This window comes from Toxorhynchites rutilus, chromosome 2, assembly GCF_029784135.1.
Source record: "Toxorhynchites rutilus septentrionalis strain SRP chromosome 2, ASM2978413v1, whole genome shotgun sequence".
Taxonomy (NCBI): domain Eukaryota; kingdom Metazoa; phylum Arthropoda; class Insecta; order Diptera; family Culicidae; genus Toxorhynchites; species Toxorhynchites rutilus.
In genome coordinates, this window is record NC_073745.1 from 5299144 (window position 1) to 5587501 (window position 288358).

Sequence of the window (288358 nt, forward strand, 5' to 3'; positions counted from 1 at the left end):
ATAATTCCCCAGCCCGTAACTCCGGTACCGGACCAGCGGAAGTTCCGGATTAACAGTTTTTGATTTCCAGCACCGCCAAGTTCGCTACGGCTCGTCGATACACGCCTTCTGCTGTTCTTACTCTTGCCTGTCTAATCCTCCCGTCCTTTCCTGCATACACTTCTTCAACTATTCCTCTGGTCCAATGCTTCCGATTTTTTCCATTCGTAATGAACACTAGGTCCCCAGATTGAAGGGGCTTTGGATCGTCGAACCACTTCGTACGTTTGTTGATACTGGGCAGGAACTCTTTAGACCACCGCTCCCACATGCGATCTGCCAAATATTGAGACCTTTTATACGCATTTCGCAAAGCTTCAGCTAATTCCACCGGCTTATCGAGTTGCACATCGTTGCCTAGAACTGTTCTCCGTAAGAAATGGTTGGGGGTTATTGCCTCCACCTGCGATGAATCTTGAGGAATGTAGGTTAACGGATGCGTGTTGATCATGTCCTCCGCTTCAATTAACGTCGTCTGAAGAATTTCGTCCGTAAGTTTCCTTCCATCGCAGAGAACGGTCATCGCCTCCTTGACGGACCTTACCATCCTTTCCCAGATGCCACCCATGTGCGGCGCATCTGGTGGATTGAAGTTCCATTTGGTTGTAGCACTCGTCACAATTTCCGCACAGTCGTTTGCCACCTGTTTCAAGATTTCCGATATCTCCTTGCTCGCTGCTTTAAAATTAGTCCCATTATCGGAAAAGAACTCTTCTGGACAACCTCGTCTACATATGAATCTCTTGATTGCCATCAAGCACGATTGCGACGAAAGAGAATAAGCAATCTCGAGATGGACAGCTCTGATGGTTAAGCACGTAAACAGTGCTATCCATCTTTTCTCGGTTCTTCTACCGATGCTTACCTCGACCGGTCCCAAGTAGTCCACACCGACTGCGCTGAACGGACGTAATTGCGGTGAAACACGTTGGATTGGTAGTGGTGCCATCATGGGGAAACGCGGACGACATCGTAAAACTTTACATTTCATGCAGCTTCGAGCGACCTGACCAATTACTGCGCGCAATTTCGGGATATGGAATTTCAGCCGGAGCTCGTTAAATACGGTTTCACGATTTGCATGACCAAATTTTTCGTGATAAAAATCAATCAGCTTTCTAGTTATGTCATGATTTCTGCACAGAATTATTGGATATTTTGTGTCAAAGGGAAGGGTTTCCGCAGCTTCCATTCTGCCTCCCACTCTGATGACACCATTTTGGTCCAGCACAGGAGTCAATTTGTAGAGAATACTGGATTTTTCGATCTGAATGAGAGGTTGACTGAGCTTCTTTTCTTGATTTCTTAACAATGTTGTTCAAGGATGGTTCCAATCGTATCAACGAGCGCTCGTTACATTCTCTTATTTGATTCATTCAACGCACACAATAATATGTTTTAAATCACTCATGAAATAGAAAACTGACGTGTCAACGAAAACACTGAATGAACACAGCGTGAGAGTCATCGTTTGGTATCTGTGCCCGTGTTCATCGATGCTCGCTCGTATCATTTTATGATTCGTTCATTAGTTTCTGCCGCCGCTTTACTTTCGTTTCCTGATCCGATTGGGTGCTTAGCCTCGGAGCTTTGGATCGAATCGCTTTGTGATAGAGTGGTGTCGCTCTCAAAAAAGAATTGAATCGCAAGGCAAAAATGCGATGCGATGAAAATATAACTTTTCGATGTGCTAATGCTCGCAGGTGCGCACCTAACAGTTGTCGTCTAATAACTTTTAAAAGGAAAGCCAATAGGGTTCAGTTTGCTTACCAAATAGTAACTATATATAACCTTCGAAACGCAATTTATAAATACTTCGAGTTTTGCTTGTCCAATATTTATTATAATACAAATTGTCAAATGCGGACTTATCGGCACAAATTCGCAGCCTATGGGGCAAACGATCGCACTTATTGAAATAAACTTGTATCAAAAATAAATGATTTATCATTAGTAGCGTGTGTAGGCACCATCTAAGAGGGGATGGGTAGTTGATTACTTGCTGGCTAGACTTATTTGTTGTAAATTTCGAAAAGGCATACGATGAATCCTCATGAAGCTAGATCTCGTCCCTCTAGTTTTGTAACCTGGTTGTATCCAAGCTGGACTTTGATGGCATTCGCAAAAACACCAAATCTTCGAAGAAATCGTTTTGTCCAATGGTCTTCAATGGATGATCAGTTTCTCAGACTGCTCACTCTCGACTAGAGATGAAACGGAATGTTGATTTTATTTTCACTACGGATGATAAAATTTTCCGGATAATCGAATTATAAAAAAACTAAAAGGAAATCTCCCAGTAAATGTAAAATAACTATGATTTGCACTGACTTATTTGTATAATGCAGTATCTTAGCCACAAATTGACTAGCGCCCCATGAGGGAGGAGTAATGTTTTGAAATTCGAAAAAAAATCATTGCCTTGTTACAGCTCATGAACCGAAATATTATTCAAATGATCAAGTCCAAATACAAGCAAAAGCTTGGCATCCAGGAGCCAAGGAGAGTTCGATGAGATGGTTAACCGAATCAACATTAGGGATGCTATGTTTTGGGTGGCCGAGGCTTGGGACGAGGTACCGACTGATTGCATTGTGAAGTCAAGGAAAATGTTGATATCCCGTTGTTGACTGTAAAAGAACGCATGAACGCATTAACGGTGATTTTATGGTTTTCGGAAGACTCAAACTGGCGTCTTTACGACAATAGTAAGTCTGAATGAGCTAAAATGTTGTATAGTGTATTTGTTCGAGGTAATCAATACTTTTCAGGAAGTCCCATTCGTAAATTTCAGTTGACCATTCTCACTGGAACTCTAATGCACATAGTTACTCATGAATTTATTTTGAAACCGAAATAAACAATAATTTGCAAGAAAAAAAATTAAATTAAATTAAATCTATTCTGCGATAATATCGTAACATATGAAGATGCTAAATAGACATTTTTTGAGAATCCAATAAATCAAAGGACTATCCAAGCGGATTCACAGATTTATCACTTATTTTGTATTCTTTGCAACAATTTCAACACTCCTATCCCAACTTTTACTTTTCTTTACTACATCCATGATTATTCGAAAGATCATATTATATATGATGCACTGTGGATAACCGAATTAAAACATACTAAACAGACCCTGCTCATCCTAACTACATCCATGTTTCATTAAATTATCATATTAGGTATGTTTAAATATTAAATCGATGTATTCATTTAAATTTGGAATTTCCAACGTATATAAATCTACTGCAGATAATCGAAGCTAGTTGTATTGACCAACCCCTTTTACAGTCCTCTCCCCTATCTAGCTTCGTACAAATTTGTTCAAATAATCATATTTATAAAGTACATTAACAAATTATTCAAAATTTTCGATAAAAAAAAATCAGAACCAAAATACTCCGGATGATAGAGTCTAAAATTCCAGATAATCGAGTCCGACCTGTACTTACAGTTTCTTAACTAATATTAAAATTATTTCAATATATCCCCAAAAAATCATAATTGTAACCTTTTCTGTTATTAAGTTTTTAACAGAAGAAAATCTGTTCAATATTCCTTGCAGAAAACGTGATATTATATTAATATGTGTTCTTCATCTTCACTCAGTTTTTAAAGTCAATTAATTCATCCTCTTTAAAACAAAATTATTGATTGTCGGCCTGGGAGACCATTTGCGCGAGTATATTAGGGTGAAAAACAGGTAAAAAACGTTTTGTTGGGAAAAGTAATGGATACAATCTGGAACGTAACGTTATTTGATTGTGTGAAAAGTTCTTTCGGATTTACATTAGAACTTCATTTCTTTTATGAAGAAACATTCCGCAAAAACTGAAATATGTATATTCGGAAGATTACTGTATCGTATTTATTTTCCATCGATTGGTGAAACGCTATACTCCATGCGAAAACTGATAAATATTGACCATCCGGATAACAGAAAAATTCTTGCTATCAATTTCATATCACATGTGTGTGTATATTCGCATGCACCAGACTTTTTTATTCGATGTTTTCTTCTTTACGTTAGCCATGTGGTTCTGATCTTTTGTCGTTAAAAGTTACCTACTGGCGGTTTTCCAATTTCCTTTAATGCTGCAAACAAACAAAAACAGACTACTGTACCACAAGCATTTACAAAACATAACATCTTTTATCGCATATACAATTAGCCCACATTAATCTAAAATATGTATTACACCTGATAAATTTTAAGAATAAGTAGGGGACATTCAAAAAAACTGATCGAATAAAAATAGCAGCTTTGTTCCCTGCTCATAAATTTTTGTACGGTATGCATCACAATATACAGACATTTGCTGCATTGACCCCTAAAACGCTTGCTGTCGGTATGATAATTGTTCAAATGAGTGCAATCACGGGAAAATTATCGCTTGGCGATCCTTCTCTGTCTCATCCACACACAAATCCGATCGATGGAGAGTGAATCATTGGTCGACAGAGCTGCTGTTCTTTCTACTTACGAGACCAAACGAACTTGTCTACCACATGTTTGGATTCGCTCACTCACTGAGTGGTATCGTATGATGCGAGACCAACACGTTGATTGAAGAAGCTGTTTTCACTTGCTGAAAAAATTTGGTTGCTTTCGTTGATTCTCTCGTCAATCACCAACATTGATGTTGTTGTTTCATCTGGGAAATTCTCGCTTTGCACCTGTTTCCATAGAACAGTTTCTGCTGTGAACAGTTCGTATTGCTGAAGTGGTTTACAGTCTGTCAACAGATTTGCGCGAATCATGCTCCTCTGGTTTTCTGTAGCTCTGGACGTTAACAGAGGCTGGCCGTTCTTCTTGCGTCTGCAGTTGGCGAGGAATCGCAACACCATCGCCGTACTTCTCAATAACTTTGTCCAACGAGAGAACCTTTCTCCGTTGATCACCCCTTGAACTAATGTCACACCATGATGTAACACAAACAAACGGGCTTCTTCTGACGTCTGATCTATTGGTAAAGTCTGAGCGGGCCAGTTTTTGTCGGATTCATACAGAAAGTTGGGCCCGGTGAACCAGGGGACCGCAGCTTTGAAGAGGAGGGCCTTGCCCCCATTTAGTCAAAACGTCGGCAGCGTTCAACTTTGACGGAACCCAGCGCCATTCGGTCGGTCTTGTCAGCTCCACTATTTCGCCGATTCTGAACGCGACAAATTGCTTAAACTTGTGTTGGTCTGAACAAATCCAACTTAGCACAGTCTGTTAGTCGGTCCATAAGACGTAACGATCAAATTTGATGGAGTGGGTGGTGCGGATCGAGTGAAGCATCCTTGCTCCTAAAACTGCTGCCATCAGTTCTAAACGTGGAACCGATTGCCGCTTAAGCGGTGCGACTTTGGAACGTGACATGATTAATGAGCATATGATACTGCCATCCACGATTGCTCGTAGGTAACCGACACACCCATAGGCGTATTCACTAGCGTCCGTGAATATGTGCAGCTCCACCGATTCGACATCCGACCAACGAAAATCCCTAAAATAACATCGTGGTATCCTGATCGCTTCCACCTGTGGTAGCAGACCAATCCATCGCTTCCACATCACCCAACAGTCGTCACCTATTGCTTCGTCCCACGAACAGCCAGCCAGCCCGCCAAAGGCTTTGGACTAATATTTTTCCATGAACTGTGAAAGGAGCTAAGAGTCCTAAAGGATCGAAGAATCCCATGACGCAGCTAAGTACAGTCCTCTTTGTCGGCCGCTGGATACCTTTCAGGTATTCTTGAATATGTTCGCGATGCTCTGTAGAAAACGAGAATGTGTCTTGATCTGGACTCCATATGATACCTAACACCCTTTCTATTCCGGTCGACTTGATACGCCCGAAATGAATGTCTTGAGCCACATCTTCCTCTCCCAAACTTCGACGAAACTCAGGTGAGTTCGACACCCAATTGCGGATCTCGAACCCTCCACGTGATTGGATGAAGGCCACTTCTTTGGCTCGACGGATCGCTTCTTCCACAGTGTCAACGCTATCAAAATAGTCATCAACATAATGACGTTTGATGATTGCACCCGCAGCGTCCGGATATTCGGTTGCAAATTCCATCGCGTTCTTATTTTTCACAAATTGGGCCGAGCATGGAGAACACTTCGACCCAAATGTTGCTACGTCCATTACGTAGATGCTTGGAGGATCTGATTTGTTCATCCGGAACACAAAACGTTGTGATTGCTTATCAGCTGCGATGATATTTATTTGGTGGTACATTTCGCGTGTATCACCACCAAACGCGACTCTGTGCTCCCGAAATCCCGTGAGAACATTTATCAAGGGAACCAACAGATCCGGCCCGGACAATAGTAGCGAGTTTAAAGACACCCCTTCTACGACTGCGGCGGCATCCCACACCAGACGAACCTTTTCTGGTTTTCGAGGATGCAACACGACATTTAAAGGCAAATACCAAATTTTACCTGGATCAGTTTCCTGAATCTCTTGAGGAGTAGCCAGGTGGGCGTACCCGTTTCGTTGATAGTCCAAAATTTGCCTCTGAACGTTCTCATTGAGTACTGGATCTTTGTCTAATTTCCGTTCTAATTGTATCATGCGTCTCACCGCCATAGGGAAGCTGTCGGGGAAAGTTACATCGTCTACACTCCAAATAAGGCCAGTTTCGAAACGATTGCCAATTCTTTTTGTTGTACGTTCCAAAAGGCTAAGGGCTCGTTCATCCTCGTTCGAGTCTCTCTTCACCGCCACTACCGATTCTTCCAGAGCATATTGAGTTTTTATAAGATCATGCAAAATTTCATTTGTAACGATGTCATGAAATCCTAGAAGACCAATTGCATTTGACGTGGATGGTTGCTTCGGGCCGTACACGGTCCAACCCAATTTGCAGCGAACAGCGATAGGCTCTCCGGGTTCACCCATTTTTACTTCCAGTGGCGCGATAGAATCCCGATTAATAAACCAGGACGAGCCTCTGCATACGACGTAATGGGAAGGTTCTGCAGATGTGCATATTGTTTAACAATCGTTCCTGCGTTCAGTGATTGCTTTGGAAGACGCAGATTTTCTACAGTATGAACAGAATTTAACAGTATCTTTTCTTCGCCCGCTATGCCTGACGTCAATACGTTTATCCGCTCAGATCCTTTTTCTTCACGGGTTATATTCGCAGTCCAAGTCATAGTTAACTTTTCTGGAACTCCAACGATACCCAATCTATCCACCAGCGACTTCTCTATCAGCGTGATCGAGGCGCCTTCATCCAAAAAGGCCAACGTTGTTATAGTCTTCGACCCGTAGTGCAGCTGCAATGGAATCATTCGGAAAAGTATGACGTCTGCAGTTTGAATGTGTGCAGTTGTTCCGATCGCACTTTCCACCGGGTGGAGCAATGGATTGTGCTGTTCTCTACAATCTCCAATATTACAACGAATTTTAAATTTACAGGTTGCATTTCCGTGGTCATTTAGGCAAATTTTGCAGAGTTTCCATTTCGTTACGATGACCATACGATTTGCATAAGTTAACCCGCGAAAGTCCTCACAGAATCTCAAACGGTGATCTGTTCGCTGACATGCTTTACATGGCCTTTGCTTAGATTTCTCATTAGTGTTGCTGTACTTATTAGTCACGACACCGTGGTTCAACAGAACTGCTTTCTCTTTAAATCCACTTTTATTGCCGTCGCCGGTGCGCCCGTGGTGGCTACGATAAGTGCCTGCAGCTTTCGGTTCATATTTCTGTTCCAAGCTTACATTTGCTTCGCACGCTTCATCCACGATTTGTACGATAAAATCTGTAAACGTTCTCAACGTCACCTCTTGCTTACTCCTTTTATATCGAATCCATTCACGCTTATCACCGGCTGGAAGTTTATCAACCAAATCTTGGATTAATATCGGGTTAATAAGATGTTGCTGCAGACCTGCGGCCTCCAGGTGCTCACACAGCTGTTCAATGGCATTTCCGAAAGGAATGAAAGACATAAGTTTATCTGATTTCGGTGATTCAAGCTTTTTAATCCGGTTGAGGTGACTTTGAAGTATTAGTTCCGGTCGACCGTAGAGTTGACGGAGTTTTTCAACGGCTTTTGGAACGGATCTCGGTAGAATCAGTTGACCTCTCACGCTTTCCAGAGCAGGTCCTTTCAGGCTTTCCTGGAGCCTAACTAAATTTTCGACATCGGTGAAACCGCATGCCTCATTCGACGCTTGATACGTCCCATAAAAGAGCGGCCAGTCTTCTGGCTTCCCAGTGAACAGTGGCAACTTCTTCGTTACTCCGCTGCGCGCTGCGAGCTGCCTTTTACTGGGGCCAGCACATTGTTGCCCCAGCCCGTTCGGAACAGTGTTCTCAACCACATTTGGTAACGTTGTAGGAAGAACTTTATCGCAATTTTCACATTGTTCTTGATCGTCGTCGGAATCACATTTTGCATCTTCTTCGTCATCCTGTGCAACAGCTTTTTCTCCATATCGACTTCCAGTTGCGGTGTCCATAGTCAAGCGTGTTCTGCGGAATTCGTGCTTGATCCAGTTTTGATTTTGATAAATTGTTCGTTGACGCATCCTGCAAACGTAGATCGTCAAGCTCCTGATCTACATGGTCCATGTCCCTTTGGAATGCCTGCCGCATAGCTTTCATGTTCTCGATATGTTCCATTTTCTGCTCCAGAGCACGTTCCAGCAATATTTTTTCTTGTTTCATTTCCGCTTCCCTAAACTCCTTTTCCATTTGTAATTGTTCCTCCATCAGCTCTAACTTGAACTTCATTTCCTTATTTTTCAAAATCTTTTCCATTTCCAGCTCCTTCATCTTTTTCTTATGTTCCTCTTCCATAGCTTTTAATTTCAGCTCCTGAGTAGAAACCGAATCCGACGTCGTAGCATAAATTTGCTCCTTGAGAGTTTGTTTTGACGTAGGACTACGTCTTTCATTTCTATACCGGGGTGTAAAACCAAAGTTTCGAGAACGAAAGCGTTACGCTGGAGACCGAGATTTTGAGCGTTAATAGCTCTTAAACAACTGAACGAAATGGTTTGATAAACACTTCATTTGAAAGATAAAATGTCTACGCGTCATATACTTGTTACTTTTTGATCCAAAAACTTGTTTTAATAGTCTTAAAATTGCTTTCAAAACAGGCTATTGAAATCACCAATCGGTATATAAGCGAGCGCCGCTCGTAAACCCACTCAGTTATGATTGAACAGCGATTGGAGCATGTTGTCGCTGTTGTTGTGAAGCTAATTTTGTTTATCATGAAAGCGCTGATGAACGGTGTCACCAAGAGCCTGTTTGTGCACCTAAGGCCAAAAGGGAATCCATCAGGAGGAGAGTGATGCCACGGTTCCGCTTGAAACATCGGATCAGCCGCCACACACACACACACACACACATACACGCGCGGAATTCTCGTTGCTATCATCGTTGCTGAAAAATAATCTGCCAGTTACCCTGGGAATTGAAGAATACATTCATGCGAAATAGTTTATTTTAATGTTTTCTATCCATATAACACTGTGACCAAATACATTTGGTTTTGTTATTTTTCAATCAATCGCAATTAACAGGAAAGCTTCTGAACATTTTTTTCCCCATCAGTGGAAATTTTCGTATCCAATATTGGATGCATAACATGAAAAACGGAAAATGTTTCACATCGCGAAAATCAAGTCATTTTCGAGCGATTATTTGCTTTCTACTCATATAATGCTGCGACCAAATACATTTCGTTTTGGATTTTTTCAATCAAGTGCGATCAACGTAAGACCACGTCTTTCGGCAATTTAGTAGAGGTGCAATGAATCTTTAGGAATTCCCGCTCTACGCGCACTGGCAAACAATGTTTACTCAACAATTTCTCAAACTAGAAATGGGTGTTGTGAGAAAGGATTAGCGAACGCGAAAACGACAAACGGGAGAAAGATACGTTTGGAGGTTGAAGGAAAATGGCAGAAAACTTCTTCATTCTATCATTCAAATAATGTGATTCATACCACATCGTTTTGCCAGAAAGAGATTATTAATGTTCAAAGGAGGAATCGAGTCCTCCGAGGAAATTACCCAGCGCAAATTAGAGTCGACTATCGATTGCGGCATTCATACACAAATAATTTTATAATGCAGTTTCACCAAAGTGATTTCTTCGGATATATTCACTACATAATGTCATGTATTTCATATTCTTCATTAAGAAATCCATATCCATGGCACCTATCGGTAACGAATTATTATCGAAACCACGATTTTCGCTAAATGCTCCTTTCAGTTCGGCCTGTAAAAAACTTTTCTGTACTCTAATCCATCAAATTTGGAGCCCTGAAAAGGGCCGTTGATTATATGCTAAGCTAATAGCACGCTCTCCTCGGATACGATGGGCCAGCTGGATGTCCTTGGGCATGATGTGACGCGTTTTGCATGGATAGCACACAAATTGGTATCTTCGAATAAGCCTCCTGCAGCGTCATAGCCGCGGAACTTTGGAAGCGCAAGTCGGTTTTGAAGTCCTGAGCAATTCCACGATCCAAATGCTGCAAAGGTAGCTGCGGATCAGCAATTCGGTCGACTTCTGATAGCGATGAATTTCACGCAAAGTTCCCGGTCGATAACGATGTGGCTTCTCCACCTATCCTGCTACTGGTGCGCTTATCCGAGCTGACTTCGTGTGCCTTACCACCGAATGACTAACGAGCTGTCTACGAAAGACTAACGAGCTCGAGTCCTCACGGTGTGAGAGTAGAGTAAGAAATGAACGAAAGCAAAGGAAGCGTCATTTTATAAACCATAAAAGTATAGAATCTAAATCCCACCCTTATTATATTCGTGAGTATACAGTAAGCTTATACAATAAAAAGGGGGGGGGGTTTACATTCGATTCTTTTATGTTTTATAAAATGACACTTCCCTTGCTTTCGTTCATTTCTTACTCTACTCTCGCACCGTGAGGACTCGTTTCATCGGGACTAAGCAGACAGCTCGTTAGTCCTTCGGTGGTAAGGCACCACGAAAGCAGCTCGGATAAGCGCACCAGCCGCAGGAAGCGTGAAGAAGCCACATCGCTATCGACCGGGAACTTCGCATGAAATTCGTCGCTATCAGAAGTCGACAGAATTGCTGATCCGCAAGCTACCTTTGCAGCATTTGGTTCGTGGAATTGCTCAGGACTTCAAAACCGACTTGCGCTTCCAAAGTTCCGCGGCTATGACGCTGCAGGAGGCTTATTCGAAGATACCAATTTGTGTGCTATCCATGCAAAACGCGTCACATCATGCCCAAGGACATCCAGCTGGCCTATCGTATCCGAGGAGAGCGTGCTATATTAGCTTAGCATATAATCAACAGCCCTTTTCAGGGCTCCAAATTTGATGGATTAGAGTTTAGAAAAGTTTTTTACAGGCCGAACTGAAAGGAGCATTTAGCGAAAATTGTGGTGTCGATGATAATTCGATACCGATAGGTGCCATGGATATGGATTTCATAATGAAGAATATGAAATACATGACATGATGTAGTGAATATATCCCCATATCGAAGAAATCACTTTGATGAAACTGTTTACCGTTTGTCGTTTTTAAGTGTTGGGAAAGGGCATTATTTTTGCTGAGTAAATTCCAAGAAAAAATCCATTCCTTCTTTAAGCGTGATTCATTCTGCTTCGGATCAACGGAACAGTGATAATCATTTCATACAAAAGATAAAATGTCCAAGAGTTATATGATTGCTATTTATTGAGTCGGAAAATTGTTTCAATAGCTTAATGATAGCTTCGAAAACAGGTTATAAAATGACGCTTCCTTTGCTTTCGTTCATTTCTTACTCTACTCTTGCACCGTGACGACTCGTTTGTTTGGGACCAAGCAGATAGCAGGATAGTCTTTCAGTGGTAAGGCACACGAAAGCAGCTCGGATAAGCGCACCAGCCGCAGGAAGCATGAAGAAGCCACATCGCTATCGACCGGGAACTTTGCGTGAAATTCATTGCTATCGGAAGTCGACCGAATTGCTGATCCGCAAGCTACCTTTGCAGCTTTTGGATCGTCGAATTGCTCAGGACTTCAAAACCGACTTGCGCTTCCAAAGTTCCGCGGTTATGACGCTGCAGGAGGCTTATTCGAAGATACAAATTTGTGTGCTATCCACGTAAAACGCGTCACATCATGCCCAAGGACATTCAGCTGGCCCGTCGAATCCAAGGAGAGGGTGCTATATTAGCTTAGCATATAATCAACGGCCCTTTTCAGGGCTCCAAATTTGATGGATTAGAGTTCAGAAAAGTTTTTTGCAGGCCAAACTGAAACGAGAATTTTCGTTTGGATGCCATACAGCATCGAGAAAATTCCGGAAAGATCTAATCGTTGCTGAAAAATAATCTGCCAGTTCCCTGGGAATTGAAGAATACATCCATGCGAAAGAGTTTATTTTAATGTTTTCTAATTATATGGCGAACACAGCGACCAAATACATTTGATTTCGTAATTTTTCAATCAAGTGTAATTAGCTGGAAAGCTTCTGAAGATTATTCTTTCCCATCAGTAGGATATTTTCGTATCCAATAATGGATGCATAACATGAAAAACGAAAAATGTTTCGTATCGCCAAAATTATATAATTTTCAACCGATTATTGCTCAGTCGCCGAAATTTTCATACTCAGAGAGTTCATTCTCCTCTAGTTTGCCTTCCAAATTGCCATCGTAAACCACACCTTCTCTCGATTCAATCACGCACGAAAAGCATACTGAAATGATATTCTGGTGGTGAATCCCATTCATTTTTCGTGAGGCGTCGTGCACAAATTACGTAACGCGATAAGGGGGGAGGGGTTAGATGTTGCGTTACTTTCTGTTTATTAGAGATAGGAAATTGCGTTACGAAAGGGGGGGGAGGTTCAAAATCCGGATTTTTGCGTTACGTAATTTGTGCACGACGCCTGAGGACATCGACAAGACAACATCGTTACTGAACGAGCTGAACGGCGAGGGATCGAGGTATTCATTACCTGGCTTGACCTGACCTGAAATGCAATCAGTTTGTTTTAACTGTGAGGGAGCGCAGAAAAGCCGATCGATCAGAAGGAGAAGAGAAGGTGACCAAGAGAGTATCAGCATCGAAATACGGTTCCTCGGGAAGACATAGAAGCAGCCGCCACACACACACACACATACACGCGCGCAACTCTTTTCGTTTGCTGGTTATCGAGAGGAAACCTGGAAAGAAATGATCGTTGCTGAAAAATAATCTGCCAGTTCCCCTTGGAATTGAAAATTACATTCAAGCGAGTTTATTTTAATGTTTTCTATCCATATAATACTGCGACCACATACATTTGGTTTTGTGATTTGTCAATCAAGTGCAGTTAACAGGAAAGCTTCTGAAGATTATTCTTCAGAACAAGGTTTTTTGTATCCAATATTGGATGCATAAAACCTTGAGTCTTCAAAGTAACACTCTCGTTTTTGAAGTCACCCAAATATTTATTTATACATTCATTCAGGATGGATTTAGATTCAACTTCAAACAAATGATCTCTAAATCAACGATAGTCCTACGTCACCCTTGCGGTTATACCATAGATATAACCCACTTCCTGTTTTTTATTCTCCACTCGCCTCAGGTATTTTCTTGCTGTCTCTTGGCAGACAGCTTCCTGACAGAACCATCGTTTCTCCTTTTTGAGAGGAGATCGGAGAGGGAGGGGGGTCTAAAATCGTGCTTTTTCTGTCCACGTGGTATGTGGACAGCCCCTTACTCGAGAATTAATCAAGCAAATTAGACGAAATTTGGCATGTGGAGGTTTCAGGATGCAATCAATGTTTCTATGGTGGTTCGACACTGCTTCCCCCTCTAAGGGGAGTAGAGGGGAGGGGTCTGTCTTCATTCTATCATATTTTCTGTATCAAACATCTATTCCATGTTACGGAGAAACATGTTATTTGCAAGTTAGTGAAAAATCTTAAACGAGAATTGTGTCTGAAAATAATCTGATATTATAATGATGAGTTTTGGTAGTACTAGGATTTTTTTAGTAAAAGGAAAATTCAACGGGGTCGATTACTAGAACAATCAATGAATAGTTCTGCGATTGGACTGATGAACTTGCGCTCTGTAAGAAAACGTAAATGTTTGAAGGTATTTTAGGCGGGAAGAAGTTTGCTGGGACAGCTAGTGGAGACATAAATTTCATTCGTGGATAGGTTTAAAAGACGGAGAATTCTACCGTAACGGTATTCCAACTCCGTCGGAAAGGTAAAACAAGTAATATTTTGAATGATTTATAAAGTTGCGTTTTGAAACCTAGTTGCTCACCTTACATAACATGAAAAATCAAGCTTATATAAATGAAATATCAAAGTTATAGATTCTAACTCCTGGAAAAGCGTTAACCGTCGTGTATTTTTACTTAACAGTAACGCTACAAACGGCTTTCGGATATCTAGTTGTATTTTTAGGACCATTTAGTGTGTTATCCTTGAATAGCTAAAACGCCACACGCAATCCACCACATGCGTGCCTGGAAACGATAGTGAGGAGATGATGACAGAATTAAAGCACATTTACGAAATATGTTTATTATGACTATGGTTTTTCCTTCTCGCCATCAGTGTGTTTTTCTTGTTTGTGTTTCTTTTTGTTTTTGTTACAATGGGTTTTACAGAGTATACAAGGATATCGTCTAACTTGTTTCCTTCCGTGTTTTCCGTTACCTACAACTGCTGACATGTATATGACTATGACTCGATATATTCAACAGTGGATCTGTTTTCTGGTCTGGTCTTTCGTATTTCTCACTTGTTTCCACTTAGTTTTTTTTGTTATGTTCGCTCAAACAATTCAACGGGGCGCGGTGATATGCTCCATTATTTCATTAGCAAAAGGTCGACTGGATTTTTGTTTTTTTGGCTAAAATTATACGGTACAATGAACTATTCAAGGAAAATGTGAAACTCACAATGCGACGTAACTAGTGATCCCCGATTTTTGAAATTAATCGTTCATCAGCTAATCGAATACATTTCAGCAGTTTTCTATTCGATACGATTAATCTGAGACGAGACATGACAATAGGGGGCCGATTCCGGACCACCACTTCTGTCAAACTCGGACCACTTGCAACTCGGCTTCTGATTGGTTGATGAGGAAAATAATTGACAAAGATAAATATACAAAAATGGGATTTCCAACATATTCACAGTGTTGCCAAATATATTCAAAATTGAATAATAGTTGCATTCACATTTCATTTTAGCGAAAATTTCTATTGTGGATTCTTTGTAAGTTTTCGTTTCTATTACGTCCGGTGTTCAGTTCCTGAATAGGGAAACATTGCATCGGAATTTCCACCCTACATCTTTTTGTGATTCTCTTGCATTCTAGCATAGCATAATAGCAGCGGCCTAGCAGAAATGAACATTCAATTATTTTCCAACCGTAAAGCATAAATCATGTTGGAACCTGAATAAAGCATACATACCAACAAATAAAAACCTGAATAAACGCTATGTTATATTTTGGAAATGTATTATTGTATCAATATTTCAGTACTGTTAGTGTTTGAACGATATCAAAGTTCAATTATAAAGCCTTATTCCTGTATACACTTCACGGTGAAAACGAAATGAATTGTATCCGCGATGACAACGATACGGTGTCGACATATGGATACGAAATTGGTTTCTAACAAGTCTAATACTACTCGGCCCGAAGGCACTTTTAAATTGTTAAAATCTGAATTTTTCATTCAGATTTTTTTACTTGGCGTTTTTGATTTACTTGAAGCACGTATTTCTTACCCTAACTTGAGCTATTTTCTATACACTTTCCGAAATTCTCAATAAAACTTATCATTATAATATAAAATTATCCTCAGATACAATTTTTGTACGAGATTATTTTACCAAATGAAGAAAGCAAAGTTTTTCGTTCACATTGAACACTAATTTGATATGAAACCCGAAAGAAACCTGAAAACTCATCATTTTCTTTAACTCGTGAAACGAAATTTAATGGCGTGTCGTTCATTTCGATTTCATCGTGAAGTGTAAACGGTAAGGCCCATAATCTCTAAAATAAATAAAATAAATAAATAAATACTCCAACTATCAAATCTACGTTTTCTATTTAATTTTTCACATTGATTTTTTTTGCATACCAAAATAACAGGAAAGTACTTATACAAAAAAAAAAATGTGCAGCTCAGAAAATACATGATACGAAGAACACATGTTTTTCATGTGAAAATAATCTTCCGAAATTTTATAACATTTGGCAACCTTCACATCTCGCTTTCCTGTTATCTAGCACTTGGTCGACGAAAATGCAGAAAGAAGAGTAAGAAGCCAGTTGTCACGTCTTGTCTTAGCGATTAATCGCCCCAAATAATCGATTAATCGATTAATCGTCACACTGAGAGAAATAATTAGTCAGACGTGTTCATTAGTCAAAAAAGTGTTCATTCCGCTTGAAAATCAATTATCATCCTCTACACTACCTCAAACTCGCAGAAGAAGCTCAATTCGTGTTGACTGCATTGAGCTTCGTTTACGAGTCGAGGGGAGCGCCAAAGATAATGATTGAATTTCAGGATAAAACTGCGTTTTTTTCTTTGGGTTTGGATCGATATAATCGACGTAAATTATTCGTTCGCTTCGATTATTGGTTGCGCAGTATCCGTTCGATTAATAATCGATTTCTTTAGGAAGTATTCGATTAATCGATTCAACAGTAGTAAACAATATCAATCACCGAACATGGAAAAAATCAACTGAAATATTCAAGGTAACCTAACCATGTACCGACAGGTTCGAAGAACAGACTGAAAAAATATTCTAGGCATCCAATAATTGAATATTTGCTTGTCGTGTTTTGTGTAGAAAATATTTGATCAGTACACGTTGACCAAATTTTATCCGTCAAAAAGAGTCAAATATTTGGCTTCGGTCAAACAGTGTATGAGCACCCTTAGCATGCTATGATTGCTGATTGTTTGAAAGGCTTGATTTTGACTAAGACAAGATGAGACAACTGGCTTCTTACTCTTCTTCGTCGTACAAAAAGCCATGTCATAAAGATGCCAGCGTTGCCAAATATTATAAAATTTCGGGTTTTTTTAATTTCTGTGTTTATGAACCGTAACATGTGGTTGGTGCAAATTTAATGATTTTGCATGTTTTCAGTAAGGCAATCTCAAAAAGGATAAAGGATAAAATAAGTCTTTTGAATACCCATATGTATAATATAATAATGATATCCATAACAACTCGTCCAAGATTGTCTGGAGAATCTTTTCTCGTTGATTCGTGCAAAACAACGGCGCTCGACTCCATTGTAATTCAGAAACAACTTGAAAATCGTGACTCTTTCGCAATACATGACCGTAGTACCGAATGCTTCGCATACAGCCGATACACAAGAGCATCTTGTTGGATTGATGGACTTGCTATCAAAGCGGCGAGAAGAATGTTCAGCCCAGAAATCGATGGACAGTGAAGCAGCATCGACATCATATTGAATTTCAGCTTCATCTAATTTTAGTGATAATGTGGATGTCGTGAATATCGAATTCGACTACGAGTACACCGTCGATGAAGCGAAAACTTTCCTCGACATAACAGAACAAAATTCGTAGCTCTTTACATCATCAAAATAAGTCAGCGGGGAAGAACATGTCAGCAGTGTAACAATTGGAAGTCAGCAAAACACAACCTGGATGGTATCAACCATCTCTTTTTCACATTTACGAGCTAGAGAACAACTCTTCCATCTGCATAGCGAATGATGAGACTTTCCATTTCTTCTTAGCTATGGAAATTGTATTCCGAAAAATGAAATCGCATTAGGGACCGAACGAAGCTAAATTTACAAATGAGTGTTTCGCCGTTCACTTTACTCCATTGTGAAAAAACATACATAAAGTTGCATATGATTATTTCACATTTCCTTTAAACTAAACATCGTAATATTCATAAAATTCATCATTTCTAAATTCAATACAAATCCAACGCTATTTATTTTTATTGGCAACACGGAAAAAATCGGCTTTGTTTACAAAATTTATCGATATCAGCCAATCAGAAATCAGAACGACTGACAGAAATTTGGTCCGTTGTATGATCTTATCTTAAGCGGACCTTACACGGTCAAATTTATTGACAATATGATGACATTTGAGAGCATAATGACAGCTGAACATGGCCGACAACGCAGAAATCCGGATCTTCTGATTTTCGGGCATCAATATCGTGACCAAGACGGGTCTATGGTACTAGGTGAGGCCGTTTCATCACTAAGTTGGTTAGGGGAGCGGTATATGAAAACAGTACGGAAGAAAGCAGAAGGGGAATTTTTTCCTTGAAGTGTGAAAGAGACAGACTGATCACGAGCGAGCTTGGGAACAAGCGTATTGTGTTTTGTTTACAAACAAAACACAGTAGGCTTCCAATATGGCTGAAGAGTGGTTTTAACAAGTTGGCCCACCTTAGGATATACTTCTACGCGCCTTGATCGTGACATTTCATATGGATGCATGATGATGACGTTTTACCTCACGGACTTCCAGACTGAGTTGCCAGATTTGCAAGCGGACATTTAATGTTTGTTAGTCTTTTTTTGCGATTGCAATTAGAGTTTATAAACTTCTGAAATTGTAGGAATCATAAATGAAAGCTTTAGGTTTGGAAAACTGATACAGTAATTTACATTTAATGCGACATGCCGAGGAACCACTCAGTGTCGCATTGGAGGCGATTTGATCTGTAATTGGACATTGAAGATGAGAGTGGTACAGCGTCGACGTCTGGCGGCGAATTTCAATGTGGGGCCATAATTTGGGCCCGAACTCGATGTTTTTCAAAAAAGTCTAACTAAACGTGTCGCATACAGGTGTGTCCAATTAGAAAAATGTCGCATTGAATGTAAATTACTGTACCTAAAATAGCAAAATACAGTACTTTTCGCGATACAAATCAAAACCTCATAGTAAACTGACAATGTGATAGTGAGAGAGTGAATGAAAATTAACAACGTCTTAGAAATTTTTTGACATTGAACCCGGTCAGTCTTTGGCGCTAGCCAGCGGGGCAGCCACTTTAGTCTAAGTAGTGTGTTTCTTCACACTCCGCTATAAAATTTGGAGAATGAGAAGGTCTGGGAAAATCACAGGTGAAAAAACATCACGTGTTAATTCAAGTTACAGTAGAATCCCGATCATCCGCGAATAGTCGGGATGATGTTTAAACATAGAAACTATGTTTTATCCATACAGAAATAGATGCAGATACAGATAATCGGGGTACAGATACAGATACAGATAATCGGGGTTCTACTGTCATATTCTTATTTATCGAATAAAAACATTTGCTTGCAGATAATATAATTTGCGTATATTTTCGCATTCTAAAATAATCTGGCATCCCTGAAACCGAAAGGATCAGTCTGTGTTTGTGAAGCCAGTATTATGATGTGTTTTTGAGAAGGAAAAAGGAGTTTTAAAGTGTAAATTATGAATGAAAATTAACTTTTCCAAATCAAATTAGTATTCTATGTGAATGCAAATCACTTTTTTTCTGCAAGTGGTGAGAAAATCCCATACAAAAATTGTATCTGAAACTGACGTTATATAATAATAATAAATTTTAGTAGGAATGTTCGAAAATTCATAGAAAAAAGGTTAAGTTAGAGTTAGGACTACGCGCTTCAACTAATTAAATAATACCAAGTAGATATTTGCATTCAAATTTTACCAATTGAAAATTGCCTTTTAGCCTTCTAATCTGATGGAGAATAGTTTGAATCCCAAGCTCGTATGTCGCCACTAGCCATCGCGGATATTTTCGTTGTCTCGGGTTGAGGGCGATATTGACCGTGTAAGGTGGCAAAATATTGACTGAGGTTAGATCGGATGTCGAAAGCCTAGCTGTCACGATATTGAAGACACTTATTGTCAATCAGTTTGATCGTGTAAGGTGCCCATTAGGATTTTGAAAGCGAGAATCATCCATGGTTTACTATGTTACGATAGTACCAAAACATTGTTTTCAGTTCAATTGGTCAGTGTTAAGTCAGACCGGACCATGTGGCATTTTTATTATTTCGAGTAAAACGAACTTGAAGTTTGTTGCTATAAGGGGTTTTCATACAAATCATTTAAAACGATTTCGATACGTTATTCCTGCTGCACGAATCTGATAAATGTGGTATGTTGCTTACGAAATGTTTACCCTATTGTAATCATAGTTGAGATCTCTATGCCAGATAACACGCCTTGAATGTATCCTGGAGTGGCAAGCTCTAGAATACGCGTGATCACAGTGCAAGTCGGTAGGAGTTTCTTTGCCGAAAAATCCCCCGGCTAGAACGGAAATCGAACCCGCACCCCCAGCATGATAATGTGGGACGCTAACCACTCGGCCACGAGAGCACTTTATAATTACTGAATATTTCATATTCCATCGAACTTCAACCAAGATAGAGCTGTTGTGAAATTAGTACCTCATCACCCTCCACTATGTTTAGCACTGGAAGTTTCTGCGAATAGTTTCAGCGCCGTTCCTATCGCCGTCTACTACGATTTTAAAAATGCTGACATCAGTAGCCTAATTAATGTGCTCTTGAATATTGACTGGAACGCAATTTTGGACAAGGACGACGTGGACGGTGCTGTTCAAACCTTCACGAACATCATGAGCTACCTAATTGACAGGCATGTTCCTAAGAAAAATAGACATTCATCTACTCACCAACCGTGGCAAACCATCGAAATTCGACGACTCAAAACTGCCAAGAGGGCTGCACTCAGGAGATATTCAAAGAACCGTCTCCCAATCTTCAAGCAACACTATTTACGACTGAACCATCAGTACCAAAGAACGTGCAAACGATGCCGTGCAATATATCTACGTGGGGTTCAAAGAAAGTTTAGAAGAGATCCAAAATCATTTTGGAAATACGTCGATGAGCAACGTAAAGAGTCGGGACTTCCATTATCTATGTTCCTTAACGGACAAAGCGCGTCTGATGTTCAAGGGATTTGCAATCTTTTCTCAGCGAAGTTTTCAAGCATTTTCTCAAATGAGAGCCTTTCTCAAGAGCAACTCTCAATGGCCACAAGAAGCGTTCCACTTCAGAACAACTCTTTTTTCCGCATCGATGTCGACGATACAATGCTACAATCAGCGTTCAACAAATTGAAATCCTCGAAATCTGTTGGACCGGATGGAATCCCATCATTGATTTTAAAAAAATGTGCTGTTGGATTGATGTCTCCAATGCGGATTTTGTTCAGCTTGTCCTTGTCAACGGGTATCTTTCCGTCGCTTTGGAAGAGAGCATACATTTTTCCGATCCACAAAAATGGGTACAAAATGAACGTTGATAACTATCGAGGAATCTCTGCCCTGAGCGCGGTTTCTAAACTTTTTGAACTCGTAGTTATGGGACCGATATTTTCCCATTGCAAGCAATACATTTCCATCGATCAACATGGATTCATGCCGAAGCGTTCTACCACAACGAATCTTCTCTCTTTCACAACGTACATATTCGATGGAATGTCCAATGGTGTGAACCAAACGGATGTTATCTACACCGACCTGTCAGCCGCCTTCGACAAAATCAACCACGATATTGCAGTGCAAAAGTTAGACAAGCTTGGTTTCAGCGGAAATCTCCTGCATTGGTTGAAATCCTATTTGACCGGACGCTCTCTCACGGTGAAAATTGGCGATGGCCTCTCTGTTGAATTTTCGGCTACTTCAGGAATACCTCAGGGAAGTCATCTCGGTCCCTTGATTTTTTTGATCTACTTCAATGATGTAAATCTAGTCTTGGAGGGCCCTCGGCTTTCCTTCGCAGACGATTTGAAGCTGTTTTGCCACGTGAAGTCTGAGGTTGACGCATTATCTCTCCAACGGCAATTGGAAATTTTCCAGATATGGTGTGTGAACAATCGTATGACACTGAATCCGAATAAATGCTCAACGATCACTTTCTCAAGAAGAAAAGATCCAATTCATTTCGACTATCATCTAGATGGTGTTCCACTAGACAAAGTCGAATGTGTGAAGGATCTGGGTGTTTATTTGGACACCAAACTCAACTTCAAAGCACATGTCAACTACGTCGTAGGTAAAGCCTCCCGCAGCCTTGGGTTCATTATGCGTATTGCGAGAGATTTCACCGATGTCTATTGCTTGAAATCTCTATTCAGTGCTTTAGTTCGCTCTACGCTGGAATATTGCTCATCGATTTGGAATCCATTCTACCTGAATGGAGTCAACAGGATTGAAGCCGTGCAGAAACGGTTTATTCGGTTCGCTTTACGGCATCTACCGTGGAACAACCCTCATCAGCTTCCAAGTTACGAGAGCCGATGCCAACTAATAAGTCTAGAAACGCTACATGTACGGAGAGATCTAAACCGCGCCTTATTGATGTATGACGTCTTGATGGCTAGGACTGAATGCCCAGTGATCCTCGAAAACATCAATTTTAACATTCAATCTCGAACTCTACGAAACTACGTCTTCCTTCGAGTACCTTTCCGTCGTACTAGCTATGGATGCAACTCAGCCGTTCAAGGCCTGCAGCGGCTGTTCAACAAAGTAGCTTCGGGTTTCGACTACCATATTTCACGAAGTGCGGTTCGGCGAAATTTCATTGTTATGATAAGAAATTTTCATTAATATCATTAGGACAGAAAGTGTCTGTTGATTTACCAAATAAATAAATAAATAAAAAAAACCACCGATTCTGCAGTCGTTTATTAAAGTATCTCTTCCATTGTCCTTTGTGATATAATTCAAGGAGTTTTGTATCCAACTTTTTTAAACATTGTGTTGTTTCGTGTTTATAGTTTTGCTCATCAATGGTATTTCATCACGTGAAAACAAAAAAAAAGGTAAATTGGAAGAGCACTCAGCTCTGTCAGTTTCTCGCTTTCATCACCATTGAAGCACACCCAATTACTTTGTCTAATTACCAGCAATCAAGCACGATGACAGATGGAAACATTCGGGTTTTGCCTGGAACTTTAATCAGGCGCAACTCTTTCCTGTTTCTGGGGAGCCAATTAATTTGGATCAGTGATTGTGAGCAGGGACAGACGGAATAGTGGAACATACCGCATTAATCTCCTGTGATTTGGGATTACTTTTCAAAACGCCGCTTTTAATCCGCTGTTTGTGCCAGTCGTTTCGGTTTTTGGTTTATGCGCGTGTTTTACATATCCTATATTATAACTTGTCGGGAAACCATGAACAACTATTTGCGGGTTGGATGTCTTTTCATCGGTTTTGTTAGACCTATATTCTTCATTGTGTTACACTCAGTTCTAGATTTACTTCAAGTTGGCTTCGATAGTGGTTTACCTGACAGTGATTGAAAAGCGGTCTATGAGGGAATGGGGAAGAAAGATAGAGGTAGATGAAAGAGGCGCATGATATTCATAATCCACTAGAAAAATTAACGATTAAACTTCATGGAAAATGAAATACCACGTGGCCTCTCTATCCGAGAATAAACCGCCTACAGGCGGCATATTGTTTCGCTAATTGACATCAATCATTTACTTTCCTTCAACTCGGGCGAAAGGGTCTATTTGCGGCGAGCACTATATGTATCATGTACACTAATTTAGTCCAGGTTTATTGGCGAAAGAAATGTGGTTTTGTGAGTTCTTTTGATTTTGAACGCGACTTCAAACCTTTCTTGTCTGTCCTCTTCTTTTTTCTGGTTGTTTCTTGTGCTTGTGTGAATACATCACACAACTCTTTGCGTGTAACTTATTGATATTTGTCTACGTGATGATTTCATTTCGAAAAAGTTGATTTATTGCCAATTTCGTTTTTTCACTTAATTTTTCTTTTCGAAAGCTCGTCACTATCAATAACAATACAAGAAATCAAATAACTATAATACATTACGCTAGTTTCACTTCCATGTCCAAAAATGTCCTTTTGAGGATGCAAAAATGCCCTAAAATTTAAATATCGTTCAATACGCGCGTGACCCCCCAAACGATTCCGAATAACTCCTCCGCTACATGATGTACATAAGTCTAGTTAAGTATGGTTTAGTGTTTTCCCTACGTCTGACTGCTGTTACTGAATGTGACTATGTTTAACATTGTCTTCATATGCGATGTGTGCAGTCAATTTCATCAGTTTTCATCCGCTACTTGTTTTTCTAGTCTAGTTTTTTTTTACTTGCCTCTAATAATCTGCTTCCCATTGTCTAAAATATTTCTACAAATGCACGACTTTTCACCTTTTAATGGGTATCCCATGATTCTACTTTTCCGACAAGAAATCATGCTAACGGTGACAGCAATATGGATTACCTGACGCTCACTTAGTTACAACTATTTTTTGGTTTTATCTCCGATTTACCCTATCTCTCATGATAATTGATAATAACTTATATATTCGCTACTAAGCGCCTTTCGGATAATATTTATTTTCACTTAACGCCACGGCGGTGTTTTCCCCTTTTTTTTACTACTCTGTTCGCAAAAAAGCGAAAATCTGGCTTCACTACACAATATACTCTAGTTATGTTCGGTATTTTTTTATCACGTGTTTATTTTGCGCGCTTCTGTTTCCTCGTCATCACCCCCTGAAAGCATTTCAACATTCCACGCACCATAAGCGTGTCGTGCGCCCCTCCGGACAGGATATGACCGTCCGAGGGCAACAACGCAAACATTTATCAATGGGCTGTGTCGATTCTGTGATATTTAGGCCAAAGCCATCCATATTCTCGGGCTCGGTCACTTGGTGGAATCAGTTTCCCCGATGGATGCGATGAAAGCATTTCCCCATTTCCCCACTGGGCGAAGAAAGTCCGTCAAGACCAGTCAGCCAGGGCAGCGCAGCGCAGCGAATGACACGGTTGTTATCCGTTTGGTACGACCTGGACGTGGCGAACGTGCCGCACTTTCTGGCACAAGTTCCGCCAGAGAGCGCTGATATAAATTTACTTTTATTCCCTCCGCTGATGGGTTTGAGATTGCATTTTATTTGGCGGTCCGAGAAGGGGAGACCGATTGGGAGTGAGAGTGAAATGATACGCGGGTCGTGATGTAGCGGTGGCGCGAGGGGCAGCGTTGGGGGGAGCTTGGGCGTTTCCGGGATGGAATTGCAATCATTTTCCTCGCGTTCGGATGGGACTTTTATTTCCTGACGAATTGTGGGGCAGTTTGCTTGACGGAAACTTGAGAACACAATCGACGATGCGCCGAACGTGTTTCTCTGCACTAAAGGATGAATTAATTACGGAAGAAATAATGATAGCACAGAAAAACAACACTCAGAAGGAAAACCATTACAGTTTATTCCACGAACACTCCCATTTCCGTTCGATAACAATTGTAGTATAATTGCGCAACAGTTATTGCGTAGCGCTGTGGCTGTGTATTGTAGCCTTATGAAGCGCGGTATTTATGCGAATAGCGTTGCTATTTCAATGAGCTGAAAGAAGGTTGGTATGGGGATAAATGCACTAATTTGCTGCACACCCTATATTGACATACATATTATGATTTGCATCCTTGAGCTGAGCATACGCGTTCGAAAGAAATAGGGAAAAAAAGTTAAACTGTTGTCATTGTTAATTGACACATAGAACAAAAAAAAAGCTTCAGCATTGGTTTAGAGGCGAATGAACTGCAAAGTCTAAAGCCTCTCTAATACAAACAAGGAAGAAGGCATTGATTATCTGGGGAATATAAATTAAAAACGGGCTTAACTTTTGAAACCTTTTCGAAAATGAAAATATTCGATATTTGGATAACTAGAAAACATAGGCATACCAATACAGGTCGGACTCGATTATCCGGAATTTTAGACTCGATTATCCGGAGTATTATATTTTTGATTTTCGGAAATTTTGAATAATTTGTATAATAATTCTATGTTGAATAGCTAATATGGGTATCGCAAGAAAGGGCTTGACTAGTAGAAAGCAGTTATTTATGAAAAATGCAAATCCAAAAACCCCATCAATATGGGTATCAAATGAAAAGGCTTGACTAGTAGAACACAGTTATTTATGAAAAATGCCCAAAAATGTATCAAAAGAAAATCTCGACTAGAACATAGCAGATAATGAAAAATCCAATTTCAAGATGGCCGCCGTCCCCGAACAACTAATTACTTTTTGAATGGTTTCATTCAGCTTGACCTGTTTCTATGTATGTGTGAATGTTTGTAGGGTTGTTCCAAATTAATAGAAAATTGAACCCGTTCCTGCTGCTGACTGATCTGAAATTTGGAAGACACCTTTAATTCTACTGTCATTATCAAACTACGTATTCCATGATCTTGAAAAATTCAATTTGGCCATCGCTAAAAAAATAGTTGAATAACTTGACATGGAGAACACGAAACATAATAAACAACATAAATTCAAAAAGGTCGCCGCCACAAAATGGCGATATATATATTTTTGTTTCAAAACCTCATCAATAGGGTATAAAAAAAAAAAGTTCTCGACTAGTAGAACATACCAGATAATGAAAAATACAATTCCAAGATGGCCGCAGTCCTCAAACAACTAATTACTTTTTAAATGGTTTCATTCAGCTTGAACTGTTTCTATGTACGTTTGAATGTTTGTAGGGTTGTCCCACATTAATAGAAAATTGGCCCCGTTCCTGTTGACTGATTGATCTGAAATTTGGAACATACATTTAATTCTACTGTCATTATAAAACTGCGTATTCCATAATCTTCAAGATTCAATTTGGCCGCCACAACAAAATGGCTGAATGGCTTGATTTGGAGAATACACTACACTATGAGCAACATAAATTCGAAAAGGTCGCCGCCACAAAATGGTCGACTATGTATTTTTTTGCCCTCAATATTTATCGCTTACTAAGCGATCGATCGTGAGTTCAAACTCAGGGCCCTCAATTGACCAACTTTGTGTTATTATAGAATAAATACGTCCACGCAACCATCATCAGCGATGGAGATCGATCCACGGTCGAAATAAGATCGATTCATCCATACAACTGCTCTGCTCTGCAAGAAACATCGGGCTGCTGTTCTATAAATAACCCAACAATGATCAATATCAACTGTCTCCGCTGTCCGGTCTGCTGAACAATGGAAGAACAGATAGAATACCCTTACGCCTTAAATGGCTACTATAGTGTAATTTACCATAATGGAACAGAAAACCAAATGCCTAAATGTCTACTACTACTACTGTGTAATTTACAATTTATAGAAACATAAACATATGTACATGTACACGATACAAACCCAGCTCTGTTACAGATAAAATGCTAATGAGCCTAATAAATAAATAAAATGGGATAGAAAAAAAATATTGGTATCAAATGAAATGATTTGACTAATGGAATACAGTACAGGTCAGACTCGATTATATACAATTTTAGACTCGATCATATTCAGTTTGTATTTTTTTTTTGTTTTTTATATTTCAAATATGACTATTTCATGAAGAAATGTAACCTTTCGAAGTTAAGGTGAAGTTTAAAGGGCTATTACATGTACAGTGGGGTAAAAGTCGTGGTTTTTGAAGATTTTGCTTGAATTTTCACCAGAAATTGTTTATATCGATATTGCAGCCAAATTAAGAAAAATAGAAGTTGTGCGTCATAGAACAAATTGTGGAGCGGTTGAAGAACTTCATTTTGATTGATAGAAACAATCTAGTTTAATATAAATTTCTAGGATAAAATTAATAATAACACATTAAAATTATTAACTTCCAAAATGTTATAAAAATTCACTAATATAGTTGTTCCACTACTATATCCTGTGCTAAATTTTCTCATATTTCAAATGAAAGCATCAGAACCGTAGCGTACTTTTTAATGTAGAGCCAGTATGAAGCAACAGAGTACGAAACAAAAAAAAAAGTTGTGTAACTCTGTCATTGTTGAAATTCGAACATATGCTTAGGAGGATTTTTTTCATCAAATATGATCGTCTATCACCTCCTGAGAGAATCTGGATAAATTAATTTTTTTCATGTGAGAAAGGTGTTTTCTAATTTTAAGGGGATGAATCAAAAATCAAATTCCTCTTTTATTTTCAAAAAAACGAAAAATACATGCAAAAAAACATATAAAGAAAAAAAAAATGTTTTGACTCGATTATCCGGAGTGAAAAAAAAAATCAATACTCCGGATAATCGAGTCCGACCTGTATCTGTTTTGACGTAGGACTACGTTTTTCATTTCTATACCGGGGTGTAAGATCAAAGTTTCAAAAACGAAAGCGTTACGCGGGAGACCGAGATTTTGAGCGTTAATAGCTCCTAAACAACCGAACGAAATGGTATGATAAACACTTCATTCGAAAGATAAAATGTCTACGCGTTATATATTTGTTACTTTTTCATTCAAAAACTTGCTTTCAAAACAGGCTATTGAAATCACCAATCGGTATATAAGCGAGCGCCGCTCGGAAATCCACTCAGTTATAATTGAACAGCGATTGGAGCATGTTGTCGCTGTTGTGGTGAAGCTAACTTCGTTTATCATGAAAGCGCTGATGAACAGTGTCTCCAAGAGCCTGTTTGTGCATCTTAGGCCAGAAGGGAATCCATCAGGAGGAGAGTGATGTCACAAACGGTTCCACTTGAGACATCGGAGCAGCCGCCACACACACACATCTTCTTCTTCTTCTTCAATGGCACTAACGTTCCTAGAGGAACTTCGCCGTCTCAACGTAGTATTACTTGCGTCATTTTTATTAGTACTTAGTTGAGATTTCTATGCCGAATAACACGCCTTGAATGCATTCTGAGTGGCAAGCTCTAGAATACGCGTGATGACAGTGCAAGTCGGAGGAAATTTCTTTGACGAAAAATTCCCCCGACCAGAACGGGAATCGAACCCGAACACCCGGCATGTTAGTTATGACGTTAACCACTCGGCCAAGGGAGCACCAACACACATACACGCGCGGAACTATTTTCGTTTGGTTGCCATCCAACGTCGAGAAGATTCCGGAAAGATGTTATCGTTGCTGAAAAATAATGTGCCAGCTCCCCTGGGAATTGAAAAAAACATCCTAGCGAAAGAGTTTAATTTAATGTTTTCTAACCATATAACACTGCGACCAAATACATTTGGTTTTGTGATTTTCGATCAAGTGCAATGAACAGGTGGTTCTCGAGTTAGCTTTAACCACTGGTGGGCTTCGAGTATCGAGGAGAATCTGGAAAGATGTTATCGTTGCTGAAAAATAATCTGCCAGTTCCCTTGGAATTGAAAAATACATTCAAGCGAAAGAGTTTATTATGTTTTCTATCCATATAATACTGCGAACAAATACATTTGGTTTTGTGATTTTTCAAACAAGTGCGATCAACGGAAGATCACGTCTTTCGGCAATTTATTAGGGGTGCAATGAATCTTAAGAAGGAATTCCCGCTCTACGCGCACTGGCAAACGATGTTTACTCTACAATTTCTCAAACGAGAAATGGGTGTTGTGAGAAAGGATGAGCGAAAGCAAAAATTATGTAGACTGATTTGATGCAACAGATATTTTGTCCATTGGAAATGGAATACAAATCATGTCACAATACAAGCAATGTATTATGTATTATACAACTTTCGTGTGATTGCTTCTTCTGCTGAATGTTGTGCCTTCAACGTAACGCTCTCGTTTTCGAAGTTCCCTAAATATTCGTTTATTCATTCATTCCGAATTGATTCAGATGCAACTGAAAACAAATGATCACTAAATCAATGGTAGTCCTACGTCACCCTTGCGGTTATACCACAGATATAACCCACTTCCTGTTTTTTTGTCGGATACTCAAGCAGCTCTAAATTCGTTCAAAGCATACGCGTCAAAGCTAGTTTGGGAATGCATTCCATCTTTAGAATAACTGGCTGCAATTATCGATGTTAATCTACATTCTACACTGCGTAGAATTAAATGAAAAGATAATTCTCTTAGCAAGAATTGATTCTACTGCTAAACTCGTAGGATTTGAGCCACCATGCGGAATTTGCGAAATCCTGCGGGAAATCAAAGCTAATTGATGCCGTCTCTCTCTCTCTCTCAAAACTATGATAATCGTGACTAATTATTACACTTTGTTACAAAACCACACGCAGCCCACTCAGTTTGAATAAAACAGATCTGAATACGTTGACTGTTCGAGTAGGAAAACTGAAAAAAGATAAATGTCGTTTCTGCTATTCTGATGGTTTCAAACATCGGAACACTCACTGAACCAAAAAAAAAACGAACCAGAAAACAACTGAAACATAAACAACCGTTCAGAAAAAGTGTTATGTCAGGCTAGAACTATTGTAGCGCGGGAAAAACATTATGGGTATAAATGCCTCAAAGAAAAAAAAGCGTAATTTCTATCAGAGCCTTACAATTTCATTTCAATAGACACATCGTCACTCAATAATCGCCTTTAAATTTCATGCAAACTAATGAAGGCTGAAAATAGTGCTACTCTCTCTCTCTCTTCACGCTCAATAAAGAGAATAGCGATCCGAGTCGACCGCCGACGCGCCGTCGGGTGCGGCGATCTCTCGCACGCAAACCTTTGTTCCACTGATAGCCCGGTTAGTTTGAAACATGGGATACAATCCTCTAGCAAAGTCCGACCGACCTTTAGCGATCGTAAATCGTATACTTGCGCACGGTATCACAGACTGGCTTAGGTAACATGGCTTCGTCTCGACGGTTCATGCAACTTAAAGATATTTGGCATCATTTTTTTTTGAAAACCCCGATTTCAAATGATTTTTCGGTTTTCAAATAAACTCACATTCAGACGTCTGCGACACTAGTGAATGAAGTCCGATTGAGCTAATATTTTGCATCGTGCAAATATACATTTCGCAGCAAATTCCGTATGAAAAATCGAGATGACGATTTACGGTGGCACCCTAAACAATACGTTTAGCATCGTACTCCGGAAAAAGTGTCCCAGAGTGTCGATTTTCGACAATTTTCTGTGACGTAGAACTACGTCTTTCGTTAAGGGTGCCAAATCAGAAAACAGGTCACGATTTTATGAAATAAAGTTAACGTTAATAACTGTTTTTGCCGCGAACGGATTTTGACGATTTGCATACCAAAACATAGGCATACAGCTACTGGCATCACTATTATATAAACAAACTGTATTTTAATGTCGTGCTTTTTCCCGTTGTTTTTTGTGTATTTGAATCGTTTTTAATTATTGTATATAAGCTTGTGTCGAGCATTAGCGCTCCTCTGTTGCGTCTGCTCATGTGTGTGTGTGTTGACAAAAGTGTATTGCTTTCCACGCCAATTATACTGATAATTCTGAACTTTCGGCACCTGAAATCCCTTCGATTTCCAGTTCCGGCGATCGCCGTTCCTCGAACCTCCGGATTTATTAGGAAAATGTGCGTGGATTGAGGACCAAAATAGATGCTTTCTTCTCGTCTGTTTCCGAAGAAGAGTTTGATTTGATTGTCCTGACTGAAACATGGCTGGATGATCGCATTTTCTCAACGCAGCTTTTTGGACCTTTGTACGCCGTATACCGAACCGATAGAAGTCATCTAAATAGTCATAAATCTCGTGGTGGAGGAGTACTGATTGCTGTCACGTGGCGACTAACCAGTTATCTTGATCCTGCCCCTATTTTTCTGCTACTTGAGCAACTGTAGGTTTTGGTGGCACGTGAAATCCATTGGTTCAGTTTCAGATCGTTTGAAAGTTCACTCTCCTGCTCTTCTGTTCGGTGACTATAATCAAGCAGGTTTGCAGTGGTGTTTCCCCGAAAATAGTACACTAATCATCGATCCATTGACATCACATATATCCGAGGCCTGCTGTGCTCTCCTGGACGGATTCAACCTTCACGGGTTCTCTCAAGCCAAGCATTACCCATTTCTTCGATTGCTTTGGCGGCTGATCCTCTAATTGATCTTGATGCTGATCACTCTGCTCTCGTCACGTTAATAAGCTCGTACACTCCGATCGTTTATGTTGCACCATCTGAACAATCATCTCTGAACTTCCGTCGAGCCAACTACGCTTTATTGAGTGATGAATTCGCCAATATTGACTGGAATTTCATCGAATCTACCGATAGCGTCAATGTTGCAGTGGAGTACTTCTGTACAACAGTAGTGGATGCAATCTTTCGTGTTCCTGTTCAATTTGGCCAGTCGTTGTTACCGTCAATGTAACCGTTTTTTCTATAATCGGTACGTAAAACGAACGGAAGCGAATCTACGCACCAACCTTCGTGGGTTCTGGTCATTTGTGAATACCAAACGAAAAGATGCTGGACGGCCTTGCTCTATAATTTTTGGAAATAGCACGGCTGAGAAATGCAATTTGTTTGCACGCCATTTTAAACGAGTATTTAACAATTCCTCAACCTCTGCTATGCAAGTTGCCGAATCTACCAGCGGACTGCCTCGTGATGAATTCAACTTCGACATTCCTCACATTACAGAAGAGATTGTTTGCTTGTTGCAAATACTATATCGACACACAACAGCACGGTTTCTACTCAAAGCGGTCGGCATCCACCAACTTGGTGCAGTTCACATCGTTTTGTTTACGAAGTATGGACTCAGGATGGCAAGTTGATGCTGCTTACACGGATTTGAAAGCTGCTTTCGATTCAGTGAACCACGAAATTCTCCACGCTAAACTGGATAAACTCGGTGTTTCATCAAGGAGTTTTGATTGGTTCAGATCCTACTTATTAGATCGCTCAGTTCGGGTCAAGATTGGCCGCAAGGTAGTAACCTCGGGCCGCTATTATTTTCATTATTTTCGAATGATGTTTCGTTGCTGATACCTCCGGAATGTCGTTTCTTTTTTGCTGACGATGCAAAAATATTCAAATTAGTCAAATGCCATTCGGACTGCCAGGATCTGCAAACATTGGTATGTACCTTTGCAGGTTGGTGTTCCAGAAACATGCTGAGTGTCAGTGTCGAAAAATGTAACGTGATCTCCTATCACCGCAAAAATCAATCGATCATCCATTACTACATCCTGTCTGGTTGTCATCTTGACCGACTACAACACCTCAAGGATCTCGGAGTTATCCTGGATAGCGGACTTTCTTTTCGGAATCACTATCACGATATTGTTGCCAGAGCCAATCGCCAATTGGGCTTTATATTCAAAATTGCCGACGAATTTCGTGACCCACTGTGTCTCCGATCCCTGTACTGTTCACTTGTCCGATCAATATTGGAATCAAACTTAGTGGTATGGTGCCCCTATCACGCTAGATGGATCGCCCGTATTGAAGCTATTCAGAAGAAGTTCGTCAGATACGCCCTCCGATTTCTTCGTTTGCGCGATCCTCGGATCCCACACTACCCTACGAGGATCGTTGTCGTCTATTGAGTATTCAACCACTTGAAGTTAGACGCATAGTCACTCAAGCTACATTTGCTGGGAAAATATTCTCAGGAGACCCTGGCTGCCCACCACTGCTGGCTCAACTGAATATGTACGTACCTGAAAGACTATTACGCCAACGCGATTTTCTGCTGTTGGAACCACGAAGCAGAAATTATGGGTTGCATGAGCCCATCCGTTCGATCTGTCAGCATTTCAACGACAATTTCAATCTCTTCGATTTTAATATTTCGGCCAACAATTTCCGACAACGGCTTCTCGACCTACTTCGTATCGCTGGCCAACTAAGATTAGCATAAGTTTTTTTATTCATTGGGACTATTGTCAGTTGAATTGAGAAATAAATACAAATACAAATGAATCGGAAATTCCCTAAGATTTGGTATGTAAACGGTTTAAACTGATAAAAACTAGAACCATTTCCATTGTCCCATACGTTTGTTCTGCTCATTTGTGAGCTTTAATAACGTTTGTGAGCCGCCAATAACGAGCAGCTTATCGGTGAGTAACGCAGGGGAATGAGTCTCCGTGAACAAAGTAAAGAAGAAGAAGTAGAACGAAGGGGAATCTTTGTCTAGAGCATAAATATTGGATCTCGCGGAGGCAAACCTTCAGTATCGTTCTAGATACGAAGCAATGAACATCGCTTGTTCTTCCTTGTTTTCCGTCATCACATGTCTTCGTTTCGGATTGAGTTGCGGATCAAATTACTTACTCGCTGATGTCTATGGCATTGCAATCATTATATCTGACGCCATTTTATTAAGGTTTTGCACTACAAAATTTGTGGGGAACCATCAAACTAGGCTATCGGCTCACCAAGAAAATAATTGTTCAGGAATTTCGTGTGTGATTTGGTTTCGCATGACAGTAGTAAGTCTATCTCCATTAAGGATTACAGCTGCGCTTATCTCGAGCATGAGAATGTACACTCTGTCCAATTTCTATAGGACCACCCTGATTCTATTTCGTTGCAACACAAACAGTTAGAAATTCAACAAGATACATTCATTGTTTAACGTCAATTTCGTTCAAAAGAGTTCTTTGTTTATTTATTGTGCTTAAATATGATAATTTCAGCTGTCCAGTTTCTATAAGACCACTTCAAAATTCATAAGTATTATCAATAAATAACTCAAAACGATCGGCTGATTTACATGTCAACGATTGGCAAACTTGCCATTCCGACTAATAACTTTGGAAATTCCTGTTGGAATACTATTTACCAAATTCTGCTGAACGAATTTCTCGATATTTTTCCCATGTTTCCGAAATTGCGACCTTGAGCTCTTTAATCGTGGTGTACCGTTTTCCCTCAGTGTAGATTCTGCGTAATAAATCCCCCTAAGATTTTAAGTAGGATTTGTTCGCGACTAACATGGCATCCCTAGATCGATAACATAAACGAGAGTGAAAGTACCAATCAGCTGGTCTCGAACAAAGGAGTATTTGGTAAACAACGGACCATGTGATGATATCGTTTATCGGCACGGGTCGGTCATTAGCGAAAGCGAGACAAGCAGCATTGCCTAATCGCTTATCACTCCCGTACGACTCGAACATCGCACGCAGAACGATAGCAAAACGGAGGATTAGGCTCACCACTACCGAACTGTTGGTTTCGGGAAACATCGCACGAGTACGGGATCAACAGCATCATCATCAGTGCGCTGTGAACTTAGCACTAAGCGGAGCGATCTCAGTTGCTATCGGTCCACCACGGGAATTAATTGTTAGGGTCATACAGAGGAAAGCTGGAACCTATTTGTCAATGTTCTGTTGTGTAATTTTGGAATGAACTGTAATGTAATTTATATTAATTGTATGTGAATCTGTGAATTAATGTAATGAGTATTTATGATTAAATGTATATGTAATGTTGTGAAATATGAATTCATGTGTGTGTTGAGTAAACTTGTGTGCTGAAATACTCTTACTGTGGAAGAAACATTAGCTGATAAGAGAACAGCTGACCGATTGATTGTGTGATTGTCGTCGGCACTGCATTGGAGTGCAGTTTTGCTTTGCTGGGGTTTTCTCCCGACGGTGTTATGAATACTGGATTTTCGTCGATGTTGGGGGCCTGAAGCGGTGAGCCATCGAATTTCTTATGCCAGGCTCCCCAACAGGATTCAAGTCTGGAGAGCGATCCGGATCCGGAACCTGATTAAATTGAAATAATGCCTTATTTGCATAAGTGATTTTGTAGTATTCGAAGCTGTTCTAGCTATTTCTCGCTTATCCCGGTCAGAGAGCGTCGATTTACGTGGAGCTCTCTCCTTCGTATCCTTGAGGATTCGCCAAATAATTGAGCACTACTTAATGAGATCGTCCAATCCGACGTGCAATTTCTCTGATACCAAATTTTTTTTTGATGAAATGCATCGAGTTGTCTCTTTTCTCTCTCCATGAGCACTTTTCCCTTTGGAATTTTGCAGATTTATTGAACCACGGAAAATGTAACTGGTCTTATAGAAACTTGACACTTGAAAAATACAAAAACATTCGTTTACACACAGCGCTTGCACACACACATATGAAAATCATGCAGTGTATAGTAGTCACCAATACCTACACACTAGAATATAAATTGAAGCATTGTTCGTTTACAATGATACAAGGCAGCAAGACCATCATCTGGTCTTATATAAGTGCGATCAGCTTGTGTATTGTTCTGCGAGGGCAAGAATGAATCATCAATCAATTATCGTCAACTGTTTCTACAATAAAAAACCATTTGAGGGCGCCCAAACCATTCTAAGTAACAGTTATTTCAAAAATTTCGCAGCATTCTAAAATAATATCCGAAGTTATTTACAAGCGACTTGAACAAAATAACAGCGTCGTTCTACGTCAAAAATGTGGTCGTGTTTTGGACACAACCTTCTCTAATGTTTCGAGATGACAGTAGATCTCGACGCTTCATGCAATTTGAAGACATTTGGCATCAGAAAAAAAATTGATTCAGCTGATACTTTGCATAGGGTATTTTTTCGTGGAAATCAATATTTTTTAAGAAAGTCCCATTTGAAAATTCGAAGGTCACTTTTTTCCCATACATTGGCACTCAAAGAGTACCCTGAGAAGTAAACAACTACATAGAATTGTATTGGTGTGTTTAAATTGCTTCCCTTCGCTTCGTTCGAAATCGTCTGCTTTGAGTAAACGGAATAGTTTGTTTCTTTTTGTTAGTGATCTACAATCAAGTTTTCGTATGTACCCCGGAGCAATGTCACCGCGGTATCCATGATGTTTTTTCGCGTCAAAATATTTCTAGCCTACTTGTGACCTTACATTTTTCTGAGCAATTGTTTCTTTTGCAGTTGTTTTATGGAGGGATTTTTTCCGGTTGAATTCGGCTGATTATAGCAATTGAAAGTCAAAGCTCTGAGAAAATATTCTCTTGTAGCAGTTCCTGATGTATTTTTAACAAATTTCGCGTTTAATTTATTCTGTTGAAATTATGTTAATATTTCAACATCAAAGAAAAACGTCTTTCTACTACTCATATGGAACACGTTGCCTGATAATGAATATTGATTCTGTTTCCAAAATGAAACTGTTAATGAGTGGGTTCCAAAAATGAATCAATCAAAAAATTGTGAATTTATTCTCTAAAATTTCAACTCTTCTTATGAACCGGCAAGAATCCTCAGATCTCGGAGAACGTTGATAGAATTATGAAAACCTGTTACGAGCACAATGATATCAGCTTATCAATTTTGTATCCGGTATTTTTCCGCTACTCGACAACATCAACTTCATGTTCTGTGTTTAAAGAATTGCCAATTTGTATGCGCAATCAACCCCGAACATTTTCACCTTACCCTCATCACGAGCGCCTGTCGTTCCTCCTGGTCTCTGTCAGTCAAATATGAAAGTGGAAAGGGTTGTTGGGCCATTCTCGCTCGTTCCTCCTTTCGTGAATTGTCCTTCGGAGAAAGCCTGGCAGCGCTAGACTCTTTCTCGTCGGAAAAACAAACACAATTATTCACCTTAATATCATCGCTTCAACATTCACCTTCGCAAAGCAACCCTTTTTCCATGCCCACTTATGAGTAGATTGTGCGATTTCTTTGCGCCGAGTATCACTTTGAACTTCACCAATTTGTTTCCTTTAGCACCGATGGCGTCCCCATTGTTGTATACTGTGTTGTTTACTGCGAATTACGTAATGATTACTTGCTAGCTTCCGTGCGTGCGTGCGTGCCTGTGTGTGTGTGTTTGTTTCTGACATCTGCGCTTCGTCATCATTACACTTTTCACGTTTTCCACGCCTGCTGCCTGGCTCGCCATGTGTTTACATATTCTGGTTCGGTCACTTCCAAATTGGTTGCTTCGTTTCTCTTTTGTTTGTTCAACAATACGCGAATGTAATATTTTTTGTGCGTGTATACGCATTTGGCGTTTTTTTTTGCGCGTGTTGAAGGATTGAAGGGTGGCTGAGTCGGGATAGTTATTTGTGTTTGTGCTCACTTAGAATGCTGGAAATATGCTTGCCCTTTATCTTTTTGACTGCAAATTATGCGTACTTTCATGAAATCGGTCCCAGAAACAATTTTAAGACAAATTTGAAAATAGTTTCACAAATTCAATTTAAAAAAAAATATTAACACCTTTTTTGAGCAAATTGAGTTTTGAGTGTTATTTTCAAAATAGAACATTTTTAGCAGTGCATACTTTCTCCATATAGCCCCAATAATAACCTAAAACATTGCGGAAGATACCAAATCAATCGGACCATTTCTGAGTTATAATTTTTAGAAAATTATTAATTGTACAGGTCGGACTCGATTATATGTGATTCGATTGTATACAATTTTGGACTCGATTATATACAGTTTGGATTTTTTTTTTTATATTTCAAATATAACCTTTCAACGTTAAGGTGAAATTTAAGTGGCTATTATATGTACAGTGGAGTAAAATTTGCGATTTTTGAAGATTTTGCTTGTATTTTTCACCAGGAATTGTTTATATCGATATTGCAGCCAAATTAAGAAAGATAGAAGTTGGGTGTCAAAGAACAAATTGTAGAGCGGTTGGAGAGCTTCAATTTAATTGATAGACACAATCTAGTGTTAAATAATATTTTAGGATAATGTTAACAAAAACACATTGAAAATTATTAACTTTTAAGTTTTTCAATTCCAAAATGTTATTAAAATCCACTAATTTAGATGTTCCACTAATATATCCTGTACTAAATTTTCTCATCTTTTAAATGAAAGAAACAGAATAGTCTTCCGTAGCGTACTTTTTAATGTAGAGCCAGTTTGAGGCGACAGAGTCCGAAACAAAGAAAAAAGTTCTATAACTCTGTCATTGTTGAAATTTGAACATATGCGTAGAAGGTTTTTTTTTCATCAAATTCAATCATCTATCCCCTTCTGATGGAATCTGGATAATTTTATTTTTTTCATCTGTTTCCTGACTTTAAGGGGATGAATCAAAAATCAAATTCCTCTTTTATATTCAAAAAACGATAAATACATGCCAAAAAAAAAAACAATTAAAAATTTATATTTGCGACTCGATTATACACAGGATTCGATTATGTACAGTGAAAAGAAATCAGAAATATATATGTTGGGAAGGGCCTAAATAACAACTAGGCCCTTCTCAAAAGTTAGGCTAGAGTTAGAATGGGAATTCTATGATACAAATTGGCTCATAAAGAATGTGTCTTCAAAATCTGAGCCAAATAAAAGAAATACGGTCGTTCAATTCAAATGGAAGCGACAGAATCGTCCTATGTACCTTATTTTTTGAATTATACCCAGTTTAAGGTAAACGGTTCCCGGAATAAATCGCTGCAGAAAACGACTGCAACCAGAAACAACTACTGAGGAAAAGTGTAGTAGGCTAGAAATATTGTGGTGCGATATTGTATTTCAAAACAAACAATAACCGGACAAACGTAACGCCCCGTGCAAACGAATGCCGTTCGACGCTCGCTAAAGCTCGGCCATTGCTAAAGGATCGTATCCTATGTTTCAAACTAGCCGGGCAATTAGTAGAACCCAGTTTTGCGCGCTAGACACCGCCGCTTCCGACGGCGGATAAGCGGTGGACTCGGACCGCGTCATCTATGCGGCTTGGGCCGCCTCGATTCCTTATCCTCGTTAAATGGAGATTTCGTCCCCATTACATTGACCTCAGAATAAATTTCAAAAAATGAAAACGACTGAATTTATATTAGAAATGTGAGGCATTTATACGAGGTATGGCCAAGACTGCGCACCTGGAGGGCGCCCTAGAGGGGTGGGGGAAAAACGAATAGTGCGTTCGGTAGCTTGAAGTGTCTGCTATAAACGTACGAAAACACGTCTTTGTCACTATAGTAGTTTGCAAGCAGCAGTGGTTTGAATGGAACGTGGTTTGTAGTGCGCGTCGGAAATCATGTGAAATCATCAACACGAACAACAACGCACCTATCCATAACGCGCTGTCGGTGAAGAAATTTTTAGCCGATAAGGGCATTCCAGTGCTCGAACATGCCCCGTACTCGCCAGATCTAGCCCCATGCGACTTTTTTCTATTCCCTAAGTTCAAATTCGTGTTAAAAGGTACCCGATTTCAGTCCGTAGAAGAGGCGAAGGAAAAAGCGCCATCACAAGAGAAGAGTTTCAACACTGCTTCGAACAATGGAAGAAACATATGGAAAGGTGTGTGGGGAGCCAAAGGGAGTATATTGAAGGGGAGGGGATATCAGTGTACCGTAATTTTTAAAATATAAGCCTTTTTCGTAACCAGTCTCGTTATTTAATAGCCATACCTCGTACACATGATGTTTTTCCCGCGCCACAATATTTCTAGCCTACTACACTTTTCCTAAGCGGTTGTTTGTTTACTGTAGCGAATTCTTTCGGTCACGAAGATAAACATAACCCGGTACAAAAAAGGAGGCCAATAACTATGTCATTTTTGAAATTCAACCAAATTTTCCTCAAATATGATCCTCTATCACCACCCGAAGCATTCCTAATATATGTAACTTTTTATATAAGAAAGGGATTTTCTAACTTTAGGAGGATTTATCAAAATTAAATTCTCCGTTTATATTCAAAAAAAAAAGTATATAAAAATTTTTTGTTTGTTTTTTGATTCGATTATATACAGTGAAAAGAAATTGGAGACTGTATATAATCGAGTCCGTCCTGTACCTGAATGAATGATGTAATATTTCCCATTCATCGTGTTTACCGTTTTATTGACATTGATCAGTTGTAGAATCGTGTTACATGATGGAATTTTGTCCAATACGTGTTATATTCAAAATTGACACGAGCCATTTCAATTCCATGGAATAATGCAATTGCATAGTCCAAAGACGTGATAAAATGATATAAGGCTTATTTGGTGGATACGATCCCAAGCATATGAGTCCACCGAATTGCCCTGAGTCACGACCAATCGAAATTACACTCTGTCCAACTTCTGAAAGACCAGGTTATAATCTTGCTGATTTCTGTCATTGTCAACAAACAATGCTTCAATTTATATTTTAGTGTGTATTGGTATTGGTGACTACCATACACGGCATGATTTTCATATGTGTGTGTGCAGGCGCTGAGCGTAAAATATAGAACAAGTCAATCAAGATGGGTGCAACAATATATAAAAAAATTTGCTCAGCTACACATCGATGGAACGATGTAGACAATATTCAAGCTTGCTGCAGGACAATAAATAATTTTCCGAATTTCTATTTACACTCTACTGAATTTTCTAATATTGAATTGTATCAAGTGTCAAGTTTGTATAATGCTTGTTTTAGAATGCGCGAATTTTTCAGGTGCGAAATTGGATCTAGCGCAGTGATTTTCAACCGGTGGGGAATTCCCCCCTGGGCACTGGGATTAATTTTCGTAAAGTTTTGATCTTCGTACGTAAATAGAACAATTCACTTATCAGACTGTGTGGCGCTTCACTGACACGTGTCTTAGAATACATTTGAAGAAAAAAAAAATTCAATATTTTATCTCAATATCAAATTCAATACTGAAGTTAAATGTATGAACAATTGCAAATATTAATTTCTATATAGAAGGTGTATTTGCATATGAAGTAAAATTCTGATTATACGCGAGCGTAACATGAGCAAATTTATAACACATGCGAATTGGGGCTCTTTTGGTATTAACAAGTTCTTCCGCATTGTAACTCGATGTTGATAATTCCTTAATATTTTCCTTCGTTGATCGTATTGTTTTCACATATTCACGTTGGAGAGCCTTAACCCTTCTCTTCGTTGGCCAAGGCATTTTTATTGAAGGTAATACTTTTCCGTTTACTATTTTTGAAAGCATAGGCAGTCGTGGCACTGTTCCGAATCCTGCAATACTATACAACACAATACAATACAATACCAATGTTAAAGTTGCTAAAACTTACATTATAGACCCATTAAACGTAAAAATAATAATTGTATTGATATCAACACAATTTTGTTATTATTATGACATCAAACGCTATGACTCAGGAATAATATTTTATTGAGTGGTTTTTATCAAGACGGGTCTATGGTACTAGGTGAGGCCGTTTCGTCACTTAGTTGGTTAGGGGAGCGGTATATGAAAACAGTACGGAAGAAAGCAGAAGGGAATTATTTGCTTGTAGCGTGAAAGAGACAGACTGATCACGAGCGAGCTTCGGCACTAGCGTATTGTGTTTTGTTTACAAACAAAACACAGTAGACTTCCAAGATGGCTGAAAAGTGGTTTTAGCAAGTTGACCCACCTTAGGATATACTTCTAGGCGCCTTGGTTTTTATATCTGTTCCGATGATGTTATCTGGCATCAGTGTCGAAAAAATGACGATGCTTCCACCAATACAAACAAAACCATTGCGGAAAATTGAAAAATGAAAATTTAATTTTCAGAGCAGTAGCTCGAGTTTTCCGACGTTTTTCACTATACAGTGCGACGGCAGATGAAAATTGAATATCTTGCGAGTAATCGATTAGAGTTTGATTGATATTACTTGATGGGAAGTGTGCGAAAACCGATCATTCTCTTCACACTGTTTCGCAAAATTATTGGTGATGGAGACGAAAGAAATGAGCGCCATTGTGGCAGTCATGTTTGGCTTCCTTCCACCTTCGCCTTAAAGACATTGAATTACGAAATCATGTGAATCTGTCAAACTATCGTCCTTAGTTGTACGAGGCGAAACTAATCTATATTACTGACAAATGTGAGTGCAAGCATATCTCGAACTCCATACAATTCAATATTAGAAAATTCAGTAGAGTGTAAATAGAAATTCGGAAAATTATTTATTGTCCTGCAGCAAGCTTGAATATTGTCTACATCGTTCCATCGATGTGAAGCTGAGCAAATTTTTTTATATATTGTTGCACCCATCTTGATTGACTTGTTCTAAAGGGTGTGTCACATCAAATTGCATCACGGAAAAAAATGCTGTAGAAATTTAATTTTTAGGAATTATATCTTCAGCTTTCGCTTATAATCAGATAAGAGTGTATAGATCACGTTGGCCATGCTTCACTGTTAATTTTTCGTAAATTTGGAAAAATGTCGTCGAACGAAAAAGAGCGTCGTGAATTAATCCTGCGCACTCATTTCGAGAATCCGGAGTTGTCACATCGGGACATCGGTAAGATGCTGGGAATCGTCCAATCCACGGTCAGCAGAGTACTAAAATGATACTTCGAGAACCTAACCATCGACCGGAAGGTGAAGAACGGCAAAAATGGATGCTCCGTCAGTGAAAAAGATCACAAGCGCGTAGTTAAGCAGTTTAGACGTGATCCGAGAAGTTCGGTTCGGGATGTCGCCAATAAGCTGAATTTGTCAAGTTCATTCGTCCAGCGGACCAAGCAGCGGGAGGGCCTGCGTACATACAAGGTTCAGAAGGCTCCTAACCGCGACGAAAGGCAAAACATGGTGGGGAAGACGCGAGCCCGGAAGCTGTACACCGAAATGCTGACGAAGCCGCATTGCCTGGTAATGGACGACGAAACCTACGTCAAAGCGGACTTTCGTCAGCTGCCGGGCCTGTTGTTCTTCTCCGTAGAGGACAAATTCAGCGTTCCGGAGGAGATCCGCAAGCAGAAACTATCCAAGTTTGCCAAAAAGTACATGGTGTGGCAAGCGATCTGCTCTTGCGGAAAGCGGAGCGCCCCCTTCGTGATGACCGGCACGGTAAACGGGCAGGTTTACCTTAAGGAGTGCCTACAGAAGCGCTTACTACCACTATTGAAGCAGCACGAGGGCCCGACCATCTTCTGGCCGGATCTCGCTTCGTGCCACTATTCAAAGGACGTGTTGGAGTGGTACGAAGCCAACGGGGTCACCTTCGTGCCAAAGGAAATGAACCCGCCCAACGCGCCGGAGCTTCGCCCAATAGAGAAATATTGGGCGATTATGAAGCAGGCCCTCCGGAAGAACCCAAAAGTTGTCAAATCGGAGGCGGACTTCAAGAGAAAATGGATTTCTGTTAAAAAAAACTACAACCTGACGTTGTACAGAACCTTATGGACGGGGTAAAGAGGAAGGTGCGAGCATACGGGCTTGGGCTCGAAGTATGAATAAAAAGAAAATGCCAAAAGTTGTTTAATAGTTTTTATTTTACTGTCTAAAATTTTCAAAAGGATCGGTCTACTGGGCGAATTTCTACAGCGTTTTTTCCGTGATGCAATTTGATGTGACACACCCATTATATTTCTGATGTGGGCCGAGGAAACTGTCAAAGTAACGCAAATTCGTATTTTTCTCGTATTTTCTCTCGTTCTATACTCTTTCGCTCTTTCGCAAGAGATCCCGCGCTTCGTTCTGATTGGTTGGGGAAAAAGTTCGCAAATATTGGCGTGAACTTGTCTTGATTGTGAAGGGTTAAAACAAGCTTAAGACCAGTTACATTTTCTGTTGTTTTAGTTGTTTTGATCAATAAATCTGGAAAATTCCGAAGGGAAAAGTGCTCACGGAGAGAGAAGAAATGAAGAAAATGTGATATTACTCGTTGAATTGGACGATCCCATCAAGCAGTGCTCAATTATTTGACGAATCTTCAAGGATACGGTAAGAAGGAGAGAGCTCCACGTAAATCGAAGCTCTCTGACCAGGATAAGCGGGAAATAGAACAGCTTAGAATACCTCAAAATCGCTTATGCAAATAAAGCAATATTTGAATTTAAATGCTACTCGGGTGACAATTCGTCATGTTTTCGTAAAAAGTCCTCACATAATGAGGACTTGAAAGGTTGAAGTTTCCAATTTTACACCATCTCACATCGGAAGACGTCTGAGTTTTTCCAAAGCTCCAATGAACCATAGGACATAGTATGTTGTGATAAAGAATGTTTCCAAAAGAATACATTTAGCTATAAACCATAACGAAAAGTTCTTCAATGTATAGGTGATCTTCACTGATGAAAAAAAGTTCAATTTGGATGGTCCTGATGTTTTCAACGGGTACTGACGTGAGTTACGGAAGGAGGAACAGTATTTTTCAACAGGAAGTTTGGTGGAGGCTCGTACATAGTTTGGGCGGGATTCTGTGCAACCGGAAAGCTCAAGATAGCTTTCACATCATTCAAGGATTACATACATGTTCTGGAATCCTCTCTCCTACCGTTTTTGCGTGGATATCGTCACATAGAATTCACATTCCAGCAAAACTGCTATGTGCTACTATTTATTCATACAGGCAAGTAAACTAACAAATGTATTAAGGACCAAAAACTTTTTTTTTTTTGGACTGGCCGGATCGCATTCCAGACTTGTATACTGCTGAAAATCTTGGGGGGATCCTTGTACGCAGAATCTACACTGAGAGAAAGCGGTACACCATGATTGAAGAACTCAAGGTCGCAATATCGCGAACATGGAAAAATATCGAGAAATCCGTTCAGCAGAATTTGGTAAATAGTATGCCAACATGAGTTTTCCAGGTTATTAGCCGAAATGGCAAGGTTGCCAATTATTGACATGTAAATCAGCCGATCGTTTCGAATTTTTCATTGATAATACTTATGAATTTTGAAATGGTCTTATAGAAATTGAACAGCTGAAATAATCATATTTAAGTACAAAAAACAAACACATAACTCTTTTGAACGAAATTGACGTTAAATATACTTTATTCTAAGCATTCTACAATGCATGAACGTATCTTGTTGAAATTATAACTGTTTGTGTTGCAACGAAATAGAATCAGGGTGGTCTTATAGAAGTTGTTCAGAGAGTATTGACCCAAGATTGAATCGAAACTCAGAAAAAGCAAAAGATACAAAGAAAATTAATAGAAATGCACCAGATACGACTTAGAGGCTCTAATGGAATGGCGCGAAGTAAAAATGACCTCTAATATCTAGTTTGTCGTATGTAAACTGAACTGAATACATGCACAAAACATTCCTCCGCCTATATCCGCAGCCTATTTCTTCTGGTCAGAAAAACTCTCGTCTGCGTATTCGGTTGAAAACTCAACCTTCATTTTCTATAATAACGAAGCTTAAAATTTGACCCGTCTGATTTTCTCGTAAACCAGCAAGAATAGAAATGCAATGGATAAAGGCAATCGTGCTAGTCAATGATAGAATTCCACCATGCAAGTTTTACATTTGTAACATGCTTTAAAAAATTTAGAAAAATAATTTTCTTAGGAAGCGATTTTCGATGTAATTTTCTCCATCATATCTATAAGGTTTTTGTTGCTCAAAACCGATTCAGAGGCGATAAATGTGGGTCATAGTTATTGAGTCGAGTTCCCACTGAATATCTCTGTTGTTGTAGAAACGGAAATGGTCGTAGTAAGCTAGGATTATTTATGTCATTAGAATAATCAGAAATATACCTCATTCGTAATTGTTCATTTGTTCAACCAAGACGTGTTTTATTCAACTATACAAGAGGTTTTGGGCCCAGTACGAAGTTGAAAATGGCCAATTCGAATCTCGGAATTGAACGACTGTTCGGCAGAGAGAACTGGAGTACTTGGAAATTCGCCGTACAAACGTATCTCGAGGTTGAAGACTTTGGGAAGCTATCGAACCGATGAAAAAGGAAGATGGAAGTTTGGAAGCGGTGGATCCCGTCAAGGATAAGCCGGCAAACTTTTACCATGTACGTGACGCAAAAACAGCTCGGGAAGCTTGGACGAAGCTCAACAACGCGTTCGAGGAAGGTGGCCTGACGCGGGAAGTTGGTCTGCTTTACAAGCTGATCCGGACCGACCTGGAATCTTGCGGAACCATGGAAGCCTACGCGAACAGGATGATCTCGACATGCCACCAGTTAAACGAAATTGGATTCACGATCCCGGAACGGTTTGTAGGTGTTCTTCTGCTAGCTGGACTTCCCGAGCGGTATCAACCCATGGTCATGGCTCTGAAGAACTCGGAACAGCGATAACGGGGGACTCGATACAGACCATTTTGCTGCAGGAAGAGCTGTTGCCAAGTGGAAATACAGCGTTCGTTGCTAAAGGTAAGTTCAAACCAAAAACGGAAGTCGCCCAAGGCAACGGAAAAAGCAAGAAAAACTCGGCACAGTCAAAAGGCCCGTAATGTAGAAAATGCAGCAAGTTTGGCCATATCGCGAAGTTCTGCCCGGAGAATTTAGGAAACGGAAGCAAGAAAGCAGATGTTTTTTGCACGGTGTTGTCGACGATTCAAAGTCAAGAGAAGAACCAGTGGTACCTGGATTCGGGAGCGACTCGCCACATGACGTGGGATCTGGAACTTCTGGAAGACGTGTGTAGCGGAAACGGAGTCGTAGTTGCTGCCAACAAAGAAACAATGAGAATCGAAGCTTGTGGTACGGCAACTCTCCATCCAGCGTGCCAGGACATCGGAACCGAGATTCCAGTACACGATGTGCAGTTCATCCCTGATCTGTCGACAAACCTTCTGTCGGTGGTGCAGATTGTGAAGAAGGGCTTCAAGGTTGTATTCGAATCCAGTGGCTGTGAGATCTATAATCCTCAAGGTAAGCTGGTGGCAACCGGAGTCATCGAGAATGATCTATTCAAGCTGGCGCAGTTGGAAGAGGCTGGTCCTAGAGCTGGTCGAGCAATGTTGAGCTCCGCCAGTGCATCTGTAGAAACCTGGCACAAGCGGATGGGGCATCTCAACTACAACAGCGTGAAGATGCTGGCGAATGGCGTTGCGAGCGGAATACAAATTTCAAGCGAAAACCGTAGCGATTGCACTGTGTGTCCAATGGGGAAGCAGACCCGTATCCCGTTTAGCAAGAGCGGATCGAGAGCAGAGGACTTACTGGAAGTGATCCATTCAGATATAGCAGGACCAATGGAGGTATCGTCACCATCTGGAAGCCGTTATTATGTTACATTCATAGACGATCGATCTCGGAAGATTTTCGTGTACTTCTTGAAGACAAAATCTGAAGAGGAGGTCCTTGGTCGGTTCAAGGAATTCCAAGCACAAGCGGAGCGCCAGTGCGAGCGGAAGATAAACATCCTGCGAACAGATAATGGTAAGGAGTATACCAATAACGGGTTTCAGAATTTCTTGAAACAAATGGGAATACGGCACCAAACAACCAATGATTATACGCCGGAGCAGAACGGATTGGCGGAGCGTGCCAACAGGACGATTACCGAACGGGCACGTTGTATGTTATTCGAGGCAAATCTTCCGAAATCCTTCTGGGCAGAGGCAACGGCTGCGGCGGTTTATCTCGTGAACCGATCTCCGACACGTGGGCATGACTTGACTCCCGAAGAGGTTTGGAGCGGACGGAAACCGGACATTTCCCATGTCAGGGTATTTGGAACGAAGGCCATGGTGCAAGTGCCCAAACAGAAACGACAGAAATGGGATCCTAAGTCGAGACCGTGTATATTGACTGGATTTGAGGAGGAGACAAAAGGCTACCGTTTGTATGATCCCAAGACGAAGTGCTTCCTGAAGAGCAGAGAGGTGTGTTTCATCGACGAGTGCATCGGCGAAAAGGGACTTCCAGCAAACCAACAACGAACTGTGGTTCCGGTGGACTTCGGAAGCGTTCCATCGATGGCCGTTCCTACCGATCAAGAGTTCGATGAGGCTGCATATGAAACCGCAGAGGAAATCTCAGAAGACGAAGACGACAATGACACCTCTACTGACTCTGACGATGTGACTGTGCTCCCTCCGCGAAAATTTTCAAATCCACCTCGGTCACAGGTGTTAGGGCGCAGCGGAAGGGAGCACATACTTCCAGGCAAGTATAAAGACTTTCACGTTCAGAGCAAAGGTCTCCCCGTCAATCCTAATCCACAGGTCAGACCCGATGAACCGCGAGACGTCGAGGATTCCAGTGATGAGGACGACGGTCCCCATCAATGCTTGGCGTTGGATTCGAACCATGGATCGGCTGCATCGGATGAACCGAAGAGCTACAGGGACGCGATGGCTTCGCCGTACGCGGAGAACTGGAAGCAGGCTATGACGGAGGAATTGGAGTCGATTCACGCCAACAGGACCTGGACGTTGTCTGATCTCCCTCCAGGACGGAAAGCTGTAGGATGCAAGTGGGTGTACAAGCTCAAGCGAGACATCAACGGAGAAGTGGTTCGATTCAAGGCTCGTTTGGTTGCCCGAGGTTTCAGCCAACAGTATGGATCGGACTACGACGAAGTGTTCGCTCCGGTAGTTCAGCAAACCACTTTCCGCACGTTGATGGCAGTCGCAGCGAAGAAGAAGATGGCCGTAAAGCAGTACGATGTCAAGACCGCATTCTTGAATGGCGATCTTGAGGAGGAGATATTCATGCGGCAGCCAAGCGGATTCGTACAGCAAGGCAACGAGCGCAAGGTATGCCGGCTGAACCGAAGCTTGTACGGGTTGAAACAAGCGGCGAGGGCATGGCACCAACGACTGCATGAAGAGTTGGAGCGGCAGCAGTTTCAACGATGTACATCCGATCCGTGTTTGTACCGGAAGCAGCGAAATGGACGATGGTGTTACGTGCTCGTATACGTTGACGACCTGGTGATAGCGAGTGAAGATCCGAAAATAATTGCAGCACTTGTTGGAAGTCTCAAGAGGTCGTTCGAGATCAGCGAGCTGGGTGACATCCGTTATTACCTGGGCATGGAAATCGAAAAGGACCATCACGGAGACTACTTCTTGAGCCAGCAGAAGTATATTCGAGAAGTCGTGGAGTAAAGCGGACTGACGGATGCCAAGATCGCCAAAACTCCGTTGGATCCAGGATACTTCAAGAGCGAGAATGAAGGGATCCCACTAGCTAGCAACACCGAATACCAGAAGCTGATTGGGAAGGTCCTGTATATAGCTGTAAACACACGATCTGACATTTCGACTGCTGTATCCATCTTGAGCAGGAAAACAAATCATCCCACCCAAAAGGACTGGAATGAACTCAAGCGCGTGGTGCGGTATCTCAAGGGGACGATCAACTATCGGCTACGTTTGAGCAAGAAGGGTGAAACCGGAACCATCATCGGTTATTCGGATGCTGACTGGGCTGAAAATCGAGATGACCGAAAAATCACACAGCGGATTCGCTTTCAAGGTTAATGGAGGAACGGTGAGCTGGGCTTGTCGTAAACAAACCTGTGTGGCCCTATCAACCGCTGAAGCAGAGTTCATCGCCCTGGCTGAGGCTGCACAAGAAGCTCTGTGGTTGAAGTTACTGCTGCAAGAGCTGAACGATGAGCAGCAAGTAGTAATCCACGAAGACAACCAAAGTTGCCTGAAGATTATGGAGAAAGAGAAGCTAACGAGGAAGATGAAACATATAGCCACGAAGTTTCATTTTACTCGAAACCTGATAGAGAAGCAAGAGATGAAGTGTGTCTACTGCCCGTCTGAAGATATGGTAGCAGACCTCATGACAAAACCATTGCAGCGCATTAGACTGGAGAAGTTAGCCAAGCTGATTGGACTGACCGTAACCGTTTAGGAGGAGTGTTGTTGTAGAAACGGAAATGGTCGTAGTAAGCTAGGATTATTTATGTCATTAGAATAATCAGAAATATACCTCATTTGTAATTGTTCATTTGTTCAACCAAGACGTGTTTTATTCAATTATACAAGAATCTCAGATGAAGAAAATGGTAAAAAAGGATTCATTTCCTTCTCAATTTGATATTTTCCGCATCAGCTTACTATCGGGCAGTATGGCAAACCTTTGATCGGGGCAATTTGCTCGCTTTCGGCCGGATAACATTCTCACGAGAGAAATAGCTTGTATGTGAGGGATGCCAGACGATTTTTTCAAAGATCTCTGCATGGCACGAATAAATGTCTTCAAATGTAATCATAATGAACAAAAATGAGCAAACCATCACGATATTTCCAAATCATGTTCGATAAATCACACAAACAATTGTTTTCACATACCTTGAAATGACCTCTGTATGTTTTCACAAAATTAATAGTCTTCAAAACGAAAACTGTGCTCAGAGATTGCGGGAAAACAAGAGCGCGGATTGGAGAATTAATGCACGAATACTGGGAGAACACGCTCACCGGAGAAACGGTTTCTTCTTTTCGCTGGTGGGCACGAAGGGAATAGATTGATGGAATTTCTCATTCATACAAGCTGTTTCTCTGAGCTTTATAGTCTCTGAGAGAAACAACTCATGGGCATATTATACTTCTGCTGGGCCATTTAACACCGTATGATTAGGAATTTAGAATTTGGGCGCCTTACAAAATAAAATTCATAGCACTTTTGTTATTCAGTATCTAAAATACAGAAAGATTACAGATGACTGAGGGTTAACTAATCTACGTACTGACGTAGTTGTTACCTTAAATTTTGAGAGCACGGTCAAGATAAATCCATTCTCGCTTAGGGGGTGCGTATTACACACTTCTCCTATAGGTGTCTTTAATTGACCATCATACAACTATTTCACTCCCCAAATATACTTAGAGGATTTTTCTCTTTCCTCATTCAAAGAAATACGGTATAGCTAAGACTGTGATCAGCGTCCAGAAAGTCACGAACAAATCGTATATAAAAGCTATTGTGAAATGGCTATCAATGTCCCAAACGATAATTGCTTACAGGCGGTAATTTCGATTCGTTACTGAAGCAATTTTAAAGCTTGATCGTTCCGTTGCCTACGTCAATGTTCGTTTGTAAGCAAGAAGATAGTGGAAAATGAACGGAGCAGAATTTAGATGCTTATCATTTGCGCGTTGTACTTCAGCCGTTAGTACCCGCCGAAAGAGTCAGTTGAAGATGTCTGAAACTGATAAGATTGACTATCGCTGGCGACTTTGTTCTATCAAAATGCTACGTCACAGTTTCCGATTAAGCGAAGCGCGGTTTGTCCTTTAAGGAAGCCTATTAAACAACTCATTCCGAACACTCCAGTCGTTGTTGTTGAAGCATTGTGTAAGAGGATTAATGATCACTTTCTTGAATGGTGCTGACAAATTATGGCCGTGAGTTTCCACCCTCCAATCACTGTTCCAGAGTTTGTCGCCAGCTGTAAACAATAAACCGAAATAACCAAACCCTTCAGCACTTTTTCAGCACATTTCTCAGATTCCATCCCTCTTCTTCTTCTCTCGGCAAAGCGAGTCGAAACTTTCTTACCTTCGCGCTCGAAATAACTAAAATTTCTTCGCTTTCTTTTGCTCTTCGTTGGTTCCGTGGGGGAAATGCTACTGTTTTCCCAACCATTTCCCACCATCATTTCAAGGTCCTTTTGTGTTCCGATTATTATGTGTGCTGCCACTCTCCCCGCACCACACCTACATCACAACCCCTGTGCAACTCTGTTTGTTCAATAGGAAAGCTTTCATTGCGCTGCCGGGGCTTCTGCTAATACTGTTCCCGTGTTACCTTCAGGCTCCACTCGACTCGCTCGCTATCAGCTATCGGAGGATACAAAACGAACGTTCGAAGATGTGTGGATATGAGTGCGGTGTCGTGGGCGCTCTTTTCCTCCTCTTCTGGTTTATTATCCTCCCTTCTCTCCCCCCTCACTGCTCAATTGTAGGCTTGTTGTCTAGTTATGGTCTCTATGAAAATACAGTTTTTTTTTTGTTTGTTGAAAGCCTATTCGTTTCTGCTACTGTTGATGGCTACTTGTTTTGTTTTTGTTCTGTTGCTGCTCATATATATTCCTGTTAAAATGTTTAAATGCATACAAAAAACTTTCGAGTGTCCAGCACAATCTTGCTTCCATTGAAGCTGTATACAAAACATGTTGACGTGTGTTTGTTTGAGTGGGTGTAGTATCAGTATCAGTGTGAGTGTTTCACCTGTATTAAAATGAGAGATTGGAGGTGGGGTTATTTTTTGTTTTCAAAACAGATTCTTCAGTAGCCCTCCGTGCTCCATTTTGTTTCCACTTTGTTGCTAATCGTCTAACAATTCGTTTGTTCAACCCAGCTTTCTTTGTGTCTCGATAATAACGATGTCGCCACATTGCCCAAACTCACTCTTCTCTTAATAACGATGGTTGTTTGTTTTTGTTGTTGTTGTTCGGATCTATACTACACCTGGGCATGCCTCACTATCGTGTGACCTATCGTCCGTGTGCAACATTATTTTACGTAGTTCAAGAGGTCTTCTTGTCTGCGCTAGTCGTCGCCCCCGCCGCCGATGACGACGAGAGATTCGCATTGTTGACGTTCTCGTTATTGTTGGCACTTGATTCGAACCCTGCGACCAGCGTCTCGATTATGAACTTGATAGTCAGCTTGTAGATACCCTCGACGTTCTGCGTGTACCGGTCGCCCAGCGTAGTCGATACCGCCGACAGGAAGGGTTCCTCTATTCTCTGCAAATAAAGGGAGAGAGAAGCGAAACGAGCGGTTAGTCCCATTAGTATGCAAATCATGATGCCTTTTTTTTCTGGCTCGTCTGGATGTGCTCCAGCGCATGCAACGGCATTGAACGGCGTTGCGTAAGATCTCAATTCGGTGGAATATTCCACGGAGTCAAATTAAAGTGTTTGAATCGTTGGCGGACATTCGCACCGCCATTTGCTGCGTGGAGTAAACGCGCGAAGAAATAGCAACTCGAACAAAGAAAAGATTAGGATGCGAAATCGTTGTGGTTGGCTGAGATGGTTCGAAATTGATTTTATTTCCTTTGTTTACCAAATACGAAAAGAATAATATTTCTCCTAAATATATAAACGGAAGGGAACAGAGCTCCGATCTATGGAGTAAGTGTTATATTATACTCTTGTTGGATTTACTTTTTCGGATTTTCAGGAAAAGGACTCTTTTATAGGTTATATCACGGTAACTGTATTCAAGCTGTAGCCTGAAGGCTTCATTAGGTCCCTTTCAAAGTTACGCGAGATTTGTGATTGTTTTATTTAAAGAGGAGAAATTCAACGATTCTCGTGTCACTTTCTGCATTGATCGATTCTCTTCATCAACATTCTTTTTCGTTGATAACTCAGCGATAAAAGCATTACCTGGAGTGTTCAACGATCAGATGTGTACACCCAAAATTGATTTTTAGCTCATGTTTTGTCATCCCGATTTATGACATTAAATGAGACATAACATAACAGAAAATGTCATGACTCACAAATACTGGTAAGCATTTGTATAATATACATGGTACAGCAATCAGGGCCTGACAATTTCACTTCAATTAGCACATCGTCACTCAATAATGTGTCTATCGCTTCTCAGAACAGAACCAGAACCATGCAGGCTAAAAATATGTCTATTCTTTTTTCACGCACAATAAGAAAAATATCTCGTCTCTTTCGTACATATTCCTTTCATTTCACTTTTTTTTTATCCAAAATATATATTTTATTAAGGCTCATATAGCGTCAGCCTAACGGGGCCGGGAGTTCAATATTTTGACAATGTTTGCTTAGACTATGTTAGTAATATGTAACCGATTACTCGCGGTTGACTCGAGGTTAGTATTACAAGTGTTCTCATAATTGGTATGTCGCAGTCTTCGATGCTCTGTACGTGTGCCCGACACGGGATACTTCCTATTGGGATGCAGCTGACCATTAATCAGCAACGCCCCCCTAGTCTGTACCCCATATCTAGCGTGGTGCGTCTTTCTCGACTCGAGGAATCCAGGATAGAATGGTCACTAGCCGGCGCAATCATCAGCTCGTGTAGAGTTGTCATGAGCGGTACAACCTTTGGCTCTTGTTGAATGATCAGTGGACTGCACAACCTTTGGCCCGTGCATCTGTAAAGAGTGTGTGTATGTATTGCCGCGACTAAGTAAAAGTTTATCGATCGCTAGGAGGGATATGAAACGGGGACACAACGAAGGAAACATCATTAAACGTTGACATCGGCGTTTCTGAGGAACAGGTATAGATGAAGCAGAAGATCGGGATCCCGGCTACCTAAGATATCCCGGACGGGGATATCCGATTGTCTGCCTTTTGCTCTCAGTGCTCTAGAGAGCTGAGAGCGAGCAGCATGGAACCGGATACACGACCAGACAACATGCTCGATGTCGTAGTAGCCATCGCCACAATCACAAAGATTGTTTGCTGCGAGCCCAATGCGATAGAGATGCGCGTTTAGGTTGTAGTGATTGCACATAAGCCGAGATATCACGCGAATGAAATCACGACCTACATTCAATCCCTTGAATCATGCACTCGTCGAGACCTTAGGGATAATCGTGTGTAACCAACGACCGAACTCATCACCACTCCACATGCGTTGCCAACTTACGAGCGTATACTGACGAGGAATGTGGGAAAATTCATTATAAGCAATTTGCCTTTCAAAAAGTGTGCCTTCTAAAGCGCCCACCTTAGCTAGCGAGTCCGCTTTCTCATTCCCCGGAATCGAGCAATGAGAGGGAACCCATGCTAAGGTAATCTTGAATAATTTTTCGACCAAAACACTCAATAGTTGTCTTATTCTTGTTAGGAAATAAGATGAGCGTTTATCAACCTTCATTGAGCGGATTACCTCTATTGAGCTGAGACTGTCTGAAAAAATAAAATAGTGGTCGATGGGCAATGTTTCAATGATCCCTAATGCGTAATATATCGCACCCAGTTCAGCGACATACACGGAACAAGGATCTTTGAGTTTGAAAGAGGCACTGGAATTTTCATTGAAGATGCCGAAGCCAGTGGACCCGTTTATGAATGAACCGTCAGTAAAGAACATTTTATCAGATCCAACTTTCCCATATTCTGCCGAAAATATCGGCGGAATAGAATCGGAGCGTAGGTGATCTGGGATTCCATGGATTTTTTGTCGCATGGACAGATCAAAAATGACAGAGGAATTGCAGAAGTATGGGAAGCAAACTTGGTTGGAGATGCCTGGCGGAGGGTGCACGTCGTGGGTAAGGTACTCATGGTATAAAGACATAAAACTTGACTGAGGAGTCAGCTGGAGTAGATTTTCGAAGTTATCAATCACCAATGGATTCATGATCTTGCAACGGATGAGAAATCTGTAGGATAATTCTGTGAACCGAAGAGTAAGCGGGGGTACTCCTGCCAAAACTTCGAGACTCATCGTATGTGTCGAATGCAAACACCCCATGGCTATACGCAAGCAACGATATTGTATCCTCTCCAGCTTGAGAATATGAATCCTGGCAGCTGATCGGAAGCAAAAACTGCCATATTCTAACACTGATAATATCGTTGTTTTGTACAACTTAATGAGGTCTCCTGGATGGGCACCCCACCATGTTCCGGTAATTGTTTGGAGAAAATTGATTCTTTGCTGGCATTTCTGTTTCAAATACGCAATGTGTCTCCCCCAGGTACACTTAGAATCAAAATATACACCCAGGTATTTGAAAAACATAGAGTGTTGGATCGTTTTGCCGGATAGGTGAAGCTGGAATTGGGCGGGTTCGTGCTTCCTAGAAAAAACGACCATTTCAGTTTTCTCCGTAGAGAATTCGATACCCAGCTTGAGGGCCCACGTGAACAGATTGTTCAGGGTATCTTGCAACGACTTTTGCAGTACCCGTGATGGAAATAACTCCATCGTCTGCAAGTTGTCTCAGCGTGCAGTCTCTAGTTAGACAATCATCCATATCATTGACGTAAAAACTGTACAAGAGGGGGCTTAGGCAGGAGCCTTGTGGTAGGCCCATAAAACTGTAACGAGAAGATTTCGAGCTGCCATGAGAGAAAATCATGTGCTTTTCTGACAGTAAATTGTACAGGAAATTGTTGAGAATTGGTGAAAGTCCACGATTATGAAGCTTCTCTGAGAGGATTTCCATGGAAACTGAATCAAATGCCTCTTTGATATCGAGAAAAACGGAAGCCATTTGTTCTTTGCGAGCAAATGCGATTTGGATTTCAGAAGATAGCAGCGCGAGACAATCATTTGTCCCTTTACCTCGGCGGAAGCCAAACTGCGTATTTGACAGCAAATTGTTCGCTTCAACCCACTTGTCCAAACGAAGTAGAATCATTTTCTCTAACAATTTACGAATACAGGATAACATTGCAATCGGCCTATACGAGTTGTGATCGCAAGCCGGCTTGTTGGGTTTCCGTATGGCTATCACTCTCACTTGTCTCCAGTCATGCGGGACAATATTCAGCTCCAGAAACTTGTTGAATAAGTTTAGCAAACGCTGTTTTGCCAAGTTGGGAAGATTCTTCAACAAGTTGAATTTAATCTTGTCCGACCCCGGAGCTGAATTGTTACATGAGAGAAGGGCAATTGAGAATTCCACCATCGAAAAATTCTCATAATCGCTTTGAAGTGGAATGTCGCGTACGACGCTTTGTGCAGGAACAGAATCGGGACAAACCTTCCTTGCAAAGTTAAAAATCCAACGGTCAGAGTATTCCTCACTTTCGTTTGTATGGTTCCAGCCACGCATTTTCCTAGCCGTATTCCAAAGAGTGCTCATAGCGGTCTCCCTTGACAAACCATTGACGAACTTCCGCCAATATCCACGCTTTTTTGCTTTAATCAAACCTTTTAGTTTGGCTTCTAGAGCTTGGTACTTTAGAAACCATTCCACTAATCCAGTTTTCCTGAATTTTTTGAAAGCGGATGATTTTTCAAGGTAGACCTTTGAACACTCCTTGTCCCACCAAAGTGATGGAGGACGACGTCGGAAAGTGGTAGCCGGTACACGTTTCTTTTGAGCTTGAAGTGCGCTTTCGTAAATCAAACTTGATATAAAATTATACCCTTGAGGAAGTTTCACCTTCGAATGGCTCAGCACTCGAGGGGACATCAAAAACCCCAACTGTCCCTGTTTTTCCGTCCAGTTCAACTTCCCAATCGGGATTTATAAAGTTGTCTGACCTTTTGGACCAAATCTTCAAGTGTTTTAATGTTTCCGACTCCATCAGAACCATTGTCATTTCAATGCTTCCAGTATTAAAGACAATTTTGCAACAATTGATGCAAACATGGCCCCTCCTTGCAATGATTATCTCTCTTGATGTCTAATTTAAATAGAGAGGTCGGAGATATCACTGTTTTACAGTGGAATTGTTGTAGTCTTATCCCTAAATTGGATACATTCAAATTTTTAATTCATAAGTTCAATTGTGATGTTTTTGCTCTGTCCGAAACTTGGCTTTCTTCGCGAGATGATCTCTCTTTCCACGATTTTAATATCATACGCTTGGACCGCGATGACAGATACGGAGGGGTGCTATTGGGTATCAATAAGTGCCACTCATTTTTTCGAATTGACCTTCAACCTATTGGAGGGATCGAAGCTGTTGCTTGTCGTGCAAACATCACAGGCAAAGACCTTTGTATTGTCAGCTTGTATTAGCCTCCGAGAGCTGCGGTTAGCCGCAAACAACTTGATGACATGTGCTCACTCCTTCCTGAGCCACGATTGATCTTGGGAGACTTCAACTCTCACGGAACTGCCTGGGGGGAACAGTACGACGACAATCGTTCACTGTTGATATATGATCTTTGTAACAGCTTCAATATGACACTTTTGAACACTGGGGAAACAACACGTGTACCTAAACCTCCTGCTAACCCAAGTGCTCTTGACCTCTCGCTTTGCTCGAATTTACTATCGTTAGATTGCAAGTGGAATGTAATCCAGGACCCCAACGATAGTGATCACTTGCCAATCAAAATTTCCATCACCATTGGGTCGAATTCTTCTGAATCTATAAACATGGCATATGACCTCACAAGACACATTGACTGGAAAAATATGCGGACGCAATTGCTCTAGCCATCAATTCCAGAGATGGTTTGCCTCCATTGGAGGAGTATAACTACCTTTCTCGTTTGATATATGACAGCGCGGTTCGCGCTCAAACGAAACCCATCCCAGGTTCCACTATTCGTCGAAGGCCTCCCAATCCATGGTGGGATAGCCAATGTTCCTAGCTTTATCAGGATAAATCGAACGCATTTAAAGCTTTTCGGAAACGTGGAACCATTGAGAATTTTCAAACGTATTTGGACCTTGAAAATCAATTTAAAAACTTGATCAAAGGGACAAAACGTGCTTATTGGCGAAATTTCGTGGGAGGTTTGTCACGAGAAACGTCAATGAAAAAATTATGGAAAGTGGCTCGAAACATGAGAAATCGCTCTTCAACGAATGAAAGCGAGGAATATTCACATCGATGGATTTTTAATTTTGCACGGAAGGTTTGTCCTGATTCCGTTCCTGTGCAAAAAATTGTTCGAGATATACCACTTGATAGGTGCGATCTTGATTCCGAGTTTTCGATGGTAGAATTCTCTCTTGCTCTCCTTTCTTGTAACAATTCGGCTCCAGGAACGGATAGAATTAATTTCAACTTGTTAAAAAACCTCCCTGATGTGGCGAAACATCGCTTGTTGAATTTATTCAATCGGTTTCTGGAGCATAATATTGTTCCAGATGATTGGAGACAAGTGCGAATTATAGCTATTCAAAAACCCGGAAAACCCGCGTCCGACTTCAATTCGTACCGCCCAATAGCAATGCTGTCTTGTATACGGAAATTGTTGGAGAAAATGATCTTGTTTCGCCTTGATCGTTGGGTTGAAACGAATGGCTTACTCTCAGATACACAATATGGGTTCCGCAGGGGCAAGGGGACGAATGATTGTCTTGCGTTGCTTTCTTCAGAAATTCAAATGGCTTACGCCGAAAAAAAACAAATGGCTTCAGTATTCTTGGACATAAAGGGGGCCTTTGATTCTGTTTCAATAGAGGTTTTGTCAGACAAATTACACTCTCGGGGTCTGCCGCCTCTGTTGAATAATATGTTATATAACTTGCTTTGTGAGAAGCATTTGAACTTTTCTCACGGAGGTTCGGCAGTAAGTCGGGTCTCTTACATGGGCCTCCCCCAAGGCTCATGTTTAAGCCCCCTTTTGTACAACTTCTATGTAAGCGACATCGACAATTGTCTTACACAAAATTGCAGCCTAAGACAACTTGCAGATGATGGAGTGGTGTCTGTCGTAGGATCAAACGAATCCGACCTGCGAGGACCCTTACAAGATACTTTGAACAATTTTTCAACCTGGGCCATTGGGCTAGGGATCGAATTCTCCACGGAGAAAACAGAGGTGGTGGTTTTTTCTAGGAAGCATAAGCCAGCAAAACCAAAGCTTCAACTTTTGGGTAAACCGATCACCCATGCTATGTCATTCGAGTACCTTGGGGTCTGGTTCGACTCCAAATGTACTTGGGGGGCCCATATTAGGTATCTGAGTAAAAAATGCCAACGAAGAATAAACTTTCTCCGTACAATTACCGGCACCTGGTGGGGAGCCCATCCCGAAGATCTTATAATGTTGTATCGAACAACTATTCTCTCAGTGATGGAGTATGGCAGTTTCTGTTTTCAATCAGCTGCCAAAACACACCTCATTAAACTCGAGCGAATTCAGTATCTTTGTTTCCGTATTGCGTTGGGATGTATGCCCTCAACGCATACCATGAGTCTCGAGGTTTTGGCAGGCGTACTCCCACTAAAAGATCGCTTCAATTTATTATCTCTTCGGTTCCTCATCCGGTGTAAGGTTATGAACCCATTGGTGATAGGAAATTTTGAGCAGCTGATCGAGCTAAATTCTCACTCTGGATTCATGAGCTCATATCATGAATTCATCTCCATGCAGGTTGATCCTTCATCGTATATTCCCAACCGTGTTTGTTTCCCTGACTACATCAATTCCTCTGTACATTTTGATCTGTCCATGAAGCAAGATATCCATGAATATTCAGATTATCAACGATCGAGGATCGCTCCAACGATCTTCAAAGCAAAGTATGGGCGTGTCAATTGTGATAATATGTACTATACAGATGGGTCCTCAATGAATGAGTCCACAGGATTTGGAGTGTTCAACGAAATTTTCATCACCTCCCACAGTCTTCATAATCCTTGCTCAATGTGTATTGCTGAGTTGGCAGCAATTCACTAGGCGCTGGACAGCGTCGCCTCACGACCTGTTGAACACTATTACATTGTAACGGATAGTCTTAGCTCTGTCGAAGCTATCCGTTCAGTGAGGCCGGAAAAGCACTCGCCGTACTTCCTTGAGAGAATACGAGAAATTTTGAGTGCTTTATCCAGATGCTGTTATGTCGTTACCTTTGTCTGGGTCCCTTCACATTGCTCCATTTCGGGTAATGAGAGGGCTGACTCATTAGCAAAGGTATGTGCAATTGAAGGCGATATTTATCAGCGTCAAATCGCCTTCAATGAATTTTATTCTTTAGTTCGTAAAAATACCATCGCTAACTGGCAACGCAAGTGGAACGAAGATGAATTGGGCCGGTGGTTCCACTCGATTATCCCTAAGGTTAGCCTCAAACCATGGTTCAAAAGTCTGGACTTGAGTCGGGACTTTATTCGCACCTTCTCCCGACTCATGTCCAATCACTGTTCTTTAGATGCGCTGCTTTTTCGTTTCAAGCTTGCCGACAGCAATCTCTGCGTTTGTGGCCATGGTTACCACGACATCGAACACGTTGTTTGGTCGTGCGAGCTATATCTTGTCGCCAGATCGAATTTAGAAAACTCCCTTCGGGCTCGAGGAAGGCAGCCCAATGTGCCGGTGAGAGATGTGTTGGCTCGGTTAGACCTTGATTACATGTCCCAAATATATGTTTTCCTTAAAGATATCGATCTTCGAGTGTGATTGTTCTTAAATCCTTTCCCCCCCATTTTCTCCTCCTTTTCGTCCTTCGCGAGCTATCGGTTCCCTAACATTAGAATAAGTTAAATTGTTAATACATATTAGATGTGAGGATAGTTTAAGAATTCAGTGTGATGTGTGAGTATGAATGTGAAAGTGAGTGTGAGTGTGAGTGTGAACATGGTTACAATCTCCTTACATCCCATCCTTTTTCAAAGAAAATGTGTCACCCTTCTAAACTCGAGTCGACCGCGAGTAATCGGTTTCCTATTTCATTAACCGTAGAATTAAGAAAACATGTTAATAGTAAAAGTATAGTTGAGAGTTTGGCTTCTTTAAACCTATATAACTGAGCCTGTACAAATAAACGAATTATAAAAAAAATCACTCAGAGAGCGTATCGACCAATAACACTACTAAATGTGGATTTCAAAATCCTCGGTCGTGTTATGAAAAATCGGCTAGAAAAAGTGCTGCGATTTCATCGGCTGCCATGCGACGCTCAAAAAAGCTGCAACCCGGGACACTCGATATTTGAAGCAACTCTCGCGATAAAAGACCGAATAGCAGAACTCATTGCGAGAAAGGGGAGAGGAAAATTGATTTCCTACGACCTAGATCATGCTTTCGATCGGGTTTCGCATTTGTTTCTCTACCGTACAATGATATCGCTTGGTATAAATCAAAATTTTGTCGAACTTCTTCAACGTATTTCCGAACGATCCAAGTCTCGTTTGTTGATAAACGGGCATCTCTCACCAGAGATCTCCATCGAGAGATCGGTGAGACAGGGAGATCCGATGTCGATGATTTTATTTGTGCTTTATCTTCATCCATTCCTTATACAACTCAAGCGCATATGTGACGGCGATTTGTGTGTTGCGTATGCAGATGATATCTGCGTAATCGCAACAAACATAAAAAAGATAGAGAGCATGAATGAACTATTTGGCCGGTTTGAACTGGCTGCTGGTGCTAAACTCAATAAAAACAAAACAACTACGATCGACGTTGCGATAATAAATGAAAATAGATTGGAGGTGCCATGGCTTCATACAGGTGAAAATATAAAAATTCTGGGCATACTATTTGCAAACTCAATGCGGACGATTGTAAAATTGAATTGGGATGCGGTAGTAGGGCGAATTACACAAAATATCATCCAAAATGTGGTATCTGGCTTTAAACATCACACCGAACAGTGTCCACATAGCAAAAATTACATCAGCTATGGGGACATTTTTGTGGAGAGACTTACCAGCACGTGTCCCGATACAGCAACTGGCGCGTAGCAAGGAGAGCGGTGGGTTAAATCTGCAACTCCCAGCATTGAAATGCAAAGCGCTGCTCATCAACCGGCATCTCCGAGAGAGTGAGTCAATGCCGTTCCACAACTTCATCCGAACCCAATCAAATTCTAACTCGGTAGAGATGCCTTGCATCAGAGAAGTAATGAGACAAGTACCTCTTCTCCCACTGTCCATCCAACAAAATCCTTCTAGTGATTTGATCCACCGTGTATTCATTAATGAAATAGAACTGCCCAGAGTGGAACGAAAGTACCCGGCAGCAAATTGGCAGCGAGTATGGAAAAACATATTTTCGTCAAGGTTATCTTCGTGTCAACGAAGCTTGATGTATTTGTTCGTCAACGAAAAAGTAGAACACCGAAGGCTGATGAACATCATGCAGCGTGCGGACGGAGCAAATTGTCTACACTGTAATGCAGCGGTAGAGACGATTACACATAAGTATAGCGAGTGCCCGCGTGTGGCAAATGCGTGGTGTTTCATGCAAAACAAACTGACAGCGTTACTCGGCGGCTGGCAGAGACCAGCATTTGAAGAAGTGATGCGTCCAACACTGATCAACACCGAGCGCATAACAAGAACAAAATTCATAAAAACAGTCTGTAATTATATAGAATTTGAAAATCAAAACAGCAACGTCGATGTAAATGCGTTGAATTTTATGTTAAATGTTAATGAATAACTTTAAGTTGAATATGAAGCAATATTTATACATTATATACGAAATATACAAAGAATTGACAAATCAAAAAAAAAAAATTCTTAGGCTTCAAATATTCAAATTCTTGACGTATTGTAAAAGATGATGTAAAAACGTTGGGAATGATCGCCGCTATTTCTCTCTCTCTCTCTCTCTCTCTCTCCAAAATGCGAAACTAGTCGAACATCTACAGAATATCATCGCAGATTCCTTTTTTTCATTCGCGAAAAGTATCCCCAACAGAGTAATAAACAGGTCGGGTTCCTTAAGGAGCATTGTGTTCAACGAAATTACTCTCACTTTGGCTGTCACATCCCACTTCAAGCATCTACCTTGGGTTTTTTGGGTTTCCGAACTATTCGCACAGTCTTTTAGGTTCCGCTAAACTCATCGCTTCTGATGTCGCGCGATTAATGTATTCGTTCTTCAGGCTCTCCAATCTATTTCTGTAATTCTGTAGTTTGTTGTTGCTCTCAATCGTTAAATGTTCTTCGACTGTTTGATGTGTTTGATGTGCAGCTCTACGATTTTTCAGATCTTTGACACACTCGCAAATGTAACCCGCGTAATAGTGCATACTGTTGCGCTAGGTGTTCGTAGGAAGATTTGAGCTGGCTACCGCGCGAGCGTTGTTTAATTTGGATCGACTGTTAATTTTAGCTCGACATATTTCAATTAATTCGCGTTGCGAATAAGGTTCGTAACATTTAACATTAACATTTCCGGTTTAGCTCAAGTAGAGTAGGAGTGATTCTCCATCATCTATTCCCAGCACCATAACAATTACCTGCTACAGAAAGCTTCATAGATGACTTATTGTCCAGGAAACTCAGTGCGCGAATGTGCGTTGAGAAAGTTTATTTCTTAAGATTTGTCACTCAAACACCAACTTCGCAGACTTTGGTTTGGTGATGACGGTCACCTCTGATCCGAAAATGCGAATATCTACAACTGTCGTTTGGATAGTATGAAATGAATCTGCGAGAAATCTTACCTTGTTTCAATGTCCAATGCTCCTGAATTTGAAGATCATTTGAAAAGCGACAACAATATTTACGTTGCGATGACAGCAGAAGAAGCTATTAGAACAACAGATAGCGAAGACAAATAGTTTTTGAGGATATTTTTAGCAGTTTCTTCGCGAAGCTGACCAAGCAAATGAGAAAAAGATTCGATTTTAATGATCCGACGCTCAAGGTTGCTGCAATGTTAACCAGGAAGGAAGCGTTTTCCGGGTTCTCCGATGGGGTTTCACAAAATGTGGAGAATGAATTCCATGCCCTAGACGTAAAATTGCTCCGGAAGCAAATTTCCGTTTCAGAAAACAACCATTTCCAGGATTGGTGGACAAAATTGGATACCTGAAAGAATTAACGGTTCGCTCATTACGCCTCACTCCTTGGCATACGTCGAGCAGGTTTTTGACGTAGAATTACGTCTTCCAGGAAGGATGCCAAATCAGAAAACAGTTCACCTTTTTATGAAATAAAGTTAACGTTTATAACTAAGTTTACGCAACACCAGCCAGCTCAACATACGACACTCGAGATAAACAAAATACGAGTCATCACAATATCGACCAGCGGTCGATAAACATAAACATTCCCAGACGGTCCGGATAGTATCAACAACACATCAGACCACCCGGATCGTTCCCGCTAAATATGCTGAATTAAGATAAGATAAAATTATTGTAAACCATCTCAGTGAACATAAAAGACAGGGATAACAATAGTAAAGGCATTCTGAAGTTATATTTCAACCAGTAAATAAAAGACGGAGCTTCACTCCGAAAGAAAAGATATTTTTTAACATTAAGTAAGTTCGGAAGTTCTTAACTGGCGCCCGAATAGGGACCAGCGCGTGTGATTGAGTGAGTGTTTTAAGATCCGCCACGTAAGAGTGACGCGGACTAAAACCATCCGAAAATTATCCGAAATTCCGACCGCCACTAAGCAGCCGTGTGGAAAGGCTCCACGAGTAGCACCAGCAAAAGGGAACCGGCCGCCACACCGGGAAGGTTTTGGACACACCGCCTGGTCTCGACCCGAGAAGGACACCGACCGTCAGAGGTTCGGTTTCCACAAATAATCAAGACAAGGACTTTCGCCGACAGAATCTGAAAACTTGCACTTCCACTGTTAGAGGATTGGAAGTTAAGATGATAAGGATTTTCATACTCGCCCTCTGCGTATCTCAGACACTGGCAGGAATTCAAATACACGATCTAACAAACAACCCACTTGCAATTATACCTCTTGGAAAAGCTAGAACAAAAATAGGATATATACGCACTGTACATCCAATTGATTTATTCCAAATAGGCGACACGATATCTCATGTAAATGAAGAAATACAACTAAAACCATCAAACAATTCATTGTACGAACTTATACAAATCAAAAACAATAAATTGTATGAAACATTCCTCAAACTTAAACCATTTGTAAAAAGACAAAAGAGATGGGACACATTAGGCACCATTTGGAAATGGGTAGCAGGCAATCCGGATGCAGAGGACCTACGCATCATCAACGCAACGCTTAACTCCCTCATTACACAAAACAACAAACAAGTGATGCCATAAGAATCAACGAAGCCATAAGTAACAGGATCCAAGAAATAACCAATCTAGCTAACCAAATCCTTACAATTGAAAATCAAAGAATCAAGAATTACTCTATTGAAATCAACCACCTTATGATGTTATCAAATTTAGATTCACTTCAAGACCACTTGAAGAAGCAATCTTGATGGCAAAACATGGCATTCCAAGCAGCAAACTTTTATCCATGCGCGACTTTAACACAATCGTAACCTTTTTGGGAAATCACGATGTATATGTTACATCATTCGAAGAACTCCTATCACAATCAACAGGACAGGTGATGTTAAACACAACACATATTGCATACATTCTGAAAATTCCTCAATTTTCCAAAAATATTTATGAATATGAGTACATTGATTCTATCATAAGCAATAATAAACGAATCGCATTACAACACAATTATCGTATGCGAAATACCACACATGTATATGAATCAAGCCAACCATGTGAAGACCAAGGAAACTACTTCTTATGTGAAATTCAAACATTAATCCCAGGCAATGATTGCATTAACCGCCTCATACGCGAACAACATTCTAATTGCACCTTTGAAAAAGTATATTCAAAAGGATTAATCAAACGAATAAACGACGCCTCCATTCTCATCAATAATGCAATCGTGACAATTTTATCAAATTGCAGCATTACAAACCAACAACTTAACGGTTCATTCTTAATCCAGTTTGAAGAATGCAGCCTACAAATCAATGGAGAATTATTCTCAAATTATCATATCATACTACATACTACAACAGGCTTATTAGCCACTGAAATTGGCACTCTTGATGCACCACCTGCCGAATATCTCCAACATCTCACATTGGAAAACAGAGAACAATTAGAAACAATAAGTCTTCAAAATAATTCACTCACCTGGAAGTTTAACTTATTTAGATCTTTAGGAGGAGTAACATTCATATCTATTATCGCCATTATCGGAATATTCCTATATAATTCAAGAAAACTAATCTTCAAAGCCGAATTCAAGGTTCCAGATATCAACAGAGAAAATATCACCCTTGAGGAAATCCAAACTCCAGTCAACAGAAAAGATGAAACCATCATCACAAATCCAGAATTAACAACAACAGAATTATCAGAACAACGCAAAACAGAAATACAATCATTTATCAATATGCCATCACCATTTCGAACAATCCAACTTTGAGGACAAAGTTACTTAAGAGGGGAAGAGTTAACGCAACACCAGCCAGCTCAACATACGACACTCGAGATAAACAAAATACGAGTCATCACAATATGGACCAGCGGTCGATAAACATAAACATTCCCAGACGGCCCGGATAACATCAACAACACATCAGACCACCCGGATCGTTCCCGCTAAATATTCTGAATTAATATAAGAAAATTAAGATAGAATTAAGATAAGAAAAGACAGGGATAACAATTGTAAAGGCATTCTGAAGTTATATTTCAACCAGTAAATAAAAGACGGAGCTTCACTCCGAAAGAAAAGATATTTTTTAACATTAAGTAAGTTCGAAAGTTCTTAACTACTATTTTCACTGTGAACGAATTCTCATGATTTGCATAGCAATCGAATCGGAAATTCTCTAAGATTTTTTTTTTTTTATTTAAATCGTTTATTTTTACAGGCTCAGTTACATAGGTTTAAAGGAGCCGAACTCCTTACTGTATTGTTACTAGTATATAAACATTTTTCCTTAATTCTAATGTTAATAATATAGGAAACCGATTACTCGCGGTCGACTCGAGTTTAGAAGGGTGACATATTTTCTTCAGGAAAAGGAGGGGATATGAGGATATATTGACAATGATCACACTCACACTCTCAATCACACTCATCACACTCAATTCTTAAACCTATCTTATATCTAATATGTATTTACATTTCATCTTATTCTTAAGTAGGGATCCGATCTCTCACAAAGGAAAAGGAAAAGTAAAAACTAAGGGTGTAAGGACAATCACACACGAAGATCGATAGCTCTAAGGAATACATATATTTGGGACATGTAATCAAGGTCTAACCTAGCCAACACGTCTCTCACCGGCATCATGGGCTGCCTTCCTTGGGCCCGAAGGGTAACTACTAAATTCGATCTGGCAACAAGATACAGCTCGCACGACCAAACAACGTGCTCGATGTCGTGGTAACCTTGGCCACAAACACAAAGATTGTTGTCGGCAAGATTAATACGAAAGAGTAGCGCATCTAACGAACAGTGATTGGACATGAGTCGGGAGAAGGTGCGAATAAAGTCCCGACTCAAGTCCAGACTTTTGAACCATGGTTTGAGGCTAACCTTAGGGATAATCGAGTGGAGCCACCGGCCCAATTCATCTTCGTTCCATTTGCGTTGCCAGTTAACTATGGTATTTTTGCGGACTAAAGAATAAAATTCATTGAAGGCGATTTGACGCTGATAAATATCGCCTTCAATTGCACCTACCTTTGCTAATGAGTCAGCCCTCTCATTACCCGGAATTGAGCAATGTGAAGGGACCCAGACAAAGGTAATGACATAACAGCGTCTGGATAAAGCACTCAAAATTTCTCGTATTCTCTCAAGGAAGTACGGTGAGTGCTTTTCCGGCCTCAGTGAACGGATAGCTTCGACAGAGCTAAGACTATCCGTTACAATGTAATAGTGTTCAACAGGTCGTGAGGCGACGCTGTCCAGCGCCCAGTGTATCGCTGCCAATTCAGCAATATACACTGAGCAAGGATTCTGAAGACTGTGTGAGGTGCTAGAAAATTCGTTGAACACTCCAAATCCTGTGGACTCATTCATAGAGGACCCATCAGTAAAGTACATATTATCACAATTGATATCCCCATACTTTGCATCGAAGATCGTTGGAACGATCCTCGATCGAAGATAGTCTGATGTTCCATGGATATCCTGCTTCATGGACAGATCAAAATGCACAGAGGAATTGATGTAGTCAGGAAAACAAACACGGTTGGGAATATACGAAGAAGGATTAACCTGCATGGAGACGAATTCATGATATGAGCTCATGAATCCAGAATGAAAATTTAGCCCGATCAGCTGCTCAAAATTTCCGATCACCAATGGGTTCATAACCTTACACCGGATGAGGAACCGAAGAGATAATAAATTGAAGCGATCTTTTAGTGGGAGTAGGCCTGCCAAAACCTCGAGACTCATGGTATGCGTTGAGGGTATACATCCCAACGCGATACGGAGACAAAGATACTGAATTCGCTCGAGTTTAATGAGGTGTGTTTTGGCAGCTGATTGAAAACAGAAACTGCCATACTCCATCACTGAGAGAATAGTTGTTCGATACAACATTATAAGATCTTCGGGATGGGCTCCCCACCAGGTGCCGGTAATTGTACGGAGAAAGTTTATTCTTTGTTGACATTTTTTACTCAGATACCTAATATGGGCCCCCCAAGTACATTTAGAGTCGAACCAGACCCCAAGATACTTGAATGACATAGCATGAGTGATCGGTTTACCCAAAAGTTGAAGCTTTGGTTTTGCTGGTTTATGCTTCCTAGAAAAAACCACCATCTCTGTTTTCTCCGTGGAGAATTCGATCCCTAGGCCAATGGCCCAGGTTGAAAAATTGTTCAAAGTATCTTGTAAGGATTCTTGCAGGTCGGATTCGTTTGATCCTACGACAGACACCACTCCATCATCTGCAAGTTGTCTTAGGCTGCAATTTTGTGTAAGGCAATTGTCAATGTCGCTTACGTAGAAGTTGTACAAAAGGGGGCTTAAACATGAGCCCTGGGGGAGTCCCATGTAAGAGACCCGACTTACTGCCGAATCTCCGTGAGAAAAGTTCAAATGTTTCTCACAAAGCAAGTTATATAACATATTATTCAATAGAGGCGGCAGATCCCGAGATTGTAATTTGTCTGACAAAACCTCTATTGAAACAGAATCAAAGGCCCCCTTTATGTCCAAGAATTCTCTAAGATTTGTTTGATGTGCTATACATTATAATTCGCTAATCTCTAAACGGTTTAAATTCATGAAAACTGGAAGAATTTCCTTTTTGTCATACATTTGTTCTGCCGATTTGTGTGCTAACCCTAACCGTATTTCGAATGCTTATAACTCGAACATTTCTTAATAGATCGGGAAGATGTTTGAATCAATTGATAGAAAATATTTCTACGCGTCTATCACAATTAATAAAATGTTATTTTTCAAGAGATGAACAATTGAATAACTGTAAAATGTCAAGCGTTATCTAAGGGCCCTTACTTACAAGTTTTGATTGGCCCGATTTACGTTTTACCCAACACAGACTTCAAAATCGATGTACCTGTGGAAATTAGCTTTGCAAATATACATGCAAGTTGGGAGTATTTTTGTTCCCACCGAGCTGTGTTTCCCAAACACGGATTTCAAAATCAATGTGCCTGGGGGAATCCACTTTGCAAATATTCATTCTTCGTGAGGACCCCGACTGGACAACATCGTTGCTGGACGGATCAAGTGCTCAAGGCAATGAGGGTGGAGGTATAGTGCTGGAAGAGTAATGTTTTCCAAGGGCCTTTTTCAAGGCTAGAGACGAACGAACTGAAAAAGTTTGAAGTCTCTATAATTTATTACCTGACCTGACCTTTGCAAATACATGCAAGCCGGGGGTATTTTTTAGTGTTGAGTACTTTTGTACTTGCGTGTCGTGCAGACCGTAATATTTCGGATTTTTTTTATATAATTCCCTAAAACGTACATTAAGACTGAGAACTTTCATAATATAATTGCGTAGTTCTACGTCAAAAATGCGGTCGAGTCCTAGATACCACCGCTTACAATATTTCTGAAAAGATTTTGATGTGGGACTACGTCTAACCGGAGTATATGGGGGGTAAAATGAAAACCTAAACACAGAACATGCAGGAAAAAATGAAATATTCCGAATGCTTATAACTCGAACATTTCTTACTGGCTCGGAAAGATGTTTGCATCAATTGATAGATAATATTTCTACGCTTCTATCGCAATCAATAAAAAGTTATTTTTCATTCGATAAACAATTGAATAACTGTAAAATGTTAAGCGTTATCTAAACGGCATAACTGCCTCATTTTGATTGGTCCGATCTACGATTTCCCTAACACAGCCATCAAACCCAAGCAGCCTTGGGTTTGATGGCTGTGTTGGCAAATACATGAAAGTCGGGGGTATTTTTGTTCCGACTGAAATGTGTTTCCCTAACACAGACTTTAAATCCAAGGAGCGTGGGGAAATTGGCATTTCAAATACATGTAAGTCGGGGGCATTTTTGGTCCGACTGAAATGTGTTTCCTTAACACAGAGTTCAAATCCATGTAGCGTGGGGAAATCAACATTGCAAATACATGAAAGTCGGGGGAATTTTTGTTCCGACTGAAATGTGTTTCCCCAACACAGACTTCAGAACCAAGGTGTCTGAGGAAATTGGCATTGTAAATTCATGCAAGTCAGTGGCATTTTTGTTCCGACTGAAATGTGTTCGCTTAACACAAACTTCAAAACCAAAATGTCTGGGGAAATCGGCTCTGCAAATAAATGCAAGCTTCGAGTACTTTTGTACTCGCTTGCCTTTGTGCAAACTAGAATATGTTTCCTTAACACGGTCTCCTAAACTTAGACACCTGGGAAAATCGTGCAGACATTAGAGACGAATGAACTTTCAAGTTTAAATTCTTTATAGTATAAAAAGTAGAAGTTGAAGTTTTTGATTCATGCAAGTCCGGGGTATCTCTGCACCCGCATTTTTTTTTGCACTCCGCAAAGTGTTTTCCTAGCACGGATTACAAAAGCGAGTACGAACACAACGCTTTGGCTCGGTTATTCATTATTGTATTGAAGGATATACCTTCATATCTTCCGCTCATTGAATTTCTACGCATACCATTTGATGATTAGGCAAAATGTTGCTAACCATTTGCTGCGATAACGCCTATTCATTAAACAATATGCGTTCGACATACATGTCAAAATCGGAACTGAGTGCCTGAAGTTCATATAATCAAACGAATTCGCGGTTCGATAAGTACGTACACTTGAGAGAAGCAAATGTAAAATAAAATAATCGTTTGAAAATTCTCCCGTTCACAAATTTTGTTCTATGCATCATACCAACCGTAAAAGGACTGTCATTAAATTTACTATCACAATGCATGAATTGACCTTACATGACATTTCAAAATCTTTTTACCCACAAATCAAATATATTGAATTCAATTGAATTCGGGAATTGTTTCTTTCCATCAAAACTTTAATCAATACAAACAAATGATTGATAAGCTAAGGTAGTCCCACGTCAATCTTGCGATTATATCATAGATATAACCCACCCATTTTTTTCTCTACAACAAACATTTTCGATGGTACAGATTTTTGGAAGAAAAAGTACAGATGAAAAGGATTCTTGCATCTTGCGATACTGATGAGAATGTGGCAAAACTGGTGATGACTGATGAGTGAAATTCTTGTATTATAATTAAAATTTATTAAAATCCCGATTGATAAAATTTCAAATTCTTCACATGACAGAACCAGAAAAAAATGATTTCAATTAGCGTACCGTCAGTGGGGGTGTCATTGGACCAAAAAACTATATGTTTCAGTTAGCCACCTCGTAACAACCACATTTTGCCATCAACATCATGTTGAAGCACGCTGTTATAATCATCATAGTTAAGATTACAGCTGATGCAAGAATGGTTGAATTATAATGAAAACTCGCTTCACAGGAGTTCTTCAAAAATTGGCCCAATGATACCCCTTAAGGGGGGTGACATTGGGCCAGGTATCAAACTTATGGGCAAGGCTATCTTAAAGGTGTAAATATCATGTAATTATCATTCGTACACGTGAGTAAACTCACAACGTAGCCTCTATGCATAAAATATGTGGAGAATTTCACGTCTATCCACATAAAACTGCGTTAGCTTGTGATAACCAGTAGAAAATACAGATTTATATGAAAAGCAGAACTAAATATCTTCTGAAAGCTTTAAAAAAGAAACTAGTTGATCACTGGGAGAAGCCATTCGAAGCAGAGAGCAAACAGCAACTTACAACGCTTTTTTTTTCAATATGATGCATCGCATTTTTTACTCAACAACACGTGTTAACGCACTTTTGTGTGAATGGGCATGGAAACCCCCTGCATAGAATTGAATGCCCCATTGATCACCCCACACTACGTGCTGAAATGTCCTAAAATGAGGAAAAATGCCAAAAAAATTCACAAAAATTACCCTTTATTAAATATCTTACTTACGATACTCTTCAGTGGAATGGTTTTAGTTTGGCCCAAAGTCACCCCAGACAAGCTCAAAAATTACAACATTCGGAAAACATTCTTGTCTGAGGGGAAAACAGCACAACTCCAAATAAGTGATTAGATTCTTTTTAATGGAGCTTCAATGCACCTTCCATTTGTCGGATTTAGCCAATTTCGTGTGTGCGACGGTTTATAGAGTACAATTTTCGGCAACGATTTATTATGGTATCTATGGTGACTATCTTTAAGGCAGTGGTGAAACGAATCAAAATAGTTTTGTTGTGTATGGCTTCCTCTAACAATTAGAGAAATACGTAATCTTTCACTCTACGTAAAGTTTTAATTATCTCATCAAGCGTGTTCAAAAAAAAAATCAACATGAAACATTTTTGGTTTTGGCCCAATGTCACCCCGACTGGCGGTAGCTGCCAGAACATGACTCATGCGTTTATGAACGCGGGGTGATAATCAAAATCTTGGCCGTTTATTATGCTTTTGAATTAGACTGAATGGTTAATAAGCTATTAGGGTCGAGAGAGAAGATAAAAACAGATGGATGGTAAAACAAATTTGGTGCTAGACTATAAAATTATCAAGATGGTAGCTTCAAATTCAATATGAATCAATCTAATTAGTAATGGACATTCAACTTTCAACCTGATAGGCTGCATCGAGATCCATTTGAAATGCTTCTATGATTATGCCTCGTAGTACTATGTGGAAACTCACTAAAATATGCTAATGGAAAGTTCGTTCATTTCTATATACTCTCTGATATTTTTTGTGCAAATATTTTACTTTACTTTTTTGTATTAAAGAGCTTTGAACTTACCAGTTTATTCGTCTCTAATGTGCACATACAGGTACTATTATTTTTCTCTAGCTTATATTTGAAAAAAAAATGAACGCTTCCATCTGTAGAAAAGCAAGGAGCAAGGAAGAAAATCGATCGTAAATAAAATTCGTCGAAGCCTACTGCGGCAAAGTGCTATCGTTTTTCAACAAGTATTTTGTGGAACTGCGAGTAAACATTTTAGCTACTTCCTTCCAATGCGCCTACTATGAGGCATAATGCGTTTCCTTCGACTTTTTATTTCGCGGAAGCGCTTGGTGTTTCGTAGTTGGTGGCAAACGGAAGAAAAGTTTTTTTTCCATTCTTGGTGGAGTTGGGAGACAAATTACACCCTACTTTCTCATTCAGAATGGGGCAAAGCTAACGAGGAATGATTTGTTCAATATTGATCTCAGCAGAAATACCTCATTCCGGGAGCAACACAAGAGCACCCTACTCTTGAGGGGTTCAACAAATCCGTGATAATCCAATATGTTTCTAGTCTTATCATTCAACCAAAAAATGTTGCATAAGATCCTGTAGCTTTACGTTGAATTTGAAGGCCAAGCTACAGAAAAAAATATGTGCACATTCTCTGATCTTCTAGGAAGCACTCAAGATACATTTTCCAGACGAGCAAGAAAACGGATGAAAAATTAATTCGGAAAATTAATACGGAATTAGCACGGCTCTGGAGCACGGAGCAATTCTCTGAATTGAATTGTCCGTGTTGCTTGAAAGCACACATTTCTGCTCGAATATATACAACGGGATAATTCGATGTGAGTTGCATGCGAAGGGCGGGCTTTCCTTCCCCCAAATACCTGTCAATTAGCCAGCCCCACATTAGTCGATTCGTTTGCACGCCACACGTCACTTACCCAGAAGTATTCCTGTTTGAATCCGGGGATCCGCCTATGGGAGGCGCCCACCTGATGGATGAATTCGAAGAACGTGTCTAAATCGTCCAGCCCGCGGATCCCCTCGTCCAGCGTGGTCATCACTTTGTTGGCATGCTCCGCCAGCTCCTCCGATGTGGCCTGTTGCTCTTTCGTTTTGAGCTCTTTGAACTTGGCGAACATATCCAGCAGTTCCGCATGTTCCTCGAACAGTCTGCAATGAAACGAAAATGAAAACATCATCAGCCTTGAGCAAACAACATACCGTTCTCTCTTCATTTACATAGGCAAACAATGCCAACCAACGGTGAGTTTGGACGAATTGTGCTGGGCAAAAGTGTGTTATTATAATTTTTATTGCGATAGTTCATGTTTGAGTGAGTGAAAACATGCATTCTTCTGAACAGGACAGCTTTGTACCAGTTTTGCCCATACTGAGAGCCGGAAGAGGAGAACGATCGATTCAAATTAGATTGCGAACGACGTAGACGTGAGCATATATATCACCTAGGAATCTACGTGGGAGAGACTGTCAATGTTCGATGTACGAAACGCCAGGTTCCATCGTACGCACGAACTGAGTGATGCCATTTATAATGCTGTTAAATCAAGCCTCTGACGCTTTTAGCATCCGAATTACAGTGATGAAAAAACTTGGGTAGATTTTGACTGACACGAACAGTCATTGTCGTTTCCGAATGTATTAATTCGAACTTTCACAGTGACGCGGAATGACGGAAGTTTCACCATCCACAGGGTTCTGGTTGTCGTGGCACCATTTTTTCCCATTGAATGTATGTTCATTACCGTTGCCATCCGACGTTCGCATTAATTAGATCCCAGAAAAATAATGTTCCAAACATTCCGCGAATGCGACAGGGCTTTCATTTGGTTGAATTCGATAACAGTTCTTTTTATTAGATCTTTGTCCTCCGAATATTAATTAGGCTTTCCAAATTCTGAGATTGCTGAAGGCTTCTCTTGTTTTCTGTGAAATGAAAAAAAAAATTTTTAGGTGGAGTACGAATGAAAACTTCTTTTTCGTTGAATGATAATCGTTGTGCTGGAAAGCATGATTTCGTTCAGAGTTATCACTCTGGTGAAACCATAAATTAGGTTGTTTGCGGTTCAGAAAACGATTTTTTTTCGCTTATATCCGGGCAACAACATTTGTATTTGTATTTGTACACATAAAGGGTGTGTCACATCAAATTGCATCACGAAAAAAACGCTGTAGAAATTCGCCCAGTAGACCGATCCTTTTGAAAATTTTAGACAGTAAAATAAAAACTATTAAACAACTTTCGGCATTTTCTTATTATTCATACTTCGAGTCCAAGCCCGTATGCTCGCACCTTCCTCTTTTCCCCGTCCATAAGGTTCTGTACAACGTCAGGTTGTAGTTTTTTTTGAACAGAAATCCATTTTCTCTTGAAGTCCGCCTCCGATTTGACAACTTTTGGGTTCTTCCGGAGGTCCTGCTTCATAATCGCCCAATATTTCTCTATTGGGCGAAGCTCCGGCGCGTTGGGCGGGTTCATTTCCTTTGGCACGAAGGTGATCCCGTTGGCTTCGTACCACTCCAACACGTCCTTTGAATAGTGGCACGGAGCGAGATCCGGTCAGAAGATGGTCGGGCCCTCGTGCTGCTTCAATAGTGGTAGTAAGCGCTTCTGTAGGCACTCCTTAAGGTAAACCTGCCCGTTTACCGTGCCGGTCATCACGAAGGGGGCGCTCCGCTTTCCGCAAGAGCAGATCGCTTGCCACACCATGTGCTTTTTGGCAAACTTGGATAGTTTCTGCTTGCGGATCTCCTCCGGAACGCTGAATTTGTCCTCTGCGGAGAAGAACAACAGGCCCGGCAGCTGACGAAAGTCCGCTTTGACGTAGGTTTCGTCGTCCATTACCAGGCAATGCGACTTCGTCAGCATTTCGGTGTACAGCTTTCGGGCTCGCGTCTTCCTCACCATGTTTTGCCTTTCGGTGCGGTTAGGAGCCTTCTGAACCTTGTATGTACGCAGGCCCTCCCGCTGCTTGGTCCGCTGGACGAATGAACTTGACAAATTCAGCTTATTGACGACATCCCGGACCGAACTTCTCGGATCACGTCTAAACTACTTAACTACGCGCTTGTGATCTTTTTCACTGACGGAGCATCCATTTTTGCCGTTCTTCACCTTCCGGTCGATGGTTAGGTTCTCGAAGTATCGTTTTAGTACTCTGCTGACCGTGGATTGGACGATTCCCAGCATCCAGCATCCCATGAGTGCACAGGATTAATTCACGACGCTCTTTTTCGTTCGACATTTTTCCAAATTTACGAAAAATTGACAGTGAAGCATGGCCAACGTGATCTATACACTCTTATCTGATTATAAGCGAAAGCTGAAGATATAATTCCTAAAAATTAAATTTCTACAGCGTTTTTTCCGTGATGCAATTTGATGTGACACACCCTTTATTATGGGTTCCAAGCAATGTTCTGGAAAAAAGGTAATGAAAATGGTCGAGTTTCGAGCGACATAGCATGCGCTGCCATAACTATTTCGCAAATAGTGACGTCAGTCGTTGTGTTTATCTTTGATTGCCCACCGCATGCATGTAAAAATGCTATTTTCAAGAAGTAATTTATCAATTAAAAACATAAATTTTTGTAGAGCTCCCGCTGAATATGAGGCTAATGTGATAGTGTGGAGTGAATATGTGTGAAATCACGTCGAAAAAGACGGATAAAAGTGATATTTCCATGTGCCATTTTCACTCCCCCACGTTCATAGAAACAAACGATGTTTTATTATTTTACCGTTATGAAGTTGATGTTTCGAAGGCTCTCAGTGTCGGTGTGTATGTTGTGAGTCGATAATCGTCAATTAATCTAAATTTCACCGGAAATGTTACTGCTTTCGAGAACTAAGCATACGACTGCTCTCTGGACCTTTTTACCACATGAATAATCGAAATAAGCCACTATATAATTGTCATCTGTTAAAAAACAACCAGTTGAATGATTTCATGAGAATTTTGGCTCAAATTATCATGCAACCGTGAGTACTTTCCACATTGTTTTGTTTCTTCCATATACATTCCATATTGAATGCAAATAATTACGACACGGTATTTTGCTTGCCAACACAGATACACTTCGCCTACTGCTCCACCTCTATATGTACCTCATTGGGTTCCAAGTATACACAGAAATGTTCTAGGCAGGCTCTTTGTATTCCCATGACATTATCTGCTTCGTCGTGAAAGTACTCATTCATCAAAAATTGATTACTTTGAGGAAATTTTCCTATAAATGAAGATTCTGGCACTTTAAAGTCTGCTTCATTTAATATTGGAACAAATTCTTTTGCTCATTGAATTCCCGACACGTGTTTGCTTTTGCCCACGTGTCGGGAAATTCATTACCTTTCACCATGTATTTATGTCATAACACCAAACGATAGCATTTTGTAAACAACCGCCATGGAAGCCGAACGGAGAGATAAAATTGTGCACAGTTTTCTTGAAAATTCATTGTTGTCGGCATCTAAGCTAGCTAAACAGCTTAAAATGCCCAGAAATACCGTATGGCGTGTTATCAAGCAGTACAAGGAAACATTGACGACGGCTCGGAAGCCGCATTCGAAGCGTCGGAGTGGAACTGTCGACCGGAAACTGCGTGGGAAAGTCATCAAGGCCGTCAAGAGGAATCCCAATCTTTCAGACCGCGATTTGGCCAATAAGTTCCAGGCCGCTCACAGTACGGTGCGATGAATTCGTCTCCGGGAAGGAATAAGGTCATTCCGAGCCAGCAAACAGCCAAATCGGACGCTGAAGCAGAACAATGTGGCCAGAATCCGTGCTCGAAAGCTGTACGACCAAGTGCTGACCAAGTTCGACGGATGTATTCTGATGGACGATGAGACCTACGTGAAGGCGGACTTTGGGCAAATCCCAGGTCAAAAATTTTATTTGGCGACGGCTCGGGGGGATGTACCTGCAAAATTTAAGTTCGTGTTTGCGGATAAATTCGCCCGCAAGTACATGATTTGGAAGGGGATATGCAGTTGTGGACAGAAAACCAAAGTCTTTCTCACTGACAAGACAATGCGATCAGAAGTCTACAAAAAAGAGTGCCTACAGAAACGGATTCTGCCGTTTATTCGTGCCCACGACCGTCCAGTAATGTTTTGGCCGGACCTCGCAAACTGCCATTACAGCAAAACGGTTATGGAATGGTACGCAACGAACGGGGTCAGCGTAATACCGAAGGACCTCAACCCCCCAAACTGCCCCCAGTTCCGGCCGATAGAGAAATACTGGGCAATCACGAAGCGGAGGCTTAAGGCAAAGGGAAAACTTGTTAGGAACATGACTCAAATGAAGAACTGGTGGAATCAAATCGCCAAAACGGTGGACGAAAAGGGTGTGCGCCGCCTAATGTGCCGTATTACGGGAAAAGTACGAGAATTTCTTCGAAACAGCAATGAATAATTTTTTTAATTTTGTTTTACTATTGATTCATTAAAAAAAAAGGTTTATTTTTAAATGTTTTCTTATCCTGAGACTGGCTCACCATATTGCACTGCTACTAAAACCGTAGGCTAACTTCAAGGATATTTTTTTTTTTTTTTTTTTATTTTCGGCGAATAATCAATAAAGTGCCGTGTTATGAAACATCATAATAATAGCAAAAACAATATTACGATCATAAGGTGTTGGACAGGTTATTCCAGACGACATTGGAATATATTCCATCTGATAATCTTTAGAAAGGTTAATGACCTTCAAAGGATAAATTTATCTTGGGCACGTTGAATTGATGTTCATGACTTCCAGTCGGATGTTTATCAGCTCTGATAATAATTGTGTGGTATATATTCCAATGCCGTCAGTTCACTGAAATTCTTCGCATACCGTTTGATGATAAGGTAGGATGTTGATAATCATTTGCCGCGATACCTATTGTTCCAACAGTATTCATTCGACAAAATGAAGACTGAATAAAGGGTGTGTCACATCAAATTGCATCACGGAAAAAACGATGTAGAAATTCGCCCAGTAGACCGATCCTTTTGAAAATTTTAGACAGTAAAAGTAAAGTAAAGTAAAACAACTTTTGGCATTTTCTTTTTATTCATACTTCGAGCCCAAGCCCGTATGCTCGCACCTTCCTCTTTACCCCGTCCATAAAGTTCTGTTCAACGTCAGGTTGTAGGTTTTTTGAACAGAAATACATTTTTTTTTGAAGTCCGCCTCCGATTTGACACCTTTTGGGTTCTTCCGGAGGGCCTGCTCCATAATCGCCCAATATTTCTCTATTGGGCGAAGCTCCGGCGCGTTGGGCGGGTTCATTTCCTTTGGCACGAAGGTGACCCCGTGGGCCTCTTACCACTTCAACACGTCCTTTGAATAGTGGCACGAAGCGAGATCCGGCCAGAAGATGGTCGTGCTGCTTCAATAGTGGTAGTAAGCGCTTTTGTAGGCACTCCTTAAGGTAAACCTGCCCGTTTACCGTGCCGGTCATCACGAAGGGGGCGCTCCGCTTTCCGCAAGAGCAGATCGCTTGCCACACCATGTACTTTTTGGCAAACTTGGATAGTTTCTGCTTGCGAATCTCCTCCGGAACGCTGAATTTGTCCTCTGCGGAGAAGAACAACAGGCCTTGAACCTTCTGAACCTTGTATGTACGCAGGCCCTCCCGCTGCTTGGTCCGCTGGACGAATGAACTTGACAAATTCAGCTTTTTGGCGACATCCCGGACCGAACTTCTCGGATCACGTCTAAACTGCTTAACTACGCGCTTGTGATCTTTTTCACTGACAGAGCATCCATTTTTGCCGTTCTTCACCTTCCGGTCGATGGTTAGGTTCTCGAAGTATCGTTTTAGTACTCTGCTGACCGTGGATTGGACGATTCCCGGCATCTTACCGATGTCCCGATGTGACAACTCCGGATTCTCGAAATGAGTGCACAGGATTAATTCACGACGCTCTTTTTCATTCGACGACATTTTTCCAAATTTACGAAAAATTGACAGTGAAGCATGGCCAACGTGATCTATACACTCTTATCTGATTATAAGCGAAAGCTGAAGATATAATTCCTAAAAATTAAATTTCTACAGCGTTTTTTCCGTGATGCAATTTGATGTGACACACCCTTTACCTGAAATTAACCAGATTTAACCATGCAAATCTGCGGTCACACTTGAGTACACTTGAGAGATGCAACATGTTTGAAGGGATATAAAAAAACATTAGTCGTTCGATAAATCTACTGCCAGATATGTCGGAAGTCCACGATATATGAATAAAATACGTCCATACTAATTCATTACATTTATTCGCAACGAAGAACGTAACCACACAGAATTGAATTAATCAAATATGTGATCCGTTTTATCTACAAAATAAAAAAGGGTCTGAAATTCAATCGAATTCGAAAGGTGTTTCGTGAAGTCACTAATTGAATTACTATTGGAAAAATTATTTGGAGAGAACTGTGAATGTTCAGAATTTTTTTTTTTTTTTTAATTCGTTTATTTTTACAGGCTCAGTTACTTAAGTTTAAAGGAGCCGAATTCTTAAATATATTTTAAAACTATATATATAGAAACAATTTTCTTACATCTATGGTTAGTAAGGTGGAAAACCGATTACTCGCGGTGTACTCGAGTTTAGAAGGGTGACATATTTTTAGGAGATGGATGGGATATAAGGAAATTGTAACAATGTTGATGAGCACTCAATTCTTAAATCTATTCGTATATCTATAGTTTATTTACATTTCAACTTATTCTACTATTTATAGCAAGGGGACGAATTACCCGCAAAGGAAGGAAAGGAGGGTATAAGGACGTAGGGGCAATCACACACGAAGATCTATAGCTTTAAGGAAAACTATTGCCCAGGATCGTTCAAACCTTGGTGATTCTTAGTCGGTTATTTGCAAAAAATGAGAAACATACTAACAACACGACTGTGTTATTTATTTTACCGAGGTCAATGTGTACCCTACCCTTTTTGCTGTAACGTTAATTTTGTTGATTTTGGTTTACTATTGATTCATTCAAAAAAAAAGGTTTATTTTTGAATGTTTTCTTATCCTGAGACTGGCTCACCATATTGCACTGCTAATAAAAACGTAAAACCGTTTCCGTCTTTTTGAATAGCTATAACTCGTACTTGTCTCCAATCATCTGGAACAATATTATGCTCCATAAACCGATTGAATAAATTCAACAAGCGATGTTTCGCCACATCAGGGAGGTTTTTCAACAAGTTGAACTTAATTCTATCCGATCCCGGCGCAGAATTGTTACATGAAAGGAGAGCAAGAGAGAATTCTACCATCGAAAACTCGGAATCAAGATCGCACCTATCTTGTGAAATATCTCGAACAATTTTTTGTACAGGAACGGAATCGGGACAAACCTTCCGTGCAAAATTTAAAATCCATCGATGTGAATATTCCTCGCTTTCATTCGTTGAAGAGCGATTTCTCATGTTTCGAGCCACTTTCCATAATTTTTTCATTGACGTTTCTCGTGACAGACCTCCCACGAAATTTCGCCAATAAGCACGTTTTTTCCCTTTGATCAAGTTTTTAAATTGATTTTCAAGGGATAAATACGTTTGAAAATTCTCAATGGTTCCACTTTTCCGAAAAGCTTTAAATGCGTTCGATTTATCCTGATAAAGCTTGGAACATTGGCTATCCCACCATGGATTGGGAGGCCTTCGACGAATAGTGGAACCTGGGATGGGTTTCGTTTGAGCGCGAACCGCGCTGTCATAGATCAAACGAGAAATGAAGTTATACTTCTCCAATGGAGGCAAACCATCTCTGGAACTGATGGCTAGAGTAATCGCGTCCGCATATTTTTTCCAGTCAATGTGTCTTGTGAGGTCATATGCCATGTTTATAGATTCAGAAGAATTCGACCCAAAGGTGATGGAAATTTTGATTGGCAAGTGATCACTACCGTTGGGGTCCTGGATTACATTCCACTTGCAATCTAACGATAGTGAATTCGAGCAAAGCGAGAGGTCAAGAGCACTTGGGTTAGCAGGAGGTTTAGGTACACGTGTTGTTTCCCCAGTGTTCAAAACGGTCATATTGAAGCTGTTACAAAGGTCATATATCAACGATGAACGATTATCGTCGTACGGTTCCCCCCAGGCAGTTCCGTGAGAGTTGAAGTCTCCCAAGATCAATCGTGGCTCAGGAAGGAGTGAGCACATGTCATCAAGTTGTTTGCGGCTAACCGCAGCTCTCGGAGGCCAATACAAGCTGACAATACAGAGGTCTTTGCCTCTGATGTTTGCATGACAAGCAACAGCTTCTATCCCTCCAATAGGTGGAAGGTCAATTCGAAAAAATGAGTGGCACTTATTGATCCCCAAAAGCACCCCTCCGTATCTATCATCACGGTCCAAGCGTATAATATTAAAATCGTGGAAAGAGATATCATCTCGCGAAGAAAGCCAAGTTTCGGACAGAGCAAAAACATCACAATTGAAGTTATGAATTAAAAATTTGAATGTATCCAATTTAGGGATAAGACTACGACAATTCCACTGTAAAACAGTGATATCTCCGACCTCTCTATTTGAATTAGACATCAAGAGAGATAATCATTGCAAGGAGGGGCCATGTTTGCATCAATTGTTGCAAAATTGTCTTTAATACTGGAAGCATTGAGATGACAAGGGTTCTGATGGAGTCGGAAACATTAAAACACTTGAAGATTTGATCCAAAAGGTCAGACAACTTTATAAATCCCGATTGGGAAGTTGAGCTGGACGGAAAAATAGGGACAGTTGGGGTTTTTGATGTCCCCTCGAGTGCTGGGTCGTTCGAAGATGAACTATTCCCACGGAAACCAGGAGGAACCTGATTTTGCTTGTCCGCTGCACTCGATTTTTTAGGCAAGCTAACAGGGGGTATCACCGGAGGGACTTGTCCTTGAACTTTGGGAGTGGTCACATTTTTGCGCCGGGGATTCCCTTTGGAAATAACCGTTGTGCCCCCGCTAGCTGTGTCCGCTTCTATTTCGTCAAAATTTCCGCAAAAGTGCGCTTCGAGCGTTCCTTCAAAGAGCGGTTCTGTTTATCCCAGCGACTCTTGTAAGTTTCACAAGCTGAGAGCTCATGTGGGGATCCCCCGCAATATGGACATTTATGCTCAGTCGCACTGCAGGATTTGCCCACATGTTGCTCTCCGCAAGTGGCACAGCGCTCCTTGTTGGCGCAATAATCTGCTGTATGACCAACTGACTTGCATTTGTTGCAAGTCATGGGCTTTGGCACGAAGAGTCGCACTGGAAGCCTTAATTTATCCACCATAACGTAGTCAGGGAGGGCGGAACCAGCGAAAGTTACTCGAAACGAGTCGGACGGCGTGAATTTTTTTTCTTCCCCATTCTGGGAAACTTTTTCTAGTTGCTGGCAGTCCAAAATTTTAATTTGCTTCAAAGGGAGCTGTTTAAATCTGCCATCTCCCTCTTTTATTATTTCGCTCGTCAGACCCGTTTCTGTAATCACCCCCGCAATTTCTACGTTATGGCAGGGTACATATACGCGATATTCTATTACAAAACAATTGTCGACAACAATATCGTTAGCGTGCTTCCGATTAGCCACGACAACACGCAGTTTGTTCGGTCTAACCTTTCTAATTTCGGAATAATATCTTGCCAGATCTTTAGAAATTTGAATGACATTTAGAGATTTTCCTTTTGGTTTGGGCCGGAAGAAAACAACCCATGGGCCAGATCCAGGTGAATCTTCTGGATAGACCTTGACACGAGGAGAGGAATAAACTGAGGGGGAGGACGAGGTCGATTGTTGAGCGGGATCAGGAACAGTAGGGCTGGGAGGCAAGTTCGGGAGTTGATCGGAAGCGGGAGCAGGAGATTGAGGGGGTGAATGGAAAGGTTTGCAAATTTTCTTGAGGGGGGCTTGTTTAGGTGACTTAACTCTCCCTCTAAAGAGACATCCGAGGGGGGAACGCGTTTAAGCGACTTTCCAGCTCCCGTAGATATGGAGGGGTAGACAGTGGATTCAATCTCCATGTCAACGGTTCCTTCTTCATCTGCCATTTAAAGTGGCAGATGTACACTTTTTAGTTAATTTTTCAATTTTTTGTTTGTTTTTTCTTTCTTAACCTAATAAAATTATTGATACTTATAATGCACACCACACCAGTGCGGATAATCTCCAACGCGTATCAATCCTTCGGTGCAGCTGAACCGGTGTATCGCACCACAGCACGATAATGGTGCCGATGACGAGAGGCGATAAATTCACCAGCAAACAGCACACAGCGCCCGCGCTGCAGGCCTTCTTCCTCCTGCTTGTTGTGTCCGCTTCAATGCAATCCAGCTACAATCTAGGGAATCCCGTTATTGCGCACAATCACTTGACCAGTCACGAGAATAACGGTACCACTTCAACGATACACGATCACGACGAATGACGATCAATTTGTATTTGTTCCTTTTTTGTTTGCTCGCCAGCCTCTCTAACTGGAGTAAAAAATCTCGTCTCGAGATATTTTCTCCATTCGTATTCTTCTGCAAAACCCAGACAAACCAGCCAAACGAAGGATATTGGGGAATAGTTGGCCATCTGCAAAATAGTTTTTTTTTGTCATTTGAGCTGTCATGTCTACATCGAATTTAATTTTATTGTGATAGGAAACGATCTCATGAAAACGTGTATCATTGTATTCAACTGAAGAGCAAGAGGAGCAATTTTCAATATATTGCTCGCGCATCGCGAAAATCCTCACTATTCACACGTTAAGTTGGCATACTCTGAGTCAGGGGGTTTCATTTTTTTTTCATTACTTGTAGAGTAAGGTTTTTTTCCTTTTTAAATTATACAATCGGATTCTATATACTAACGACAATATTAAAAAATCAGAAAAATAGATTGAACCGTCCGCGTGAACAAATGCAATGAATCAGCTGGAAGCTGATTCCATAGGATAATTGCTCGCACGAAGAATGAGTCTCTATAATGAGAAGTATTTATACGTGTGCCAAAAAAAAAGTAGTAAGTTTTTCAAAAAGATAACGGGGGCCATAATGAATTATTCTGAACAGAGAGAAAATGTATCTAAAATCATTATAATCATATAAATATCATCAAATACTTGGATGTTCTTTTTATAAAGTATTTGATGATGAAAATGATAAACTCGAGAATAGAAGAAAATTTATGAGGTAAAAATATTTCACAGACCTTTTTTTTCCAAATATTTATTTTTATTAAGGCTCATTTGGCGTTAGCCATCAAAGAAACATTTTTTTTCAAATTGGGTTTTCAAATGGGAGCACTTATGAAAGCTTCGTGGGGCACCATCCGAAAACCCCTGATTCTAAATTGTTATCGAGCAATTTTATGCCAAATTTTTAAGTAAGTAGTATTAAGTATTAAGAATATATTTGTCCACATAGATTGGCGACTTAATATAAAAATAAATAAATTTAAGAATAAAAAAAACATTCAAAATCGTTGACCCTTAAAAAAAATCTTAGTCCGAAATCTATATGAACGGTTAAAATATGGCGTACCATATAGTTGTTGTAATATCAATTAGCTATTTAGAAAAACATAACATTTCAAGTACGCCGTTAAAACATTTTACTTAGATTTAAAAAATTTTATTTCACAAAACACCTTTCATCTGATATTTTTATAAACTTTTACTAGAAAATCTCTTCAATTTAATAAAGTTTGTCGCATAGCGATACAAGCTTATCTTAGCTTAGGTTTTTGGAAAATCGGGTTGATACGTTTATACTCCAGGTTGGATGTAGGACCTGAAGTATCGGCTGGAATTAGGCTTAGGTTTGCTCAGCTGTCTGGTCCTGAAAACGATTAACAGACCGTTGTCGGGTATCCAGTGAAGCGGGAATTCCTTTGTAAACTCAAGGCTTATAATGACATAAGTATTGGGTTCAATTCCTGATCGGTCAAGGATTTTTTCGGGTTGGAAACTTTCTTGACATGCCTTGGGATAAGTAATGGGCCTGAAGTTTCGGCTACAATTAGGCTTGGGTTTGCTCAGCTGCTTGAACTCGGAAACGATAGCATCGTGGCCGGGTATCAGATAAAGCGGGAATTCCCTTGTAAATTCGTGGCTAATACTGACATAGGTATTGAGTTCAATTCCCGATCGGTCTAGGGTCTTCCTGGGTTGGAAATTCTCTCGACATGCCATGGAATAAATACGATCAGATAATGGCTTATATTGTTCTTTCGATTAGTAATCTATGTCTGCGAAATAACCAGTCCGTTTTCATTTCAATTTAATTTGCTTACTAGTTTGTTGATGAACAGGGATGGTAAAAAATCACATTCAACGATCAATGAATAAGTATATCCCTCTAGTCGGATATTTTGAAATCACCCCCAGCAGGCGATGCTCTTTTATTCTTCATATGTACACAGAGAGAATACTTGGAACGGTGAGCTACCAAGATCTCAAAAAAGCAATATGAGAGCGGAATCCCAACTGCTTGCACTCTCGAAGCATTACTTCTACTACTCAGGTTTTATCGTGAGTGCAAGCCACAAACGATTAATCCCATTCCATAGAGCGGATGATGAGTTCTTGATCGGAAAGTGTAACAAGAGACGATCAACTGAAATCTTACGACACTCGTCGAGGGATTTTTAATTCTCTATTGCATTTGTCCGCAGTGAGTGGCTGACTCAGTCTCGTGTCGATTTTATTTTGCTGTTGTCTCCCGCCCGATGATCAGCAGACGGGTAATGGATGCAATCGATTAATTTTATTACCAGCAGATTTGGGCGAATCTCATCCCGCCCAAAATCGTTTTTTAGATACCAATAATTCTGAACATTCGCTATCCAACTCTTGACGAGTAAAGTTCAGTGTCGTTATTGTGCGTTGCCACTTTTACTATTGTGCGATTGGTATAGTGTACGAGTGAAGGTCATTGCTGTCCGCTTTCGAATTGACCTTTTGTGAAGTGGAACAAAGGAAGCAGCGCTCTTGCAGCTTGCAGCCCCTGGCGGCTGTTGAACATTGGCATAACGGGATCGCCATCGTGTGGCTGTCGTTAACGGGAATTATCATCACGTGACCGTGTGAGCGATTCTTGCGCTATTGTGTTGATCCATAGCGCGTAGCCTCTGTCTCTCCCTGGTTAGGGCAGTAGAGCGCAGTATCGGAACAACTTTTATATTAAGGTACACATATTTAATATTAATATTATTGTTCAACTCATATGTTCATTGCTTAATATTATCATCATAATTTTTTGTTTGTTTGTTTTGTTAAAATTTTTGTAAAATGGAGAATAGTGCAGGATCTCCAGAAATGGAGATCTCCGATAATGAATCCCATTCAAGATCTCGGAAAAAACATAAACGAGTCCCTCAAAAAGAAGATAATTCTTCTGGGGACGAATCTGCTCATCCTTCCAAGCCCCCCTCTAAGAAAATAGCAAGCCTCCCTTCTGAACCCAGTGTTACTTCCACTCCCCCTCTCCCATCATCGATTTCGCTTCCCTCTTCTGATGTTTCCGATCCAACCCAATCCTCGTCCTCGTCTTCTCCCTCTGTTGTCTCCGCTCCACGTGTCAGAGTTTATCCAGAAGATGCACCTGGAACTGGCCCGTGGGTTGTTTTCCTCCGGCCAAAACCAAAAGGAAAAAGCCTTAACGTGATTCAGATCATGAAAGATCTGGCCAGATACACTTCTGTATCTGAAATTCGCAGGGTTAGACCGAACAAATTGCGGGTTGTCGTGAATGAACGGAAACACGCAAACGAGATAGTTGCTGACCAACACTTCACTCTCGAATATAGAACATTTATACCCTCCCATAACGTAGAAATTGAGGGGGTGATAACTGAAACGGGTCTGACGAGCGAACAAATAAAAAAAGAAGGAAAAGGCAAGTTCAAGAAGCTTCCCTCAATGGAAGTAAAGATCTTGGACTGTCGCCAACTCGGGAAACTCTCCCATGATGGGGACCAAACTAAATTTACGCCGTCAGACTCGTTTCGAGTCACCTTTGCTGGTGCCGCCCTCCCTGACTCCGTTATGGTGGACAAATTGAGACTACCTGTGCGACTCTTCGTGCCAAAGCCCATGACTTGCAACAAATGCAAGTCAGTTGTTCACACTTCAGATTATTGTGCCAACAAGGAGCGCTGTGCCACTTGCGGAGAGCAACATGAGGGGAAATCCTGCAGTGCGAAAAGTGTCCATATTGCGGAGGATCCCCACACGCGCTCTCAGCTTGTGAAACTTACAAGAGTCGCTGGGAAAAACAGAAGCGCTCTTTAAAGGAACGCTCGAAGCGCACTTTTGCGGAAATTTTGTAGGGCGCTTCTCCACTGGCTCAACAACAACAACAACCAATCTCAACACACAATATCTTTTCCACGTTGCCAGTTGATGAAATGGAAGCGGACACAGCTAGCGGGGGCACACCGTTTATTTTCAAAGGGAATCCCCGGCGCAAAAATGTGACCACTCCCAAAGTTCAAGACCGGACTGTAGAGGGCGTCCATGTTTAAAACAAAGGGCTTGTGATGTTCATCGGCTGCCAATAAAGGGACCGCAGGCTCTAGAAGATTCGCGATGTCCGGTTCACTTATGAACGCCAAGTCGAGAAGTCTGCCGTTCGAATTTGGAAGCGAATTCACTTGAGTTAATCCCAAACTTAGCATCGGTTCAGTAAGCGCCAGTTCCTGTTCCGTAGATGCGTTAGATGGTAAATAGCCGTTCATGTCCTCATCGAAGACCCAACTCAAAAGCGGGAGGTTGTAGTCGCCTAGTGCCAAGATTATATCTTTACTCGAACATCCATCCATGATCGTCTGTAGCGCGTTGGTATGAAACGTGTAGAGAGCCGGACTGGAGAGGGGGCGCAAATAGATAGCTGCGATGTATAGTGTTCTGTACAGCAGACTAATGCGCACAGCTACTTGCTCGAGATGGCCACAGTCCTCAAGCGGTACTACAGCACACGAGTAGTTGGATTTGACCGCGATAAGTACACTACCTCCTCTGGAAAATTGGCTGGTAACAGGATTACGGTCGCAGCGAAAGAACTGATACTCAGAGGATAGCTCACAATATGAAATGTCCGCACGAAGCCACGTTTCAGTGAGAACTAGAGCGTCGTAGTCACAGGTCGAGAGCATCAATCGGAGCTCCGTGGTCTTCGTACGTAATCCCCTCACATTTTGGTAGTATATGACGAATACAGGATCAACTGGAGGTGATGAGTTATCTGGAATGAGGGCCCGATGGCCCTCAATATCCTCCGGTGGTAGAGCTGTTAATGGGCTACCGTGTTCGACAGTTGTGTAGACTGAGGTGTGCGAGCATCGGATGGAGTGAACGGGTCTAGACGAGGCAGTTTTGTCGTGCTCGGCATCCGAAAAACCTGGGAACGACGAACATCCTCGAACTCCCTGAAGAATATTCCAGCTGGCCAGGTAGAAGGGTCCATTGCCGTGTCCTTCAGGTTCGGATTGATTTCAATTTTGAATGACACAAACTGAAGTTTTGTCAGGTCGGTTTCCTTCTTCACTAGCTTCTTAGCAACGACGGTATCTGAGCATACTAAGCAGTCCTGAACCAACATGGCAACGTCCTCTTCAGAGACTTGCGGGTCAATCCGTGAAAGATAAATCCAGAATTTGTCAGCAGGCTTGGGTACAGTTGCGATAGTCTTGGCAGTGGGTGCTGATGACTTAGTCCCTATTCGCAGAGCTGCTGTTGGCTTTCTTGTAGGCGTTACATTCAATTCAGCGCGAAGCCGTTTTATATTGGGCCAGACTGTTGATGCGACTGTGCTGGGAAGTTGAGCTTGGACAATAGATGTTTTAATTTCACCAAGCTCGGTTAAAATAGGTTTTAACGAGTGTCCGATTTAGGGCTGTCTTTATTCTATCATATTTTCTGTATAAAACATTTATTCCATGTAACGGATAAACATGTTATTTGCAAGTGGTTGAAAAATCGTGAACGAGAATTGTGTCTGAAAATAATTTGATATTATAATGATATAGCAAAAGGTAAATTCAACGGGGTCGATTAGAAGATCATTCAATGAACAGTTCTGCGATTGGACCCATGAACTTGCTCATACTAAGAAAACGTGAATGTTTGAAGGTATTGCTAACAAAAAAACAAATTTTGGGCGGGACGAAGTTTGCCGGGTCAGCTAGTAATTTCATAAAAATCGGCCGAGCCGTTTCGGAGGAGTTCGACCACAAACACCGTGACACGAGATGGTTATATATAAAGAAGAAGATGTCAACATTAACCTGAAATCGATCATTTAAGGCTTGCTTCAAAGGACAAGCTATCCTTTCTACTGACGCGGAGCGCGATCTATTATTTTCTTCTTGCTAGGGCTCGATTTCGTTAGTCCATGTGGAGAAGCTTGTTTTACGATTTTTACAATGGTCAAAAAGACTTAAAACATAACTTGTAACAAATTTATATTTTTGAATTTGAATACGTTTGGTATACCGGATTGCAGAAAATATTACAGACGGCTTTCGGTGAACCAAATCTATTCGAAACACGTTCATCTGAGCGATACACGGCATTCAAAATCGAACGGGATGTGGCAGACGAGTTGTCTGGTTGGTCAACTAAATTTTACATCGACGGCGGAATAACTTAAATGACAATTTTAGTTTCCATTTTCTCTACAATGGTGACTAAAATCGTCATTTGAGTTTTGAGAGATATCCTCAAGTTATGTCTGAAGAAGCTATTCTTACTATTTTATAATGTTGGGATCGCGTTGTCACAGGACTATTATGGAAAGGTCTGAATTTTCTTCAAGAACTCAATTATAACTGGTGATGAGACATGGGATCATATGTTTGACGCGCGAAAAAAATGCCTTGTACAAGTGCCACATCCTAGAGACAGTTCCTCGTTCATCATGCACTAAAACCAGAATGTAAATTCACCATTCTGTCGTTTACTGAATGAACCATGATTTCATTCAAATAAATAATTTCTCTGAACCGAACCACTCCGAACTCGTCGGTTGGGTTGTTGGCTTTTCGTCTCTGATAGCGCCAAACAAACATTGGGAACGTTTTGTTTGAATGGTTGGTTGGAAAGTTCGACGGTAAATCATAAAAAAAGTCAAATCATAAAAATAGATTCCAGCTAAATAAACTCCGCTCGAAGCGAAGGATTGCACGCGCGTCTGGCGTTTACTGCCGAACAGTTTCAAGCTCGATTGCGTCGTTCAATGCTTATCGAATTGCTGCGGACTATTTCGAGGACTTGATAGCCAGCTCAGCGATGGGTCGACACACACACGAGTAGTGAGCACGCGATTCTGGTGCAACGTTCTGATCGTTGTTATCCAAATCCAAGTCCCACTTGCGGATAATAATACAATTTCCCCCCTGAAAGCATTAAATGAAAAGTTTATTTATTTATTTATCTGCCCAACCGTTCGCCCCTGGCCAGCAGCGCTCGTATGTATTTTATGCAGCTCATATCCGACCGATTCGACTGGGTTGTCCCATCGAAATCAACCTTTCCGAGCACGTAGGCGAACAAATTGGACATGGTGTCGGAGGATGAATTTATGCAAATTAGCAGCTATCATTCGGTCGTTTTGAGAAATATCCCAATCATCGTCACCATAACGCATTTTTGACTCACTCATGTCCCAGAATCCCAGAAGAGAGAGAGAGAGAGGGTGGTGGCGGTGAGATGGGATGGTATTAATTGTTTAATTTCTTTTCATATCCTAATTGGCTTCGAATGTGTACACATCAGGGGAGATCCCCTCTTTTCCCCATTCCCAATTTTCAATCGTCGACAAACGAGTTAAGTTTTGTTTGCTAATTTGTAACTGATGCCAAAGCAGTGGGATTAAATCTTGAATTATTCATTTAATTTATTATCTCTTTGGTTTTGCCGAGATCGGAAGAGTTAAACTCAACACATTGACGATTTGGGGGGTGGAATCAAACGCCTCTCTTCGAGCTGACTGAGTGATGAGGATTCGGTTCATACGGGTGATCCAATTAGCAAGCAAGAAAAAAATATCACCGGAGATACGAATTAATTCCACCGAAAGCTCCAGCCTGTGAGTCATTGAGTGTTGGTGTATGGTTTATGCATGGCGTTGGATTGTCACTAAATCCCGAGTGGTCCACCGCAGAGGAAGTTGTCAGTATCAATACGTCGATTAATCTTCTCGCATATGTTTTCCTCTTTTCCTGTTCCTGCGTGTTCTGCTGTCAATAAGCTTTTTATGCTGCGAAAATGGGACTCTGTCTTCGGCAGGAATGTGATTTAGGCGAGCTGTATAAATCTGACTCGATGTGTAATGAATATATTTCGTGATTGCCTAGATAGAATGATAAATAACGTATTTCCGTGACGTTTCTTTCGCCTCTGGGTCTCCGGGTTCGATCAGGAAGTAATGGGCTCGTTTATTTCACTCTGTGGTTATTGTTTGATGCATAAATTTATCTTATATGAGTTTGTGTGTTACGGTGACAGTTTCGCAGTCTATTTCCCACTATCAACACACAACCACAAAAACCTCTGAAGCTAAAAGTATAAAACTGATTCAAAACCAAATCTTTTAGGATAAATTATTTGCAGTGCAACTGAGATCCCTTTGTGAATATTTATTTGGTGGATCAGCCATAACTCCGCCTCTACTGTTTTCGACAAATCCCTATGGGATCCAATTAATTCAAGTTTGAAGATCAGCTCTCCGATGTCCTTGTCTGTGTTTCTCTCTTGTGTCGCTCGGTTTCAAACAGCGGATTCGTCGAGATGGTTTAATATCATAATAACAAAAGCTCGGTTGAATCACTCCATTCCAACTATGTGAATCAGATGGTTTTAATTAAGTTTCGTGACAATCTCAACCAAAAGACACTCCAATTACGTTTTGCGTCATCAAGACGGAGTGTCATCTGAAATTGAGAATATTCAGGTTATCGTATCGAATCGATTGAGTCGAAAAAAAATGCTGCTAGCGAGACACTTTACCATCATCGAAACGGACCGTTTCAATCATCCCAGTGAACGAACTCTCGAACCGGGCGAGCCTTTTTCCCGTCTTATCTTGACGGAGACAGAGCGTGAGAAATTGGGACAGAAGACAGCGAACGATAAGAGTTTGTTACATACGTCGCTCGGAGTTTCCAAGAGTCGGGGGGTGAATACTTCCGAACCCGCAGAGTATCCGTGGTTTTGGCGTTCTATTTCGGTTGGGAAAGTTTTTGGGGAGATTCATTTTTCATAATGCTCTGCCGATGAGTACTGCGCTAAATTAGTTAAAGTTTCCTACTCCTTAGAGGGGGAGCGCTTCCTTCGAAATGAGTTCCAATGAGGGGTGTTATCTTGCTCGGAAATTGCGGGAAATAATTGGAAGGATGACATACATATGAATATAGCATAATGATTAATAAACTTTAGGAGCTTGACATTTTTAGGTCACCCAAAATGAATTGTTGTCTTTTTTTTGACGTAGGACTACGTCTAACCGGAAGATATAGGGGGTGAAATGGAAATCTAGGCACTGAACAAGTAGGAAAAAATGCAAGATTTGGAACGCTTATAACTCGAGCATTTCTCAATAGATCGCAAAGGTTTTTGCATCAATTGATAGGAAATATATCTACGCATCTATCATAACGAATAACATTTCATTTTTCTTGAGATAAATAATTGAATAAATGTGAAATATCAAGCATTGTCAAAATGCACTATGTGCCCATTTTTGATTGGTCCATTTTGTGCTCCTCAAATCGTACCGACCAAAACGGGCAACCAGAGCAGCAGCGAAATAGAATGAAGCACGATTGGAAAGGAAAAAGAAAAAAAATGAACGAAACATTGGTCGCAGTCTCACACATGCGTAATTCTCGAGCAAGCCAGTCAGCTTAAAAATCCCCGCTCCGCTGCCGTAACGATCATTCTTTGTGTGGACACTGACTGGACAACATCGTTGCTGGACGAGCTGGACGGCGAGGGATCGAGTGCCTTTCTCAAGGCAAGAGGGCGGAGGTGGTAGCGCTGGAGTAGAGTAGAGTAGAGTTTTCAAAGGGCCTTTCTCAAGGCTAGAGACGAATGCAATAGTTTAAAGTCTCTATAATTCAAGACCTTCCTTCCTTCCGTAACGATCATTCTCATCCAAACCGTACACCACATCGGTTCGCATCACAACACATCAACAAACCAACCCAAGCAGCCATGTCTGGACATGGTAAAGGAGGAAAAGTGAAAGGAAAGGCAAAATCCCGCTCGAACCGTGTTGATCTGGAGTTCCCCGCAAGGGTAGCTAGGCCGAGCGCGTTAGTACCAGTGCACCAGTCCACCTAGCCGGCGTTATATAGTTTCGGCCGCCGAAGTGATCGAGTTAGCTGGCAAAGCTGCTCGCGACGATAAGAAAACCCGCATTCGGAACAGAACACATTCGGTTCGGTGGACATCAAGACAACAGGCAGTTGCAGCGAGTGGCGAGTGGCAAACGCAATCACAAAATGGCATCAGGTAGCAGAAGAAAAAAGTTTGTTCTTTATACAAACTGCTTTGGTGGCAAATCCAGAACAAGGCGGCATCGAGGACGTTCGAAATGGTTTTTTTCAAAACCACGAGTACAAAGTTTTCTAAATTGGAACCATTCCATAAAACAAGGCGCTTTTCAGGGCCATTAAACCTTCCAAAAAAGAGTTTAGGAAATACAGTTCAATGCTTTCTAAACCAATATCCAAAATAATAATAAAACACAAATTGATTTTTTCATAATTTGTTTGCCAGGCTATGATGAGTATGTGAATTTGGCAGTTGTTCTGAGCTTATTGATAGTTGGGGACTTTCCTGATTATTCAATTTTCACAAATTCTTAAATTGTTTCCAGATTGAAAGTACAGTAATTTACAATTAGTTCGACATTTAGCTAATTGGACGGACATGTAATGCGACTTATTTAGTTGAACATTTTTGTAAACATTGAGATCCAAATTATGACCCCACATTGAAAGTCGACACTGTACCACTGTCATCGCAAATGTTCAATTACAGGTTAAAATCGCCTCCAATGCGACACTGAGCGGTGCTTCGGCACGTCGCATTGAATGTAATTTACTGTACAACATGTCACAAAGCTGGATGGGAACAAATTTTCCAACTGTGAAAGCTGTGGCGAGTGGCAAACGCAATCGCTGAACAGAGAGGTTTAGCCGAACAAGATGGGGATATCGAGTGATAACAAAACAATAAACTCTTTAGATTGAAGCTAATTTTGTGATCCTGAAAAGGACCCTTTTTAGCCTGCATGTGAATCCAACGAGCGAACAAATCGTAATGAATGTATTTTTTTGCCATCGCTCCCTTTTAACGCTCATTCGTTCGTCTCGTTGGACTCGCCCCTTTGGCTGAGTCTGCCGATTTGTCTCTATCCTGTGAGTGTGTACCGCTAGAGTACAAAACGCGCGCTGATGACCACCTATGCATTCCCTATCACAGCCATCATTTTGATTGTACGATATGTGCATACGCCAAAAGTTGCCCGGCGTTGATAAGTACAAAGGTTTCAGAAAAAAACGCAAAAACACAACGCCAAAGGTTCTTTTCAGAACCACCAACATGTTCATAAAGAGTAAACAGTAAACTAATCCATTTTTCAGGTAGATAGGTAGGTATTCACGTAGGAGAAGAAAATCAAACAATATATTTAAAATATATATTTAACAAAAGCTGTTCCCTTTGTATAGTCCTACGTCACTCCGGTTATGTCCCCGACATTACCCACCCGTCTTTTTTATTTTATTTTAGAATGTTGTCGACAGTATGTCACCGACATACACTCCCTGAATTTCTTAATTAAATGATTGGAAATAATCTCCCCAGAACTGTGCTGTTTCCAAAATATCTATTGTAACTACAGCTTCCGTCTGGAGCTCTGCCATCGAAATATTTATATTCGAAACCAGACAGCAACAGACTCTACGAAAAAGAAGTGACTATAAATTTGTGAGAAACAAAAATAATGTGACAAATGAGAACCCGGGGGAAGCTGGAAGGATTTAAAAATAAAATATGAACTGTTACTGTGTTGTCAAAAAACAACACTCAGTTGGTCAGTGTTTCAAGTTAATGGCTGCCATATGGAACATAAATTTCGAATTTCATACACGAAACGGAAGGCATGACGATTCATGTGAACACAACATACCATGGTGATACACTTTTCTATTCTTTTCTTCACACTTTTCTCGGGAATTATTTCAGTTCCCATTCAGATCCTCAAACACACATTACATTGATTTATATCTCTCTATGTACGGAATGCAACCAGATTGACGAAAATATACGATGAATTGGAACATCTATGGAACTAAATATGAACTGTCGAAAAGCTAGAATGAAAACTCAAACAGAATGCGGCTAGAACTAAACTTCTTCATGTATCTAGATAGTGAAAATCAGAGCCAGTGCCAAAAATCGTCATTTCAAGGAAATCGCGTTAAAAAAGAATTCACTGTTTTATGGAATAGATAAGGTAAGTGATTTTGGTTTGTCCTGTCGAAAATACGATCATGATTTGTCCACTGTTTTGAATGTTCTAATTCAGCACACCTTTGTCAAATCATGTATTCGAATGTTTTAAAACATATAAATAAAATTGTCTTTTCCATGATTTACAGTAGTTTTATAGTATATTTTTACGGATTCACATGTTTTAAAGGGTGATAAAATACACTTTCTGTTGATGTCAATGCACTCCTCAATTGAGCTAACTTTTAATCAAACACCAGATGATTATTTGGCACGTATTCAGACCTTTTCTAGACTATAACACTCACAAATATTGTAAACATCATGCCTGCACACCATCGTATCAGATTATCAGAGCTAAACCAATAAATTAACGCATTTCGATGACCTCAATTCTGATCATGAGTTGTCCAATTAATCAATGTTGTTTTGTCCACATGATTTCTATGGCAACCGCTTGGCGCGCTGCAGTTTGTTTATGTCATTCGCGCATAACAGAAATAAAGTTTTTCTGTGTTGAGTGTGTTGAGGTGAACACTTTTAAAATGCCCAAGAAAATGCAATATTCTGAAGAAAGCCTAAATTATGAATGGACTAATATGATGACAGTAAACTCAAGCAATGATGAACGCAACATCTACTTGAGAATTCGAATGTTTTCATTCAAAAATGGTGATTTCTAAAGCCGGACAAACCATGACCACTTTTTGGAGAAACCATGATCAGAGATGGTCAAACCATGACCATAATTCCTCTTTGAGGAATATCGTTAAAAACATATAAAATTTAATAATTTCAACGCCTTATGGTAGTATTAGCAACTAGAGACTTGGAGCTTTTCAACAAACCCAAACTCGTATCGATTATATGTGATGTCCATGAAGAAAAATCGATTTGCATTTATTAGTTGTGTAAAAACACCCCAAATCAGACAACCAAGATCATATACCCTTCCTGTTACTGGAAAGAAGTAGAATACACGGCGGATTGAGATATGTTTCGTGACAAATCACAACGTTATTTTACAAATTATTTTTCGAAATATTTCGTGACGGACAATCAACGATCTACGACTTATGACTTACGAAAAACAGAGTAGTTCTTCAGTTTTTATATCTAGGATCTTTGAAATTTATATTTATTAATTTTAGATTTATGGATTTTTCATTTTTGGGTTTTGTTTTTATGGATTTAGAAGTATAAAATTTTCAGTTTTTATATTTTGAGAATTCAGATTTCTGATTCCAAGGATTTCACATTTTTGGAATTCTGACTTTTGAATTTAGTGTTATTAAATTTTGGAATTTTGGTTTTAAAATTGTTGGGCTTAAGTTTTTTGATTATTGTTTTTGGATTAAAATTTTTTAAAAACATTAGATTTATGAATGTAACAATTTTGTATTTACAACTTCTGATTTTAGTTTCTTGAATTTGAATGTTTTGAAATTCAGATTTTTCAAATCCGGAATAGTAAATAGTGAATTTTTGATTCTCGAGTGTAAGACTTTTGGATTTCGCGTCCCTGGATGTTAATGTTTTGGAATCTTGTCGATTTGATTTTGGAATTCAGAAAATCTTGTCGATTTGATTTTGGAATTCAGAATTTTCTTTTTCGGAATACGAGGCAAAAAGTATGGTATAGGGTGCCAATGAAAATCATCTCGATTTTCCATATGGAGCTTCGTACGAAATGTTGGTTTATACGATAAAATCCCCAATGCGAAAGATTAGCTCAATCATTTACTAATGTCGCAGATGTTAAAATTTGAGTTTTTTAAAAACCGAAAACTCGGGGTTCTCAAAAAAAAAAAATTTTGGTGCCAAATGTTTTATAATTGCATGAAATTTCGAGATATACTGTTATTTGGAAAAAAAAATTCTGGTAAAAAAAATGTTTTTTGCTTTGTCGTTTTTTGTCTGAAAATTCGATTTTTGACATTTTTTAACAATTTGACATGCTATTTCGAAAAAAAATTCTTGTAAAAAAATTTTTTTGGCTTTGTCGTTTTTTGTCTGAAAATTCGATTTTTGACATTCGGCATCAATTTTTTTTTTCGAAAACACTGTCCATATTCCCACCTCTACATGTGCATATCACTCGCATCGATAAAAATGTTCTACTTTTCGGCTTGTTTTCATTTCAGTAAAATACCTTTTTATAACTCATTTTGCCAATTATTTCGAAAAACGGTATATTGAAGTGCAACTAAATTGTAAGTTTTGGGAAACATGAGTTTCCAAAGTTACAGTTGAAGTTCTTCTCAACATGTCCGTGCATGTCCCCCACTTTCCCTAATTCGAGTTTGTGAAATAGAAAAAAGTCATACCCATGTCTCGTCGCCAGTAATTATGCGTTTGATGAACGTGCGATTAGAATTTGATCGTTCAAGCATGTCTTCAGCCACTTGACTGCGATTATTTTTTTGAAGAAAATTAAGCTTTTTTGGCACTAGTCGTGTTGCGGTTTTTCAAATGCCCAAAACATCAACCAAAATATGATTCACAAGCTAGGTCTCTCAAACTTAAATGACGATTTCCGAGCACCATTCATTTTATTTTGTCGATGTTTCCACCACCTCTTAACACATTGCGGACCGCTCACGAGATTTCTCGTGTTTCGCGTTACTTCTGTTACGGATGGATCACGAAATAACCCGTGTTTTCTACACTTGAAGGATAAATCCTTGGTTTCCCAAGAATCTAACAAGGTCTACCGATGGCTCGTCTTCGTCTCATCCACATCGAAGAAAACGATCTCATTCGTGGAATCCGAACAAATGAAGCGTTTAAGTTTGCCCCAAAACGTGCGGTCCTTAATGTGTTAAGGTTTTGTGTTGAAACACAAAATTTTACTCAACCAATAAAAATGTTTATATCAAAAATCGCCGAACGAAAAAAAATAACATGTTCTTAATGAAATTATTAATTGACATTAAGACCACTGACAGTAGTACCAATTAAAAAAAAAAAAGCTCAGCGGGAAGATTTGAAATTACAAATTCCTGGTATATATTAGGCTGTCAAAAAAGTCCTGCGGTATTTTTTTTGAATTTTCATTTGTTCTTAAAATTAGTTACAATCATCTGTTTTTTTTATTTATTTAATGTCAAACGTCTTCGACCTAATGGTTGTACAGACTGCTTATAGGGACTTAATTCTATTCTTATAGATTAACCTACTAATATTAAAATCGAACAGTTCAGATACCTCGTTAAAGACGCGGCAGCAAGCGTCTAATGGATTATTTTGCCCATATATGGTACGGTGATTAGGCATCGCCAGGACTCGATGGTGGCGTAGCTGTCGGGATGGTGCGTGTAGGCTAACGTTTCGAAGTAGATAGCTGCAGTCAATTTTGTCTGTCAATACATCGAAAATAAAAATTCTCTGTAGCATCAATCGTCGGCTTTCCAGGGTTTGCATTCCAATAAGTGCACAGCGCTGTTCATAGGGTGGTAGGTTGGTTGGATCATTCCAGGGCAGGCCACGTAGAGCATACCTTACGAAGCGTTTCTGAACACGTTCGATGCGCTGGATATGTACAGCGTGATATGGGGCCCATACTTGTACTGCGTATTCCAAGACGCTGCGAACAAAAGCACAGTACAACGACTTCAGAGCGTAGACGTCATCGAAATGAGCTGTGTTGCGTCTCAAAAATCCAACCATCGCATTTGCTCTTGAAATTGTGACCAAGACGTGCTCATGGAAACGCAGCTTGCTGTCAAGAAGAACTCCCAGATCTTTGATTCTATTGACTCTCTGCAGTGGCGAGAGATTCAACATGTATCCGTGTACAATAGGGGAGCGAGAGCGCGTAAATGTGATGGCCTTGCATTTTTCAGCGTTTACATGCATTCCATTTTCCTGGCACCAAACCGTTAATCGCTCAATGTCAGCTTGCAGTATGCAGCAGTCTAAATTTGAATGTATTACTCGGTAAATTTTCAAATCATCCGCATATAAAATTTTCTCCGAACATAACCTTTCGCACAGATCGTTAACGAATAATACAAAAATCAGAGGACCAAGAATGCTTCCTTGTGGCACACCAGATGGAATCGTAAATTCGTTGGATCTAGTACCGTGGACCTTGACAAAAGCTTTGCGGGATGATAAGTATGAGGTTAGCAGGTTTATGATCCAGGATGGTAAACCAAGTCGATCCATTTTCAGAATAGCAAGGTCGTGGGGTACTTTGTCAAAAGCTTTGGAGAAATCGACGTAAACAGCATCAACTTGTTGCCGCTTCTCGATTTTGTTGATTAGCATGTGAGTGTATGCCATAAGGTTCGTGGTGGTTGCGCGTTTTTTAACGAAGCCGTGTTGGGACTCTGAAATCACAGGCTGTACAATCGGACATAGTGCACCATGAAATAGACTCTCGAGCACTTTTGCTAGGCAGTTTAAAATCGATATCGGGCGATAGTTTTCGACATCGTGAAAGTTGCCTTTCTTGTGGACTGGAGTTATCGATGCAAGCTTCCAAGTCTCGGGAAAAATACCCTCGCGCAGAGATTGGCTGTAAACCATAGAAACTGGTCTGGCGAGCATCGCTGCACAGTTCTTGATGAAGACCGGGGGAATAAGATCCGGACCGGGTCTTTTTGTTGCATCTACTGAACTGAGTGCTTTATGCACCACATCTTCATCAAACACAAGTACTGGGAAACGGAGATTGTAAGATGGCAGACTGTCAATATACTGGCGGGTTGGTTGAGATGAATTGCTTTCATACATGTTTTGGAACAATTCGGCAAAGAGATTGGCAGAAGAAAGTGGTGAGTCGGAGTTGCTGGATTGATAAACGATTTTGTCCGGTATCCGCGTCAAGTTCTTCCGGTTCCGTACGAAACTCCAGAAAGAAGTTGGATTTTGTTTGAATGTGCTTTGAAGAGCATTTATGTACTTGCGGAAGCTTTCAAGCTGCAAGTTCTTGTATTTTTCTTCGGCCTCGTGTAGTTCTCTTCTGCGTTTCTTTAAGTCAAATATGCGTCGTTCTGTTCGATGACTTGTTCCCAACGAGATGCCAACTTCATAATACCCCTGTTATAGAAGCTCGCTTCCTTATTGGCAAAAAAACTCGGATAGCCAATTTTCACAGGCCTCTTTTGTGGCTAACTTCTGACTACCTAGCTCGTTCGCCATGGACAAAAACAGGTGGTAGTCACTTGGTGCAAGGTCCGGACTATACGGCGGATGCAAACGAACCTCCCATCCGAGCTCCCGGAGCTTCTGGCGCGTCACCAAAGAAGTGTGTGGCCTGGCGTTGTCCTGATGGAAGACAATGCGGCCTCTGTTTATCAGAGATGGCCTCTTCTTCATGAGTGCTACCTTCAAGCGGTCCAGTTGTTGGCAGTACAGGTCCGAATTGAGCGTTTGGCCATAGGGAAGCAGCTCATAATAGATTATTCCTTGACAATCCCACCAAACACACAGCAGAACCTTCCTGGCCGTTAATGAGGGCTTGGCCACCGTCTGAGCCTCTTCAGCGGGCTTCGACCACGACCGTTTGCGCTTCACGTTGTCGTAAGTGACCCACTTTTCATCGCCAGTCACCATCCGCTTCAGAAACGGGTCGATTTTGTTGCGATTCACATGCGTCTATACGGTCAAAGATGTTTTTTTGCGTCAACGTGTGTGGCATCCATACATCGAGCTTCTTTGTGAATCCAAGCTTCTTCAAATGGTTAATAACGGTTTGATGACTTATCCCCAGCTCTTGGCCGATGCTACGGCTGCTACTATGCCGGTTTTTCTCGGCTAATTCAGCGGTTTTGTCGCAATTTTCGACGACAGGCCTTCCGGAGCGTGGCGCATCTTCGACGACCTCTACACCAGAACGAAAACGTTGAAACCATCGTTGTGCGGTGGAAATGGAAACTGTATCGGGTCCATAAACTGCACAAATTTTATTGGCAGCTTGAGACGCATTTTTGCCTTTGTCATAGTAGTACTGTAAAATATGTCGGATTTTCTCTTTATTTTGCTCCATATTTGCGACACTATAACTCACGAACGACTTAACCAAACAAAACACTGTCAAGGACTATATTATATATAAAATACCTTTCCAACAAGCTATAGTATGACTCGATACAATGAATACAACTAGAACTACGCGCTTAAAACGACACCTTGCGGAAATACCGTAGGACTTTTTTGACAGCCTAATATTTGACAGAATGTACATGCAAAATAAAAAGTTATTAACGGTAACTGCGATACAAAGGAGGATACTCTCTTCGATATACCACAAAGTGAGGAAATTTTTCGTTCCAAATAATTTATTCGGTGTGTCTATGAAAATCCTGTGTCTAGATGAACACCAAAATATTTAAAATGAATCGCCGGATTTGAAAACTGGCACAATTGAAGCAATTTTCAGATAGTTTGTATCTTTCTGTATACATCAATTGTGAAACATTTACGAATAAGTTCTGGAAAATGCAACTGCATTCGTTTTCGTGACATTCACTGGAATATTATCGAATCCGCCACCTTTTTTTCTGTCCGCATCATGTATGATCGTGAGCATGGATTTAGTTCTTTCCACATTCGTGAATGATCTGTATTGTTCAGCATTCGTTGGAAATATGTTCTCTCAATCTGCCTTTTCTTAGGCAGGCTTTTATACTTTTCCAAATATTTATCTTTTATTTTCAACAGTTTTCATCATTTTCATACACTGTTTTTATTGTTTTGTTGTTACTTGTTACGAATCATGACACAAACGAGAACGAGCGAACTCTGCTTCGGTTAGCACTTAGCGAACCGGTTAGCATGCGTACCAAAACGTCATGATCGCTTTCGGCGCTGAAGGGTTATAATCTTTTTTGTCTCACATTCGCTACATATCGAACCATATCGAAATGCGTCATGAAGCAGCAGAATCATAAGGGCTAGGCGAGGTGAATGATTTATACTCTGCTACCTTGCTTACTTCCCAATGCTTCAGAGCTGAATCAATTATATCTCGCTGGCCCCAAGAATAGGTTTATGTTAATTAAACGCGAAAGAAAACAACGAATAACTCAATTAGAATTATTGATAGTGTGCTGCCAGCTAGAAATCACTAGCAAAAATCAATTTTTCATATCGCGTCAGGCAATAGAACCACCGTGAACAGAACTCCACTTACGACACTCTCGAAAACAAGAGTGGATACTCTCATTCGTTCAAGTATCTGAATCATCCATTCATTTTCGGTTATATATTCGTGAACGGTAGCATGACACATTGTACTCCATTGGATATTGACAGATTTCCAAACGCTGATCATACGACGTCCAAGGATCAGCGTTTGCTTTGGTGTTGACCTCGACAGAAATGGTTTTGGACATTGCGCTAACACCGAATTGTATGTCGACAAGATGTTTGTTAGAAACAAATTCAACACCTTCGAAAATAAAAAATTCAAATTTAAGAAACGGATGTCTGTTGTAGTCTACAAGACTTATTCGAAAGGGTCCAAACAGTGACTTTAATTCTGTTGATTTCATCAAGATAGTTCAGATTCCTAATTGCTGAGCAGTATTCCTGAGTTGAGTGAACTGAAGCACTGAACATAAATTTCAGGCAGTGTGAATCATTAGAATCCCTCGCAGTACGCATGCGGAATCCAATCCATACAAATGAAACACAAATTTCTGCATTATTCGAAAATTAATCAAGCAAATGAAAAATTTGGCATGTGGAGGTTTTAGGGTGCCATAAATGAAAATGAAGAGAGGGGGGGTGGAGTATCTTGGTTAGATACTCCACCCCCCTCTCTTAGGGTGGGCTGTCATGCAAATGAAAAACAAATTTCTGCATAACTCGAAAACTAATCAAGCAATTGGAGCCAAACTTGGCATGTGAAGATTTTAGGGGGCACGAAACGTTTCTAGGGTGAATGGACACTCCTTCCCCCTTTCTATGGGGAGAAGAGGGAAGCCGCTGTCTTTATTCTATCATATTTTCTCTATCAAATATTTATTGCATGTAACGGAGAAACATGTTATTTGCAAGTGGTTGACAAATCTTGAACGAGAATTGTGTCTGAAAATAATCTGATATTATAATGATAAGTTTTAGTAGAAGTAGTAGGAATTTTTTTAATGACAGGTAAATTCAACGGGGTCGATTAGAAGATTAATCAATGAACAGTTCTGCGATTGGACTCATAAACTTGCGCTTAGTAATAAAACGTGAATGTTTGAAGGTATTGATAACCAAAACAAATTGTGGGCGGGACGAAGTTTGCCGGGTCAGCTAGTTGAACAGATAAAATTGTAGAAACAATAATTCAGCTACAATTAATTTTTTTCACGTTCGACCTTAGGATTCCATCGACGAAATTCGGAGCTTTGAATCTACTGAAAACTGATTTTAGCCTACCATTATTTACGGCGATTCGCAATAACGAGCTGTTCCGTATTGGAATGTTTCTTGAGTGCCTAGAGAGCTGTTTTCAAAATAAAATTTATTCTGATAAAAAGCTGCAAATTTCCTGTATGGCGAACGCCTTATATCCATCGTGGAGCTTAGTTGACGGTAGATCAAACTCCTTATAGACCCTTTGCGCATCGACCTGCTTCCAGAATAGTTTAGGATTTATTTTTAGCTACCGTTGAGTACGTTGGTAGGTAAATTGCATGACATCGTAACATCGCAAGTATTTTTTTTTCTTTTTTTTTATCCAAAATATATATTTTTATTAAGGCTCATATGGCGTCAACCTGACGGGGCCGGGAGTTCAATATTTCGACAATGTTTGCCTTATAACTATGTTAGTAATATGTAATCAATTACTCGCGGTTGGCTCGAGGTTAGTATTACAAGTGTTTTCGTAATTGTGATGTTGCTGTCTTCAATGATCTGTACCTGTGCCCGACACGGGATACTTCCTATTGGGATGCAGCTGACCATTAATCAATCGCAAGTATTGTTGTTCCAAAAATGACAGACGGTAGTTAGGGTGGAATGATCAACTTCAAAACATGACATATTTCTCTTAAGAATTCGTTTGAAAAACATGATCTCTCCTAATTTTGTAGGTAAGATCCTGCTGTCATAAACAGGTAGCGATGGAATGATATAGTTAGAATAAAGTGATGGTGCTCTCCCATAACCCCAGAGCTCCGCTCAATAATAAGATATTGGGTTACCACCCAGCGGAAATCGGTGGAAAGCGGGCGAACAAAGTCAACAAGGCTTTTGTACAAACTTTATGCGGATGTTAAGCGGAAAGCATAATTGTTCGAATTTGGCAAAGTAAAATTTAAAATGAATATATTTCGTTGTATAATATTGATTGATCTACATTCTGTCAAACATATACCGGGAATTTGTGTATTCAAAGAAAATGCTCTATTTATCATCTAAATTTATATTATTGCCTTCATAATAGGCCCCTTCTGATGCAATACACTTTTTCCAATAAACAATCCAGTCGTCAACTCGTTTTTAACAGCTGTATTCAGGAGTTCCCTTCAGTTCACGCAGCGAATTCGTTTTTATGTCTTCAATCAAAACGAAGCAGTAATTTGATTTTCGGAAATAGTAAGTAGTCACAAGGACCATATCTGGAGAGTACGGTGCTTGTTTAATCCCATCCGTGCCAATTTGGTAAAAAATTCGTTCACCATAATCGATCGATGAGCTAGTGCATTATCGGGGGGGGCACAATCCAAGTGTGATCCTTCCACAAATCTGCCCGTTTGCGACGAATTTTCTATCTCAAACGACTCATAGCGCTCTTTATTGATCTTTTGACCCTCCGGAAGGAATTTCGAATGGACATCATATTCAAAATTGCTGAGCAAAAAAAGTTAACTTGTTCTTGATGACGCTGTAAACAAACTAAATGACAGATCGCGCTCAAAATTGACATTAGGACCACTGACAGTAGTACCAACTTAAAAAAAACAAAAAAATTGGAAAACGTATATTTTTAATTAAATTTATTTGAAATTTATTTTTCAAATAAATTTAATTAAACTACGCACATTTCTCTTCGACCAAATTTTGATGGTTCTACCCTTTAAGTGTAGCTCTCCTAACAGTGTGAGCCGGTGAATCTTAGTAGTCTGCCACGATCAGTCTTTTTTTTTTGGAACGTGCCTGTCAGATAGATAGCTTATGATATTCATGTGGGTCTGGACAACAGCTCAATTCCCAAAATGTCCAGAAGTATATGACGAATTTCATGCCAGCTCGACTGGCCGTTGGCAGCACCATCTCAAATAGCAGTGAAACGTTGTGGGTGTAAAGACATGGATCATTTAAGCAACTTTGCATACTTGAAATATTCCAAAAATAATCAGACAACTTTTTGGAAAAAGCCGAATTTTTTTTCTTAATTTTTTACAAAAATTAACTTAAAAACTATGATACCTACAAAATTCATGTCAAAGCATGAAATATAGGAAATTGCTTAATTTTTAACGAAAAAAAAATAATTTAAAAAAAACCGCTGGAAAAAAAATTATTTTAAAAATTAAAATTCATTTTTCTCAAAAACGTATTTTTTTAAATTCCCAAAAATATATATATGAATAGCCTTTAAAATTTCCAACAAGTCGTCCATATATCGGAAGATGGGCACTTTTATAGGGAAAATTTTTTTCTAACAACAATTTTTTTATATTTTCTTTGAAAAAAATATAACTAATCCTAATTTTGTTTAAAATCAAGATAGCGATATAGTGTATTTGACAAAGTTTTAGATCTTATTAAAATGTGAACTTTTGTCGAAGACGTCAACTTTCTATCTGTTATAGTTTTTGGAATATAAGTCATTTTTGTATACAGACTCCTGAAAAAAATACGTTTTGCTCGTAACATTTTTGTGTGTAAATTCTCACGTTTGACATGTTCTTGACATGTTTCCAAATAGCAGTTAGCAGTTAGCAGAGCATGTAAATTGCATCACCATCCTTTATACATAAAAATGTTACGAATAAAACATTAATAGTATATTTGCAAAGCAAAAAAAGAAAAAGTTGTTGTTCGAACAACTTTTTCTATGTAAATGTGTCCATCGTCCGATGTATGAAAAAATTGTTAGAAATTTTAAGGACTATTTATATCTTTTTTTTTTCAAAATTTAAAAAGCATATGTTTTCGAGAAAAATGAATTTTAATTTTCAAAATATTTTTTGACGTAGGACTACGTCTAACCGGAAGATATAGGAGGTGAAATGGAAATCTAGGCACTGAACAAGTAGGAAAAAATGCAAGATTTGGAACGCTTATAACTCGAGCATTTCTTAATATATCGCAAAGGTTTTTGCATCAATTGATAGGAAATATATCTACGCATCTATCATAACGAATAACATTTCATTTTTCTTGAGATAAATAATTGAATAATTGTGAAATATCAAGCATTGTCAAAATGCACTATGTGCCCATTTTTGATTGGTCCATTTTGTGCTCCTCAAATCGTACCGACCAAAACGGGCAACCAGAGCAGCAGCGAAATAGAATGAAGCACGATTGGAAAGGAAAAAGAAAAAAATGAACGAAACATTGGTCGCAGTCTCACACATGCGTAATTCTCGAGCCAGCCAGTCAGCTTAAAAATCCCCGCTCCGCTGCCGTAACGATCTCTTTTTCAGCGTTTCTTTGTGTGGACACCGACTGGACAACATCGTTGCTGGACGAGCTGGAAGGCGAGGGATCGAGTGCCTTTCTCAAGGCAAGAGGGCGGAGGTGGTAGCGCTGGAGTAGAGTAGAGTAGAGTTTTCAAAGGGCCTTTCTCAAGGATAGAGACGAATGAACTGCAAAAGTTTAAAGTCTCTATAATACAATACCTCCCTTCCTTCCGTAACGATCATTCTCATCCAAACCGTACACCACATCGGTTCGCATCACAACACATCAACAAACCAACCCAAGCAGCCATGTCTGGACATGGTAAAGGAGGAAAAGTGAAGGGAAAGGCAAAATCCCGCTAGGCCGAGCGCGTTAGTACCAGTGCACCAGTCCACCTAGACGGCGTTATATAGTTTCGGCCGCCGAAGTGATCGAGTTAGCTGGCAACTCGACCCTCGGTTAAAGAAGAAGATAGGAAGGGATCCTATGCTTCATAAGATATGTATTTTTTTGCCATCGCTCCCTTTTAACGCTCATTCGTTCGTCTCGTTGGACTCGCCCCTCTGGCTGAGTCTGCCGATTTGTCTCTATCCTGTGAGTGTGTACCGCTAGAGTATAAAACACGCGGACCCCAAAAAAATATCTTATTTTCTTTCAAACCGTAAACCCGTGTGGTTGTACGGCATCGGCATCGTGGACGTAACAAAGGAGGACAAGTTAAGGGAAAGGCAAAGTCTCACTCGAACCGTGCAGGTCTCCAGTTTCCTGTTGGTCGCATTCACTGATTAACTAGGCCGAACGGATTGGTGCCGGAGCACCAGTATACCTAACAGCGATTATAGAGTTTCGGCCGTCGGAGTGCTCGAGTTGGCTTGCAAAGCTGCTCACGACAATTAGAAAACCCGCATCAAGAACAGAGCAGCTTCGGTTCGGCGGTCATCAAGGCAACAATTAGTTTCAGTGAGTGCCAAAGTGTTTTTCCGGCACGTCGCATTAAATGTAATTTACTGAACAACATGTCACAAGCTGTATGGGAAGAAATTTTTCAACTGTGAAAGCTGTGGCGAGTGGCAAACGCAATAGCAAAACAGGAAGGTTTAACCGAACAAGATGGGAATATCGAGTGATAACAAAAACACAACACCGAAGGTTCTTTTCAGAACCATCAACATATTCATAAAGAGTAAACAGTAAACTAATCCATTTTTCAGGTAGATAGGTAGGTATTCACGTAGGAGAAGAAAATAAAACAATATATTTAAAATATATATTTAACAAAAGCTGTCCCCTTTGTATAGTTCTACGTCACTCCGGTTATGTCCCCGACATTACCCACCCGTCTTTTTTTTTTAATAAAATTTTTGATAATTTTTAATGAAAACCCAAGTAATTTCCTACATTTCATTCTCTAACCATCTTTTTGTAGATGTTATAGTTTTTAAATTGAGATTTTTCGAAAACAAGTTGAAAAAACTCAAAATTTAAAAAAAAACTTATAAAAAAATATCAGACCTACAAAATTTTAGTCAAAGAATGGAATGTGGGAAATTATTTTGGTTTTCATCAAAAATTATAAAAAAAAAATTTGGAAAAAAATATCATTGAAAATTAAAATTCATTTTTCTCGAAAACATATACTTTCAAAATTTAGAAATGAATATATATATATATATATAAATAGCTCTTAAAATTTCCAACAAGTTTTCCATACGTCGGATGTTGGGCACATTTACATGGAGAAAGTTTTTCGAACAACAACATTTTCATGTTTTTCTTTGAAAAAATGCTAATCTTGAACATGATTCGTAACATTTTTTTTTTGTATAAATTATCGCAATCTATATACTCTGCTAACTTTTCTCAATTTAGAAACATGTCAAGAACATGTCAAACGTGAGAATTTACACACAAAAATGCTACGAGCAAAACGTTTTTTTTTTTCAGGAGTCTTCATACAAGAATGACATATATTCCAAAAACTATAAAAGACAGAAAGTTGATGTCTTCGACAAAAGTTTATATTTTAACAAGATCTAAAACATTCTCGAATACAGTATATCGCTATCCTGACTTTAAACAAAATTAGGATAAGTTGTATTTTTTCAAAGAAAACATGAAAAAGTTGTTGTTCGAAAAACTTTTCCTTGTCAAAGTGCCCATCTTCCGATATATGGACGATTTGTTGGAAATTTTAAGGGCTATTCATATATATATATATATATATATATATATATATATATATATATATATATATATATATATATATATATATATATATATATATATATATATATATATATATATATATATATATATATATATATATATATATATATATATATATATATATATATATATATATTTGGGAATTTAAAAAAAATACATTTTTGAGAAAAATTAATTTTAATTTTTAAAATAACTTTTTTGTCAGCTAATTTTGTTTCCAAAATTTTTTGGGTAATTTTTTGTCAAAATTTAACCAATTGCTACAATCCATCTTTTGACATAAATTTTATAGGTATTATAGTTTTGAAGTTATAAATGTTTGTAAAAAATTAAGAAAAAAATTCTGGCATTTTCCAAAACGTAGTCTAATTGTTTTTCGAATATTTCAAGTATGCAAAGTTGCTTGAATGACCCATGTCTTTACACCCACAACGTTTTACTACCATCTGAGATGCTGCTGCCAACTCCTAAGACGAGTTGGCATGAAATTCATCATATTGTTGATGGTATCCATTGTTAGTAATAAAATTGGTTGATAAAGATATACACACACCTGATCGGGAAAATTATCATCTAAAACCCATTTTTCGTTTATTTTATAGCGTTTATTAGATGGATAGTTGATGTCGGGCCCAAAAGCAGTTCGTATTGCGTACTGTTTTTTTATATTGGAAATCGTTTTAGTATCTTCAAAACAACTCTCCCACCCACCCAATGGAAAAAGAAGGTGGAACCATCACCATCATCATGATGATCATCATCATTTGTTATCGTTTCATGTATAAACAAGCGAAAGATGAACAAGCCATATTGTGAAAGCGACAGAAACATCCCCTTCCCATGTTTCCACTGCTTGTTTTGTCATTCGCTCATTGATGCGGAATGATTGGTATTTCTGCTTTCTCGGTTCTTAGCAATCTAGACAAACATGTACAATATGATGATAAAAACTCCCACTTACCCTCTCCGAGACACGAGAGCCCCGATAAAGAGGTTACGCATCATTAAAGTATCAGCTAGTGCTTTACCCCACACTCGCGCGCCAAAAGCGATAAAATAAATCATGGAGATTAACAAAAACTACTTGAGAGCTAGCTTAGCCGTTACAACTTATTCGATATTGAAAACAAACGTTGAATTGTATCATTCTACCAGCGCGCCTACCTCGATTATATCTTCAAGGGGGGAAAAAATTTCAGACGTGTTTGACAGTGACGAGGAACTAGGAACAGAGTGAATTGGAACACTGTGAAACGGAACAAGTAACTCTGTGGGTTGGCTGCGTTCGAATACGCTTGAAATAATGGGAGCGAAGCGCGCGTGACGTGACGAAAATCGAGTTTCCCATTCACGAAATTGTATCACAACCATTTCCACCGACGGTAAACTGTTTGTATTCCAATATAACAGTCCTTATTCAACCCTTCAGGTTTGCCACAAAGAGTTAAGCGGCAGCATTAGCATAATCTCCCGCCAGCTTATTTATATACTTTACATTACGTCAGAGAACCGCTTTACTGAATACGTCGAATATAAATCAGATACTCGATTTAACCGAACCGAGCGGTTTGGGAAACTGTGTACATATTCAGAAAACTTCATATTCCATCATCTGGACTCATTCAGTGTTGGAGTTACACTTGTGTACGTGAGATTTCGCTGGAGAGATTAGCGCTTTGTAATATACATCGATTCCATCCATCCAACCAGCCAACATCGCCAATGCTGGAGCATCATATTCAATCATGTATTTTGTGCTCCCGCAAAACCTCTGATTTCCCTTTGAAGGATGTCAAATACGTTCGCGGTATCCATTGTGGCGTACTTGGGAAACCACCAGCAGGTAATCCGACGAAGCACAACCACTCATATCCACTTGCGTCGAGAGGGAAGGGGGACGCTATTGAGAGATGATCAGTGATTGGAAATCAAATTAAACATAGCGAGCGCGCGGTGCGTGCGGAATTGCAGATTTCATTAGACACTAGGGAATTGTTAAAAGTAGAATACATGATGAGGTAACTATTTAAACTTGCATAAACTGTTCAGCTATTCTATCAAATGTGAAAATATACATGCAGAGCTATTGGAGCTGTCAAAAACTGACCATGTTCTGTTATTTTTTTTCATGGCTGCGAGTGTTGCACATCCAAATTTTACACACGGCACGACATGGTCTAGAACAATGATTTATTGTAAACACATTGCCACCACCGTGCCATATTTTATTTGTTTCTTCATAGTTTTTTCTCGGGCATTGTTTTCATTAATTTTTTTTTCAAACATTCATTGTCTTGATTTATGTTTTGCAATGACGATGTATCGTTCGAGAATTTGTAAATAGTTACAAAAATATTCCATGTTATTACATCGGTGTCCGTTCATCTTACGAAAGTTTATGGTAGATAGTTTTGTGGTACAATTGTACTTGTTGTGAAAAATTCAATGTTTTTACAGGGACAGGTGTTAGGTTCCTTATTGATCAAATACCTATCATTACAGAATTAGGGGAAGGTTGACCTAATCCGACCGGTGGCCCTGAATTGATCACTCCTTGGATCTCGGGAATGACGCTTCCTACCAAATTTTTAATAATATCAAATGAAAGGTGTTACTAAACTGACTGGTTCGTCTGGGATAGGTTGTAGGTGTAGAAACGGCTGGGCTGGCTGGGATTAACCTTCTTTCCAAATGAGGACACGATGAAAATTTCACAAACTTATTTTATTTAGTTCACTCTAAATTGTGACCGGTCAGTTCAACGGCTGAGGTTAAAGAGAGCGTTGCAAAGCAATAATCGCTCAGCCTACTTCTAAACTTAACAAAGTTTCCAATGAAGGTTGGAAGGAAGTTGCCATAAAAATTGCTGTTCCATTTATTGTTAATTCTAACGCAACATAGACCGGCCACCTGAAATGATTAATTTCACAAATATAATTAAATTTTTCTCATTTTTATAAAACACTAGGATCCTCCATGGATATTCCTAATTCATTCTTCTTGATGGTGAAGGTCATCGTCCATTGATGGCAGCAAACATAGTTTGGTACAAGCTCTTTTGAACTCTCCGGTCGGTGTGCGTAGTGTGACCACGCGTGTTATTCCATCTTGACCCGGATGGAGTTCAACAATTCGGGCTAGAGGCCATCGAGTCGGTGGTTGCTGTTGATCCTGAAGAATCACCATTTGACCGACCTTGAGATCGACCTTGCTTGATGCTGATGATGGTTGTCTTTGAAGTTCGCTTCTCCATTTGTGCCAAAATTGTTGAACTCTCTGTTGGATGAACTGATACTGTGAGTCGATTTGAAGGTACGTTGCATACATCTGGATCAGGCAGGGCTACTGGGGATGATCCAATCAAAAAATGCCCTGGTGTGAGGATCTCGTAATCCTCGGGATTTTCTGAGAGTGGGATGAGCGGTCGGGATTTCATATACCCCTCTATTTGTGCTAAAATAGTCACTAGGTCTTCGTACAGCAACGTTGTATTCCCTAATTGACGAACTAAATACCTTTTGGCCACTTATACGGCGGATCCCAGAGGCCCCCAAAATTGGGAGCGCGAGGTGGTATTAGATGTCAACTGATGCCGTCCGTAGCAAGATTGGTACTTATCTGTTCGGTTGTAGTGCGGTTTGAGAACATCTGGTACAAAGCGTTCAACTCATTTTTTGCCCCAGCGAAATTTGTAGCGTTATCTGAGTACAGGTGTTCAGGTTTTCCTCGCCTGGCTATGCAACGTCGAAGCGCAGAGATGAACGATGCCGTAGATAAATCTCCCACAAGCTCAATGTGCACGGCCTTTGTAGCGAAACACACAAACAAAGCTATGTATGCTTTTGTTGGAGCAGCTTTGCGGTATGGGTGCTTCACAAACACTGGTCCGCAATAGTCGATTCCAGTCGTAGAAAAAGCTCGCCCAGGGGTAATACGTGCTGGAGGTAATTGTCCAATGGGTTGCTTTATTGGTCGGGGGTCAACACGTGCACAGCGATAACAATTCCGTATCACGTTTCTTACTGCTCTTCTCCCATTTGTTGGCCAAAACTCCTTTCGTACTTCAGCCAAAGTTAAGCTGATACTCCCATGAAGTAATTTCAGGTGGTGTGATTTTAACAGTAGTAGTGTGAAGTGATGAAATCCGGGTAACAGGATTTGATGCTTTACCGCGTACGGTTCCTTCGAAAGATTGAGCCGGCCACCGACTCTCACTATCCCAATGGAATCCACGAATGGGTTGAACAATTTCAATGAAGAACTTTTCGAAACCGCTTGTCCTTTGCGAAGTTGACGAAGTTCTGACGTGTAGCATTCGGCTTGTGCTAGTTTCACTAAAGTGAATTTGGCGTTTTCCAATTCTTCCACAGAAAGTGTTGATGAAGTTACCTTTGGCGATTTTCGTGCTTTCTGAACGAAACGCAAACAGTATGCAATCGTTCTCAATAAGCGATTATACGATGAAAAACGTTTCAATAACGGGTTTTGTGGTGTATTGATTTGCACGGCAAGACTAGTTGTTTTACGCTCGACTTCATTATCAGGTAAATTTTCTGCATCCAGTTTCTGCGTCGGCCAATATTCCGGAGATTTGCATAGCCACCTAGGCCCATGTTTCCATGTCAAACAATCCAGAAACTTCTCCACTGACAATCCGCGGGAAACAAGATCCGCTGGATTTGTAGCCCCTGACACATGTTGCCATCGAGATCCATGGGTTAGGTTTTGGATCTCTGCAACCCGATTCGAGACGAAGGTTTTCCAGGTTTGGCTGGGTGCACGAAGCCAATGCAGGACCACCATAGAATCCGACCAAAACCAGGTCGATTGAAATTTTACGTCCAGTGCAGTCACTATCTTTTGATACAACAGCGCGGCCATCTGTGCAGCGCATAGTTCCAGCCTTGGGATCGTTCGTCTTTGTAGTGGAGCCACCCTCGACTTCGATGCAAGCAGCTCAACTCTCACGTCTCCATTCTCTGTCAACGATCGTACATAATCACAGGTTCCGTAAGCTGTTTCTGAGGCATCCGCGAAACAATGCAGCTGAAGCTCCCCATCGCCAAATGCATGCCGGTTCATTCTGAATTTGATTAAGTTCGGTAGCTCATCTGTAAAGTTCCTCCATTCCAGTTGGAGGTTCGTAGGTACTTCATCGTCCCAGTCCAATGATAAGGTCCACAAATGTTGGAGTAGTACCTTCGCTCGAATTACGATGGGAGAGATTAGCCCGAGAGGGTCATACAATTTCGCAATGCATGATAGAATACTTCGTTTTGTAATAAAGTCGTTGATTTGAATTGGTTGGATTTCGAATCGGAACATATCAGTTGCCGGTTCCCAGACAATACCTAATGTCTTGATAGTGTCATCAGTGTCAAACGTTCGATCAGCTTGACTCGCACGATTTTCGAATGGAATACTCTCCAGTACAGCTTTCTCATTTGATCCCCATTTTCTTAGCCGGAATCCTCCTGATTTCAATAGTTTGTCCATGTCTTCTCGCAATTGGATTGCCTTTTCTATGGTAGATTCTCCACGGATGAAATCATCCATATAAAAATCGTGTTTCAAACAATTTGCAGCATGGGGGAATGATTTCCCTTCATCTTCAGCCAGTTGTTGAAGCGTTCTCGTTGTTAGAAACGAAGATGGCCCCAAACCATACGTCACTGTGGTCAGCTCGTACTCCATTATTGGATGGGAACTGTCGATTCGCCACAATACACGTTGTAATGCACGGTCATCAAGATGAATTGTAATCTGGCGGTACATTTTCTCAATGTCCGCCAGAAGTGCCACCTTGTATTTCCGAAAACGCAGGATGATTGCCAACAGGTCATCCTGAATTACAGGTCCAATTAACAGCGAATCGTTTAAAGAAAATCCGGTACTGCTTTTCGCTGATGCGTCGAATACGCCTCTCACCTTCGTAGTTGTACTCGACTCGTTTATAACAGGATGGTGTGGGTGGTAAAAAACCACAGGTGCTGCCCGTTGCTCTTCCGCTACTTTGTGCATATGGTTTAATGAAATGAACTCAGCCATGAATTGATGGTATTTGGTTTTCAGTTCGTTTTTCCGTTCCAGCTTACGCTCGAGATATCCTAACCGACGGACAGCAGTGGAGTATGATTCGCCGATCATCGAACTAAAGTTTTCCTTCTTAGGATATTTAACGATGTAACGCCCACTTGGGTCCCGTGATACAGTTTCCTGGTAAAAATCCTCGCATTGCTTTTCGGTAGATGAAAGGATTCTATGATTTATTTCCTCAATTTTCCAAAAAATTTCCAAAGTTCGATCAATGGATTCCAGCGTAGATAAACAACACGTTAAAGTATTTGGTTGAGGATTTGTTGGGACTTTTCCTGATAGCAACCATCCAAATTCACTCTCCACCAACATCGCATTTGAGTGATTCAACTGAAGCCGGCCACCCTTCAGAATTGTGTAAAAGTGCTCCACACCAATAATTAAATCAACCTTCCGAGAGATATTGTATTCGGGATCTGCAAGAGTGACTCCTGTGGGAATTTTCCAATCAGCTCCAGATGTGTTCACGGATGAGAGAGTTGCAGTGAGATTGCGTAACACCATACAATCCAAACTTGTAGAAAAATTGCCGATTCTGGATTTGATTGTAGTCGAGGTCGAACCAATAACACGCACTTGAGATTCACCAATACCAGAAATATTGTGAGTAACACGAGATCGGGTTAAACGTAATTGTTGAAATAATCGTTCACTCATCAGATTACACTGAGAGCCCGAGTCCAGTAGAGCTCGGGTGAGATGTTCACATCCATTAGCATCTAGTATCACTAGGATAACCGTCGACAACAGAACACTTTCGCTGCGAGACTTGACCAAAGAGTTCAGGGATACCGGCTGAGCACAGCTAGGCGCTGTTACGTTATTCACATGTCGTGATCCATTTCGTTCTGGGCTTGAGGCAGCTTGCGAGCCTTCAGTATTAGGATTGGATGAACTATTTGCCTCAAATCCTGGATGCAAAGATGTGTGGTGTTTTTTCTGGCAAATCCGACAGCTGTATTTGGAAGTACATTTACGAACGAAGTGGTTTCCTCTGAAACAGTTGCTGCAGATTCTTTTACTGTTGACTAAGTTTAACTTATCCTTCAGATGCATTTTGTCGAACACAGGGCACTTAACTAGAAAGTGCTTATCACTGCATGCCAAACAATCAGGTTGAAAGCTATCGGTAATGGTGTAAATACGTGTTGATGCGTGGAATATGAGGTGATGACGCTGGCTTTTGTTGCTTGGGGATGATTGACCTTGAGTGTAATGAACTTGGATTTTGTTCTGCATGGATGGATAATGAGTCCAACGTGCGAACTTTCATTGTTAGGAACTTCACTAAGTTTTCATACGTAGGTTCATTTTCTCCAGAAACATGCTCCTCCCAATCTTTAAGGGTTCCGTCATCCAATTGAGAAGATAACAGTTGGACCAAAATACTACTCCATTGCTCGGTTGGTTCACCAAGCTGAGTAAGGATCTTCACGTTGCGCTCGAAATCTTCCAGTAAGGATCTTAGGTTGGAAACTGTCTTCGCGGTAAGTTTGGTAGATGATGTCAATGCTTGAAGGTGCTTTTTCTTCAACAAATATTTGTTGGCATACTGTTTATTCAGGGCTTCCCACGCAATGGCGTAGTTGTCGGAGGTATTTGTCAGGGATCCAATTAACTTTAATGCGTCACCTCTTAGAGCCGATCGAAGATACTGAAATTTCTGGATACACGGGATATCAGCAGATGAATGGATTAGCGATGAGAACGAATCATGAAACGTGAACCAACTATTCAGATCACCATCAAAATTCGGTAGCGTAATGGTGGGTAATTTGATATGAGTTGCCTGGGCAACAGCAGGTGCAACTTGCATAACCGCAGCGGCATTGGGAACTGGGAGAGGAATTTTTGAAATTAAACCACCTTTCACTCGGTAATATTCTTCTTCTATCTCTGCTCTCAATTTTGTGTTTTCGACTATAAACTCGGCTGTGTCATCATAAGTCTCGTATTCGGTTTGCACCTCTTCGAAGGCTTCCATCAATTTATCCAATCTCTCCAGTCGTATTTTCACTTCGTTTATCTGCTGGTCAGTGTAATTGCGCAAAAACTCTTTGATCCGGTATATAGAATCCACTAAATTATTACGTTGTAGTTCCTTTCTCTTCATCTTTTTTTCGGCCATCTTGTAATTTTTAATCAACTGGAAACTCGAACCTTATTTCAGCGAACAGCACATAATTTCAGCGATGGCAGCAATCGTGAAGACTCGATCTGTGGAATTCCAAAGAACACCAAGGAAGCACCTTTCAAAGGAAAATAATTGGATTGGACAGGTACTCACATGTACATGACCAATTAAAGGCCTTGTATTATATAAAAATCAAATTCCAAATCTCCTCTGGGTTGGGTTGGTACAGGTTAGGGAACAGTCCGAAGTCCTATGTCGATTCTAGCACCCGGATCCTGGTCACGGCACCATATGATTCGTCTGGGATAGGTTGTAGGTGTAGAAACGGCTGGGCTGGCTGGGATTAACCTTCTTTCCAAATGAGGACACGATGGAAATTTCACAAACTTATTTTATTTAGTTCACTCTAAATTGTGACCGGTCAGTTCAACGGCTGAGGTTAAAGAGAGCGTTGCAAAGCAATAATCGCTCAGCCTACTTCTAAACTTAACAAAGTTTCCAATGAAGGTTGGAAGGAAGTTGCCATAAAAATTGCTGTTCCATTTATTGTTAATTCCAACGCAACACTGACAATTTGACACTGACACTGACAAAATGGTGACTTTTTTCCTGCTCCCTTCATTGTGGCGTTTTGGCGCCGTTTTGTGTTTTCATGCATTGAAAAATGCAAAAGGAAAAGTTTGGTTTTGACCTGTACGGAAAAAGAGTTTAATATTTTTGTGGATGTCGAATAATTACAAAACTAGGCAATTTCGATTGCTTATGGCCTGCTCTTTAAAACAAGCTATATAAATTTAATTTACCTGTTACCTGCAGTACACGGCATGCCGTTAATTGAATGAAACCAGGGTGGTCCTAAACCGACCCTTCGTTATTGCTATGTGTGGGCCTTTGTGCTTGCGTGACGAACGGTGAGCACTGAGTATAGAGCGTTGACCGTTGACCATTTCTATTTCCGTTTCCGTTTCCAGCAGTGGTTCTGGTTCCAGTTCCAATTCCGTTTTCGGTTCCCATTCCGTTTTCGGTTCCGTTTTCAGTTCCGGTTCCGGTTCTGATTTCGTTACTACTACCATTTCGCTCTCAAACTTTCTTTGTCTCGATATTCGACTTCCGCTGTTTTAGTCCGTTCACCTAATGCTCATATTGTAGATTATATTCGTCAGTTACTTTCACCCATCTCTATATATATATAAAAATGTTCTGTTCGTTTGTGTACGCGTCAAAAACTCGAAAAGTACGGAACCGATTGTGCTCAAAGTTGTATACAATATACAATCCACTTCAAGGATTGGCAAGTTGTTACGGTATAAAAAATTGGAAAATTGGAAGAAAAATGATTTTATATATGACCAGAGTGCGTTTCTGAAATTGAGCTACTAATGAAAATCGACTATTCAGTAATGAATATGTGTTCTATGTGAAGGAAACATTTTTTTTCCACGTGTTTGACAAAATCATGAACTGAAATTGTGTTTCGAAGTGATTTAAAATTTATCGATTCCCCCAATCTATCTCTATAGATATAAAAGTTTTCTGTTTGTTTGTGTGCGCGTTAAAAACTCGAAAAGTACGGAACCGACTGAGCTCAAACTATTTTCCTATTTTTGGGGGTTCCACCTGGGACCCATTTACTATTTGGTCACTTTTCTTTCCACTATTGAAAACACTTCCGTTTATTTAAGTATGAAAAGGACTTAGCCCTTTATTAGTTAAAACTCCACGCGACCGTTCGCGCGAAGTGTGTCTCTAGCACTAACTTAATATTAAACATGAAAGTCTTAAGGTAACCTTTTTTCCAATAATTGTGTAGAGTTCTTTAATTTGTTGGGAGGAGCCAAGGCATAGAGAAATAGCCAATCAATCGAATGCAGTGTTCGATGTGATTGGGGTCAAGAATAAAAAATGCTTACTGCGCGTAAGCGCGCATATCGCCTAGTGCATATCGATTTCATTGGAAATCGTAAAGTGTTACGACTTTGTAAACTGTCGCATATTTCATCGGAACAGAACTAGGTCTGTTTTGGTTTTAAGTTTATCGCCATCAACTGCGCGCGATATGATGTAAGAATGCATTCATACCGCTAGCGCATGTGGCTAGTTTTTATGAGTGATGGATATTTGTGGGAGAAAAGTAATTAACGAAGTTATACAGTTATGCTTGTGGGAATGGTAAACATGTGCTTGCGCATGAGTCATTTGTTAGAAAACAATTAACTGCTTATGGGAATGAGTTGACAATGGAATTTGGTATGGGATTTAGAATGGGTTTTGAAATGGGTTAGGAATCGGATTTGAAATCATGCTACACTATGATACAATATACAAAACAACCAAACACATCTAGAACTGTTGTTACAACATAAAAAAAATGAAAAATTCAACTCAACCATACAACCACAATGTGCCACAGCAAAGCGTGGCAGTGTACAGCTAGTTACCTATACAATTAGGGGTGTATGTCATTTCCGGGCAATCGGGAGCAGAACTGCTTCAAAAAATCGAAGGCCGGTTCCGAACCATGGGGAGGTCGGTTTAGGATCACCATTTTTGAAGGTGTCGAAAAATGAAACTTCTGATTTGGCCTCTGTTTTTTAGCACTCATGAACCACACAGACCAGCAGAAAACATAGTTTAAGAGTTATAGTATTCATTTCAATGCCGAAGGTGCCAAAAAACGAGTATTTTATGTGATGAATAGCCGTTGCAATTTAGGGTGTCGGATCAGGACCACCTTCCGCTATTTAATTTCATTCCAAAACTGAGGAAATGTTCCACTAAACAGAGCACCCACATTATTTATTTAATAGAACTGGTGGAAATTGGATATTCAATGAAATAAATCGCGAATTCTTCCTCTTCAAAATTGCGAATTCAACACCGTTGTTCACTAACAGTGAAACTATTTTTTTTTTGCAAAATTCTATTTTATTATTCAACATAATTACCTTCGAGGGCGATACAGCGATTATAGCGATCTTGCCACTTTTCGATACCATTTTTATAGTACTCTTTCGGGTTTTCTTCAAAATAGGCCTCAGTTTCGCTAATCACTTCATCATTGATCTTAAATTTCTTGCTACCGAGCATTCTCTTCAGGTCTGCGAACAGAAAATAATCGCTGGGCCAGATCTGGAGAATACGGTGGATGCGGAAGCAATTTGCAATTTTTCCATCGTTTTCATTAATTTGTGACACTTTAAGGAGTTTCACCATAACAAAAGTTGCTTCACTCTCAATGTTGTAACTCACGAACCATTGACCGATTGCTGTCAAATTTTGGCACGCATCCATTGAAAGACGTTGCTTTGTGATAGTCAAGTAGATTTTTGCAAGAGGTGCCATCTAGGCATCAACCTTATGAACTTTTCAGCCGAACTGTTTTTTGTGATCAATTGATTCTTTGCTTTGCGTTGCAAATGATTTCTTTGCTTTGATTCTTCTTTTATTTTTGTTCAATTGATTCTTTGCATAAGTCAAATAGGAATTCGTATCCAAACACATATAGTGTCTTGTTTAAATATATTAAAAAAATAATCCGGAATGAACAGGTTGATTGGAAATAAAACTAAGCGGATCGATGAAATAATCTTAAATAAAAGAAGAAAAAGATAAAATGAGAAATGTAATAAATTCTTAATAATTTGGATGTCGAAAGATATTTGATATAACATACGGCGAACATACTACACTAAGTGTAATTTTGTTTACTCATCTTTGATGTCCGAAAAGACAACCACCCTTATTCTGGAATCCGATCGAATCAGAATTATCCGAACCAAACGCTACGAATGAGGAAACTACTGAAAATCCCAAAGTCATAGTGTTTATATTTCTGAGAAATCAATGAGTTATTCATTCAATTTCACTACAGTATTGGTGCACTTTTCATTTTTACCTTCACTGAGCTTTAGAGAGAGATCAACAGTGTTGTTTATTTTAACGCTAACCGGTTCTTGCACGACATCACCCATTGCATCTTTTCACCTTTTTGGGAAAGCAGGAAATCACGCTTGCTATGAAAGCTAAAAAGAGATAACACTAATTCAGATTCAAACACCGTTTTGTCTCATATTCCGAACAGTCTCAATTTACGAACATGGTTAGCATGGTTTATTTTTCAGTTTTTGTAGTTGTATCAACTATTTTGTTTGTTGTTTTCATGTTAAGTGCTAGAGAATGTATGAATCTACAATAAATGCATAAATGAATTTTATGCAGAAATCTTCAATAAAATTGATATTGAAGTGGTGTTCGGAATATAAATCAAATTTCTACGCATGATTCAAACTCCTAACACTTCATTTTTAAATGTAAACTTACTGCACTTTAATGTTATAAATAATTGAATAATCATAACCCTGAAATTCTTTGGGTTATAGCCTTCATTTTAACATCATTTACAAGTATCAATACATATCATGTGATAGTCAAAACCAATGATAAAATATTTGCGTTAGCGTTATTCTGCAAAAAACAAGCATCGTTAATTTTTCAGTTTGTGTAGCTTTTTCAGTTATTTTGTTTGTTGTTTTCATGTTAAGTGCTAGAGAATGTATAAATCTACAATAAATGGGTGAAAAAATTATATTTTATGCAGAAATCTTCATTACAATTAATATTGTAGTAATGTTCGGAGTATGAATGAATTCATTTTCAAATGTAAACTCACTGAACTTTAATGTTTTAAATAATTGAATAATCATAACCCTGAAATTCATCATCATTTACATCATTTACAGGTATCAATTTAGCCTAAAATTTATAATATTAAGCATTTACAAAAAAAGGGATATTCAAAACCAATGGAAAAATATTTGAGTTAGCAAATTCTGCAAAAAACAAGCATCGTTAATTTTTCAGTTTTTGTAGCTTTTTCCGCTATTGTGTTTGTTGTTTTAATGTTAAGTGCTAAAAATGGTGATAATCTACAATAAATGGATGAAATAAAATGATATTTTATGCAGAAATCTTCATTACAATTAATATTGTAGTAATGTTCGGAATATGGATCATGTTTCTACGCATGAATTCAAATGGCGAACACTTCATTTTTAAATGTGATTTTACTGAACTTCAATAATATAAGCAATTGAATATTCAAAACCCTGATATTTTTTGGGTTATAGGTTCCGAAACCATGTAAACTATAAGAAACAAATACAATCAATAATTACAAAAGCTAAATCCAATTTTATTACGGTCATGCTACGGGCATATTTCTAAAAAAGACTAGCTAAAGGGTGTGTCACATCAAATTGCATCACGGAAAAAACGCTGCAGAAATTTAATTTTTAGAAATTATATCTCCAGCTTTCGCTTATAATCAGATAAGAGTGTATAGATCACGTTGGCCATGCTTCACTGTCAATTTTTCGTAAATTTGGAAAAATGTCGTCGAACGAAAAAGAGCGTCGTGAATTAATCCTGTGCACCCCTTTCGAGAATCCGGAGTTGTCACATCGGGACATCGGTAAGATGCTGGAAATCGTCCAATCCACGGTCAGCAGAGTACTAAAACGATACTTCGAGAACCTAACCATCGACCGGAAGGTGAAGAACGGCAAAAATGGATGCTCCGTCAGTGAAAAAGATCACAAGCGCGTAGTTAAGCACTTTAGACGTGATCCGAGAAGTTCGGTCCGGGATGTCGCCAATAAGCTGAATTTGTCAAGTTCATTCGTCCAGCGGTCCAAGTAGCGGGAGGGCCTGCGCACATACAAGGTTCAGGAGGCTTCTAACCGCGACGAAAGGCAAAACATGGTGGGGAAGACGCGAGCCCGGAAGCAGTACACCGAAATGCTGACGAAGCCACATTGCCTGGTAATTGACGACGAAACCTACGTCAAAGCGGACTTGCGTCAGCTGCCGGGCCTGTTGTTCTTCTCCGCAGAGGACAAATTCAGCGTTCCGGAGGAGATTCGCAAACAGAAACTATCCAAGTTTGCCAAAAAGTACATGGTGGGGCAAGCGATCTGCTCTTGCGGAAAGCGGAGCGCCCCCTTCGTGATGACCGGCACGGTAAACGGGCAGGTTTACCTTAAGGAGTGCCTACAGAAGCGCTCACTACCACTATTGAAGCAGCACGAGGGCCCGACCATCTTCTGGCCGGATCTCGCTTCGTGCCACTATTCAAAGGACGTGTTGGAGTGGTACGAAGCCAATGGGGTCACCTTCGTGCCAAAGGAAATGAACCCGCCCAACGCGCCGGAGGTTCGCCCAATAGAGAAATATTGGGCGATTATGAAGCAGGCCCTCCGGAAGAACCCAAAAGTTGTCAACTCGGAGGCGGACTTCAAGAGAAAATGGATTTCTGTTCAAAAAAAAACTACAACGTTGTACAGAACCTTATGGACGGGGTAAAGAGGAAGGTGCGAGCATACGGGCTTGGGCTCGAAGCAATGAGGTACATATAGAGGTGGAGCAGTAAGCGAAGTATATCTGTATTGGCGAGCAAAATATCGTGTCGTAATTATTTGCTTTCAACGTGGAATGTATATGGAAGAAACAAAACAATGTTCAAAGTACTCACGGTTGCATGATAATTTGAGCCGAAACTCTCATGAAATCATTCAACTGTTTGTTTTTTAACAGATGACAATTGTATTGTGGCTTATTTCGATTATTTATGTAGCAAAAAGGTCCAGAGAGCAGTCGTATACTTAGATCTCGAAAGCTGTAACATTTTCGGTGAAATTATTATTAATTGCCGATCATTTTCTCACAACATACACACCGACACTGAAAGCCTTCAAAACATCAACTTCGTAACGTTAAAATAATGAAAGTTCGTTTGTTTCTATGAACGTGGGGGAGTGAAAATGGCACATGGAAATATCACTTTTATCCGTCTTTTTCGACGTGATTCCACAAATATTCACTGCGCGCTGTCACATTAGCTTCATATTCCGCGGGAACTGTAATAAAATGTGCGTTTTTAATTCATAAAACATTTACTGAAAATAGCATTTTCACATGGATTTGGTAGGCAATCAAATATAAACACAACGACTGACGTCACTATTTGAGAAATAGTTATGGCAGCGCATGCTATGTCACTTGAAAAACCACCATCTTCATTACCTTTTTTCCAGGACATTGGGCTCGAAGTATGAATAAAAAGAAAATGCCAAAAGTTGTTTAATAGTTTTTATATTACTGTCTAAAATTTTCAAAAGGATCGGTCTTCTTCTTCTTCTTCAATGGCACTAACGTTCCTAGAGGAACTTCGCCGTCTCAACGTAGTATTACTAGCGTCATTTTTATAAGTACTTAGTTAAGATTTCTATGCCAAATAACACGCTTTGAATGCATTCTGAGTGGCAAGCTCTAGAATACGCGTGATCACAGTGCAAGTCGGAGGAAATTTCTTTGACGAAAAATTCCCCCGACCAGAACGGGAATCGAACCCGAACACCCGGCATGTTAGTTATGACGCTAACCACTCGGCCACGGGTGCACAAAAGGATCGGTCTACTGGGCGAATTTCTACAGCGTTTTTTCCGTGATGCAATTTGATGTGACACACTCTTTAATTGACTTTAGTTTGATATATCGATCATATGAATCGGTCCAGTAGTTTAAAAGTTATGATTTAAAAAAAAATGTATTTTTGCTGCTCGGAATTTGAGACAAAAGTGTTCGGAATATGAGTCAGTGACAAAAATGGTGTTTGGAATTTGAGACAAAAGTGATTAAACATATTTTTAACTTTTCACCATGAATATGTATTTGTAAATCAATTTTATTGTAGTCAAATGAAAAAGAAGGCTCTATTGTATCCAAAAATCAAATTAATTTCGCGAAAGAGTACCATTTTGAGTAATGAGACAGTGTTTAATGGCCATCAAAGCTTAAGTGTTCGGAATATGAGATAAAATGGTACCAATGGAGGAAGTAGGCGAGGTGGAGCAGAAATTGCACTGAGAAAAAATATTATTGACATCAAGCAAAAAGTAATATTGGAACGTCATTCAAAAAACAGTGCCGGGTTCCAATGAGATTTCGAATTAAAAATAACATTTCTTGTGATTCAACTATATCAAAAAAAACGGGGAAAATAATGGTATAAGGTATCCAAAGACTGCCAAGAAGAGATTAACGATTTTCCACGTCAAGGACGGCCATCTAGCCCTTCAACTGAAACAAAAATATCGACAAAATAAAGGGAATGTTGCACGGAAATCGTCATTCAAGTTTGAGAGAACTAGCACGTCAATTAAATATTTCTCACTAGGCTGTTCGTCACATTTTGGTTGGTGTTTTGGGCATGAGAAAAGTCGCAGTACGACTAGTGCCGAAAGAGCCTAATTTTTTGTCACTAATTCAATTGGCTGAAATCTGAAATCAACTGAACTCTAAGATGGCTGCCACTACAAAATGGCGGACTACATATTTTCTCAAATATTATTATGGGTATCAAATGAAAGGGCTTGACTGGTAGAACGCGGTTATTTATGAATAATGCAAATCCATCAAAATCCTACCACTACTACATATTATGTCAAAACCCCATTAATATGGGTATCAAATCTGTCATCAAATCTAATCGTAATAGTAGAACACAGTACTTTATGAAAAAGATGGCTGTCATTACAATATTTTCTCAAAACCCTATTATTATGGGTATCAAATGAAAGGACTTGACTAGTAGAACACAGTTATTTATGAAAAATGCAAATCCAAGATGGCTGCTACTACCAAATAGCAGGCTATATATTTTCTCAAAAAATTAAAGGGCTTGAATAGTAGATCACAGTAGATCATGAAAAATCCAAATCCAAGATGGCTGCAATCACAAACTAGTAAATTACTTTAATAAACGGTTTTATTTAGTTTGAACTGTTTGTATGTATGTAGGGTGGTCCCACATTAACAGAAATTTGAACAATAGGAACTGACCGAATTTATAATTATTACGCGGGTACCGCGTAAAAATATCGCATCTCTCCCTCAGCCCACTTTTCTCTGTTATAGTCCCTCAGAGCATATTACGGTAATCGGTGCTTGTAACGGAGCTTAGCGCTTATGAAGAAAATTAGTGCCGCACCTCATCACGATTCTTACGTGGATTTTAGGTGTTGGGTAACGGGGAGCTCACCGGGCGGTACGACGGGACGGATTTTTTACGGGCAGCGATTCGTGAATGTCTTTCCCTGTCTACGTAGCTTTGGACGGTCCAACAGTGGTACTGCACGTGCATCGGCAGTAGAGTGTACAAATCACAAGGGAATCCTCTAGCAACAGCAGATGACCTCATTCGCGAGGAAAACCGAGCTATAACTACCAGTAACCAAGAAATTGCAAGAAAAAACTACGGGTTTTCGGAAGAGAGCAACACTCAACTTTTGACTTCCGTTTTACGTAAGGATACAATGGTTTTATTGTGGAGAACCTAATGAACCAGATAATGTACTTAAAACTAGAAAATAAAATAAGTAAAAAAAAACTTTTTAAGTTAAACGGTTTAATTGTGATTAAACATAATAATGTACTGAAAGCTAGAAAATAATTAGACAAGTAGCAGTTTGCAGTTATCACACCTTTCCTTCATTAGATTGGATTTCTATTATCCACAATTAGCGACTTCATCATATGTCCCACGAATTTATTTTAGTCTTATCAATGCCCTAGACTAATGTAGGAGAGGTGTGATAACTGCTAACTGCTATTTGCCTAATTGTTTTCAAGCTTTTAGTACATTATTATGTTCAATCACAATTAAAACATTTAACTTATTTTATATTATTTCCAGCTCCGGAATGAACCTTGTGAATTTTTATTTCTAGCAATATCCAGCATTGACTAAGCTAGGATTCTGATATACATAATTATTCACACTAATCACGTGTTATAATCCTATCTCTTATCTTCAAGGGAGTGATCATTACGAAATGTTATTGTATTTTGTTTGGCTCTACCATCATGGAGTGGAATGCCAAAACGAAGGATGAATCTCATTGTTCTCATAATTCCCAACAATTTCTCCGCAAACGCTATCTTTGTAACCCTTACAATTTCTTGGAATTTCGGGGTTAGGACTGATTATTTATGTTCACATAAGCCATGAGTTTTTATTAACCCGGCTCAGTTGCGTTTAATAAATCCGAGCCATTTCCTTGGAGTTCACCCCCATATGTTTCTTGAGATAACCCCCCGTTCGTCTTCCGTGCTGAAAAGAGGGTGCGATTGCGGTGTTTCTTCGCCCTGTGGGCCTCCTCGAGATCGCTTAGCAACGCACAGATTAATCAACGAACTTTTCTGCCTGTTGACACTCCACTTCGAATGATGGAAAGCGACTCTGAGAAGTCGTAACCCTTCCAGAGCGGCCGGTCACTCCCCAACTCTCGCACGAAACTCATATTACGCAACCCTTCCAGGCATCACGACGCTAACTAGACCCCAGTGGCAGCAGGACGAGGTGCTATAAATTATACATTGTTCGCCAATGCTCAGGATCACGCAGTGCAAATCAGTCGTCCTCTCTCCGAGGAGTCATAATTAGGCTCAATTAAAAATTTTGTTCTTCTCGGCGTCATCTGCACTGCCGTACTGCTCGTAAAAAGTTTTCAAATCAACTTATGAAACTGATTAAAACTCCGCCCCCAATGCCCAGCGGAAGGAACACGACAGCGGCACAGAAGTTGTCGAAAATAACGCCGAAGCGTATTTCTCGCGAAGGCGCTATTTTTTTTTCTTCGAGGCGGCTGGTAATAATGTCGAGGTCTGAATTCTATCTACATACCTATTCTACGATACGTGCGCGTAATCCGAGCCGTGGTTATTTGCTGAAGCAGTTTCCCATCACGGGCACTTTTATCCATACGTCATCACCATTATTATCTAATAGATATCGGGAATGTGGAGAAAAATTCTAAGATGCGGAAGACGTAAATAGGAAAACTTTTTTCCTCACTTTCAGTGGCTTTCTCGGCTTCTCTCGGTTTTATGACCTAGTGCTTAGCAGCTATGTTTAGCCGCTCCGAAGAAAGCTATTTGGCAGCGACTTTAGGCGGATTCTCTCGCAGCCGGAAAACAATATAACAAAATGGAAGAAACATTATGTCGGCTCATAACGGCCCGCCTGGTTAATATCACTTTAAGGTGAAGGTGGAAGCTAGCCACAAATGGCTGCCACAATGGCGCTCATTTCTTTCATCTCCCTCCCTCACCCCTCGCCCGAAAATCAATAATTTTGCGAAACAGTGTGAAGAAAATGATCGTTTTCGCACACTTCCCATGAAGTAATATCAACCAAACTCTAATCGATTACTCACAAGATATTAAATTTTCATCTGCTGTCGCACTGTATAGTGAAAAACGTCGGAAAACTCGAGCAAGTGCTCTGAAAGTTAAATTTTCATTTTTCAATCTTCGGCAATGGTTTTGTTTGTATTGGTGAAAGCATCGTTATTTTTTCGACACTGATGCCAGACAACATCATCGAAACAGCTATCAAAACCACTCAATAAAATGTTATTCCTGAGTTATAGCGGTTCATGTTATGAAAATCAATAGGATAAAATTGTGTTGATATCAATACAATCATTATTTTTACGTTTAATGGGTATATAATGTAAGTTTTAGCAACTTTAACATAGGGTAAGAAAATTGTATTGCAGAGCTCGGAACACTGCCACGGCTCCCTATGCTTTCAAAAACAATAAACGGAAAAGTATTACATTCAATCAAAATGTCTCGGCCAACGAAGAGAAGGGTTAAGGCTCTCCAACGTGAATATGTGAAAACAATACGACCAACGAAGGAAAAAAGACGGGTGGGTAATGTCGGGGACATAACCGGAGTGACGTAGGACTATACAAAGGGGACAGCTTTTGTTAAATATATATTTCAAATATATTGTTTTATTTTCTTCTCCTACGCGAATACCTACTTATCTACCTGAAAAATGGATTAGTTTACTGTTTACTCTTTATGAACATGTGGGGGGTTCTGAAAAGAACCTTTGGTGTTGTGTTTTTGCGTTTTTTTATGCATAGGTGGTCATCAGCTCATTCACTATCATATATTTCACTATTGAGCACATTACCGTATCTTAAACTGTGGTTTCGGAGACGAATGAATTGTAAGATTTGTAGTCTTCGCAAACAAATTAAATAAAATTGAAAAAGAACTGAGGTTTTTAAGACGAACTCTACGATCTGTCGAGAAATAAACGAGCTATAAGCGTTCTGAAAAACCAACAGTAAATACAGGGACGGATGACCTTCGAACTAAAGTCTTTTAAAATAAGAACAGAGCAGCAGGAAATACATAGCTTATCATGTTGCTCCTTAGTTATTTTTCTATACAATGCAGATGTAACGTCAGTCAATTTTGAACATCAGTTATAAACTAAAGAAAGAAGTTCTTGCTACCGAGAAAATTCGTTAATGCCATCCTGCATACAATGTGTTGTAATTTGAAGCCACTTTTAATTCGGAAACCATGTATGGGTTTGTGAAAACTGAATGATCAATTTAAAAGACCCCAACCACCAATAAGTTCAAAAACAAGCATAAACAAAATAAATCAGTTCATATTATATGTCATATTATGTCACTTTAGAATGCATTGTTATTGTGAAAAACTTTTAATAACTCTTCTTTGGAAGGTTTAATGGCCCTGAAAAGCGCCGTGTTTTACGGTGGCTGATTTTGCCACCAAAGCAGTCTGTATAAACAAACTTTTTTCTTCTTCTACCTGCTGCCGTTTTGCGATTGCGTTTGCACTCGCTGAAACTAGTTTGTTAATACGCCCGTCGATTTGGCGATCCCCTCGTACAGTACACAGTAGCAATGTAACTGCTTACCTATCGATCGTCGTTCGTCGATCGTCCAGTCTGCTTGACCATCACGTAACAATCATGATCTGTCAGTGGACGATGATCAGCATTTCTTTATCTGCGACGAGCACAAAAGAAAAGATTACTTGCAAAAATCCTTAAGTTATACGATCCTGTGCCTGATAATAATTTCTAAAAACTAGTGCTAGTGCTTATATACCTAAATTACCTAAAATTATTTTTTATAAATACTAGGATAAAAAAGGTTACAAATACGTTGAGTTTGCAATCAATTTATCTTAAAACCTAGTGTCCTTAAAAATAGGTTATAGCTACAACAAGAAACTAAGAAGAAATTATCTACATCTATCGCTTATTATACTACGCTAAACATACAATTTACCACATCGGTGAGAATCGAACATTAAACCTATTATACCATTCCTTATATATACAATTTACAAATTTACAATATAGGGCAAATTAGGAATATTGACATAAACTTGAATTATTATGTGGAAGAGAAGTTGAATTACTAAAAGTAAGTGAATTAGATTCGAAAGTATGTATTTAAAATATTTATTGTATCTATCATTCCTGTAGGTAGTTATAACTCGATATACTCTCAGTAATAAAGTTCATGAATTCGGTTAATTCTGGCGACGCCCGCGACTATTCTTCCAACATAGTTGTTGCCACCGAACCGAATGTGCTCTGTTCTGTAGGCGGGGTTTCTTATTGTCGTGAGCAGCTTTGCAAGCCAACTCGAGCACTCCGGCGGCCGAAATTCTATAACCGCTATTAGGTATACTGGTGCTCCGGCACCAATCCGTTGATGCGATGTGATGTGAAACGATGCCATACAACCACACTGATTTACGGTTTGAAAGAGAATGATATATTTTTCAGCGGATCCGCGCATTTTGCACTTTAGCGGTACACGCTCACAGGATAGGGATAAATCGGCAGACTCAGCCAAAGGGGCGAGTCCAACGAGCCGAACGAATGAGCGTTAAAAGGCAGCGATGGCAAAAAAAAACATAAGCTCCCCCTCAATCATGGACACAACCATGACAGAATCGTCTTCCGAAAGATCAACAACCGAATCCGATAGTGAACCGGTAATTTCTATGGATACCTCTGAAGGCCCGAAAAAAAACAAAAGAAAAATTTCGAAAGGTTCATCCTCAGATTCAGATCTAAAATCTAAATCGAATCATTAAATACTTTTGAAATTGTTTATTTATTACAGTTCGCCACTTCACGGTCACGTATGCGTGTACATGTGTGTATAATGTTGGAAAATGTCTTCCCATCCAGCTTGTGACATGTTGTACAGTAAATTACATTTATTACCACCATTCAGTGTCGGATTGGAGGCGATTTTAACCTGTAATTGAACATTTGCGATGACAGTGGTACAGTGTCGACTTTCAATGTGGGGTCATAATTTGGACCATGCACTCTATGTTTACAAAAATGTCCAACTAAATATGTAGCATTACAGGTCCGTCCATTTAGCTAAATGTCGAACTAAATGTAAATTACAGTACTTTCAATCTGGAAGCAATTTAAGAATTGGTGAAAATTGAATAATCAGGAAAGTTCTCAACCATCAATAGGCTCAGAACAACTGCCAAAATCTCATACTCATGATAACCTGTCAAACAAATTATGAAAAAATCTATTTGTGTTTTATTATTATTTTGGATATTATTTTAGAATGCATTGAACTGTATTTCGTAAATTCTTTATTGAAAGGTTTAATGGCCCTGATAAGCGCCGTGTTTTATGGAATGGTTCCAATTTAGAAAACTTAGTACTCGTGGCTTTGAAAAAAAAAACCATTTCGAACGCCCTCGATGCCGCCTTGTTCTGGATTTGCCACCAAAGCAGTTTGTATAAAGAACAAACTTTTTTCTTCTGCTACCTGATGCCGTTTTGCGATTGCGTTTGCCACTCGCCCCTCGCTGCAACTGCCTGTTGTCTTGATGTCCACCGAACCGAATGTGTTCTGTTCCGAATGCGGGTTTTCTTATCGTCGCGAGCAGCTTTGCCAGCCAACTCGATCACTTCGGCGGCCGAAACTATATAACGCCGGCTAGGTGGACTACTGCACTGGTACTAACGCGCTTTGGCCCAGCTACCCTTGCGGAGCAATTGTCGAATACACCTACGGGGACCTGTAGACCAACACGGTACGAGCGGGATTTTGCCTTTCCCTTCACTTTTCCTCCTTTGCCATGTCCAGACATGGCTGCTTGTGTAGGTTTGTTGATGTGATGTGATGCGAAACGATGTGGTGTACGGTTTCGATGAGAATGATCGTTACGGTAGCGGAGCGGGGATTTTTAAGCTGACTGGCTGGCTCGAGAATTACGCATGTGTGAGACTGCGACCAATGTTTCGTTCATTTTTTTCTTTTTCCTTTCCAATCGTGCTTCATTGTATTTCGCTGCTGCTCTGGTTGCCCGTTTTGGTTGGTACGATTTGGGAGCATAAAATGGACCAATCAAAAATTGGCACATAGTGCATTTGGACAATGCTTGATATTTCACAATTCTTCAATTGTTTATCTCAAGAAAAATGAAATGTTATTCTTTATGATAGATGCGTAGATATATTTCCTATCAATTGATGCAAACACCTTTGCGATCTATTGAGAAATGCTCGAGTTATAAGCGTTCCAAATCTTGCATTTTTTCCTACTTGTTCAGTGCCTAGATTTCATTTCACCCCCTATATCTTCCGGTTAGACGTATTCCTACGTCAAAAATTGAGGAATTATCAGCATCGATACTATGCGGAAGAACTTGTTAATATCAAAAGAGCCCCAATTCGCATGTGTTATAAATTTGCTCATGTTACGCTCGCGTATAATCAGAATTTTACTTCATATTCAAATGCACCTTCCATATATATTTATGTTTGCAATCGTTCATCGGAACATATCGTCCATACATTTATCTTCAGTATTATTATTTTTTTCAAATGTATTCAAAGACTCGTGTCAATGAAGCGCCACACAGTCTGATAAGTGAATTGATCTATTTACATGTGCTTTGCTCTTCTCTCACAAACACTATTACCCCATTTTTACACGTGGGTTTACCTATACTACTACAATGGCTAGCTTCCACCTTCACCTTAAGGCTCGAGGAATACGCATGTATCGATATTAACAGGTTGCTTCCGCATGGTGTGCCTTCTCCAGATTTGCGTTTTAGAGCTCCAAAATTTACATGAATTTCGAATTTCATGGTTAATACAGTTCTTGCGGAGAAGCATGGTTCCTTATGAATGTTTGAAGCGTTTTCACTGAGTCTCCTTTATGCGTATTGCTTTTTTTTTCTCGATAAACCTTGTATATAGTAATTGAGTTACATTGGGCGGAATTTTATAGTTGAGTCATATATAAATAAATAAAATTATTATGCTCAACAATTTCCCTGGAGATAGAACAAACATCGGAAAGAATTCGATTCATCACGCTATAAAGCTGATTCCCCCCGTCACAACCATTTCACGCCACAGGAAACTGAAAAGGACCCATTTGGTTGTCGAATAGAAGAATACAGCCAAAAATGGCTATGTCTTCCCTTTCCACTCTGGGCTATCAATACGAGCCCTAGCGCAATGGATGGATGACTCGGAAGGGCTATAAATGTCCTAGATTTGATAATGACACCGCCTTGATGGCCACAGCCTGAAGGGCTTGTAAAAGAACCCGGCTTCGAAATAGCACATTTTCTGGGTAGCTGTCATCGAATTTCGGATCAAGAAATCACGCAAACCGGACCAAATCGAATCGCGCCGAAGAATGCGAACCTTCCGAACACTTTTCTTCCGCTGGTCGTTAAACGTGTTTATAGGTAATCAATGTTTTATGACGGACGGGCCAGGCTAAAAATATGGGCGTGTTTATGTTTCCTCCTTTCCTCCCCCCCTCGAAGACCGGTCGACGAAACACCAATTTTCCAGGCCATGCTCTTTTCGAGTCATTTCGATTTCTTTTCATCCATAAATACAAATGCGTACGACCCTATGGTTTGTCAACGCGGTGCTGTCAAAACGACAGCTGGTTGCAGGTGGGCGAGCGAGGGGTGAGAGATTGAACGTCGTGTCGCATGATTGCCGCAATGTTTACGTTCGCAGCTTAGGGCGGCACACTTTCCTGGAGTGCTCGCTTCATGGGAGGCTCCCTCGTCCTTCCGGCGGGTATTGTGTTGATGCTAATTTTTGGCCTACTTGGTGTAGATCGTCATCACATTTTATTTTTTTTTTGGATTGCTTTGAGCGGCCGTCAGTCGGTTTACTGTGATGTCAGGTGTGATTGAACGATGAGACGTCGAATGATTGTTATTCGTGCGGCTGTAGAGAATGAAACAGTTTTGACATTGTGGCCCGATCTGCTTGTTGTTGTTAAACCTGGAGCTTCGTTTGTTTTGCACAGCTCTTCTTTTTCTTCTTCTTCTTCTTCTTAAATGGCTCTAACGTTCCTTCTCAATGGTAGTATTACTTGCGTTATTTTTTAAAGTTCCCCCGACCAGAACGGGAATCGAACCCGAACCCCCGGTATGTTAGGTTTGACGCTAACCACTTGGCAACGGGAGCACAGCTCTTAATAAGCTGAATATCTCACTGAATGTTTTAGTGTTTGAACGAATCAGCAAGTTATTAGTCGTTTTTTTTTATTAAATTCGTTTATTTTTACAGGCTCAGTTTCATAAGTTTAAAGGAGCCGAATTCCTAATTATATTTTTATTATTATACATAAACATTTTCTAAATCTAAGGTAAGTAAGGTAGAAAACCGATTACTCGCGGTCTACTCGAGTTTAGTAGAGTGACATATTTATTCAGGAAAAGGATGGGATATAAGGAAATTGTTACAATAATGATAATCTCACACACTCAATTCTTAAAATTCTATTCGTATATCTATTGTGTATTTACATTTCAACTTATTCTACTGTTTGTAGGAAGGGGACCAATTGCACGCAAAGGATATAAGGATATAAGGATATAAGGATAATCACACACGAACATCGATAGCTTTAAGGAAAATATAGATTTGGGACATGTAATCAAGGTCTAACCGAGCCAACCGAGTGAGAGATGCTCACCGGCATATTGGGCTGTCTTCCTCTAGCCCTGAGGGAGTTTTCTAAATTCGATCTGGCGACAAGATACAACTCGCACGACCAAACAACGTGCTCGATGTCGTGGTAACCGTGGCCACAAACACAAAGATTGCTGTCGGCAAGATTAATACGAAAGAGTAGCGCGTCTAACGAACAGTGGTTGGACATGAGTCGGGGGAAGGTGCGAATAAAGTCTCGACTCAAGTCCAGACTTTTGAACCATGGTTTGAAGCTAACCTTAGGGATAATTGAGTGGAGCCACCGGCCCAATTCATCTTCGTTCCATTTGCGTTGCCAATTAGCGATGGTATTTTTACGGACTAAAGAATAAAATTAATTGAAGGCGATTTGACGCTGATAAATATCGCCTTCAATCGCACCTACCTTTGCTAATGAGTCAGCCCTCTCATTACCCGGAATTGAGCAATGAGAAGGGACCCAGATAAAGGTAATGACATAACAGCGTCTGGTTAAAGCACTCAAAACTTCTCGTATTCTCTCAAGGAAATACGGCGAGTGCTTTTCCGGCCTCACTGAACGGATAGCTTCGACAGAGCTAAGACTATCCGTTACAATGTAATAGTGTTCAACAGGTCGTGAGGCGACGCTGTCCAGCGCCCAGTGTATTGCTGCTAATTCAGCAATATACACTGAGCAAGGATACTGAAGACTGTGTGAGGTTCTAAAAAATACGTTGAACACTCCAAATCCTGTGGACTCATTCATAGAGGACCCATCAGTAAAGTACATATTATCGCAATTGATACGCCCATACTTTGCATTAAAGATCGTAGGAACGATCCCCGATAGAAGATAATCTGGAATTACATGGATTTTCTCCTTCATGAACAGATCAAAATGTACAGAGGAATTGATGTAGTCAGGAAAACAAACACGGTTGGGAATATACGAAGAAGGATCAACCTGCATAGAGATGAATTCATGATATGAAGTCATGAATCCAGAATGAAAATTTAGCCCGATCAGCTGCTCAAAATTTCCGATCACCAAAGGGTTCATAACCTTACACCGGATGAGGAACCGAAGAGATAATAAATTGAAGCGATCTTTTAGTGGGAGTACGCCTGCCAAAACCTCGAGACTCATGGTATGCGTTGAGGGCATACATCCCAACGCGATACGGAGACAAAGATACTGAATTCGCTCGAGTTTAATGAGGTGTGTTTTGGCAGCTGATTGAAAACAGAAACTGCCATACTCCATCACTGAGAGAATAGTTGTTCGATACAATAATATAAGATCTTCTGGGTGGGCTCCCCACCAGGTGCCGGTAATTGTACGGAGAAAGTTTATTCTTTGTTGGCATTTTTTACTCAGATACCTAATATGGGCCCCCCAAGTACATTTGGAGTCGAACCAGACCCCAAGATACTTGAATGACATAGCATGAGTGATCGGTTTACCCAAAAGTTGAAGCTTTGGTTTTGCTGGTCTATGCTTCCTAGAAAAAACCACTATCTCTGTTTTCTCCGTGGAGAATTCGATCCCTAGCCCAATGGCCCAGGTTGAAAAATTGTTCAAAGTATCTTGTAAGGGTCCTTGCAGGTCGGATTCGTTTGATCCTACGACAGACACCACTCCATCATCTGCAAGTTGTCTTAGGCTGCAATTTTGTGTAAGGCAATTGTCGATGTCGCTTACATAAATGTTGTACAAAAGGGGGCTTAAACATGAGCCCTGGGGGAGTCCCATGTAGGAGACCCGACTTACTGCCGAATCTCCGTGAGAAAAATTCAAATGTTTCTCACAAAGCAAGTTATATAACATATTATTCAATAGAGGCGGCAGTCCCCGAGAGTGTAATTTGTCTGACAGGACCTCTATTGAAACAGAATCAAAGGCCCCCTTTATGTCCAAGAATACTGAAGCCATTTGTTTTTTTTCGGCGTAAGCCATTTGAATTTCTGAAGAAAGCAACGCAAGACAATCATTCGTCCCCTTGTCCCTGCGGAACCCATATTGTGTATCTGAGAGTAGGCCATTCGTTTCAACCCATCGATCAAGGAGAAACAGGATAATTTTCTCCAACAATTTCCGTATACAAGACAGCATTGCTATTGGGCGGTACGAATTGAAGTCGGACGCGGGTTTTCCGGGTTTTTGAATAGCTGTAACTCGTACTTGTCTCCAATCATCTGGAACAATATTATGCTCCAGAAACCGATTGAATAAATTCAACAAGCGATGTTTCGCCACATCAGGGAGGTTTTTCAGCAAGTTGAACTTAATTCTATCCGATCCCGGAGCAGAATTGTTACATGAAAGGAGAGCAAGAGAGAATTCTACCATCGAAAACTCGGAATCAAGATCGCACATATCTTGTGGTATATCTCGAACAATTTTCTGCACGGGAGCGGAATCGGGACAAACCTTCCGTGCAAAATTAAAAATCCATCGATGTGAATATTCTTCGCTTTCATTCGTTGAAGAGCGATTTCTCATGTTTCGAGCCACTTTCCATAATTTTTTCATTGACGTTTCTCGTGACAAACCTCCCACGAAATTTCGCCAATAAGCACGTTTTTTCCCTTTGATCAAATTTTTGAACTGATTCTCAAGGGCCAAATACGTTTGAAAATTTTCAGGAGTTCCACGTTTCCGAAAAGCTTTAAATGCATTCGATTTTTCTATATAAAGCTTGGAACATTGGCTATCCCACCATAGATTGGGAGGCCTTCGACGAATAGTGGAACCTGGGATGGGTTTCGTTTGAGCGCGAACCGCGCTGTCATATATCAAACGAGAAAGGAAGTTATACTCCTCCAATGGAGGTAAACCATCTCTGGAATTGATGGCTAGAGCAATCGCGTCCGCATATTTTTTCCAGTCAATGTGTCTTGTGAGGTCATATGCCATGTTTATAGATTCAGAAGAATTCGACCCAATGGTGATGGAAATTTTGATTGGCAAGTGATCACTACCGTTGGGGTCCTGGATTACATTCCACTTGCAATCTAACGATAGTGAATTCGAGCAAAGCGAGAGGTCAAAAGCACTTGGGTTAGCAGGAGGTTTAGGTACACGTGTTGTTTCCCCAGTATTCAAAATGGTCATATTGAAGCTGTTACAAAGGTACTGTTCCCCCCAGGCGGTTCCGTGAGAATTGAAGTCTCCCAAGATCAACCGTGGCTCAGGACGGAGTGAGCACATGTCATCAAGTTGTTTGCGGCTAACCGCAGCTCTCGGAGGCCAATACAAGCTGACAATACAGAGGTCTTTGCCTCTGATGTTTGCATGACAAGCAACAGCTTCGATCCCTCCAATAGGTGGAAGATCAATTCGGAAAAATGAGTGGCACTTATTGATCCCCAATAGCACCCCTCCGTATCTGTCATCGCGGTCCAAGCGTATAATATTAAAATCGTGGAAAGAGATATCATCTCGCGAAGAAAGCCAAGTTTCGGACAGAGCAAAAACATCACAATTGAACTTATGAATTAAAAATTTGAATGTATCCAATTTAGGGATGAGACTACGACAATTCCACTGTAAAACAGTGATATCTCCGACCTCTCTATTTAAATTAGACATCAAGAGAGATAATCATTGCAAGGAGGGGCCATGTTTGCATCAATTGTTGCAAAATTGTCTTTAATACTGGAAGCATTGAGATGACAATGGTTTTGATGGAGTCGGAAACATTAAAACACTTGAAGATTTGATCCAGAAGGTCAGACAACTTTATAAATCCCGATTGGGAAGTTGAACTGGACGAAAAAATAGGGACAGTTGGGGTTTTTGATGTTCCCTCGAGTGCTGGGTCGTTCGAAGGTGAACCATTCCCACGGAAGCCAGGAGGAACCTGATTTTGCTTGACCGCTGCACTCGTTTTTTTAGGCAAACTAACTGGGGGTATCACCGGAGGGACTTGTCCTTGAACGTTGGGAGTGGTCACATTTTTGCGCCGGGGATTCCCTTGAGAAATAGGCGGCGTGCCCCCGTTAGCTGTATCCGCTTCCATTTCATCAACTAGCAACGTGGCGTAAATATTATGTGTGTTGATTGGTTGTTGTTGTTGAACCAGTGGAGAAGCGCCGTTCAAAATTTCCGCGAAAGTGCGTTTAGAGCGTTCCCTCAAAGAGCGCTTGTGTTTCTCCCAGCGACTCTTGTATGCTTCACAAGCTGAGAGCACGTGTGGGGTTCCCTCGCAATATGGACACTTTTTTACCGTCGCACTGCAGGCTTCGCCCACATGTTGCTCTCCGCAAGTGGCACAGCGTTCTTTGTTGGCACAATAAGCAGTCGTATGACCAACTGACTTGCACTTTTGACAAATCATTGGCTTCGGAATAAAAAGTCGCACGGCTAACCTCAATTTCTCTACCATCACGTAGTCCGGGAGAGCTGAACCAGCGAAGGTGACTCGAAACGATTCGGACGGCGTAAATTTGGTTTCACCCCCTTCATGGGAGACTGTTCCGAGCTGGCGGCAACCCAAGATCTTAACTGTCATCGAGGGCAGTTTCTTAAAACGGCCAGTACCTTCACTCGTAATGTATCCGCACGTCAGACCCGTTTCGGTTATCACACCCTCAATTTCAACTACGTGAGAGGGAATGTAAACCCGATACTCAATTGTAAAATGCTGGTCGACAACAATCTTGTTTGCGTCCTTTCGATCAGTCACGACAACTCGCAATTTGTTTGGTCTAACCTTCGAAATTTCCGACACGGAGGTATACCTTGCCAGATCTTTCGCGATCTGCATGACTTTCAAAGCTTTTCCATTTGATTTGGGCCGAAAGAAAACAACCCATGGGCCAGTTCCAGATGCATCTTCTGGATAGACCTTGACACGGGGAGAGGAGGTAACAGAGGGGGAAGACGAGGTAACAGAGGTGGAAGACGAGGACAAATATTGAGTGGGAAGGGAGACAACATGGGGAGTAGGCGAAGGTAAGGATTGAGTGGTAGCGGGGATAACAGAAAGGGAACCCGAAGTCGAAGGTAGGGTGGGAGCGTCAAGTGGTGGAGAGGAGAGATTTGCGATTTTTTTATGAGGGGACTTATTAGCATGAGCTGATTCGTCCCCAGAAGAAACATCTTGCGATTTAGGAACACGTTTAAGTGTTTTCCCTTTTTTACCTGATGGGGGGGATTCATTGGTTTCATTGTCTGAGATCTCCATATTCGGAGACCTTCTGCCATTATAAATGGCACTTAAATTCTATTTTTTTAAATATTTCACAATAATAAAATAAAAAATTATACTATTTCAAGAAAAAAATGAAATAAAATATAATATTTATATATATTTTCTCTAAATGTATTTTTATGCGTATTCACCTAAATGCGCACCCCGCGCAGATAATATTCGACTCGTTCTGCACCTTCCAGTTGATCACGTGTTGGCGTCTATTGTTACACTGTTGTAGGTGTATTGGTGAGCGAGCGCACCTACGTCGGCGGCGGAAATGGCGATGATTCGGCGATCGAAAGTGTCTCTCTATAGACCTTCACCAGTATCTGCTGTGAGAGGCTATTCACTCCAGCTGGTGGGAATTGTTGAGCGCACTTCACTATTCCCACAATTAACACGCGATGGAAGAAGCACACTTGGTTGAGGAAAAAACACCAGCCAATAACAATAGCGGTTACCGAAACGCGAGCACAATAGCACAAAGCGTCCGGTCGCTTCAAGCTGAACTGTGTGAATGAGTATATTAGTCGTTGGAAATAGTTAAAATTTCGAATTTCTATAAAAAGAAATTCGATACGAAAACAAGAACACGAAGGTCATATGTCACGCTGCTCATGAAACATGATTACGTGGTGATGGATGATGAGAGCATCGTGAAAACTGACTTCAATAAGCGTACTGGTGTTGAGTTTTACACCGCATTAGAACGTGACAAAATCAGCATAACTATCAATGCACACATCTTGTGTGTTGTTTAGCCAGATTTGGCGTCCTTCCATAATCGAGGAGATGCTTAGAAGTGGTATAATGTCAACGAAACTCCTCAGAACTTTTACCAATAAAAAAATACTGGGCAATCAGGAATCGTGAATCTAAGAAAATCGAAAAGAAAGACGTGTAATGAGAAAGATTTCGCCCATATGTGGGAAATTGCTTCGAGATGGGTAACCGAGGATACGGTGCAATAAACGATAGAAAATTTTAAATTCGAGCATTTGGATAGAAAATGACGAACTAAATGCTTTTTGGTGTGAATTTAGAATCAGTTGAGTTTGACAGAACAGTTCACTTTGATTTGAACTTTTCAGTTACTCACAGTTCAACTAAATGAATCCGTTCAGTTTGAGGGTTCTTTCACTCTTTTGTTTAGCGAAGTGAATTGTCAGTCCCGGTGAGAAAAACAACATTGAATTTTAGCTGCTATTCATTTTCTAGCCTCGATACCGTTAAATTGAATAGGTAAATTTTCTGAATTTATAATATTTTTGTAATTTAGTGGGGAACGGAAAGGTGCTCCTTCTTTTCGTAAAGAGACGAATTTTATGTTGAAATGTGCTTTTCATAGGACATGGCCTTCGTTATGATTTGATTCGAGCAAAATATGTGCATTTTTTATACTCTCTGTTGAGACTTAGCCTATGGCCCATAAACAATCGTGTTCATTGGGTTCAATGATTTAAACATTGGGAAAAAAAACCATACTATCCATAAATAAACATTGACTTCGACAGATAAATGAGGTGTTACTAACAAAACAATGAAGCCTTACAAATAAAACAAGTACAGGTCGGGCTCGATTATCCGGAGTATTGATTTTTTTTTCACTCCAGATAATCGAATCCTCCGGATAATCGAATCATAAAAAAGACGAATTGTCTCTCTCGGTAAACGTAATATAACTATGTTTTGCACTTATTTATTAAACGGTTTTATCTAGCTTGACCCGTTTGTATTTTTGTGACTTTGTGACTTTGTGACTTTGTAACTTTGTAATTTTGTAACTTTGTCTGTAGCGCTGTACCACATTAATCGAAATTCATCCCCCCTCCCGTTGACCGATTGATCTGAAATTGGGAACACATCTTTATCTCTGGTGTCATTATAAAACTGCGTATTCCATGATCTTGAAAATACAAGATGGCGGCCGCTACAAAATGGCGGATTATGTACATATTTTCTCAAAATCCCATCAATATGGGTATCGAATGAAAGGGCTTGACCAGTACAACACAGTTATTTATAAAAAATGTAAATCAAAGATGGCGGCCGCTTCAAAATGGTGGATTTCATATTTTCTTGGAACCCCATCAATATGTTTTCTCATGTTTTCTCAGAATCCCATCAATATGGATATCGAATGGAAGGGATTGACTAGTAAAACACAGTTATTTATGAAAAATGTAAATCCAAAATGGCCGCCTCCCACAAAATGGCGCCGTATATATTTTTTGAAAACCTCATCAACATGGGTATCAAATGAAAGTGCTCGACTAGTAGAACATAGCAGATCATGAAAAACCCAAATCTAAGATGGCCGCAGTCCCCAAATAACTAATTACTTTTTAAATGGTTTCATTCAGCTGCGCCTGTTTATATGTATGTTTGAATGTTTGTAGGGATGTTTCACATTAATAGAAAATTAACCCTGTTCCTGATGATTGATTGATCTGAAATTTGGAAGACACCTTTAACCCTAGTGTCATTATAAAACTGTGTATTCTATGATCTTGAAAAATTCAATTTGGCCGTCGCTAAAAAATGACTGAATGGCTTGACTTGGAGAACATAAAACATAATAAACAATATATTTTTTTTATGTTTATTTCTTACCTAACTTTGTTAGGAATATTTTGATTATCATGGAATACGCAGTTTTATAATGGCAGTAGAACTAAAGGTATGTTCCAAATTTCAGATCAATCAGTGATCAGAGACGGGGTCAATTTTTTATTAATGTGTGACAACCCTACAAACACTCAAACATACATACAGATCATGTCAAGCTGGATGAAACCATTAAAAAGTAATTATTGGATTTGGATTTTTCATGATTTACTGTGTTCTACCAATCCAGCACTTTCATTTGATACCCATATTGATGGGGCTTTAAAAAAAAGATCGCGCCATCTTGTGGTGGCGGCCATTTTGAATTTGAATTTTTCATAAATAACTACTAGTCAAGCCCTTTTATTTGATACCCATTTTGATTATTCAAAATTTCCGATCTAAAAATAAGAAAAATCAAAAATAAAATACTCCGGATAATCGAGTCCGACCTGTACTAATATTATTAGTTCGATGTAAGATTATTATGCAACGCAAATATTATACTTGTAGCTTATAGACATGTAACTAGTACCTTATTTAATGAGGCTGATTATACAACAGAGCACAGATTAGAAGGCACGAATCTAGTTTTAAAATGTTAAAAATAAAATTTTTTACAAATTCCGGAGGTTTTTCGAGCTCTGAATAAAGAATACGGATAATTTTTTTACCACACACTATTCCACCATTCGTTCCTTTATCTTTCAACAAAACAACAAGAACTAAACGAAGTATAAATTCAAAATTAGAATAGTTACAAGCAGGCGAAGTGAGGAGGTTAAAAAAAAATGTAGGGCCATGGCGTACACAATTTCAGCCCTTCTGGTTATCGGAAACGAAAAATGGAGCAGATTCCGAATCTGTAAAAATGCCGCTATGGTATGAACATCGAACAATTCAAAAAAATAGTTCATGACAAAATAGCAGCAAAATAGCAAAATAGCAACAAAAATTGCTTTTTATCACAATTTTTATTTTGATTGTAAAAGAAAATACAGTCCTTTTTCGGTTTGTTCTTTTCAAGCGTCCTTGTTATATTCATCTGTTCCGTCCAACGCAACCTGCACTCCATATCTATTTAATTCAGTCGCACTCCATTCATTCGCAAACACCGTTCATACGATGAATTACTATTATGTTAACATAAATAGCTTTCGTTAACTTTTTTTGGCGAACAATTCCTTTTGTACCGCTCGCAAACGGTTTGTTCATCGCTAGTATGTTTACTTCACTACAACTGTAAACTTTTGTAGATGTCGACTGTATCTTTGAAGTTCCGAATTGATTGCGGAGTGAAAGCTATTCTTCATTATATACATATCACATTGTAGAATGATGATTTTCTAACCTTTTCAGCGTGGAAAGAATATTTACTTGATTCCGGGAAAGAAAATTAGGATTTTTCTAACAAATTCAAACGAATTTCATGCCACAAAAAACAAAACATCATCATTTTACTCGCTGTAAATCTAACGTAAATTCATCAATTTTTAAAGTTAGAATTTAGTCGCTTATTTTTAATCACTGTAGCGTCCCTTGTTATCACATCGAAAAACTATTGACAGCGTTTTGATCCGGATGGTTTGCTTCAGTCAGTAGTGAAAATTTTATTAAGATTGAAAGACACTTCAAAAGTTATCGACGATGGAACGCAAAAGACGGTAAAAAATGAACTTAGTAACCGCTGAAGGCTCAACCAGTCAGTGGAATTTTTTTTCGATAATAAGTTTCATCAACAACAAAGTAGCTCAATAGTTAGATCTTCAGGACCTTGCCGAAGCATATTTGTTTCTCGAACACTTCAGTGTTAGTATGAATCCATTAAATTTCACTACATCTTGATATCTTCAAATCAGAAACTCATTTTCGTCTCAGTTCTTGAAATTGGAACTCTGTAGTACAAATGTTATCGTAGTCTCTGAATCTCCAAAACCTTTTCAAGAACATGAGATTCCTGTTAAATTCAAATTTATGTTTGCGAACAATTTCGAGAATAATTTAGAATTTGGAAAAGATCTATAGCTGCAGCAAGAAACACATAATTTATAAAACGAAAATATAAAATTGAAACTATACAAAATAATAAGTCTCAAAATATAAATTTTGCCCTTTATTAAGCCTTTATGAGGCCGTAGAAACTTTTTAACCCAAAATTGAGTATACATTAACAAAATAAACCCTGCGTTACATGCATTTTGCTCATAAATGACAAATCGTTTTATTTTCCTTACAAGCGTTCTCGTTTTATTTATCCATTCCGTCCAGTGCAAATCAGTTCAGCTGCACTAGTTCGTTCGCTAACACTTCGTTCTCAAACAGTTCGTTCCCAAACAGTTCACTCTCAATCAGTTCTTTCCCATACAGTTCACTCGCAAACAGTTCGTTCACAAACAGTTCACTCTCCAACAGTTCACTCTCAAACAGTTCACTCGCAAACCGTTCTTACGGAATCAGTTCGTTCACAAACCGTTCGCTCGCAATCAGTTCGTGGGGAGAACTACCGTTCTTTGAAAAAGAACGACCGCTCGTTCACTCTTTTCGGCGAACTAGTTCTTTCGTACCGTTCGTGAACGGTTTGCCCATCTCTAATCATGAAACAGCAGGATCGTACGGACAACGCAAAGTGAAAGATTCATATTCAGCTAATGTAGCAGATCCTGATTTTAAAGTCTCAGAGAGTGCAAACTATATGATTATTTAGCTCGATAGAGGCTAAGGGAAGGGTAGTCAGATTATATTTTCCATTTTTAACGCCTCTATCCCTTGAAATGTGTATATTCATATAGACCGCATAGTTTTACTAGCAACACCGCTCCAGTGAGAAGCAAAAACTCTCGCGTTTTATCTCTTTTCCCATTCGCTGCTCTCCGCAAGTGGTGACGTAATGATGACGTAATTTTTCTTGTATCATTTATTGCTTTGCACTTGTCTGTGCAGTGGGTTTCGCTATAGTAAAATGGGACGATATATGCGGTTCAAACTTGTATGCAGGCTTCGAAAATGGTATGCGATTGCATATCCGATACAGATCGGATATGCAATCAACAGTCTTCGTTCCTCTCTCAGTTTAATCACTAAATATTACACAAGTGATTACTGACATTCATACAAGTATCTGAATGATCCTCTCATATTTGGTTATATGTTCGTGAGAGTTTACTTGCATGACACATTGTGTATCATTTTGATCGAAATCCAAACACTGCAATAGATCCTAAATAGAACGTTTCCAGGGAAAAACTTATAAACTTGTTGCATCTTCAACGAATTTAAATAGAACTATCTGAAGTCGCTCTAAAATCGCGGCTTTTATACTTACAAATGACTCCCAAATAATCATCGTACATTTCCAGTAGCCCTAAATAATTGGAGTATTGTCAGATACCTTTAGAAGTCTTTGCAAAATATTGAAATAATATTCCAAGAGCAGCGAAAAAAAAATTTCCTGGGTGCCAATATAGTTGCCACGGCCTTATAAAGAATTAAGTGATGGTCCGTTTTAGCCAGATCTTACGTTTTGAGTAGATGCCATGCTTCTATGGTACGAGGAGAACATAGCAGAACTCTACCTATCGAACTGTCTCCAATTCTGGTCTACAGAAATATTTCGAGCGATTGGAAAGCGGATCTTCGTAGCCATATTGGTTGCGCGTTCGCTTACTAAGCGATCGATCGTGAGTTCATAAATCAGGGCCCTCAATTGGCCATCTTTGTGTTGTTATGGAATAATTACATCCACGCAACCGTCAGCAGCGGTGGAGATCGATCCACGGACGAATGAAGATCGATTCATCCATACAACTGCTCTGCTCTGCAAGAAACATCGGGCTGTTGTACTATTAATAACCCAACAATGATCATATCAAATGTCTCTGCTGTTAGGTCTGCTGAACAATGGAAGAACAGAAAGAATACTCTTATGCCTAAACGGCTACTAACTACTGCTTTTTTATATAGACTTAATAATTTGCAAATTATAAACATCTCAACATGTAGCATGTACACGATTGAGACCCGGCTCTGTTACAGCTAAAATGCTAATGAGCCTGAATAAATAAACAAAAAAGTATAAGAAAACAGATTTTTTTAAGTAATGGAAATATCAACGTAAAAAATCATACATCCGCCCAGGTCAGAATCAAATATTCATATGCAAGAGGTGACTTCGGAAGAACTTTCGACAAATTCGTAGAATTTATAACAGAGAAGGAAAATTAATGCTTACATCTATTGGGATTTATGCTTTCAAACCTTGTATTGATTTTGTTTATTGACATTACTGCTGCTGCTGCTTTGTATTGACATTACTGCTGCTTGGTTCAATGCAGCACTTCCTGTCGTAACATTTCACTTCTTGCGAAAGGACGTGGATGTCCTCACGTGACGAACAAACGGCTTAATGACGTACTAATCCTACTGTATCCATTTGGGAGTTTGCGGACTCGATATATTCTACGTTGACGGGATATCCATCGTAATTCCACGTAATCAGCTAACGATTACCCATACTCAAAATGTTTCGTTTCCAATTCCGATTCCCTTGTTTTGTGTTTTTCATCCAAGTGAGATCCCTCATGATCATGAGGAAGTATTGAACCTGCTAACTCCCGGGAAAGAGGAATCATCTGACGTTCAACTCGGTTGAAAGCACTGCGTCCTGGAGCATTTGTAGCAACGAATGTTGCATCAATATTCAATCGATTAATAGGATAAATCGAAAATATCTATGACCTTCTTAAAACGAGGGTTCACGTCTGGCTCAGCATCCACATTAATTATGATTACTGGCTTGCTTGTTTCTCGATACCGAATAACATCGAATTCAGGCAGCTCGCACACCATTTTATAATCGAGCCCATGAGATGCGAAAATGCTTTGTTATGCATCCTGCGATAACAGGCGGAAAAAGTTTATGTTTAGCAGCCATAACAAAGTCATGATCCGATAGATTAATGCGGTATTCGATGTGCGTTAATCGGTGACTGCTTACTGGCAGCTGTTAACCATGCTTTATCACCTAGGCTCAGGAAACACATCTCATTCGGTCCTAGAATCGTAGCTAGCTGCTCAAGGATATAGGGACGCGAGAATTTATCTCTATAAATAAAAATGATTTGGTGACGGACACCAAATCTCATGATTTAACTCAAGAACGGAACAACGGATTTAAACAGTCAGTATCAGGTTTGATGCGTCTCAATCTGCGTCAGGTTTATATGTCAAAAAAGAAATTACAGGCAAACCTTTTTTCGTGCGGGGGATAGGGACCGCACAAAAAAGTCGCATGAAAAATCGTGCAGAACTTCACCAGCAGCTTTAAAAAATCGTGATCGGTGCACATTTTGAAAAAAACTTTTTTTTGTGCGGTAGATAAGGACCACATAAAAAAAGTTTCCCCCAAGAAAATAACTCTAATCCACGCCATTCATCGTTCAATTTCCTTTTGTTTCCCTGCACATTGCCTTTTCGGTTACGCGTGGCTGTTTTGTGCTTTAAGCCGGGTTCAGACGGTGCGAGTAAGCATACGAGTCGGTCTAGTCAGTTGCTGCAGTGCAGCTACTCACACCGTGTGAACACATCATGCCAGTTAGTGTCATGTGTTTTCCGGCGTGCGAGCTACTTCAAAGTTTTTTGAATTCACTCGCACTCGCATCCCTCAAAACGTCAAAAACAAAATTTAGTGTTCGAATCAGGGATGCCAAATGTAAAGAAATGTCTCTATTTTTAAGATAATTGAAAATATACGAAGATATTTATAGACTTTACAATTATTGGAAAAATAAATAAAAATCTCATAGTTTCTAAACGAAATCGTTGTTATTTTGTTTTGCACGCTGGCGGGCACGCTTTCTTTTTGAGATAGTTTTCTTGAGAATCTCTAATATAGAATCATTATCAGGCACAATTTTCATTCAAAATTCACACACAACTTGCAAAAAAAAGTATTGATCTAAGAAACAGAATACATATTCGAATTAAAAAAGGACATTTTCATTCATTCACTTGCAAATCTACTATCATTTTTATTTCACGAATTGGTACAAGCTGTTGGCAAGGCGAAATAAATAAAATTTTAAAAAATATTTTAGACTGCCATTTATAGCATCACATACTTCCGGAATTATCTTAGCTATGAATGCTTTCGAGATTCTAAAACATATCGACAACAATCTGAACGATATTCCAGAAGAAAGCCACATCAATGTCGTTTTTTGATTTCACTCTTGCAGGTATAGCACCTCTCATGAGTGTATCATGGCGTTGTATTTTTGGACCAATGAATTCCAACAGTGTTTCCACTTATTCAGGTGTTTTTCTCAACACTGCTCTGTACTCTAGAGGATCATCATCGTAGAGTACCTTCAGTATTACTTTTGTTGCTCCTTTTCCTTGCATCCAATTCCTGGCCCAAATCCTTTTGCCCTTCTGCTTTTTCGGATAGTACCTTCAGTTCGAAGAAATTCAGCTCAAAGTGTTTTTATACACGGTCAGCGTGTATTTCGCGATAAAAATGTGTAAATGTGTAATAAAAAACTGTCAATAGAGAACTCGATTTGGGATCAATCATCTGACAAATTCGGACCTGATTGCTGTTTCTGACTATTTGATGGACATTTGAAAAATCATCTGGCATCCCTGGTAAGCCAATGCAGTAGTATCTAGTTTCTCGTCAGCAGCTCACACTGTGTGAACGGACAAGGCGAGTCAACCAATTGTCAAGCGAGTTCACCGGCCCAGTAGCTGCTCACTGTAAAGTCAGCTACTAGCAACGTATAAATGGGCCTTTAGGCTAGGCGCAAATTGAGAAGCGTATAGCGCTCGTAAGCGAACGCGAGTCTACCAACACGACTCATACGTGCCACGAACGTAGCGTGGTGGAGCGCATATTGAGTCGCAGTTTGGTGTAAATAACATGCCACTCGCATACAATGACTGATTAACACAGAGTTGCGCGATATATTTATTTACTAACACAATCACCCGACCAGTACAGCCATACAGTGCCAAACCCACGGCGCTATATGATTGTTCACCAACACAACTACCACAACCGGCATGACCAGCACGAGAAACTGTGGTTCAGCCACAGCGTCGCGCGAGTCGTGTCTCACGAGCGCTCCACCATCTCGCGTCATCTGGCCAATTTGCGCCGTTCTATCTGTTTTCATTAGCCACAAAAACAGGCGCTATATCGCGCCAAGTTACTCGCGCTATATGCGTCTCAATTTGCGCCTTGCCTTAAGTTGCATGTCGAAACGTGTTGCTGTTAGAAATCATGTCATGCAAAAACTTAGAGCATTTGATGAGAGGAGGGGAATGATTTTAGAAGTGGATAATTGAGCCTCAAATATGCTTTTTCCGCACAGTAATGCATATGAACCATCGAAAAAAACTAAATGGACGATAACTTCGTCAAATATGCTTCTTTTCATACACCGCACAAAAAAAAATCGCACAAAAAAAAACCGCACAAGAACAGAAAATCGCATAAAAAAATCGCACAAAAAAAATTCGCACAAAAAAACCGCACAAAACAGGTTTTGCAGGTATATACACCGCGAGTATAGATCACGTACATATAAAACAATCTGTAGTGTTCGAAATGATTTAAATCAAAATATCAATTGTGGGTGGAACGAAGTTCACCGGGTCAGCTAGTTTAAGAATGAAAATGGAATTTTGTTACGTAACAAGCACGGCTACCCCCTCTCCCCCCTATGTCACATTAAGTAACGTAACCTTGATATTCCAGAGGTCGTTATCGACCACTTTGAGAATTCCTGATTTAGACGAAGGGAAACATCATGAGACATTGGGTAGATAAAACAATTGTGGTATCGGATAGCTTGTTATCAATCAAGTGTTCGCCGGCTCGATGGAGAAGCTCTTGAAATTAGCGATGGTATATGTTGGGGTTAACTGGCCACCCTAACCAAACATAACCACTAGGCTCTCCGCTGACAGCCTCGACTGTCTGTTCGGTTGACGTCAAGAGGTAGAAAACCATTATGTGTTATTGTATTGTGATGTAGAATTATATAGTCACGTTTTATCGTTCTAAATACAGTTTAGTTTTAACCCGCGATTTTATTGCCCTAATGGGCCATCTGAGCAACATCACAAAAGTGGCGACGAGTGTAAACGTTTTTTTTTTTTGTCGGTTTCTCCGGTTTCGAGTAGCGAAAACGCGTCCGAAAATTCACCACCACCACGACGCCTCCAAGGAAGAGGAGAAAGCGCACATATAGCGTAATGGAGGAGCAGCAAGCTTCGGGAGTCAATTCACTCGGACAGGGCCAGAATGGGCATCACCAGCAGCAGCATCCTCCACCGCAGCAACAGCTTCCTCCGCATCAACAGCAGCATCCTTTACCGTCTCAGCAACATCCAGCACCTCTCCACAATCAACCGCAGCTTGGCCTTCCACACGATGCCCTCATTCTGCAAATATTGCAGCAACTGCAGCATCAGCAAGCCATAACCAACCAGCTCCTTCAGCAGCAGCGAGAGTCGCAACAGCAACAACAACAGGGAGCTTTCCAGCAGCAGCAGGAAATCTTTCGGAGCGCGATGCAATCCATCCAAGTGAACGTTCCTCCCAATCCGGAAATCATCCTGGACTCGTTGGCTGCAAACATTAAAGAGTTTCTGTACGACCCAGAAACTCATTCCACATTTGGTTCGTGGTTTGCGAGATATGAAGACCTGTTCGCGAAAGATGCGGAACGAATTGACGACAGTGCAAAGGTACGATTGCTTCTCCGTCGGTTGGGAACTCAGGAACATTATCGATATGTCAGCTACATCCTGCCAAACACACCGAAAAATTTCTCGTTTTTGGAAACAGTGGAGAAGTTACGAGGTCTATTCGGTACAAAGGAGTCAGCAGTGAAAAAGCGGTACTCCACACTCACCATCACGAAATCACCCACGGAGGATTATGTGTCGTACGCCTGCCGGGTGAACAAGATGTGTGTGGAATTTGAACTGTCCAAGATGTCAGAAGCACAGTTCAAATGCCTAATGTTTGTTTGTGGCCTTAAATCCGAGCGCGACTCGGAAGTGCGAATGAGACTGCTTTCCAAGATCGAGGATAGCAATAATGCCACCCTGGACACGCTCATCGAGGAATGTCAACGGTTGATGAACCTCAAAAGTGATACAGCCATGATTGAGAATCCGGTTCCCTCTACAGTTCAAGCCATCAAGGGAAACCAGCAACACCGGAAGACATTCTAGAAGCCGTTCGACAATCAGCGTAGTTACCAACAGCAACAGCATCAGCAGCGGAAGAGTGGTCCGGCATCACCTTGCTGGAATTGTGGTGCGATGCACTACGCAAAAGAATGTAGCTTCATCAACCACAAGTGCTCGTCCTGCAATCAGTCGGGGCACAAAGAAGGATATTGCTCCAGTGCCAAGAGATCAGCGAAGAGAAGAAAACCCTACAATAAGCAGTTTTCCACCAAAACCGTGGTGTCCGTCAACAGTGTGCAAGGCAAGCGGCGTTTCGTTTGGGTGAAGCTGAACGATATTCCGGTTCGTCTTCAATTAGACACAGCATCAGACATCACGATTGTGTCGAAGCAGATATGGGAGAGAATCGGTAGGCCAGCGGCAGTGCCGACAGTTCAAAGTGCCAAAACTGCATCAGGAGAGGACCTTCGTCTCGAATTTGAGTTCTCTTGCACAGTTTCTCTAAACGAGTCCGTGAGTACTGGTCATATTTACGTTTCTAATAACTCCTTGAATCTTCTGGGAATCGATTTTATCGACAAGCTGAACCTCTGGTCTTTACCGATGAACAAATTCTGCAATCTCGTTAGCGGTGAGGGACCAATCGATGCAGCTTCATTGCAGAGGGACTATCCCAGACTATTCAGTTCAACTCTGGGACTCTGCACCAAGACAAAAGTTAGTTTGGCACTCAAGGAGGCATGCAAACCAGTTTTTCGACCTAAACGACCAGTCTCCTATGCGATGCTACCCATCGTCGATGCAGAGCTAAATCGTCTAGAAGGCCTGAACATAATCTCTCCTGTAGATTTCTCGGAGTGGGCGGCTCCAATTGTCGTGGTGAGAAAATCAAATGGTAGTATCCGTATATGTGGCGATTATTCTACCGGTCTAAACGATCGCCTACTACCGCATCAGTACCCGCTACCCTTGCCACAGGACATTTTCTCGAAGTTGACTGGCTGTACAGTTTTCAGCCAGATCGACTTATCAGACGCTTTTCTGCAAATGGAGGTCGACGAAAGCAGTCGGAAACTACTCACCGTTAATACTCATCGGGGCTTGTACCAATATAACAGGCTCCCTCCCGGAGTGAAGGCAGCTCCTGGCGCATTCCAGCAAATGATAGACATCATGTTGGCAGGACTTAGCTTCACGTCGGGCTATCTGGATGATGTTGTCGTCGGTGGTAGGACCCCTGAAGAACATCAGCAAAACTTGCACGCAGTACTTCAGCGCATTCAAGAATTCGGGTTTACGATTCGACCAGAAAAGTGCTCTTTTGGACGGGAACAACTCGGATATTTGGGCCTTTTGCTCGATAAAGACGGACTTCGCCCGGATCCGAATAAAATCAAGGCAATCCAGGACATGCCTCCTCCTCGCGATCTGACCGGTGTCCGTTCATTCCTGGGAGCCGTGAATTATTACGGCAAGTTTGTCCCGAATATGCGCTCACTGAGATACCCGTTAGACGAACTCCTCAAGACATCGTCACCCTTCAAGTGGACAAAAGAGTGTCAAAAGGCTTTCGACGACTTTAAAGCGATTCTGTCTTCTGATCTTCTGTTGGCACACTATGATCCACAACGAGAAATTGTTGTAGCAGCTGATGCATCATCAATCGGCATCGGAGCTACTATCAGCCACAAGTACCCGGATGACAAAATGAAGGTGATACAGCATGCTTCGCGAGCACTAACATCCACCGAACAAAAGTACTCGCAACCAGACCGTGAAGGATTAGCAATTGTATTTGCGGTAACTAAGTTTCACAAATTCATCTTCGGCAGACGGTTTCGTCTACAAACGGATCATGCTCCACTATTGCGGATCTTCGGATCAAAGAAAGGTATACCGGTGTATACAGCTAATCGCCTCCAACGCTGGGCCCTTACACTGTTGTCCTATGACTTCTCAATGGAATATGTCGCAACGGATAAATTCGGGAATGCGGATGTATTGTCGCGTTTAATTGATCAGCACATCAAACCCGATGAAGATTTTGTAGTAGCCTGCACAAACCTCGAAGAAGACCTAAAATCTGTAGCCAACAGCACAATCAGTCAGCTTCCACTCAGTTTTCGGATGGTGGAGCAAGCCACAAATTCCGATCCAGTTCTTCGGAAAGTCTACCGTTTCATCAAACACGGATGGCCGAAAAATCGTGCCGAAATCAAGGACCAAGAGTTATTGCGCTACTACGACCGCCAGGAAGCGCTGTCCATCGTCGAAGGTAGTATTATGTTCAGCGACAGGTTGGTTATACCAGCACTCTACAGAAAGCGATGCCTGAATCAACTGCATAAGGGACATCCAGGAGTCCAACGGATGAAGGCCATCGCGCGCAGCTTTGTCTACTGGCCTTGTATGGACGACGAAATCACTAGCTACGTTCGAGCTTGTAACAGTTGCGCCTCCGTAGCAAGATCTCCGCCAAAAGCAACACCAGTGCCATGGCCAAAGCCCACGGTTCCATGGCAGAGAATTCACGTCGATTATGCTGGCCCACTTGAGGGCGAGTACTATCTCATCGTAGTGGATGCATATAGTAAATGGCCGGAAATTCTTCCGACTAAGTCCATCACAGCGAAGGCTACAATTAACCTGCTACGAAGTGTGTTCACCAACAAGGGGATGCCAGAAGTCTTAGTGTCCGATAATGGCACGCAGTTCACAAGCGCCGAATTCAAGGAGTTCTGCGTTGAAAATGGAGTGGAACACATGACAACAGCACCATTCCACCCACAATCCAACGGCCAAGCCGAAAGATTTGTGGACACCTTTAAGCGATCGGTCAGGAAGATTCAGGAGGGAGAAGTTTCCATCAGAATGGCATTGGATACATTCCTACTTACCTACAGAACCACGCCAAATCTGAATACGCCAAATGGAAGATCACCTGCGGAGCTGATGTACAATCGTCGACTCAGAACATCTTTGGAACTTCTACGTGTACCGCACAACCAAGCACAACCAATGCAGACTGATGCTAATCCTCAATCCAGGTCGTTCGTTCCGAAGGATACCGTTTACGCCAAAGTGTACATCAACAATAAGTGGACTTGGGCGCCAGGCACGGTAGTGGAAAGGATCGGCTGTGTAATGTATAACGTATGGGTCGATAATAGGAAGTTGATCCGTTCTCACATAAACCAGTTGAAGAGCCGAGGTGCAATGACCCATCAAGGAAGCAAGAAGCAAAGTATACCGCTAGACATCCTGCTGAGTGAGTGCGACGTGAACACGCCTGCAGCAATGCGTACTCCGATTCAGGACACACCCTCGCTGGAACACCGATTGGAACCATCGGATCGGGTATCGTCCAGTTTGAAGTCATTTCCGTTACCAAACGAAACAAATTCGTCCTGTTCAACAGCGACGTCATCGACGACAGCAGCTGAATCTTTGCCAGTGGTCCAGGCCCCTCGACGATCTTCTCGTGTCAGAAGAGCGCCGCAGTGGTTCAACGCTTACCAGCGAATTTAAGGAGGGAGATGTTGGGGTTAACTGGCCACCCTAACCAAACATAACCACTAGGCTCTCCGCTGACAGCCTCGACTGTCTGTTCGGTTGACGTCAAGAGGTAGAAAACCATTATGTGTTATTGTATTGTGATGTAGAATTATATAGTCACGTTTTATCGTTCTAAATACAGTTTAGTTTTAACCCGCGATTTTATTGCCCTAATGGGCCATCTGAGCAACATCACAAAAGTATAATATTCTATTCTTAAAATACGTGCAATGCATTTATGATCCCAATGGATACAGATAAATCGCTGAATTAAATTTGTCAATACGGAATCTAATTTAATCTGATTGATTCACTAAAATCTTTCACAGAAGAAATCATAAATTTTCCCACACAAAGTATGTATGAAAACATCCGCCAACTCAACAGATGCACTCCGTTCCCAGTTTAGCCTGAAAATTTAGAGTGCTCATTGTCATTCCGAAGTATTCAGCGTGGGCGGGGTTTGTAAGTGTCCGCAAATCAACTCTCCTGGAAAACAGCGTAACTGCGAAATCGTGATCATATTGAGACGGTTAATCATAAATCCCATCGGTCGCTTCGGCTAAGTGCAATTGTGTGTATTCTGGTTCGCTCTGCCCCAACAGAAAGCATATTACTATCGCTATTCGCAAAGCACGGTGCAATTCTTGAAACATTTGTGGGTGGCAAAGTATGTTTTTGATTGAATTTCTTTCGCTGTTTGGGAATGAGTGTAGATGCTCTCCTACTTAATGGAAAAGCTATCACGATTTTCGAGTTCAAAAATTCCTAACCTAATTTAGAACGACAGTAGGTTTGGCACAAACTTCTGATCACTGTCATTCCTAGCAACATGCGTTAATCGTATGATAAAAGGTTTTCATAATTTTACACGGTCATGTTGAACCCTTCCATGCATTGGTGTCTGCGGTATGAATAATTCATTCGTTCCCATTTTCGACCAAGTGGCGAACACCACTGTCATCCATCCAAACAGGGCCACAACACATCAAAGCAACCGCCGTGTCGCTTGCGAACGGTAAGTGTCCCCGCGAGCCAATTAAATATATTAGAACCAGGTGCTACCCCGAAAATGACAGCGCCCGTGATGCCGCCGGTGCTGATGGGAAACCATTTGGTGTCAGGTTATGTGTGCCAAACTCCCGATTTTCCGAACCAATCGATGGAGGCACTAGGTGGGTGATGGCAGCGGTGACGTGGCAGGAAATGACAATACGAGAGAGTGTTTCACAGTGCCAACCACTTGCTCCGCGTATGATGCCGATAATACGCGTCGGAACCACTGAAATTAGGTAGTAAGCTGAATGCAAAAGGGGGTGGAGAAGGAAGGATACGGTTTAGGTGGAGCCTTGAATTGTTGTTTTCCTTCGCTTCCTCCGGAAAGGCAGCAGAGGAAAACTGCGACAAAACAAACCCCGCGCATCGCGCGTTCGTGAATTTGTTTTATGACAGTTTGAAGTGAAGGTGGCAGACCCCCAGGGCCTACTGCGGCATCTGCCGCCCTGGATCTGGCGGAATGGATTCCATTCAGGAATGATTTATAACGGGCGGAAGAGCAATAAATACTTGTTATTCAACGATCTTAACTTATAAATAGAAACTCGTAACTTCCAAGACTGAAGTTATGTGTAAAACAATTGGCTGAAAATGGCGTGCGCTTTTATGGGATAAATGCTATTAAATTTGAGATAATTTTGTGGTGTTAGTAAACAATTTTTCACGGTTAGGTAACGCAACGTAACAATCGCGTTGAGGTTAGAAATGATAACGTTTATTTCCAAGACAACTGCTTCCGCAGCTCCTTATACCGAACGAGAGTAGAAACCAAGCAGCGTATGTTTAAATTGCCGATAAAATCCGTCTTCTAATTTAATTGCGCTCTCAATTACCTCGAAATAAGTTCCATTTCATAACGACGGGCGGAACGTTGAACGACGGAAGCTGTGACACTATCAAACAACCCCTAGAGCCGATTACCGTCGTCTGCTATAATTACCTCACAAGTTGTTAATGAATTTAATCTCTACTCTACTGGGGCCGCAATCCCCGTGTGCTTTGCGGTAGAACAAAGCTCCCTTATTCAGCTCGCGAGTAAGATTATACACCGAGCCCCATTCTCACCCCCGCTCATACATTTTCACCACGAAAAACTATTTTTACCATTTGATGGAAGCAATTCGTCAGAGCGTATCTTGCGGTCCTATCTACCAACTCAGCATTTCTGAATAAAAGCACGCGTAATCTCAAGTATCCTACCATTTTGGAACGAAATTGAAACTTTATTTAAAACGGTTATTTATGTTCCCCTCTCTCCGGTAAGTGCGCGTCACAAAACAAATTTATTTGTGTGTTCAAAAAAAAAAAAAATACCGGCATTCGCACACTACAAACACGCGCAGTAACGACGCTCCACGAGGGTTCCTTCAACCGTTTCTTTTTTTCGCTTTTGTTTGAAGAGTAGCCTGAATTCTATATCTTTTTTCTTCTCATTATCAAATTGTTCCGCGATTTCGCGTATTGTGACGCTTCCTGGCGTCCTTTCCAGGAGAAAAAAAAACAAAAAAAAATACTTCAGTAGATTATTTACTCTTTGAAAGCTTTTGTCCTGTATAAATAATGAACGAGAAAATAGTACAGCAGCAGCGCAAATTAAAACAAATGTGTCAACTGGTGAAATATTGCAGATTATGCTATTTTGGATAAACAGGCGGTTCCTCTCAGGACCTTTTTTTGAATCACTACAAGACCTTCCAGATTGATAGTAATTGCTCCGTGTTGAATTTTGCGCATAATACGCGTCGCCGAGAAGTGTGCCATGAAATAATGGCAGAAATGATTTGGTTCTCGATTAACACTCCTATACTCGTGCATTGGTCTGTCAGACCGAGAAATCAATAATTCGTTCATTTCTCAGAAAATATCAACACTACGACTTTGCGATTCTCTCTAGCTTCGTTATTCGTCGTTCGTCATCGTTTAGCGTATCGCATGTGTTGGTAAAAAGGGGACGTGTGCCACTTTTTTAACACTTTCGGTCTGACACACCGACGCGAGTAAAGGAGTAACTTTTTTGGACAAGTGCCTTTTTTCATATTTTAGAATATTGTTGAATGAACTGTATAAATTAAAGTTAGTGGCGTGGAATATTTATTGAATATAATGCATAAGATCATTACAGGACTATTCTTATTTGATTTTAGTCCCTTTTGTAACTGGATTGAACGGATCCATATATTGACTATTCGTCGATATATTCGTCGTTAGATTTATACGTTCAAAAGCAAAATATAATTGTTTGACTTTCGTATAGTTATTCGCTAAATATTAGGCTGTCAAAAAAGTCCTGCGGTATTTCCGCGAGGTGTCGTTGTAAGCGCGTAGTTCTAGTTGTATTCATTGTATCGAGTCATACTATAGCTTGTTGGAAAGGTATTTTTGCGCGCTATAATATACTGTTTCGTATATTATAATATATAGTATATTATAATATATACGCGCTATAATATATACAGTGTTTTGTTTGGTTAAGTCGTTCGTGAGTTATAGTGTCGCAAATATGGAGCAAAATAAAGAGAAAATCCGACATATTTTACAGTACTACTATGACAAAGGCAAAAATGCATCTCAAGCTGCCAATAAAATTTGTGCAGTTTATGGACCCGATACAGTTTCCATTTCCACCGCACAACGATGGTTTCAACGTTTTCGTTCTGGTGTAGAGGTCGTCGAAGATGCGCCACGCTCCCGAAGGCCTGTCGTCGAAAATTGCGACAAAATCGCTGAATTAGCCGAGAAAGACCGGCATAGTAGCAGCCGTAGCATCGGCCAAGAGCTGGGGATAAGTCATCAAACCATTATTAACCATTTGAAGAAGCTTGGATTCACAAAGAAGCTCGATGTATGGGTGCCACACACGTTGACGCAAAAAAACATCTTTGACCGTATCGACGCATGTGAATCGCTGCTGAATCGCAACAAAATCGACCCGTTTCTGAAGCGGATGGTGACTGGCGATGAAAAGTGGGTCACTTACGACAACGTAAAGCGCAAACGGTCGTGGTCGAAGCCCGCTGAAGCGGCTCAGACGGTGGCCAAGCCCTCATTAACGGCCAGGAAGGTTCTGCTGTGTGTTTGGTGGGATTGTCAAGGAATAATCTATTATGAGCTGCTTCCCTATGGCCAAACGCTCAATTCGGACCTGTACTGCCAACAACTGGACCGCTTGAAGGTAGCACTCATGAAGAAGAGGCCGTCTTTGATAAACAGAGGCCGCATTGTCTTCCATCAGGACTACGCCAGGCCACACACTTCTTTGGTGACGCGCCAGAAGCTCCGGGAGCTCGGATGGGAGGTTCTTTTGCATCCGCCGTATAGTCCGGACCTTGCACCAAGTGACTACCACCTGTTTTTGTCCATGGCGAACGAGCTAGGTAGTCAGAAGTTAGCCACAAAAGAGGCCTGTGAAAATTGGCTATCCGAGTTTTTTGCCCATAAGGAAGCGAGCTTCTATAGGTTCGGGTCGAGCAACGTAATGGAGCGGATGTGTGCATTTTCGCTCCGTGTTAATATCTTTGAATGTTTGTGTTGTCTGTTGCTATTGAGTTTTGTGGTTTGTGAAATGAGTGAAAAATATGGTTCCTTCTAAGTGGAGTCGAAATTCGTAGAAACATGCTTGGATTCCCTGATTAAATGTTAAAAAAAGGGATGAATTGTTGAATCGATCGTGCGAAGCCATCTTTACTTGTGAAAACTATGTGTGTCGTTGTGTTCATGATCGTTGCGCGCTGTTCATTATGTGGTGAAGTTTCTCTATTCGACGTGTGAATGTATTGAGGAGAACTTGGATGGCGTGTTTATTTCGTGGAGAACGCATATCTCTCGTGTTATGCTACATGAGAACGCAGCGGTAATATCACCATGAAAGGAACCAGCTAAGTTTTCTCTATATCCCCTTTCACATATATTATAGGTTTACAGTTTTATTTAGTGGCGTGGTAAGAATGTGTGTGTGTGTGTTTTTGTTTTTGGTTTGTAAGGGTTTGTATTTTTTGTGATTTTGATTCTTTTCCATATGTGTATGATGTTTTCTAGTGTTCATGGATGCCAGATTTTTTTTCAAATATCTTCTGAAGGCACGAAAAACTGTCTCTATTTGTCACTCATTTCTTCTCATGATCAACCAAATTACAATATTTTCTTTCAGAAGCAATTATGATTGTGCAATTTTTTTTTTAATTTGTGTAATTTTGTGTATGAAATAATGGCATTTCTCTGGTAGTTGGCTATGTACATCGCTTTATAACGGCCATTCGTTTCTCAGCGTTTTAATTGAATTTTTTGATTTAGGTTCCAGATCACTGATATACATTATAAGAAAATATCATTGCAATGAAACTCCATATGTGTATACATATGTCGAAATTGAATTTTTGTTGTTCTGTCATAGCGCTTTTTGTTTGTTGTTTTGTTGTTCGTGTGCTTCAATTGTTCTTAAATTTTTTACTACTTTAATTCATTATGTATTTAATTATTTAGTTCTAGTTTATATCTTTATTTCTTGAATTCAATTGCGCCGTCGTGAATAGAGTTCGATAAAAAGTACGTCCGATGAATTACGGAATATATCACCGGTCCGAACTGTTTTAGAGTAAATCTTTCGGATACCATCCCAGTTTTTCTAAAAATAACTCTCCGCCGTCGCAATTGGAGTTCAATAAAGAATACGCACGACGAATAACGATTTAAATTTCCGCTCACATTAGTTTTATAGGAGTTCTTTCGGTTACCTTCTAAGGTTTCTATAAGATAAAATTGCGCAATTGGAGTTCGATATACAATACGGACAATGAATAACAATGTATATTTTCGGTCTTCTTGGTTTTATAGGAGTTCTCTCGGTGGCCTTCTCAGGCTTCTAAAGTATATCTCTTTACCGCCACGATTGGAGTTCGATAAAGAGTTCGCTCGATGATTAATATATATAATATATCACTGGTCCAATTAGGTTTAGATGATTATTCTTGGTTACTTTTTCAAGTTTCCCACAGTTACTTTTCGTCGTCGCGATTGAATGCAATACAGTACGACAGATTTTAAGAGTTTTGAACAGTACGTGCGTAATAAAATATATAGCCAGTTCAATTATTTCTATAATATTTTTACATTTTTAACAGGTTTTAAAAGGTGGACCGCGTTTACAGAATCACATCACTTACCGCAGTGAATCCTGATTTTTAACCTATCCCACTAACAAATATCCCTTCCATGATAAACGCTAGGGAACCACGCTATAGAGGCGACCCTTCTGGCCTTCGGGCGGCGAATATCATACTAACATTCCTTCCCTTCCCCTGGTGACTGTAAGGACGTGGCCGGCGTCGTTATTGACCATTTAAAGCTCGAATCACCGAAAATTGCACAACGAGAATGATTTGCTAGTCCCAAGCGTCATTCTGTGTGTTCTTTGTGCAATTTGGTTGGTTCAGGTCAATCACGGAGAGCAACTACGAATTGTACAGTCTACCCAAGCTCAAGCTCAAGCTCAATATGGAAGCGAGCTTCTATAACAGGGGTATTATGAAGTTGGCATCTCGTTGGGAACGAGCCATCGAACAAAACGGCGCATATTTGACTTAAAACAGATGATTGTAACTAATTTTATGAACAAATGAAAATTAAAAAAAAAATACCGCAGGACTTTTTTGACAGCCTAATATAATGGTCATACATATACACACTTGTGAAAGAATTTCACATGTGGAAGAATTGTAAAAAATAAACTGTAAACTAATCTGTAGCACATGGTAATTTTCAACAATTACAGTTTCGGGGATATTTTTGACGTAGGATTACGTCTTTCGGCAACATATTGGGGTACAAATTGAAAATCGAATGCCGAGCACATCGTGAAAATTGTCCAATTTCAAACGCTTATTGCTCAGCCATTTCATAATGGATTGATGAAATTTTTGCGTCAATCGATTTCGGCACTCTATAACAATTTTTTATATTGAAAAAAATAATATATGTCATGAAACTAACTATCGAACAATTGAAAAATCACAACCCCTATCCTAACGGAAATACCCACTTCTGATTGGTCGAAATTGACGACACATGCGGCAGGTCCCTAACAGAGACATCAAAACCAAGCTGCCTGGGGGAAATCGGCATTGCAAATATATGCAAGTCGGGGGCATTTTTATATTGCAAGTAAGGTGAGTGATACGATTAAATTGAAACATTAATGTTGGTTGCTCCGTGAAATTTCATATCATTGACCGATCATGTATTGTGAAAAATTTAGCACAAGTGTAAGTATAAAATTTCATATGGTAGCGGTTGTGTTAAAAATGACTTGATATATGAAACGGTTTATTTCAATTTTCATAAATAAAAACCAAGGTGTGCTCCCGCTCGAGAACGGATCGTTTGGTTCAAGCTGTCTGTTTTGTTGTGTTAATTTTCACCCAAGGAAAGTTTATACGAGGAAAAAATTGGAAAAGTGAAGAAACATCAGAAAAAGTGATTTCCCTTATACTCCACACACTCCACGTATAGTATTAGTTGTTGTTAGTCCAATTAAAATTAGAATTGGGTTGAATAAACACTCAGAAAGTAAAAATTATAAAAGAAAATTACCTTTTCCATTTCAAATATGTCTTCTCTATATTAAAGTAACATTGATGAGAAAAATAGTGTTCGGTATTGGTAGTTATCTAATGTTACATTTTCTTTAGTTCAACCATACATAACACAGAAGGCATCTCGTCTAGGATCACAGAGGTTTTCATCATATCTCGTTCCACTTCGGTATCTTTCATCTGATACGCATCGTACACACCATCCAACAACTGTTCACCATCCTTCTGTCATCATCACTCGGTAAACAGTGGTGGAGTGAACAAATAATACCCAACAACCAAACAAAACGGCCCTTTTCAGAGCCACCAAATTATTATCAAAGAGTTTAACGATGTAATTCTTCAAACATATCCGAAATCAACAGATAGCCTAACGGAATCCTACGTCAACTATGCGGTTGTGCCTCGAACACAACCTCATGTGACTTTTTTTATAATAGACAATATCGACAAGAGAACAAGAAGAAGAAAATGAAGTTCCTAGAAATCCTTTTATATAATCTGTTTTATTCCCTATCTAAAAAGAGCATTAATTCTTAGTTTACCAAGAAAACAGAGACAAAGAATATTAGAAATATGCAAATTTTATATTCCAGAACCTTTATCATCTGGTAATTATCTAGAAGGTCGTTATACATTCTTCTCTTCGATAAAAGACCCGAAAAACACGCAACAACTGCATGAAATGTAAAAAATATGTTTGTTTCGAGCATGCAGTTATGCTATGTTCTGATTCTTAGTCCAATGAAACCACAATCGTTTAATACGTTTTTATGTTATTTTACAGCTCTTTATACTTCCATGAATTATATTCAGTTGCTTACTTTTAATTAATAACAGTGAAAAAATCGAATTTCGTTATTTGTGTTGGAGTATCAAAAATTACTCTGTTCTGAGGAGGTTGAATTAGATGACTATTAAAACATAATAAAAATGAAGAAAACATATTTTTTGGAGTTTTTTCCTTCAATCATACCCTCTTCTTCAAATAAATGCCAATAAAGCCTGAAAAATACACAATGGCAACATTACAGAGAAGTTCAATTTTCGGTCTGTGACACCGTGCGCGAGTACACGTGTTATGATTTTGCACGCGAGTACAGGAGGGTTAAATGTCTCGCTTTTTTTTAAAGCAGCCCGCGCCATTCTATGTAGAAAATAAATCTCAAAACAACTCGGTAAATCGAAAGTCAACAATTTCGTAAACTTCCCAACAAAGTATTTCACCCGCAAAAAGTGGCTGCCTGAGAATGTGGATGGATGGACGGATGAATGGAGGGGGGGTTGCCATGTGTTATTATTCATCTGCTGCTTTGAGAGTTTTCAAAGCAATCCAAGCAAGCTAAGCATTCTGGTAACTTTTGATTGCGTTGCTTGGAAGGGTTATGGAAAAGTACAAAGTAAAAAGCGCCTTCTGGCTCTCGCCAGGATTTTCTATCGGTCCGCTTCTAAGAACATCCAACCATCACCCCCTATTGTTGGGAATGGATGCGTGCATAGAAATTATCCTAAATAAGATTATCATTCACCCAGCCAAGGGTGCCTTGAAGGCTGTGAATAAAATCTGTGAATTAATACTTTTATTGGGTTGTATTGGGAGTATCGTTTCGTTTGAGTGAATTATTAATTGAGATAAATGTAACTTTTCCGTAATTATGATAGTTTTTACTGTGTTATCTCAGTAACGCATTATATGAAATAAACAGTTATCATTAACACAAATTTAACCCCGATCGAGCAATTAACTTACGTCTGGAACTCTTAGAAACTTCAAGAACTCCCAGTTCCAACGCTCTTCAACAAAAAGGTCACTTTCAGCCCGAAGAGAACGGCGTGAACCAGACGAAAAATTCAGGGTCAGTCTCCACGAAGCGATGCGGATCTAGCTTTGTCGTCGGAGAAAGTTCCACTCTTTTTCGTATAGGAGTTTCTCGATTGGTCTACGGAAAAAAAAACTTGTTTTTCGTGCGCTTCAAGATGATGATTCTATCTAGGGACCACTGTAACGCCGTCCAACTGATCTCGTATCTGCAGAGCTGCTACGCGTTCGCGAGCAGTTGAATCCCGATTATCCACTAAAGCGAGCTCCGTAGCGTCTTGCTCTTTTGTTTTGGTCATGACTTTCACATTACCCGAAGCACTATGGACGATTTCCATACAAGTAAGCGGACGAAAAAATTTTCACCATTTTTTCAACACTTATGATGTTTTTTCTCTTGGTATGAACGAAACTCGTTGCTTAAGATCATTTGTCATTACGATCAAATTTTTTTTACAGACTAGTTCATTGGCTTTAATTTGATATGCCGATCATCTCAATCCGTCGAGTATTTCAAAAATTATGAATTTTCGACAAAAAGTCACACATTTCAGCCATATGAAAATGAAAAAAAGGTACGAAAGGGTAAACAAATTTTTTTTTATCCCTTTTGTTTATTCTAGGCTCATTAGAATTTTAGCTGTAACAGAGCCGAATTTTAATCGTGTACATGTCACTAGTTTATCATATCTATAATTAGCACGTTGCCATTTTTCGTTAGAGTATTCCCTTCTATACCATTGCACATGGTACATATTTACGCAGTAGCCATTTAGGTGTAAGAGTTTTTCTTTCTGTTCTTCCATTATCCAGTTAGACCGGACAGTGGAGACAGTTGATTGATCATTGTTGAGTTATTTATAGAACAGCAGCCCGATGTGTCTTGCAGAGATGAGCAGTTGTATGGATGAATCGATCTTATTTCGACCGTGGATCGATTTCCATCGCTGATGATTGTTGCGTGGACGTAGCTATTCTGTAACAACACAAAGATGGTCAATGGGGGCCCTGAGTTTTGAACTCACGATCGATCGCTTACTAAGCGAACGCGCAACCAATGTGGCTACGGAGACCCCCAATACACAACAAAATTTATTGGCATGTATAATTTTTGAAAATATTTTTACATAAATATACAATCCTATTGGGATCAAAAACTTCCAAACCGCGGTTCATTCAAGAGCCGTTCATTTGAGAACCACAGTTCAAAAAAGAACAGCGGTTCATAGAAGAACCATGTTTCTTCTAAGATCCGGCTTGTTGATAAAGAACAGTGAATCGTACGCTCGTTCTGACGAACCGTGGTTTGCGGCAGGGCGGAAGAAATATATAATTCCCATTCTGCTTTTTAAGCGGTTTCATTTAACTGTTTGTATGTTTGTAAATTTTGGCGGATTACATATTTTTTCGAACCCAATAAATATGGGTATCTAATGAAAGGACTTGACTAGTAGGACACAGCCATTTATGTAAAATGGAAATCCAAGATGGCGGCCGTTATAAAATGACTGACTACTAATTTCGTCAAAACCCCATTCCCCCCGTTCGAACATAAAGGGTGTGTCACATCAAATTGCATCACGGAAAAAACGCTGTAGAAATTTAATTTTTAGGAATTATATCTTCAGCTTTCGCTTATAATCAGATAAGAGTGTATAGATCACGTTGGCCATGCTTCACTGTCAATTTTTCGTAAATTTGGAAAAATGTCATCGAACGAAAAAGAGCGTCGTGAATTAATCCTGCGCACTCATTTTGAGAATCCGTAGTTGTCACATTGGGACATCGATAAGATGCTGGGAATCGTCCAATCTACGGTCAGCAGAGTACTAAAACGATACTTCGAGAACCTAACCATCGACCGGAAGGTGAAGAACGGCAAAAATGGATGCTCTGTCAGTGAAAAAGATCACAAGCGCGTAGTTAAGCAGTTTAGACGTGATCCGAGAAGTTCGGTCCGGGATGTCGCCAATAAGCTGAATTTGTCAAGTTCATTCGTCCAGCGGATCAAGCAGCGGGAGGGCCTGCGTACATACAAGGTTCAGAAGGCTCCTAACCGCGACGAAAGGCAAAACATGGTGGGGAAGAGGCGAGCCCGGAAGCTGTACACCGAAATGCTGACGAAGCCGCATTGCCTGGTAATGGACGACGAAACCTACGTCAAAGCGGACTTTCGTCAGCTGCCGGGCCTGTTGTTCTTCTCCGCAGAGGACAAATTCAGCGTTCCGGAGGAGATTCGCAAGCAGAAACTATCCAAGTTTGCCAAAAAGTACATGGTGTGGCAAGCGATCTGCTCTTGCGGAAAGCGGAGCGCCCCCTTCGTGATGACCGGCACGGTAAACGGGCAGGTTTACCTTAAGGAGTGCCAACCAGAGCTTGGAAATATTGAGCTTGTTAAGCAACATTGAAAATGTATTTTTATCAGTGTAACGCGTTTATTTTGCTTGTCGATGCTACTGTCATTCATTCGACGGCAAACAAATTTACAACTGTGTTCATTCATATTCATTCTGTGCTCTCTGAGCTTTCCTTAAAGCTCGAGTCATGAGAATTCATTCACATTCATTCATTGCCATTGAATTGTCAGGAATGTTCTGACTGTTCATTTTCAATATCCCGATATGTGTGTGATTTTCTCATTAAGTCAGTGCCTTGCTTATTCAGTTGTTTTTGAAGTTACTCCGAGAGGGCAACGCAAATCGGTGGCGCAAGCGGAAATGCCAACAAAAGAGCAAGATCTGCATGCACACTCACAGCTAAGGATTGCTTAGGCTTGGACGGCGAGGGGGCATTCTGCAGAATCGATCCAAGCAGCGAATGCAAACTATGTCAGCCAAAGCTAGATGTTGGCAATTTCATCCGCTAATCCTATAGCATAGTTTGATCCGTTTGCAAAAGGAAGCTCGAAATATTCCCATTGCGGTCGTGTCTTGGACACCACCATTTTATGTTCGTGTGTTCAGAATTTAAAAAAAATTAAATGTTTGAAATTTGAGTCAAGACGGTATTTTTTACATCGGAATTCTTCTTTTGAAGCATTTCTGACAAGTGGATTTGGAACTGCATATTCACTACGTAAAATGAAAGCAATTTAACTGAGACGGAAACCTTGCATGCTTGAACAATTTAATTTATTGTCACTATTATGAGCATTCTGTACTTTCTTATCTTCCTCAACGAATTTCTCCGTTTCGCCAGTGTCCGAGAACGATGCTGATAGTGAATGAACTGGTATGTTAATGTCAATGAATGACAAAACTAGGGATATTTTGTTTTGCTCACATTCCGTGAACGCAGAACGGAACGAAAAACAGAATGAAAAAAAAAATGGATGAATCAACTGTGAGTGGCTTGCTGTGATCGTGAGGTTTGGCGTTGGTTCATTTTCGGTATCCCGAATGCAATGGTATAATGATCGAATGTGGCCGGAAATTCAGCTGAAAAGATTGATGTGATACAGATATTTCCAAGCACTGGTGCCAACAGAAACGCTCACTTCCACTATTGAAGCAGCACGAGGGCCCGACCATCTTCTGGCCGGATCTCGCTTCGTGCCACTATTCAAAGGACGTGTTGGAATGGAACGAAACCAACGGGGTCACCTTCGTGCCAAAGGAAATGAACCCGCCCTACGCGCCGGAGCTTCACCCAATAGAGAAATATTGGGCGATTATGAAGCAGGCCCTCCGGAAGAACCCAAAAGTTGTCAAATCGGAGGCGGACTTCAAGAGAAAATGGATTTCTGTTCAAGAAAACTACAACCTGACGTTGTACAGAACCTTATGGACGGGGTAAAGAGGAAGGTGCGAGCATACGGTCTTGGGCTCGAAGTATGAATAAAAAGAAAATGCCAAAAGTTGTTTAATAGTTTTTATTTTACTGTCTAAAATTTTTCAAAAGGATCGGTCTACTGGGCGAATTTCTACAGCGTTTTTTCCGTGATGCAATTTGATGTGACACACCCTTTATCATAGACCATTGGTTTATCTGTTTGGAATGAAAAACCCTAATTCTAAGCTAACAAGAATACGCCTTGACTTAGAAGAATACGAGTTTACAATTGAATACATAACAGGAAAATCAAATGTAGGCTGAGTTTGTAAAAGCTTGTGAATCATGTAAACGAAATAAAGTAGTAAAACACACTAACGAAAAACAGATTGTAACCACTACTTCGTCAGCTCCATTTGAAATTATATCTATAGGTACAATAGGTCCATTACCTAAAAGTAATAATAACAATAGGTACGCGGCTAGCATTCAATGTGATTCAACAAAATATACAGTTCTAATTCCAGTACCAACAAAAGAAGCGAGTGTTATTGTTAAAGCACTTGTTCATGAATTCATACTTACCTATGGAACTTTTTTAGTCTTACGTTCAGATCAGGGAACAGAATATAATAATGAAATTTTCGAACAAATATGTAAAATGTTGAAAATAAAACAAAAATTCAGTACTGCTTATCACCCTCAAACAATTGGTTCATTGGAAAGAAATCATAGGTGTTTAAACGAATGCCTAAGATCTTTTTGTTAACGAACACCAATCTGATTGGGATGATTGGTAAAATTTTATGCATTTAATTCTAACACAACACCACATTCAGAATATGGATTCACTCCACATGAGTTAATATTTGGAAATGAAGCAAGGTTACCTCAAGAAGTTTTTGAGTTCGGAGTAGAACCAGTATATAATTTTGAGCAATTCAGTAAAGAATTGAAATTTAAATTACAAAAATCAAATGAAATCACAAGGAATAAATTAATTGAGCAGAAGATAAGAAGAACTATTGCAGCAGAAAACAATGTCAGTCCAATTCAATTAAAAGTAAATGAATCAGTCTATTCAAAAGCAGAAAACAGAAGAAAATTGGATCCATTTTACGAGGGACCCTATCTAGTAGAGGAATTGTTAGATCCAAATTGTAAAATAAAAAACCCGAAAACAAATCAATCAATGGTAGTTCACAAAAATAGACTAATCAAAATTCAACAAGATAATAATCAAAACTTTATCAAAAGTTAGTACATAAGTTATTGAAATTACATATTGTCGTTTACAACGTACCAACAGTTTTGGAAAATAAAATGTAAGAAACCTATAAACTCTATATAATATTTCTAACATTGAGAGAAGCCAAGAAATAATTATTTCATAATCTGAATACCATGAATGATTTCATTTTATTACATCATTCTCCCGAAGAGGGATGGTGTGGTATGATTTCAAATTCCATTTTAAATCCCATTCCAAATCCCATTTTTAAACTCACAATAAATTAGTTATCCTTCTCCCCATAAGCAGTTAATTGTTTCTCAACAAATGACTCATGCGCAAGCACTTCAATATTTACGATTCCCATGAAATCGATATGCGCGCCCACGAGCGCAGTAAGCATTTTTATTTTTTGACCCCATTCACATCGAACACTGCATTCGATTGATTGGCCTTTCCCCTTTTTAATCGACTTGGCTCCTCCGAGTGAAAACTGAAAAGAACTCTACACAATTGTTAGAAAAATTAGCTTAAGACTTTTGTATTTAGTAATAAGTCAGTTCTAGATATACACTCCATGCGATCGGTCGCATGAAGATTAAGTTTTTTTTTTAATAAAGTCTGCCATTTAGTAGCGGTCGTCAATTTGGATTTTAATTTTTCATGAATAACCATTTTTCATGAAGTCCTCTCATTTGATACCCATATTGATGGGGTTTTGACGAAATTAGTTGTCATTTTGTAACGGCCACCATCTTGGATTTCCATTTCACATAAATAAATGTGTTCTACTAGTCAAGTCCTTTCATTAGATACCCATTCTGATAAGCAACGGGCGTCATCTGATATGATCATTGCACTACTTCAGAACATTGGTTGGTTGGTAAATCACTGGACTAAGCGTACCATCGGTACTTCGCGTACCTGCAGGCATAAAATAGACCCCATTCGTGGTCCTTAGCTTCCTGTCCAGTAACTCCTATCCCTACCTCCCCGTGGTACCGGCTGGGGTACGAGTAACCATAGTGAAGATCGGGTAACCAACCCCGGTGGGATCTTGGTCGTATGCTGACAGGGAAGGGGGCCTATCCGAGCGTCTGTTCACCATGGAGGTGCGTCTCAAAACAGCGTCTGATCCCCATGTTAGGGGCGGCTGATCACTGTCTTCGTGCCAGCGGGGACTCTAAAAAGAGCTGTGCACGACGGTCCTCCGGCGAGACAGGGGGTTGGTGCAGGCCCTGCAAGCCATCCGTAAAAATAAAACGCACAGGAAAATTCACAAAGAAATTCGAGACAGGACAATCGGACTAGACCTACGCAAAGAACACGGACTAGAGATTGGAAACTCGGAACATGGAACTGCAAGTCTCTCAATTTTCTTGCGAGTACCCGAATTCTTTCGGAAATATTGAGAGCCCGCAATTTCAACATCGTAGCGCTGCAGGAGGTGTGCTGGAAAGGTTCGATGGTGCGATCGTTCCATGGTGGATATACCATCTATCAGAGCTGCGGCAACACACACGAGCTGGGTACAGCTTTCATCGTGATGGGTGGCCGATCAATGAAAGAATGTGCAGATTGAGGATGAGAGGCCACTTCTTCAATATCAGCATTATCAACGTCCACAGCCCCCATCTAGCTAGCACCGATGACGATAAAGAAGAATTCTACGCGCAGCTAGAGCGTGAATACGATCGCTGCCCAAAACACGACATCAAAATCGTCATCGGTGATTTGAACGCTCAGGTCGGCCAGGAGGAGGAATTCAGACCGGTAATTGGTAGGTTAAGCGCCCATCAGCGAACCAACGAAAACGGCCTAAGACTTATCGACTTCGCTGCCTCCAAGAACATGGCCATACGTAGCACCTTCTTCCAGCACAGCCTCCAATACCGTTACACCTGGAGATCACCACAGCAAACAGAAACACAAATTGACCACGTTTTGATCGACGGTCGGCACTTCTCGGATATCATCGACGTCAGAACCTATCGTGGCGCTAACATCGATTCAGACCACTACCTGGTGATGGTCAAACTGCGTTCTAAACTGTCAGTCGTCAATAACATAAGACACCAGCGCTCACCACGGTACCACCTACGACGACTACAGGAGCCGAACGTTGCTGCAACATTCTCGCAGCGTCTTGAAGCTGCTTTACCGGGGGTAGACGAACTGGATGCTGTTCTCCTCGATGAATGCTGGAACTCCTTAAAATCAGCAATTAGCAGCACAGCAGAGACCGTCATCGGGTATGAACAACGAGGACAACGGAACGAATGGTTTGACGACGAGTGCCGAGCGCTCCTGAACGAGAAGGATGCAGCACGCGCAGCCATGCTGCAACGAGCGACTCGACAAAACGTGGAACGATACAGACTGAAACGAAGGCAGCAAACACATCTCGTTCGGGAAAAAAAGCGCCGCCGGGAAGAGAAAGAGTGTGAGGAGATGGAGCTGCTTTATCGTTCTCGAGAATCGCGGAAGTTCTTCAAGAAACTAAACGCCTCGCACAAAGGCTTTGTGCCGCGGGCCGAACTGTGCAGAAACAAGGAAGGAGGCATCTTGACGAACGAACGCGAGGTGATCGAAAGGTGGAGGCAGCACTACGATGAACACCTGAACAGCGCGCAGATAGGAGACCTAGACGGCGTTGAGGAGGACTACACCGGTGCAATGAACAACGACGACGACGTACCACCCCCGACGATGGGTGAAGTTAAGGAGGCCATTAATCAGCTCAAGAACCACAAAGCAGCTGGTAAGGATGGCCTCGTAGCGGAGCTCTTCAAGGGAGGTCCGAGAAAACTTGTAGAGTGTATGCACCGGTTGATAGTCAGGATCTGGGACACAGAACAGCTACCGGAGGAATGGTAGGACGGGGTAATCTGCCCCATATATAAAAAAGGCGACAAGTTGGATTGTGGGAACTATCGTGCCATCACAATCCTGAATGGTGCCTACAAAATTTTGTCTCAGATCCTCTTCCGCCGCCTATCGCCAATAGTAAGTAGATTTGTGGGAAGTTATCAGGCCGGATTCATGCCCGGTTGCTCGACGACGGACCAGATTTTTACACTGCGGCAGATCCTCCAAAAGTGCCGCGAGTATCACGTCCCTACACACCACATCTTCGTCGACTTCAAGGCCGCATATGATACAATCGACCGACGACAGCTATGGAGGATCATGGACGAACACGGCTTTCCCCGAAAGCTGACAAGACTGATTCAGGCAACGATGAACGGTGTGCGGTGCAGTGTGCGGATCTCAGGTGAGCGGTCGGAATCATTTGAGACTCACAGGGGACTTCGACAAGGCGATGGAATCTCCTGTCTGCTCTTCAACATGGCGCTGGAAGGTGTTATGCGGAGAGCGGGCTTCTACATGCGGGGCACGATTTTCAACAAGTCTAGTCAGTTTATCTGCTTCGCCGACGACGTGGACATAATCGGAAGAACACATGCGACGGTAACCGACTTGTATACCCGACTGAAACACGAAGCAGGGACTATTGGCGAAAAATTGTGAAGAAGATCTAATCTCTCAATGGGATGTAGTATCATTATAAATAAAATTCCGGCGACTTCAGTACCATGTGAGCGAGTTTTTCCGAAAGCAAGACAAGTTTGCAATGAAAGATGTAGTAGACTTTCATCAGATAACATTGAAAAGATAATGTTTATAAATAAGAAAAAGAAGATCACTGTGATGGAAATATATCAGAGAAAACCTTCAGTAAAGTAATATTTTTTACTTTTCTCTGCACTGATTATTGCTTTAAACCTTATTTTTTAAGTCTTCCATTCTTTACATATCTGAATAAACCAGTTCTTGAAAAGAGCCGTCGAGCAGCTCAAATGAGCCGGCTCTTTTCATTGAGCGCACGGCTCTAAGCCGCTCACTGAAATGATCCGTTTTGCCCATCTCTACTGGGATCCATGTCAAAGTTTTTCTGATTGGAAGTGAGAATTGTTATGATAGCTCGCCGGTCTACACATGTATAATGATTGCATTAAATTAATTTTTCCTGATTCTCAGCTGTGCCTAACTATTAGCAATATGTATGATCGTTGCAAACCGATCATACATATTCTTTTCCATAGTGAAAATCCCGATCTATTTGCATCACGCTCAAATGTTTCGAAGCTTCTCAAAACAGTGCTAAATAATTTTATGAAACCAGAATATCTGACGAATTTGAGTAAAAATAACGAGATTAAGTTTGAGTAACAACATTATCTTTTATGATGTGTATGTATGAGTAGCCGCAGAGTTATTTATGATGAAATACGTTCCGGAGTGTAAATTACTCAAGAGAAACTTTGGTAATTCTCAGTTAATATAATGATATTTTATATAAAATTTGCTCGTCAGATTCAATAGTGACTTTGGACTTTAATGGTGAAACTATAGTAAATGTATTTATATTAGAACTAGCTGACCCGGCAAACTTTGTCCCGCCAAAAATATATGTATTGTTATCAATACCTCCAAACATTCACGTTTTGTTACTTACGATCATGGGTCCAATCGTAGAACTGTTCATTGGTTCATCTTTTAACTGACCCTTTACAATTTACTTTGAATATAAATTTCCTAGGGCTTCTGCCAAAACTCGTCATTATAATATCAGATTATTTTCAGACACAATTCTCGTTCAAGATTTTTCAATCACTTGCAAATAACATGTTTCTCCGTCACATCGAATAAATGTTTGAATCAGAAAATCTGATACAATGAAAATAGCCCTAAATCAAATAATTCTTCCTTCGAGTTTTGCTCTTATCAACACATTCGGTAATTCATTTTTATTTTTACAGATAGAGGAAGATATAGGAGTGCATTTTATCACATTAAAATCCATTTCCACTTTCGAACAAAAATCAATTTCGTTGGTACAAACATCGACTGGATCAACAACGCTTGTAACTATGTAATTATAGAACATATGAGAATTGAGATTTCCGAATTTTCTCATTTCACTTCAGAGTTTTCCAAAAAAAATTTTCAATTGTCATGTTTGGTTGAAATATGTGTAATATTTTTATGCGACCCCCTCTCCCTTCCAGAGGAGGGAGAGGTGTCATACCATCATAGAAACATTTCTCGTACTCAAAAACCCTCACATCCCAAATTTGGCTCCATTTGCTTGATAAGTTCTCGAGTTATACAGAAGTTTGTGTTTCATTTGTAAGGCAGCGTGTCGAACCACCATAGAAACATTTCGTGCCCTCTGAAACCACCACATACCAAATTTGATTCCATTTGCTTGATTGATTCTCGAGTTATGCGAGTGTCAAACCTCTATAGAAACATTTATTGCCCCTTATATTATTACTATTCATTGATTCTCGAGTTCTGCAGCATCCCTCCTGAGGGAGGTGGAAGGAGTATCAAACCACCATAGAAACATTTATCGATCCCTAAAAACTTTTAATGCCAAATTTGATTCCATTTGCTTGATTAGTTCTCGAGTTATTCAGCCCCCCTCCTCTTCAGAGAAATTGTCAAACTCCCATAGGAACCATTACTCTTGAATAATTCTCGAGTTATGCTAAATTTTGTTTTTTATTTGAATCGTAGACTGACCCACCTAGCCAAACCCCCCACCCAACACCCTTAGATAGGAGGAGGAGGAGTGTCTATCCAACATAGAAACATTAATTGTACCCTAAAACGTCCAAACGCCGAATTTGGGTGGCTTGATTAAATCTCGTATTATAAAGAAATTTGTGTTTCAATTGTATGGCAGCCCCCTCCTTAAAGAAGGAGGTGGAGAGTCTAACCACCATAGAAACATTTAATGCACCCTAAAACCTCAATTTGCCTAATTTGGTTTCATTTGCTTGAATAGTTCTCGAGTAATGCAGAAATTTGTGTTTCATTTGTATGGCAGCCCCCCCCTTAGAGAGGGGAGTGGAGTGTCTTACCACCATAGTAGCATTTATTGTAGCCTAAAACCTCAATTTCCTAATTTGGTTTCATTTGCCTGATTAATTCCCGAATAATGAAGAAATTTGTGTTTAATTTGTATGGCAGCCCCCCTTTAGAGAGGAGGGAGGGGTCTCAAACTATCACGAAAACCTTCCCCGGCCCCAAAAACCCCTACATACCAATTTTTATGTTGATCGGTTCAGTAGTTTCCGAGTCCATAAGAATCAGACAGACAGAAATCCATTTTCATATATATAGATAGATGAAATAACATCAAAATAAAAAAAAAAATCATCCTCTGGTGATATTTTTCCTCATTTAGTGAAATTCAGTATGAACGATGAATTCAAAGAAATTCTGAATATTGATTTTTCTGTAATTGACTTTAGTAATGCTTTAGGTTTTTGGGATCCCTTAAACATTCTCTAAATGGCAAGGATACCAACTGCACGCAAAATACCTTAAACAGTTTTCGACGAGAAAACAAACATGTTCTGGGATCATACAGTTTTGAAGTTGCGTAAAAGATGGAAAAAAAAATTTGAACAAAATAATAATTACAAACAAAATCTATATATATAAAAATGGAGTGATGTCTGTCTGTCTGTCTGATTCTTATAGACTCGGAAACTACTGAACCGATCGACATGAAAATTGGTAAGTAGGGGTTTTTGTGATATTTTGAGACCCCTCCCCCCTCTCTAAGGGAGGGCTGCCATACAAATGAAACACAAATTTCTGCATTACTCGGAAATTAACCAAGCAAACGAAAGCAAAGTTGGCATGTGAAAGTTTTAGGGTGCAACAAATGTTTCTATGATGGTTAGACAGTCCTTCCCCCACTCAAAGGGGGGGCTGCCATACAAATGAAACACAAATTTCTGCATTACTCGAGAATTAATCAAGCAAATGAAACCAAATTTGGCATGTGGAGGTTTTAGGATGCAATCTATACATATAAAAATGGAGTGATGTCTGTCTGTCTGTCTGATTCTTATAGACTCGGAAACTACTAAACCGATCGACATGAAAATTGGTATGTATGGGTTTTTGGGGCCGGGGAAGGTTTTCGTGATATTTTGAGACCCTTCCCCCCTCTCTAAGGGGGGGCTGCCATACAAATAAAACACAAATTTCTGCATTACTCGGAAATTAACCAAGCAAACGAAACCAAAGTTGGCATGTGAAAGTTTTAGGGTGCAATCAATGTTTCTATGATGGTTAGACAGTCCTTCCCCAACTCAAAGGGGGGGCTGCCATACAAATGAAACACAAATTTCTGCATTACTCGAGAATTAATCAAGCAAATGAAACCAAATTTGGCATGTGGAGGTTTTAGGATGCAGTAAATGTTTCTATGGTGATAAGTTACTCCTTCCCCCTCTCTTAGAGGGGGCTGCCATACAAATAAAACACAAATTTCTGCATTACTCGGAAATTAACCAAGCAAACGAAACCAAAGTTGGCATGTGAAAGTTTTAGGGTGCAATCAATGTTTCTATGATGGTTAGACAGTCCTTCCCCCACTCAAAGGGGGGGCTGCCATACAAATGAAACACAAATTTCTGCATTACTCGAGAATTAATCAAGCAAATGAAACCAAATTTGGCATGTGGAGGTTTTAGGATGCAGTAAATGTTTCTATGGTGATAAGATACTCCTTCCCCCTCTCTTAGAGGGGGCTGCCATACAAATGAAACACAATTTTTTGCATTACTCGGAAATTAATCAATCAAACGAAACCAAAGTTGGCATGTGAAAGTTTTAGGGTGCAATAAATGTTTCTATGATGGTTAGACAGTCCTTCCCCCACTCAAAGGGGGGGCTGCCGTACAAATGAAACACAATTTTTTGCATTACCCGAGAATTAATCAAGCAAAGTAAACCAAATTAGGCATATGGAAACTTTAGGGTGCAATGAATGTTTCTATGGTGGTTAGATACCCCTCCCCCCTCTCTTAGGAGTGGCTGCCATACAAATAAAACACAAATTTCTGCATTACTCGAGAATTAATCAAGTAAATGGGCGGGACGAAGTTTGCCGGGTTAGCTAGTAATCTATATATATAAAAATGGATTTCTGGCATGTGGAGGTTTTAGGGTGCAATGAATGATTATATAGTGGTCAGATACTTCTTCAGATACTTGAAAAATCTTGAACGAGAATTGTGTCTGACAATAATTTTATATTACAATGACGAGTTTTGGCAGAAATACTAGGAAATTTATAGTGAAAGGAAATTGTATCAATCAATCAAAAGTTCTGCGTTTGGACCAATGAGCGTTCGCTCAGCAAGAAAACGTGAATGTTTGAAGGTATTGATAACATAAAATCATTTTTGACGGAACGAAGTTTGCCGGGTCAACTAGTTTTCTTTATAAAAAGAGACCTCAACTAGCAATTTGTGGTGAGATAGCTATGTATTTTTTGTGAAATTCACGAAAAAATATCAACTTTTAGTGTCCGTCTTTACCACCCTTTTCCTATATTCATCCTTTCCGTCCAATCCAATCCGTTTCCCACATGTGTTTAGTTCAGATGCACATAATTCGTTCCCAAACAGTTCTTTCGGAATCATTTCGTATGACGAACCACCGTTTCTTTTAAGAACGACGTTTTTTTAAGATTGAACGAACATCTTTTTGGCTAACTAGTTCTTTCGTTCCGTTCGTGAACGGTTTGCCTATCTTTACCATGGAGGCCAAAGTCCGAATGTTTACATATAACATGCTCCCCCCATAGCGCAAGCTGCGAGTGAAGTTTAAAAAGTATACCTACTTCGTTCGCTAAACTGTTTACTATCTTTCAGTGTATTTGTTATAATGAAAAAACCCTCATTAAACGTTACACTTTTCGTGGAGTGATCCTCTTATATAGAAATCCACTACCTTGTCCTATGTCAATATTGATAGTTTTCATTGACTTTCGAGGTAGCATTGAGATATGCGTTTGAGATAGTTGAAGCTGAAAACATAAAATCATCAGTTGAAGGTGCCCCACAGACTTTTTCAATTAAATTAGATTTTTTTTCAATAAATTCAATGGCTCCCTTATGGTACAAGATGAGTTCTCTAGAAAATCCTTCTATTCTGAACTTTAAATATATGTATATGATATCAGATACAAAAAAAAGGTTCGTGGAGGAAACTGTATTTTTTCAATGGAAAATAACATTACACATGCCGAAAATGGGTTAAAGCCAAAAATCATTAACTGTATAAAAAAATAAAAAAGGAAAATATAATTCCCTGAAACAAGTTTAGCTTACATTCTGTCAAATAATGTGGCTCAAAATTAAAACTCAATAGCATAATCAAATCTGATTGATAATCGAAAAACACTTCCTGAAATACTTCCCAAAATAACCATCAAGAAGTTTTTTTTGTACTAAATTTATTTTCAAATGGCTCAGCAACATTAAGTAACAATGAGCCGTGTTTATGAATAGGGAAAAGCCTCTTTGAGTAGAACAATGCCAATGTTCTTTCTCAAAAAGGCGTAAAAACCCTATTATCTTTTCGAAAAATGTTACAATATGGACAAACATCATGACAAAATTCACAATAAGATAATATTATAGGCTTCTTGTTTAAGCTTCTTGTTGCAGAGATGACCATCTCCTAGGAACTAGTTATCTCCTTGGGACTGAGGAAGGGATGAAAATCTGCTCACTTTTCGAATTCTGAAGAAAAAAGTTGAAATAGAGAAAAGGAAACGCTAATAAAAAAAATCAAAACAATGAAGGAAAACTAAACTTATATATTCATATTTGAAAGTGTATGGATTTGAGAAAATCATAAATTAAAGAAATAGCATCGATATTACGAGTAGCCAGAACGTCGCGAATCGGAAAATTAGGTGGCATTCCCTTATTGCGAAAATTTTCTTTTAAAGATAACCTGTCATTTTGATACTGAGAACAAAACCACACAATATGATCAATATCCTGATATCCTATACCACACACGCATAGGTTACTATCACTGATGTTAATTCGAAAAAGATGTGCATTCGAAGAATAATGGTTAGACATGAGTCTGCACACTACCCGTATAAAATCACGAGAAAAATTATATCCTTTAAACCATGGTTTGAGAGAAACCCTAGGAATGATAGAATATAGCCATCGGCCTTTATCACTACTATTCCAACTTGACTGCCAAGATACAAGTGCCCGTTCGCGAGGAAAATGAAGATATTCATCGAAAGTAATAGGCCTATAGAATAAGTCTCCTTCCATAGTGCCCTTCTTAGCAAGAAAATCTGCTTTCTCATTTCCAGGTATCGAACAATGAGACGGAATCCATACGAAAGTGATATTAAATGAACTAGTTATCAGAGCACTTAAAAGTTAATGGATTTCAGATAAGAAATACGACGTATATCTAGTTCTCACTGAACGGAGTACCTCTAAAGAGCTGAGACTATCAGAAAAAATGAAAAAGTGATCTGGGGCCAAGGTCTGAATATGGAGTAAGGCCATGTATATTGCAGCCAATTCTGCAACAAACACCGAACAAGGTAAACTAAGCCTACGAAAAGTGAAGAAGTTGATATTGAATATACCAAAGCCTGTGGATCCATTAAGACTAGATCCATCAGTAAAAAAAGTTTTGGTTGGGTCAATATGTTTATACCTTGACAGGAATATCGCAGGTATAACTAAATGGCGGAGATCATCTGAAATATTATGCACATAATCCTTCATTGACAGGTCAATAGTAATAGAGGAATTGAACAAAATTGAAGGAATGATCTGGAAACCAGATAAAGTAAATGGACCAAAGTCATAAATTCATGATATAGAGACATTTGCCTAGATCGAAAGCCTGAGTTCAACATTTTTTCAAAGTTTGCTATCACCTTCGGATTAAGTGTTTCACACCGTATTAAAAAACGGAATGATAACTCGAAAAAACGTACGGAAAGAGGAAGTATTCCAGCTAGAATTTCTAGGCTCATTGTGTGTGTTGACTGCATACAACCTAGAGCAATACGCAAACAGCGATATTGAATCCTTTCCAGATGCAAAATATGGGAACAGGCAGCGGACCTGAAGCAAAAACTACCATACTCCATAACAGATAAAATGGTTGTTTTATACAACCTAATCAAATCCTCAGGATGAGCTCCCCACCAAGTTCCTGTTATGGATCGAAGAAAATTTATTCTTTTCTGACATTTTTGTTTCAAGTAGCCTATGTGTTTACCCCATGTTCCTTTGGAGTCAAACACAACACCTAAATACTTGAATGACATCGAGTGACGAATAGGTCTATCCAAAAGTTTAAGCTGTATTTGTGCAGGATGATGTTTTCTTGAGAATACAACCATCTCTGTCTTCTCAGTAGAAAATTCAATACCCAATCTACAGGCCCAATCAACCAAATTGTCAAGAAAATCTTGCAAAGGATTATGAAGATCGGTGTTGTCTTTGCCTATTACCGATACAACACAATCATCTGCAAACTGTCTCAAAGTACAATTTCCCGATAAACAAACATCAATATCATTTACATAGAAGTTGTAAAGCATTGGACTAAGACATGAGCCTTGAGGAAGACCCATGTAGCTAATGCGTAAAACTGACGAAGAACCATGAGAAAAACTCATATGTTTTTCACGCATTAGGTTAAAACAGAAAACTATTTAATTTCTGGGAAATCCCATTTAGACGAAGTTTTTGAAAAAGAACTTCAATGGAAACAGAATCGAACGCACCTTTGATATCTAGAAACACTGATGCCATTTGTTGCTTACTACACAAGGCAAAGTCAACCTCTGATGAAAGAAGCGCAAGACAATCATTGGTTCCTTTGCCTCTACGAAACCCGAACTGCGATGGCGAGAGAAGATTATTAGATTCAACCCAGCTGTCTAAACGATGGAGAATCATTTTTTCTAGTAATTTGCGAATGCAAGATAGCATTGCAATTGGTCTATAAGAATTATAATCAGACGCAGGTTTACCAGGTTTCAGAATAGCTATAACTTTAATTTGTCGCCACTCATGCGGAACAATATTCTGCTCAAGGAAAGCATTGAACAGTTTCAACAAACGTCTCTTCGCATTATCAGGTAGATTTTTCAACAAATTAAATTTGATCCTATCTGACCCTGGAGCCGTGTTGTTGCAAGAAAGAAGAGCAGGAGAAAATTCAGTCATACTGAACGGAGGCTCAACATCATCAGATGTCTCTAAGAAGGGAGAAGGTGCGGGGGCAGAGTCTGGACATATCTTCTTGGCAAAGTCAAAAATCCACCTTTCTGAATGTTCAACTTCTTCATTTGAATGAGATGAATTTCTCATTTGTCTGGCAACTCTCCAAAGAGTGCTCAAGGAAGTCTCTCGTGAAAGCCCATTTACAAAATGACGCCAATAGCCTCTCTTTTTAGCTTTAATGAAGCTTTTGAATTTACGCTCCAGATAAATGTAGTTATCATAACGTTCACGGGTGCCCAATTTTCGCCAATCCTTGAACGCATTCGATTTATCTTTATAGAGATTCGTACATTCTTGGTCCCACCACAGATTAGGAGGACGTCTACGAAACGAATTACCAGGAAAGCGCTTCGTCTGAGTATCAATAGCACTGTCAAGAATTAAACCAGTTAGAAAATTATATCCAGCGGGGGTAACTCATGAACTAATGCCACCGATTCTGAAATAATTGAAGAGAATCTCTTCCAATCAATGTTTCTAGATAAATCATGCTGAATATTTGTTGTTTCAGACGATTTTGAATTATTTGAAATGGAAATAGTGATTGGCAAATGATCACTTCCATGTGATCTTGGATGACATTCCAATTACAATCTAAAGAAAAAGAGGAAGAACACAGAGACAAATCTAAGCAACTAGCGCGGCCTGAAGATGGAGCGATTCTTGTTACATCACCTGTATTCAAAATTGCCATGTTGAAGTCCTCGCAAAGATCATAAATCAAATTGGCCCTTCGATCATCAAAAGACTCACCCCATCCAATTCCATGAGAGTTGAAATCTCCCAAAATAAGATTAGGTTGCGGTAAAAGTTCAACAATATTCACAAGATTTCTATAATTAAGCATAGTTCTTGGAGGAATATAAATAGAAGCAATGCATAAATCTTTACCCTTGATACGTACCTGACACGCTAGAATTTCAATTCCTGAGACTAAAGGCAGGGGAATCCTGTAAAATGGGTAGCATTTTCTAATACCTATGAGAACTCCTCCATAGGAATCATCGCGGTCTAAACGGATAATATTAAAATCATGGATGTTTAACACATTGTCCGAACGAAGCCATGTTTCAGAAAGAGTAAACGCATCACAATTCAAAAAATGGAGCATTTGCTTGAAAGAATCAAGTTTAGGAAGAATACTTCTACAATTCCACTGCAAAATAGAGGATTTACCTGAATCATCCAATAAATTAGACATCGAAATTAATGAACGAGAGGAGGGGCCATTTTGAAGTCATATGTTTAGCTATCTGGCTGATAGAAGGGAGCCAAGCAAAAATTAAACCTTTCATTGAATCTGGTATTCCGAAAAAATCAAGAATCCATTGAACAATTGATGAAAAGGAAATACCTACTGAAAAAGATGAGGGATCAGGAACCGATTGAGAAGTAAATTGAGAATGGCTTGACAATTCAGGGAAATGAACGTCATAATTTGAAGATCTCCAACCAGGAGGGTTATTCTTGGGTAGAGCAGAATAATTTGAAGATTCTGGCTTGTTAGAGATCAATCCTCTTTTTTTAGATGGCTTAGAGGAAGAAGCAATTTTCCTCTTCCTGACTCTTCCTGTGATTACTGGATCAAATTGAGAATCCGAATCATCATCCTCTGATAAAACAGAGAAAGGATTTTCTGAAGCCTCGGGTACCTGAGGTGAAGCTGCCTTGTGCATATCAGCGAAGGATCGATTAGAACGATCCTTAAGTGATTGCTTGAGTTTCATCGAACGTAATTTGTATTTCGGACAATCCTTAATTGTATGAGGAACATCTCCACAAAAAATACATTTATCAGCATCTTTGTTACAAGTGACTTCGTCATGGTCGTCACCACATTTTGAGCATTTCGTTTTATTACAACAGTAGGTTTTAGTGTGACCTAACTGATTGCAATTTAAGCAAGTCATTATTTTAGGGGTATATAACCGAACTGGAAGACGAAGTTTGTCGATAAGCACATAACTTGGAAGTGCTGTGCCTTCGAAGGAAATTCTAAAAGAGCCAGATGGATAATCCTTTTTTTCTGTACCCTCAGATATCAAAGAGTTCAGAGATCTCACCTCCAAAACTTTAATATGTGGAATATTTGCATTGTGAAAGAGCTTAGCTTTTACAAAATCTTGAAGTTGAAGAGATTTTTCCGTAACTACACCATCGATTTCAACAATGTGAGCCGGAATATAAACTCTATATTCATTAGTGAACAAAGAGTTTTTCACTATCGCGTTAGCATCTTTGTAATTTGAGAGCACAACACGAAGTTTATCTTTATTGACTTTCGTCATGTCTAAGACACCTGAGTAGTTAGACGTCAGGTCTTTGCAAATTTGAGATACTCTTAGAGGTTTCCCTTTGGGACGGAAGAATACCACCCAACGGTTTTTCGATGATGCCGGGGCGTTCTGGTATTGTCTAATACGTGGAAGTTGAGCCGAATTAGGCAGAGATTGTGTCGAAGAGCGGAGAACAGAGTCACTATTTGGTACAGACGAAGAGTTTGACTGCGATTGTTTATGTTCTGACGTAGGACTACGTCTAACCGGAAGATATAGGGGGTGAAATGGAAATCTAGGCACTGAACAAGTAGGAAAAAATGCAAGATTTGGAACGCTTATAACTCGGGCATTTCTCAATAGATCGCAAAGGTGTTTGCATCAATTGATAGGAAATATATCTACGCATCTATCAAAACGAATAACATTTCATTTTTCTTGAGATAAACAATTGAATAATTGTGAAATATCAAGAATTGTCCAAATACACTATGTGCCCATTTTTGATTGGTCCATTTTGTGCTCCTCAAATCGTACCGACCAAAACGGGCAACCAGAGCAGCAGCGAAATAGAATGAAGCACGATTGGAAAGGAAAAAGAAAAAAAATGAACGAAACATTGGTCGCAGTCTCACACATGCGTAATTCTCGAGTCAGCCAGTCAGCTTAAAAATCCCCGCTCCGATGCCGTAACGATCATTCTCATCCAAACCATACACCACATCGTTTCGCATCACATCACATCAACAAACCAACACAAGCAGCCATGTCTGGACATGGCAAAGGAGCAAAGAAGCAAAGGAGGATCGCGACGATAAGAAAACCCGCATTCAGAACAGACCACAATCGGTTCCGTGGACACCAAGACAACAACAGGCAGTTGCAGTGAGTGGCGAGTGGCAAACGCAATCGCAAAACGGCACCAGGTAGCAGAAGAGAAAAGTTTGTTCTTTATTCAAACTACTTTGGTGGCAAATCCAGAACAAGGCGGCATCGAGGGCGTTCGAAATGGTTTTTTTCAAAACCACGAGTATTGAGTTTTCTAAATTGGAACCATTCCATAAAACACGGCGCTTATCAGGGCCATTAAACCTTTCAAAAAAAGAGTTCACGAAATACAGTTGTATATAGAGGTGTGCAAATCAGCTCATCATGATGAACAGCTCTGATCATATCAGCTCATCTCAATAAGCTCTTCTTTATGAACAGCTCTTCAGCTCAGTTGTCAGTGCCGACTTTCAATTTGGGTCCCAAACTCGATAGCCACGAAGCCAGTTTGAAAATGTTAAAATTCAAATGAAATTTTTCACACCATATTATTAATTACTTGAAACACGTATTCCAGACTATTATTTACAACAGACTCGGCGAGTACAACATTTCCGACATTTTTACTGAGGCTTTACATTACAATAGAAAGTTTTCTTCAAAAAAAAAAAAAATCTTATGAGATTTTTGCACCGCCTGCAAACAAAGTGTTTTTCATTGAAATAGAATACTCATTTGATACACAGAAGTTAATTTTCATTAATAATTTGAATTTTAAAAACGTGTTCATTCTGCCTGAGAGCAAATTATTATTTTTGGCGCCCCCTAAACTGGTAAACAAAGCTCAATGCCGTCAACGCGAATATAACAGTTGAAAAGACGAGGGACAAATGAAACTAAACTGATGTCTTAACACGAAGAGCGAGAGACGGTCAGTTCATTTGAATCTTACAGCTCACACACTCTCTTCAATTCTACAGCTCTTTTCTCTCCTTCATCATCATCAAAGTGAGCTGAAGAGCTGTTTGATTTTTTTTGCGAGCTGTTCCGCGTCAACTCACTTCAAAGAGTCGATTCTTCGGAACAGCTCATGAGCGGATGGCACATCTCTAGTTGTATAACATGCATTCTAAAATAATATTCAAAATAATAATAAAACACAAATTGATTTTTTCATAATTTGTTTGCCAGGATATGATGAGTATGTGAATTTGTCAGTTGTTCTGAGTTTATTGATGGTTGTGGACTTTCGCAATTATTCAATTTTCACCAATTCTTAAATTGCCTCCAGATTGAAAGTACAGTAATTTACATTTATTTCAACATTTAGCTAATTGGACGGACATGTAATGCAACATATTTGGTTGGACATTTTTGTAAACATAGAAATCGGGATCCAAATTATGATCCCACATTGAAAGTCGACACTGTACCACTGTCATCGCAGATGTTCAATTACAGGTTAAAATCGCTTCCAATGCGACACTGAGTGGTGCTTCGGCACGTCGCATTAAGTGTAATTTACTGTACAACATGTCACAATCTGGATGGGAAGTAATTTTCTAACTGTGAAAGCTGTGGCTTAGCCGGTTTAGCCGAACAAGATGAGGATATCGAGTGATAACAAAACAATAAACTTTTTAGATTAAAGATGATTTTGTGGTCCTGAAAAGGACCCTTTTTAGGGTTTGCTTCCGGATCAGCAGTCGGAAAACGCTCTTTACTTGGAGCAGGTATACTTCGTCACCGCTTTGGTACCTTTGGAAACCGCATGCAAGTTCACCGGGCAGCAACAGACTGATTGCGATCTGAATTTCCCACGCAGTAATGGTTGACCGCTTATTGTAGTGGATCAGACGCGGAGCTTCTGCTACGATACGCTCAAAGATGCATTGACGCTCATCACCTTTGATGAGAAACCGGTGTCGGAATGATCCTGATTCAGCACCTTATGATGTAGATAGCATATGATTCCTTCTCCTTCTTCTTGTCGGTTTCCGAAATATTCTTCTGCGCCGTGCCGAACTTTTTGGCGGCTTTTCCACTATTCCACTAGTCTTCGGTGCCTTCGTGTTTGTTAGAAACAACTGCATGTGAATGCAACGAGCGAACAAATCGTAATGAATATATTTTTTTGCCATCGCTGCCTTTTAACGCTCATTCGTTCGTCTCGTTGGACTCGCCCCTTTGGCTGAGTCTGCCGATTTGTCTCTATCCTGTGAGTGTGTACCGCTAGAGTACAAAACGCGCGGACCCCAAAAAAAATCTTATTTTCTTTCAAGCCAGTGTGGTTGTATGGCATGGTTTAACATCGCATCGCATCACATCATAAAAACAAAACACAACACCAAAGGTTCTTTTCAGAACCACCAACATGTTCATAAAGAGTAAACAGTAAACTAATTCATTTTTCAGGTAGATAGGTAGGTATTCACGTAGGAGAACAAAATAAAACAATATATTTAAAATATATATTTAACAAAAGCTGTCCACTTTGTATAGTCCTACGTCACTCCGGTTATGTCCCCGACATTACCCACCCGTATTTTTTTTCCTGGAGAAACCGTAAAAGAAGAAGTTTAAAGTCTCAAGCAAGAAAGGACGGCAAACTTTCACTATCGTTCTGTATTCAAAGCAATGCTTCCTTGCAATTTTTCTTCCTTGTTTTGCGTCAGCACATGTCTTCGTTTTGGATTGAGCTGTGGACGCGGCCAAATTACTCACTCGTTGATGTCGTTGACTGACGCCATTGCATTAAGGTTCTGAGCTACACAATTGTGTGGGGAGTCATCAAGCTAAGCTAATCTAGACTGGCAATATTAACAGAAAGGGCTTCTGATGAGAAGAGCACAAAACGGAGATGAGTGAGTGTATATTTAGTTGCTTCTAGCCATCGATATATGGATATTTGTATGCGTACGTGCGTGCTTCATAACCCGTACGTAAAAATAGCGCATCTTCGCTACGCTGAAACCCCATTTGTATCCGCTATGATTCACGATTGTTTTGTGTTGCAAAATATGCAGTCGTAATGATAAATATAAACAAGGAGGGTAGATAGCGGGAGGCAAATATTTACGCTAGGGTATTAGTAATGAATCTCTGCTGAGGCAAATGTTCAGCCTTTTTTCAAGCAGTTAACATTGTTTGTTTTCTGTCATCAATGCATTGAACAGACGCTATAGTGAAGCAGGTGTTAAGGTTGTGCACCAAAAAATATTTGGGGAATACCAAGTTATTCAATAAGTTATATTAAGTTATTAATTTATTTGGGCTTGCGTGTCAGTCGCAAAACTGCGTTCAACTAGGATTGCATTTGCGCTAATCTTGATCATAAAGAAGCAGTGTTACTCTTTTCGAGGTTGTTGAGATTAGCAGATAGAGTTTATTTCGTTTATTTCGTCACCAAGAAAGTAAATGCCGTTCTGGAATTTTGTATATGATTTGGTTTCGCTTGCCAATAGCAAAACTTTCTCCACTAAGGACGACAGTTGCGCTTATCTCGAGCATGTATTGTTCTGCGAGCACAAGAATGAATCATCAAACAATTATCGTCAAATTTAGAGCGACATTTTAGAGCGACCAAACCGGTAGAATGGTTATTTTAAAATTTTCGTTGCATTATAAAATAATATCCGCAGTTATAAACAAGCGACTTGAATTAAGCGTAGTTCTACGTCAACAATGCGGTCCTGTGTTGAACACAACCTCCTATATATTTTTTTTCAAATCAGGTTCAAATCAGGGCCGCAGATTGGCCACCACTGGTCTAGTCAATCAAAATAATGGTTCTACAAGAGAGGTTCCCAAACTTTTCACATTAATAACTTGAAATGGACGCTGAAGTGAACTAAATCGTAGAAGAAATGAGAATGTTCAGTGCTCAAACTGAACTTTTCACAGTACAAATTACGCACTGAAAAATTAAACATCTACTGCTCATTTCCAGAGAATTCAGACAAACCATATTTTCCGCGTTTCTTTTTGACGTAGGATTACGTCTTTCGGGAGTATATTGGGAGTTTGAATTGAATAACGAAAATCGATCGCATCGTGAAAAATGTCCAATTATAAACGCTTATTGCTCAGTCTTTTCATGATGGATTGATGAGATTTTTGCGTCAATCGATTTCGGCCATAACAATGTTTTACATCGAACAATTAAAAAATCTCAACTGTTATCCAAACGGAAATACCTCGTTCTTATTGGTCGAAATCGAAGATACAAGCTTCTTTTACTCACAATTATTGCTCAGTCATTTTCAGATAGATTTACGAGAGTTTTACATCAACACTTTTGGGCACTCCATAACAATTCATTACAGTGAAAATGAATCAAACAATATATTTTATGAAACTACAGACTTCAAAATCAAGGTGCCTGAAATGTGTTCCCTAATAGAGACTTCAAAACCAAGAAGCCTGGGGAAAACGGCATTGCAAATATATGCAGATATAGTATAGGTGTTGTTAGTCCAATTAAAATTCCCATTGGGTTGAATAAACACTAAGAAAGTAAACATTATATAAGAAAATTACCTTTTCCATTTCCAATCAGCCATTCCATGCTAAACCGATATAGTGGTTCTCAGATTTTCGTGAAAATTGGTAGTTTTATTCCTTATCGCAAAACATTAGACCGGTTTTTTTTTATTTTTTGTATTAGGGTGACCATTTCCATTTTAAGTTTGTCCGAAAAATCAACTTTTCCCTCTTTTTATCCAAAAATGACTTTTTTCAAAAATTCATAACTCTTGAACTACTACACTGATTCAGGTGATCGACATATCAAATTAAAGCCAATTACCTGGTTACCTGGAAAAAAATACTATAACTGCGGAAAATTTTAATTCTGCTCTCGTTATTATTGATAGTAGTAGTTTTTAGTAGAGGTTCATTACCCTCCATTTTTCAAAAAAAAAAGTCGTAAAAATGAGAGAGAAGATTTTTTAGAACACGCAAATATGAAATGATAAAATTAGAAAATTAATAAATAAATAAATAAAATAAAATGAAATATGTGTATGTATATGCATATGTATACGTATGCGTGAAAGAAAAATAAAACGAAAACTTATCTTGAATGTTCATCATTCATCTAATGTCAGAAAACTTCTAAAATCCTTGAAGCGGGTCCAATGGAAGCTTCACACTCCAAAAAACACTTGAAAAATAATTCCGACTTCAAGAAAAATCCTTTCTTTTCAGTATATCGTCCCGGCTTCTTTCGAAATTCCGTCAAAAAAAGTTTTGAATATTGATTTTCCAGAGACAGGGGATCTTCAGAAATTCTGCTCCGAGGGTCAATACAGCGGGAAGTTCACAACTTCTTCCGGAAATAGTCTTTCAAACACTGAAATGGCTTACAAGAAAAAGTCACAAAGAAAATCTGCAATATTCGTTATGATGAAAATTATACGTCACCTTTATTCCACGGCTTGCTGATGTATCAACCATCAAGAAGTTATCCAATAGCAGCTCATCGGTAGCCCCCGTGGTGAAGCAAACGCAAACGCAAGAATTATTTCCCATTTGACAACTGTGTAGACCGGAGATTTTCCTCCTCAACCACAATGTTTGCGGTGTGTTTTGGAGTTGACAATCCAGTGACTGCTGATGGACAGCCAGATGCTTTGCGCCACGTTTCTTTATGATGATGCTTGTGCCTGCTCTGCACTGTTTAGCGTGAACGGAAACTGTATGAGTGGTGAAGGGGGGGGGCGGCTCTTGGGGGTAATCCTTAATCAACAGATTCACATCCCATTGCTATCAACAGACAAGCACTAACCACATTGCTCAGGATGTAGATGTGTGCTGTATGTCGTGGTACTGTGTATGATAGACGAAATGTTCTGTTTCTTTCTCGTTTCTTCTCGTTGTGGTGAGTGTTTTAGTTACTGTATTTCTACCCATCATGTCCTGAAGTCGTGCTTAATTTAATTCGGAATTAATAGCAATAAATGAGAAAGATGAACATTGAAAACACTAGAAACTAGTTTTTTGGAATAGGGTGATAAGCATAGATGGCAACCTTTCTGGTTTTTCAGGATTTCCCAGACTTTTTGCCACGTTTCCTGATATCCTGACAAACACCCAATTTTGCCTGATTTTTATCAAATGATCCTGATTTTTTGTGATTTTTGTACCTCTTTATATTTTTCCGTACTAAATATACCTGGATCTTTACCAAAATTTTTCTGGTACAAAGCAATACCTAACTTCTAATCATACAAATCGCGTTGCAAATCGACTGAACAAGCTTTTCCAGAATGAAAATCCCGAATCATATTCACTTCACTCAAAATGTTAGATTTCTAAAGAAGGCTGGATAATTTCATGAAACCAAAATGACGAATAGAAAGGATTGTAACCAGATTATGCTATCATTACCTTAGTAAAGATAATGTGTATGTAGGAGTAGCCGCAAAGTTATTGATGGAGAAATTAGTTTCAGAGTGTGAATTCACTCTAGAGAAAATTTTTGAATTCAAAATCAATATAATGAGATTTGTATAACCGAACCAATTAACATCAAAATTTGAAAACAATCTTCAATTCTTCCACTGCTGATATGCTTTCCTCATTTGATGAGTAAAGATTCAGTCCAAACATGCATGCAAAATGCAGAGGAATTCTGAATAAATTTTTTTCTGTAATTGTGCTGCAGGTTTTGGGGAAAAAATATTAATGATAAAAAAATCCGGCTATCCGGTTACTTAAATCGTTGCGATGGGTGGATCTCACACTATTTAACCAAAAGAACCGTTAATTGATAGTATTTCGGTTTGCGACTCGCTTCAAAAACGTAACGAAAATGCCATTTGAAAGCAAATCGTAACAAAATGGCTAACTCCAAAGTTGATCTTCACCCGAAGAAAGTCATATCCTGTGTCTGATGGGATTGGGAAAGAATTCTGTAATACGAGCTTCTACCAAACAATCAGTCGATACTTTCCCATAAGTACTGCTCACAATTGGACAACTTAAAGGCAGCGATCCAGAACCAAAGTCCATAATTAGTCAATGTTTTGTTCCATCAGGGAAATAGTAAACTTCTGTCATTTTGCTATCTCTCTAGCTGAATTAATCGGCTATTGCACCTTCAGATTATTTTAGGTTCATGTTCAGGTTCAGGTCTTTGTAAAATTGCCTCAAGGGCAAAAACTCTATGGACAACATAGAATATACTGTGAACAGTTTTCGATGTAAAATCGAACATATTCTGGGTGGATAATTTTTTTAAGTTACGAGAAAGGTGGAAAATGATTGTGGAACAACATTGTGCATTTATCTGTCTATAAAAACGATGCTTTTGTTTTCCCAAAAACCGTCACGAGCTTCTCGGATAACCCAATATGACCTATCCTGATTTCTCCCTGATTTTTATTTTTATATATCCTGATTTTTGAAAATTGTAGTTGGCAACCCTGGTGATAAGTAATGTTGGCGCCAGAATTAGATATTGTATAGATGAAAGTCTAGTATTTTCAAACATACGTTCTGTTTTATTGAGAGTAGCTTTAAAATTTCTTAATTCAATTCGGAACGATCTTTTATTCCATCTGTTCCGTCCGAGAAACGTACGGAAGGGAAAACGCATCCAATCGCAAGTACCACCCTTTCTCATTCGGCACGAAGCGAAGGAGAGTCAAAGAAGCCATCCGAACGCGCGAAGATCAGTCTATTTTCAACCGTAATGCAAGCCACATCAGTAGCAGCAAGTGCAGCAGCATAGTATCAACATCGATAGCAGCAACACTACCAGAAGAATAGTGGCGCATTCGCATGCGCATCAATGTATACAACTGTAAAAGTGTAAATAAGAAATGTCAGTGAATTCGAATATTAAATGATGTACAAAATGTAAATAGTAATTAACCATCATGTTTTCACTTCGCACTATTCAAACCCTTTCCAAAGCACATCCCAAAATGTTAGGCCTTTCACAGCACGGAGCGGAGCCACAGGGGCTCCCACCCGTCAAATAAAGCGTGAGGAACAGGAAAGTTCCTTCCACGCACCCGTTGCCTCCATGAGTGGAACAACATATCAAATTACAGTCCACCCCAGTTCCCAGCAGACGGAACACCATCTTTCAAGCATTTTTTAATTCATATTGAAAATATAGAATGTCTTTGTAAATTATCTAAATATGGAATGAATTTACGATTTCTGTGGTTTAAGTAGACCAAATCGTGATGCATATTTCGGTACAACCAGTAATCCGAAAGAGCAATGTCTTAAGAATACGTGCGCTTCGAAATATGTTTACAGCTTATCCGTCATGAGACCAAGTGTTGTCATGTATCGTAGCCCATAATCGCCCGTGATGGTATTACCGTAATAGAAAAAAATATAATATGTATTCGGTGTTGACGTCCATGATCATGTTTAACCATGCTTAGTGAAGATTTTTTTCCTTGTTAACCTCTCATCCCCAAACGCAACACGATTCCAATAAATTGATGTCCCTGAATAAGCAAGGCAAGTGGCATCCATGAGTATCATCATATGTCTACATGATTTGATAATTGGTTCCGTTGATTCAATGTGATATTTCAAAGTTAAGGTGGAAGTTAAATGGTTATTATAAGTACAGTGGATTAAAAATCGTGATTTTAGAAGATTTATTTGAATCGCCAGGAATTGTTCAAAAAGATATTGCCGCGAAGATGAGAAAGATGCAGGTTGGATGTTAAAGAACAAATTGTGGAGAGCTTCAATTTGGTTGGTAGAAACAATAATATTTATTATGCATGTTTAGGGTAAAATTAGCAATAACACTTTAAAAACCACTAACTTCTAAGTTATAGGCTTCCAAAATGTCATTTAAATCCATTAAATTAAATGTTTCACAACTATATCCTGTACTAAACTTTCTCATCTTTCAAAGGGAAGCAACCAAATCCTCCTTCGTAGCGTATTTTTTGAAGTAGAGCTAAAGGGTGTGTCACATCAAATTGCATCACGGAAAAAACGCTGTAGAAATTCGCCCAGTAGACCGATCCTTTTGAAAATTTTAGACAGTAAAATAAAAACTATTAAACAACTTTTGGCATTTTCTTTTTATTCATACTTCGAGCCCAAGCCCGTATGCTCGCACCTTCCTCTTTACCCCGTCCATAAGGTTCTGTACAACGTCAGGTTGTAGTTTTTTTTGAACAGAAATCCATTTTCTCTTGAAGTCCGCCTCCGATTTGACAACTTTTGGGTTCTTCCGGAGGGCCTGCTTCATAATCGCCCAATATTTCTCTATTGGGCGAAGCTCCGGCGCGTTGGGCGGGTTCATTTCCTTTGGCACGAAGGTGACCCCGTTGGCTTCGTACCACTCCAACACGTCCTTTGAATAGTGACACGAAGCGAGATCCGGCCAGAAGATGGTCGGGCCCTCGTGCTGCTTCAATAGTGGTAGTAAGCGCTTCTGTAGGCACTCCTTAAGGTAAACCTGCCCGTTTACCGTGCCGGTCATCACGAAGGGGGCGCTCCACTTTCCGCAAGAGCAGATCGCTTGCCACACAATGTACTTTTTGGCAAACTTGGATAGTTTCTGCTTGCGAATCTCCTCCGGAATGCTGAATTTGTCCTCTGCGGAGAAGAACAACAGGCCTGGCAGCTGACGAAAGTCCGCTTTGACGTAGGTTTCGTCGTCCATTACCAGGCAATGCGGCTTCGTCAGCATTTCGGTGTACAGCTTTCGGGCTCGCGTCTTCCCCACCATGTTTTGCCTTTCGTCGCGGTTAGGAGCCTTCTGAACCTTGTATGTACGCAGGCCCTCCCGCTGCTTGGTCCGCTGGACGAATGAACTTGACAAATTCAGCTTATTGGCGACATCCCGGACCGAATTTCTCGGATCACGTCTAAACTGCTTAACTACCCGCTTGTGATCTTTTTCACTGACGGAGCATCCATTTTTGCCGTTCTTCACCTTCCGGTCGATGGTTAGGTTCTCGAAGTATCGTTTTAGTACTCTGCTGACCGTGGATTGGACGATTCCCAGCATCTTACCGATGTCCCGATGTGACAACTCCGGATTCTCGAAATGAGTGCACAGGATTAATTCACGACGCTCTTTTTCGTTCGACGACATTTTTCCAAATTTACACAGTGAAGCATGGCCAACGTGATCTATACACTCTTATCTGATTATAAGCGAAAGCTGAAGATATAATTCCTAAAAATTAAATTTCTACAGCGTTTTTTCCGTGATGCAATTTGATGTGACACACCCTTTAGTAGCCAAACAAGAAATTTAATAACTCTGTCATTGCGAAAAAGGATCTTCTATCACATTCTGAAGGATTCCAAGTGTATGTAAGTTTATTTTATGTATGAAAGGTGTTTTCTGACTTTAAGGAAATGAATCCTTAATGAAATTCTTCTTTCCAAAACACAGGAAATAGCTTCTTCTTCTTCTATACATATAAAAATCTCGTGTCACGATATTCGTGGTCGAACTCCTCCGAAACTCGTCGACTCGACGTACTATTGTGAAATAATACACAAAACACTTGGTAGGCATGAGAATAGGTCGTAAACTATATATGATACCGCTAGGATACCGATTACCGTTTATTTAATACCAATTAAGGTGACCCTAGTCACCCTTCTAAACTCGAGCAAACCGCGAGTAATCGGTTCTCTACTTCATTAACATTAGAATTAATGAAAAATGTTTATATATACTTGTAACAATACAGATAGAAGTTTGGTTTGTATTTCCCCCCCTAAATTTAGCTTTAAAAAATACATATAACCTCAAATCCCTTAGTTTAATCCCGATTTTAGTATTTTTGTATAGACAATATCCAAACAATTAAACCGCCGTTCGTTTTTCAAACAGAACGAATTTATTTACGTTGTCCAATGACAGATAGCGTTTCGTTCGCTTCATCGAACCTTCATGTTATATATGCGCAATTCGCCTCAAGCTAGGCGCATCGCCGACGAGTCGGATGTCTTTCTGGATGAACACAATAAATTATTGAAATTCTTCAAATCACACATACTCGGATTGCAAGCTGACAAACACGCTATTCACATCAATGCTGATAAAACACCGACGGAAGACCGGAAGAAGAGACAAGAATCAACGCTCTACATCTTCTACAATGGCCTTAACGTTCCTTAGATTCGTCTTCTAAACGTAGTTGTACTTGTGTCATTTTTACTAGTGCTTAGTTGAGATTCCTATGTCAAGTAACAAGGCATTGAATGTATTGTAAGCGACAAGCATTAGAATATCTGAATATCTATTTTTTGACGAATAACCATCCAGCCGGATATTACATAAACATTGAAAAAGGCACTGAAGGTACTCTATTATAATCGTAATCTCATGCGGTTAGAGGAGACGAAATAAACAAAAGAGTGGAGAGAACACGATGGGTTTCTATAGGTATCGTATGATGATTCGACACAGCGCTGTGCTAACAATTCATGGTCGATATGTACGCAAAGGTAGAGAACGAACGTCTGTAATTCCTACGGCACAATAAACAGGAGCGGCGTGAGGTAGAACACATTCACTTGCGAGACGCTATCATGAGCAACGCCGACACAGCCTTTGCTATTGTCAGGCCAAAACGCAATCCATTGTCGTGACATTAAAGCACGTGTGTTCAAACGAAAATAAAATCTTTGATGAGCTTCATTGCAACGTTTCACGTGGATGATTCCACACGTTGCTGACTGTATTCGGTTGAATGGCAAACGTAAGAATTATCTCATAGACACAATTTTGATTTGATTAAAGGAAGAAATACACCCTGAGGTAATCCATAGTGTATTTTTTTCGGGGCTTCCAAATCAGCAATGTTGCACTCTGTAATCCGCTGGACTCAACCGCAACCGAGTTGTGCAAATGCAGCAATCTTATCACGTTTTTAAATCAAAAACTGTAAATGAAAATTAGCTCTCCCGTATCAAATATTTGTTCTATGTTACAGAGTAACAAATTATCTGCAAGTGGGGTAAATCATGAACGAAATTGTATTCGGTAATGATTTTATATTATGAATAAAGCTTTTTCGTTCATAATATAAAATATATTTCGTTCTTTTTCGTTCGTTCTATCACAATGGTTATATTAATTATACAGATCGCTAAAACATTCAAAGACACTTACGATACATTAGTTATTTTTATTTAACTTTCAAAATATGCACTAGAAGAAAATTTTATGCCAGAAAAACGTTCACCGAGTCAGCTAGTATGTATGTATAAAGCAAATACTTTTTTTTGACTCGATTATATACAGTTAAAAAAGCCAGAGACTGAATATAATCGAGTTCGTCCTGCATAATACAGTAATGCTTTTGAATCCGGACACTTTTTCATTACAATCAATATCATGCCAAAACCATGACATTTATTGCATGGTGAATTAATGTGACTAGTAGTTACTATTGTGTCAATTTAGTTTAGTGTCAAACAAAGTACCTAGCTGTTAACAAAAAATGTCAAACACCGAAAATCTATGTGTGTTTCACAAACCCATGTCCGGAATAAAAAGCACATTCAGAAGATGATTTTGAATCCGGACGGATAAAAAGTTGACGAATTAATTTCTCATTGTTGCATAAGAGCATGTTAGAAGCTCTAGTATAGAGTATGGAGTATGGAGCAAAGATTTTCGATCCGGGAGACCGCAAAATTTTTCGGTATACAGGGAAACACACTACATTATGAACAACATATTTCTATTTAAAAAGGTTCCACATTTCAGCTCAATCATACAACAGGAGCGGGGTCAAATTTCTATTAATGTGGGACAATCCTACATATATTTAAACATACATACAAATAGGTCAAGCTGAATTAAACCATTTAAAAAAGTTATTGGTTATTTGGAAACTGCGGCCATCTTGGATTTTGATTTTTCATTATCTACTGTGTTCTACTAGTCAAGCCCTTTCATACGATACCCATCAATGTTCTGGAAAAAAGGTAATGAAGATGGTTGAGTTTCGAGCGACATAGCATGCGCTGCCATAACTATTTCGCAAATAGTGACGTCAGTCGTTGTGTTTATCATTGATTGCCCACCGCATCCATGTGAAAATGCTATTTTGAGGAAGTAATTAATCAATTAAAAGCGTACATTTTTGTAGAGCTCCAGCTGAATATGAGGCTAATGTGATAGCGTTAAGTGAATATTTGTGAAATCACGTCGAAAAAGACGGATAAAAGTTATATTTCCATGTGCCATTTTCACTTCCCCACGTTCATAGAAACAAACGAAGTTTCATTATTTTACCGTTATGAAGTTGATGTTTCGAAGGCTCTTAGTGTCGGTGTGTATGTTGTGAGATAATATTCGCCAATTAATCAAAATTTCACCGAAAATGATACTGCTTTCGAGAACTGAGCATACGACTGCTCTCTGGACCTTTTTACCACATGAATAATCGAAATAAGCCACGATATAATTGTCATCTGTTAAAAAAACAACCAGTTGAATGATTTCATGAGAATTTTGGCTCAAATTATCATGCAACCGTGAATACTTTCAACATTGTTTTGTTTCTTCCATATACATTCCATATTGTATGCAAATAATTACGACACAATATTTTGCTTGCCAATACAGATACACTTCGCCTACTGCTGCACCTCTATATGTACCTCATTGGATACCCAAATTGTTGGGGTTTTGAAGAAAATATATACGGCGCCATTCTGAGGCGGCCGCCATCTTGGATTAACATTTTTCATCAATAACTGTGTTCTACTAGTCAAGTCTTTTTATTTGATACCCATATTGAAGGGGTTTTGAAAAAAATATGTATATCACCATTTTGTGGTGGTGGCCATTTTGGATTTGCATTTTTCATGAATAACTGTGTTCTACTAGTCAAGCCGTTCCATTTAATATCTACATTGATGGAGTTTTGAGAAAAAATGTATTCTGCCATTTTTTAATGGCCGCCATCTTGGATTTCCATTTTTCAAAAATAACTGTGTTCTACTAGTTAAGTTCTTTCATTTGATTCCCATATTGATGAGCTTATGAAAAAATATACATGGCGCCATTTTGTGGTGGCGACCCTTTTGGAATTGCATTTCTCATAAATAACTGTATTCTAAGAGTCAATCCATTTCATTTAATTATATGGGCAGCGTTGCCAATTTTCCAGTTTAAACTGGATTCTTCCAGTTTTTTTTCTCTTGATCCAGTCAAACATTTTAATAATTCTAAATAATATCAAGTTTTGTCCAGTTTTTTTATATGTGTCCGTCAGTTTTACCCATTTAATGTGAAAAAAATTCAAAAAGTATGAATAATATCCCTCACTGATCCTTCATATCCCTTGACCCGTTTTGTTTTTTTGACAATTATTGTCGATCGAACCAATATCTTTTTTTTTCTCACGCCCTTAACTCAGTGTTATTTTTCTCTTTCTTACACTTCCGAATTCAATACAGTGTGCTACACTGTCTTTGAATTTATATAAATATCATATATTCTAGGCCCTCCAAAACATTCTGAAGTATGAAGATATGAATTTCTCATGGTCTCTCAAGCATTTTTAGTTCTGAATAGCATTAATATTACCCATGATCCTCACTCTCCTCTTTGATGCATATTTCAAAAAAAAAAAAGAAAATGTATATTTTGCATTAGAGGCGAATGAACTGTAAAGATTAAAGCCTTTCAAAAACAAAGAATGGAATACTTTGCATAACTTACATGAACACTATAACTTTTATTTAGCAAGTATGCATACTATGGATGTTTTCCCAAAAGTACATTCTCGAACAGGAGGAAATATTTAAGGATACCCCATTTTGATTCTGATACCAAATTTTGGTTTGAGCAAAGCAAAGAATAATATCAAAAATGGAGAGAGATAACTTTTCAATGCCAATATTTTATAATTTCAATACCAAAGCAACACTTGAGCAGTGTCTTTTTAGTATTGGAATAATATTGTGGGACCTGAAGAAGAGTTATTCCAAAATTAAAACATATTACAACTGCATGAATCAGTTCATGGTGACGTCAGATTGACAGCTATGCTCATCGCGTTGTTCAGCTCTCATTTGTTGCAATTTCCAATGTCCGCGTTCAAATGTTAACAAACGGGAGCTGAAACAAACCACGCAAAAACATCATACCGAAGGTTGGTTTTTTTTATTCTACATTTTTCGCGACTGAGAAAAAGATAGCAACGAATATGGTCAGAAGGAACACTACAGAAATCAAAATTCGCGTTAGAAGAAAAAAAACTGAGAATTGAAGGGAGATTCCGTGTCTCCATGCACCTCAATTAGTCTGAACATGAAGGACATGGTGTACATGAATCAATAAATATGTTATTTTTCAAGTTGTACCCAAACAAAACCGTATTTTCTAGAGGTTCTAGAAAAATAATCCTCAAATATTGTTTCACAACAATGTTCAAGTAATTGGAAACGTCATTTTAATCTGCTCGAATGATATGAATAATCAATTGTTTATTTCGCTATTTTATAAACTACATTTGAAAGCTACACGAAGCTTCGAAAGCAATTCCATTTCTCAATCCTTTGAATGGGTAACATTTTTTTTAAAGCTGATCTTTTTAAAATAAAACTGTTTTACAGGATCCAGTTTTCTTCCAGTTTTTTTAAGTGCAATATGCCAGTTTTTTAAAAATATTATTGGCAACCCTGTATATGGGTATTGATGGGTTTTAGAGAAAATATGTCATCCGCCATTTTGTAGCGCCCACCATTTTGGATTTTCAAGATCATGGAATACGCAGTTTTATAATGACTGCAGAGATAAAGGTGTGCTCCAAATTTCAGATCAATCAGTCAACAGGAAGGCGATTGAGTTTCTATTAATGTATGACAGCGCCACAGGCAAAGTTACAAAGTTACAAACTTACTTAAATTCCCACTAAAATTCGTCCCCGGACCATTGTGTGTTGTATAGACTTGTGAAAATGCAATGACTAATTGAATTGAAAATAAAAACTTTTCAACAAACGTGTTTTCATTTAGCCCCGCTACTTATGACGCTCCCGTTAATAAGTTCTACAATAATGAAAAAATAATTTCTCTCAAAGAAATGCTGCTGACATGACATTAAAAGTAAAAGTGTCCGGAATTCAAATCATGATTAAAAAAGTGTCCAAATTAAAAACCACGACACGATGAAAGAAATTTCAAATGTTGAACAAATATAACATGATTTTGTGGGATTCTGTGATTCATAACTTAGATGAGTGCCTTCGAATTCTATATGAACGCAATTGTTTATGCTATGGTACCGTTTTGTCTCATATTCCGAACAGTCTCAAATTCCGAACACTTCATTTTCAAATGTAAATTTACTAAGCTTTTATGTTATAAATAAATAAATTCTTTGAGGTATAGGCTTCATTTTGACATCATTTACAGGTATCGATACAGCCTATAATTTATAATAAAGGGTGTGTCACATCAAATTGCATCACGGAAAAAACGCTGTAGAAATTTAATTTTTAGGAATTATATCTTCAGCTTTCGCTTTAAAATCAGATAAGAGTGTATAGATCACGTTGGCCATGCTTCACTGTCAATTTTTCGTAAATTTGGAAAAATGTCGTCGAACGAAAAAGAGCGTCGTGAATTAATCCTGTGCACTCATTTCGAGAATCCGGAGTTGTCACATCGGGACATCGGTAAGATGCTGGGAATCGTCCAATCCACGGTCAGCAGAGTACTAAAACGATACTTCGAGAACCTAACCATCGACCGGAAGGTGAAGAACGGCAAAAATGGATGCTCCGTCAGTGAAAAAGATCACAAGCGCGTAGTTAAGCAGCTTAGACGTGATCCGAGAAGTTCGGTCCGGGATGTCGTCAATAAGCTGAATTTGTCAAGTTCATTCGTCCAGCGGACCAAGCAGCGGGAGGGCCTGCGTACATACAATGTTCAGGAGGCTCCTAACCGCGACGAAAGGCAAAACATGGTGGGGAAGACGCGAGCCCGGAAGCTGTACACCGAAATGCTGACGAAGCCGCATTGCCTGGTAATGGACGACGAAACCTACGTCAAAGCGGACTTTCGTCAGCTGCGGGCCTGTTGTTCTTCTGCGCAGAGGACAAATTCAGCGTTCCGGAAGAGATTCGCAAGCAGAAACTATCCAAGTTTGCCAAAAAGTACATGGTGTGGCAAGCGATCTGCTCTTGCGGAAAGCGGAGCGCCCCCTTCGTGATGACCGGCACGGTAAACGGGCAGGTTTACCTTAAGGAGTGCCTACAGAAGCGCTTACTACCACTATTGAAGCAGCACGAGGGCCCGACCATCTTCTGGCCGGATCTCGCTTCGTGCCACTATTCAAAGGACGTGTTGGAGTGGTACGAAGCCAATGGGGTCACCTTGGGCTCGAAGTATGAATAAAAGAAAATGCCAAAAGTTGTTTAATAGTTTTTATTTTACTGTCTAAAATTTTCAAAAGGATCGGTCTACTGGGCAAATTTCTACAGCGTTTTTTCCGTGATGCAATTTGATGTGACACACCCTTTATTAGACATTTGCATAAAAGTGACAGTCAAAACCAATGATAAAATGTTTGTGTTAGCAAATTCCGTAAAAAACAAGCATCGTTCATTTTTCAGTTTTTGTAGTTGTTTCAACTATTTTGTTTGTTGTTTTCATGTTAAATGCTAGAGAATGTATGAACCTTCAATAAATGGGTGAAAAAAAAAAAGAAGTTTTATAAAGAAATCTAATATTGAAATAGTGTTCGGAATATGAATTGAAAAAGTTTCTACGTATGATTCAAATTCCGAACATTTCATTTTCAAATGTAAATTTACTGGACTTTGATGTAATGAATAATTGAATAATCAAACCCTGAAATTCTTTGGGTTATAGCCTTCATTTTGAAATCAGTATCGATACAACCTATAGTTTATAACATTAGACATTTGCATCAAAGTGACAATCAAAACCAATGATAAAATGTTTGCGTTAGCAAATTCTGTAAAAAACAAGCAACGTTAATTTTTCAGTTTTTGTAGTTTTTTCAACTATTTTGTTTGTTGTTTCCATGTTAAAGTGCTAGAAATGGTAAGAATCTACAAAAAATGGATGAAATAAAATAATATTTTATGCAGAAATCTCAAATAAAATTAGTGTTCGGAATATGAATCATGTTTCTATGCAAGAATCAAATTGCGAGCACTTCTTTTTCAAATGTTACTTCACTGAATTATAATGTTATAAATAATTTAATATTCAAAACCCTGACATTCTTTGGGTTATAGACTTAATTTTAACATCATTTGCAGGTATCGATACCGGTATAGCGCCCTTGGTCCCGAAACCATGTAAACTATAAGAAACAAATACAATCAATATTTACAAAAGCAAAATTTTGCATTTTTCCAAAGAACTAGCTAATTGACTTTAATTTGATATATGGATCATATGAATCGGTCCTGTAGTTTAAAAGTTATGGTTTTTTTTAAATTGCGCTTCTACTGTTCGGAATTTGAGACAAAAGTGTTCGGAATATGAGTCAATGACAAAAATGGTGTTTGGAATTTGAGACAAAAGTGATTAAACATATTTTCAGTTTTTCGCCATGAATATGTATTTGTAAACCAATTTTATTGTATTCAAATGAAAAAGAAGGTTCTATTGTATCCCAAAATCAAATTAACTTCGCTAAAAAATTACCATTTTGAGTAATGAGACACTGTTTAATGGCCATCAAAGCTTAAGTGTTCGGAATATGAGACAAAACGGTATGTCAATATTTTTTAGTAGTTGAAGTTATTATCGTGAACGCTTAAGTGTCCGGATTTCAATGCATTACTATACAGTAAAAAAAAAATGAAACGGTTTTTAATCATGGGAGTTCAGCACGAGTATCCCATTGCTACATCGCTCTAAAAAGGAAAGTGATTTTTAAAATGATTTTAATATCTATCTTTTATTTAACTTTTTATTTATATTATTGATGTCGTGAGTAAATTGCTCTGAACGAGAAAATGAAGAGACTGAATCTAAATTCGAGAGGGCGGTGGTCTATTAAATAAAAACTCGAGAGACTTTGGAAACGGAACAGTCGGGAAAAGAAAAATCAATTTCCTCCGTTAAAATCGCTAATAGCAGAGGCGACCGATGATATGCGCTGCTTTAACTGCTCAGAGTACGGACATAAAGCTGATCCTTGTAAAAAGCCTGCGTGCTGCCCTAAGTGCTCAGGAAATCATAAAATCGAGAATTGTGAGGCGATTTTTGAAAAATGCGTTAATTGCCAACTTGTGAATTCAAAACAACAATCGTCCAGCGATGAGCTACTCGATGTCACTCATTCATCATGGAACAGTGAATGTCCCATTTATCTAAAGCATCTAAAAAAAAGCGAGACAACGAAATGATTTCTCAATTTAGCAATCAAACATCGATCACTATACGCGTGTTCTTCCTCTAACCAGCCGGATGTACTGGCTCGCTCAGCATCGAACAGTTTATCATCGTTGGACATCTCAAACCAGCTAACAGAACTGGCTGGTCCAGGTAATGCTACATCAAATATATGTCCTGCCGAAGCATCTGTGGATACTGCACCTCTCCTAAGTTGTATCAAACCATTACAGGTGAGGTTGGAATCCGTCTCCGATAATGGTTCCTCTAAAGCAGCAGGAGCAGCATCAATTCCCGAGCAGGATAGTAATCCACTCCGCGCAACACACTCCAGTAAGCTTGAAATCTATTACCAGAACGTGCGAGTTTTGCGTACAAAAATTGAGGATTTTTTTTCTCGCAATCTGCGAATCACATTACGACATAATTGTGCTTACCGAAACTTGGCTCGACGAGAAGATATTCTCTTCTCAGCTTTTCGGTAATTCCTATAATGTGTACAGGAATGATCGTAACCATCTCAATAGCACGAAAATTCGCGGAGGAGGAGTGCTAATTGCCGTTTCAGTCTTACTAAACTGTTTTCTGGATAGAACTCAAGTTATTCATTCACTCGAGCATCTGTGGGTTACCCTAAAGTTGTCCGATTCAAACATAAGCATTGGTGTATTGTATCTACCACCAGATCGTAAGAATGACCTGATCAGTATGAATGACCATATCGATTCTATCAGAGCCATTTTCTCCAATCTCAGAGTGCATGATCACGCACTCCTATTCGGGGACTATAATCAGTCGGGATTAGTATGGAACTCAACCAGTCCCGATTATCTTACTGTGAATGTTTGTAGCACGGTACTGATTTCGACTTTTGGAAGCCCCTCGTTTCGTTATTTTGAATTTCAGATCCAACACAATCTCTCCTGTGTGGATCTGGGATTCTCTCTTCTTTCTATGTATTGGATGTTTGGCAACGCGAGTGCCGCTCCCGATTTTAGATTTGAGCAACTAGCCATAATGGGTGCTGGATGTGACTGGGCGGCTGTTTTAGCCAAGACACCCACCTAAAAAACCACCGCCTTCGAAAATTTGATTGGTGCAGGCCAATCAAATTTTCGAAAATTAAGCAGGGAATGATGTAGCACGGTACTGATTTCGACTTTTGGAAGCCCCTCGTTTCGTTATTTTGAATTTCAGATCCAACACAATCTCTCCTGTGTGGATCTGGGATTCTCTCTTCTTTCTATGTATTGGATGTAGGCAACACTCCGAAAGACTCATGCTTTCCTTTTTTTTGCTATTTTTTCATTTGGATATTTCCCCCAAATGGCAGAGTCTTTCGGAGTGTTGGTAGGTGGGTGTCTTGGCTAAAACAGCCGCCCAGTCACATCCAGCACCCATTATGGCTAGTTGCTCAAATCTAAAATCGGGAGCGGCACTCGCGTTGCCAAACATCCAATACATAGAAAGAAGAGAGAATCCCAGATCCACACAGGAGAGATTGTGTTGGATCTGAAATTCAAAATAACGAAACGAGGGGCTTCCAAAAGTCGAAATCAGTACCGTGCTACATGTTTTGGAATCGCATATTTCTTCTGCGTGTACTGTGCTGCTCGACGGTTTTAATTTGAATAATTTGAGACAAATCAACAAAATTCACAATAGATTAGGACGTCTTCTCGATCTAGTGTTGATTACGGACTCATTGATTGGACAGTGCAAACTATCTGAAGCCATCGAGCCGCTTACCCTCAATGACTCTAGTCATCCAGCCCTTTCAGTAGAGATTGAAGTGCTAATTCCTCCTATATTTGAAGAACTGCACTCAAACACCGTCGAACTAAACTACCGTAGAGCTAACTATGTAGCGTTGAATGAAGTTTTCCATCAAACAGATTGGACGTTTCTTGAACTATCAGCGAATGTGGACGATGCCGTCAGTCATTTCTCACAGTCGGTAAACGAAGCGTTGGCGGAACATGTTCCTGTTCGAAGACCTACTCCCAAACCGCCATGGGAGAATGCTCATCTACGACACCTAAAACGTATCAGATCAAGAACTCTTCGTTGGTATAGAAAAACCCCTAGTGTCCTTTTCGTAAGCAGGCATTCGTTTGCGCCAGCAACAGCTATCGCCTTTACAATCGGTATCTGTACAAACGATATTCTCTCCGCACACAAGACAACCTTCGAAGAAATCCTAAGCAGTTCTGGAATTTCGTGAACTCTAAACGCAAAGAAAATGGACTCCCTGCTGAAATGTTCCTAGATCATGATGTCGCTTCCTCCTCTTCTGAAAAATGCAGGCTTTTTGCCACTCACTTCAAGAGTGTATGCAACAGTTTTATCGCCTCCGCTGAACAAGCCGCAGCTGCATGTAGAAACACCACTATCAACGCATTTGAATTGAGAAATGTTGTTATCAACCAACAACAGGTTGAACGCGCCTTCTCTAAAATGAAATTCTCATCAACTAGTCCGGATGGGATTCCGGCCTGCGTTTTAAAACATTGCTTGAGCTCACTGATTTGTCCTTTAACGCTACTCTTCAATATGTCCCTTCGTGAAGGTAAATTTCCTTCCAATTGGAAATAGTCGGTTATGTTCCCTGTTTATAAAAAAGGAAATAAGCAAAACATTGAAAACTATCGAGGTATTACATCGTTATGTGCATGGCCCAAAGTATTTGAGATTATCGTCAATGAAGTATTGTTTGTAAGTTGTAAAAATTACATAACAGCTGATCAACACGGCTTTTACCCCAAGCGATCTGTCTCGACAAATCTAGTGCAGTTTACATCATTCTGCTTGCGCAATCTAGATGCCGGATCACAAGTTGACGTGATATACACTGATCTCAAAGCGGCTTTCGATAGAGTCGATCATAAGAATGACCTCATTAGATGGTTTAAATCATATCTCACGGATCGAAAACTATGTGTGCGAATTGGATCTGAGCCATCGGAATTTTTCACCAACATATCAGGTGTCCCGCAGGGGAGCAATCTAGGACCTCTTCTATTTTCTATTTTCATCAACGAGTTATCAAAACTACTGCCACCGGGATGTCGCCTTTTCTACGCGGATGATGTCAAAATATACACAGCCATAAATCACATCCAAGATTGCTACACTCTACAACAATGGATCAATGAATTCGAAGAGTGGTGCACAAATAATTTATTGACGACCAGTATCCATAAATGCAACGCAATATCGTTTCATCGAAAATTGAACCCAATCATCCACAATTACAATATTTCTAACGAGCCTCTAGTGCGTGTTGATCAAATACGCGACTTGGGAATCATCCTTGACACAGGGTTGACTTTTCGCCCCCATTATGACAGCATAATTGCAAAGGCTAACCGACAACTAGGATTTATATTTAAAGTATCCAACGAATTCCGTGATCCACAATGTCTTCGGTCACTTTACTGTGTACTGGTGCGCTCCATTCTGGAATCAAATGCAATCGTGTGGTGCCCGTATCAGTTGAACTGGATAAGTAGAATCGAATCAATACAAAAAAAATTCATTAGATACGCGCTCCGTAGTCTTCCATGGCGAGACCCGTTGAATTTACCACCGTATGAAGAGCGATGTAGGCTCCTCGGGCTTGACACGTTGGAACGCAGGAGATATGTTTTTTTTTTAATTCGTTTATTTTTACAGGCTCAGTTACTTAAATTTAAAGGAGCCGAATTCTTAAATATAATTTTAAAACTATATATATAAACAATTTTCTTACATCTATGGTTAGTAAGGTGGAAAACCGATTACTCGCGGTGTACTCGAGTTTAGGAGGGTGACATATTTTTAGGAGAAGGATGGGATATAAGGAAATTGTAACAATGTTGATGAACACTCAATTTATAAATCTATTCGTATATCTATAGTGTATTTACATTTCAACTTATTCTACTATTTATAGCAAGGGGACGAATTACCCGCAAAGGAAGGAAAGGAGGGTATAAGGATGTAGGGACAATCACACACGAAGATCTATAGCTTTAAGGAAAACATATATATGGGACATGTAATCAAGGTCTAACCGAGCCAACACATCTCTCACCGGCACATTGGGCTGTCTTCCTCGGGCCCGAAGGGAGTTTTCTAAATTCGAGATACTCCTCGCACGACCAAACAACGTGTTCGATGTCGTGATAACCTTGGCCACAAACGCAGAGATTGCTGCTGGCAAGATTGAAACGGAAGAGTAGTGCATCTAACGAACAGTGATTGGACATGAGTCTGGAGAAGGTGCGGATAAAGTCCCGACTCAAGTCTAGACTTTTGAACCACGGTTTGAGGCTAACCTTAGGGATAATCGAGTGAAACCACCGGCCCAATTCATCTTCGTTCCACTTACGTTGCCAGTTTGCGATAGTATTTTTGCGAACTAAAGAATAAAATTCATTGAAGGCGATTTGACGCTGATAAATATCGCCTTCAATTGCACCTACCTTTGCCAATGAGTCAGCCCTCTCATTACCCGGAATTGAGCAATGTGAAGGGACCCAGACAAAGGTAATGACATAACAGCGTCTGGATAAAGCACTCAAAATTTCTCGTATTCTCTCAAGGAAGTACGGCGAGTGCTTTTCCGGCCTCACTGAACGGATAGCTTCGACAGAGCTAAGACTATCCGTTACAATGTAATAGTGTTCAACAGGTCGTGAGGCGACGCTGTCCAGCGCCCAGTATATCGCTGCCGATTCAGCAATATATACCGAGCAAGGATTCTGAAGACTATGTGAGGTGCTAAAAAATACGTTGAACACTGCAAATCCTGTGGACTCATTCATTGAGGACCCATCAGTAAAGTATATATTATCACAATTGATACGCCCATACTTTGCGTTGAAGATTGTAGGAACGAACCCCAATCTAAGATAATCTGGATTTTCATGGATTTTCTCCTTCATGAACAGATCGAAATGTACAGAGGAATTGATGTAGTCAGGAAAACAAACACGGTTGGGAATATACGAAGAAGGAACAACCTGCATAGAGGTGAATTCATGATATGAATTCATGAATCCAGAATGAAAATTTAGCTCGATCAATTGCTCAAAATTTCCGATCACCAATGGATTCATAACCTTACACCGGATGAGGAACCGAAGAGATAATAAATTGAAGCGATCTTTTAGTGGGAGTAGGCCTGCCAAAACCTCGAGACCCATGGTATGCGTTGAGGGCATACATCCCAACGCGATACGGAGACAAAGATACTGAATTCGCTCGAGTTTAATGAGGTGTGTTTTGGCAGCTGATTGAAAACAGAAACTGCCATACTCCATCACTGAGAGAATAGTTGTTCGATACAACATAATAAGATCTTCGGGATGGGCTCCCCACCAGGTGCCGGTAATTGTACGGAGAAAGTTTATTCTTTGTTGACATTTTTTACTCAGATACCTAATATGGGCCCCCCAAGTACATTTGGAGTCGAACCAGACCCCAAGATACTCGAATGACAAAGCATGGGTGATCGGTTTACCCAAAAGTTGAAGCTTTGGTTTTGCTGGCTTATGCTTCCTAGAAAAAACCACCATCTCTGTTTTCTCCGTGGAGAATTCGATCCCTAGCCCAATGGCCCAGGTTGAAAAATTGTTCAAAGTATCTTGTAAGGGTCTTTGCAGGTCGGATTCTTTTGATCCTACGACAGACACCACTCCATCATCTGCAAGTTGTCTTAGGCTGCAATTTTGTGTAAGGCAATTGTCGATGTCGCTTACATAGAAGTTGTACAAAAGGGGGCTTAAACATGAGCCCTGGGGGAGGCCCATGTAAGAGACCCGACTTACTGCCGAATCTCCGTGAGAAAAGTTCAAATGCTTCTCACAAAGCAAGTTATATAACATATTATTCAATAGAGGCGGTAGACCCCGAGAGTGTAATTTGTCTGACAAAACCTCTATTGAAACAGAATCAAAGGCCCCCTTTATGTCCAAGAATACTGAAGCCATTTGTTTATTTTCGGCGTAAGCCATTTGAATTTTTGAAGAAAGCAACGCAAGACAATCATTCGTCCCCTTGCCCCTGCGGAACCCATATTGTGTATCTGAGAGTAGGCCATTCGTTTCAACCCATCGATCAAGGCGAAACAAGATCATTTTCTCCAACAATTTCCGTATACAAGACAGCATTGCTATTGGGCGGTACGAATTGAAGTCGGACGCGGGTTTTCCGGGTTTTTGAATAGCTGTAACTCGTACTTGTCTCCAATCATCTGGAACAATATTATGCTCCAGGAACCGATTGAATAAATTCAACAAGCGATGTTTCGCCACATCAGGGAGGTTTTTCAGCAAGTTGAACTTAATCCTATCCGATCCCGGAGCAGAATTGTTACATGAAAGGAGAGCAAGAGAGAATTCTACCATCGAAAACTCGGAATCAAGATCGCACCTATCTTGTGGTATATCTCGAACAATTTTCTGCACGGGAGCGGAATCGGGACAAACCTTCCGTGCAAAATTAAAAATCCATCGATGTGAATATTCTTCGCTTTCATTCGTTGAAGAGCGATTTCTCATGTTTCGAGCCACTTTCCATAATTTTTTCATTGACGTTTCTCGTGACAAACCACCCACGAAATTTCGCCAATAAGCACGTTTTTTCCCTTTGATCAAGTTTTTAAATTGATTTTCAAGGTCCAAATACGTCTGAAAATTTTCAGGGGTTCCACGTTTCCGAAAAGCTTTAAATGCATTCGATTTTTCTACATAAAGCTTGGAACATATGCTATCCCACCATAGATTGGGAGGCCTTCGACGAATAGTGGATGGGATGGGTTTCGTTTGAGCGCGAACCGCGCTGTCATAGATCAAACGAGAAAGGAAGTTATACTCCTCCAATGGAGGTAAACCATCTCTGGAATTGATGGCTAGAGCAATCGCGTCCGCATATTTTTCCAGTCAATGTGTCTTGTGAGGTCATATGCCATGTTTATAGATTCAGAAGAATTCGACCCAATGGTGATGGAAATTTTGATTGGCAAGTGATCACTACCGTTGGGGTCCTGGATTACATTCCACTTGCAATCTAACGATAGTGAATTCGAGCAAAGCGAGAGGTCAAGAGCACTTGGGTTAGCAGGAGGTTTAGGGACACGTGTTGTTTCCCCAGTGTTCAAAACGGTCATATTGAAGTTGTTACTATGAACTTTGTATCAACAATGAACGATTGTCGTCGTACTGTTCCCCCCAGGCAGTTCCATGAGAGTTGAAGTCTCCCAAGATCAATCGTGGCTCAGGAAGGAGTGAGCACATGTCATAAAGTTGTTTGCGGCTAACCGCAGCTCTCGGAGGCCAATACAAGCTGACAATACAGATGTCTTTGCCTCTGATGTTTGCATGACAAGCAACAGCTTCGATCCCTCCAATAGGTGAATGGCCAATTCGAAAAAATGAGTGGCACTTATTGATCCCCAAAAGCACCCCTCCGTATCTATCATCACGGTCCAAGCGTATAATATTAAAATCGTGGAAAGAGATATCATCTCGCGAAGAAAGCCAAGTTTCGGACAGAGCAAAAACATCACAATTGAAGTTATGAATTAAAAATTTGAATGTATCCAATTTAGGGATAAGACTACGACAATTCCACTGTAAAACAGTGATATCTCCGACCTCTCTATTTAAATTAGACATCAAGAGAGATAATCATTGCAAGGAGGGGCCATGTTTGCATCAATTGCTGCAAAATTGTCTTTAGTACTGGAAGCATTGCGGTGACAATGGTTCTGATGGAGTCGGAAACATTAAAACACGTGAAGATTTGATCCACAAGGTCAGACAACTTTATAAATCCCGATTGGGAAGTTGAACTGGACGGAAAAACAGGGACAGTTGGGGTTTTTGATGTCCCCTCGAGTGCTGGGTTGTTCGAAGGTGAACTATTACCACGGAGGCCAGGAGGGACCTGATTTTGCTTATCCGCTGCAATCGATTTTTTGGGCAAGCTAACAGTGGGCATCACCGGAGGGACTTGTTCTTGAACTTTGGGAGTGGTCACATTTTTGCGCCGGGGATTCCCTTTGAAAATAAACGGTGTGCCCCCGCTAGCTGTGTCCGCTTCCATTTCATCAACTGGCAACGTGGAAAAGATATTGTGTGTTGAGATTGGTTGTTGTTGTTGTTGGGCCAGTGGAGAAGCGCCCTTTAAAATATCCGCAAAAGTGCGCTTCGAGCGTTCCTTTAAAGAGCGCTTCTGTTTCTCCCAGCGACTCTTGTAAGTTTCACAAGCTGAGAGCGCGTGTGGGGATCCTCCGCAATATGGACACTTATGCTCAGTCGCACTGCAGGATTTCCCCTCATGTTGCTCTCCGCAAGAGGCACAGCGCTCCTTGTTGGCACAATAATCTGAAGTGTGACCAACTGACTTGCATTTGTTGCAAGTCATGGGCTTTGGCACGAAGAGTCGCACAGGTAGTCTCAATTTGTCCACCATAACGTAGTCAGGGAGGGCGGCACCAGCAAAGGTGACTCGAAACGAGTCTGACGGCGTAAATTTAGTTTGGTCCCCATCATGGGAGAGTTTCCCGAGTTGGCGACAGTCCAAGATCTTTACTTCCATTGAGGGAAGCTTCTTGAACTTGCCTTTTCCTTCTTTTTTTATTTGTTCGCTCGTCAGACCCGTTTCAGTTATCACCCCCTCAATTTCTACGTTATGGGAGGGTATAAATGGTCTATATTCGAGAGTGAAGTGTTGGTCAGCAACTATCTCGTTTGCGTGTTTCCGTTCATTCACGACAACCCGCAATTTGTTCGATCTAACCCTGCGAATTTCAGATACAGAAGTGTATCTGGCCAGATCTTTCATGATCTGAATCACGTTAAGGCTTTTTCCTTTTGGTTTTGGCCGGAGGAAAACAACCCAAGGGCCAGTTCCAGGTGCATCTTCTGGATAAACTCTGACACGTGGAGCGGAGACAACAGAGGGAGAAGACGAGGACGAAGACGAGGACGAGGATTGGGTTGGATCGGAAACATCAGAAGGGGGAAGCAAAATCGATGATGGGAGAGGGGGAGTGGAAGTAACAGAGGGTTCAGAAGGGAGGCTTGCTATTTTCTTAGAGGGGGGCTTGGAAGGATGAGCAGATTCGTCCCCAGAAGAATTATCTTCTTTTTGAGGGACTCGTTTATGTTCTTTCCCAGATCTTGAATGGGATTCATTATCGGAGATCTCCATCTCTGGAGATCCTCCACTATTCTCCATTTTACAAAATTTTTTGTCTTATTTCTAATCTATTATTGATTTTAACAATAATCTCAAAAAAAAAAAATAACAAAATAAACAAACATAACCGTACCAAACTACCGGTACCTGCCTGCACCTGTCCTGGAAAATGACCGTTTCAAGCTGTACTGGGATCGCACTGTTCTGACCGACCTCTCGATCCACCACAACCGGCCAGATATAATGGTTTACGACAAGAGCGACCGCAAAGTCACCATCATCGATGTCGCTATTCCACTGAACCAGAATCTGGAGGAGACCCACGGTCGCAAAATCTGCAAGTACCGACCATTGGCCGTGGAGCTCAAGGAACTGTGGGGGCTAAGGGAGGTCCCAAGAATTGTTCCAGTCGTTCTCTCTGGAACTGGAATTGTCCCGAAGACACTTCTGGAAGCGCTAAAGGTGTTGAATATGGAGAAGGAATTGGCCGGCATCCAAAAGTCGGTCATCCTTAGCACCTGCGCGATTGTCCGACAATTTCTCGGTCAGGACTGAAACAGCACGAGCATGCAGATACGTGCATTCCGCAGAGCCTAGTCCCCCTTTGGCATTCAGAAGCCCGGGGGCAGGTGAAAATTCTGGCTAGGTTCGCCTAGTTAAGAAGTGAGATAAGTCTGCCAAACAAAAAATTATGATGATAATATTAAGCAATGAACATATGAGTTGAACAATAATATTAATATTAAATATGTGTACCTTAATATAAAAGTTGTTCCGATACTGCGCTCTACTGCCCTAACCAGGGAGAGACAGAGGCTACGCGCTATGGATCAACACAATAGCGCAAGAATAGCTCACACGGTCACGTGATGATAATTCCCGTTAACGACAGCCACACGATGGCGATCCCGTTATGCCAATGTTCAACAGCCGCCAGGGGCTGCAAGCTGCAAGAGCGCTGCTTCCTTTGTTCCACTTCACAAAAGGTCAATTCGAAAGCGGACAGCAATGACCTTCACTCGTACACTATACCAATCGCACAATAGTAAAAGTGGCAACGCACAATAACGAAACTGAACTTTACTCGTCAAGAGTTGGATAGCGAATGAGGAGATATGTTGCCCAAGTTATGTTTGTCGCAAAAATACTTTTGGGCGATATTGACTCAGCGGAAATATTGACACAACTAAATATATATGCACCTATTAGAGCCCTTCGACAGCGGGACTTCCTTGTTACTAGACGGTCGTCGTTCAGCATATGGTCAATACGACCCCATTCGATTTATGGCGACAAGATTCAACGAAGTCTATCAGAAGTTCGATTTTAACTCTTCTGCTGCAGCATTCAATCGAAACCTATTAAATGGATAACACCCAACATTGGAAGACTGAAGAACCACCACGATCAGCAACTTCACTGTATACATTTTATTATTTATGACTCTAATTTTATTATTATGATTTATGAGAATGTTTGTTTTTATGTTTTTTCTCTGTACTATGTGCTTAGTTATTGTTAATATTTTGTAGTAGGAATCATGAAAAGATATGAGGTTTTTATGCCCTTTTGTGTAAAACATCCAACAACTCAAAAGGGCTTTTCCTCATCTTATCGGTACATGTGATATCATTAAGGCAACTAGCCAGATGAGAAATTTAAATAAATAAATAAAAAAAAATAAAAAAATAAATAATGTTTGACACATTTTCTACCATTGTCGACACCATTTCCGTGTCGAAAAACGACAAACATCGTGTTCGGTCTGTACTTTTGTTATGTATCCCGCAAACATAATAAAAATAATATCCCACACAATCTGACAGCGATAGTTAATTCCGAAAAGTTCGTTATCGCTCAACTGTCAAACGAAAAATAAGTGCCCTTTGCACGGTGGATGGATATCTCTGGGATGTCAATTCACTCCCGCTCCCCCTGATGCCGTTGCCCGTGTGGGTGGCTGATAGTGAAGATAAATGGACTGCCGCCAAGGAAGCGTCAGGAGAGTCTTATATTAAACTTTGACAAGCCCGATCATAGGCCTTCCGCGGTGATGATTTATGAAGGCATTGTGTGTTGGCCGGATCGATGTGCCCTTCGCGTGAAGATTAATAGAAAGGGATAGAGCACTTGTATCCTCGAGCCCAGAGCACTTAATACAACAAATGCGAAACCATATGTATAGGATGGGTGACAAAGTACATCTTGAATGGAAATATGGTTACAAGCTGCTGGTTATGGTGGGACAAAAGAAAAGATTGCTGGGATGAAATATTCCCTACGGAGCGAGGTAATATCGGCGCGGATTGCACTGGGGATAACGGAAAACAGAAACATATCCATCCATCCGAACAACGGAGCAAATCCTTTGGTCGGTTCCGTCGATTCAGGTGCGACGGAGCGCATGATTGATGGCGCACTGTGAGGAAGAGAGGCCCAGGCTCCACCAGCAGCGTGTGCTGATGGATGGTTTGTTGGCAGAGCTGGCAATGGGCTGGAAAATGTAACATGCTGAGGAGGTCAGAACAACAGAGTGAAAAATAAACATTTTTTCTCGATTTGAAATGTTTAACTCGTATTCAAACTTGTGTTAGCTATGAAATATGTACATTTTCACACATTCATGGAGGGTCAAAATCAGTCACGGAAACTACATTCACTTTGTTGTTCAGATTCGAGTGAGGCAATCAATAATCCTGAGAACTGTATTTGATCTGTTTCCATTCTCTCCTCGCACCCTTTGGAAAGGCAGCATTACTCCAATATTCTATCTAATTCAGGAACCTTTTGATTTCCCTCTGCTATCTTCCGAGTGTTTCCTTCTCGGACAGAGTGTGGGGATAATTTTTGGGTCCACGCCCGAGAATCAGAAAATCACAAGCGGCAACATTTGTGTGGATATGCTTATCTTCTCAATGTCCCTTGACAGTTGGTAAATGGAATGCTATTCACCGAAGCATGATTTTTAAGTCGTTCGCCTGAATGACTGATCCACTTTCGGTCTCCGGCCTCGGTGAGTGAAGGCCGCTACGGAGCATGAGATTGTAATTTCAACAGCCGGATGATTTTGGAGCGTTGATTTCGTACGCCGGAGGTGTCGTTCCCAAACCACTCGGAGCCGTTTCGAGCCGCAAAAGGCCAAGGACAAACAAGGTTTCAGGATTACATCAGTATGTTTTGGGAAGCACTTCTTCTGGTGGTTTAATGGCATTTGGCAGGCGTGAGGGCGTGATTCGTAATTCCGGTTGACGGAGTATGTGTATTAAACATATTGTTGAAAAAATTCCAACGAAATGATGATTGATAACGAGCACTTAGTGAGAGTGAGACGCATAATTCAATCAACGAAATGCGGACTTTATCACTGATGAATTTATCTTGCTTCCAGTTGTTGGTGATAATAAGACTCTGCAATTTATTTTCGATAAAATAGCCGGTCTTGGGTTGAATCAAATAAACAATGTTCATAATCGACAGAAATGCTTCTCGGGTTTCTTGTTGACAAATATGACCGAAGATTTTTGTGTGACTGAATCATTAACTCCACTTTGGAAAAATGAAGCCTTCCACACAGCTATCGAATATTCTATATTTATAGATAACACCCAAAAACCATTTGAATATGAATTCGAGGAAGTCTCTGATTACACTAAATAAATTACCAATCAATTAGGTGTAAGCTTAACTATATCAATTGGCAGTATATATTTAGAAGTGTGGAAAACATTGAGGTAGCAGTGACCAATTTTTTACGCGATGATCAATGAAATTATATAGGAGGAGATACCAACTAGACGAAAAAGGAGAAATATAAACACAAAGTATCCGATTTGGTTTAATCAAAACATAAAGAATCTAAAAAATTAAAAACAGAAGGCACATAAAATTTATAAGAAATACAAATCTGACGCTAATCTCGAAAAATATCTAAACATTTGCGAACAGCTCAACTCAACTGTTAAAATCGCTTTTGAAGATTACAACTTAAAAACAGAGTCGGACATAAAGTCTAACCCGAGAAGTTTTTTTAATTACATAAAAACAAAATTAATAAGCAATGGTTTTCCATCACGCATGCACCTTGACGATACCGTGGGGAATGACCCAGAAAAAAATTGCAACCTCTTTGCAACATTTTTTCAAGAAGTTTATATTGAAACAGCTGAGGAGGACCGAGATCGTGAATTCTTTGCATTTCTTCCAGAATTTCCATGTGATGTTGGAGTCAGAAAACTAACATACATTGAAATTTTTGACGCATTAAATAAGCTTGATGCCTCAAAAGGGCCAGGCCTGACGGAATTCCACCGGTTTTTATAAAAAATTTGGCATCTGAATTAACTCATCCACTTTTATGGCTTTTCAATAAGTCATTGGAATCAGAAAGGTTCCCAAAAATATGGAAAAACTCTTTTCTTGTACCTATATTCGAATCCGGTAATAGATCCGATGTAAGAAATTATCGTGGAGTAGCAATTATTTCCTGCATTCCAGAACTCTTTGAAGCCATAATAAGGACCGTATCGTTATTTATGGGTACGCCTTAGAGTCTCCGTCTGAAAAAGACTATAGCTTGTTTTGACAGCTGTTTATTTTTCTCCTGTTGTTGACACAGTTAGCGTTCAGTTAGCATTGTTAAAAGATCGTTTTTTCCTAAAAGTGCAATCATGAGAGGGCTAACAGATGAAAAACGGAAATCCATTGTGACCAGATACTGCTCCGAAACAGGAATATCAATGAGAAAATTGGCGAAGGCGGAAGGAGTAAGCGTCCATGCGGTCCAAAACGCTATCAAGCGATTTGGTATGTATAATACATTGAAGGATCTACCCGGTCGCGGCAGAAAACCTGGGCCATCCAAGCCAAACTTGGATAAAAAGATTTGCAGGCAATTTGAAAGAAAAAAGGAATTATCGATACGGGATTGCGCAAAAAAGTGTGGAACATCAATCGGTATGGTTCAACGTGCCAAAGAACGTAACTCACTGAAGGCATATAGAAAGCAAAAATGTCCCAAACGCAGCCAAATTCAGGCAAGTTCCGTGAAAACCCGTGCCCGTAAGCTTTTCGATGGGATTTTAAGCAAACGCGAACTGTGCATCGTCATGGATGATGAAACCTACGTCAAACTGGACTACAAAACTCTTCCTGGGGCACAGTTTTACACTGTAAAGCAAGGAACAGATGTCCCGAACGCGGAGAAGTCAATTTTTTGCGAAAAATTCGGTAAGAAAGTGCTGGTTTGGCAAGCTGTTTGTCAATGTGGCATGAAATCATCTCCTTTCTTCACTCTCGGGAATATGAATGGTGAAATTTACCGGAAAGAATGTCTCCAAAAGCTTGTGTTACCGCTCATCCGAAAGCACACTGGTCCGACACTATTTTGGCCTGATTTGGCATCATGCCACTATGCACGTTTGACCTTGGATTGGTATCGCGAGAATAATGTCGATTTTGTGGAAAAGGAGATGAATCCTCCAAATTGTCCGCAAATAAGACCTATTGAAAAATTTTGGGCTTTGATGAAGGGACGACTGCGGAAGAAGGACAAGGCAGCCGATGACCTTGAGCAGTTCAAAAAGGATTGGATAAATGTGAGCAAACAAGTCGATGAGACGGTTGTCCAGAACCTAATGAGGGACATCAAGAAGCAGGTGCGATCATTGGCGCGAAAATCAGAATCTTGATTATTTTTTACTGTTACTCCTTTCTTTCATTCATAAGATACAATATTTTGATATCAGAACTGAAAAATAAATGCAATATTTGAAATAAAGCTGTGTTTTGAGCGTACCCATAATTAACGATACGGTCCTTAAACCAAAAACTTTTTCAACAACTAAAGACACGAATTACGAATAAGCAACACGGTTTTTTCAAAGGACGATCAACTCAACTACAACAAATTTGCTGGAATTTGTCACATTCACTTTGAATGCAATGGTCAATGGTAATCAAGTTGAAGCTCTATACACTGACTTTAGTAAAGCTTTTGATCGGGTTGATATACCATTACTGCTTCTTAAACTTCAAAAAATAGGGATAGAAGTCAAGCTATTGAAATGGCTAGAATCATATTTGACTCACCGCATGCAAATAGTAAGGTTTAATGGGAAAATTTCAAAACCAATATTTGTTACATCCGGAGTTCCTCCAGGCTCTCATTTGGGGCCATGAAGTTTGCGTTTTTCTTAATAGTGTTAAGGCACTTATCTACGCAGATGATATGAAGCTGTACATGAAAACAAAGAATAATGAAGATTCTCAAACATTCCAAAATGAAGTTAACATAGTTTTTTAATTGGTGCACTAAGAGTTTATTACAGCTCAATGTTAGGAAATGCACTTTGATGACTTTTACGAGAAGAAGAACACCATTGAACAATGGTGTTAAGCTGGGAAATCAACCCATCAGTAGATGTCAACGAGTAAGAGACTCAGGCGTGGTCTTAGATTCAAAACTAACCTTCGTTGACCATTATAAAAGGTGTGTCACATCAAATTGCATCACGGAAAAAACGCTGCAGAAATTTAATTTTTAGAAATTATATCTTCAGCTTTCGCTTATAATCAGATAAGAGTGTATAGATCACGTTGGCCATGCTTCACTGTCAATTTTTCGTAAATTTGGAAAAATGTCGTCGAACGAAAAAGAGCGTCGTGAATTAATCCTGTGCACCCCTTTCGAGAATCCGGAGTTGTCACATCGGGACATCGGTAAGATGCTGGAAATCGTCCAATCCACGGTCAGCAGAGTACTAAAACGATACTTCGAGAACCTAACCATCGACCGGAAGGTGAAGAACGGCAAAAATGGATGCTCCGTCAGTGAAAAAGATCACAAGCGCGTAGTTAAGCAGTTTAGACGTGATCCGAGAAGTTCGGTCCAGGATGTCGCCAATAAGCTGAATTTGTCAAGTTCATTCGTCCATTCGACCAAACAACGGGAGGGCCTGCGTACATACAAGGTTCAGAAGGCTCCTAACCGCGACGAAAGGCAAAACATGGTGGGGAAGACGCGAGCCCGGAAGCTGTACACCGAAATGCTGACGAAGCCGCATTGCCTGGTAATGGACGACGAAACCTACGTCAAAGCGGACTTTCGTCAGCTGCCGGGCCTGTTGTTCTTCTCCGCAGAGGACAAATTCAGCGTTCCGGAGGAGATTCGCAAGATGAAACTATCCAAGTTTGCCAAAAAGTACATGGTGTGGCAAGCGATCTGCTCTTGCGGAAAGCGAAGCGCCCCCTTCGTGATGACCGGCACGGTAAACGGGCAGGTTTACCTTAAGGAGTGCTTACAGAGGCGCTTACTACCACTATTGAAGCAGCACGAGGGCCCGACTATCTTCTGGCCGGATCTCGCTTCGTGCCACTATTCAAAGGACGTGTTGGAGTGGTACGAAGCCAACGGGGTCTCCTTCGTGCCAAAGGAAATGAACCCGCCCAACGCGCCGGAGCTTCGCCCAATAGAGAAATATTGGGCGATTATGAAGCAGACCCTCCGGAAGAACCCAAAAGTTGTCAAATCGGAGGCGGACTTCAAGAGAAAATGGATTTCTGTTCAAAAAAAACTACAACCTGACGTTGTACAGAACCTTATGGACGGGGTAAAGAGGAAGGTGCGAGCATACGGGCTTGGGCTCGAAGTATGAATAAAAAGAAAATGCCAAAAGTTGTTTAATAGTTTTTATTTTACTGTCTAAAATTTTCAAAAGGATCGGTCTACTGGGCGAATTTCTACAGCGTTTTTTCCGTGATGCAATTCAGATCGCAGATCGCATGCCACACCATGTACTTTTTGGCAAACTTGGATAGTTTCTGCTTGCGAATCTCCTCCGGCACGCTGAATTTGTCCTCTGCGGAGAAGAACAACAGGCCCGGCAGCTGACGAGAGTCCGCTTCGACGTAGGTTTCGTCGTCCATTACCAGGCAATGCGGCTTCGTCAGCATTTCGGTGAACAGCTTCCGGGCTCGCGTCTTCCCCACCATGTTTTGCCTTTCGTCGCGGTTAGGAGCCTTCTGAACCTTGTATGTACGCAGGCCCTCCCGCTGCTTGGTCCGCTGGCCGAATGAACTTGACAAATTCAGCTTATTGGCGACATCCCGGACCGAGCTTCTCGGATCACGTCTAAACTGCTTAACTACGCGCTTGTGATCTTTTTCACTGACGGAGCATTCATTTTTGCCGACCTTCCGGTCGATGGTTAGGTTCTCGAAGTATCGTTTTAGTACTCTGCTGACCGTGGATTGGACGATTCCCAGCATCTTACCGATGTCCCGATGTGACAACTCCGGATTCTCGAAATGAGTGCACAGGATTAATTCACGACGCTCTTTTTCGTTCGACGACATTTTTCCAAATTTACGAAAAATTGACAGTGAAGCATGGCCAACGTGATCTATACACTCTTATCTGATTATAAGCGAAAGCTGAAGATATAATTCCTAAAAATTAAATTTCTACAGCGTTTTTTCCGCGATGCAATTTGATGTGACACACCCTTTAGGCGGCATGAATGCTCAAAAATATATTTTTTCTGCTCAAGTAAAATTTTTTGTTCAATAATTTCACGGCAGATTGAACTTTTCAAATGATTTCTCATTTTTCGAAAAACGTGATAAAAGCGAAATATTTTCAGTGATAAATTCGAGAGTGATACAAACGAAACGTGATAAAAACGCCCAGTGATATAATTGGGACGTCACTGTACTTATGATTGTTGATTCTCGAACGGTGTATAAAAGCTGTATGGAACTACGTCTGTTATGCGGACAAACAGTGATTTTTCGAAAACGTTTTTTTTTTAAATTGCTCATATGTTTTCGAACAAACAATGTTTGTTTGCATGTTGAGCAAACGTATTACGTTGCGTAGAATGCAAAACGGCGGAAAAAGCGATTGGTTCATTTTGTCGCATTTTGTCGTAATAATCCTTTTATTGTTTCTGTTCCTGGTCTATTTGTTTTCTATATTTTATTATTTTTATCACTGTGTTTTATACTAGAGCATTTTTTTACTAGGCATTTTCACAACTATACGTTATTGTAGTGTGATTTATGACAAGGCGACTCTGTCGCATTTCGTGTTTCGTCATTGTGGAGCGATAATAATCATGGACTTTCAGGTGAAATAAACGCACTTTCAAAATGAAAATTATGAATGAAAATTTACTTTCCCGTATCGAATATTTATTCTACTTAATAGAAGAATAGCTTTTGTTTTACAAATTATGAAAAGTATCAAACGATAACTGTATCTGATAATGCTTTTATATTATAATGATAAGCTTTAACCTCATAGCAACACTCTCTTTTGGCATTTTCGGCTGGTTCGTCACTTTACTTCCAATTTTTGAAGAATGTCGGGAGTGAGAGTTGAACTCGTGACCTTCAGCGTGAGAGGTACGGATGTTACCACTACGACAGATCGCTTCCAGAATCCTCTTCTGAAGGCACGCCTTTTGAATATCCGGATTTATAGTTCCGGAGGCTGGAAACTTTTCAGTCCGCAGCTACATATTGCTTGTTAAACGAGGATTTTTTTTTGAATTTTGATCTCTTTTTTTCTATTTATTTCGTAGTCTCCCGAAGCATTCTGCCGATCGAAAGAGTTATCAAAATATATCAGAAAATAACCTTGCAATACGTCTCACCATCCATAACGAAGCAACCGTTTCTTATCAGCAAATCCCGTCGAGTTTCCTTAAGCGTTTTAGAATTATTTTACTCATCACATGAATAAATGGTAACTGCTTTCGTGTATCTGGATTTATTCGCATTCAACCCTTACGAAAGTCTTCGTTACAGAACTTTAAAGTTCACAAAAAAACTGCTTATACTTCTGATTTGATTGAATGATCAACACTGTTTATCGTCTTTAGACCGAAATCACATTTCACTCAGAGTATCTCATTGATATGACCAAGGACAGCACTACCGTAGATTGAAACTCTCATCCAACATGCTTTTGGGCACACAAAACGCTGAGGGTCAAAGTTAAAGAGTCAAAGGGTTCGTTTGGGATAAGTAGATTTTTTTTTATTGAAGACGCGTAAAAAGGTATTCATAACAAAATGCTCTTGCCCTAGCTGGAACAATTCTCTGTTCCCACGCTTCGATCGTTATGAAAAAGAGTACAACCTAACACTTGTGGTTTGTCCGGGATTGGCATTTTATGTCACATCTGGCTGGCCCTTGAACCTTTTTCTAGCGAGTATGTTTTAAGCTGTCCATGATTATAAGAAGAACTAATCGTTCCTAACTGTCCACAAAATTATCTAATAAACCACACGTTGAACGTGTAATCCAATGCTATATTGGACCCTGCAGAACCCATAAACAGATATCCGAATCCAGAAACATACAAGCTAAATGTGCCATTTCAAGCAGGACAATATCTCCCACGCAGTCGATATATTAAGCAAGTCCCACAGAGAGTGTTAAACCACTATCCACAGCTGGGTTCCAGGGAAAGGAAAAGTAATACAATTATTCTGGTGTTGTTCCGTAATCGATGACGTAACGGCAAAAGGAAACAAATTTAGTGCTAAAGCAATTTATCGGAACACAATTTGAACCCTTTTTCTCTGTTTGATATCCCCGGGGATTACCGGAAAGAGGTTACGAAGTGAAAATAGAAAAAAAAAAAACACGGATCCGAGCGCTAGTGTTTCGTGGCGCGTGAGATGGTTACATCTGGATGATCGATATAAGCAGTCTTTCGTAATTTTGGGGGAAACTATCGACTGTGATTGTTTGCTACTCACTTGATAAACATATAAATCCCGGTGGTTTCCATCGCCCGGCTGATGCCCTTCCACGAAGCCACCATCGTGTACTTCTGTTTGGCAGTGAGTGGTAACCGACTGTCGGTCGGCGGTGGTCCACAGGCATCCAGGCTGGGCAAATTGTTCGCTTTGGAGCTGCTCCCATTACTACTGGCTAATTTCGTTAATTCACAACCCATTTCGGCGCACCCCTGCTTGCTTCCACGCGAGCGAGTAGATTTATTCCTTCCTCTGGAAGCACCCGGTAGTAATCGATTAGTTCTGCTCTGCAGCTACTGAAACTCTCGACGGAAAACTATTCAACACCACTATTTCTCCTTCGCAGCATCCGATATTCTGAAGGGAAAAAATAAAACACTACACCATCCTGCTGCGGAGAACGGTGGTTACCTGGACTTGTTTCGCTGACACACACAACAATCGCAGCAGCGCCTTGCGATCCCGCAGAAATCCGATATCAAATCATGAGGGTAATATTTACCCAACTCAAAGTGCTCATAACACACTCACTAATTAAAACTTTTCTTCTCACTCTTTGTTTCGCCTCATCAGGTGCACTTATTGTAATTGGGAGGCAGCACTCTAAGCTTTCGCTCTTCTCCACAATGGATGCTGCTGCATCCGTTCCATTCACATCAATTCAGACGCTGGCGAAGACGACTTCGTTCACTCGCTGTGTGCTGTAAAGAAGATGGCAACATGTGGTGAGCTGTGGGCTTCACAACAACTGTTTTCCTCGTGCTCTCGATCCCTGAACGCTCCTCTCTCTATCTCTTTCTCTCGCACTTGCACAATAAAGTCCCTGGAAAACTGTTTAGCATATGATTCGAAACCGAACTAAAAATAAACCGGGAATGGTCCTGGTGCAAACCCCCAAACTCGTCACAATTACAGGATTAATCGATTGACCGCCACCTGGAGCCGGTGGTGCTCACATAACGCACCCAACGTGTAATGTCCTTAAAAATTGATAAGCTGCCAGTCGTAAACCGTCACCAGGTCGAAGGGATGAATGAAAATTCCATTTCCACAACACACACACTCACTGTCTTCGAACGTTGGTAGCTTCGCTGAAGCTCACGCGAACGCCTGTTACGTTGGGCAAGGACAGCGGAATGAATCGCTGTCGGGAGTCTGGCACATTTCTGTTTCCACACTCTCGACAGTGCCGTCCCGTTAGTTTATCCAGTGTTGTTGAGATGCTCCTGTGATTTCTCTGATTTCACATGTATACATATCTTGGCGGTCGCTCACCATTCGTCCACTGAGCCTAACACACAGAGCCACATCGGGCCAACCCAGGCAAACCGAACACTTCCCGATTGGGGCCAACGCGAAGGCGGTGAAGGCTTTTTCCAGCACTCCATCTTCTGCCCCAGCAAACTATCACTTCGTGCAAACAATGATAAGGATCCACTGTGTGTCACAACAAATACGGACTGAACTTCCTCATCCAGCACGTAGCGGAGCCCGCAGCAGGAGGAAGCACAAGAAAACGGCTGTGAGGATAAAAAGAAAAACTCAACAATCCGCACGTGAGATAAACAACGGCCTCCGATTCACCGAAAAAACCCTTTCTCATCAATACTTTATCACCGAGCACGCGATGTCTCCGAAATTGATTTTTCCGTACATAATTTTCCTCCTCTCGGCTTTCCTTTCTCCTGCTTCCTACTGCTGCCGCTACCGCTCTATTACAGCATGAGTGCAGCATGAAATCCTCCCGTATAGTACCAGAGCATTGTTTCGTCTTCACGCTGGGGCTGCATCAAAACATCCACCAACCCACGAATGGGGTGGGGGCGGCTCCATCACTGTTTTCATCACACAAAACACAAAAAGTAAACGAGAATCAAACGAAGAAGCAAATAAGAGAAGAAGAAGCAGAAGAAAAAACACCTTCTCCGGCTGCGATGCGATCCGAGTTCCGAGACGACGACGAGGCCGTGTGGCCGGGCTTCTTGTTCATTCGGTACTGAGTAAGTGAGTCTTTGCAACTTTGTTGTATCTCCTCCCTGGCAAGCTGTGATTAACTAAACCGAACTCTCACTCAGGCAGCCGCGGAAGGAAGCGCGCATGTTCACTCCTCGCACCTCGCGATGAACATCATCCGGCTTTGAGTTCCCTTCCAGAAGAACGCTGCTGCTGCCACCCACACACGATGATGATTCCGATGATGATGGTGATGACGAATTTCGGACGGCAAAGATAAGCAGCAGCAGGAGACGCATGGTGGATTGTGCAGCCCGAACAGGTGGCCAAATTTATGGGCGGCTATATTTACGCAGCCAGAGTTCGACTGAAATGAAACACAAACGGAATGTAACACAATTTCGCAGTTTGAAAAGTTCCGATGAATGCCGCCACAATAACTTTGTTCCGAACATTTTGATTAGCGAGCGCATAAAAAATGAACCATGTCACGTATCGTATCGGTGTATTATTCGCGTAAGCCAGTCCCAGTAAATGCTAATCACGTCCAATTATCGCCCATTGGCTTTGGCGCGCGTTGGTGCACGGATAATGAGCGCCGCGTCATGCGCTTTGTTCTGGAATAGTGTCCGACAATTTAATCCATTTTCGGACTGCACATTGTCCGGTTTTAATTGAAATGACGCCATGGCGCGAAGAAATGAAACAAAAAAATGCAAAGCAGCACAAATCTCGACTATTTTGCATGTGAGATATGCGATAAATACGACGCGAGGGGAAGGATTTACGTTATGTATTCGCCGAGAATGGCGACGTGAAGTGATTCGGCTACGTGATGATGAACCTGGGGTGGCACTGTGACCAGATTTGGAAATACTGAACGACACGCAGACGGGAAAACTCTTGGCAAGTGATGGGTGGATGCTTGTATTCGTCATGAATAGCGGATGTGATCCGTTGAGACGTTCCGAGAGAAAGAAGTATTGCGTACAGAAGGATTACTCGGAACGGCATGTCATGGTTTCTCGGAAAGGAAATGTGCGGTTTCACGCAGCTGATGAATTTGCTACCAATGGTAATGTTCGGATCGTATTCGAATTGATAATGTTTGAAAGGGCATCTGTAATCATTAAAGTTCCATGGAACATAAACAATCGTATTTTCCGTAGTTCAATACTCGGAACAAATTCTGCCATCGTTATCATGTAACGCCCGAGCGGTCTGGGGCACTTTTCTTTTTTGTTCTATCGAGAGAAACAACTGTTCTGCTCGATGTTCAACTATCAACTGATTTATTTTTTCTCTATAATCCTCGATCCCTCTGTGTACAGAACTCTAAAAAACGTTAGAACTAACTTACTGGCTACCTGCTATGTGTAGGGAATTTTCCACTTGCACAGTATGGAAAATTCCATCGTTCCTGTTGGAAAATCATTGGTTGGATTCTCCCCTATCTTCAGTAGGAATCTTTCCTATTGTAAATACTTATTCATATTGAAATTGTCTAAGATGTTCTATTCGTGGGAGAGGGTCACTGCATCTCCCCCTACTCAATGAGTTTTAGGGGAAACTAGAAGAGTTTCCTCTAAAATTGGTCTGTGAGGTTATTTTCATATATAACTGATTGTATATTATTTCAATTTTTGTGTGTTCTTCATTTGCATTCATTTGCATCTGTATTTATTTATCTCAACTCCCTCAATTCTGAAATTCCGCAATTCCAAATGAAAAATAAAATTATCATATCTCCATAAAATTTCCCAAACAGTCTTATCAATCAACATTGTAGAGCCTTCAAGCTACATTGAAAATATTTCCTCGCATATCCGCGAACAAATAAAAAAAGAAGGAAAAGGCAAGTTCAAGAAGCTTCCCTCAATGGAAGTAAAGATCTTGGACTGTCGCCAACTCGGGAAACTCTCCCATGATGGGGACCGAACTAAATTTACGCCGTCAGACTCGTTTCGAGTCACCTTTGCTGGTGCCGCCCTCCCTGACTACGTTATGGTGGACAAATTGAGACTACCTGTGCGACTCTTCGTGCCAAAGCCCATGACTTGCAACAAATGCAAGTCAGTTGGTCACACTTCAGATTATTGTGCCAACAAGGAGCGCTGTGCCACTTGCGGAGAGCAACATGAGGGGAAATCCTGCAGTGCGACTGAGCATAAGTGTCCATATTGCGGAGGATCCCCACACGCGCTCTCAGCTTGTGAAACTTACAAGAGTCGCTGGGAGAAACAGAAGCGCTCTTTAAAGGAACGCTCGAAGCGCACTTTTGCGGATATTTTAAAGGGCGCTTCTCCACTGGCCCAACAACAACAACAACCAATCTCAACACACAATATCTTTTCCACGTTGCCAGTTGATGAAATGGAAGCGGACACAGCTAGCGGGGGCACACCGTTTATTTTCAAAGGGAATCCCCGGCGCAAAAATGTGACCACTCCCAAAGTTCAAGAACAAGTCCCCCCGGTGATACCCCCAGTTAGCTTGCCTAAAAAATCGAGTGCAGCGGACAAGCAAAATCAGGTTCCTCCTGGCTTCCGTGGGAATAGTTCACCTTCGAACGACCCAGCACTCCAGGGGACATCAAAAACCCCAACTGTCCCTGTTTTTCCGTCCAGCTCAACTTCCCAATCGGGATTTATAAAGTTGTCTGACCTTTTGGATCAAATCTTCAAGTGTTTTAATGTTTCCGACTCCATCAGAACCATTGTCATCTCAATGCTTCCAGTATTAAAGACAATTTTACAGCAATTGATGCAAACATGGCCCCTCCTTGCAATGATTATCTCTCTTGATGTCTAATTTAGATAGAGAGGTCGGAGATATCACTGTTTTTCAGTGGAATTGTCGTAGTCTTATCCCTAAATTGGATACATTCAAATTTTTAATTCATAACTTCAATCGCATATCCGCATAATTATTAATATCCCCTTGTTTATTCTTTCATTTATTCTTTTATATATTAGAAGAGTGTGTATTGCTCTTCCATTAATTTTACTCGCATTTATTAATTTTCTTCGCATTTATATATTTTTATCTCATTTATATATCTGATCATGTAATTTTATCCCACATTTTCAGTTACTCCTGAACTTTCAAGTAAGTTCAATACATGCATGCCCTTTCAGGAAAGAATTCCCGGTTTTCCAGCGTTTCGATCCATTCAAAAGCTATGATTGCGATTGATGGACACATTCTTGTTAAATTGGCTGTAGACATATATGGCTGAATCTATCACTTTTTCTAAAAATCCCACTTCAAAGTGTGTTTGTGAAATTTGAAATCAAACCTGTTCATACAATTGAAGTATGGGAGATATGATTGTGTTTTCAAAACAGAATAAACAGTTCTTACAGAATTGAATAACCCTAGTTTTTTTCCTCGCATCTGCTGAATGCATTGTTTCAAATGCATCAGCGATTTCTCGTATTTTTTTCATAGTATACTTTTATCATTTTTTACATATATTTTTTTTTTATAAAATTGTTTAACTATCTTAATTAGGTGCCACTTAGCTTTATTAACGTTTTCCTCCAACCAGAATCCTGCTAGAAGTTCCCCTTCTCATAATACTGGCATCATGATAGCGCACCCAATCCTGCCGGTCTTTAGTCACCGCCACTGACGTATCCCGATATTACGGTGTTTCCCTTTTTTGAATACATCACTGCCATCAAACTGCTTCCATTTTAAGTTATTGCACTTGATCAACAGTTTTGCGTTGAGAGGAACCGTCTCTTCCACAGCATTGCCTTCCGTCACATGTTTCGTCTTATTCATTCTGGCTGTTGAGATTGGGCACTGTTGTAATATTTTTGTACCGTTTCGTTTAATCCAATCTGTTTTGATAGTTTCTATTCAAACGTTTTTTCACTTGGTGGGATAACCACTTCGATTCAGATTTTGGTTTTCTGGTTTTGCTTCCATACACTTTGGAAGATCCAATTGATCTGCTGTCAATTACGATCACTAATTTTTTAACTTTTGTTCCACAATGTTTCTGATACTTTTTTTTCATTGATTATATTTTTGATTCGATTCTCGATTCGAATTTTCTTCTCACACTTTCGGTTGAAATTGTTCCGTCACAAAAACAGGAAGTGGGTTATATCTATGGTATAACCGCAAGGGTGACGTAGGACTATCGTTGATTTAGAGATCATTTGTTCGAAGTTGAATCTAAATCCATTCTGAATGAATGAATAAATGAATATTTGGGGGACTTAGACGAGAGCGATACGTTTAAGGCACAAGGTTTTATGCATCCAATATAGGATACGAAAAACCTTGTTCTGAAGAATAATCTTCAGAAGCTAACCTGCTAACTGTACTTGATTGACAAATCACAAACCCAAATGTATTATATGGATATTTTATGGATAGAAAACAATAAAATAAACTCTTTCGCTTGAATGTAATTTTCAATTCCAAGGGGAACTGGCAGATTATTTTCCAGCAACGATTAGATATTAGATACTGGAAGCCCACCAGTGGTTAATACTAACTCGATAACCACCTGTTAATAGTACTTGATTGAAAAATATTTGGTCACAGTGTTACACGGATAGAAAACATTCAAATAAACTCTTTCACATGAATGTATTTTTAAATTCCCAGAGGAACTGGCAGATTATTTTCCAGCAATGATTAGATCTTTCCGGAACTTTCTCGATGCTGAATGGCATCCAAACGGAAAGAATTCTGCGCGTGTATGTGTCGATCCTTCGCCGTCCACCTCCTCCAGCACGTTAGGCAACGATGTTGTCTTGTCGATGTCCTCACGAAAAATGAATGTGTCTCACCACCAGAATATCGCTTAAGTATGCTTTTTGTGTGTGATTGAATCGAGAGAAGGTGTGGTTTACGATGGCAATTTGGAAGGCAAACTAGAGGGGAATGAACTCTCTGAGCTCGAAACTTTCGGCGACTGAGCAATAATCGATTGCGGGCGCATACAATATTGGATACGGAAATATCCTACTGATGGGGAAGAATAATCTTCTGAAGCTATCCTGTTAATTGCGATTGATTGAAAAATCACAAAACCAAATGTATTTGGTAACAATGTTACATGGATAGAAAACATTCAAATAAACTCTTTCACATGAATGTATTTTTAAATTCCCAGAGGAACTGGCAGATTATTTTCAGTAACGATTAGATATTTCCACATTTTCCTCGATACTGGAAGCCCACCAGTGGTTAATACTAACTCGATAAACACCTGTTAGTAGTACTTGATTGAAAAATATTTGGTCACAATGTTACATGGATAGAAAACATTCAAATAAACTCTTTCACATGAATGTATTTTGAAATTCCCAGAGGAACTGGCAGATTATTTTCCAGAAAAGATTAGATCTTTCCGGAACTTTCTCAATGCTGAATGGCATCCAAACGGAAAGAATTCCGCGCGTGTATGTGTGTGTAGCGATGTCTTCCCGGGGAACCGTTTGTGGCATCACTCTCCTCCTGATGGATTCCCTTCTGGCCTAGGGTGCACAAACAGGCTCTTGGTGACACCGTTCATCCGCGCTTTCATGATAAACGAAGAGCTTCACCACAACAGCGACAACATGCTCCAATCGCTGTTCAATTAGAACTGAGTGGATTTCCGAGCGGCGCTCGCTTATATACCGATTGGTGATTTCAATAGCCTGTTTTGAAAGCAATTTTAAGACTATTGAAACAAGTTTTTGGATCAGAAAGTAACAAGTATAGAACGCGTAGACATTTTATCTTTCGAATGAAGTGTTTGTCATACCATTTCGTTCAGTTGTTTAGGAGCTATTAACGCTCAAAATCTCGTTCTCCGGCGTAACGCTTTCGTTTTCGAAACTTTGATTTTACACCCCGGTATAGAAATGAAAGACGTAGTCCTACGTCAAAACAAAAGATCCTTCTTGATTCGAAGAATAAAATGCGCCGCGTACACTGAAATTGGTTGTCGATAACGCACTCGCGCTAGCATCCAAATAATTACTTAATGGGTGGGCTGCTGTCCCCACTTGGACAGCATCCCACCGCTGTCACCAAATGTAACGCCCGAGCGGTCTGGGGCACTTTTCTTTTTTGTTCTATCGAGAGAAACAACTGTTCTTCTCGATGTTCAACTATCAACTGATTTATTTTTTTCTCTATAATCCTCGATCCCTCTGTGAGGGTGTACAGAACTCTTAAAAACGTTAGAACTAACTTACTGGCTACCTGCTATGTGTAGGGAATTTTCCACTTGCACAGTATGGAAAATTCCACCGTTCCTGTTGGAAAATCATTGGTTGGATTCTCCCCTATCTTCAGTAGGAATCTTTCTTATTGTAAATACTTATTCATATTGAAATTGTCTGAGATGTTCTATTCGTGGGAGAGGGTCACTGCAATCATCCATGTAATCACCTGTGATTCCATTGATTTCTTGTATAATTGTGCATACCAGATATGAGAAGATAAAAACCGGAAATTGAATACTGTTGTATAAAAATGAAACGGTTTATTTTATTGAAAGCATTGCCGAATGCCAAGAGGGTAATGTTCACATGCTGAGAAAGAGAGATGAAAAAATTATCTAATTATCTAGTGTTATCTTGTTCGAATGAAAATTATATAAAAGTAAACTTTTCAAGCTTGACAATCATAGATTAATTTCTAATTTAGTGATTTATACAATGCCAATATATTTCTTCGAATTGTTTGTTTTCCATCACTAATAACTTCTTTTGGCTTCTCATGAATTCAGGACCAGTCTCTCAACTCATCGTCTGAGTTGTATTGGTTACTCTTGAGTACCATGCCACATATAGCATCAATATACAGTAGGGTGCCAATGAATGTATGGGAAAAAATCGACCCTAAAAGTTCAAAAAGTTACCCTATACAAAATGTTCACCACCTCGAAAAAAACACCCTATGCCAAATTTTAGCTCAATCGACTTAAGGGAGAGTGGCACAAAGCGGACAAAGTTTGAGTTTTTAGAAAATCGAAAAATCACCCAAGGGGGGAGTAAAGGAAATCGGGGTTTTCGAAAAAAAAATTTGATTCCAAATGTACTAAAAGGGCATGAAACTCAAATTTTAACGTTTGTGATACCAGTGATACCAGTAAAAAAGTATGTATTAATGGTGTACGAGCCAGTTGGCCGTATATGCTGGACCGAAGGTCTTTCTTCGCCGTCGAAAACGGCTGTCAAAAGGGCCAGTGAAATGGTAGCACTTAACAGATTTTGCCTATCTACAGCGCACAGTAGATCTCTCACCGGTGGGGGAGGGTAAATGTACTTTTGCTTTCCCACTTTTTCACCAAAGTCGCGGACAAGCACTTACATACCATTTACAATTGGTACTTTCGGAATTGTAAGATATGATATTACAACGAAATGTTATATTGTACGAAAGACGACCGTGTTATCGCAATGAGGAATGTATTTTGACTGTACTTTTTTGGTTCGGGGTCAGTGGTCATATAGATCGACCACTGACCACGATCGTTCGGGTGAACACGGTATTTCTCCTAATTTCTCTCTCTCTCTCTCTCTCTCTCTCTCTCTCTCTCTCTCTCTCTCTCTTGCTATTTTGTGTGTATAGCTGTAGCTTTAGGGTAATATTATTAATTGTTGCCTTATTGCTATGGGGTAGGGAATTATACTATAGGGCCTCAACATTCCGGCCACCTTTGAAATAGCATTTCAACGCATTCACACTTCTTATAACTAACACTTCTGCATCATGAATTGGCACCGTCGTGAGAGGATTGCTGGCTCGATTCTCGGTTGATCGGTTGATCGGTTGATCGTGCTACTGGGTGCTGCTCGGCAGTGATGCAGTTGGTAGATTGAGTGCGTTGAACTCGATGACGTCATCAATAAAACAAAAAAGAAGACCATAATTACCTGGTTTATGATGACATGCGCCTCGAGCCAGTTCAGTACTGCTCTAGTTGTGTTCGACGTGTGCATCGGAATGATTGCTGGATATTGGCAGCAATGCAAATCGTGCTACGGATCGCACGACGTTGTCCGAGGATGAAGTCTTCAGTGTGACCACTCTGACGATTCCGTCCTTCCCTTGATGGACCTTGACGATTCTGCCAAGAGGCCATTGGGCAGGTGGAAGGCAGTCGTCCTTGACAACGACGAGCCGTCCGATCTCGATCTTGCTGGGTGACTTGCAGCCTTGAGCAGCTCTGGACTGCAGCTGCTGGATGTATTCTGGGTACCAGCGTGCCCAGATTCGTTGGAGGTGACGCTGAGTTTGCTCCCAATGATTGAGCCGGTTTTCGGGAATATTGATGAATGTATCTTCGAGAACGGATTGAAGGTTTGAGCCCACCAGGAAGTGACCGGGTGTCAAGGCTTCCAGGTCTGATGGCTCCGACGACAGTGGCGTTAATGGACGCGAATTGAGGCACATCTCGACCTGCGCTAGTAAGGTGAGCATCCCCTCGTAGGCAAGACTGGTATTGCCAATCTCCTTGAGTAGGTGGGTCTTCGCGGACTTCACCGCAGCCTCCCACAGTCCTCCAAAATGAGGTGCACGGGGCGGGATGAATCTCCACCGGATCTCATTATTTGCGCACCAGGAAAAGATTTGGTTCCGGTCAACGTCGTTCTGCTTCAGCATTCGATACACGCGATGCATGGCGTGCGAAGCTCCCTTGAAGGTCGTGGCGTTGTCGGAGTGCAGCTCGGTAACCTTCCCCCTTCGAGCTATCAGTCGACGCAGTGCGGCGACGAATGCGGCAGTCGTGAGGTCACTCACGAGCTCAATGTGGACAGAGCGTGTAGAGAAGCAAATGAAAATTGCCACATATACCTTCGTTGGGCCTCGTTTCCGGATTGCCGACTTGACATAGAATGGACCGCAGTAATCTACGCCACAGACGGAGAATGGACGCGTTGGAGTGACACGGGATGCAGGTAGATCTGCTATGGTTTGCCGAATCAACTGCGGCTTGCTACGGAAGCAAGTGATGCACTGATGATAGGTGCGTCTAATGAGGTTTCGTCCGCCGGGAATCCAATATTTCTGGCGGACAGTTGACAGCATTAAATGTGGGCCAGCGTGAAGAAGTGTTTTGTGGTAGTGCACAGCGAGCATACTCGCTAATGGATGCTTGCCGCTCAGGACAATCGGGTGCTTGGTGGACTCAGATAAATCAGCATTGTCTAGCCGTCCTCCTACGCGAATCAGTCCGAATACATCAACATAGGGCTTCAACCACTTCAACGGACTTGATTTGGATACGCTCGTACGTACAACGAGATCATTACGCTCTTCTTGGAAGCTCTCTAACTGCGCTAATTTACATAGGATTCGCTCGGCTGATAGGAGTTCATCGGAATTGAGGGGGTTACACGGCTCATTGGATCATTTCGGTATTCCAGGACTGATCGCTTTGGAATGACGAACGATTGCACGTTCACGAAGAGCTTGCAGATATCGCAACCACCATGCGACCATACGACGAAGTTTAGAAAAACTGGAATATTTGGAGAACAGGTCTTCGTGGAAAGTGCTTTGGATGGCTGTCATTGCTACAATGGGAATTTTACGGCATTCATGGGATACTTCGACGGTTTCTTTCGTTGGGAGTGCTCCTATTGGCCAGAGCTCAGGAGGAGATTTTAACCAGGATGGACCATTCCACCACCTTGCCTTGTTGAGACGTTCGGCTGGATCCAATCCTCTGGAGATGTCATCAGCTGGGTTGTCCGAACCAGCAACGTGATTCCACTTATCGATTGGGGTAGAAGAATGAATTTGACTCACACGGTTGGCTACGAACGTTTTCCAACGTCCAGGTGATGATCGAAGCCACTGTATCACGGTGGTGGAGTCCGACCAGAAGAAGGCAGGTGGAACAACTCTCAATGACGAAGCGACTTTCTTGTACAGCTGCATGGAAAGATGAGCTGCGCATAACTCTAATCGAGCTATAGTATGACGTACTGCTAGGGGTGAAACTTTAGACTTGGAGACCAACAGTTTCACGGATACTTCCTGGGCAGATTGCGCACGAACATAGCAACACGTGCCGTAAGCCTTGTCTGAAGCATCAGCGAAGAAATGGAGTTCGATGCTGACGGCTCCGGCGAAGGAAGCAAACCGTGGAATTCGAACTTCTCGAAGAAGATCAATGGTACTGTGGAACTCTTTCCACTCTTGCTGTAGCTTTGAAGGTAATGGTTGGTCCCAATCGTAGCGTTCGTTGTCGGAGGATTTCAGTGTCCACAGGCACTGCATGAACAGCTTCGCTTTCGTAACGGCTGGACCTACTAGTCCCAATGGGTATAAAAATTTGGGCCACGTAGGACATGATTCTACGTTTGGTGAGTACAGCAGCCGGCAGCGGCAACTGTACCTTGAACCGAAAGATATCGGTTATAGGCTCCCAGATTAGACCGAGAGTGCTGACGGATTGAGGATCTTGCAAATCATGCCACGGCTGGATTGAACGGTCTTCGGGTGGAATGTCTTCAAGGACTTCGACGGAATTCGAAGCCCACTTCTTCATCGGGATTCCAGCAGAACCAAGCATCGCTGATACTTCACGTCGAATTCGGATGGCTGACTCGACATCATCGGCACCTGACAGAAAGTCGTCTACGTAGAAATCGTTGGCTACTGGTTCCGCAGCGGAAGGAAATAAGTGGGCCGCATCACTCGCCAATTTTTGGAGAGTTTTTGTGGCCAAATATGGGGCAGAAGCAGTGCCGTAGGTCACGGTTTGCAACTCGTAGGTAGCTATCGGTTGGGATGCATCAGTACGCCATTTGATCCTCTGGTACGGTCGGTCTGCCTTGTGAAGAAGCATCTGACGGTACATCTTCTCGACGTCACCGTTCAGGGCAATGGGGTAGAAACAAAAGCGCATGATGAGTGACAACAAATCGTCTTGAACGACAGGTCCGACGAGTAGGAGGTCATTCAAGGAATATCCCGATGCTGTCTTGCACGCTGCATCAAACACGACTCTCGTCTTCGTTGTGGTACTCGATAGCTTGAATACGGGATGATGTGGGAGATAACAGTGTGGAATCGAGTTGTCCACGGGTTCGTTCAGATGTATCATGTGACCGAGACGCTCATACTCCTCCATGAATTGGTGATAGGATGATTTCATGCTGGGGTCACGCTCGAGACGGCGTTCTAAGCTGAGGAATCGGCGTTCGGCGATGGATTCCGAATTTCCCAAGAAGACGTCCGGATTGTTCGTTTTGGGTAGGCGAACTACGTATCGCCCGGTAGAGTCACGAGTTGTTGTTGCTGCATAGAGCTCTTCGCAGGCCTTCTCCGTGCTGGAATGGACGGATTGGTTCGGAATCGTCTCGATCTCCCAAAACCTTTGTAGAGTTGCATCCAACAGGGCATCAGTGCTGGATATGGTACACACCATTGAGTTGGAGGAATCTTGGGAAGTTGAACCGCAGAATGTCCAACCTAAGTACGTCTCGATGATGTAGGGAAGACCTGGGCCTAGGTCAAGTTTCTTACCGGTGTGTAGGTCCCAATACGCTTCACCACCGATTACCAAATCAATCTTGTTGGGAATGTGGAACGCAGGATCAGCCAACTGCACATTAGGGAGGTTCCACGAAGAGATTTGGACGTACATGGTGGGTAGGTCAGCCGTGGGATGCTCGATAACGAGGAATTGAAGCTTCATAGAGAAAGACGCGACTCTTGACTGGATTGTGGTGGTTACTGCACGCTTGATCTTCCGGTGGGATTGTCCGATTCCAGCTACGGACACATCAACCTTGGATTGGGAGTTGGAGAGCAGGTTCGCAAGATTTTTGGACATGAAATGCGACATCGAAGCGGAATCTAAAAGAGCTCGGGCTTGGAAAACGTGTCCATTATCGTCGACGACTTCGAGAATGACTGTTTCGAGGAGAACCGTGCTGGCTTGGGACTGAACCGACATGCTTACTTGTTGGTAGGAGGTAGACGACCCTGGGATAGCCAACATGGGTGGATCTTGTGTCGTTTCGGTAAGATTCGATGCTATGGCAGGAGTACATGAGCTCTTACTAGACTGGGATGGATCGTGTAGCAGCGTATGATGCCGATCTCGACAGATTCGGCAGGTAAACTTCGAGGAACAGTGTCTTGCTTGGTGGCCACTTCGGAAGCAGTTCCAGCAAATCTTCCGTTGGGATACCAGCTCTCTTCGTTGGCTGACGGGCATTTTGGCGAAAACTTGACATTGGAAGAGGAAATGTTTACCGGAACAAGCGTAACACGAAGGAAGGTTTGATCTACTATCGGATGCAGCAGCGTTGGCATCGTCCTTGGATTGGGTGTACTTCTTCGGAGGAACAACGTTGCCGGCCACCTTTGTTTGAACCGGTTGGGAACGTTGTAGTAGATCGGTTGCCACAGATTTCAGAATTCGTACCCGCTGGTACAGAAACTCAACAAAGTCGTTGTACTTGACGTCATCTTGCTGGCTTGTCTTTTCCTCCCACGCGCGAAGAGTAGCTGGATCGAGCTTGTAGGACAGGATGTTTACAAGAGGTGTGTCCCAATGCTCGACGGGTTCACCTAACTTGGCAAGGGCCTTCACGTGGCGCTGGAACTCGTCCACGAGCTCATGTAACTCGTTGGCGGATTCTCTCTTGAGCGATGAGAAGTCGTAGATACTACGGAAGAGCTGCTTTTTCAAAAATCTGCGGTTGTCATACCTTTTTAGCAGGGCGTCCCAAACGGCACCGTAATTATCGGCCTCGATATCCACGCTCTCGAACGGCTTGCGTGCCTCGCCCTCTAGTGACTGGATGAGATATTGGAGTTTCGCCACGGTACGAATGTCGGCGCTCGAGTGCACCATCGAGGTGTAGGTGTCTCGAAACGACAACCACTTTGAGAAATCCCCATTGAACTTGGAAAGATCTATTTGCGGAAGCCTAAGGTGAAATGTACCTTGGTTTGCTGGTGGATGATGGAACGATGCATTCAGGGCCGCTTGATTGGCATCTGCGGATCGCTTGGACAGCAAGAATCCCTTCACCGTGCAATAACGCGCTTCGAAGTCCGCTCGTTCCGACAGGTGTCTATTTAACTGCTCTTCATCGTCCAATTGTTCAATTTCACTTTGCACTTCCAAAAATTCATGATATACTCGATCCAGAGATTCGATCCGAACCTGACATGAATCACGCGCTTCTTGAAAGTCGTTCACAAATTTCTCCACACCATCACGATGGACAAATATGCCTTTCTTCATAACTCCCAAATCAGCCAGTCGTTTTTCCACCTTTTTGTCTGGCATTTTTGCACCGATTTAACGTGGAACGATCGCGGTAACGTATACGAAAATAATCCTTCCCGACGCGGACGAAAACGAATTTCTCCTTCCCGACGCGGACGAAAATCCTTCCCGGCGAATACACGAATTGCGTCGCGAAATCTCGGATCGGTGCAAACACTATCACTGTAGTCACTTCAGTGTCAATCGCTTCTGCCTTGCCACCAACAAGGTCAAAACTATCGAAAAATCACTTGCGAAACAACTTTAATTTGTGCCACACTAGCGACAAATTGTACCTGGCTAATTGCAGCACACTTTTCTCCCTTTCAAAGGTCCAGCACAGCAACAATGCTTTGCTTGCCGGCGATCACACACTATTCTTACTACGGGGAATAGTACAATGTCTGTAGTAATGGGTCAACGACTCTCACTCGCCACACAAATGAGATCAAGCAAAATGGACTGCTACACGGCACTTGGCGCAATTTTTGACCACTAACGACACCAATGCAATGGCGCAATTTCTACGGAGTGTTTGCTATCACACGGTCGCACGAAACAGAAAGATCGCCACCACTCACGCACTAGTCCTCTCGACCGGGTTGTCCTTCGATCCGGCTCGAAGGACCATAACATGTACGAGCCAGTTGGCCGTATATGCTGGACCGAAGGTTTTTCTTCGCCGTCGAAAACGGCTGTCAAAAGGGCCAGTGAAATGGTAGCACTTAACAGATTTTGCCTATCTACAGCGCACAGTAGATCTCTCACCGGTGGGGGAGGGTAAATGTACTTTTGCTTTCCCACTTTTTCACCAAAGTCGCGGACAAGCACTTACATACCATTTACAATTGGTACTTTCGGAATTGTAAGATATGATATTACAACGAAATGTTATATTGTACGAAAGACGACCGTGTTATCGCAATGAGGAATGTATTTTGACTGTACTTTTTTGGTTCGGGGTCAGTGGTCATATAGATCGACCACTGACCACGATCGTTCGGGTGAACACGGTATTTCTCCTAATTTCTCTCTCTCTCTCTTGCTATTTTGTGTGTATAGCTGTAGCTTTAGGGTAATATTATTAATTGTTGCCTTATTGCTATGGGGTAGGGAATTATACTATAGGGCCTCAACAAATGGCCAAACACATGTTTTTGTATCTATCTATTTCCCTCCTAATTTTGCCAAAAAACATTCTTATGAGAAATTTTTAAATATTGCAGTCATTTATTGATGAACTCGACCCTAATATTAAAATCCATATTTACGGGGACTTCAACCAAAATACAATTGATTTCATTGTAGACGAGGAGAACGAATGAATCTTACTCCCGATTGTAGGCGAAAATGAGACATTGCAACTTATTTTCGATAAAACAAGCCAACTAGCTCTTTGTCAAATCAATCCTATTTCAAATGAACTAAATTGTTTCCTAGACTTGTTGTTTACTAATTGCACAGAAGATTTCCATGTTTCGAAAGCTGAATGTCCTCTTTGGAAAAATGAAAAATTCCACACCGCTATAGAATACTCTTTATTTATCGATAGCACAAGTACACGCCCCGCCGATTGTGATTTTGAGATAAATTTTGATTTCAAAAAGGCAGACTACGAGTAAATTAATTGTAAGCCTAATGATATAAATTGGTCATTTCTACTTAAAGATGAAAGGAAAAAACCTTGATGCGAAAATATCACTAGAATATGAAAGGTATATTACAAGGATAGAAAATAATATTAAATCCGATCCTAAGAATTTTTTTTTAATTTTGCCAGCGATAAGATAAAATCTAATAATTTTCCATCAAGTATGAAATTTGGAGAATACGTTGGATCAAATAATAGTGATATTAGTAATCAATTCGCCCGTTTTTTCCAAGGTAACTACACAACAAATAACGTGGTTCGAGATTACGATTATTTTTCGTTTTTACTCGAGTGTGCAAACTCGGTCTCAATTAATAATAAAGGGTGTGTCGCATCAAATTGCATCACGGAAAAAACGCTGTAGAAATTCGCCCAGTAGACCGATCCTTTTGTAAATTTTAGACAGTAAAATAAAAACTATTAAACAACTTTTGGCATTTTCTTTTTATTCATACTTCGAGCCCAAGCCCGTATGCTCGCACCTTCCTCTTTACCCCGTCCATAAGGTTCTGTACAACGTCAGGTTGTAGTTTTTTTTTTTGAACAGAAATCCATTTTCTCTTAAAGTCCGCCTCCGATTTGACAACTTTTGGGTTCTTCCGGAGGGCCTGCTTCATAATCGCCCAATATTTCTCTATTGGGCGAAGCTCCGGCGCGTTGGGCGGGCTCATTTCCTTCGGTACGAAGGTGACCCCGTTGGCTTCGTACCACTCCAACACGTCCTTTGAATAGTGGCACGAAGCGAGATCCGGCCAGAAGATGGTCGGGCCCTCGTGCTGCTTCAATAGTGGTAGTAAGCGCTTCTGTAGGCACTCCTTAAGGTAAACCTGGCTGTTTACCGTGCCGGTCCTCACGAAGGGGGCGCTCCGCTTTCCGCAAGAGCAGATCGCTTGCCAAACCATGTACTTTTTGGCAAACTTGGATAGTTTCTGCTTGCGAATCTCCTCCGGAACGCTGAATTTGTCCTCTGCGGAGAAGAACAACAGGCCCGGCAGCTGACGAAAGTCCGCTTTGACGTAGGTTTCGTCGTCCATTACCAGACAATGCGGCTTCGTCAGCATTTCGGTGTACAGCTTCCGGGCTCGCGTCTTCCCCACCATGTTTTGCCTTTCGTCGCGGTTAGGAGCCTTCTGAACCTTGTATGTACGCAAGGCTTTCGACAGAGTAGATATTCCAATGCTTATTTTCAAGCTCCGACGTATGGGAGTAACTGGAACTTTATTAAAGTGGGTAGAATCTTACCTCACCAATAAAACACAGTTTGTTCGCTTTAGAGGAAAAATCTCTAATCCAGTGAATGTCACATCCGGAGTTCCACAAGGTTCTCACTTAGGCCCTTTACGTTTCATCCTATTCGTAAATGATGTGTCACTAGTATTAACTAACCTCAACATTCTAATAATATGCATTCTTCGGCATAAGCTTCGAGTAACCGGTCGTGTGCTGTGAGCGTCTCCGATGAAGCATTGTTTTCGGTTACCGTTGGCTGTTATTTTTTTTTTGTCGCCCGGGTGTGCTTTTTTCGCGCGTTTTCGAACTGTTCGAGATATCGTGGAACGCAGTGTGAACTCGGAATTGGTGAGAAAGGCTGAATCGTCAAAGCCTGGCAAGGCCAGCCGGCTTTCAGTTATCGCCGATTTGTCGCCATCGCAATCGAAGTCGGACATCGGTGGTCAGTTGCACGCACACAATACCAGCGCGATTCGCTGCTAACTTACAGCAGTGTGAAGGAGAGCATAACTTCTTAGTGGTGTGTGATAGTGCCGAGCGCTCAAGCGCTCCGATTGAGAAGCAAGCAGCGGTTGCCAGTTCATCAGCACTGGGGTGCATTGTGGTGAATAGAAATAAATAAGATATAAGATTTATTTTTTTTTATTATTATTATTATTATTAAAAACAAATTATTAGAATATAAGTACCAATTACAAAATGGCAGAAGGAGCGGGAGGATCTCCAGATATGGAGATCTCTGATGATGACTCCCCTCTGGTTGAAAAAAGTTCTAATAAAGGAACAGCGAAGACACTTAAACGCGTTCCTACATCAGAGGATGTTTCGTCCGGGGACGAGTCTGCTAACTCTAGCAAGCCCCCTTCTAAAAAATCTGCAAATACCTCCTCTCCAACCCCCCTCGCTCCTACCCCAGCTCAGATTTCGCCTCCCCATCCTGTTGTCCCCGATCCCCTTCAATCCTCGTCATCTCCTTCTCCTCCTGTAGTCTTCTCTCCACGTGTCAAGGTCTATCGTGAAGATGCGCCTGGAACTGGTCCGTGGGTTGTTTTCTTCAGGCCTAAGCCAAACGGAAAAGCACTTAATGTTATTCAGATCATGAAAGATCTGGCAAGATACTCCTCCATGACAGAAATTTCGAAGGTTAGACCGACCAAACTGCGTGTTGTCATAGCTGATTGGAAAGACGCAAACGGTATTGTCGTCGACCAGAGGTTTACCCTGGGATATCGTGTCTACGTGCCTTTCCATGACGTAGAAATCTCGGGGGTGATAACCGAAACGGGTCTGACGTGCAAATCAATTATGGAAGGAGATGGCAGATTTAAAAAGCTGCCTTTGATTAAGGTTAAAATCTTAGAATGCCGACAACTCGGCAAAGTCTCCCAGGAAGGGAAAGAATCAAAATTTACGCCGTCCGACTCGTTTAGAGTCACTTTTGGTGGCTCCGCCCTCCCTGACTACGTTATGGTGGACAAATTGAGGCTACCGCTGCGATTCTTCGTGCCAAAGCCCATGACTTGCCTGAAATGCAAGTCAGTTGGTCGCTGTGCGCTGTGCCACTTGCGGAGAGCAACATGTGGACAAATCCTGCAGTGCGATTGAGCAAAAGTGTCCATATTGCGGAGGAACTCCGCACGTGCTCTCGGCTTGTGAAACTTACAAGAGTCGCTGGGAGAAGCAGAAGCGCTCTTTAAAGGAACGCTCGAAGCGCACTTTTGCGGAAATTTTAAAGGGCGCTTCTCCATTGGCCCAACAGCAACAACCTTTAACCGCAAACAATGTCTTCGTTTCGCTGCCAGTTGACGAAATGGAAGCGGATACAGCTAACGAGGGCACACCGTACATCTTCCAAGGGAATCCCCGGCGCAAAAATGTGACCACTCCCAAAGTTCAAGGACAAGCCCCTCCGGTTATACCCTCTGTTAGCATGCCTAAAAAATTGAGTGCAGCGGACAAGCACAATCAGGTTCCTCCTGGCTTCCGTGGGAATAGTTCACCTTCGAACGACCCAGCACTCGATGGAACATCAAAACAACATCAACCACAAGGAACATCAACTGTCCCTATATTACCGTCAAGTTCAACTTCCCAATCGGGATTTATAAAGTTGACTGACCTTGTGGCTCAAATCTTCACATGCTTTAATGTTTCCGACTCCATCAGAACCATTGTCATCTCAATGCTTCCAGTATTGAAGACAATTTTGCAACAATTGATGCAAACATGGCCCCTCCTTGCAATGATTATCTCTCTTGATGTCTAATTTAAATAGAGAGGTCGGAGATATCACTGATTTACAGTGGAATTGTCGTAGTCTTATCCCTAAATTGGATACATTCAAATTTCTAATTCATAACTTCAATTGTGATGTTTTTGCACTGTCCGAGACCTGGCTCTCTTCTCAAAATGATCTCTCTTTCCACGATTTTAATATAATACGCTTGGACCGCGATGACAGATACGGAGGGGTACTATTGGGGATCAATAAGTGTCACTCTTTTTTTAGAATTGACCTTCCACCTATTGGAGGGATCGAAGCTGTTGCCTGTCATGCAAACATCAGAGGCAAAGACCTCTGTATTGTCAGCTTGTATTGGCCTCCGAGAGCTGCGGTTAGCCGCAAACAACTTGTTGACATGTGCTCACTCCTTCCTGAGCCACGATTGATCTTGGGAGACTTCAACTCTCACGGAACTGCCTGGGGAGAACAGTACGACGACAATCGTTCATCGTTGATATATGACCTTTGTAACAGCTTCAATATGACCGTTTTGAACACTGGGGAAACAACACGTGTACCTAAACCTCCTGCTAACCCAAGTGCTTTTGACCTCTCGCTTTGCTCGAATTCACTATCGTTAGATTGCAAGTGGAATGTAATCGAGGACCCCAACGGTAGTGATCACTTGCCAATCAAAATTTCCATCACCATTGGGTCGAATTCTTCTGAATCTATAAACATGGCATATGACCTCACAAGACACATTGACTGGAAAAAATATGCGGACGCGATTGCTCTAGCCATCAATTCCAGAGATGGTTTACCTCCATTGGAGGAGTATAACTTCCTTTCTCGTTTGATCTATGACAGCGCGGTTCGCGCTCAAACGAAACCCATCCCAGGCTCCACTATTCGTCGAAGGCCCCCCAATCTATGGTGGGATAGCCAATGTTCCAAGCTTTATCAGGATAAATCGAACGCATTCAAAGCTTTTCGGAAACGTGGAACCATTGAAAATTTTCAATCGTATTTGGACCTTGAAAACCAATTTAAAAACTTGATCAAAGGGAAAAAACGTGCTTATTGGCGAAATTTCGTGGGAGGTTTAGCACGAGAAACGTCAATGAAAAAATTATGGAAAGTGGCTCGAAACATGAGAAATCGCTCTTCAACAAATGAAAGCGAAGAATATTCACATCGATGGATTTTTAATTTTGCACGGAAGGTTTGTCCTGATTCCGCTCCTGTGCAAAAAATTGTTTGAGATATACCACAAGATAGGTGCGATCTTGATTCCGAGTTTTCGATGGTAGAATTCTCTCTTGCTCTCCTTTCATGTAACAATTCTGCTCCGGGATCGGATAGAATTAAGTTCAACTTGCTGAAAAACCTCCCTGATGTGGCGAAACATCGCTTGTTGAATTTATTCAATCGGTTTCTGGAGCATAATATTGTTCCAGATGATTGGAGACAAGTACGAGTTATAGCTATTCAAAAACCCGGAAAACCCGCGTCCGACTTCAATTCATACCGCCCAATAGCAATGCTGTCTTGTATACGGAAATTGTTGGAGAAAATGATCTTGTTTCGCCTCGATCGATGGGTTGAAACGAATGGCCTACTCTCAGATACACAATATGGGTTCCGCAGAGGCAAGGGGACGAATGATTGTCTTGCGTTGCTTTCTTCAGAAATTCAAATGGCTTACGCCGGAAAAAAAACAAATGGCTTCAGTATTCTTGGACATAAAGGGGGCCTTTGATTCTGTTTCAATAGAGGTTTTGTCAGACAAATTACACTCTCGGGGTCTGCCGCCTCTATTGAATAATATGTTATATAACTTGCTTTGTGAGAAGCATTTGAACTTTTCTCACGGAGGTTCGGCAGTAAGTCGGGTCTCTTACATGGGCCTCCCCCAAGGCTCATGTTTAAGCCCCCTTTTGTACAACTTCTATGTAAGCGACATCGACAATTGCCTTACACAAAATTGCAGCCTAAGACAACTTGCAGATGATGGAGTGGTCTCTGTCGTAGGATCAACAGAATCCGACCTACAAGAACCCTTACAAGATACTTTGAACAATTTTTCAACCTGGGCCATTGGGCTAGGGATCGAATTCTCCACGGAGAAAACAGAGATGGTGGTTTTTTCTAGGAAGCATAGACCAGCAAAACCAAAGCTTCAACTTTTGGGTAAACCGATCACTCATGCTATGTCATTCAAGTATCTTGGGGTCTGGTTCGACTCCAAATGTACTTGGGGGGCCCATATTAGGTATCTGAGTAGAAAATGTCAACAAAGAATAAACTTTCTCCGTACAATTACCGGCACCTGGTGGGGAGCCCATCCCGAAGATCTTATTATGTTGTATCGAACAACTATTCTCTCAGTGATGGAGTATGGCAGTTTCTGTTTTCAATCAGCTGCCAAAACACACCTCAATAAACTCGAGCGAATTCAGTATCTTTGTCTCCGTATCGCGTTGGGATGTATGCCCTCAACGCATACCATGGGTCTCGAGGTTTTGGCAGGCCTACTCCCACTAAAAGATCGCTTCAATTTATTATCTCTTCGGTTCCTCATCCGGTGTAAGGTTATGAACCCATTGGTGATCGGAAATTTTGAGCAGCTGATCGAGCTAATTTCTCACTCTGGATTCATGAGCTCATATCATGAATTCATCTCCATTGATCCTTCATCGTATATTCCCAACCGTGTTTGTTTCCCTGACTACATCAATTCCTCTGTACATTTTGATCTGTCCATGAAGCAAGATATCCATGAATATTCAGATTATCAACGATCGAGGATCGCTCCAACGATCTTCGATGCAAAGTATGGGGGTATCAATTGTGATAATATGTACTTTACTGATGGGTCCACTATAAACGAGTTCACAGGATTTGGAGTGTTCAACAAAATTTTCAGCACCTCCCATAGTCTTCAGTTTCCTTGCTCAGTGTATATTGCTGAATTGGCAGCGATACACTGGGCGCTGGACAGCGTCGCCTCACGACCTGTTGAACACTATTACATTGTAACGGATAGTCTTAGCTCCGTCGAAGCTATCCGTTCAGTGAGGCCGGAAAAGCACTCGCCGTACTTCCTTGAGAGAATACGAGAAATTTTGAGTGCTTTATCTAGACGCTGTTATGTCATTACCTTTGTGTGGGTCCCTTCTCATTGCTCAATTCCGGGTAATGAGAGGGCTGACTCATTAGCAAAGGTAGGTGCGATTGAAGGCGATATTTATCAGCGTCAAATCGCCTTCAATGAATTTTACTCTTTAGTCCGTAAAAATACCATCGCTAACTGGCAACGCAAATGGAACGAAGATGAATTGGGCCGGTGGTTCCACTCGATTATCCCTAAGGTTAGCCTCAAACCATGGTTCAAAAGTCTGGACTTGAGTCGGGACTTTATTCGCACCTTCTCCCGACTCATGTCCAATCACTGTTCGTTAGACGCGCTACTCTTTCGTTTCAATCTGGCCGGCAGCAATATCTGCGTTTGTGGCCGAGGTTACCACGACATCGAACACGTTGTTTGGTCGTGTGAGGTGTATCTTGTTGCCAGATCGAATTTAGAGAACTCCCTTCGGGCTAGAGGAAGGCAGCCCAATGTGCCGGTGAGAGATGTGTTGGCTCGGTTAGACCTTGATTACATGTCCCAAATATATGTTTGTGAGTAATTTGTCCGCTTGCTATAAACAGGGGTATGAAATGTAAATTCACAATAGATGTACGAATAGATTTAAGAATTGAGTGTGTGTGATTATCAACATTGTAATAATTTCCTTATATCCCATCCTTTTCCTGAGAAAAATATGTCACCCTTCTAATCTCGAGTCCACCGCGAGTAATCGGTTCCCCACATTACTAACCATAGATTTAAGAAAATTGTTCATATATATAGTTTTAAAAATATATTTAAGATTTCGGCTCCTTTAAACTTGAGCCTGTAAAAATAAACGAATTTATAAAAACAAAAAAAAACATTCTAATATATGCTGATGATATGAAATTGTACATGGAAGTAACCAAATGTAGTGACCTTGTGATTTTCCAACAAGAAGTAGATGTTTTCTTCGAATGGTGCGTGAAAAGTCTTTTAGATATTAATGTGAAAAAATGTAATATTATATCGTATACTCGAAAACATGAAACTTCATATGTTCTCTAGGATTTGAAACTGTAGAGAGATGCGTCAAAATTAGAGATTTAGGTATAATTCTTGATTCGAAACTCACTTTTGGCGAACATTACAATACAATGATCAATAAAGCAAATAGTATGCTCGGTTTCATAAAAAGATTCAGTTACAATTTCAGTGATCCATACACAATAAAAACATTGTATATAAGTTTTGTAAGATCTATTTTAGGATATTGCAGTGTTGTATGGGCACCCTATCAAGAACTGCACTCCAATCGAATAGAATCAGTACAAAAACAATTTTTATTATTTGCCCTGAGAAAGCTAGGCTGGACAACATCTCCCCTTCCCCCATATGAAGCTCGTTGTATGTTAATAAATATTGAAACATTTGAGAAACGCTGAGAAAATGCCACAATTTCATGTTTAATTGACTTAGTTTCACACAGGATTAGCTCTGAAAACTTACTTGAAAATCTAAATTGTTATGCACCAACACGAGCCTTGCGAGCACGGAATTTGTTCAAACCAACTTCATTTCGAACTTTATATGCTATGAATGGTCCACTTAATAGAATGATGAGAACGTACAATAAGTACAGTAATGTAATTGATGTGACAATGACGAAGAAATTATTGAAAAAGTCATTGACTGAAAGATCATTGTATTCGTGAATTACAGTTTTGTCATATATGTTTGCTGCGTTGCAGTTCGTAATTTATTATTAATACTAAAGACATGATACCTCTTATAATTGATTGTCATAAATATAGCTATAAATTATTCATTAAGTATATTGTAATTGTAATTTAATGTATGTAATTTGTTGTCTACTATAGTTTGACGAAATAAAATTAAATTAAATGAAGTCCGAATGAGCTAATATTTTGTATAGGGTATATTATCGTGCAAATCAACATTTCGTAGCAAGTTCCAAATGAAAAATCGAGATAACTATTTTTATTGGCACCCAAAACCATACTTTTCGTTTCGTATTCCGACGTAGATCTCGACGTTTCATGCAATTTTAAGACATTTGGCATCAAAAAAAAAAATGTTTTTTTTAAACCCCGATTTTCTTTACTCCTCCCTTGGGTGATTTTTCGATTTTCGAAAAACTCAAATATTGACCGCTTTGCACCACTCTCTCTAAAGTCCGATTGAGCTAATATTTGGCATAGGTTGTTTTTTCGAGGTGGTGAACTTTTTTTTTGAGGTAACTTTTTGAGATTAGAGATGACCATTTTCATTGGCACCCTAATATACAGCCATTCCATGCCAAACCGATATAGTGGTTCTCCGATTTTCGTGAAAATTGATAGTTATGTTCGGGCCGCAGAAAAAAAAAGTTTCCCCCAAGAAAATAACTCAAATCCACGCCATCCACCGTTCGATTTCTTTTTGTTTACCTGCTTTTCGATGGGGCAGTTTGCCTTTTCGGTTGCGCGTGGCTAGGTTGTGCTTCTAGTTGCATGTCAAAAGGATGGGAATGATTTGAGAAGTGGATAATTTAGACGCAAATATGCTTTTTTCGCAATGAAATGCATATAAACCATGGGAAAAAAACTATATAGACGATAACTTATCAAATATGCTTGTTTTCATATACGGCACAAAAAAAATTGCGCAAAAAAACCGCACAAAAAAAAGTCGCACAAAAATCCACACAAAAACAGGTTTTCCTGTACAAGTGTTGAATAATAATACAGTCAACTCTCCCTAACTCGATATCCAATGGGACCATCGAGGGAGGTATCGAGATACAGAACATTTTTTCATAATTTTTTTTATGTCATAAATTTTCATATATTAGAGTAAGTGTCCCAATTATTTTTTTTTTTCGTGGTAGCCATCGCCACAATTTTGTATGTCAATGGTTTTTATTTGAAGTTTCTTACATGTTTCTTTCATCTAACTTAAAATATAACTTGTAGATGGAACTTCAGTTCCCCTGTGTCCACTACGTTATCCCAGTTCGTAATGATATTTACATAATTGATAAAATGTTTCAGAATTGCAATTTTTTCTCTGCCTACACCGCTCAGTAAAGGATGCATTAGATCGTCGAAAGATAACCTCATACGGTCGCCAAGTACTGTCGCCAATACTCTCTGGAAAATCAACCAAGCTGCTGTCACTCGTTGACACTCACTTAGTTTGTGTTTCAATGTTTCTCTCGCCACGTTGCAATACAAGCATTGTTCGTTATCTGCTCGTCCAATTGTGCACCACAGTACTCGATATTCTATTTTTTGGTTAACTAACAGATACCAACTACTCCGCTGGGCTGATGTGAGTTCTCTGCTCCCTATGTTGAGCCACACACGTCTCCAGTTCACTGTAGGATGACGCGATTCTACTCTTGGTCTGGGTGTTTGGTCGATGAAAAAGCGATGGATCTGATCGGAGGAAGGATTTTGTTGGATTTGAGGAGGCAAACTTTGGAGTGTTTGCTGGATTAATTTTAGGCAAGGAAGATCAGCTGGAGGGGGGCGGGGATTTAGTTGGTTGAGGAAGGAAGCATAGTAGGGGGTGGAACTGATCTCCTGGAGTTGTCGATTGATCAGCAGTGCTTTGGATTTCAGCACCGGCAGCTGTAGGTTTAGTCCTCCTTGTTCTCGTGGTTTCGCTAGTTGCTGCATCGGAACGCGCGCTGGTTATCTGCTCCATAACAATATTCCCATGATGGACGTAATTTTTGCCACGTGTATGTTGTATGGTGTCAATATGGATGACAAATACCACATTTTAGCCGTGATAAACGTGTTAAGAAGAATCACCTTCTGATGTAGAGTAAGTGTACGCATAGAATGCAACCGAACATGATGCGCAATACTGCTAGTGATCCCCGGTAATCGTTCGATTAATCGATTAATCGAATACTTCCTACAGAAATCGATTATTAATCGAACGAATACTGCACAACCAATAATCGAAGCGAACGAATAATTTACGTCGATTAATCGATCCAAACCCAGAGCAAAAAAAAATGAGTGGGTTATATCTATGATATAACCGCAAGGTTCACGTGGAACTACCTTAGCTTAGCAATCATTTGTTTGTATTGATTAAAATCTTGATTGAATGAAACAGTTTCCAAATTCAATTGAGTTCAATATATTTGCTCTGTGAGTGAAAAAAATGAACAAATGCCGTGTAAAGTCAATTCATTTATTGTGATTGATTGTTCTTCGTTACAAGTAAATTTAATGACGGACCTTTTACGTTTGGTATTATGACTAGAACAAAATATATTTACGGAAGAATTATCAAACGTTTGATGAACCAGCCTAAGGCTGAAAATCTTTCCAATAAAGACAAAAAAAAATATCAAACGATTATTTTATTTTACATTTCCCTCTGAAGTTTACATCCCAAAAGTGTACATACTTCTCGAATCTCGAATTTGCTTGAAACTGGGAAGTTCATTCGCTTCTAGTGGCTGCACGATTTTCCCAGGTTCCTAAGTTTAGAAGATCATGTTAGGACAGACATATTCCACTCTGCACAAAGGCAAGCGAGGACAAAAGTACTCGCAGTTTGCATTTATTTGCAGAGCCGATTTCCCCAGAAACCTCGGTTTTGAAGTCTGTGTTAGGGAAACACATTTCAATCGGAACAAAAATACCCCCGATTTGTATGAATTCGCAATGCCGATTTCCCCACGCTTCATGGATTTGAAGTCTGTGTTAGGGAAACACATTCCAGTCGGAACAAAAATACCCCCGACTTGCATGAATTTGAAATACCGATTTCTCCAGGCACCTTGGTTTAGAAATCTCTATTAGGGAACACATTTCGGTGGGAACGAAAGCTCCCCCTACTTTCGTGTGTTCTTTTTCTTCTTTTTGGCTTTAAGAGGGTTTAAACTTTTCAGTTCACTCGCCTCTAGGCTCTTTCGTGTGCTTGCAATGCCGATTTCGCTGCTTGGTTTTAAAGTCTGTGTTAGGGAACATTTTTCGATGAGAACAAAAGTCCCCCTACTTTCATGTATTTGCAATGCCGATTTCCCCAAGGCTGCTTGGTTTTGATGGCTGTGTTAGGGAAACCGTAAATCGGGCCAATCAAAACGATGCAGTTAGGGCGTTTAGATAACGCCTAATATTTTACAGTTATTCAATTGTTTATCTAATGAAAAACAACATTTTGTTTGTTGCGATAGATGCGTAGAAATATTCCTTATCAAGTGATGCAAACATCTCTCCTATCCAGTACGAAATGTTCGAGCTATAAGCATTCGAAATCTTTCATTTTTTCCTGCATGTTCTGTGTTTAGGTTTTCATTTAACCCTCCATATATTCCGGTTAGACGTAGTCCCAAATCAATCATAATCTTTGACGCTCTCCTAAACTCCTAAAAGAAGCTCAATGCCGTCGATGCGAGATGAGCTTCGTTTACGAGTTTAGGGGAGCGTAAAAGATAATAATTGATTTTCAGGCGTAATGAACACTTTTTTGATTCCAGATGGCTTTCTAACGAATGAGAAATATTAGTCTAACTAATTATTTCTCTCAGTGTGACGATTAATCGATTATTTGGATCGATTAATCGTATCGAATAAGAAACTGCTTAAAAGTATTCGATTAGTGGATGAACGATTAATTTCAAAAATCGGGGATCACTAAATACTGCCTACTAGCGCATTCCAATTATGGGTGATCATGAGCCGTATCGAGTTCGCAAAAATCACACCCAGAATTTTAATCTTGCTCTCCGTTTTCATCCAGTCTACTTGAATCGGATTTCCATTCATGAATCCTAAATCAATGGATGTAGTTTTACGCAGATTGAGCACCGCTCCCGACACTCTCCCAAATCGATGAAAAATACTGCGCATTGCTTCGATTTTGCTCAAGGAGGTAACTATGACGCTAATGTCGTCCGCATATGCTACAATCAAATCGGTACCACACTCACACTCGAGAGAACCCAGCAAGGGATGAAGATATAAAACAAATAGATGCATAGATAACGGATCTCCCTGTCTTACCGATCGCTGGATGGGGAACGATGTAGTCAAATACCCATTTATCAATATGCGGGAAGAGGACAAAGCCATAATCCGGCAGAGCAAATCTACGAGTTGGCTGTTGATGCCGAGAGAACGCATGTTCCTGAAAAGGAATAAGTGTCTCACACGATCGAAGGCATGATCTAAATCGAAAGAAACTAGCTTGCCGATTTGTTTACGTGTATTCAATAGCGCTATCCTGTCCTTTAGAGCCAGGGTGGCTTGGAAGATGTTTTTGTAGGCATTCGAGCATTTTTAAGAGTCGCTGAGAATTTGGTGAGTTCTCATTACATTCTCCAGGCGAGTTTTCAATATACGAGAAAGTAGTTTGTAATCGAAGTTAAAGAGAGATATTGGTCTATACGATGCAACAGTGTCGCCAGATCTCCGTTTCTTCACCAAAACGACAACACCTTCCACAAACTCCGACGGGAAGTTTGACGATAGTGCTTCGTTCAGGATGATATTTAATTCTCTGTGGATGACGTCGAATGCTCGGAGGTAAAATTCTTTTGGAATACCATCCGGTCCCGGCGATTTTTTGGAGACGCTTGACTTGATTGCGGTCCATATATCGGTTGTTGTGATCTCATTCATACATACCTCATTTGTTGTATCATTTTCGGGTACGATCTGAGCGCACTGAAAATTATCGGGTTGATCTGTTTCTTCAGCTGTCTCCGAGTACAGCTCGGAGAAATATTGAAGCACGTGGTTTTGAATGTGTTGAGAATCATCGATTATTTCACCCTGATCACCATCAAGTCGTTCTATCGTCGTTCGTTTTATTTTCCTTTCTCCAAGCTGAAACACCGAGAGAGGTTCTCCCGCTACAATTTGTTCGTGGATACGTACAAAAGCATGTGTGAAGCGGCGTTGCAGGGCAAGCATTTCTCCCTTGAGACGATTGATGGTTACTAGCATTCCAGGGTTCTGATAGTAACTATCGTATGCCCGTCGCAACTGCTGATATAACGTTTGTTGTGCGTTGTGAAACTCCTCGTATGATTGTTTCGATTTCCATCGAAAGAAGCTAGTTAATCTTGGCTTGCCATAATTCAGCCACCAGTGCATCCAATTGGCATAGTTACGCTTTTGCCGTGTCCAATACTGCCATCGTATCTGAAGTTCCGCTACATTTTCGCTAGTAATGAGATGAGGGCGAAGTGACCAGAATCCACGCCCTTGGGGTCGACCGAGGTTCGGTAAACATATGCGCGATGTCACAGCCATATGATCGGTAAATGAACATACGTGCGTGTGTATATTGCGTAGTTGTTCGCATAGTCCCGCACTCACGTAGATGCGATCTATTCGAGAGGAAGAATTTGCCGTAATAAAAGTATGCCCGGTGTCTCTTATGCGAAGCTTAAGCCACACGTCATGCAATTGCAGCTGTTGCACTGTAGCCTGGAGAGAGGGACTTATGTTGTATCCAGTCGCATCGCACTGTCGCAGTACGCAATTAAAATCGCCTGCAAGAATAACATGTTTTGTATGATGACGAAGGTAATAAGCGATCGTGTTGTTAAAAAAACGTTCTCTCTGAGTACGAAGAGCTGTCCCGGATGGAACGTAGACACAACAAAGCGTAGTATTTTGTACACGCAAAGCGACCAAGCGTCCGTCCAAACTTCTCTCTACATGCGAGAATTGGATGTGATCTTTCAATGCGATACCGGTGCCTCTCCTAGATTGATCAACATTTGCTACGACATTGAAACCGGGAAGGGTGAACTGCTCATTTTCTAGTTCTTGGATGAACACGATGTCGAGATCCATTGTTCGGATAAATGTTCGAAGCGCGTTAATTTTGTTTGTATTCGTGATGGTGTTCACGTTTATAGTCGCAATGTTATAACTGGTGAAGAGGATAGTTATTCTTAGATGTCATTGTCATGCAAGTCGTCGCTAGTGATCCCCGATTTTTTAAATTAATCGTTCATCCACTAATCGAATACTTTTCAGCAGTTTGTTATTCGATACGATTAATCGCCCCAGATAATCGATTAATCGATTAATCGCCATACTGAGAGAAATAAATAGTTAGACTAATATTTCTCATTTGTTAGAGAGCCATCTGGAAACAAAAAAGTGTTCATTCCGCCTGGAAATCAATTATTATCTTTTACGTTTCCCTAAACTCGTAAAGGAACCTCAACTCGCGTTGACGGCATTGAGCTTCGTTTACGAGTTTAGGGGAGCGCCAATTGATTGATTGATTTTCAAAATAAAACTGCAGTGGCCGTACTTTTTGTGACGTAGGACTACATCTAACCGGAAGATATAGGGGGTGAAATGGAAATCTAGGCACTGAACAAGTAAGAAAAAATGCAAGATTTGGAACGCTTATAACTCGAGCATTTCTCAATAGATCGCAAAGGTTTTTGCATCAATTGATAGGAAATATATCTACGCGTCTATCATAACGAATAACATTTCATTTTTCTTGAGATAAATAATTGAATAATTGTGAAATATCAAGCATTGTCCAAATGCACTATGTGCCCATTTTTGATTGGTCCATTTTGTGCTCCTCAAATCGTACCGACCAAAACGGGCAACCAGAGCAGCAGCGAAATAGAATGAAGCACGATTGGAAAGGAAAAAGAAAAAAAAATGAACGAAACATTGGTCGCAGTCTCACACATGCGTAATTCTCGAGCCAGCCAGTCAGCTTAAAAATCCCCGCTCCGCTGCCGTAACGATCATTCTCATTCAAACCGTACACCACATCGGTTCGCATCACAACATATCAACAAACCAACCCAAGCAGCCATGTCTGGACATGGTAAAGGAGGAAAAGTGAAGGGAAAGGCAAAATCCCGCTCGAACCGTGTTGATCTGGAGTTCCCCGCAAGGGTAGCTAGGCCGAGCGCGTTAGTACCAGTGCACCAGTCCACCTAGCCGGCGTTATATAGTTTCGGCCGCCGAAGTGATCGAGTTAGCTGGCAAAGCTGCTCGCGACGATAAGAAAACCCGCATTCGGAACAGAACACATTCGGTTCGGTGGACATCAAGACAACAGTCAGTTGCAGCGAGTGGCGAGTGGCAAACGCAATCGCAAAACGGCATCAGGTAGCAGAAGAAAAAAGTTTGTTCTTTATACAAACTGCTTTGGTGGCAAATCCAGAACAAGGTGGCATCGAAGGCGTTCGAAATGGTTTTTTTTCAAAACCACGAGTACAAAGTTTTCTAAATTGGAACCATTCCATAAAACAAGGCGCTTTTCAGGGCTATTAAACCTTTCAAAAAAGAGTTTAGGAAATACAGTTCAATGCTTTCTAAAACATTATCCAAAATAATAATAAAACACAAATTGATTTTTTCATAATTTGTTTGTCAGGGTCTGATGAGTATGTGAATTTGGTAGTTGTTCTGAGCTTATTGATAGTTGGGGACTTTCCAGATTATTCAATTTTCACCAATTCTTAAATTGTTTCCAGATTGAAAGTACAGTAATTTACAATTAGTTCGACGTTTAGCTAATTGGACGGACATGTAATGCGACTTATTTAGTTGGACATTTTTGTAAACATAGAGATCCAAATTATGACCCCACATTGAAAGTCGACACTGTACCACTGTCATCACAAATGTTCAATTACAGGTTAAAATCGCCTCCAATGCGACACTGAGTGGCGCTTCGGCACGTCGCATTGAATGTAATTTACTGTACAACATGTCACAAAGCTGGATGGGAAGAAATTTTCCAATTGTGAAAGCTGTGGCGAGTGGTAAAAATCGCTAAACAGGAAGGTTTAGCCAAACAAGATGGGGATATCGAGTGACAACAAAACAATAAACTCTTTAGATTGAAGATAATTTTGTGATCCTGAAAAGGACCCTTTTTAGCCTGCATGTGAATCCAACGAGCGAACAAATCGTAAATTTAACGCTCATTCTTCGTCTCGTTGGACTCGCCCCTCTGGCTGAGTCTGCCGATTTGTCTCTATCCTGTGAGTGTGTACCGCTAGAGTATAAAACACGCGGACCCCAAAAAAATATCTTATTTTCTTTCAAACCGTAAACCCGTGTGGTTGTACGGCATCGACATCGTGGACGTAACAAAGGAGGACAAGTTAAGGGAAAGGCAAAGTCTCACTCGAACCTTGCAGGTCTCCAGTTCCCTGTTGGTCGCATTCACTGATTGCTCCGCAAGGGTAACTAGGCCGAACGGATTGGTGCCGGAGCACCAGTATACCTAACAGCGATTATAGAGTTTCGGCCGTCGGAGTGCTCGAGTTGGCTTGCAAAGCTGCTCACGACAATCAGAAAACCCGCATCAAGAACAGAGCAGCTTCGGTTCGGCGCTCATCAAGGCAACAATTAGTTTTAGTGAGTGGCAAAGTGTTTCTCCGGCACGTTGCATCAAATGTAATTTACTGAACAACATGTCACAAGCTGGATGGGAAGAAATTTTCCAACTGTGAAAGCTGTGGCGAGTGGCAAACGCAATAGCTAAACAGGAAGGTTTAACCGAACAAGATGGGAATATCGAGTGATAACAAAAACACAACACCAAAGGTTCTTTTCAGAACCATCAACATATTCATAAAGAGTAAACAGTAAACTAATCCATTTTTCAGGTAGATATGTAGGTATTCACGTAGGAGAAGAAAATAAAACAATATATTTCAAAATATATATTTAACAAAAGCTGTCCCCTTTGTATAGTCCTACGTCACTCCGGTTATGTCCCCGACATTACCCACCCGTCTTTTTTTCTTGTGTTTACGATTGCGAAGTTTGTGCGTCGTAGTGAACGTATCACAGGCTGGGAACGAAGCCGAATTCAACAGAATGTTTAAGCATTAATGAATTCGGAAAATTTTACAAGTAGAGATTTCCGTTCGGCACCATTCGTATCAACAAGTGTACTAATGACAGTGTGGTTCGTTTTACCGGCTGTGTGTGTCAATTTTATTTACACGCGTGTGATACATTTGTATGTGTTTTCTCGATTCTCTTGGTGTAGGTTTGTGTCAATACAGTGAATTTTTGTGCAGTATTGGTGGAACGTTCCGGATAGTGGGGTGAAAGAGAGAAGATCAAAATATGCACTCAAGAAATTATTCTGTGTTGGATTCCTTTGGTGAGATTGTTCCATATCATCAGATTTAACAGATTAAGGAAAATGTGAACGTTTAAACCATCGTATAAAAGATGGTGATAGCTGTAGAGTAGTGAAATATAATAGTTTCACTTACACACTTCACAAGTTAACTTTTTTTTTTGATTCATTATTTATTTGTTTCTTTAGTTGTTTGTTTCCTTGATTATTCAATTCTTGAAGGAGTTCAAGAATTGAATAATTAGGGGGATAGATGGTTGAAGGGATGAATGAGTGATGAATGGAAAAAAATGTTAACTTTAATGGGTTAACAACCCATCGTTGTGATTAGAGTTAAATAAAGAGTGCGCTTGGTGATGAACAGAAAATGACGATTGATTTCAGAGGAGTTCTCAGGTTTCCGTACGAAAACCATCGCGATTGTTGTTCGATATAGAGTACGCGCAATAAATAAAGAAATGCATCATTGGTTGATTTGTGAGGAGTTTTTCCGATTACGAAATTTATCGCCAGTCCGATTGGCTTGCAATAGAAGTTCTTTCGGTTACCATCTCAGGTTTCCCAAAAGTTACTTTCCACAGTAGCGATCCGATTTCTATGAAACGAACGGTCAACGAATAACGAAATATATCGTCGGGTTGATTGATTTCAGAAGAATTCTCTTGGTAACCTTCTCAAGTTACCTCGCGATTGGGGTAGATTCTACGGTAGAATAAAGAATACGTGCATTGAGCTGCGGAATATATCACCGGTTTTAGGTTACCCATGAATATTATCCGTCGTCGGATGTTTGAGAATGCGACAAATTGAAGGTCCCACGATACACTGAATCACGAAATATATTATAGGTATATTTCATTGTAGAGATGTTTTTCAGGCCACCTTTTCAGGTGGTCCATGGTGTCATCTGTCGTTCAGGTGGCCCATGGATACCATCGTCGTGAGTGTTTAAGAATGTGTAAATTTGAAGGGTCCACGACCTATTGAATCGTATATTCTATGTGAAATGAATATGTAAAAAATAAAAATATTCATCTGTTTTTAAAATACATCGCTGGTCCGTTAGTCGAAATACATTCGATTTCGTAATTCAGTTTCGTCGATTGGTTGAGAATCCGCGTTTACAGAATCATATCACTTACCACAGTGAATCCTGATTATTACCCCTTCCCACTAACAAACTATTTCTTCCATGATAAACGCTAGGGAACCACGCTATAGAGGCGACCCTTCTGGCCTTCGGGCGGCGAATATCATACTAACATTCCTTCCCTTCCCCTGGTGACTGTAAGGACGTGGCCGGCGCCGTTATTGACCATTCAAAGCTCGAATCACCGAGAATTGCACAACGAGAATGATTTGCTAGTCCCAAGCGTCATTCTGTGTGTTCTTTGTGCAATTTGGTTGGTTCAGGTCAATCACGGAGAGCAACTACGAATTGTACAGTCTACCCAAGCTCAAGCTCAAGCTCAACTTAAGAATTCGGTTCTTTAAAACTTATGTAACTGAGCCTGTAAAAATAAACGAGTTCATAAAAAATAAGTTGTATGGGAGAAAATAATTATTTTAAAAAAAATTGAAAAAAGTTATTTGAAAGGACCGAAAACTCATTCTCGAGATAGTACTCATTCGATACAGAATATTTTTAATTATCTTTAGTCAAATCTTCATTGGTACAAGTTGTATGGGTGAAATAAATTAATTTTAAGAAAATTGAAAAAAGTTATTTGAAGGGACCCTAAACACATTTTCGAGATAGTACTCATTCGATAAATATTTTAAATATTCTTATTTATCTTTAGCCGAATTTTCATTGGTCCGAAAAGGGTATGAGAAAATACTCAAAGTACATCTACTATGGTGTACCGCGACAAATGATATCAAAATTCTATTCTCTGCGTTAAAAAAAATCTGGGTGTATCTAATATATTAGAGTTTTCAAAACTGTTTTTTGATGATTATTTATTGAACTATTTATTATCAAATACATTCATACAATAATATCTCAGTACTAAATGGTCCACAACAACGTTATAGAAATCAAATGAAAGATAGTTGATAACGTTAATTGGATTTGCTATCTTTGAAAAAACAGAAAGAAATCGATTTCTCATTTCTTCCCGATATTTTTATCCACTACATCTACATACATCGAAATACAAATTTCTCTGTAAATAATATTCCGTGTAAATGCATGTAAAATATGCTTTAAAGAGATTTATATCCCATCTTCGTTGATATTTCACGATTTCAAAGCATTTAACAAATCGCCTAAAAATTTCGACTTCGCACTTTGTTCCTTAGTTTTTATTTTCGAGTGTGAAAAAGTTCTATTTCCATTTCCGATGAATTTATTAATTTTCCTCCTACAACTTGTATACATTTTGGTCCATACCTTTCCTCAAACTCTTTTCCGGCCAACGAAAATTTGGCTGAAGATGGATAAAAGTATGCTCTATCAAATGAGTATTATCTCAAAAATGTGATTTTGGGTCCTTTCAAATAACTTTTTTCGATTTTCTTTAACATAATTAATTTCTTCCATACAACTTGCCTTATAACTTTTCTCAACCCTTTTCCGGATTTATAAAATATTGGCTGGAAGATAGGTAAACTAACTTCAATAACTCTATTCGAACAACTTTTTTTGATTTTCAAAATTCTGTAAATTTTCCTATATTGGCCCATGCTCACGTTTCAGTCTATAACTTTTCTCTGTCACGATCAAGAAAAAAAATGAATTATGTGGAAAGATGAATGATTCAATTCTCTATCTAATGAGCATGATTTGAAGGTTGTTACTTGATAAACAATCAATTATGGATTATTATCAATGAGGTACATATAGAAGTGGAGCAGTAGGCGAAGTGTATCTGTATTGGCAAACCAAATATCGTGTCGTAATTATTTGCATTCAATATGAAATATATGTGGAAGAAACAAAACAATTTTGAAAGTACTCACGGTTGCATGATCATTTGAGTCAAAATTCTCATGAAATCATTCAACTGATTGTTTTGAAACAGATGACAATTATATCGTGGCTTATTTCGATTATTTATGTGGTAAAAAGGTCCAGAGAGCAGTCGTATGCTTAGTTCTCGAAAGTAGTAACATTTTCGGTGAAATTTCGATTAATTGACGATTATTATCTCACAACATACACACCGACACTGAGAGCCTTCGAAGCATCATTTTCATAACGGTAAAATAATGAAACTTCGTTTGTTTCTATGAACGTGGGGAAGTGAAAATGGCACATGGAAATATCACTTTTATCCGTCTTTTTCGACGTGATTTCACAAATATTCACTTCACGCTATCACATTAGCTTCATATTTAGCAAGAGCTCTACAAAAATGTACGTTTTTAATTGATAAATTACTTCCTGAAAATAGTATTTTTACATGGATGCGGTGGGCAATCAAAGATAAACACAACGACTGACGTCACTATTTGCGAAATAGTTATGGCAGCGCATGCTATGTCGCTCGAAACTCGAACATCTTCATTACCTTTTTTCCAGGACATTGGAGTATTGTATAATGTATTACTGTATAATGTACAAATGTATGTACTTGTTATGTATGTAATGTCGATTTTAAATTCAATAAAAAGATAAAATGACAATTGAACAATAAGCCATGTTACATATTTTATAAAATTGGCACCGATCCGATTGAATTTGTATTGTACTAATTGATTCCTTATACGGCTTTTCGCTTTGCGGCCAAGTTTCGTGGAACGGATCGAGGCCGTGAAGCGAGGTATGGGTGTACGTGAAATCTCGTGAGCGGTCCGCAATATGTTAGGAAGTATTTACTTGAGTTTTTTGTCATAAAAAAACAGCAACAGTAGAATAAATTTCGAAACAAGTGTAAACATTATATCGCGGAAAATGATTTAAATTAAAAGATTTCTTCGAACCCACGTGCTTCAATACAAAGTTTCAATTCTGCTCGAGAATTCCATTCGCTCGTGTGTTCTCGTTCATCTCGTGAATCAACAACACCAAAGTACAAACCAGAGTGGCCCTACAGCATCAATAACAAAACCAGGCGGGCCAAACAGGTCAGGTCAACACGGTAAATAACTTCGATGTTGGGAAAGCATCGGACAAGTTATGACATAACATCGAGAGGGAGAGAGAGATACAATCCAAATAAAGAAAAAGGGCATTTCCCTTGGGGCATTTTCTCGACGGACCGCAACTCGAGAAGGAAGTCGAAAGAAAAATACCTCGTTTAAAGCATCACGGGAAAACATTCACTACCCAAACGCCGGGAAAATAAGGACAAACGATGGCGATTAAACGCGTGGACAAACGATGGCGCGTGGAGGAAGCTAAATCCATGGGTCACGCTTTCGGGGAGCAATCGGCAAACCGAATCGGCCGTTCACTAAATGTCTCGAAACGGCGCTTTTTATCTGTTTTATTTTTAGCTTCAAAGTGTACAAACATTATCGATTTCGAGGCTAGAACAACAGTATCGAATTTAAGTGGCATCGATGTTCGCCCACCCCACAGCCGATTGAACTGTGTACAAGAATTCTCGAAAGGACCACGGTGTTTTTTTGCGCTGACAGCTGGCGAACGACAACCCGAAAGAACAACGACAAACATCCTTTCAGCGCCAACCTGTATCATGTCAGCAGCTCATGTTTGAACATTGGTTATAGCACGCAAGCTGTTTTATACCATCCGAAAAAAGGGATGAGCAGCCACAGCATCACCATCAATTTAGTAGACGAAAGTGACAAAAATTGATCCAGATTTCCGCTTTCATCTAACATCACAACATATGTGCGTTCGTACGATGTGTGTCATTGTCGGTTTTTGATCGAGATGCCGCTTTTGCTGATTCCGCTATCGAACTCACAGCGAGCCAGTAACGAACTTGGTAGTTTACAAGCCTTCGTACACTGAAAGTAAAGTTGAATAAATGTAAGCAATAAGTTTAACTTTCTAACTTGTTAGTTTTTGACAGTTTGCATCAACAATCAACATCAACATCAACAATTAAGTTATCTTTATTTTGACACATTTTACCGGAAGCTTGAAGTCGGCGAAATTTTTTGTAATGTTAAGTGGAGCGAAATGAAATGAGTTATTCAAAACACCTTAGAGCTATTGTATTCAGTAACGAAACAATTTTTCGCTCTTATTCTTATATTCGAAAATAGTCAAACGTTTGTTTCACAAAATATTTTTATACAAAATATACATCCAGTGTATCCCCAAAACAAACGCGGAGCGCCATCCGAAAGCGAATAAATGTCCCTGCACACTTACCCTTCCACATCCGTTTCACACGAAACGTGCGTTCCCATGTCATTCCACCCACCACAACTGTGTCACCTGAGGCCAAATCCTTCCTCTCCCACTCGTCCACGGGGCCACTGTGTTCGGTCCGCTTGGTTATATCACAACCGGAGCTAGTTCTGAAAATCGATACCTCAGAGCACTCACCGCACAACTCTGCTGCTGTGGTTCAAAACACCGCAGCTCCCGTTTGATATAGTGAGCGCAAAGACTCGCCCCCGTGTTTTAGGAGGCCAGAACAGCCGGGATGCCGGGATCTGAGAGCACACTGTTCCCCTGTATTTTTCATCGGTTGAACTGGGGCATGTTTGAAAAAAAAAATGAAGATAAACTTATAGTTTACAGAGAGAAGAGAACATTTAGAAGAATACTTTAATTTGTGGACATTGTTCTTCGAATATGTAAGCAATCTGTGTCAAGCATTTTCGAAACGCCTGAAAATGTTTTCTGAATATCTTCTCCCATGTGTGTTAAGTTATGTAATAAATTCAAACAGAAATGTTGCAAGGATTCATCGTGTAATTAACTACAAAACAGATAAATGATATTCGCAGTGTGTAAAATTTTCAACATTTATCTAAAACTCGACCTTAAAAAGTATATGACAAAAGTTCTAAACATCCCTCTCTTTGATACGGAAGTTGTGGTTGGCAGAACGAAGTTTTGTTTGTCAAAGTGCTACTTAATCTCTCAAGTATACTTTTCCAGCAACACACAATCGTAGTTGGCTGTGAGATGCAAGCTGTGTTGAATTGCAGGACCACTTGCTTTGTTTCGGTTGTATTTTTGCTTCTATTCCTTTACTTTTATTGTGTTTCTGTGCTAGATATCTGCAGTGTGTAATCAAAACACCAAACTCAGAGCTGCAATCAGTGATTAATGTGTGCAAAGTTGGGTAAATGAATTTAAACACGTCCTGCAATCCAAAGTATTTGCTGTCTGGATAATGTTTATAACAAACCTTCTGTCAACTCCAGCAATTTGCGTAAAACCATTTGATAAATTAAGTTTGATTAATTCAAATCAACTGTGATGGTCAAGACAAGAAACTATTCCTGTTTCATGAAATCAAATTATCCCTGCCACTGTATGAAATCAATTCACGGGCCTTAGAAATTAAAATTGTTTCCAATATCAAATCGTATATGAGGGGCACAAAATGAAAGGGGTGTAAGTGACATCATCGATTTCTCTACATCGATTCTCTCTTTTGGTTATAACTTAGTTGCAAACACATCCCCAGCCGTATTTCACAATATGGAAGGTAGGTCAGAACCTCATCTATCGGATTCTATAACAAACTCAAATTAGAACGTTTTTGCAGTTGAGTTATTAACTAAAAAAACAGTTGATGAAGAGAAATTACTTAGGTCTCCGCTACACGCAGCTGCCAATAATTATTTTCAAAAAACTGGAAGATTGCTCTAAAAAAAACTGGAAGAAAACTGGATCCCGTTTTATTTTAAAAAGACCGGTTTTGATTTATCTAAAATTATTTTTTTACCCACTCCAATTCTTTTTTTTTATTAATTCGTTTATTTTTACAGGCTCAGTTACTTAAGTTTAAAGGAGCCGAATTCTTAAATATATTTTTAAAACTATATATATATATATATATATATATATATATATATAAACAATTTTCTTACATCTATAATTAGTAAGGTGTAAGGTACTCGAGTTTAGAATGGTGACATATTTTTAGGAGAAGGATGGGATATAAGGAAATTGTAACAATGTTGATGAGCACTCAATTCTTAAATCTATTCGTATATCTATAGTTTATTTACATTTCAACTTATTCTACTATTTATAGAAAGGGGACGAATTACCCGCAAAGGAAGGAAAGGAGGGTATAAGGATGTAGGGACAATCACACACGAAGATCTATAGCTTTAAGGAAAACATATATATGGGACATGTAATCAAGGTCTAACCGAGCCAACACATCTCTCACCGGCACATTGGGCTGTCTTCCTCGGGCCCGAAGGGAGTTTTTTAAATTCGATCTGGCGACCAGATACACCTCGCACGACCAAACAATGTGCTCGATGTCTAGATAACCTTGGCCACAAACGCAGAGATTGCTGCTGGCAAGATTGAAACGGAAGAGTAGTGCATCTAACGAACAGTGATTGGACATGAGTCGGGAGAAGGTGCGAATAAAGTCCCGACTCAAGTCCAGACTTTTGAACCACGGTTTGAGGCTAACCTTTGGGACAATTGAGTGAAACCACCGACCCAATTCATCTTCATTCCACTTGCGTTGCCAGTTAGCGATGGTATTTTTGCGAACTAAAGAATAAAATTCATTGAAGGCGATTTGACGCTGATATATATCGCCTTCAATTGCACCTACCTTTGCCAATGAGTCAGCCCTCTCATTACCCGGAATTGAGCAATGTGAAGGGACCCAGACCAAGGTAATGACATAACAGCGTATGGATAAAGCACTCAAAATTTCTCGTATTCTCTCAAGGAAGTACGGCGAGTGCTTTTCCGGCCTCACTGAACGGATAGCTTCGACAGAGCTAAGACTATCCGTTACAATGTAATAGTGTTCAACAGGTCGTGAGGCGACGCTGTCCAGCGCCCAGTATATCGCTGCCAATTCAGCAATATATACCGAGCAAGGATTCTGAAGACTGTGTGAGGTGCTAAAAAATACGTTGAACACTATTTATAGAATTTTTGTGAACGTTGCTGGTTGCTGGTTCGCATTTGTGTCAGGTCGAATAAACGTAACGTATAATTTCTATCGACCTCATAAAACTAATGAAATCAGACAACGATCATCTGATTTGAGCTAAACGAATCCAAATATGATCGAGTAAACGTTTCCGCTACACAATGGAGTTGGATAATCGTTTTTAATTTGCATTTAACGAACAATATAGGCAACAGCTTAATAATTTCTCCTAATTTGCGTGAACAAGGTTTGAATAGACATTTTGATTGCAAATAGTTCAGGCATTATCAAACATAGTGCAGAACAAAACTATTATCAAAACGTCACACTGATGGGGAATTGTTAGTTGGGTTGTCAATATCTCAACTTCACTCGAAGTTATTGATATTTCTTCCCAAAAAATACGCTCTTTTCAATTGTGTGCCATTCTTTCTGGGGCAAACATAAACAAAGTTTATTGACGGCATTTGAAAGGGCATATCGTTGGGCACTCTACATGATGTGTGATTTTCAACACTATGTTATTTTTTGTGTTTGAGTAAATTAAAATTGAAATCATGAGTTTTTGGGTAAATAAACATCAATAACTTTAAGTAGGATTGAGACACTGACAAGTTCTTCATCGCAAAATGTTGGAATTGATTAGCTTTAAAAGTCGTACGAAGACAGTTTTTGTGTAGAATTTGAAATATAAAAGTTAAAGCATAAAAAACCGTTTCACCGTTTCCGTTCCATGGTCACCCTTTATGATTTTGTGATATTAACCTTTTTGCAGATTACAGCGTTTGCAGAACAAAATGCAATGCGGTTGATTCTAAAATGTAATAGATTCACTTCCTCATCTTTAATGCTGGACGTTTTAAAATGGTTTTCCGTGAAACAAAGAACTGTTTATTTGACTATGGTGTTCATTTTTAAAGTAGTTAACGGTTTGCAGCCTCTATATTTGTGTGATCGAGATGAAAGAGGAAGTGACTTTCATAGATATAACACTAGAGACGCGAATGAATTAAGAACACCTATGTGCTTCACAAAATTCGTTGTACTTCAAAGGAATAAATGTTTTCAACTCGATACCAAGACATATCAAATGAGCAACAACACTTACAGAATTGAGGAGGCAATGTAATTCACACCTGAAAGCTATGTTTTATTAACAGCCGAACGATATATTTTATAATTTTTATGACGAAGTTTTAACAAACAGATAATTAACAATTTTTTTTTTGGACAATTTTTTGTAGTTTGTTTTAACATTTTCAATTGACCCGACGAAGTATTTTGAACGGATTATGTTATGTAGACTATTTAAATTTTTTAAATTATCTTTTTTTTTATTTGTAATGGTCTCTATTATGTCTGTCATGATCTTGGTGATGATGGACTATTTCCATTTTGCCGTATTAGTCGTTTGTTGTATTAGTTGAGAAAAAAAATGTAGTCTACAAAAGTTTGAGCGTCGTCACGTGTATGACACAGATACCGTTTTGTCTCAAATGCTGAGCGCTTAAGCTTTTTTTTTTCCAAAATATATATTTTTATAAAGGCTCATATGGCGTTAGCCTCACGGGGCCGGGAGTTCAATACAATTTTTCTTATTATCTATGTTAGTAATATGTAACCGATTACTCGCGGTTGGCTCGAGGTTAGTATTACAAGTGTTTTCGTAATTGGGATGTTGCTGTCTCCAATGCTCTGTACGTGTGCCCGACACGGGATACTTCCTATTGGGATGCAGCTGACCATTAATCAGCAACGCCCCCTAGTCTGTACCTCATATCTAGCGTGGTGCGTCTTTCTCGACTCGAGGAATCCAGGATAGAATGGTCACTAGCCGGCGCAATCATCAGCTCGTGTAGAGTTGTCATGAGCGGTACAACCTTTGGCTCTTGTTGAATGATCAGTGGACTGCACAACCTTTGGCCCGTGTGTCTGTAAAGAGTGTGTGTATGTATTGCCGCGACTAAGTAAAAGTTTATCGATCGGATAGGAGGGATATGAAACGGGGACACAACGAAGGAAACATCATTAAACGTTGACATCGGCGTTTCTGAGGAACAGGTATAGATGAAGCAGAAGATCAGGATCACGGCTACCTAAGATATCCCGGACGGGGATCTCCGATTGTCTGCCTTGTGCTCTCAGTGCTCTAGAGAGCTGAGAGCGAGCAGCATGGAACCTGATACACGACCAGACAACATGCTCGATGTCGTGGTAGCCATCGCCACAATCACAAAGATTGTTTGCTGCGAGCCCAATGCGATAGAGATGCGCGTTTAGGTTGTAGTGATTGGACATAAGCCGAGATATCACGCGAATGAAATCACGACCTACATTCAATCCCTTGAACCATGCCCTCGTCGAGACCTTAGGGATAATCGTGTGTAACCAACGACAGAACTCATCTCCACTCCACATGCGCTGCCAACTTACGAGCGTATACTGACGAGGAATGTGGAAAAATTCATCATAAGCAATTTGCCTTTCAAAAAGAGTGCCTTCTAAAGCGCCCACCTTAGCTAGCGAGTCCGCTTTCTCATTCCCCGGAATCGAGCAATGAGAGGGAACCCATGCTAAGGTAATCTTGAATAATTTTTCGACCAAAACACTCAATAGTTGTCTTATTCTTGTTAGGAAATAAGATGAGCGTTTATCAACCTTCATTGAGCGGATTGCCTCTATTGAGCTGAGACTGTCTGAAAAAATAAAATAGTGGTCGATGGGCAATGTTTCAATGGTCCCCAGTGCATAGTATATCGCACCCAGTTCAGCAACATACACGGAACAAGGATCTTTGAGTTTGAAAGAGGCACTGGAATTTTCATTGAAGATGCCAAAGCCAGTGGACCCGTTTATGCATGAACCGTCAGTAAAGAACATTTAATCAGATCTAACTATGCCCCCATATTCTGCCGAAAATATCGGCAGAATAGAATCTGAGCGTAGAGGATCTGGGATTCCATGGATTTTTTGTCGCATGGACAGATAAAAAATGACAGAGGAATTGCAAAAGTATGGGAAGCAAACTTGGTTGGAGATGCCTGGTGAAGGGTGCACGTCGTGGGTAAGGTACTCATGGTATAAAGACATAAAACTTGACTGAGGAATCAGTTGGAGTAGATTTTCGAAGTTATCAATCACCAATGGATTCATGATCTTGCAACGGATGAGAAATCTGTAGGATAATTCTGTGAACCGAAGAGTAAGCGGGGGTACTCCTGCCAAAACTTCGAGACTCATCGTATGTGTCGAATGCAAACACCCCATGGCTATACGCAAGCAACGATATTGTATTCTCTCCAGCTTGAGAATATGAATCCTGGCAGCTGATCGGAAGCAAAAACTGCCATATTCTAACACTGATAATATCGTTGTTTTGTACAACTGAATGAGGTCTCCTGGATGGGCACCCCACCATGTTCCGGTAATTGTTTGGAGAAAATTGATTCTTTGCTGGCATTTCTGTTTCAAATACGCAATGTGTCTCCCCCAGGTACACTTAGAATCAAAATATACACCCAGGTATTTGAAAAACATAGAGTGTTGGATCGTTTTGCCGGATAGGTGAAGCTGGAATTGGGCGGGTTCGTGCTTCCTAGAAAAAACGACCATTTCAGTTTTCTCCGTAGAGAATTCGATACCCAGCTTGAGGGCCCACGTGAACAGATTGTTCAGGGTATCTTGCAACGACTTTTGCAGAACGACGGGATTAGTACCCGTGATGGAAATAACTCCATCGTCTGCAAATTGTCTCAACGTGCAATCTCTAGTTAGACAATCATCCATATCATTGACGTAAAAACTGTACAAGAGGGGGCTTAGGCAGGAGCCTTGCGGTAGGCCCATAAAACTGTAACGAGAAGATTTTGAGTTGCCATGAGAGAAATTCATGTGCTTTTCTGACAGTAAATTGTAAATTTGATTCAGTTTCCATGGAAATTCTGAGAGAATTTCCATGGAAACTGAATCAAATGCCCCTTTGATATCGAGAAAAACGGAAGCCATTTGTTCTTTGCGAGCAAATGCGATTTGGATTTCAGAAGATAGCAGCGCGAGACAATCATTCGTCCCTTTACCTCGGCGGAAGCCAAACTGCGTATTTGACAGCAAATTGTTCGTTTCGACCCACTTGTCCAAACGAAGTAGAATCATTTTCTCTAACAATTTACGAATACAGGATAACATTGCAATCGGCCTATACGAGTTGTGATCGCAAGCCGGCTTGTTGGGTTTCCGTATGGCTATCACTCTCACTTGTCTCCAGTCATGCGGGACAATATTCAGCTCCAGAAACTTGTTGAACAAGTTCAGCAAACGCTGTTTTGCCAAGTCGGGAAGATTCTTCAACAAGTTGAATTTAATCTTGTCCGACCCCGGAGCTGAATTGTTACATGAGAGAAGGGCAATTGAGAATTCCACCATCGAAAAATTCTCATAGTCGCATTGGAGCGGAATGTCGCGTACGACGCTTAGTGCATGAACGGAATCGGGACAAACCTTTCTTGCAAATTTGAAAATCCAACGGTCAGAGTATTCCTCACTTTCATTGGTATGGTTCCAGCCACGCATTCTCCTAGCCATATTCCAAAGAGTACTCATAGCGGTCTCCCTTGACAAACCATTGACGAATTTCCGCCAATATCCACGCTTTTTTGCTTTAATCAGACCTTTTAGTTTGGCTTCTAGAGCTTGGTACTTTCGAAACCATTCTACTAATCCAGTTTTCCTGAATTTTTTGAAAGCGGATGATTTTTCAAGGTAGACCTTTGAACACTCCCTGTCCCACCAAAGTGATGGAGGACGACGTCGGAAAGTGGTAGCCGGTACACGTTTCTATTGAGCTTGAAGAAATCCTGTGGACTCATTCATAGAGGACCCATCAGTAAAGTATATATTATCACAATTGATACGCCCATACATTGCATTGAAGATTGTAGGAACGAACCCCAATCTAAGATAATCTGGATTTTCATGGATTTTCTCCTTCATGAACAGATCGAAATGCACAGAGGAATTGATGTAGTCAGGAAAACAAACACGGTTGGGAATATACGAAGAAGGAACAACCTGCATAGAGGTAAATTCATGATATGAATTCATGACTCCAGAATGAAAATTTAGCTCGATCAATTGCTCAAAATTTCCGATCACCAATGGATTCATAACCTTACACCGGATGAGGAACCGAAGAGATAATAAATTGAAGCGATCTTTTAGTGGGAGTACGCCTGCCAAAACCTCGAGACTCATGGTATGCGTTGAGGGCATACATCCCAACGCAATACGGAGACAAAGATACTGAATTCGCTCGAGTTTAATGAGGTGTGTTTTGGCAGCTGATTGAAAACAGAAACTGCCATACTTTATCACTGAGAGAATAGTTGTTCGATACAACATAATAAGATCTTCGGGATGGGCTCCCCACCAGGTGCCGGTAATTGTACGGAGAAAGTTTATTCTTTGTTGACATTTTTTACTCAGATACCTAATATGGGCCCCCCAAGTACATTTGGAGTCGAACCAGACCCCAAGATACTTGAATGACATAGCATGAGTGATCGGTTTACCCAAAAGTTGAAGCTTTGGTTTTGCTGGTCTATGCTTCCTAGAAAAAACCACCATCTCTGTTTTCTCCGTGGAGAATTCGATCCCTAGCCCAATGGCCCAGGTTGAAAAATTGTTCAAAGTATCTTGTAAGGGTCCTTGCAGGTCGGATTCGTTTGATCCTACGACAGACACCACTCCGTCATCTGCAAGTTGTCTTAGGCTGCAATTTTGTGTAAGACAATTGTCGATGTCGCTTACATAGAAGTTGTACAAAAGGGGGCTTAAACATGAGCCCTGGGGGAGGCCCATGTAAGAGATCCGACTTACTGCCGAATCTCCGTGAGAAAAGTTCAAATGTTTCTCACAAAGCAAGTTATATAACATATTATTCAATAGAGGCGGCAGACCCCGAGAGTGTAATTTGTCTGACAGGACCTCTATTGAAACAGAATCAAAGGCCCCCTTTATGTCCAAGAATACTGAAGCCATTTGTTTTTTTTCGGCGTAAGCCATTTGAATTTCTGAAGAAAGCAACGCAAGACAATCATTCGTCCCCTTGCCCCTGCGGAACCCATATTGTGTATCTGAGAGTAGGCCATTCGTTTCAACCCATCGATCAAGGCGAAACAAGATCATTTTCTCCAACAATTTTCGTATACAAGACAGCATTGCTATTGGGCGGTACGAATTGAAGTCGGACGCGGGTTTTCCGGGTTTTTGAATAGCTATAACTCGTACTTGTCTCCAATCATCTGGAACAATATTATGCTCCAGAAACCGATTGAATAAGTTCAACAAGCGATGTTTCGCCACATTAGGGAGATTTTTCAGCAAGTTGAACTTAATTCTATCCGATCCTGGAGCCGAATTGTTACAAGAAAGTTTTTGCACGGGAGCGGAATCGGGACAAACCTTCCGCGCAAAATTAAAAATCCATCGATGTGAATATTCTTCGCTTTCATTCGTTGAAAAGCGACTTCTCATGTTTCGAGCCACTTTCCATAATTTTTTCATTGACGTTTCTCGTGATAAACCTCCCACGAAATTTCGCCAATAAGCACGTTTTTTCCCTTTGATCAAGTTTTTAAATTGATTTTCAAGGTTCAAATACGTCTGAAAATTTTCAGGGGTTCCACGTTTCCGAAAAGCTTTAAATGCATTCGATTTTTCTACATAAAGCTTGGAACATATGCTATCCCACCATAGATTGGGAGGCCTTCGACGAATAGTGGAACCTGGGATGGGTTTCGTTTGAGCGCGAACCGCGCTGTCATAGACCAAACGAGAAAGGAAGTTATACTCCTCCAATGGAGGTAAACCATCTCTGGAATTGATGGCTAGAGCAATCGCGTCCGCATATTTTTCCCAGTCAATGTGTCTTGTGAGGTCATATGCCATGTTTATAGATTCAGAAGACTTCGACCCAATGGTGATGGAAATTTTGATTGGCAAGTGATCACTACCGTTGGGGTCCTGGATTACATTCCACTTGCAATCTAACGATAGTGAATTCGAGCAAAGCGAGAGGTCAAGAGCACTTGGGTTAGCAGGAGGTTTAGGCACACGTGTTGTTTCCCCAGTGTTCGAAACGGTCATATTGAAGTTGTTACAAAGGTCATATATCAACAATGAACGATTGTCGTCGTACTGTTCCCCCCAGGCAGTCCCATGAGAGTTGAAGTCTCCCAAGATCAATCGTGGCTCAGGAAGGAGTGAGCACATATCATCAAGTTGTTTGCGGCTAACCGCAGCTCTCGGAGGCCAATACAAGCTGACAATACAGAGGTCTGATATTTGCATGACAAGCAACAGCTTCGATCCCTCCAATAGGTGGAAGGTCAATTCGAAAAAATGAGTGGCACTTATTGATCCCCAATAGTACCCCTCCGTATCTGTCATCGCGGTCCAAGCGTATAATATTAAAATCGTGGAAAGAGATATCATCTCGCGAAGAAAGCCAAGTTGCGGACAGAGCAAAAACATCACAATTGAAGTTATGAATTAAAAATTTGAATGTATCCAATTTAGGGATAAGACTACGACAATTCCACTGAAAAACAGTGATATCTCCGACCTCTCTATCTAAATTAGACATCAAGAGAGATAATCATTGCAAGGAGGGGCCATGTTTGCATCAATTGCTGTAAAATTGTCTTTAATACTGGAAGCATTGAGATGACAAGGGTTCTGATGGAGTCGGAAACATTAAAACACTTGAAGATTTGATCCAAAAGGTCAGACAACTTTATAAATCCCGATTGGGAAGTTGAGCTGGACGGAAAAACAGGGACAGTTGGGGTTTTTGATGTCCCCTCGAGTGCTGGGTCGTTCGAAGGTGAACAATTCCCACGGAAGCCAGGAGGAACCTGATTTTGCTTGTCCGCTGCACTCGATTTTTTAGGCAAGCTAACTGGGGGTATCACCGGGGGGACTTGTTCTTGAACTTTGGGAGTGGTCACATTTTTGCGCCGGGGATTCCCTTTGAAAATAAACGGTGTGCCCCCGCTAGCTGTGTCCGCTTCCATTTCATCAACTGGCAACGTGGAAAAGGTATTGTGTGTTGAGATTGGTTGTTCTTGTTGTTGGGTCAGTGGCGAAGCGCCCTTTAAAATTTCCGCAAATGTGCGCTTCGAGCGTTCCTTTAAAGAGCGCTTCTGTTTCTCAGTTTTCACAAACTGAGAGCTCGTGTGGGGATCCCCCGCAATATGGACATTTATGCTCAGTCGCACTGCAGGATTTCCCCTCATGTTGCTCTCCGCAAGTGGCACAGCGCTCCTTGTTGGCACAATAATCCGAAGTGTGACCAACTGACTTGCATTTGTTGCAAGTCATGGGCTTTGGCACGAAGAGTCGCACAGGTAGTCTCAATTTGTCCACCATAACGTAGTCAGGGAGGGCGGCACCAGCAAAGGTGACTCGAAACGAGTCGGACGGCGTAAATTTCGTTTGGTCCCCATCATGGGAGAGTTTCCCGAGTTGGCGACAGTCCAAGATCTTTACTTCCATTGAGGGAAGCTTCTTGAACTTGCCTTTTCCTTCTTTTTTTATTTGTTCGCTCGTCAGACCCGTTTCAGTAATCACCCCCTCAATTTCTACGTTATGGGAGGGTATAAATGTTCTATATTCGAGAGTGAAGTGTTGGTCAGCAACAATCTCGTTTGCGTGTTTCCGTTCATTCACGACAACCCGCAATTTGTTCGGTCTAACCCTGCGAATTTCAGATACAGAAGTGTATCTGGCCAGATCTTTCATGATCTGAATCACGTTAAGGCTTTTTCCTTTTGGTTTTGGCCGGAGGAAAACAACCCACGGGCCAGTTCCAGGTGCATCTTCTGGATAAACTCTGACACGTGGAGCGGAGACAACAGAGGGAGAAGACGAGGACGAGGATTGGGTTGGATCGGAAACATCAGAAGAGGGAAGCGAAATCGATGATGGGAGAGGGGGAGTGGAAGTAACAGTGGGTTCAGAAGGGAGGCTTGCTATTTTCTTAGAGGGGGGCTTGGAAGGATGAGCAGATTCGTCCCCAGAAGAATTATCTTCTTTTTGAGGGACTCGTTTATGTTTTTTTCCCAGATCTTGAATGGGATTCATTATCGGAGATCTCCATCTCTGGAGATCCTCCACTATTCTCCATTTTACAAAAAATTGTGTCTTATTTCTAATCTATTATTGATTTTAACAATAATCTCAAAAAAAAATAACAAAACAAACAAACAAAAAATTATGATGATAATATTAAGCAATGAACATATGAGTTGAACAATAATATTAATATTAAATATGTGTACCTTAATATAAAAGTTGTTCCGATACTGCGCTCTACTGCCCTAACCAGGGAGAGACAGAGGCTACGCGCTATGGATCAACACAATAGCGCAAGAATAGCTCACACGGTCACGTGATGACAATTCCCGTTAACGACAGCCACACGATGGCGATCCCGTTATGCCAATGTTCAACAGCCGCCAAGGGCTGCAAGCTGCAAGAGCGCTGCTTCCTTTGTTCCACTTCACAAAAGGTCAATTCGAAAGCGGACAGCAATGACCTTCACTCGTACACTATACCAATCGCACAATAGTAAAAGTGGCAACGCACAATAACGATACTGAACTTTACTCATCAAGAGTTGGATAGCGAATGACTCCAATTCTTGAGAAATAGAATTTCCTTCGGAGTATCGTGTAAAGTTATATTCGAGCGGTAGGAAAAGTCATTTTGATCTGTTCGAAGGGTATAATTAATTAATGGTTGATTTCGTCATTTTATGAACTACAAATAAATACTATGTAGTTAATAAAATCAACCTTTACCATTGCCATTACCTGATCTTATCCTTCGAGCAGACCAAAATGACTTTTCCTACCACATCCTACCGAACATTAGTGTGAAAGAATATTTGAGGATATTTTCCTCTAGAATCTTTAGAACATACGGTTTTATTTGGCTTACACTTTAAAAATTCCATAGTTATTACGTCATGTTCATAAAATAGTTGATAAAAGATGTCGAGAAAACTGTTCGACAATGTGATGGGGACATGGTTTCTGGTTATAGATCACTGCATCGAACCAAACCTCAATCCTCTCTTCTTTTTCTTCTAATGCTAATTTTGACATTTCTGTAGTGTTTCTTTTTACCATCTTCGTTTTCAATTTTTTCAAATTCACGGCGAATAAAAGAAATTAATCAATGCACGGTACCTAACCTTACCTTCTATTTGGCATTTTTGCGTAGTTTATTTCAGCTCCCATTCGTTAACATTTTAAAGAGACCTGTAATATTGCAACAAATGAGAGCTCAAATGAAACGCCATTACCGTGCACTGATTTCTGCTGCAATCTATGTATAAGAATTCTGGAATATGTTTTGATTAAGTTCCACAAAATGATTCCACATTCACATTCTTTACCAAAACAACATTACTCGATTATTACTTTGGTATTGAAGTTATCAAATTTGGGTGTTGAAAAAAAAATTCTCTCTCCAAATACTCATATATCTTTGGTATTTTACTCTTATATCAGGCTCGTCCAAACCAAATTTTGGTATCAAGATCAAATTGAGGTATCTTCAAGTATTTCTTCCTGCTCAAGAATGTATTTTTGGAAAAAAATATACATAGTATACAAACTTGCAAAATAAACAATATAGTGCATATGCATTTTATGCAAAGTATGCATTTCTCATTTTATTACAAACTATGCGTCAAATAAGAAAGCTTAGATCATGCGTACTATTAATGCTTTTGAATCTTTGAGTGACCATTAGAACCTAATATCCCGTTGATGTAAACGGAAGCAAGGTTGCTTAGTTCATGGTTCATATCAATTAAAGTCAATGTAGCACATTGACTCTATGATTTTCTAAACTTTAGAATGGTTTGGAAGAACCAGAACATCTAATATTTATATAAATTCAAAGACAGTGTAGCACATTAGTGCTTGGGTAGACACTACACGCACTGCGCGCTAACCGAATTGAATTCTGAAGTGTAAGCAAAAGCAAAATAACACTGTAAGAAAAGAAAGATCTATCCAAGATCTATCAAGATGTAGAATTGATCGAACGATAAATGTCAAAAAAACAAAATTGTCGAAGGGGTAGGAAGGATGAGGGAGGGATAATATTAATTTGATAATATTGGGATAATATTTATTTTACATGAAGTGGATAAAACTGAAGCACACATATAAAAAACTAGAAAAAACTGGATAATATTTGAAAAAACTGGAATATTTTGGGATTTAACTGTTTGACTGGATTGGAAGGCGAAAAACTGGAAGATTCCAGTTTAAACTGGAACATTGGCAACGCTGCGCAGCTGAGTGACGACGGTATCGAAAATTCAGGAAACGTCCATTCGAAATATATCAATTCTTTGCCGGTTTCAACAGTGGTACTTAACTACCACGATGCCAAAATAACAGTTGGGCCCTTATGATTTTGAACGCTAGCATTGATTGATGAAAAAATGTAGTTCGTTCATTTTATCAACACTTTACGGATTGCTCACCAGTTTTCTTCTTTTCGCATTCCTTCTTTACGGACTTGTGTGAAGTTAGCGGATAAAAGTTTTTGTTCAACGTCTTGCTCTATTTAATAAATAATGAATTATTTTAATTGAAATAAATTGATTGTTTATCAAGTAACATCTTTCACAATCATGCTCATTAGATAAAGAATTGAATCATTCATCTTTCCACATAATTCATTTTTTCTTGATCGTGATCTTGATCGTTTTCTTGATCGATTTTCTTGAGCGGGTTTTGTGTTGTTTTGCGTTTTGGAATCTGTGACCCCTGAACTTGTTCCCGCCATATCTGCGAAATCCGTGGATCGATTCTGATAAAGCCTTAAATGCTTCTCAAGCGAAACGCAATGGACTTTCAAATGAAACTTTTCGCGTCCAATTCGGTTCAGCCGTTTCCGATAAAAATGAGCAGTCTTTCATTGTGTTTTTTTGTAAAATTTTTTTTTCAGTTTTTCTAATCAGGTGTGGGCATAATCGCATCGAAATTCGTTCAACAACACTCATTCACAGATAAAACTCACCCTTCTATTCTCCCTTTATGCCTCACTTTATTTGAGACAGAAAACATTCACCTATCCTCTTCGCAATCTTCTCGATTAAGGCGCGTCCACATTATGCCGAATGATGCCGATCGGCCTGTACCAGGCGGCATATTCGGTTCGTTATGTAATGTGGACGCCCCATCGGGTGCACGAAGCCGAAGCCCCATCGGATGCACGAAGTCATTACGAACACACGAAACACAATGTCGTCAACGCTAATTTACTTCGTTTTGTTTTGGTTCGACTTTCTCGAACCGGACCCACTTGCTTCGGGTTGGGTTCGGTTTGAGTTGAGTCGGTTTTCGGCATGTCGGCAAGCCCGGGCGGTACGTCCACATTTAGTCGGCTTAACCGGGCGGCCAAGGCCGATTGGCGTAATGTGGACGCGTCTTTAGAATGGAAAAGTACTGTCTCGATTCCGCTCTTCTATTCTCAGAATTTTTTGCATTCCCTCATTTGCCTCATTTGCTTGAGCCAGCGAGTGTCTCTGTAAAATCATTCGTTTTTCACTCAAATCATTGAGCCTCGATCGCGGCAGTAAAATATAGGTAGATTGTTGAAATCGAGTTGTTTCCTGTGCACTATTGCAATGACATTTTTTTTTGTTTCTAGTATGAAACGAGCTAAGCCAACGCAAAAAAACCATATTAACACAAGTTATTGATGAGCGGGAAGGTGGATTGCATGTGCACTTGAATTCTGAAAAGGAAAAGAGTACAAGGGAAAATAAAATCATACATACACGCAGATTGTGTATATTTTGACTCACTCGTTATTTTGTTTCGTGCAATTCTTCCAAAGGACTGTTCATTCATTGAATGTTGTTTTCCACTTTTTGTTTTGTCATGTTCCCTCTCAGCCCCGAATGAAGATGGTCGGGGAGTGTAAAATGATTCATCGTGCAATCTCACGATTGTTTGCTGCATTCTTTTCGCCATGATTATTCCAAGCAGATACAAGAGTGATTTATAATCAGGTGTGGAGAAATGAGCGAATGAACTTTTCCGTACTTTGTTCTAATAGTAATTGTAACTATCTGATTACTATTTCGACCCGTAAAGAATCAGCCAAGTGTAAATTAATACGTTATGAATATCGTTGGGATGTGTTGAAAATATGTTTCCTTGCCATGCTTAAAAATGGAAACGAAAATTCTGTTCAGAAAAAAAATATTTTTAATTATTAATTTTTAATATGAGAATCACCGACGAATGCAACCTACAGATGATTCTTGAACATGTCATATAAAAGTGACGTCAATGATATAAAGCGACGGTCTCTTCCGCTGCTGATACATTGCGGTCACAGGCGATTATAAGTTTATTCTATCACTCCCATTATTTTGCATTTCTGATAAACAAAACACAAAACTATGGTCACTACATCAATCTACTTCTGCCAACGTATGAAAACAACAAGAAACAACAATGTGTGCGTGTGATGCAAAAATACACGAGCAATCTCTACCAGACGGCATGAAAACCGACGCGGAGCATCAATTAATCAAGTTTCCATTTCGGATTTGAAGTTGCGAACAAAATAGCTTCGCGATGTGCGACATCTTTCACAATACTTTCACAATACACTAATACACAAGTTCATTCGACACTGTCCTTGGCCATCCAAGGCCCTTCAGAAGATTGTCAATGGAAGACCTTCGGATTGAACTCATGCCAGTTCACTTAGTAAACGGAAGCGCAGCCCTTTGACTACGCATACTCCTTCTCTTAGACCTAAGGAAGGCTGCTGAGCGAGACTGTGTGAAAAAAATCGCAAATGACATCTTCAATACTCTCGCAATCAGGCGGAGCTAAAATTCCAATATTTTCTTTCTCCCCAGCATCCGCAGAGCAAGCGATGCAATCCGAGATTTCGACGCGATTGATTCGTGGTGGTATAAAAATTTCCGATTCAATTGGAATTTATCGGAGTTGGTTATGGATATGTTTTTTTTTAGAATGAAGCTAAATTTGAGAATGAGCACGGCACAAGCCTACTGCATACCGTGAGCCTCCGAATGGGCATTTAACATTAACCAAACCTCGTAATCTTCCATTGTTTCAAACGATGCGCGTTGACACATACATGCAAACACCAACATACAACACACAAACAATCAGAAGATCAAAATCAACTCTCTCGTAGCCTCTCAAAGGCACATTGGAAATTTGGAAGTGAAACAGGTGAATGAATTTAGGTTTCAAATCTCTCTAATTTAACACACAATCATAATATTCTGCTGAAGTTAACTCTCAGCCAGCCTCAGGCTGTTCAGTGCTCGCTAGTTGGAGCAAGACTAGAGTGAAAATCCTTTATACTCTCGCCCTAATTGTGAAATCTGACGGGTCTTAAGCTGCATGTTTTCTTCTCTGTTTTGTTTTCCTCCTGTATCTTAGTGTAAGCTCCCACTACGCTGTGCATATTCTACATAGTCTGACAACGCATTCAGAAGCAAACTAGTTAACGTGACCGATCCGTACAGTAGCAGAGCGACAACTGATGGTATGCAGTAACGAAAGCATAATCCACTGCCTCACTTCATATTCTTTTTTCGCTTGGGTAAGCTGATGAACGGTACTTAATTACGACGATTAGTATCGCAATGGTATTCTTATAACAATATTGTGCCTCCTTTTACGTTTGGTGCTGGTTTAGGAAACACATGAAACACAAGTACAGAACAAATGTATGAGAAAAAGCGGACGCTTCCACTTTCCGTCAATTTGAACTATGACTGGGAACTTCTTTTATATAGCGTATCAAACAAATTCTAGATAAATTCTGATTCGGTTATATAAATACAGGGCTAGACAAAAAAGACAAAAAAAAATTATGTCAATGTTTAAATATTCATAACCATTCAAATAAGACACCTGGGGACATAACCGAAGGGACGTAGAACTGCAGCTTTTAAATTAAATATATTGTTTTAATTTCATTTGTTTCTTTCGAAAATGCTCCTAAATTCACACGAGAACTCCCTCCTCCCCTAAAAAGCAGTAAATATAAGGACGAATGACCTTCGGGCTAAAGCTCCTTCAAAACAAGCACAGAACAGAACAGCAGAAAAAAACATGTTCATTATGTTATCCCTTAGTCATATCTCTATGAAATGCAGATGTAATGTAAGCGAATTTTCATCTTCAGTTTTCAACTGAAGAACACAGTTTTACCACTGGCAAATTCCTGCTTCCTATCCTTCAATGTGTTGCTGATGGCACTTTTGGATTGAATTGAACGATCGATCGGAAAATCACCAACCACCAGTAAGCCCCAAAGCACTTCACACAAGCTCTCCTTCGGCGAACAAATTTAAAACAATTTATTTGCTTCTTATGATTTTGGAATTTACTTCAGAATGCTTCAAACTGTGCCAAAGTTTTATGGAATGGATTCATTCTTGTTTTGGCGTTGGCTGCTGCTACTGCTCATTTTGGTGTGAACTGGTGCCTGGTTAGTAAATAAATAATCAGTTCGGAGCGGAACAGTAAAGTTTATCATAATTGAATGGCTGTAGAATCACACAGGGGTGGGGCTTGCGACGTAATGTTTCGCTGCTACTTTTGTTTTCGCAGTAGTAATGAAACAGCGGAATGCATTTCGCTGTTACACTAGTTGCTCCTTCTGGTCGGTACAATTTAAGGAGCACAAAACGCTACCCACAACCAATAGGTTAGACTGCTCTAGGAGTAGAAACATCGATCGACGATGCGTTTACTAGAGCACCACTAGTACAGAAAGATTGGATGAAGAGAGTCATCTGCTCAATCTACAAACTGGAATGCTGCCCTTGTCGTGTCTTTTCGTTTATCAGTGACATCTGCAAAACTATCCCAAATCCAGAAGCTATCACCGTTAAACAGGAGTTTCGAGGACCAGCATCAAGCGGGCTTCTTGGGAGCCCGTGCTGTCACGGTTCAAATTTCCTCAATCCGGGTAACGGCATTTTGGGATTTAAGGTATTTACAGTTGATCGAGAACAGCTATGGTAGATCACGTACAGGAACATGGCCTTCTCGAATAAATCTACTCGACAAATCAACACTCCACTCGACTGATCAACACTCGACTCGACTTATCATACACTCGAGTTCTCGGAATCACGCTGAGGATTGGAACAAAGTGATGGAGTTTTGTGCTTGCTATTTAACAATGCGGATACGGAGAATGATACGAGACGAGCGGCATTATTGTCTCAAGAATGACTTCAATATTATATCACACTAGCTGACCCGGCAAACTTCGTCCCGCCCAAAATTTGTTTTTTGTTATCAATACCTTCAAATATTCACGTTTTCTTACTAAGCGCAAGTTCATGAGTCCAATCGCAGAACTGTTCATTGATTGATCTTCTAATCGACTCCGTAGGATTTACCTTTTACTAAAAAATTCCTAGTACTTCTACCAAAACGCATCATAATAACAACAGATTATTTTCAGACACAATTCTTGTTCAAGATTGTTTAACCACTTGCAAATAACATGTTTCTCCGTTACATGGAATAAATGTTTGATAGAGACGGGGATGGAGTGTCTAACTACCATAGAAACATTTACTGCACCCTAAAATCTCCATATGCCCAATTTGGTTTCGTTTGCTTGATTATTTCTCAAGTAATGCAGAAATTTGTGTTTCATTTGTATGGCAATCGTTTATAAATAATGAAAAGAGAAGTGGACCTAAAACAGGTCCTTGGGGTACTCCAGATAAAATATTAGTTGAGCTGGATAATTTTCCATCAATTTCAACTATCTGAGTGCGAGAGTTCAGATAGGAACTGATAAGAAAAACAGCTTTACGACTGAAGTTAAACTGACAGGACAGTTTACGCAATAATTTGACGTGAGAAACTCTATCAAATGCTTTAGAAAAGTCTATTAAAACTAAAAATGCTACCCCTTTTTTGTCAATAAATTGATGTATGTCATCATTAAACAATCCCTGTTCACCGAGGGAAAACTGTCTATTTATTTATCAACTGAGATTGTATTCGGAGCTAAAAAAACAGGTGTGTCACGTTTGGGAGTCGAAGTCAGAAGACTTTATTCTAAACAAATACTTTGACAGTAGTATGTTTATCAGCAGTATGTCTATATATATATATATATATATATATATATATGTATATATATATATATATATATATATATATATATACTCATTTGGTAGATGTTCGAAAACATTCTAAATTTCAACTAAACCAAATACTAATTAAATATACAATAATCATGAACCTTAAGCAACGCCGAAGTAGTACTGTGACCGGATCTGAAACCAGACTGATTAGGACTGAGCAGATTAAACTGTAGAAAAAAGTTTTGAATTTGAAATTTCAAAATTTTCTCAAAAACCTTAGACAGCGAACATAGAATTCTGACTGGACGAAGATTGTTCAAACAAGTAAACGCAGGTTTCTTACGAATTGGAATTATCTTTGTAGCTTTCCAGGCCCGAGGAAATTGGGCAGTGGTTATAAATAAATTGAAGAGATACGTTATGGACGTTATTACGAATGGCAAAATAATTTCAATGAACCTCAAAGGAATGCCATCCATACCGATAGCATTAGAGCTAACTGAAAATATGGCATTCCAGATTTCTAACTCGTTACACGAAACAAATGAAAAACCATCAATGTTAGGAGGTGGTATTGAAGGAAGTTCCGGATCATGTGTGTAGTTTTCACCAAAAAAAAGGATTTATCTCATCACTAGTATTGTTATGCTTTCCTTTGTTACACGGATCTACAGTAACAATAAGTCGTTTGAGTTTTTTCCAAAGTTCTTTGCTTGAAGTCGCAGACTCTAAATTGGACGTTATATAGTTAGATTTGGCTTGGTTAACTAATAGAGTTACTTTATTGCGAAGTCTTTTAAACTGAAAATGGTCCTGAGAACTTCTACTACTTTTCCATTGGCGATATGCAACATTTCTAGCTATTATAGCATTCAAAATGTTATTGTTGAACCAAGGTGCATTTGCTTTGGGACTATGAACTCTTAATGGAACACAATTTTCATAAATTTCAATAGTCTCCAAGTTGTTTAAAATGTTTTGCAACTCAGAAAAATTAATTCGATTATAATCCCGTCCCGAAAAATTTTCGGTTTGCAACGAATTATGTTAAAAGATGAAAAAATCATATCGTGATGAGAAAAACCTGGGGCTGACACTTGATTGAAATAAAGAACGAAATTTTTGTCATTTGTTATTAGAAGATCAATCAAAGAGCTTCCACCAGGATAGAAGTGAGTAGGTTCATTATTTACACAAAACAACCCAAAACTCTCTAGAACCTCACTGAACCGAGTTGTTTTAGCGTAAACTTTTTTCAAATTTGTATTGAAATCCCCTGTCAAAATTATATTCTCATAAGCTAGTGACAGTTCGGAGAGCTTTTGGTCAAGGAGGTTAGAACAATCAAATTCAGGAGGGAAATAAATCACACCAAGCAAAAATTTTCTGTGATTCACTCGAATCTCAATGAATAAATATTCAGTACGATCACCATCTCCCAGATCCGTCAAAAGATTGGAAGCAGTAATAACCCTGCAACCAATATTAAACTTGTGATAAATGCAAATTCCACCACCTCGACCAGTCTTGCGATCATTCCTTAGGATGTTATAATCATCAAC

General features: G+C 40.2%; 2 protein-coding genes across 6 annotated transcripts; both read right to left on the minus strand.

Moving 5' to 3' along the window:
• Positions 1–43706: 43706 nt before the first annotated feature.
• Positions 43707–229147, minus strand: LOC129771231 (neuroglobin-like). 5 transcript variants are annotated; one of them, XM_055774663.1, is made up of 5 exons: positions 228947–229147; positions 227580–227727; positions 227027–227383; positions 75009–75240; positions 43707–53130 (listed from the first exon to the last, which is right to left on the minus strand). In XM_055774663.1, the coding sequence occupies exons 3-5, from the start codon at positions 227224–227226 to the stop codon at positions 52909–52911; spliced, it is 654 nt and encodes a 217-aa protein (XP_055630638.1). In that variant the 5' UTR covers positions 227227–227383; positions 227580–227727; positions 228947–229147; the 3' UTR covers positions 43707–52908. The 5 variants fall into 5 exon arrangements, with proteins under 5 accessions (XP_055630638.1, XP_055630635.1, XP_055630636.1 ...); XM_055774660.1 differs by having other exon boundaries at positions 227027–227727; XM_055774661.1 differs by lacking the exon at positions 228947–229147 and adding an exon at positions 228782–228879 and having other exon boundaries at positions 227027–227727.
• A 7770-nt stretch (positions 229148–236917) lies between these two features.
• On the minus strand, positions 236918–242258 carry LOC129764350 (uncharacterized). Its single transcript, XM_055763338.1, has 3 exons — positions 239309–242258; positions 238537–239256; positions 236918–238305 (listed from the first exon to the last, which is right to left on the minus strand). Exons 1-3 carry the CDS (start codon positions 242256–242258, stop codon positions 236918–236920), a joined length of 5058 nt encoding a protein of 1685 aa, XP_055619313.1.
• Positions 242259–288358: the final 46100 nt, after the last annotated feature.

What these genes read in the sequence shown, in the direction of transcription:
- LOC129771231 (XM_055774663.1), bottom strand. Translation starts at nt 227,226, where the DNA reads ATGGGTTGTGAATTAACGAAATTAGCCAGTAGTAATGGGAGCAGCTCC. An exon ending in GGGATTTATATGTTTATCAA is followed by an intron (nt 75,241 to 227,026) that starts GTGAGTAGCAAA and finishes GTTTCATTGCAG; the next exon opens with ACTGTTCGAGGAACATGCGG. An exon ending in TCAAACAGGAATACTTCTGG is followed by an intron (nt 53,131 to 75,008) that starts GTAAGTGACGTG and finishes CTTTATTTGCAG; the next exon opens with AGAATAGAGGAACCCTTCCT.
- LOC129764350 (XM_055763338.1), bottom strand. Translation starts at nt 242,258, where the DNA reads ATGCCAGACAAAAAGGTGGAAAAACGACTGGCTGATTTGGGAGTTATG. An exon ending in GGCTGCTGTACTCACCAAAC is followed by an intron (nt 239,257 to 239,308) that starts GTAGAATCATGT and finishes TGGGACTAGTAG; the next exon opens with GTCCAGCCGTTACGAAAGCG. An exon ending in CGAAGTATCCCATGAATGCC is followed by an intron (nt 238,306 to 238,536) that starts GTAAAATTCCCA and finishes AACTCCTATCAG; the next exon opens with CCGAGCGAATCCTATGTAAA.